The 226,335-nt window shown below is 42.8% G+C and overlaps 14 protein-coding genes and 1 long non-coding RNA gene across 17 annotated transcripts; 2 read left to right on the top strand and 13 right to left on the bottom strand.

Moving 5' to 3' along the window:
- The first annotated feature begins 4,473 nt into the window (after window positions 1-4,473).
- On the top strand, window positions 4,474-18,713 carry LOC106553149 (vomeronasal type-2 receptor 26-like). The gene is made up of 3 exons (XM_014071590.2): window positions 4,474-4,731; window positions 15,542-15,668; window positions 17,803-18,713. Exons 1-3 carry the CDS (start codon window positions 4,570-4,572, stop codon window positions 18,711-18,713), a joined length of 1,200 nt encoding a protein of 399 aa, XP_013927065.2. The 5' UTR covers window positions 4,474-4,569.
- A 3,908-nt stretch (window positions 18,714-22,621) lies between these two features.
- On the bottom strand, window positions 22,622-45,182 carry LOC106553148 (uncharacterized). Of its 3 annotated transcripts, none has more exons than XM_087708344.1 (4): window positions 45,065-45,182; window positions 43,526-43,608; window positions 42,164-42,290; window positions 22,622-25,114 (listed from the first exon to the last, which is right to left on the bottom strand). In XM_087708344.1, the coding sequence occupies exons 1-4, from the start codon at window positions 45,162-45,164 to the stop codon at window positions 23,079-23,081; spliced, it is 2,346 nt and encodes a 781-aa protein (XP_087564470.1). In that variant the 5' UTR covers window positions 45,165-45,182; the 3' UTR covers window positions 22,622-23,078. The 3 variants fall into 3 exon arrangements, with proteins under 3 accessions (XP_087564470.1, XP_087564472.1, XP_087564471.1); XM_087708346.1 differs by lacking the exons at window positions 42,164-42,290; window positions 43,526-43,608; window positions 45,065-45,182 and adding exons at window positions 27,316-27,442; window positions 30,808-30,890; window positions 35,339-35,493; XM_087708345.1 differs by lacking the exons at window positions 42,164-42,290; window positions 43,526-43,608; window positions 45,065-45,182 and adding exons at window positions 27,316-27,442; window positions 30,808-30,890; window positions 35,016-35,127.
- LOC106549520 (uncharacterized) lies at window positions 39,730-41,403 on the bottom strand. The gene has a single exon (XM_087708353.1). The coding sequence runs from the start codon at window positions 41,397-41,399 to the stop codon at window positions 39,855-39,857; it is 1,545 nt and encodes a 514-aa protein (XP_087564479.1). The 5' UTR covers window positions 41,400-41,403; the 3' UTR covers window positions 39,730-39,854.
- Window positions 45,183-48,356: 3,174 nt separating the features above from the next.
- On the bottom strand, window positions 48,357-52,180 carry LOC148047143 (uncharacterized). The gene has a single exon (XM_087708348.1). The coding sequence runs from the start codon at window positions 52,175-52,177 to the stop codon at window positions 50,066-50,068; it is 2,112 nt and encodes a 703-aa protein (XP_087564474.1). The 5' UTR covers window positions 52,178-52,180; the 3' UTR covers window positions 48,357-50,065.
- Window positions 52,181-60,605: 8,425 nt separating this feature from the next.
- On the bottom strand, window positions 60,606-63,428 carry LOC148047142 (uncharacterized). Its single transcript, XM_087708350.1, has 2 exons — window positions 63,307-63,428; window positions 60,606-62,578 (listed from the first exon to the last, which is right to left on the bottom strand). Exons 1-2 carry the CDS (start codon window positions 63,338-63,340, stop codon window positions 60,705-60,707), a joined length of 1,908 nt encoding a protein of 635 aa, XP_087564476.1. The 5' UTR covers window positions 63,341-63,428; the 3' UTR covers window positions 60,606-60,704.
- Window positions 63,429-72,762: 9,334 nt separating this feature from the next.
- Window positions 72,763-79,725, bottom strand: LOC106549522 (uncharacterized). Its single transcript, XM_087708355.1, has 4 exons — window positions 79,651-79,725; window positions 77,964-78,090; window positions 75,486-77,767; window positions 72,763-75,405 (listed from the first exon to the last, which is right to left on the bottom strand). The coding sequence occupies exons 1-4, from the start codon at window positions 79,723-79,725 to the stop codon at window positions 75,310-75,312; spliced, it is 2,580 nt and encodes an 859-aa protein (XP_087564481.1). The 3' UTR covers window positions 72,763-75,309.
- Window positions 79,726-85,388: 5,663 nt separating this feature from the next.
- On the bottom strand, window positions 85,389-90,327 carry LOC106549521 (uncharacterized). Its single transcript, XM_087708342.1, has 3 exons — window positions 90,250-90,327; window positions 88,804-88,930; window positions 85,389-88,114 (listed from the first exon to the last, which is right to left on the bottom strand). The coding sequence occupies exons 1-3, from the start codon at window positions 90,322-90,324 to the stop codon at window positions 85,488-85,490; spliced, it is 2,829 nt and encodes a 942-aa protein (XP_087564468.1). The 5' UTR covers window positions 90,325-90,327; the 3' UTR covers window positions 85,389-85,487.
- A 6,496-nt stretch (window positions 90,328-96,823) lies between these two features.
- Window positions 96,824-111,404, bottom strand: LOC106556405 (uncharacterized). Its single transcript, XM_087708352.1, has 3 exons — window positions 111,330-111,404; window positions 100,365-100,491; window positions 96,824-98,976 (listed from the first exon to the last, which is right to left on the bottom strand). Exons 1-3 carry the CDS (start codon window positions 111,402-111,404, stop codon window positions 97,310-97,312), a joined length of 1,869 nt encoding a protein of 622 aa, XP_087564478.1. The 3' UTR covers window positions 96,824-97,309.
- Window positions 106,756-109,958, bottom strand: LOC148047141 (uncharacterized). Its single transcript, XM_087708347.1, is given in 3 exon segments — window positions 106,756-107,493; window positions 107,495-109,662; window positions 109,845-109,958. Coding segments are annotated over 3 exon segments (2,286 nt in total). The 5' UTR covers window positions 109,879-109,958; the 3' UTR covers window positions 106,756-107,409.
- A 6,137-nt stretch (window positions 111,405-117,541) lies between the features above and the next one.
- LOC148047139 (uncharacterized) lies at window positions 117,542-147,991 on the bottom strand. Its single transcript, XM_087708341.1, has 7 exons — window positions 147,907-147,991; window positions 145,807-145,889; window positions 144,621-144,637; window positions 142,751-142,860; window positions 134,640-136,748; window positions 118,667-118,826; window positions 117,542-118,414 (listed from the first exon to the last, which is right to left on the bottom strand). The coding sequence occupies exons 1-7, from the start codon at window positions 147,989-147,991 to the stop codon at window positions 117,637-117,639; spliced, it is 3,342 nt and encodes a 1,113-aa protein (XP_087564467.1). The 3' UTR covers window positions 117,542-117,636.
- Window positions 120,919-123,872, bottom strand: LOC148047140 (zinc finger protein 557-like). The gene is made up of 3 exons (XM_087708354.1): window positions 123,328-123,872; window positions 121,874-121,930; window positions 120,919-121,540 (listed from the first exon to the last, which is right to left on the bottom strand). Exons 1-3 carry the CDS (start codon window positions 123,475-123,477, stop codon window positions 121,397-121,399), a joined length of 351 nt encoding a protein of 116 aa, XP_087564480.1. The 5' UTR covers window positions 123,478-123,872; the 3' UTR covers window positions 120,919-121,396.
- Window positions 147,992-152,039: 4,048 nt separating the features above from the next.
- Window positions 152,040-153,499, bottom strand: LOC106549523 (uncharacterized). The gene is made up of 3 exons (XR_015695842.1): window positions 153,236-153,499; window positions 152,842-152,962; window positions 152,040-152,113 (listed from the first exon to the last, which is right to left on the bottom strand). It is a non-coding gene; the product is annotated as an uncharacterized LOC106549523 (long non-coding RNA).
- Window positions 153,500-155,003: 1,504 nt separating this feature from the next.
- LOC106545643 (uncharacterized) lies at window positions 155,004-190,712 on the bottom strand. The gene is made up of 13 exons (XM_087707953.1): window positions 190,549-190,712; window positions 188,962-189,557; window positions 186,306-186,432; window positions 184,367-184,449; window positions 183,405-183,531; window positions 181,491-181,573; window positions 179,489-179,615; window positions 174,321-175,055; window positions 174,102-174,203; window positions 173,616-173,730; window positions 162,446-162,524; window positions 162,244-162,379; window positions 155,004-159,784 (listed from the first exon to the last, which is right to left on the bottom strand). The coding sequence occupies exons 2-13, from the start codon at window positions 189,478-189,480 to the stop codon at window positions 157,659-157,661; spliced, it is 4,359 nt and encodes a 1,452-aa protein (XP_087564079.1). The 5' UTR covers window positions 189,481-189,557; window positions 190,549-190,712; the 3' UTR covers window positions 155,004-157,658.
- Window positions 190,713-195,331: 4,619 nt separating this feature from the next.
- Window positions 195,332-203,650, bottom strand: LOC106545645 (uncharacterized). The gene is given in 5 exon segments (XM_087708349.1): window positions 195,332-196,728; window positions 196,730-198,413; window positions 199,903-200,029; window positions 202,844-202,926; window positions 203,527-203,650. Coding segments are annotated over 5 exon segments (2,043 nt in total). The 5' UTR covers window positions 203,600-203,650; the 3' UTR covers window positions 195,332-196,652.
- Window positions 203,651-210,588: 6,938 nt separating this feature from the next.
- On the top strand, window positions 210,589-224,942 carry LOC106549707 (uncharacterized). The gene is made up of 7 exons (XM_087708333.1): window positions 210,589-210,700; window positions 214,224-214,718; window positions 216,303-216,420; window positions 216,892-216,947; window positions 219,273-219,372; window positions 221,665-221,748; window positions 222,156-224,942. Exons 2-7 carry the CDS (start codon window positions 214,320-214,322, stop codon window positions 223,001-223,003), a joined length of 1,605 nt encoding a protein of 534 aa, XP_087564459.1. The 5' UTR covers window positions 210,589-210,700; window positions 214,224-214,319; the 3' UTR covers window positions 223,004-224,942.
- Window positions 224,943-226,335: the final 1,393 nt, after the last annotated feature.

Raw genomic sequence — 226,335 nt, 5'->3', positions numbered from 1 at the left:
AAGTGTTAGTAATACTTTATAATGCCCTGGTAAGAACACACTTGGAATATTGCATCCAGTTTGGTTGCCACAATATAAAAATATGTTGAGACTCTAGAAAGAGTGCAGAGAAGAGCAACAAAGGTTAGGCTAAAACATACAAAGAATGGCTGCAGGAATTGGGTATGTCTAGTTTAGTGAAAAAAGAGACCTGGGGTGACATGACAGCAGTGTTCCAATATCTCAGGGTCAACCTCTTCTCCAAAGCACCTGAAAGCAGGACAAAAAACAATGGAAAGAAATAATTCTGTTTTGGTTGCAATGATATAAATAAGTTGTTGAGAGTCTAGAAGGAATGAAAAGAAAAATGACAAAGATGATTAGGGGACTGAAGGATAAAATATATGAAGAAGACTTCCAGGAATTGGGTATGTCTAGTTTAATGAAAGGAAGCATAAGGGGATGATGTGATAGCAAAGTTCCAATATCTAATGGGCTGTCCAAAGCACCTGAAAGCAGAATAGCAAGCAATAGATGGAGATTAAACAAGGAAAGAACCAACCTAGAAGTAAGGAGAAATTTCCTGACAATTACAACAATTAATCAATGAAACAACTTGCTTCAGAAGTTGTGGGTGCTCCATCACTGGATGTTTTTAGGAAGGGATTGCATAACCTTTGGTCTGAAATGATACAGGGTTTCCTGCTTGAGCAGGGGGTTGGACTAGAAGACCTCCAAGGTGCCTTGCAACTCTGTTATTGTGTTATAAACACACATTTTGTCACTTGCTCCCACTTGTCCCTATGTAAGTTCAAGATGAAGGATCATGTCTATTTCACGAATGTCCAGAAAGGAAAGCCAAGGCTAGATTAATGACTAGCATTGAAGGAGGTCTAAGGACACTGGTGATGTTGTCTCGGTCTTGGCAATTCTGAAAGAGTTCCATCAGAAAAAGTTGGGCCAAACCCATCAGCCTCCTTCCTTGATTTGTAGTAAGAGTTGCATCAGTAATCCTCCAGCTGATTCCAGCACATGGATCTACACAGACCTGAAGATTTCACAAAGGCCGTGCTACTCCTTGTAATTATTAACATGACTGTGTTTTCTTCATTGCCTTCATTGCCAAGGGATTCTTTTCCCCTCTGGAAACGGGCCTTGAAATAAACAACAGGAGCAACAAATACTGTAGCAATATATTTACCAGTAGTAAAGTTAGTGCATAAATACATCTCATGCCACTGGGAAGCTGGACTAAGCTTCACAGCCAACAGTTGTTGTGTTAATGTATTGGCTCTAGTTCTATCACTGGAAAATCCTTGCTGGACTTCACGTGGCTTAGAAAACCCATTGAAATTCTATCCTGCTTCAAAAGACTTTGTTCATCTCCTAAGGTGATACAATCACCATCAGATCAGGCATGGTCTGTTTGCTTCTGCTTCTCATGCTGCTCTTCCTGTTGCCACAAGCTACCTGCAGGATACTCAGTGCCAAATGCCTCTTGACTATGGGGAGGGACGCAGTAGAGCCATTCAATCATTACAAGCCAGGACTCCATCTCATTAGTGGACTCTTCTCTGCAACCAATCTTGCTAAGATCCAGCCATTTAGTTTCAACGTGAGTCCCTCTACAAAATTTTACGGGTAAGTCATCCCATCGATGATGGAGCTAAACCACCGCCTGTGCTTTTTCTCTGAGATTGGCACATGACTATTTTATGCATAAATCAAGTTGGTATTGTGTGAAATTGGTTTTCTTTTTAAAACTCAATTATGAGCCACGGTGCTGCAGTGGTTAGAATGCAGTATTGCAGGCTACTTCTGCTGATTGCCGGCTGCCTGCAATTTGGCAGTTAAATCTTACCAGGCTCAAGGTTGACTCAGCTATCCTTCCGAAGTCAGTAAAATGAGGACCCAGATTGTTGGGCCAATATGCTGGCTTTGTAAACCACTTAGAGAGGGCTGTAAAAGCACTGTGAAGCAGTATATACCTAAGTCTAAGGGCTATGTTAGTGCTATTTACTAAATAGTTGCTGAGTCTCATTGCACACTGACTCTAGACTTTCCTATTTCTACATGTTTCCATTTTGTGAGTTTGCTCTTAAGTTACAGCACTGTTTCTTTGTGGTTCTTTGTTTTGTTGCTGTTCTCTGTCCACATCTTACACTGCTATGTTGCTTATACAACATTTTATTTAAGTACAATGACAATAAAGATTATACTTATACTTATCTTCTATCTTCTTTCCAGTTTTCGCTTTCCTCACTCAACTGATCTAGGAAAGACCATAAAACTTTGATAGCTCAGTGATTTCTGAGTTATATTTCTCCACCACTTTTACCTAATCAAAATGGACAGAATTGCACAATGCACACAAGTCCTGATTGCTCAATTAACCCATTTTATGGGATTATCCAATACATTCAGTTGCAAGTTAATGTAACAGGTCTGCTGCATACCAAACACTAACCAACACAAACAAGAGGTAGGGTTCACCGTACCAAAGCTTTGCACGTTGTCTGAATGCCACTTGAGATCTTTCAGTCATCAAATTAAGCCTCTTGTAGGAACTAGCCAAATAAATACCAAGATGGGCCAAAACTAATTGGCAAAACCCTGAGAGGGAACTCAAAAGCTAATATAATCCTTGGTTGTATAAACAGAGGCATAGAATCAAAATCACATAAAGTATTAGTACTGCTTTATAAAGCCTTGGTAAGACCACGCATGGAGTGCGTTGCAATTTTGGTCACCACATTACAAAAAAGATGTTGAGACTTTGGGGAAAGTGCAGAGACAAGCAACTAAGATGATTAAAGTCCTGGAGACCAAATATATGAAGAATCGTTGCAGGATTTGGGTTTGGTTAATCTAGAGAAAAGAAGGGCTAGGGGGTCACATGATAGCAGTATTCCAGTATTTGAGAGGTTGCCACAAAGAGGAGGAGGTCAATATATTTTCCAAAGCACCAGAAGGCAGGACAAGAAACAATGGATGGAAACCAATAAAGGAGAGAAGCAGCCTGGAACTAAGGAGAAACTTCCTAACAGTGAGGATAATTAACCAGTGGAACAGCTTCCCTTCGGAAGTTGTGGGTAGAGGTTTATAAAAAGAGATTGTATTGTCACTTGTCTGAAGTGGTACAGGGTCTCCTGCTTGAGCAGGGGGTTGGACTAGAGGTCCCTTCCAGCTCTATTTTGATTAATTGACTGATTTATTTTATTAGATTTGAGCACCACTCAACTCCAAAACAGCTCTCGGCAGCTCACAATATCAACACAGACAAAACTAATAAAAAACAGAATGCGAAATAGATAAACAGGATTGATGGAATAGATAAGCAAGATGGCATCCAGTCCCTTCATAAAATTCATAAGACAAATATGCAAAAATGCATCCCACAAGGGACACTGAGTACATGAGTATTCTCAGGAGATTCAAACCAAGGGAGCAAGATGGAAATGCAAAGAAACATAGAAAGAGATCATACCCTTTCATTTGAGGGTATACAGGAGCTAATAATTCAGTATAATTCTTCACATAGTTTCCTTCTTCACGTAGCTTTTCTTCTGATCTGTTACAGATACAGACAATTCCACACAATCTATTCATACATTCAGTGATAAATTCCCAAGGAGTGACTGGACTGTTAGAAAGCCATTTCATAAGACCTAGGAAGGTAGAGAGATGCCTTATCAGAACCAGGAACATTTTTGGGGCTAAGATACAGTCTTTGGTTTACAAATTGTCCTAGTTGTTTCAGTTCTAATAGAATAACAGAGTTGGGGGGAAAATCTTTGAAGTCTTCTAGTCCAACCCTCTGCTCAGGCAGGAAGCCCCACATTATTTCAGAGAAATGGTTGTCCAATCTATTCTTTAAAACTTTCAGAGTTTTTTTAACAGATTAACAGAGTTGGAAGGTCATCTAGTCCAACCCCCACCCAAGCAGGAGTTCCTATACCATTTCTGACAGATGGCAGTCCAGTCTCTTCTTGAAAGCTCCCAATGATGAAGCTTCCACAAGTTCCGAAGGCAACTTCTGTTCCATTGGTTGATTGTTCTCACTGTCAGAAAATTTCTCTTTATTTCCAGGTTGAATCTCCCCTTGATCAGTTTCTATCCACTATTCCTTGTCTGGCCTTCAGGTGCTTTGGATTTTAAGTTGACTCCCTCTTCTTGGTGGCAGCCCCTGAGATATTGGAACATTGCTATTATGTCATCCCTAATCCTTCTCTTCTTTAAACTAGACATACTCATTTCCAGCAATTGTTCTTTGTATGTTTTAGCCTCCAGTCCCTTAATCATCTTTGTTGCTCTTCTCTGCACTCTTTCTAGAGTCTTAGAGTCTACAATTCTATTTTAATTCAGTGATGCAGAAATGTGGAATTAATCAGAGATCCTTAATTCAGGAACATTACTTTTCCTCAATGCAGAATGATGACAAAATGTGCATATATTTTCAGGGAAGGAGATGTGATGTACTGGAAAATTCTGTCCTTCCTTTTTGCCATTCAGGAGATCAACAAAGATCCCCAGCTCTTACCCAACATCACTCTGGGATACAATCTCCAAGACAACTTTAGAAACAGACGAATGACTTTAGATGGTCTCTTGGACCTGCTGTCAACTGGAGAGGCCAATGTTCCCAACTACAGTTGTGGAAGGAAGAAAGACATGCTGGTTCTCCTGGAAGAGGCTGATTCTGACATATCCATCCACATTGCTGCTTTATTGGGCATATACAAAATAGCACAGGTATGTGAGTGGAAGGATAGTTTACTGTTTTCCTCATATGAGACTTTCACTCAGAAATGTCCACAAATGTTGGGTATTTATGGACTCAGATTTCTAAAGTCAAAACATATACATATAATATCAGAGTTGGAAGGGAACTTGGTGGTCCTCTCTACTCAAACCACCTGCTAGAGCAGAAAATCCTATACCATTTCAGATCAATGGTTGTCCAATCTCTTTTTGAAAGCCTCCAGTGATGGCGCACCCACAACTTCTGAAGTCAAATTGTTCTACTGGTGGAATGTTCTCACTGTTAGGTTGCTTGAACCTTAGTTCTCGGTTGCTTTTCTCCTTAATTAGTTTCCATCAGTTGTTTGATTTCAGTCCGTTGTTTGATGTTGATTGATTGATTGATTACATGCCTTTAATTGTTTTTTTTAATCCTGATGACTACACGTCTAGATTTTCTCAATGCCAATCTATTCCTAACCTAATCTTTTAGGTCCTCCAACAATGTACTCATTGATGCTGCATCTGAGACCATCCACCTTGCTGCTAGTCATTGTCTTCTTCTATTTCTTTTCATCCATCTTTCCCAGCATTAGAGCCCTAAAGAAACTGGAGGGAAGAGATGTAATGTCTAAGGGGAGTGAGCTGAGAATCAGGGTTCATCAAGAGCAATCAAGTTGCCTTCAGAAGTTGTGTGTGCTCCATCACTGGAGGCTTTCAAAAAGAGACTGGACAACATTTATTTGAAATGGTATAAGGTCTCCTGCTCACTTCTCATAAGAGGAGGTGTCCAGTGCAAGATATCAGGAAGCGAAGCTATGTTTATTCCATGCTAGTTCTCTATAAGAATCTGAACTACTAATAGTCAAGGCAAACTGGCGGTAGATAAGAATTCGATTGAATTCAAGGAGGGCTGAATTTATTATAGATCGTTTGTGGGCATGAAGTAACTTGAGACTGGTTACATGCTTGACTCCTTCCTTGGGCTCAGCCTGGTCATCTCCTACAAGAGAGTTGGATTTCCTCTCAATTTTAGCCCTCATAATGTCTATCGATGAGATGCTTTATAAAAAGCCTGTAGTGATGGAGCACCCACAACTTCTTTTTTCTTGTTTCAAGGTTTTTATTTTCTACTACAAATTTTCACATATTATATAAACAAAGCATTGTCTGGATCCTTTCTTTTACATGCTCTCATTTACATAATCCATTTTATATCATAATTCTGTTTCCATTTTCAGCCAAATTATTCTCTTCCATTATTTTTCCTAATGTTTTCATAATTTTTGTTATTTTTATACTTATTTTTCTTATTAGATAAACAATATCTTCAATTGCCCCTTCAAAGTTATACCAAATTATCATTTCATGTTTCCTCTGTTGATCTATTTTACTATAAACAACATATATCCTCTAATTAAATTTTAACATAGAGAGCATTTCTTTCATTTTTTTCCACAATTAACAATATACTATAATTTCTTTATTTCTTAATTAGTTACATAATATTAACAATCTTACTACTATTTCCTTTAGTCTACTAATGTAACTCTTTTTTCCTTTCTTCCTCTTTTAACCATTTTCTCTTGGTCTCTCAAGAATTCCACGTCTAATCATTTTTCTTCTTCTCCCCCTTTCTCCTAACTTCTTCTTTTTCTTTTTCCTGTTTTTATGGTTATTGTATCTTTTCTTCAGAGTATTTAATTTTATTATTCTGGTAATTTTCTCCAGTTTCCCTGTGCTCCTCCCTTCTTTGCTGTTTGGTGGTTTCTTTTGGGGGATCTTCCCCCTTGTCTGCTTTTCCTTTGTTACTGAAACGGTATAGGGTTTCCTGCCTAGGCAGGGGGTTGGACTAGAAGACCTCCAAGGTCCCTTCCAACTCTGCTATTGTATTGTATTGTATTATATTGTATTGTACTATAAATCCCAGTGAAATCATCTATCTGCATTTTATTTTCAATCCTTCTTTCTTCCATATTGTCTTCCTGTTCCTCATTTGTGCCCTCTGTCAGCATTCCAAGTATCATGTAGAATTAAATCAGAGTCCAAGGCAAAACGATCCTTAAAGTTCCAGTTTAATAAAGCAGACATCTTAGCACATCTGCGTTAATCCCAATTCTGGAAATTACATCAGAATTCCACCCAAGTTCATGTTCTTGTCCCCACACCCACAATCCATCACATGGTCCAATCTTCTTCTTCCACGCTGGCATCCACACCCAGCTGCTTCCGGTCAGGTGTAAAAGTGCGGAGACAAACGATGACCTTGGTCTTCTAGGAAAGAATGTTAATAATACATTCCACAATGTATTCTACTCCTGTCTGTTCCCCCCTTCCATCAACTATACTAATGAAACAGCATAATGAAATAAGAGAAAGTGTGGCAGGGCAAAATTCTAAAAGGAATATAATTGCAGGCCTGACACCCTCTTTTACCCCCTCTTCTCCTATTTCTTGCTCTGTATGCTCCCTCTGGTTTTCTTTTTTTTTTACCAATTAATATTTCACACACTTTTCAGCATCCCAAATAATTAATTCATCATACATCCAAATCTCCATAATACAAATTTAACTATTTTAACAGATTTTTAAATTTTGGGGTTATACCACATTTAATTACAAATTTAGGGTCTTCTAAGTTCTATTGCTCAATTTTAGCATTAGTCCAGTCCAAGGTGGTGGTTTTTTCACTTCCACAGCTATAAACAGTTGCAGCCAAATAATGTTACAAAAACAGATACTCCTTAAAGATTCTCACAGTTTCAAAGTATATTTTCCTGTAGCCAAGGTCACACTTCATAGCTGCACTCTTGCTTGCTTTCTTTCACTAGCTGATGTAGTACTTTCTTCTTGCCAATATATGGCTCTTTCCAATCCACAATACAATCCAACAGCTGATTGTCAATAGCTGTCAAAAGCGCTTTAAATCCACAAAAAATATAATAAAATAAGGAGAAAAGGAACATCTCCCTGGGCTCTTCCTTTTTATGAGTTAATTTCTTCACTTCCAAACTGCAGAAGACAAAAATCCTCTTAGTGTTTTAACCTCCGCTACCTCCTTTTTCTTCAATAAAATTCCCCAAAAGCCAGTTAGCCTCTGATTCAGCTCTGGGATCCTTTTTAAGATCGAAATCAGATTTTCTTTTTACCTGTGAGTTGACTAATCACTCACCTGGTTTCAACAGTCCGTTCCAACACCACTCCTGCACAGATAGCTTACTCTGGATGCTCCAGCTTTGCAGCAGTCATTTAGTTATGGGCGCTGCCCTCAGCTGCCAGTTTGAAGAGCTTTTCTCTGACCTACTGAGGAACTGCTGGTTCCTCTTGGTCATCCAAGATGTCTCTTCTTCTTCCCCATCCCTCCAGTCTGAAGACCTCCCGACAACAGTTTGTCCAGCTGGATTTTCATATGGCTCACCAGAGCCTGCTATTTTTCCAACTGGTCTTTCCGTAACGCTTCCGGTTTCTCATGAGCACCCACAACTTCTGAAGGCAAGTCGTTCCACTGGTTTATTATTCTCACTGTCAAGAAATTTTTCCTTAGTTTTGGGTTGCTTCTCTCCTTGATTAGATTCCACACATTGCTTCTTGTCTTGCCTTCTGGTGTTGTACTGTCCCATTGTGTCCATCAAGCTAGTCTGGAGTCATCCAGTCATTATCTGAGCTCTAATGCTACTTTTTCAGTACTATATCATTAGGCGTCATTCTTCTGTTTTCTATTTCAGATCAGCTACACTTTTACTTCACCATCCATGAATGATAAAACTCAGTTTCCTTTTTTCTCCCGGACCGTCCCCAAAGAAGGTGCCCAATACTTGGGTATTATTAAATTGCTTCAATACTTTCGGTGGACGTTCACGGGACTCTTGGCTGCAGACACTGATAATGGAGAACATTTCATTAGGACTTTCCCTGCTGTGCTGGCACAGAATGGCATTTGTGTTGTTTTTGCACAACCCACCTTACTGAATGGCAAGAATTTCGACTATCTGATTTCTGTTTTCCACAAATGGAGGCAAATCAACGTGTTTGTTTACTATGCAGAGTTTACATCTTTCCTAACTGGAATATTTATTACCGATTATATATTTAAGCTCTTGAGAAAACGTGTTCTAGGGAAAGTCTGGATCACAACAGCTTTATGGGACCTCACTATGGAGATAATATATAGTGATTTCCCTTTCCTATATACCCACAGTATTTTTTCTTTCCTTATCCAGACAAAGAAAAGGACCAGATATGATGGTTTTAAATATTTCTACCATCTTATGGAACAGCTCACACATAAACATTTTCACTGTTCATATGCAAAGTCTACCTTGTCTGTGAAAGGCCGGACAAGGTGTTCAGAGAAAGAGAACTTGGAGATTCTGCCTCAGGAGAAGATTGAGAGGATCTTCTCACTAGACAATTCCTTAACTTACAATGCCATCTGGACAGTGGCCCGTGCCTTACATGAGGCCTATTCCTCTCAATCCCTCAGGACAATAATGGCCAGAAAAGATAGGTTAGAAATTCAAAAGCTTCAGCCGTGGCAGGTATTCCCTTCCCCATCTCATTAAAAAGGGTGAAATAAATGGGTTGAACCCAGGGGTGAAATCCACTTACCTTTGCTACTGATTTGGTAGCAATGGGAGCATGCACGCGCGTGCATTCCCACATGCACAGGACCTTCCATGCATGCGCAAAATCTTCCGTACATGCGCAGAATCTTCCGTATATGCGCAGAGTGTCAAAATAACATCCGGGTGGGTGGGCAGAGCCTGCTACCAAGTGTACCTGCAAAGGTAAACCAACAGCAAGGGGGGAATCTGCTGTGCCATGTGATTTAGAATAGCTGGAAAGCAGGAACTCCTGCTTTCTAGCTAATATAAATTGCACAGCATAGCAGATCGTCAGTAGCATTTTTTTTTACTAGCAGTTCAACTGAACCGCTGGCATCTTTACTAGCAGTTCAGGCAAACCGGTCCGAACCGATAGCATTTCACCCCTGGTTGAACCTGACAGGTTTGGCTCCAAGATGGGTTTTCTAAAAGGCAGTTGAACTTTCATGGGGGGGGGGGGTTTCCTTGGAAAATATTTTGCTTCTCATCCAAGAGAGTTCTTCAGTTCTGAAGGAGTTTTTTGGATGAGAAGCTAAATATTTTCCAAGGAAAAAATTGAGTAAGTCCGATTTTTCAAACCACCTTTTCAAACAAAAATTTTCATACAACACAAAAATAGTATTGTAATATTTTTTTTAATTTCAACATAACTACAATTTACAAATATAAATTGTAACTGTTGCCAAACATCAAAATTTTGATCACGTGACCATGAGGATGCTGCAACGGTTGCTAAGTGTGAAAATGGTCGCTAAGCGTGAAAAATGGTCATCACTCACTTTTTTCAATGCCATTGTAACTTTAGTCACTAAGCCCATTATACCACCTTTCTTGCCACAGTTCTTAAGTGAATAACTGCAGCTGGTATTTTGTATTTTGGATAGAATCTTTTTTTAAATAGCCTAAGACTATTTAAAAAAAAGAATCCACACAGAATAAATTGAAGTAAAACATTTCAAATTATTCTTTCTATGCACAATATATTTCAAAGTATTGTGCATAGAATTTTTAAACATGGTTTCACTTCAATTTATTTTGGATAGAACCTTTTTTTAAATAGTCTAAGACAATTTAAAAAAAGAATCCACACAGAATTTTTTAAAAATCCTATGCACAATAAATAAAATATTATTTTAAAATACATTTAAAAAATAAAAGAAAAAAAAACCCAGCTCATTTACCAGCAGGCACAAGTGAGCATTCCAAGTCAACCCAAAATGATGTAGATCAGTGGTTCCCACACTTGGCAACTTTAAGACTTGTGGACTTCAACTCCCAGAATTCTCCAACTAGCTCTTCTGGCTGGAGAACTCTGGGAGTTGAAGTCCACAAGTCTTAAAGTTGCCAAGTTTGGGAACCACTGATGTAGATGTTAATACAAAGAACTGAGCAAATTGAAATGGTGAAATTAGTGAGGGAAATATTTTTCAAAGAAACTTTGCCACCATTTTTTCTACACGAACAGACCTCCAACCTCTGTGCCCTCCCCTCTGGAAAATCCAGGAAGTAACACTCGCAACCTCTCTAGCCAAATGTTTCCTGCAGCTCTATGGTACTTGGTCATTTTTTCTTATAAAATGAGGTAAAAGGGGTGCGGGGGGTCCGTTTTGTTGCTTTAACGTTTTAATATCTTCAATGAAAGTACTGAGACACAGAGAGAGAGATTAGACAGGGTATCTTTTGTCTTGCCCCGGTTAGGATTTCTTAAGCAAATCCACTGGGCTTTCAACATGAAGCCAGAAAATCGGGACTTTTTAAAAACGGCCCGGGACACGGGACAAATTGTTATAAAGCATGATTGTCCTGCTGAAATCAGGACGTCTGGTCACCTTAACCTTGTTCCATCTCCTCTCTGTAGCTCCACCCTTTCCTGAAGAACCCCCAGATCTACAATAACACCATGGATGGAATGTATGCGGATGGAAATGGAAATTTGATGGCTGACTTTGACATCGTGAGCTGGTTGTGGTTTCCTAATAGGTCAGCCACCAGAGTGAAATTTGGAAATCTAGCAAGAAATAAATCTGCAAGTGTCAAATTCAGCATTAACAAGGAAGCCATTGTGTGGTCCAAATGGAACAATCAGGTAAAAAAATAACAGAATAACAGAGTTGGAAGAGACCTCGGAGATCTTTAGTACAACAGCTTGCTCAAGCAGGAGAGCATAGGTTATATCAGTGGTGGGTTTCAAATTTTTTTAGAACCTCTTCTGTAGGTGTGGCCTGCTTTGTGAGAGTGGCTTGCCGCCCATGTGACTGGGTGGGCATGGCCAACTTGTAAAATGTAGTGAAACTCACTTAACAATCTCTTGCTTAGCAACCAAAATGTTGGCTCAGAAACTCTGGCATTGAAGTGTGCAAGTCTTAAAGCTGTCAAGTTACAAGACCCTTGCACCCCTAACCCTTTAGAAAAAAAAACCCGGGATGTTCAAGCTTGACAGCTTTAAGACTTGAGGACTTCAACTCCCAAAATTCCTCCTCCAGTCATTTTGGCTCAAGAACTCTGGCATTTAAAGCACACAAGTCCTAAAACTGTCAAGTTACAAGACCCTTGCACTCCTAACCCTTTAGAAAAAAAAACCCACGGGTGTTCAAACTTGACAGCTTTAAGACTTGTGGACTTCAACTCCCAGAATTCCTCCTCTTGCTCTTCATCTTGATGATGTGCGGACAGGCGATGGGAGGGAGCTGGAACCGGTTCTAAACGGCACTGTAGATTTGTGGAACCTCTTCTATGGAGCCCCTCAAAGATTAGAACACTGCTATCATGTCACCCCTTATGCTTCTTTTCACTGGACTAGGCAAACAGAATTCCTGAAACTGTTCTTCATATGTTTTAGTCTTCAGCCCCCTGATCATCTTTGATATTCTTCTCTGCATTCTTTACAGAGTCTCAACATCTTTTTTTAATATAATGTTAGAAGACTGCTATCATATCACCCCTACTCTTTCTGATCTGTGTATATGCTTCTCCTGAAGACAATTAGATATTCTGGGATTCCGTTTTTAAAAACAGATTCCACAGCTTGTTTTGATTGACGCAATCGAAAGGCTTTTTTTATAATCGATGAAGCACATACTGTTAGATCAGGTAATGGAAAGGCACACAAGGCTAAAAGGCAATAACAGCTCTTTATTAAGTACGACAAGTAAGAACAATCCAGCGAAGGTTGAGTCTGACAGCAGCCCTTTTATAGGGAGCTGTCAGACCCTTTGACCAATGAGATTAACCTCTGTTCCCGCCAGAGGTGGAAATCACTATAGTTGAAGCAAGTATCTAACACATACTGTCTTCCTCTTACTAGTCTTTGGCTTCCTCAATTACGTAGCATGTATCAGCAATAATTGAAGTACATTAATATTCCTTTCATTCAGCATCAACAATGGGCAAGATGTTTTCTAGACTCTAAGGAGAAAATTTTCTGTCCCAAAGACACAGGGAGACATGACATAAGAATAAAAGGAAATGGAGGGAAGATTTAAGAGAAGTAAAACTGCATTTGTTCATTTGGATGCATATAGATTCAATAATACAATAATACAATAGCTGAGTTGGAAGGGACCTTGGAGGTCTTCTAGTCCAACCTCCTGCCTAAGCAGGAAACCCTATACCATTTCAGACAAATGACAATAAGTTAAAGCTGTGGTCAGAGATTTGCTAGAACAGATGCTGGAGAATTCCACTATTTCCATTTCTTTTCCGAATAGTCATGATATAGTTGTTCCAGATTAGCTCTGGCAATATTCCAGAAGTCAGTCCTCCAAATGGGAAGCAGTTGGCAAGCATAGGCCAACCCCAAAATAGGTCTACTTTGTCCAGAATACCACGACTGGAGTATCACAAATGCTTTCCAAGTTCAAGAATTACTTTCAAGAAAATTATTGGGCCAACCCTGGAATGGTCAGCATGATATTTTAAGGAGAAATGAATCTTCCAGAGTTTTCTAGAATATTGCATTTCTGGAATGGTTGATTTTGCTCAACCTAGCAATAGCACTCAAATTTATATATCACACCATTGTGCTTTACAGCACTCTCTGGGCAATTTACAATATCAGCATATTGCTCCCCAAAATCTAGGTCCTCATTTTATCAATCTTCGAAGGATGGACGTCTGAGTCAACCTCAGCCCCCCCCCCCCCCCCAGGATCGAACTCCTGACTGTGTGGCAGAGTTAGACTATAATACTGCATTCTAACCTCTGCTCCACCATGGCTGGTTTGTATTTTCAGGGGTGGGCAGCTGGGGGTTCACAGAGGTTTGGAAGAACTTCTAGCTAAGATTATGTGCAGTTCGGAGAATTCCCAAATCCCACTTCTGGCTGGCCCTGCCCACCCTTCCCCTCCCCTCCAAGGAGTCCCCATGAGGCCCGTTTTGGATGCAGATAAGTGCCAGGTGCATACAGAGGCTCAGGGAGAATGAAAAACGGGCCTACTAGAAGTTCAGGAAGACTGGAAACAGGCTCATTTCCAGACTCCAGAGGGCCTCCAGAGCCAGGGGAGGCCACCCCAAAAATAGGTCTACTTTGTCCAGAATACCACAACTGGAGTATCACAAATGCTTTCCAAGTTCAAGAATTACTTTCAAGAAAATTATTGGGCCAACCCTGGAATGGTCAGCATGATATTTTAAGGAGAAATGAATCTTCCAGAGTTTTCTAGAATATTGCATTTCTGGAATGGTTGATTTTGCTCAACCTAGCAATAGCACTCAAATTTATATATCACACCATTGTGCTTTACAGCACTCTCTGGGCAATTTACAACATCAGCATTTTGCTCCCCAAAATCTAGGTCCTCATTTTATCAATCTTCGAAGGATGGACGTCTGAGTCAACCTCAGCCCCCCCCCCCCCCCCGGATCGAATTCCTGACTGTGTGGCAGAGTTAGACTATAATACTGCATTCTAACCTCTGCTCCACCATGGCTGGTTTGTATTTTCAGGGGTGGACAGCTGGGGGTTCACAGAGGTTTGGAAGAACTTCTAGCTAAGATTATGTGCAGTTCGGAGAATTCCCAAATCCCACTTCTGGCTGGCCCTGCCCACCCTTCCCCTCCCCTCCAAGGAGTCCCCATGAGGCCCGTTTTGGATGCAGATAAGTGCCAGGTGCATACAGAGGCTCAGGGAGAATGAAAAACGGGCCTACTAGAAGTTCAGGAAGACTGGAAACAGGCTCATTTCCAGACTCCAGAGGGCCTCCAGAGCCAGGGGAGGCCACCCCAAAAATAGGTCTACTTTGTCCAGAATACCACAACTGGAGTATCACAAATGCTTTCCAAGTTCAAGAATTACTTTCAAGAAAATTATTGGGCCAACCCTGGAATGGTCAGCATGATATTTTAAGGAGAAATGAATCTTCCAGAGTTTTCTAGAATATTGCATTTCTGGAATGGTTGATTTTGCTCAACCTAGCAATAGCACTCAAATTTATATATCACACCATTGTGCTTTACAGCACTCTCTGGGCAATTTACAACATCAGCATTTTGCTCCCCAAAATCTAGGTCCTCATTTTATCAATCTTCGAAGGATGGACGTCTGAGTCAACCTCAGCCCCCCCCCCCCCCCCCCCCGGATCGAATTCCTGACTGTGTGGCAGAGTTAGACTATAATACTGCATTCTAACCTCTGCTCCACCATGGCTGGTTTGTATTTTCAGGGGTGGGCAGCTGGGGGTTCACAGAGGTTTGGAAGAACTTCTAGCTAAGATTATGTGCAGTTCGGAGAATTCCCAAATCCCACTTCTGGCTGGCCCTGCCCACCCTTCCCCTCCCCTCCAAGGAGTCCCCATGAGGCCCGTTTTGGATGCAGATAAGTGCCAGGTGCATACAGAGGCTCAGGGAGAATGAAAAACGGGCCTACTAGAAGTTCAGGAAGACTGGAAACAGGCTCATTTCCAGACTCCAGAGGGCCTTCAGAGCCTGGGGAAGCCGTTTTCACCCTCCTGGAGGCTTGAGGTAAGGCTCTGGAGCCCGGGGAGGGCAAAAGCACCACACACACACACACACACACACACACACACACACACACGGTGCAGGAGACTGACTAAGCCATGCCCATCATGGCCACGTCCACCCAGCAACTGGGCAGAGAACCCTTGCTAAAAAAAATTGAAGCCCACCCCTGCCTATTTTGTCAATCCCCTTCCAACTCTACGTCTCATTTCATAAGTGATCAGTTGTGCAGATGTTCTAAATGACAATTCTCTTCATTTTCAGCCCTGGCCATACTCTCGGTGTGTGGAGGCTTGTCAACCCGGATACTTCAAGGTGGTCCAGGAGGGAAAACCAAGTTGCTGTTATGACTGCATCCCCTGTGCAGAAGGGAGCATCTCCACTCAAGAAGGTGGGTGACTTAAGAGTCAAGGTAGACTTTGGGAAAGGAGCAAAAGTTCCTAGAGATCTTTTCTATGTAGCTTTTTTTTCATTGAGATATTTTTCCTCTCTTTTCTCCCTCTTCCTATATTAAACTTAATAATAACCTTTATTGTCATTGTACATATATACAACGAAATTGATTTAGCCTCTACTGGTGCAATCCATAACAAAAATACAAGACAACAGGAATGATATAGAAAATGATCCTTAAACTAGTACCGTATTTTTCGGAGTATAAGATACACCTTTTCCCCCCTAAAAGAGCGTGGAAATGTTGGTGCGTCTTATGCACCGAATACAGCCATTTTTGGCCTCCCGAAGCCCCTCCCCACGTCCCATTTTATGAAAAATGAAGGCTTTTTTGCCTTCCCTCAGCCCCCAGCAGCACTCTGAAAGCTTTAGCAGGGCGTTTTGCCTTGCCCCAGCCCTGCTGAAGCCTGCAGAGCATTGCTGGGAGCTGAGGAAAGGCAAAACCTTTTTTTCTTGCTTACCTCTTTGAAATCTTGGTGCATCTTACACATCGGTGCGTCTTATAGTCTGAAAAATATGGTAATTAGGTGGAAAACAGTCATATGTTTCCATGTATGCATGGAGTGATTGTAGTTGTATTTAGGAGTCTGACAGCCCATGGATAAAAGCTGTTTTTAAACCTGTTTGTCCGGCTTGCTATACTTCTGTGTCTTCTGCCTGAGGGTAATAGTGAGAAAAGACACGGAACAGGATGTGAACCATCCCTAAGTATCTTCCTTACTCTGCTGAAACAATGAGACCTGGCAATGTCATCCAGTGGTGTTAGGGGAAAACCAATGGTTTCTTGTACCGAATTAATCACTCTCTGTAGTACCTTCCTGTCCACAGCTGTTGAACCAATGTACCTGTTGTGGTCTGCCAGGGCAGCACAGCTGGCAGCAAATTCGGACAGTGAGGAGGTTGGGGAGGAACATGGGTCAGTCCTGGAGTCTGGGGAAGGCTCTGATGAGGGCTCTGTGTCAGAGGCAGAGAGAGGGCTAGAGCCGTATGCCAGTTATCAGCTGCCTTCAGAGTCAGACATCAGTGAGGCATACGAACAGCTGAATCCTGGTCCCAGGGTGCACATGCACAGAGTTGCCAGATGAAGGGAACAACTAAAGAGGAGGGGTCAACTTGAGAGTAAAGCCAGACAATAAATGGCCCCTCCCAGAGGAAATAAAAGAGGAGCGAAAGGGGAGTGGAGTTTGCAGGAGACAATTTGTTCGCTAATTTCTTAGTGACTCTCCAAGACTCCTTTCCAAGTTCTGCAAATATTGACCTGTCAGCTCTCCAAGCCAGATAAGGTTTGTGACCATAAATCCTCCTTTGAAAGACTTTGCTGTTGTGAATGAGCAGAATTCACTGTAAATTAATAAAAGTGTTAAGGGATAAGAAGTTTGTTTAATGCTCTTGGGAAGCCTCGGTCAGAACAGTACCATACTGTTACACAGTATGTCAGGATACTTTCTATCATAAACTGATAGAAAGAGGTCATCAGCCATTGTTCCACCTGATTTTTTCCACAGAAAATGAACTCTCTGTAATCACCAGGGACGTGTTGTTTTTCCAGGTGAGGTCTTGTCTAATGAGAACTCCCAAGAATTTAAAAGAGGAAAACCTCTCCATATAGCCCCACTTGATATACAGTGAGGAAGGCTCCTTTCTGTGCTTCTGGAAATCCAGCACCATCTCCTTTGTCTTGCTAGTGTTTAAATGTAGGTTGTTTTTTGAACACCATGTGGATAGCATCTAACTTCTCACCTTGTGTTCTCAACATTCCTTCAGAGAAGGAACAAGGCAGGAAAAGCCTCCAGAAAACAAGATTTCTTGGAAACAAAGCATGTCTTGCTTCAAACTCTGCCCGTTCTTCACCCAGCTACCCTTTCTCTCTTTATCAGCTTTGGCGACTTACTTGTGCAGGCAAGCACATACACCAATATGCACTCATAACTCCTCCTCTCCTCCTCTCCCATACAAACCGACACACAAAGTGTTAGGTTTGAGTTTTCTGTGTTCAAAATATGACTCCTGTACTATAAATTATAATTCCCACTATGTTCATGTATGGAAGATGTTACATTTGTCCTTTGCAGATGCAGACCACTGCAGCAAATGTCCAGAAGATCAACATCAGAACAAGAACCGAGATCAATGTATCCCCAAAATCATCACCTTCTTGTCATATCAGGAGAATTTGGGGGTCATCCTTACCTCCTTTGCCCTCTTCCTAATCTTGACCTCAAGTTTTGTTTTGGGAATCTTCAGTAAATACCGAGAAACTCCCATTATCAAGGCCAACAACCAGGATCTCTCCTATGTTCTCCTGGTCTCCCTACTGCTTTCTTTCTGCACTTCCTTCCTTTTCATTGGTCGGCCAAGGAGAGCCACTTGCCTTCTTCGACAAACAGTCTTCAGCATCATTTTCTCAGTTGCTGTCTCTTCTGTCTTGGCCAAAACAATCATGGTGGTGCTGGCCTTCCTAGCCACAAAGCCAGGGAACAGAGTGAGGAGATGGTTAGGGAAAAGTTTGGCCAATTCCATCCTCCTTTCCTGTTCTAGCATCCAGGTCATCCTTTCTTCCATCTGGTTAGGAGTATTTCCCCCGTTCCCTGATTCCGACATGCATTCACAGTCTGGGGAGATCATTCTGCAGTGCAATGAAGGCTCCACTGTTATGTTTTACATTGCTCTCACCTACATGGGCTTCCTGGCCACCATTTGTTTCATGGTGGCTTTCCTAGCTAGGAACCTCCCAGGGGCCTTCAACGAAGCCAAGTTGATCACTTTCAGCATGCTGGTCTTCTGCAGCGTCTGGATATCCTTTGTACCCACCTACTTGAGCACCAAGGGAAAGTATATGGTGGCCGTGCAGGTCTTCTCCATCTTGGCTTCCAGTGCTGGACTGCTGGGATGTATCTTCCTCCCCAAGTGCTACATTATTTTACTAAGACCAGATCTAAATACAAAAGAGAAGCTAATATTGAAAAATGAAATGGGAAACTGATTTTCTTAACAGTATAATTCCCATGAAAGTTTTAGTTCATTAATTATTTTTCAGTCTGTCTCTCTGGCTGCTTTTCTAGGTGATTATATATATAAAGGAATCCTTTACCGGAAAGCTGAACAATTACTATAGTATAACTTTATAATGTCTTAGTAAGATCACACTTGGAATAATGCATCCAGTTTTAGTTACCATGATATAAATAAGATGTTAAGACTCTAGAAATGCAGAGAAGAACAACAAATATGATTAGGGGACTGGAGGCTAAAACATGCAAAGAACTTTTTCAAGGATTGGGTATGTTTAGTTAAATGAAAAGAAGAACTAGGGAATGACATGATAGCAGCATTCCAATATTTATGGGGTTACCACAAAGAAGAGGGACTCAAGCTATTCTCCAAAGCATCTGATGGCAGGACAAGAAATAATGAATGGAAACTAAACAAAGAGAGAAGCAACTTAGAACTATGAAGAAATGTCCTGATTGTGAGAACAATTAATCAGTGGAACAGCTTGCCTCCAGACGTTTTCAGCAAAAAAAAAAATCTTGTGAATTCAAGTCCCACATTAGCCATGAAAGCCAGCTGCATGACCTTGGGCCAATCACACTCTCTCAGCCCACCTCACCTCACTAGATAGTTGTTGTGATGAAAACAGGAGGAAAGTGTGTTGGATAGGTGTGCCACGTTGAGTTATTTGTAAAAATAACAAAGGTGGCCTATAAATAAGTGAATAAACACACAAACCTGATTAGCTGGTATTGCAAAATCATTCATCTATATTCATCTTACCAAGCATTAACAATTTTCCTTATGATAATGATATACCTGGCATTTCCTTAGTTGCCATTTTTTGATTGTGAGAAACGAGAAATAAAAGGGTTGTTTCTCCTTATTGCACTTCACACACACATGCAATACTCCAGCACAATTTTTTGGCATTTGTTAGCAAGAGCCACTAGGGGGCTCCCTCTTCCAACCTCAGAAGTCCTGGCAGCCTGGTAGCTTCAGACTCTTGAAATTTTCCCAGAGCTTGTTGCAAAGAGGGAATATGGTGGGTTGGCCCCTTGGAGAGGGACAGGGATGAGATTCAGCCGGTTTGGACTGGTTTGGGTGAACCGAATGCTAATTTTACATATGGATTGCCGAACTGGTAGTTGCAAGGACTGGCTGGCCATGCCCACCCCTCCCCTGCCAGGAGTTTCCACAGGTGCTCATTTTGGATGCATGGCCCATGCAGAGGCTCTGGGAGGGCATAAAACTGGCTTCCTGGAAGTTCCAGAAGTCTGGAAAGGGCCTCTGGAGCCCGGGGAGGCCATTTTCCCCCTACCAGAGGCTCAAGTAAAGCCTCTGGAGCCTGAGAAAGGTGAAAACACACACACACACACACACACACACTGTGGTGCAGGAGATTGAGTAGGCCACACCCACCCAGCAACCGGGCAGAGAATCGGTTGCTAAAATTTTTGAATGCACCACTGGAGAGGAGGCCAGGAGCAGGAAATATGAGTCCGCATCCAGAGTTTGGCCTATCTCATTCAGCTTCAGTTTTGGGTCCTGGAAATCAAAGTCCACCCACAGGAGAATCTTGAAAGAAAGGAGACTTGGTTAGGAGATGAACCTCAAGTTCTTCTTCCAACGTGAGCAACAAGTGACCAAGAAAAAAAATAGGGACTTTTGGCTCAGAAGGAAGAAAATAAGAAAAGAGTATGAAAATCAGAAAGCTGTTGCGCAGCTGTTGTCTCAATGTGTGTTTGATAGTGCAGGAACTTACTGAAGTAGTATTTCCGCACTTTGGCAACATGAAGCATTGCTGGAGGGGAAATCTGGGAGTTGAAATCCACCCATCTTCAAGATGACAAGGTTGAGAAACACTGGACTGCTAGCTTAGTTCTAAATCCCGACCAGTTCCAAATTGCGTGCCAGCACTTTTAACTCAAGTGTCCAAGATGCCTGTCATGAGTAGACCAGACCAGGAAATCAACTCTGTAGGACAGTTAAAACTACTTTTATTAAGAGAGTTGCAAATCTGATTCTCCTCCACTATTTCCTGACAGTCGAACGACTTGCCTCCAGAAGTTGTGGGTGCTCCATCACTGGAGGCTTTTAAAATTTAAGGGACTGGACAGCCATCTGTCTGAAATGGTATAAGCAGGGATTTGGACTAGAAGACCTCTAAGGTCCCTTTCAACTCTGTTATTCTATGTTTCAAATGCAGCAAAATAATATTTGAAGTGTTGGCAGGGCATATCTGAGAGCAATACAACTTAGAGATTTCTCCCGTGCTCCAAAAGAGGAGAATAAATCTTTAAATAAAAGGTGGGGGCACAGAAACAGCTTTTTTCTAATATTATCCCTAATAAATGCAGAATCAAAAGACTCTCTTATACTCCATAAGAGCACCCCATTAACCATTCCATTTTGAAGTTGAAGCTAGGAAATATTTAATATTTCAATATTTAAAAGGTCTGAGTTGAGAAATATTTAATACATTGTTTTGTATTGTGTATTGACATTACACTACACTACACAGTACAAAAGAATTTCTCCTATAGTAAAACAGCTCCAAGCCTAATGGAACATGCTCGAAGTTTGCAGAGAGAGAAGGTTCCTGGCGTATTTCCTATTTGTTCCTCAAGAATTTCTTTTGCCATCTGGTTGAAAGAAGGAAGGAGATCCTTCTGGACTCAAAGGGACTTTTAGTTTTCCTTACCTTTCCTGCTCCAGCTGCGTTGCCAGACGTACTCGTGCCTCAAACTTAACACACTGAGGTGGAGCTTGTAAGCAAAAGCTTTATTCTGCAGAAAAAGTGACGCACAAAGATCTCTCAAAGCCTGTTTATCCCACCAACGCCTACAGTGGGTTTTACAGAGCATTTCCCACAGTTTACAAGTCAGAGTCAGAAGGTATTTCCTCAACTCCCTTTACAGTAATTCCTGCCTGTTTTACACTAACATTTTAGCCATAGTATACATAATACAAACATGACACGGAGGCTCAGTGGCTAAAACGCTGAGCTTGTCAATCAGAAAGGTTGGCAGTTCAAATCCCTAGCGCAGCGTAATGCAGTGAGCTCCGGTTACTTGTCTCAACCTAGCAGTTCGAAAGCATGTAAAAATGCAAGTAGAAAATAGGAACCACCTTTGGTGGGAAGGTAACAATGTTCCGTGTGCCTTCGCTGTGTAATCATGCTAGCCATATAACCACGGAGACATCTTCGGACAGTGCTGGTTCTTCGGCTTTGAAACGGAGATGAACACCGCCCTCTAGAGTCGTTAACGACTAATACATCTGTGTGAGGGGAACCTTTACATTTATATTTACCGTACATAATACAAAGCCCAGCCAAGTTATTTAAAGCTATCCTAACATGTACAGAGTAACCTCAACACTTTCATAAATGTTGCTTCAGCAGTACTTTTCCGTGATACTTCCTATTTTTCTAATAGCATACTTCTTCTTTTTAGAGGTGTACAGGTGAAAATCTTTCCTATTTGTATCTTTTGTCTTGTTCCTTAGTATATTTGGGGTTCTGGTTTAGCAAGCTGAAGCATTTCCACCTTTATTCTAAGTTTAACCTGTTAATTGAATCTCCAAGGATCCTTCTATTTAGACCAGAAATGGTGAACCTTGGGCCTTTTATACTTATAGGCTTCAACTTCCAGAATTCCTGAGCCAGCATATCTGAGATGTGTAAGCTAAGCCTTTAGCTACAGTACAAGTTAGGGCATTAACAGAAAACAAACACAATCAATATCGTATCTCAGACTAGAAATCAGTTGAACCCAACCAATTTTAGACGGTGCAGACACAACACCAACCATCCAGTGTTTATTTTTGACAAAAAAAACCTTGAGTCTTGTATTGGTTCAATGGTTCATTCTTTTCTCCCAGTGAAGTGCTCTGAAGATCCTTTTTCTCTTTGTTCTGGCGCAGGGGTGGCTTGCTGCCGGTGTTACTGCTGGTTTGCAACCTGCGTGCAACCTGCGTGCCATGTTCAATGTAAATTGTTCTGCGCGCATACACCAAACAGTTTACAGTAAACTACGCACACACAGTCACTAAAATCCAAAATGGCAGCAGCCAAGCAGCAGTGAGGAAACTGGTTCAGGCAGGCCTCGGTCGCTGCCGGTTCTGTGACCCAGGCCTGAATTCCACTACCTGTTCGGCTGAACCGGGCCGAACCAGCAGTAACCTCTCTTCTGGCGTGACTTAAATATATAAGGCAACACTTATTTTTAATGGGTCGAAAAGCTTCTGTTGCTTTGGAAGCCCTTCCCATTTGCCAAGTATTTCTACAGATTCTCCTGTGGACACTTCTGTGGGGATGAAGCAAATTTTGAAAATCAATACGAACCAATTAGTGTCATCTTTTCCTGCTATGCATTTTCTTATGCCGATTAAAGTCACCCCCAGTTCTGAATTTTTTTCCACACTCCGCACACTCAAATGGCTTCTCCCCTGTGTGGATTCTATTATGGAGTCTAAAACTGCTGCCAGCTCGGAAACTCTTTCCACACTCAATGCATTTAAACGGCTTCTCTCCCGTGTGGAGCCTATTGTGGTAAGTAAGATGGCCACTCACACTAAAACATTTTCCACACTCCAGGCATTTATAGGGTTTCTGCCCTGAGTGAATCCTTTTATGGTTTCTGAGTGAATTATCGCTTGTAAAGCTTTTTCCGCACTCATTACATGTGTATGGTTTCTCCCCAGTGTGGATCCTCTTGTGGATATGAAGATAACTACTTTTTCTAAAACTCTTGCCACACTCCATGCACTTAAAGGGTTTCTCCCCTGTATGAATCCTTTTATGGATCGTCAGTATTCGAGAATCACTGAAGCATTTTCCACACTCTTGGCACTGATATGGCTTCTCCCCAGTGTGGGTTCTACTATGTACGATACAGTCAGTTTTTGTATTGTAGCACTTTCCACATGTGCGGCATTCATATGGTTTCTCCCCGGAGTGGAGCCTTTTGTGGGAAGTGAGGGACCACGAACGGGTGAAACATTTGTCACATTCAGTGCATTTATAAGGCTTTTCCCCCATGTGGATCCTTTTGTGCATGTTAAGGTTACTTGTTTGACTGAAGTGCTTCCCACACTCAAAGCACTGATATGGTTTCTCTCCACTGTGGATTCTCCTATGTAACGTTAAATGGTAGGAATTACCAAAGCTCTTTCCACACTCCAGGCATTTATAAGGTTTCTCCCCTGTGTGGGTCTGTTCGTGGGCATGAAAGCCACCAGAACTGGCAAAGCACTTTCCACATTGCAAGCACTGAAAGGGCTTCTCCCCTGTGTGGATTCTGTGATGTGCAGTAAGACGTGCCGAGCAATAGAAGGTCTTTCCACACTCCATGCATTGAAATGGTTTTTCTCCCGTGTGCATCCTCTCATGTAATTTAAAATGACCTTTTTGATAGAAGCTCTTTTCACAGTGCAGGCATTTATAAGGTTTTTCCCCTTTATGCATCCTATTATGTAAGTTTAGAGTATCACGTCTGTTGAAGCTTTTCCCACACTCCAAACATTTATAGGGTTTCTCTCCCGTGTGGATCCTGTTATGTAAATTAAAATTGCCTTTTTGTGCAAAGCTCTTTCCGCACACAGTGCAATGATACGGCTTTCCCCCTGTATGGATCCTTCTATGGTAAGTGAGGGCACTTGCAAAGCGGAAGCTCTTCCCACATTCCAGGCATTTACATGAATTATTCCCAGTGGGACTTTTTTTCTGGGAATTCAGTTCCTTGCTCTGAATAAACCTTGTTCTCCCCTCCCTGCATTGATGCAACTTCTCCTCTCTGTGGATGCTTTGGTGGGATGTTAGGGAGTTGCTGTTTCTGAAGGTCTTTCCACAGGTGATGCAATGATGCTGCTTCCTCTCTTTGTGGACTCTCTTACATGAACTCAGATGACGTTTCTGCCTGAAGGTCCTTCCACAATCCAGACATTTGTGTGGATCCTCTGCTTTGTGAATCTTTTTATGCAATGCAAGAGAGTGGCTTGTACTGAAGCTTTCTGCACACTCCATACATTTGTACATTTCTCTTCCTTCTTGTATTCTTTCATGTAAAGGAGGCGGAAGGGTACTTCCGGAGTGTTGCCTGCTTTCATCTTGTTTTTCTCCAGCAGGGCTTTGGCAACAGTCACATAATTCACATCCATCTCGGAGTGTTTTCCCACACCTTGAACACACTTCTTTTTCTTGGCAATCATCTGTTTCCAATAAGACATTGGTATCTGCACATGGGAAACCAGAGCAATTCTCCAGCTCAACCGTTAACTGTTTTTCTTCACAACTTTGCTTTCCATCCATCTTTTCTGCAACTTCCTTTTTCTCTTTTGGCCAAGGTGCTGCTGCCTCTTGGCCACAATCCTCCATCTCCCATCCGTCACCTGCTTGTAATAGAAAAAAAAAGTTAAGAAAAACCTAGGCACGAAAGGGATCAAACCCCATTGCTTTATTTGAACAGTATTAATATTCTTCCAAACTCCCATTTGTTCCAAACAGGGTATTAGCCAAGGTGGTGCAGTGGTTAAATGCAGCACTGCAGGCTACTGCTAGATCAGCAATTCAGCGGTTCAAATCTCACCGGCTCAGGGTTGACTCAGCCTTCCATCCTTCCGAGGTGGGTAAAATGAGGACCCAGATTGTTGGGGGCAATATGCTGACTCTCTGTAAACCGCTTAGAGAGGGCTGAAAGCCCTATGAAGCGGTATATAAGTCTACTGCTATTGCTATTGCTATTGCTATTAAAGTGATAAAAGATTTGGCTTTTGGGTCTCTCTTGTTCTCAATGGTACAGAATAAAAACCTGAAGATTTTGGATAAGATCATTGAACCTTTTTTGGGAGGAGGAACCATCTATTCAATTGCTTCATATTTAGTTTCATGACAGCAGATGGGACCCTTAAAAGTGGCCTATATTCATTCATTTGTTCCTACCTTCGTTAATTTATTGGTCTCTCATCTTGCCCTAGGGAAACCCTGGAGGGTTTGTGATATTAAAGGGATAAAAACTACATAAAATCTATACAAAATAAAATATTATAAAAATACAAATACTCAATCCTAACTAAAAGATAATAGACTTGATGATGGAAAGCGTAGTGGTTTAATTTTAATCTGGTGAAAATTTTGAGGGACCTGGACCTGGAACTGAGCTTCAGCTTCATATCCATAAAGAGGTTTTCCCTTGAAAAAAAATGGTTGTCACTCTGGTGTGTATCCCACAGTGTGTGTGTTTTTTTTCCTTGAAGACATTTTGACTCTCATCCAAGAAGCTTCTTCAGTTCTGACTGAATGGTGGAGGATGGAAGGATTGATATTCCTTGCAGTCAACTGGCCATTAGCACTGTGTTCTGAACTAGGCTTCCTGAGAAAGCATAAATCACAATCTTATCCCAAAAACCCTCTTTTATTATATGGCTGTGAATTATGGTCATTCACAGCTCGTAATGATTCACAAACAGCCTGTGAAGAGTCTGACAGATGTCTGCTCAAGTTGCCATAGTCTTTCAGGGTAATGTTGATAAGCACTCACCTTTATCTCCCTTGAAACACTGCCAGGGACCTAATTGCCAATTAGTTTTGCACGGCCAAATGTAGCACAGAGTCAAACAGAGCTTCTCAGAGCTTGAACCAACCAGATGAACTACCGTATTTTTGGGAGTATAAGACACACCTTTTTCCCTCAAAAAAGAGGGTGAAAATCTGGGTGCGTCTTATACACTGAATACAGCATTTTTGGCCTCCTGAAACCCCACCCCCTTTGCAAAAATGGCCATGCATAGCCTTTAGGAAGCTTCCAGAGTGCTCCTGGGGCCTGGGGAGGAAACAAATGAGTGAAAATGGGCCATGTTTTGCTCATTTTTGCCTCCCCCGCCCACAGGAGGACTCTATAAGCCTCCTAAAGGCTATGGATGCCTCTTTTTTTTACACAAAATGAGCCGATTTTCATGAAAGATGGGCCGTTTTTTGCTTGTTTTTTGCCCCCCCCCCACCAGCCCCCAGGAGCAGACTAAGTAGGAGTAGAAACTTAGATAAGGACACTCTTTTCTACTGCATATAATGAATATATGAGCATTTTATCTGAGAAACAGATCAGGTGCTCACAACCATCACCATTTCAGTCCAGAGAAAGGAGAATCTGTCAGGGAATTGTGCAGCAGGTATCCAAAGAGGTCAGAGATGCTGACACAAGCTTCTAGTTTTACATAAATTAATATATTTTACATCAATATTTATTGTAAACAAGAAAGTCAGGTTAACAGGAGCATCATGAGGTAAACCAACACCACAGGATCATCATGAGGTAAAATTAGTACACACAGAGGAATAAAGGTGGGACACTCCCCACTTTACACTCACATTAACCAATCACAGCAGAGATAGCCTCATGTAGCAGACAGCTCTCTCCAACCAATCAACTATAGTACAACTCCACTGTTCCAGCTACTAAATTTCAATATCTTTTGCTATTTTCAATAGTGGTGTGTTAATTGTATTATGTCAGATTAATGGAGTTGGAGGAGACCTTGTAGGTCATCTAGTCCAACCCTGTGCCCGAGCAGGAGAGCCTAACAGAATCCCTTACCTAAGGAAGCCATGTTCCTCTTGATTTCCAGCATGACCTCTTGGTATAAGGCTTTTTGCTCAGAATCCAGCAGGGCCCACTCCTCCATGGAGAAAAACACAGCTACATCCTCAAATGAAACTAAATTCTGACACAGAGAGAGGAAAAAAAACACAACATATTCCATCAATATTCCTGAGCCAAGGTGGCGCAGTGGTTAAATGCAGCACTGCAGGCTGACTGCTAGATCAGCAGTTCAGCGGTTCAAATCTCACCGGCTCAGGGTTGACTCAGCCTTCCATCCTTCCAAGGTGGGTAAAATGAGGACCCGGATTGTTGTTGGGGGCAATATGCTGACTCTGTAAACCGCTTAGAGAGGCCTGAAAGGCCTATGAAGCGGTATATAAGTCTACTGTTATTGCTATTATTATTATTGCTAACAATGAACACTTCAATGAACTACTTGAAAGTCCTCTTTTTGATGACCATATTCCACCTGCAGAGTTTCCAGGCAGGGCAAATTTGAATCGTTTCTGGAGAACCTTTCCAAAAACATAAAGTGCAAAGAGCCTTTGGCTCAGTGGTGGGTTCCGGCTCTCGTCACAACCAGTATGCTGTGCACAGGGCCAGGCGTCCTAATCAGGCACACGCATATGCACTCCATCGCCCTGTGACACCCAGCTGCTTGGCAGAGGTTACGCAGGGGCCGCACACTGTGTGTGCGCAATTGGTCCATTGTTACAAAAACAGGTAAGGAACATGGGTGGGCAGGTAGGACAAATGAGCCACAGTGCCAGTACAGTGTCTGTTGCTCCTGGCTACCACCAGTATGGTCATACTGGGCCGTACCACCCAGAACCCACCACTGCTCTGGCTAGATAATTCATCCAGATTCATCCAGGTAATGTGTTATTGGTTTGGCCGATTCCACAACCCCATATTCCTTTGCTTTTTGCTGATGAGCTAGAGCTTGAATGTGTTGGGCCAATCCAACTTTGAGTTAATTTTACCCAATGCAACGAGCCAATGAATCGTGCCAAGTCAAGGAAAGTGGGGTTCAACATTTCATTTCTGTGTAAAAGTAAACCTTGGGTTTTACTTTTGACTTTGGGGTTTCATGTGAAGTATTAATAGTGCTTTATAAAGCCTTATTAAGGCCACACCTGGAGTACTACATGCAGTTTTGGTCCCCATATTACAAAAAAATGTGGAGATTTTGGAAAAAGGGCAGAGATGAGAAACTAAGATAATTAAAAGCCTGGAGAGTAAAACATGAAGAACGGTTGCAGGAATTGGGTATGGCCAGTCTAGAGAAAAGAAGGACTAGGGGTGACATGATAGCCGTGTTTCAATATTTGAAGGTTGCAACAATAGGGGGAATAATCAACCTTTTCTCCAAAGCACCGGAAGGCAGCAAAAAGAAACAATGAATAGAAGCTGATCAAGGAGAGTGTTGTGGAAAATGACGAGACATAAGCCAGCACTTCAGAGAAGGAGAGGTTTATTTGCGCAGGTTCAAAGCAAAGGATAAACGGCCTGAACCCCGAGGAGGTTTCAGGGACTTCCTTATATATGGGTGATGACGTGCTCATCCCGTCTAACCATATTTGGTTACATTCAAGGGTCTCATATTTTGGGGAACTAACAATATATGTCTAATAAACAAGTTGGCGGATAAGCAGACGGATACCATATGTGCACTTTAGATAAGCCAAAATAGATATCCTACTTCAGCATATTTTGGGTGTAGACATCCTTTATGCTGACACAATATCCCATGTCTCATTACAACACTTCATAAAAGCAAAAGTCTTAGGTCTCACCCAGTCCTCCTAAGGATTTAGCGTACAGGTAGTCCTTGACTTCCAACAGTTCGTTTGAAATTACAACAGCACTTAAAAAACCTGACTTATGACTATTGTTCATACTTACAACCGTTGCAGCATCCCCACATATACGAGATTAAAATTTGGACGCTTGGCAATTGACTATGACGGTTGCAATGATCTGAGACCCTCCAAATCCTCTTTTATGATCCCTAAAAGTCATTTTCCATAACGACTGTGATGATTTAACAGATTAACAAAGTTGGAAGGGACCTTATAGGTCATCTAGTCCAACCCACTAGCAACTGTGGCAAGAAAGGACATAAAATGCCCCCTCCCCAATCCTACTGTGTTTAAAGGACGTGTGAAAGGTATACAACATCAACACCAGAGGTGGGTTGTGCTGGTTCGGCCGAACAGGGAGTGACACCCATGCCTGACATGCCCCTGAACCGGTTCCCTCACAGCCGCTGATGTCACCACCATGTTGGATTTTAGTGAGAGCGCATGCGCAGTACACTGCAAATTGTTCTGCGAATGCGTGCAGAACAGTTTACATTGAATAGCGCACACGTGCACGGGTTGCGAACTAGTAGTAAAACCGGCAGCAACCCACCCTGGATCAACACCAAGGAACTGCAGAGCCCCATTATATTCTTCTCACATGGTCATTGCCTTCTTTCCACAACAACCACCTAATGGTGACCTGAGGCTTTTGCACACAACTGTACATGGCAGAATTGGCTGATCTTTCGTTACTTTTTCCCATTTTATTGAAGGTCTGCGCAGTTTAAACTAACATCCCATAATCAGCCTGGGGAACTGTGCACTGAATCAGCTGAGCTCTCTGGGTGTGCTTTTTAACCCGATAATGTAACAAAATAACAGAATATAACAGAATGACAGAGTTGGAAGGGACCTTGGAGGTCTTCTAGCCCAGCCCCCTGCTCAAGCAGGAGACCTTATATACCATTCCAGACAAATGACCAGTCAGTCTCTTCTTAAAAGCCTCCAGTGATGGAGCAGCTAAAACCATGATGGTGAACCTATGGCCCACAGAGTCCTCTCTGCAGGCACGCAAGCCTTCACCTCAGCTGAGCTCCACCATGCATGGGTGCAGACTTCCTGCCGGCCAACTAATTTTCAAGTCTCTGTTGCGCATGTCCAGGGGGTGTGGCGCATGCACGGGAGGGCGGGAGGGTCACATGGGTGGGGGACAGGCATGCAAGGGGGTCACGTGTGCATGCACAGGGGGACGTGGAGCAGAAAGGGATTGTGCATGTATGCACAGGGGGCGAGGTGCACGTGAGGGGGTTGTGCACCCATTGAATTATGAGTGTGCACGCTTTTGGAACACAGCGACAAAAAGGTTAGCCATCACTGACCTAAAACATCTGAAGGCAAGCCATTCTACTGGTTAATTGTTCTCACAATTTACAAATTCACAAAAAAATTTCCTTAGCTCTAGGTAGATTCTCTCCTTGGTTAGTTTCTATCCATTCTTCTTTCTCTTGCCCTCTGTTATTGATGGCTTCTCCAATAGATCAGACTGGCACTTTAAGGGAGTCTGTAGAGATTCTCAGTCATCCAGGTCATGGTTGTCCCAAAGGTGCTTTTTCAAGAAAGTCCAGTTGCCTCCTGAAAAAGCACCTTTGGGACACTTTAAAGAAGGGGAGAATCCTCCTACCTTAGTTGGAAGTTTAACCGCTGTAAGTCCTCCATTAAAAAGAACTGAGGTTCCGGGAGATGAAGACAAAGCCATCAGAGTGTCTAGGAGTGAGGGGGGAAAAACAGCAAAGGAATAATTTACTATCATACATCCTAAGGATATATTGGTGAAGCTACAGTGCAGAAGGGCAATTCTACATATATTTAAACTAACTAGGGAATCAGTTTATTTAAGTACCAGTACTTTGCAGCCACAGCAACAATACATAGAAGCTGCTAACACTGGGTGAGAGGAAAACTGAAAGGTGTGGAAGGACCAGGGATTGGATTCAGAGGCAGATGATCTCAGCCATGAATTTACACATTAAAGTACCACAGAGCTTGACTCTGGATGCCTCAAGCAAATCCCATCCTACATCCCAGGAAGTTGTGCTGAGTAGTCAGGAGTACCAGGTCTGCCCTGGCACAAACAAAGAGCCAAAGTCCAATTTTCTCTGAGTCATACATATACAGGTAGTCTTCAGATTACAGCCATTCATTTAGTGACTGTTCAAAGTTACCAAGCACTGGGAAAAAATGACATGATTGTTTTTCACACTTACGACCATTGGCAGTATTCCCATGGTCACATGATCAAAATCTGGCAACAATTGGCTCATATTTATGACGGTTGCAGTGCCCTGGAGTCATAGGATCACATTTTGTAACCTTCTGCGAGAAGCTTGCAAAACGGGGACCTGAATCTACTTACTACTGATGATGTCCCTAATCCAGTTCCCTGGGTTGCTGTTATCTCAGGGAATTTGGAGAAGGTCCAGCATTAATATGAAATTACCTGCCAAACTTCAGGAATATTAAAACCTGCTTTAACACATTGTATCATAGCTCATAATCAAGAAATGGCTGTATTTATGAAGGTTTTGGGGATTGCAGACCCAGCACAAAAATCAGCATTGATTAACATATGAAAAGTCAGTGGTTGGATTGTGTGTGATGGACTTGTGTCCCCCCCACACAAACACACAGTATGTGGAAATTACACTGTGTATGTTGGAAATGTGCTTTGGAAGCAGGATAGCTGCTTAGCTGGCAAGATGGTGGTGGGCTAAAATCCTGGGAAAAACATAAGTTGGTCACATATACAAAAATAGTTAATGTTGTGACGTTTAGGCTGAAGGAATGAGCAACTGCCCTGTTGCTTATGGCAAGATGGCAGAATCCTGAAAACCTTTGTGACTTAGAATAGAATAGAATAGAATAGCAGAGTTGGAAGGGACCTTGGAGGTCTTCTAGTCCAACCCCCTGCCTAGACAGGAAACCCTATACCATTTCAGACAAATGTTTATCCAACATTTTGTTAAAAACTTCCAGTGTTGGAGCACTCACAACCTCTGGAGGCAAGTTGTTCCACTGATTAATTGTTCTAACTGTCAGGAAATTTCTCCTCAGTTCTAAGTTGTTTCTCTCCTTGATTAGTTTCTACGCATTGCTTCTTGTTCTACCTTCAAGTGCTTTGAAAATAGTTTGAGTCCCTCTTCTTTGTGGCAATTCCTGAGATATTGGAACACTGCTATCATGTCTCCCCTAGTTCTTCTTTTCATTAAACTAGACATACTCAGTTCCTGCAACCGTTCTTCATATGTTTTAGTCTCCAGTTCCCCTAATCCTCTTTGTTGCTCTTCTCTGTACTCTTTCTAGAGTCGCCACATCTTTTTTACATTGTGGCAACCAAAACTGTTGGTTGCCACAATGTAAAATACCAAAGCAGCATTCCAGGTGTGGCCTTACCAAGGCCTTGTAAAGTGGCATTAACACTTTACGTGATCTTGATTCCATACCTCTGCTTATGCAACCTAGAACTGTGTTGGCTTTTTTTGGCAGCTGCTGCACACTGCTGGCTCATATTTAAATGATTGTCCACTAGGATTCCAGGATCCCTCTCACAGTTATTATAATTGAGCAAGGTGGCACATATACTGTACCTGTGCATTTTGTTTCTCTTGCCTAAATGTAGAACCTTACTTTATATACTTACTTTATATACAGTACTTAAGGAATATAAGGCAAGAGTGAAGAATGGGAGTTGTTCAGTCTCAAGCATCCCCTTGACTGCTTGTCTGATTGACCCTCATTGCAATATGATTCGTGTAAGAGCTTTAGGTTTATTATGCTCTAAATTCTAATAAACCTCGGAATCCAAGAGTGAGGCTTTTTGTGGTGTGCTGTCTATCCAATTGTTATTAAGTGCAGCTCTGCTCATAATCAGGTTTTTCCCCTGACACTGAACCACCATGTTACTAACTGAACAACTGCCAAGGTTGTCTTAACAACTGGGGCAAGAAAGGTCATAAAAGCGGGCAAAATTCACTCAGCAACTGTCTCACTAAGCAACAGAAATGTTGGGCTCGACTGTGGTTGTAAATCAAGGAATACTTGTATTCAGATTTGGACAAAGCCTGGGAAAGAGCCTGTATATTTTTTTCAGCACGCTTCTATATTTTACCTAGTCACCCAAGCAGGAAACACAGCTGGTTGTTTGACAGTATATGACACAGTAAGGAAAATACCAAGGTAGCCATGCCTACATCATGTTGCAATGTATTTTTAGCAAGCCTGGTGTGGTTTCCATATCACCCTTTCCCACACGTGTCCTTTATTTCAGTTATTTCAGAATCCAGAATAACAGAGGTCTTCAAACCTCCATACCACAGGTGTCAAACTCCCCATGTCACATGACCTTTCACATTTTTCCCCTTCATAGAGCTACTTTGGGCGTGGCCTACGTGTGACACATCTGGCCCATTGGCTGCCAGTTTGACACACCTGCTATACCATTTCAGAAAAATGCTTGTCCAATCTCTTCTTAAAAACCTCCAGTGTTGGAGCAGACACAACTTCTGGAGGCAAGTCCTTCCTCTGTTTCATTGTTCTCACTGTCAGGAAATTACTCCTCAGTTCTAAGTTGCTTTTCTCCTTGATTAGTTTCCATCCATTGCTTTTTATCCTGCCTTCAGGGGCTTTGGAGAATAGGTTGACCTTCTCTTCCTTGTGGCAACCCCTCAACTAATGGAATATTGCTATCCTGTCATCCCTAGTCCTTCTTTTCATTCAACTAGTGTGAGGGGAAACTAATCATAATGTAGGCCTTTGCTTCTTGATAGATGCCTATGTACCTGATATTTCTTTGGCAAGGTTTATTATATTCAATTTTAATCTATATGATCTCTTTAAAATCATGGTATTCAATACTATTGTGTCTATTAAAAAGTTGTAACCTGCATGTTGAAATAGTATGTCTCAATGCTGTTGGTAGGTGAGTTTGCAGGGTGAGTCGAGCTGAGATCGAGGGAAAAGAGGAACTATCCGGTTGTAATGTATGTAAAAATAACAATGTTGTGACATTGTGGTTAAAGGAAGAGAAAACTGCCACAGTTGCTGTGACAAACATGGCAGAATTTTGAGTCTTGTGCTTTGTTGTATATAGTGGCACGTTGGACAGTGAGTCGGGGCCAACCAGCCTCAAACTGTCCCTTTTGACTGATTGACCTCTCCTCGTTACAATGTGATTTTTCTGTAAGTACTTGCTGTTTGATATAATTTGAAATTTAATAAAACACATAGGATCCTTAATAAATTATTATTCTTAATACAGGACCCTAAGTGAGATGCCTTATGGTATGTTGTCTGTTCAATTTCTTACTAGTGCAGCTATGTTCCTTATCAGGTGTTTTCTGACACTAGACACACCCAATTCCAACAACCATTCTTTCTATGTTTTAGCCTCTATTCCCTTAATCATCTTTTGTTGCTCTTCTCTGCAGTCTTGATCATCAGAATCCTGACCCACATAATGGTCACCCTCCTCATCAGATACTCAGAAGAGAAAGAAAGAGTAGTTTCGCAGGTGGGATTTGCCCTTTGGAATAGCAATGTTTCTCAACCATAAGCAGCTTTAAAATGCATGGACTTCAACTCCCAGAATTCCCCAGCCAGCTATCTTAAGCTTAAGATAGCTGGCTGGGGAATTCTGGGAGTTGAAGTCCACATAACTTAAAAGTTGCCAAGGTTGAGACACGCTGGCCTATAGGAAAAGGGTGATACCTGTTGAAATGCACACAAGACTTAAAAAAAACCAGTTAAATTAAACAATGAAAAGGAATTCAGGAATGAAATTAACTCCAGCAGAGTCAAACCTGAGGATTAAAGGACATCAGAAGGAGCCTTTACCTGATGCTCCCTCCGGAGGTGGCTCGTCCAGAGCAACTCCCCGAAACAACAGGTCCTGGGAGGGATCGCCCCCTTTCCCTCCAGCCGAGTTAGCATCCATTAAACCCCAAGCCTTCTGGGTCTGAAACAGCACCAGAGGGGAAAAAAGGAAGTTACGGGAAACGATCGGGAAGGGCCGGCAGAATAAGCTCCCCAAGGAAAAGGTGGGGACTGCAGGAGCGATCTTAGAAACGCCCCAAGGAGCTGCATTGAAGGCTCACCTGTCCAAGCATTTCCCCAGGTGGGAAGAAGGGAAGAAGGAAAGAAGGGAGGGAGCTTCTTACCTGGCGCTCAAAAGGAAAGAGGCGGCTCTGTTCCTCGCTTGGACTTCGCTTCCCAAGAGATGCGCGCAGGAAAAGATCCGCGATCTGCTTTCCACGCAGCCCCGCCGGCCACGCTGCCTTCCTTCCCGGCCACGCACGTGGATTCCCCTTCTCGACCCCAGTCGGGACGTTGCAGAGCCCAAGCAGGAAACGCTTACGGTTCCTCTTCTCCGCGTGCAGCTCCTCCCATTCTCCAAAAGGCCGAGGGCACTGCCCACTCGGGACTTCCCTTGCCTGCCCCCTGCCTTCTGCCACGGGGGGGGGGAGAGATCTGTCCCGCGTGGGACGGTCTGCCGGGCTCCCTGCCAGGGCTGCTTCTCCCGAGGCAGTCAGTGAAACGGGAGCGAGGGAGGGGACGAAGCCCAGGGACGGGAGAAGGGAAGGGGATGCGGAGCAACCGTTAGAAGGGAACTACAGAATAGCAGAGCTGGGAGGGACCTTGGAGGTCTTCTAGTCCAACCCCCTGCCCAGGTTGAAAACCCTGTACCATTTCAGACAAATGGTTGTCCAATTTCTTCTTCAAAACTTCCAGTGTTGGAGCATTTACAACTTTTGGAGGTAAATTCTTCCACTGATTAATTGTCCTGTCAGGAAATTTCTCTGTAATGTTTCTATAAGGAAAAGGAGTCTGTCAACTTACAACGTATTTTCATAAAATGATTAACAATCGTGATTGTTCCTTAATAACAAATAATCCATTGCTGCGTCAGAAGCAGTCCTCGACTTCCAACCGTTTGTTTAGTTCGAAGTTACAAACGGCAGTGAAAAAAAATGATTTAGAATTGTTGTTCACACTTAAGGACAGTTGCAGCATCCCCATGGTCACGTGATCAAAATTAACAACCCCTTGACAACTGACTCATATTTATGACGGTTGCAGTGTCTCCAGGTCATGTGATCATCTTTTGTGACCTTCGAACAGATTTGCTTAGCAATTGTTACCAACTTAACAACTGTGGCGATTCAAGCAACAGCCACGGCAAGAACTATGCTAAAATGGCACAACAGTCACTTACCAAAAGTCACACTTAGCAACAGAAATTTTGGACAGAATGATGGTCATATGTCGAGGACTACTTGTATTTGAAGTGTCAAGGGACATGTCTGAGAGCAATACAACTTTGAGATGTATTAGACAACCGCAATTCAATCCAAAAAAATCCACAAAAGTCACTTACCAAAAGTGACTTTTGCCTCCAGAAGCTGTGAATTCTCCAAGACTAGAAGTCTTTAAGATGTTGGATAGCCATTTGTCTGAAGTGGTACAGCGTTTCCTGCCTAAGCAGAGGGTTGGACTAGAGGACCTCCAAGGTCCCTTCCAATCTTATTCTAATATCACCAATAAATGCAGAACCATTTATTTCTCCATAAGAGCATCCAATTAATCATTCTATCTTGAAGCAGAAGAAAACTTCTGAGCTAGGAAATATTTATTTAACTATTTAAAAGGCCGGAGCTAAAAAAATATTTAACTATTTAAAAGGTCTGAGCGGCGAAATTTTTAATCCCTCCATTTAAAAGTACCTATATGAAATTCAGAAGAAAAACTACTTCTATACTGTACAGATAGTACTTCACTTACATTTCATTTAGCGCCCATTTGAAGTTACAACAGCCATTTTTTTAAAAGTGAGTTATGGCCCTTTTTCACACTTACGACTGTTCAAGCATCCCCATGGGCATGTGATCAAAATCTTGGGAACTGACTCGCATTTATGACCACTGCAGTGTCCCGGGGTCAATTGCGATCTTCTGACAAGTGATCAATGGAAAAAAACTAGATTCACTTAACAACTGTGGTAAGGTCCCAAAATGGAGCAAACTGCACTTAACATGTCTAACAACAAAAATGTTCGGCTCTATTGTTATAAGTCAAGGACTACCTGTACAAATTATTTCTCCTATAGTAAAACAGCTCCAAGACTAACAGAGCATGCTTGAAGTCTGCAGAGAGAAGGTTCCTGGCATATTCCCCATTTCCTCCTCAAGAATTTCTCTTGCCATCTGGTTGAAAGAAGGAAGGAGATACTTCTGGACTCAAAGGGACTTTTGGTTTTCCTTACCTTTCCTGCTCCTTACAAGATGTGCCTGTGCCTCCAATTGAACACAATGAGGTGGAGACTGTAAGCAACAACTTTATTGTGTAGAAAATGTAATACAAGGAAATCTCTCCCAAAGCCTTTGTATCGGAATTTTGGGAGTTGAAGTCCACAAGTTAAAAAAGGACCAAGGTTCCCCACCCCTGAAGAGACTCTGGCCTTCCAATTGTTGGACGCCAAACTGTGCATCTGGCCTTGTTCTCTGGGAAACCTGAGCCTTCTCCAAGGAATCTCAGGCCTCTTTGACATCTTTCCCCTTTTGAGATTTTAACTTATGGACTTCAACTCCCAAAATTCCCCAGTCAGTATGGTAACATCTGTGCCAGAGGAATTCTGGGAGTTGAAGTCCACAAGTCTTAAACTACATTTGGAGACCCTAGTGTAGGCCCTGACCGATGTGGATGTTAAGAAATTCCTTCCCTATGTTTTCCAAGATGGGTTTCAAAAAATTGCCAATTGTCAGATAGACTGAAACAACACATTTCCTTAAATTCTTAACATTCATGTTTCTGCTTTAATAACAAAGAATCAATTGCTGCTTTACAATTAGTCCTAAACTTAAAATCGTTTCTTCGGTTTAAAAAAATGATTTATGACATTTTTCTCACGACTGTTGCAATGTCATATGATCAAAATTGTAGTCATAAGTCAAGGGCCACCTGTATTTTCTAAAGCTTGATTCCCTGAAATGTCCAATGTATTGACCGAAAGCATCCAAAATATATAAGCTAAGCCTTTAACTACTGTATAGGTTAAGGCATTAATGGAAGAAAAAAACCACAATCAATATCATATCTCAGACAAGAAATCACTTAAACACAACCAAATTTAGATGGTGCAGACCAGAGGTGGTATTCAGCAGGTTCTGACCAGTTCTGGAGAAATATATTGATAATGAAATCGCGGAAATTTTCAGTAGTTTGGAAAACAGGTAATTGCGACCGCTGACTGGCCCCATCCCATCTATTCTCTGCCTCCCGAGACGCAGCTGATCGGGAGGGATAGGGATTTGGTAGTAACCTTCCCCTGGAGTGAGGAGGGAATGGGGATTTTGCAGTAACCTTCCCCTGCCACGCCCACAGAACTGGTAGTAAAAAAAATTGAATCCCACCACTGGTGCACACACAGCACCATCCCTCCAGTTATTACTTTTGACAACACCCTCAAGTCTCGTATTGGTTCAATATTTCATTCTCTTCCGTCACTTTCTCCCAGTGAAGTGTTCACTGAGGATCCTATTTCTCTTTGTTCTGGCGTGACTTTCTCCACATGGGTGTAGTAGATCCACTGCTTGATTCCTTCCAACATTAGAGAAATATGTTTTTGTTACTTTGTTTTTCCTTGAAGACATTTCGCTTCATATTCAAGAAGCTTCTTCAGTTCAGTACAGAAGAAACTTCTTGGATAAGAAGGGAAATCTCTGCAAGGAAAATAAAAGTCCAGTTGCCTTTTGATAAACACCTTTGGACAACCTCAACCTGGATACTGACAATCTCCATAGACATCTGGGTATGTTACCTTTGCTATTTGCATTGATAAAAGTTGATCACTTGTATGTTATTACACTGAGAGAATATCCACTGGAGACACATGCCTTGTATGCCCAGTCACACTTGGCCAATGAGAGAATTCCCTTCCATTCCTATTTCTATATTCTATGCTATTTCTATTCTATTCTTATTCTTTCTAATCATATTTACTCTAGGCTAGCACAAAGATCTAATATCCAAAAGTTAATTCCTATTTTTACAAGGCAACTCTTCTTTTTAATGGATCAAGACTTTTCTGCTGCTTTGGAATCTCTTCCCATATTCCATGCATTTCCACAGATTCTTCTAGGACACTTCTGTGGGCATGAAGCTAATTTTGAGAATCAACACAAACCAATTAGCGTTGTCTTTTCCTGCTGTGCATCTTATGGCATCTTATGGCAACTAAAGTCATTCCAGGTTCTGGATTTCTTTCTACACTCCACACACTGATATGGCTCCTCTGGTGCAAATTCTTTTATGAACCGTAAGATTCCTGCCATCTCTGAAACTGAAATGCAACTTTCGATGCATTTAAATGGCTTCTCTCTTGTGTGGATCCTCATGTGGAAGGTAAGCTTGCCACTGTCTCTGTAACATTTTCCACACTCCAGGCATTTATAGGGCTTCTCCCATGAGCAAAGTCTTCTATGGATCCTTAGTGAATGATTTCCACTAAAGTTTTTTCCGCACTCATGACATATATATGGTTCTCCCCCCCCCCCCCCCGGTGTGGATTCTCTTGTGGATACAACGGTAACTATTTTTTCTAAAACTCATCCCACATTCCGTGCACCTATAGGGTTTCTCCCCTGTGTGATCCTTTTATAGCTCGTTAGTTCTCCAGAATCACATAAGAGCTTTCCACTCTCCTGTCACTGGTTTGTCCACAGTGTGAGTTCTGCTATGTAATATATAGCTATATTTTCCATTGAAGCTCTTTCCACAAATGTGGCATTCATATGGTTTCTCCCCAGTGTGGAGCCTTTTGTGAAGAGAGAGAGTCCCCAGTCGAGTGAAGCATTTGCCACACTCAGTGCACTTATAAGGCTTTTCACCTGTGTGGATCCTTTTATGGACAGTAAGATTCTGTTGATTATTGAAGCACTTCCCACACTCGGTGCATTGATACGGTTTCTCTCCACTGTGGATTCTCCTATGGGAACTTAAGTTGCTGGAATCACCAAAGCTCTTTCCACACTCCAGACATTTGTATGGTTTCTCCCCTGTGTGGGTCCGTTCGTGGGCATGCAAGCTATCAGAACGGGCAAAATACTTTCCACATTGCAGGCATTGAAAGGGCTTCTCCCCAGTATGCGTCCTCCTATGTGATAAATAGCAATATTTTCCATTGAAGATCTTTCCACATGTGCGGCATTCATATGATTTCTCCCCAGTGTGGAGTCTTTTGTGACGAGAGAGATTCCCCAGTCGAGTGAAGGATTTGCCACACTCGGTGCACTTATAAGGCTTTTCACCTGTGTGGATCCTTTTATGGACAGTAAGATTCTGTTCATTAGTGAAGCGCTTCCAACACTCGGTGCATTGATACAGTTTCTCTCCACTGTGGATTCTTCTATGGAAACTTAAGTGGCTGGAATCACCGGAGCTCTTTCCATACTCCATGTATGCTTTCTCCCCTGTGTGGGTCCGTTCGTGGGCATGCAAGCTATCAGAACGGGAAAAACACATCCCACACTGCAGACATTGAAAGGGCTTCTCCCCTGTGTGGATTCTGTGATGAGCATTAAGGTTTGCTGAGAAACGGAAGCTCTTTCCACACTCGGTGCATTGAAATGGTTTTTCTCCTGTGTGGATCCTCTCATGTGACTTAAGATGACCTTTTTGACTGAAGCTCTTTCCACAGTGCAGGCATTTATAAGGTTTCTCCCCTTTATGCATCCTCTTATGTGAATTGAGATGACTTTTCTGCCTGAAGGTCCTTCCACAATCCAGACATTTGTGTGGATCCTCTGCTTTGTGAATCTTTTTATGTAATACAAGAGAGCAGTTTGTACTGAAACTTTCTGCACACTCTGTACATTTGAACATTTCCCCTCCTTCTTGTATTATTTCATGTAAAGGAGGAGGAAGGGTCCTTCTGGAGAACTCTTGCCTGCTTTCATCTTGTTTCTCTCCAGAAAGGCTTTCACAACAGTCACATAATCCAGATTCATCTTGGAGTGTTTTCCCACACCTTGGACAAACTTCTTTTTCTTGGCAATCATCTGCGTCCAATAAGACATTGGTATCTGCATATGGAAAACCAGAGCAATTCTCCAGCTCAACCGTTAACTGTTTTTTCTCAGAACTTTGCTTTCCATAAAACTTTTCTACAAATTCCCTTTTCTCTTTTGGCAAAGGTGCTGCTGCCTCTTGACCAGAATCCTCCATCTCCCATGCGTCGCCTGCTTGCAACAGAAAAAGAAAAGTTAATACAAACTTAGGTGCAAAAGGGATCAAGCATCACTGCTGTATTTGAACATTATCAATATTTTTCCAAACTCCCATTTGTTCAAAGAAGGATGCTATTCTTGTTATTAATGTGGGAAACAAAGTTGTATTGTTTTTACAGAATTGAAAGAAGACATGTTTGCCTGTGAACAAAATACATTGCATGTTTCTAATCTCATGAGCTAGGCTGAAGCTTGAGAATTGTATGTAGGAGCTAGGATCAGAGGCCTCTGCTATGCTAGAAACCAGCCTTAACCAGAACTTACCGATATGATAGTTACTCTAGAGACAATCCATAGGAACTAGAACCACAAAAGGAAATTTGTAAATAAGGGCAGGGGGAGATAGAATTAGAGTAGTGGGGGATGTAATCAGGGATAGAGATAATGTATTCACTTTAAACACTTTGGATAGGTTGTGACATCATTATTACAAAGCCAATGAAGAAGAGGTGGGAGGTAAATTTGTAATAGTACTAGAGAATATAAGGCAAAAGTATTGATGATTTAGGGTATGTCCATTGTACCTGAGTGTCTGTGTGGTCTACCCTCTTTGCAAAGTGAAGAATACAATTACCAGTGTTTTCTCTTGGAGGTTTTGGCTGCTCATTGCTTATTTCCAAATGAGACAACGAATCCCACATTAAGTTGATCTAAGATTTGACCTTTGGTATTAAATGTAAATACCTTAAGAGAATCCCTTACCTAAGGAGGCCATGTTCCTCTTGATTTCCAGCATGACCTCTTGGTATAAGGCTTTTTGCTTAGAATCCAGCAGGGCCCACTCCTCCACGGAGAAAAACACAGCTACATCCTCAAATGATACCAAATTCTGACACAGGGAGAGGACAAAAATACAACATATTCCATGATCATTCCTAACAATGAACACATCAATGAATTAATTACATGTGAGTCTTTTTAATGAGCAAACTGCAGAGTTTCCAAGTTGGGCAAAGGAGCCTGTTAGGATATTGAATTTATTAGCTGGAACAGTAAAGTCTACAATAGGCCCCAACACAATTGCAATTGATTAGTTAGAGAGTGCTGACTCATGCATGATGTAATCTAACCTACGATTGGTTGCTGTTAAGTATAAAGGGGGCGTTTTTCTTTTTTCCTTCAGTGTGTTCTGTAGGATGTGTTAATCTCATGATGTTCCTGACTATCTTATGTTCTTATTTCTCTGGATGATGACAAAGGCTGCTGTAAATTTGTTGGTTAAATATATTTATATTTATATAAAAGTCTACAAATCTGTCAGTATCGTCAACTTCATCTAGACAGCTACTGGCAATTTCTTAACAGAACACCTTCTCTGGAGAACTTTTCCTAAAATAAAATGCCTCTGGCTAGAGATTCATCTAGTTAATGTTTTATTGGTTTGGCTAATTCCACAGGATCAGCAATCCCATATTCCTTTGTTGTCCATTGATGGGCTTGACCTTGGATATGTTGGCCAAATCCAACACTGGGTTAATTTTACCCACTGCAGTGAGAGGATGAATCATGCCGAATGAAGGAAAGTGGGGTTCAATATTTAATTTCTGTGCAAAAGTATTCTTGGACTTTACTTTTCATCTTGGGCTTAGTATTAGTATCATTTTATAAAACCTTAGTAAGGCCACACCAGGAATACTGCATTCAGTTTTGGTCACCAATACAAAAAAAATATTAAGATTTTAGAAAAAGTGCAGAGAAGAACAACTAAGATAATTCAAGTCCTGAGGAAGACATGACAGCTGTGTTTCAATATTTTAGGGGCAGCCACAAAGCACCAAAAGGCAGGACAGGAAACAATCGATGGAAACTAATCATGGAGAAAAGCATCCTGGAATGAAGGAGAAATTTCCTGAAAGTGAGATCAATTAACTAATGGAACAGTTTGCCTTCAGAAGTTGTTGGCAGGAGGTTTTTAAGGAGAGACGGACCCCCACATGTCTGAAATGTTGTAGGGTCTCCTGCTGGAAACAGCGGGATGGATTAGATGATCTCCAAGATCCCCTCCAGTTTTGTTATTCTGTTATTGGGAGATTGGCACATCTGGGGATGGGAGAATCTTAGTACCTGCATTGGATGTTCAACCACTGTTAATCCTCCATTACAAAGACCTGAGGTTCCTGGAGATGAAGACAAGGCCATGGGAATGTCTAGGAGTGGAAAAAAACCCAGCAAAAGAATAATTTGTTAGCAAACATCCTAAATATCTTCTTGAACATACAGTGCAGAAGGCTAATTTTAGCCCATTTCTAGGCTAACTAGGGAACCCCTTTATGTGAGTCCCTTGCAGCCACAGCAACAAATACATAGAAGCTCACCCTGGGTGAGGGGAAAACGGAAAGGTGAGGAAGAACCAAGAATTGGATTCAGAGGCAGCTCTCTCAGCCATGAATGTATGCAATAAAGCGTGACCCATCAAAAGCGCGGACGGCAAAAGCGCGATCGACAAAATCGCGCCTTTGACGTCATCACAGCGCGACGAAAAAGATCGAAAAATTCAAATAAAAATTAATAAAAATTAAATTAAAGCAAGCCGATTCACATAAAGGTAAGGGTTAGGATTAGGGTTAGGATTAGGGTTAGGTTAAGGGTTAGCGTTAGGTTTTTCGTTACTTTAACGGTTAGGTTTAGGGTTAGGTTTAGGGTTAGGTTAAGAGTTAGGTTTAGGGTTAGGGTTAGGGTTAGGTTTGGGGGGCTTAGGGCAAGGTTTTCGCTTTATTTTTACATTTTTCAAACTTTTTCGTCGCGCTGTGATGATGTCACAGCGCGCTTTTGTCGAGCGCGATTTTGTCCTACGCGCTTTTGTGGTGGAACCGCAATAAAGAACCACAGAGGTGGACTCTGGATGCCTCAAGCAGACCCCCTCCCATATACAGGGAGTTATGCTGAGTTGTTAATCAGGAATAAAAGGCCTGGCCTGGCACCAACAAAGAGACTCAGTCCTATTCACTTTCAAATTCTCTATCACCTTTCCCAGATATGGGATATAGGTCTTTATTTCAGCCATTTCAAGGTAAGAATCCTGATCACCAGAATCCTGACTAAGATGCTCCTTCACTGGAGGCTGTTAAGAAGAGACTGGATAGCCAATTGTCTCAAAGGGTATAAAATACTCCTCCTCAAGCAGGGGGTTGGACTAGAAGACCTCCAAGCTCCCTTCCAACTCTTTTATTCTACGTTTCTATAATGTTCACCTTCCTTTATAAGATAATCAGGGAAGAGGACAGAAACACTTTTTCACAGCCTACTGTAAAAATGAAAGACTATAGCCCTTTAATGGCAGTTGGGTTTCAACTCCCAGAACACTTCATACACCTGGCTGATGGATTCTGGGAGTTGAAGTCCACCAGTCGTAAAAGTGCTCCACTTCCCCACCCCTGGCCTAGAACGAGGTTTCTCAATCTTGGGAGCTGTAAAATATGTGGACTTCAACACACATGGAAAATTATGGGAGTTGAAATCCACATATCCCACAGGAAAAGTGCGATACCTTTTTTAAATGCAGACAATACTTTAAAAACGCACTTAAATTGAACAATGAAAGCGAATTCAGGGATGAAAGAAACGAGGGCAAAGAGATTAAAGGGCATCAGAAGGAGCCTTTACCCGATGCTCTCTCCGGAGGAGGCTCGTCCAGAGCAACTCCCCGAAACAACAGCACCTGGGAGGGATCGCCCCCTTTTCTGCCCGCCGGTTTCCCAGCCATTGAACTCCAAGCCTCCCGGATCTGAAACAGAGCAGAGAAAGGAAGTGACGGGAAACGATCAGGAAGGGCCAGGAAAATTTTTATAATAATCTCCCCAAGGAGAATGTCAGTGTTTGCGGGAGCGAGTTTAGCAGCGCCCCCAAGAAGCTGCATTGAGCTTTTCCCAGGAAGAATGGAAGGAGCTTTTTACCTGAAGCTCGGTAGGAAAAAGGCGCCTCTCTTCCTCGCCCGCCCCCAAGAGTTGCGCGCAGGAAAAGATACGCGATCGCCGCCGGCCACGCACGGGGAATCCCCTCCCCGGAACGACCCCGGGAAGGAGTTTGCACAGCCCAAGCTGGAAACGCTCGTAGCTCTTCCCCTGTCCCGCCCAGCTCCTCCCACTCGCTAAAGCGCAGAGAACGCCTCCCACTCGGGAGTCCTCTGCTTGCCCCCTTCCTTCTGCCACGGGGGAATCGTTCCCGCGTGGGGTAGGCAGCAAGTCCAGGGTTGCTTCGCCCCAGGCAGTCAGAGAAGCAAGGGAGAGAGGGAGGGAACGACGCCCAGGGATGGGAGAAGGGAAAGGGATGCGGAGCAGCTAAGTTAGGTGGAAATCACCCTTTTGGGGGGGGGGAAACTGGAGTAGCCAGATAAAGGAGGCTGCCTTATTCACTGATCCTAACAGGGCAGTCCTCAACTGACAACGTATCTCCTACAATGACCAACATTCATGATTGTGCCATAACAAATCATCAATGGCTGCCTTACAAGTAGTCCTCGACTTAACGACCATTCAATTAATGACCCTTCAAAGCTGCAGTGGCCCTGGAAAAAGTGACTTATGTCCATTGCTCACACTAAAGGGGTGGGGAATTTTTGGTGGGTGGGGGTGTTATTTGGGGATTGTCGTGTGGTTTCTGGGTGTTAATGTGAATTTCGTTGTATGGGTATACTGTGTATATACGTACAATGACAATGTAAATAAATAAATAAACACCATTGCAGAATCCCCATGGTCGTGCAATCCGAATTCAGCCGCTTGACAACTGACTCATATTTATGACGGTTGCCGTGTCTCAGGGTCATGTGAAGCTTTGGACAAGCAAAATCAATGGGGAGGGCAGATATTTTTAACAACCATGTTGCTAATGTTAAATACTGTGGTGATTCACATAACAACTATGGGAAGAAATATTGGGAAAAAAAGATGAAATTGACATCAAATTTCTCACCGCCACAGAAATTTTGGGCTGAGTGGTGGTTGTAAGTTGACAACCTGTATTTGAAGTGTTGGTGGGACGTGTCTGAGAGCAATATGACTTTGAGATGTAGACAGCCATCGTTCCCCCAAAAGAGAATAAAGATACAAGAGGGGGGGGAAACAACAAAAACAGCTTTCTTTTGATATTATCCCCAATTGCTGTTAGTTGCGAAGTTGTGTCTGACACATCGCAACTCAATGGACGTTCCTCCAGGCCTTCGTGCCCTCTACCATCCTCTGGAGCCCATTTAATGCCTACTATTTCAGTGACCATCCAGCCACCTTATTCTCTGTCATCTCTTTATTTTGCCCTCCATCTTTCCTAGCATTAGGCTCTTCTCCAGCGAGTCCTTCCTTCTCATTAGTGGTATTTGTGCTTCATCTTCAGGATCTGGCCTTCTAAAGAGCAGTCAGAGTTGATCTCCTCTAGGACTGACCGGTTTGATCGTCTTGCAGTCCAAGGGACTCACAGGAGTCTTCTCCAGCACCATAGTTCAAAGGCCTCCATTCTTTGGCGCTCAACCTTTCTTACGGTCCAACTTTCACAGCCATACATAGCAACCTCGAAAACCATAGCCGTCACTATAGGCACTTTTGTTGGCTCTGCTTTTTAGTATGCTGTCTAGATTTGCCATAACTTTCCTCCCCAGAAGCAAGTGTCTTTTCATTTCTTGGCTGCAGTCCCCATCTGCGGTGATCTTGGAGCCCAAGAAAATAAAATCTGTCACTACCTCCATTTCTTCCCCATCTATTTGCCAGGGATTGAGAGGACCGGATGCCATCAACTTAGTTCTCTTAATGTTGAGTTTAAAGCCAACTTTTGCACTCTCCTTCTTCACCTGCGTCAAGAGGCTCTTTCGTTCCTCTTCACATTCTGCCATTGGAGTGGTATCATCTGCATATCTAAGGTTGTTGGTATTTCTCTCGACAATCTTAATTCCAATTTGTGATTCATCTAGCCCCACCTTTCTCATGATGTGCTCTACATAGAAGTTAAATAGGCAGGATGACAGTATACAGCCTTGCTGGAATCCTTTCCCAATTTTGAACCAATCAATGTTTCCATGTCCATTTCTCACTGCTGCTTCTTGAATAGAATCAATAAACAGTGAAAAGACTCCCTTGATGCTATATGAGTCTCATTAACTATTCTATTTTGAAGCAGAATAACTCAACCTAGGAAATATTTAACTGTGAAAAAGGTCTCCTCAGAAAGATGTAATCCCTCCATTTAAAACTTATGAGGTTCACAAGAAAAACTGCTAGTACACATTATAGGTAGTCCTCGTCTTACAACAGTTCATGTAGTGACTGTTTGAAGTTTCAACGGCACTGAAAAAAAGTAACGACCCTTTTTCACAGCTACAACCCTTGAGCACGTGATCAAAATTCAGACACTTGGTAACAATTCCATTTATGACCGTTGTAGTCCCGAGAAGTCACGAGATCACCTCTTGTGACCTTCTGAGGAGCAATGTTCATGGGAAAACCAGATTCATTTAACAACTGTGTTGCTAATTTAACAACAGTGGTGATTCACTTAACAACTTAGTAAGAAAGGGCAAAAAATGAAGCAAAATTCATTTAATCAAACATCTCACTTAACAACGAAAGTTGGGGCTTGTGGTCGTAAGTTGAGGACTACCTGTACAAGATATTTGCCTCCTAGTTATACAGCTCCAAGCCTATCAGAGCATGCTTGAAGTCTGCAGAGAGAAGGTTCCTGGCGTATTCCCCATTTCTTCCTCAAGAATTTCTCTTGCCATCTGGTTGAAAGAAGGAAAGAGATCCTTCTGGACTCAAAGGCACTTTTGGTTTTTCCTTACCTTTCCTGCTCCAGCCACCTTACCAGATGTGTCCACACCTCCAATTGAACACAATGAGGTGGAGATTGTAAGGAAAAACTTTATTATGTAGAAAAAGTAACACAAGGAAATCTCCCTCAAAGCCTTTGTACCCCACCAATCGTCACTGGAGGGCTTTACACAGCATTTGCCACACAGTTTATAAGTCAGTCAGAAGGACTTGTCCCATTTCCCTTTACAGAAATCCTGGTTTTACACTAACATTTGTTAGCCTTTCTGTATACTGGTACAAGTAACATATATGTAACAGAGCTCAGCCAAGCTGTTTATTTATTAATCTATTCTAATGTGTGCACAGAGAAACCTCAACACTTTTGTAAATGTAGCTTTAGCTTTCCGTGATACTTCCTATTTGCAGCATACTTCTTCTCCGAGTCTCTCCTCTTTGGCCCTTTTGCCTTCTCCCATTCTACATTTGGGGTTCTGGTTTAGCAAGCTGAAGCATTTATGCTGTTCTCCCCAAAACTGCCAATTAATCAACATGTTCTCAACATTCATGGTTTTGCCTTAAAAATAAATTGAAGGGACATAAGAATAAGAATAATAGAATAGGTAAAATTAGTGGAACATAATAATAGTAGAATCAGTAGAATTAGTTTAACTTGTGTTTTGCTTCGTAGGAATTACTTTGCTAAGGATTGGAATTGCCTTTGCCATTTGCTTCATCAGTGATCTAACTTCTGTTATCTTATTTTTTTGTACAACTCGGTGCCTGGTGCATATCTCAAGAAGTGGGATATATCAAGGCTTTGCAAGGTTACATTGGGATAATACCTGTGTTGCTAAGCACCAAGACTCTCTGTTCCTTGCTGCACAGCCAATGCAGGGCTACAAGGCAGGCATGGGCTAGGAGAATTGGGTAATAAGCTGATCTCTCTGAAAGTATAAAAGGACACCATACTTTTCCCAAAGTGTGGCCTTTCACCGCATGCTCTTTGTCTGTATGTAATGGAATGGTCTACCCAGCTCTCCTTTGTACAAATAAAAGCTGTTACTTTTTCCAAGCGTCTTCTTGGGTCTCACTCTTTGGCATTCAGGTGACTCAAGTATATTTGGGGACCTTACAAAATAATCAATTGCTGCTTTACAATTAGTCGTCAACTCACAATAATTTGTTCAGTGAGTGTTTGAATGTACAACAGCACTGGAAAAAAAAGATTTATGATTTTTTTCAAACAACCCTTGCAGCATCCCTGTGTCATGTGATCAAAATTCAGGCACTTTCCAAGTGGCCTGTATTTTTGATAGCTGGAGTGTCCCCAAGGCATGAGATCACCGTTTGAAACCTTTCCTTAGGCAAAGTCAATGGGGAAACCACATTTATTTAGCAACCATGTTACTCATTGTATTAATGTAGCAAGATAAGTTGTAAAATGGAACAAAACTCACTTAACAACTGTCTTGCTTAGCCATGGAAATTTTGGGCTTAATTGTGGTCATAACTCAAATGCCATGTTTTTTCTAAAGCTGGTTCCCTAAATTGTTCAATTTACTGACCAAAAAGTATCTATTTCTGAGCTGGGTATGCTAAGCCTTTAACTACTTTGTAAGCTAGGGCATTAATAAAAATCAAGCACAATCAATATCATATCTCAGACTACAAATCAGTTAAACACAAACAATGTTAGGTGGTGCAAACACAACATCATCCCTCCAGTTATTACTTTTGACAAAGCTCTGGAGTCTCGTGTTGGTTCTTTAGTTCATTCTCTTCCATCACTTTCTCCATTCATTTCTACAGATTCTACTGGCATAATTCTGTGGACATGAAACAAACTTTGAGAATCAATACGAACCAATTAGTGTTGACTTTTCATGTTGTGCGTTTTCTTATGGTGACTAAAGTCATTCCAGGTTCTGGATTTCTTTCCACACTCCACACACTCATACGGCTTCTCCCCTGTATGAATTCTTCTATGGACCGTAAGATTCCAGCAATCTCTGAAACTCTTTCCACAGTCGATGCATTTAAATGGCTTCTCTCCTTTGTGGATCCTCATGTGGGAGGTAAGTTTGCCACTGTCACTGTAACATTTTCCACACTCCAGGCATTTATAGGGTTTCTCCCCTGAGTGAAGTCTTCTATGGATCGTGAGTGAATGATTTCGAATAAAGCTTTTTCCGCACTCATGACATGTATATGGTTTCTCTCCAGTGTGGATCCTCTTATGGATACAAAGGTAACCACTTTTTCTAAAACTCATCCCACACTCCGTGCACTTATAGGGTTTCTCCCCTGTGTGAATCCTTTTATGGCTCGTCAGTTCTCCAGAATCACGGAAGCATTTTCCACACTCTTGGCACTGATATGGTTTCTCCCCAGTGTGGATCCTGCTATGTAGGATATGCTCATTTTTTGTAATGAAGCACTTTCCACATGTGCGGCATTCATATGGTTTCTCCCCAGTGTGGAGCCTTTTGTGAACAGAGAGAGTCCCCAGCCGAGTGAAGCATTTGCCACATTCAGTGCACTTATAAGGCTTTTCACCTGTGTGGATCCTTTTATGGTTATTAAGGTGACTTTTATAACTGAAGCAATTCCCACACTCGGTGCATTGATATGGTTTCTCTCCACTGTGGATTCTCCTATGGGACGTTAACTGACTGGAATCACCAAAACTCTTTCCACACTCCAGGCATTTGTATGGTTTCTCTCCTGTGTGGGTCCGTTGGTGGGCATAAAAGTTCCTAGAATTGGCAAAGCACTTTCCACACTGCAGGCATTGAAAGGGCTTCTCCCCCGTGTGGATTCTGTGATGAACAGTAAGGTTTGTAGAGCAATGGAAGCTCTTTCCACATTCAATGCATTGAAATGGTTTTTCTCCCGTGTGAATCATCTCGTGTGACTTAAGATGAACTTTTTGCCTGAAACTATTTCCACAGTGCAGGCATTTATAAGGTTTCTCCCCTTTATGCATCCTATTATGTTTAGTTAGCGTATCAAGTCTATTGAAGCTTTTTCCACACTCCAAGCATTCATAGGGTTTCTCCCCTGTGTGAATCCTCTTATGGTATGTAAGGACACTGGGGGTTTTGAAGCATTTTCCACACTCTGTACATTTATACAGCGTCTCTCTGTTGTTCATACTGTTATGTAAATTAAAATTGCCTTTTTGTGCAAAGCTATTTCTGCACATAGTGCAGTGATATGGCTTTTCCCCTGTATGGATCCTATTGTGGTAAGTGGGGTCATTTGCAGAGAGGAACCTCTTCCCACATTCCATGCATTTACATGATTTATTCCCAATGGGGCTTTTTTTCCGAGAATTTGGTTCATTGCTCCGAGTAAACCTCATTCTACCCTCCCTACATTGATACAACTTCTCATCTCTATGGATGCTTTGATGGGAAGTAAGGGTGGTGCTGTTTCCAAAGGTCTTTCCGCAGATGATGCAATGATGCTGCTTCCTCTCTTCATGGACCCTCTTATGTGAAGTGAGATGATTTTTCTGCCTGAATTTCCTTCCACAATCCAGACATTTGTGTGGATCCTCTGCTTTGTGAATCTTCTTATGCAATACAAGAGAGCGGTTTGTACTGAAGCTTTCTGCACACTCTGTACATTTGTACATTTCCCCTCCTTCTTGTATTCTTTCATGTAAAGGAGGAGGAAGGCTCCTTCTGGAGGGTTGCCTACTTTTATCCTGTTTCTCTCCAGCAGGGCTTTGGCAACAGTCACACAATCCAGATTCAACTCTGAATATTTTCCCACACCACGGACACACTTCTTTTTCTTGGCAATCATCTGCGTCCAATAAGACATTGGTATCTGCACATGGGAAACTAGACCGATTCTCCAGCTCAACCATTAACAGGTTTTCCTCAAAACTTTGCTTTCCATACATCTTTTCTGCAACATTCTTTTTGTCTTTTGGCAAAGGTGCTGCTGCCTCTTGGCCAGAAGCCGCCATCTCCCATCCGTCACCTGCTTGCAACAGAAAAAAGAAAAGTTAAGACAAACATAGGTGAAAAAGGGATCAAGCACCATTGTTGTATTTGAATAGTTATCAATATTCTTCCAAACTACCATTTGTCCAAAACATTGCGCTATGTTTGTTATTAAGTTGATATAAGATTTGACCTTTGGCTACTAAATGTAAATATCAGAATCCCTTACCTAAGGAGGCCATGTTCCTCTTGATTTCCAGCATGACCTCTTGGTATAAGGCTTTTTGTTTAGAATCCAGCAGGGCCCACTCTTCCACGGAGAAAAACACAGCTACATCCTCAAATGATACCAAATTCTGACACAGGGAGAGGACAAAAATACAATGTATTCCATGAACATTCCTAACAATGAACACTTCAATGAATTAATTATATGTGAGTCTTTTTAATGAACAAACTGCAGTTTCCAAGTTGGGCAAAGGAGCCTGTTAGAATATTGCATTTAGTAGCTGGAACAGTAAAGTGTACAATAGACCCCAACACAATTGCAATTGATTAGTTAGAGAGTGCTGACTCATGCATGATGTAATCTAACCTATGATTGGTTGCTGTTAAGTATAAAGGGGGCATTTCCCTTTTTTCCCTTCTTTTTCCCTTCTGTGTGTTCTGTAGGATGTGTTAGATTTACCTCATGATGTTCCTGACTATCTTATGTTCTTCCTTCTCTGGATGATGAAAAAGACTGCTGTAAATTTGAAGATCCATTATATTTATATTTTTATGAAAGACTACAAAACTGTGTCAGTATCTTCAACTTCATCTGGACAGCTGCTGTGCAGTTTCTTGACAGAACATCTTCTCTGGAGAACGTTTCCCAAAATAAAGTGTCTCTGGCTAGAGATACATCTAGTTAATGTTTTATCGGTTTGGCTGATTCCGCAGGAGCAGCAACCCCATATTCCTTTGTTGTCCATTGACGGGCTTGACCTTGGATGTGTTGGCTAAATCCAATATTGGGTTGATTTTACCCTCTGCAGTGAGAGGATGAATCATGCCGAATGAAGGAAAGTGGGGTTCAACTTTTCATTTCTATGCAAAAGCAAATCTTGGACTTTACTTTTCACCTTGGGCTTAGTATTAGTATCATTTTATAAAACCTTAGTAAGGCCACACCAGGAATACTGCATTCAGTTTTGTCACCACATTACACAAATATGTTAAGGTTTTGGAAAAAGTGAGGAAGAGCAACTAAGATAATTGTCAGTGTTTCGATATTTCAGAGGCTGCCACAAGAAAGAGAGGCTCAACTTATTTTCCAAAGCATCAGAAGGCAGGACAAGAAACGAGGGATGGAAACTAATCATGGAGAAAAGCAAACTGGAATTAAGGAGAAACTTCCTGACAGTGAGAACAATTAACTAATGGAACAGTTTCCCTTCAGAAGTTGTGGGCAGGAGGTTTTTAAGGAGAGACCGGACAGTCACATGTCTGAAATGGTATAGGCCTTGATGGCAAACCTATGGCACGCATGCCACAAGTGGCATGCGGAGCCATTTGTTAGGTACGCGAGGCATTGCCCTGTCAGCTCCAGCGTGTGCAGCTCACTTCAGCCTTCATTTTAGGCTGTTTTTCACCCTCCGGAGGCTTCAGGAAAGCCCCCAACGCCCTTTGTCACCAGGTGGCCTTGGGGAGGGGGGAAAGAGCCTCTGGAGCCTAGGAAGGGCGAAAAATGGGTCCATCATGCACCAAAAGCAGAGGGGAGGGCACACATAGAATTATGGGTGTGGGCATGCCCACGCACAACCCCCCTGCGCTCCTACCACTTTTAGCACATGGTGGGGAAAAGGTTAGCCATCAGTGGTACAGGGTCTCCTGCTTGAAACAGGGGAATGGACTAGAAGATCTCCAAGATCTCTTCCAATTGTGTTATTGGGAGACTAGCACATCTGGGGAGGGGAGGGGAGAATCCTCCTACCTGCATTGGATGTTCAACCATTGTTAATCCTCCACTACAAAGGACAGAGGTTCCTGGAGATGAAGACAAGGCCATGGGAATGTCTAGGAGTGAAAAGAAACAACAAGGGAATAATTTGATAGCAAACATCCTAAGGATATTCTTGAGCATAAAGTGCAGAACGCTGATTTTAGCCTATTTCTAGGCTAACTAGGGAACCCCTTTATGTGAGTCCTTTGCAGCCACAGCAACAAATACATAGAAGTCCACCCTGAGTGAGGGGAAAAGGGAAAGATAAGGAAGGATCAGGGATTGGATTCAGAGGCAGCTTTTTCTGCCATGAATTTATGTATTAAAGAACCACAGAGGGGGACTCTGGATGCCTCAAACATATTCCCTCCCATATCCAGGGAGTTGTGCTGAGTTATTAATCAGGAATACTAAGTCTGGCCCGGCACCAACAAAGAGACAGAGACCAATTCTCTCTCACATATACAAATAGTCCTCAAATTAAAGTCATTCATTTAGTGACCATTCAAAGTTACAACAGCACTGGAAAACGTAACTCCTGACAACTTTTCACACCGCCATTGTAGCATCCCCTTGGTCACCTGATCAAACACTTGGCAACTAGTTCCTATTAATGATGGTCACATCATCCTGGGGTCATGTGCTCCCTCACTGGAGGCTTTTAAAGAGAGACTGGAGAGCTAACTGTCTGAAATGGTATAAACAACCCCTCCTCAAGCAGGGGGTTGGAGTAGAAGACCTCCAAGGTCCCTTCCAACTCTGTTATTCACCTTCCCTTATCAGATAATCAGAGAAGATGATAAACACTTTTCAAAGTTGGGACTTGCTTCTTGGAATAGCCTACTGTAAAAGTGAAAAAGAAAAGCCCTTTTATGGCTTTTGGACTTCTCTTCTATGTTTCTATAATGTTCACCTTCCCTTATCAGATTATCAGGGAAGAGGACAGAAACACTTTTTCACAGCTGGGACATGCCGTTTGGAATAGCCTACTGTAAAAATGAAAGAGTATAGACCTTTAATGGCTGTTGGACTTCAACTCCCAGAATATCTGACACAGCTGGCTCAGGGATTCTGGGAGTTGAAGTCCACCAGTCGTAAAAGTGCTCCACTTCCCCACCCGTGGCCTAGAACGAGGTTTCTCAATCTTGGGAGCTGTAAGATATGTGAACTTTAACACACATGGGAAATACTGGGAACTGAAGTCCACACATAAAGTTGCCCGAAGGAAAGGCGATACCTTTTTTTAAATACACACAAGACTAAGGAGGCAACTAAATTGAACAATGAAAACGAATTCAGGGATGAAAGAAACGAGGACAAAGAGATTAAAAGGTATCAGAAGGAGCCTTTACCGGATGCTCTCTCCGGAGGAGGCTCGTCCAGAGTAACTCCCCGAAACAACAGCACCTGGGAGGGATCGCCCCCTTTTCTGCCCTCCGGTTTCCCAGCCATTGAACTCCAAGCCTCCCGGATCTGAAACGGAGTAGAGAAAAGGAAGTGACGGGAAACGATCAGGAAGGGCCAGCAAAAAAGAAATGATAATAATCTCCGCAAGGAGAATGTTGGTGTGTGCTGGAGCGATTTTAGGAGCGCCCCCAAGAAGCTGCATTGAGAGTCTCCTATCCGAGCATTTCCCAGTAAGGAAGGAAGGAATGGAAGGAAGGAAGGAAGGAAGGAAGGAGCTTTTTACCTGGAGCTTGATAGGAAAAAGGCGCTTCTCTTCCTCGCCCGTCCCCCAAATTTGCTCGCAGGAAAAGATCCGCGATCGCCAACGGACACGCCCGGAACGACCCCAGGAATGTTTGCAGAGCCCAAACTGGAAACGCTCATAGCTCCTCCTCCCCTTTCCCATCCAGCTCCTCCAATTCTCTAAAGGGCGGAGAACGCCTCCCACTCGGGAGACCCCTGCCTGCCCCCTTCCTTCTGCCACGGGGGGAATCGGTCCACGGTGGGGCTGGGCAACGAGTTTCGGGCTGCTTCGCTCTAGGCAGTGCGAGAAGCAAGGGAGAGAGGGAGGGGACGAAGACCAGGGATGGAGGAGGTAAGGGGACGGGGAGCAGCAAAGTTAGGGGGAATCGCCCTTTTGGAAGAAAACTGGAGTAGGCAGGAAAAGGAGGCTGCCTTATTCACTGATCCTAACAAGGCAGTCCTCAACTGACAACACATCTCCTACAATAACCAACATTCATTCACAACAAATAATGGCTGCTTTATAAGTAGTCCTCGACTTAACGACCATTCATTTAGTGGCTCTTCAAAGCTGCAGTGGCCCTGGAAAAAGTGACTTACATCCATTGCTCACACTAAAGGGGTGGGTAATTTTTGGTGGGTGGGGTTGTTATTTGGGGGTTGTCATGTGGTTTCTGGGTGTTAATGTGAATTTTGTTGTCTGGGTATATTGTGTATATAGGTACAATGACAATGTAAATAAATAAATAAATAAATAACGACGTAGAATCCCCATGGTCATGCGATCCAAATTCAGCCGCTTGACCACGGATTCATATTTACGACAGTTGCCGTGTCTCAGGGTCAGATGAGGCTTTGGACAAGCAAAGTCAATGGGGAAGGCAGATATTTTTAACCGTGACCCGTCAAAAGCGTGGACGACAAAAGCGCGATCGACAAAATCGCGCCTTTGACGTCATCACAGCGCGACGAAAAACATCGAAAAATTCAAATAAAAATTAATAAAAATTAAATTAAAGCAAGCCGATTCACATAAAGGTAAGGGTTAGGTTTAGGGTTAGGTTTAGGGTTAGGGTTAGGTTAAGGGTTAGGGTTAGCTTTAGAGCGTTAGCGTTAGCGTTAGGTTAAGGGTTAGCGTTAGGTTTTTCGTTACTTTAGCGGTTAGGTTTAGGGTTAGGTTTAGGGTTAGGTTAAGAGTTAGGTTTAGGGTTAGGTTTGGGGGGGTTAGGGGAAGGTTTTAGCTTTATTTTTACATTTTTTCGAACTTTTTCGTCGCGCTGTGATGACGTCACAGCGCGCTTTTGTCGAGCGCGATTTTGTCCTACGCGCTTTTGTGGTGGAACCATTTTTAACAACCATGTTGCTAATGTTAACAACTGGGGTGATTCATGTAACAACTACGGCAAGAAATATTGTAAAATGGGACAACATTGACTTATGTTTCTCATTTAACCACGGAAATTTTGAGCTGAACATGGGTTGTAAGTCGAGGACAACCTGTGTTTGAAGTGTTGATGGATTGTGTCTGAGAGCAATAGGACTTTGAGATGCAGACAGACATCATTCAGTCCAAAATGTCTTCCCCAAGAGGAGAATAAAGATACCGGGGGGGGGGGGGGGAGATAACAAAAACAGCTTTCTTTTGATATTATCCCCAATTAGTTGCCAAGTTGTGTCTGACCCATCGCAACCCCATGGACAACGTTCCTCCAGGCCTTCCTGTCCTCTACCATCCACTGGAGTCCATTTAAGATCACGCCTACTGCTTCGGTGACTCCATCCAACCACCTCCTCTGTCATCCCCTTCTTCTTTTGCCCTCAGTCTTTTCCCAGCATGAGGCTCTTCTCCAGTGAGTCTTTCCTTCTCATCAGGTGGCCAAGTATTTGAGTCTCATCTTCAGGATCTGGCCTTCTAAAGAGCAGTCAGGATTGATCCCCTCTAGGACTGACTGGTTTGATCGCCTTGCAGTCCAAGGGACTCGCAGGAGTCTTCTCCAGCACCATAGTTCAAAGGCCTCCATTCTTTGGCGCTCAACCTTTCCTATGGTCCAACTTTCACAGCCATACTTTGCAACTGGAAAAACCATAGCCTTGACTATGCACACTTTTGTTGGCAAGGTGATGTCTCTTCCATGGCACTGCCGCCACGCTCCGAGTATAACTTCCAAACTCCAAAACTCAGCTGCCGAGTCTTCCAGCATTGGCCGCTGTAGGAGTGCTCTCTATGGTGGGCCGGCTGCTGGAAGACTCTCTGTCCAGCAGCCCACCCACCATAGAGAGCACTCCTACAGCGGCTGATGCTGGAAGACTCAGCAGCCGAGTTTTGGAGTTTGGAAGTCATGCTCGGAGCGTGGCGGCCATGGTGCCCTGGGAGAGCTGCACAAGGGCTTGGTGAGACTGGGAGGCATGCTTGTTGGAGGCGGAACAGACACTTGCGCAACCCCCCTCTCCAGCCGGGCAGAGCTCCATACACTGACCTAGGAGGTATCCCGAATGTGCCAAGCTGTGGGGGCTGGGGGGTGGGTGGGCAGAGCGCCACGTGGGCTTGGCACCTTAGTGATACCCCCTAGGTCAGTAAATGGTGCTCTGCCCGGCTGGAGAGGGGATTTGCCAGGCGGCTACTCATGAGCATGGTTACCTCATGGCTGCTTCGCCCCTATGGCTGTGCCCGGCTCTTCGGGAGTCTGCTCACAAGGGAACAGCCGCCCACCAATCCCAAAACAATAAGCCCTCCCTGATAATAAGCCCAAGGCCATATTTCGTGGGGCAAAAGAAAATAAGACCCTGTCGTATTTTCGGGGAAACACGGTAAAAATAGTAGAATCAGTAGAATTAGTTTAACTTGCTATTTTGCTTCTGTAGGAATTGCTTTCCTAAGGATTGGAATTGCCTTTGCCATTTGCTTCTACCAGTGATCCAACTTCTGTTATCTTATTTTATTGTACAACTCAGTGCCTGGTGTATTTCAAGAAGCGGGATATGTCAAGGCTTTGCAAGGTTACGTTGGGATAAATACCTGTGTTGCTAAGCACCAAGCCCCTTTTTTCCTTGCTGCACTGCCAATGCAGGGCTCCAAGGAAGGCATGGGCTAGGAGAATTGGGTACTAAGCTGATGTCTCTGAAGGTATAAAAGGACACCATACTTTTCCCAAAGTGTGGCCTTTCACCGCATGCTCTTTGTCTGTATGCAACGGAATGGTCTACCCAGCTCTTCTTTATACAAATAAAAGACTCTTCTTGGGTCTCACTCTGGCATTCTAGTGACTCAAGTACATTTTGGGACCTTATAAAATAATCAATTGCTGCTTTACAATAAGTTGTCAATTTACAATCATTTGTTCAGTGAGCATTCGAACGTACAACAGCACTGAAAAAGATGAATTATGAATTTTTTTCAAACAACTGTTGCAGCATCCCTGTGTCATGTGATCCAAATTCAGACACTTAGCAACTGGCCTGTATTTTTGATAGTTGGAGTGTCCCTGAGTCATGAGATCAGTTTTAAACCTTTCCTTAGGCAAAGTCAATGGGGAAACCACATTTACTTAGCAACCATGTTACTCACTGTATTAATGTAGCAAGACAATTTGTAAAATGGAAAAAAAAACCTCACTTAACAACTGTCTTGCTTAGCCATGGAAATTTTGGGCTTCATTGTGGTCATAACTCAAATGCCATCTTTTTTTTAAAAAGCTGGTTCCCTAAATTGTTCAATTTCCCAACCAAAAAGAGTCTATATCTGAGATGGGTATGCTAAGCCTTTATCTACTGTATAAGCTATGCCATTAATATAAATCAAACACAATCAATATCGTACCTCAATCAGTTAAACACAACCAATGTTAAGTGGTGCAAACACAGCACAATCCCTCCAGTTATTACTTTTGACAAAACTCTTGAGTCTCGTGTTGGTTCTTTAGTTCATTCTCTTCCGTCACTTTCTCCCAGCGAAGTGCTTCCTGAAGATTATGTTTCTATTTGTTCTGGAGTGATTTTCTTCACATGGGTGTAGTAAATCCACTGGTTGATTCCTTCCAACATTAGGGAAATATGGGTGGCTGTCAACACCAGTTCTGCACTCACAACTTGCAATGTTTCCCCTTGAAATATTTCATCATCTTCCCTATATGATATCTAAGCCACCTTTCTGCACCCTAATGTTGTCTGAATGTCTAATGCAAAAGATGCTTTTTTTCAAGAGTCAACTAGATTTTGTTTTTCCTTGAAGACATTTCGCTTCTCATTCAAGAAACTTCTTCAGTTCAGAATGGAAGAAAATTCTTGGATGAGAAGGGAAATCTCTTCAAGGAAACAAAAAAGACCAGTTTCCTTTTGATAAAAACGCCGTTGGGACAACCATATCCTGGATGACTGAGAATCTCCATAGATATCTGGATGTGTTAGTTTCCAAATCCCTACCTACCTTTGCTGTTCGTATTGACAACAGTTGATCAATGTTATATGTTATGTATGCTGAGAGTGTACACACCAGACACATGCCTTGTATGCCGAGTCACACTTGGCCAATGAGAGAATTCCTTCCATTCCTATTTCTATATTCTATGCTATTTCTATTCTATTCTTATTCTTTCTAGTCATATTTACTCTAGACTAGCACAAAGATCTAATATCGAAAAGTTAATTCCTAGTTATACAAAGTAACTCTTCTTTTTAATGGATCAAGACTTTTCTGCTGCTTTGGAAGCCCTTCCCATAGTCCATGCATTTCTACAGATTCTCCTGGGAAACCTCTGTGGGCACGGAGCACATTTTGAGAATCAACACAAACCAATTAGCGTTGTCTTTTCCTGCTGTGCATCTTCTTATGGCGACTAAGGTCACTCCAGGTTCTGAATTTCTTTCCACACTCCACACACTCATACGGCTTCTCCCGTGTGGATTCTTTTATGGACCCTGAGATTCCTGCCATCTCCGAAACTCTTTCCACAGTCGATGCATTTAAATGGCTTCTCTCCTGTGTGGATTCTCATGTGCGAGGTAAGACTACCCCTGTCTCTATAACATTTTCCACACTCCAGGCATTTATAGGGTTTCTCCCCTGAGTGAAGTCTTCTATGGATCCTGAGTGAATTACTTTCATTAAAGCTTTTTCCGCATTCGTAACATGTATATGGTTTCTCTCCAGTGTGGATCCTCTTGTGGATACCAAGAAAACTACTTTTTCTGAAACTCATGCCACATTCCGTGCATTTATAGGGTTTCTCCCCTGTATGAATCCTTTTATGGATTGTCAGTGCTTGAGAATCATGGAAGCGTTTTTCACATTCCTGGCACTGATATGGTTTCTCCCCAGTGTGGGTCCTGCTATGTACAATATAGCAATATCTTCTATTGAAGCTCTTTCCACACCTGTGGCATTCATGTGGTTTCTCCCCAGTGTGGACGCTTCTGTGGCGAGAGAGAGAACTCAAATCAGTGAAGCATTTGCTGCATTCGGTGCACTTATAAGGCTTTTCACCTGTGTGGATCCTTTTATGGACAGTAAGATCCGGTTGAGTACTGAAGCACTTCCCACACTCGGTGCATTGATATGGTTTCTCTCCACTGTGGATTCTCCTTTTATGGAGAATAAGGAGACGTGTTTGACTGAAGCGCTTCCCACACTCAGCGCATTGATATGGTTTCTCTCCAGTGTGGATTCTTCTATGGGAAGTTAAGCGGCTGGAATCACCGAAGCTCTTTCCACACTCCAGACATTTGTATGGTTTCACCCCTGTGTGGGTCCGTTCGTGGGCATGCAAGCTATGAGAACGGGCAAAACACTTTCCACACTGCAAGCATTGAAAGGGTTTCTCCCCAGTGTGGGTCCTGCTATGTACGATATAGTTATATTTTCTACTGAAGTTCTTCCCACAAGTGCGACATTCATATGGTTTCTCCCCAGTGTGGATTCTTCTATGGGAAGTTAAGCGGCTGGAATCACCGAAACTCTTTCCACACTCCAGACATTTGTATGGTTTCTCCCCTGTGTGGGTCCGTTCGTGGACCTGCAAGCTATCAAAACGGGCAAAACACTTTCCACACTGCGGGCATTGAAAGGGCTTCTCCCCCGTGTGGATTCTGTTATGGGCAGTAAGGTGTGAAGAGTAATTGAAGCTCTTTCCACACTGCAGGCATTGAAATGGTTTTTTTCCTGTGTGGATCCTCTTGTGTGACTTAAGATGACCTTTTTGACTGAAGCTCTTTCCACAGTTCAGGAATGTATAAGGTTTCTTCCCCTTATGGACTCTCTTATGTGAACTGAGATGATTTTTCTGCCTGAAGGTCCTTCCACAATCCAGACATTTGTGTGGCTCCTCTGCTTTGTGAATCTTTTTATGCAGTGCAAGAGAGCGGCTTGTACTGAAGCTTTCTGCACACTCCATACATTTGTACATTTCCCCTCCTTCTTGTATTCTTTCATGTAAAGGAGAAGGAAGAGTCCTCCTGGAGGGTTGCCTGCTTTCATCCTGTTTCTCTCCAGCAGGGCTTTGGCAACAGTCACAAAATCCCGATCCATCTCGAAGTGTTTTCCCACACCTTGGACACACTTCTTTTTCTTGGCAATTATCTGTGTCCAATAAGACATTGGTATCTGCACAAGGTAAACCAGAGCAATTATCCAGCTCAACCGTTAACAGGTTTTCCTCAGAACTTTGCTTTCCATCCATCTTTTCTGTAACATCCTTTTTGTCTTTTGGCAAAGGTGCTGCTGCCTCTTGACCAGAATCCTCCATCTCCCATCCGTCACCTGCTTGCAACAGAAAAAGAAAAATTAATACAAAGAGGTGCCAAAGGGATCAAGCACCACTGCTGTATTTGAACAGTATCAATATTTTTCCAAACTCCCATTTGTTCAAAACAGGATGCTATGCTTGTTATTAATGCGGGAAACAAAGTTGTATTGTTTTTACAGAACTGTAAGAATGGCCTGTGAACAAAATACATTGCATATGTTTCTAATCTCATGAGCTACGCTGAAGCTTGAGAATTGTATGTAGGAGCTAGGATCAGAGGCCTCTGTTATGCTAGAAACCAGCCTTAACCAGAGTTTACCGATATGATAGTTACTCTAGAGTCAACCCATAGGAACTAGGACCACAAAAGGAAAGTGTAAATAACGGCAGGGGGAGGTAGAATTAGAGTCATGGGAGATGTAATCAGGGGTAGAGATAATGTGTTCACTTTATTATTACAAAGCCAATGAAGAAGAGGTGAGAGGTAAATTTGTAACAGTACTAGAGAATATAACACAAAAGTATTGATGATTTAGGGTGTGTCCACTGTACCTGTGTGTGTGTGTGTATCTGTGTGTGGTCTACCCTCTTTGCAAAGTGAAGAATACAATTACCAGTGTTTTCTTTTGGAGGTTTTGGCTGCTCATTGCTTATTTCCAAATGAGACAACGAATCCCACATTAAGTTGATATAAGATTTGACCTTTGGTACTAAATACAGACATCTTAAGGGAATCCCTTACCTAAGGAGGCCATGTTCCTCTTGATTTCCAGCATGACCTCTTGGTATAAGGCTTTTTGTTTAGAATCCAGCAGGGCCCACTCCTCCACGGAGAAAAACACAGCTACATCCTCAAATGATACCAAATTCTGACACAGGGAGAGGACAAAAATGCAACATATTCCATGAACATTCCTAACAATGAGCACTTCAATGAATTAATTACATGCAAATCTTCATCTTAATGAACAAACTGCAGAGTTTCCAAGTTGGGCAAAGGAGCCTGTTAGGATATTGAATTTAGTAGGTGGAACAGTAAACTCTACAATAGACCCCAACACAACTGTGATCACTTAGTAAGAGAGTGCTGACTCATGCATGATACAATCTAAGCTATGATTGGTTGCTGTAAGTATAAAGGGGTGTCTCTCTTTTTTCCCTCCTTTTTTTCTTTCTGTGTGTTCTGCATGATGTTTTAGATTTACTTCATGGTGTTCCTATCTTATTTTCTTCCTTCTCTGGATGATGACAAAGACTGCTGTAAACTTGATGAGAACTATCTTGAATGCATTTGGGTCAATATTAATGGTTGGGGTGGGTAATGATATTGCCATAGGTCTATACTACAGGCCACCCAACCAAGCAGAGGAAGTAGATGAACTTTTTGCTAGTCAGCTAACTAAGGTATGTAGGAAGCACACCACAATAGTAATAGGGGATTTTAACTACCCCGACATCAACTGGGAAATAAACTCTGTACCAAGCGGAAAATCAAACAGTTCCTAACAAACCACCAGACAACTTTGTTTCCAAAAAGTAGAGACGGGAACAAGGGGATAAGCCATATTGGACTTAATTCTCACTAACTGAGAGGAAATGATAGAAGGTGTTGAAGCTACAGGAACCTTGGGGGCAAGTGATCATGCAATATTGGAATTCAACATTATACAAACACAAATAGTAAGACAAAGTCAAACTAGAATCTTGGACTTTAAGAGAGCTAATTTCAATAAACTTAGAGAGAACTTGGGAAGGATTCCATGGATGAGAATCCTCAAGGGGAAAACAACTCAAGAAGCTTGAGAAATTTTGAAAAATAATATTACAAAAGCCCAGTCTAGCACAATACCAATGAAGAAGAAAAATAACAGCTCCCAAAAGAAGCCAGTATGGCTGCATAAAGAATGCTCTGACAAATTGAAAGACAAAAAAGAGATGTATAAAAAGTGGAAAGGGGGGACATAACTAAGGCGGAATATCAGCAAATAGCCCGAGCCTGTAAAGATGAAGTGAGAAAAGCTAAGTCTCACAATGAAGAAAGGCTTCCGATAAGAGTAAAAAATAACAAAAAAAGCTTCTTCCAACATGTTAAAAACAAGAAAAAAAGTTAAGGAAACAATTGGTCCATTGCTGGGAGAAGATGGCAATAAGATGACCAGCAACAGGGAGAAAGCAGAACTATTTAACTCATTTTTTGCATCTGTCTTTACACAAAGGGAAAAAAACAGTCCAACTTATCAAAAACAGCACCACAAAAATCAGCTTAGGAACACAAGTTGAAATAGGGAAGAAAATAGTAAGTGAGCACCTGTCTACCCTAGATGAGTTCAAATCACCAGCACTGGATGGATTACACCCCAGGGTTCTGAAGGAACTGGCAGACGAGATCGCAGAACCACTGAATTATATCTTTCCGAGATCCTGGAGCACTGGGGAACTACCAGAGGACTGGAAAAGAGCTGATGTGGTTCCCATCTTCAAAAAAGGGGGAAAAAACAGATCCAGGAAACCACTGACCTATCAGCCTGACCTCAATACCAGGAAAGATTCTGGAAAAGATAATCAAGCAACGAATTAGCAAACACCTAGAAGTAAACAAAATAATAGCCAAAAGCCAACATGGGTTTGTCAAAAACAGACCATGCCAGACTAATCTTATTGCATTCTTCAACAAAGTGACAAAATTAGTGGACCAGATAAATGCTGTTTTCAAGCCAGCCTCCTTCAGCAACCAAGAAAGAAACCATTTACCTCCATTTCACAGAATTAAGAGTACTTTTACTGGTTATGAAAAGATAGCAGCTAAGCAAAGCAAGATATGAGGCAAAAGCGTGTGTAATCATAGATATCAATATGTGACCTAACCCCCTCCCCCTGGTAGCCCCATCCCTAGTCCAATCTACAGATCCCCTCAGGTGTCATGTGAATTCCATCTTCAAAAAATATCATCAGGTTGGTATGCAGGACCGTTGGCCTTGGTGGGCCCATCCACTATCTCCAGCATGCGCAGTAGATGGTGAGAACAAAACTCCCTTTTCACACTCCTGTGCTTAAAACTTCCCTTCCCAAATACCATGCCTCCCCCTTCCTGTTTCAATGGCAGTCGAAAGCAAGTAGCGAAACAGAGGCTGACAGCTGTTGATATAATTTACTTGGACTTCAGTAAAGCATTTAGTAAAGTAGACCATAACCTACTACTAAATAAAGTAGAAAAATGTGGGTTAGACAGCATCACCATCAGATGGATTCGTAACTGGCTGACCAACCGCACTCAACATGTAGTCCTCAATGGAACTGCATCTTCATGGAGCGAAGTATGCAGTGGAGTACCTCAAGGCTCTGTTTTAGGCCCAGTACTCTTTAACATCTTCATCAATGATTTGGATGAGGGGATAAATGGGGAACTCATCAAATTTGCAGATGACACCAAGCTGGCAGGAATAGCAAACACTCCAGAAGATAGGCTTAAGATACAGATGGATCTTGACAAACTTAAACATTGGGCACTATCTAACAAAATGAAATTCAATGGTGAAAAAAGTAAGGTTCTACATTTAGGCAAGAAAAACAAAATGCACAGGTACAGTATAGGTGGTACCTCGCTCAATAGTAGTAACTGTGAGAGGGATCTTGGAATCCTAGTGGACAACCATTTAAATATGAGCCAGCATATGCAGCAGCTGCCAAAAAAGCCAACACAGTTCTAGGCTGCACAAACAGAGGGATAGAATCAAGATCACGTGAAGTGTTAATACCACTTTATAATGCCTTGGTAAGGCCACACTTGGAATACTGCATTCAGTTTTGGTCACCACGATGTAAAAAATATGGGGAGATTCTAGAAAATGTGCGGAGAAGAACAACAAAGATGATTAGGGGACTGAAGACTAAAACACAGTATGAAGAACGGTTGCAGGAACTGGGTATATCTAGTTTCATGAAAAGAAGGACTAGAGGAGAGATGATAGCAGTGTTCCAATATCTCAGGGGTTGCACAAAGAAGAGGGAGTCAAACTAGTCTCCAAAGCACCTGAGGGTAGAACAAGAAGCAATGGGTGGAAACTAATCAAGGAGAGAAGCAACTTAGAACTGAGGAGAAATTTCCTGACAGTTAGAACAATTAATCAGTGGAACAACTTGCCTCCAGAAGTTGTGAAAGCCCCAACACTGGAAGTCTTTAAGAAGATGTTAAATAGCCATCTGTCTGAAATGGTATAGGGTTTCCTGCCTAGGCAGGGACTTGGACTAAAAGACTTCCAAGGTCCCTTCCAGCTCTGCTATTGAATTGTATTGTATTAAACCTGTAGGTTAAATATATTTATATTTATATAAAAGTCTACAAATCTATGTCAATATCTTCCAACTTCATCTGCAGCTGCTGTGCAATTTCTTGACAGAACATCTTCTCCGGATAACTTTTCCCAAAATAAAATGCCTCTGGCTAGAGATTCATCTAGTTGGGCTTGACCTTGGATATGTTGGCCAAATCCAACACTGGGTTAATTTTACCCACTGTGGTGAGAAGATGAATCATGCCGAATGAAGGAAAGTGGGGTTCAGCATTTAATTTCTGTGCAAAAGTAAATCTTGGACTTTCAACTTGGGCTTAGTATTAGTAATGTAAAACCTTAGTAAGGCCACACCTGGAATACTGCATTCAGTTTTGATCACATTACCAAAAAAAAGGTGTTAAAATTTTGGAAAAAGTGAAGAGAAAAACAACTAAGATAATTGAAGTCCTTGAGGACTATAACATGAAAAATGATTGCAGGAACTGGATATGGCTAATCTAGAGAAAATAAGGACTAGGGGAGACATGACAGCTGTATTTCAATATTTGAGGGGCTGCCACAAACCACCAGAAGGCAGAATGGATGGAAACTACCGTATGTTTTAGAGTAAAGGACGCACCTTTTTCCCTCAAAAAAGAGGCTGAAAATCTGGGTGCGTCTTATACACCAAATACAGCATTTTTGGCCTCCTGAAACCCAACCCCCTTTGCAAAAATGGCTGTGTATAGCCTTTAGGAGGCTTCCAGAGTGCTCCTGGGAGATAGGGAGGGCAAAAATGAGCAAAAACCAGGCCGTTTTGAGGGGGGGCAGACTCCAGGAGCCTCCTAAAAGCTATGCATGACCTTTTTTTGACAAAAAACAAAGTGCAAAAACCTTTTTTTTATTTGCCTCTAAAAATTTTAGTGCATCTTATACTCTGAAAAATACGGTAATCATGGAGAAAGGCAACCTGTAAGTAAGGAGAAACTTCCTGACAGTAAGATCCATTAACTAATGAAACAGATTGCTTTCAAAAATTGTGGGCAGGAGGTTTTCAAGGAGAGACTGGACACCCACTTGTCTGAAATGGTATAGGGTCTCCTGCTTGAAACACAGGGTTGGACTAGAAGATCTCCAAGACCCCTTCCAATTGTGTTATTCTGTTATTGGAAGATTGGAACATCTGGGGAGGGGAGGAGAGAATCCTCCTACCTTCATTGGAAGTTCAACTGCTGTTAATCCTCCATTACAAAGACCTGAGGTTCCGGGAGATGAAGACGAGGCCATGAGAGTGTCTAGAAATGAAAAAAAAAACAGCAAAGGAATTATTTGTTAGCAAACATCCTAAATATCTTCTTGAGCATACAGTGCAGAAGGCTGATTTTAGCCTATTTCTAGGCTAACTAGGGAACCCCTTTATGTGAGTCTGTTACAACCACAACAACAATACATAGAAGCTCACCCTGGGTGAGGGGAAAACGGAAAGGTGTGGAAGGACCAAGGATTGGATTCAGAGGCAGCACTCTGGGCCATGACTTTATGCATTAAAGAACCACTGAGGTAAACTCTGAATGCCTCAAGCAGATCCCCTCCCATATCCAGGGAGTTGTGCTGAGTTGTTAATCAGGAATAAAAAGCCTGGCCTGGCACCAACAAACAGACTCAGTCCAATTCTCTTTCAGATTCTCTAGCCCTAGCGCTCAGTATATTTAGCAAAACTGTTGCAGAAAATAACAGGACTTGGACTTTCCAGGATCTGGGAGAAATAGTTTTTATTTGGCAGCCAAAGAAAGGTTCAGAAATAGGTTAGCAAAGGTAGCCATATGAATATCTGAACAGTGTTCTGAAGGAAAACACATATCTTTATACCTTGTAGAAAGCAGAAATATCTATTTCTGATTGGTTATACAATTATTACCTTAATGAAAACACCTTATGACTTTGCATAGAAGCAAATAACTCTCTTGCTTCCCTTCTCTGAGCGACAGGCTTCATGCAAGGAGCTCTAGTTTCATTATGACTACGTGGTTACGTGACAACTTTAGTTGAACTTTTCTTTTTTTTTCACGGATGGAACTTTTGGAGGGGCTCCCTATTTTTAAACTGAATGGATTAATTCTTTCTTCTTCTTTTTGCACTTTTGCTTATACCTATGGATTAAAATTCTCCTTTTTTATAATGCTTGATTTGATTGATTGGATTGTTTTTTGTCTCTGTTTAAGGTTTTTTTCTTAAGCTTGGAATATAAAGATAATAAGAATGATTATAAAGAGGGTTGTAACAACAGGAGGAAAAGCAGTTACACTGCCATTTAGAGGCTGGAAGCTGGATACATTATTTTTTCTTCTTTCTCTTTGATCACTTGAGATTCAAGGTTCTTTCAGTTTGTTTACTGACAGTGATAGTAGGAAGAGCACAAGTTGTTTATACAGGTGTCTTTTGGAAGTTCTATCACTAGCTATTGGAGGGAAGACAACATTTTGACTTGAAAGATAATAAATGAACCTGTTTGAAGTTTATTAAAATAGCCTTGAACCCTATATTGGCAGTGTCTGCAAACTTAAAAGAATGGCTCAGCAGAAAAAAGGAAACTGTAACATTGCAAATGATTGTGTTTGAAATTCAAAATCTATTAGTTGTGACAGAGAGAATTGAAAAGAGATTGGAGAATATGGAATACAAAACAGAAAAATCTGATGGAGAAACTGAAGATGTTTACCAAATGAAGAAAGTGGAGGACAGAGTTCCAAAGATGGAAGAAAAAAATGAGCAGAGATAAGAAAACTGTGGATACTGACAACAAAGTGAGTGTGGTTGGTAATGGCAAGAGCAGAATATGGAAAGGGGAGATAGATGGATTGGAACTCTACCCCAGACTTCAAAGCACAAAAGAAAAGAGAGAAAAATTGACGGAGATAAAGATAGAAATCTTGACAGAAGCACTAGGGATAACCAAAGATAAGCTGATGGAAAGAACAGATGTTGGGTTTCAAGCTTTTATGAGATACGAAAGGAATAACATGTTGCCAAGAGAAGTTTATATAAGATTTATTAAGAAAGTAACTAGAACATTAATGCTACAAATGGCAAGAGATATAAGACCGTACTATTACTGAAAAGATACAGGTTGATGCAATGAAAATGTATAATAAAAAATTAAACTAAATTTAGTTTACTAGTAGTATGTATAAAATGAAGCGACAGTAGCTAGTTAAATAATGATTAATAATGATAACAATACATATAGATATATTAGCTTGATAATATGAAATTTTATATAAACAACACATGGAGATTATGAGAGGAGGTTTAAAAGTTTTATATAGGATATGTTATAAAGATGTATTGTGATTGGATGATTTAGGATGATTTAATGGAATGTTATCATATAACCCTATTGTAGATTTTGAATATTATATATAAAAGGATGTAAAAACAATTATAGTCAAATTAAGGTTGAGATATAATAATTGCAATATACATGAATATAGGTGAATTTAAAATATGTGATTTGATATGAAAAGCAGGTGGTGACTATGGAAGAGATGCATGGAAATACTGTAACCAACTGACACACTTTCTACAATTTGTAATGGAAGATGGTTTTTTTTTACTTTGATGTTTGTTTGTCCTTGTTTAAAACCAAATAATTTTTTTTTTTAAAAGAAGGGACTGGATAGCCAATTGCCTCAAATAGTATAAAATACTCCTCCTTTCTATAATGTTCATCTTCCCTCATCAGATAATCAGGGAAGATGAAAGAAACACTTTTTTACAGCTGGGGCATGCCTTTTGGAATAGCCTACTGTAAAAGTGAAAAAGTATAGCCCTTTAATGGCTGTTGGAGTTCAACTCCCAGAATACCTGGCATAGCTGGCTCAGGAATTCTGGGAGTTGAAGTCCACCAGTCCTAAAAGGGCCGCAGTTCCACAGGCCTGGCCTACAACTGTTCTCCATTTTAGGAGTTGTAAGATATGTGGACTTCAACACACCTGGGAAATTCTGGGAGCTGAAATCCACACATCATAACATGGCCCGAAGCAAAGGCGATACTTTTTTAAATGCACACAAGACTTTAAAAACGCAATTAAATTGAACAATGAAAACAAATTCAGGGATTAAAAGAGGGAACAGAGATTAAAAGGCATCAAAAGGAGATGGACCTGATGTTCTGATTGCCACCTGCGAAAAGGGAAGGGAGGGACGGAGGGTGGGAGCTTCTTACCTGGCGCCCTCACGGAAAGGCGTCTCTGTTCCTCGTTCCAAGAGATGCGCGCAAGAAAACACCTGCTTTCTTCACAGCCCCGCGGGCTAAGCTCCCTTCGTTCCCGGCCACGCACGTGTAAACGCTTATAGCTCCTCCCCTCTCCGTCCAGCTCCTCCCATTCTCTAAAGGGCGGGGAACGCCGCTGACTGGGGGTTCCCATTGCTGCCGCTCCCCCGCCCCCGGGATGGGATGGGCAGCTGGGCAGCGAGTCCATTGCTTCTTTTCCCCAGACAATAGAAGAAACAGGGGAGAGAGGGAGGGAACGACGCCCAGGGATGGGAGAAGGAAAGGGTAGGGAACAGCTAAGATAGAAGGGAATCGCCCTTTTGGAAGAAAACTGGAGTAGGCAGGAAAAGGAGGCTGCCTTATTCACTGATCCTAACAAGGCAGTCCTCAACTGACATCATATCTCCTACAATGACCAACATTCATGATTGTGCCATAACAAATAATGGCTGCCTTAGAAGTAGTCCTTGACTTAATGACCATTCGTTTAGTGGCCTTTCAAAGCTGCAACGGCCCTGGAAAACATGGCTTATGTCTATCACTCGCACTAAAGACTGTTGCAGAATCCCCATGGTCATGTGAGATGAATTCAGCTGCTTGACCACTGACTCATATTTATGATGGTTGCCATGTCTCAGGGTCATATGGAGCTTCTGACAATGGGGAAGCCAGATTTGTTTAAGAACCGTGTTACTTGTTAACAACTGCAGTGATTCATGTGTTGGAAGAAATGTCCATTTGGGTTCTGTTCCAACTGGGGAAAAAGACACTGGATTCAAGGAAGTTGCTTGGAAACAACAAAAACTGCTTTCTTTTGATATTATCCCCACTAAATGCAGAGTCAAAAGACCCCTTAATGCTTCATAAGAGAATCCCATCAATCATTCCGTTCTGAATAGGAAGAAACCCTCTAAGCAAGGAAAATTTTCATATCTAACTAAAAAGTCCTGAGCTACAAAGATGTAATCCCTCCATTTAAACGTCTATGAACTACATAAGAGAAAGTGCTATTACACAGTTCAGATAGTCCTCGCCTTACAACGGTTCATATAGCGACCGTTTGAAGTTTCAACAGCACTGAAAAAAAGTAATTTACGACCCTTTTTCACACTTAACGAACATTGCAGCATCCCATGGTCACGTGATCAAAATTCAGAGACTTGGGAACTGAATCGCATGTATGACCATTGTAGGGTCCAGGGGTCACGTGATCAGCTCTTGCGACCCAGCAAAATCAATGGGAAAAACCAGATTCACTCAACAACCGTTACTAATTCAACAACTGCAGGGATTCGCTTAACAACAGAGGCAAGAAAAGTCACAAAATGGAGCAAAATCCACTTTTTCAAACATCTCTCTTAACAACAAGAGTTTCGGGCTCACTTGTGGTCATATGTGGAGGATTACCTGCCGAAGATATCTTAGTTAAACAGCTCCAAGCCTATCAGAGTATGTTTGAAGTCTGCAGAGAGAAAGTTCCTGGCTTATTCCCCATTTCCTCCTCAAGAATTTCTCTTGCCATCTGGTTGAAAGAAGGAAGGAGATCCTTCTGGACTCAAAAGGCACTTTTGGTTTTTCCTTACCTTTCCTGCTCCAGCTGCCTTATGCGATGTGCCCATGCCTCCAATTGAACACATTGAGGTGGAGATTGTAAGCAACAACTTTATTGTATAGAAAAAGTAACACAAGGAAATCTCTCTCACAGCCTTGGTACCCCAACGTCCACTGGAGGGTTTTACATAGAATTTGCCATACAGTTAACAAGTCAGAGTCAGAAGGAATTTTCTCATCTGCCTTTAGAGCACTTCCTGCCTCTTTTACACTAACATCTTAGCCTGCCTGCATCTATGTAATATAATGCTCAGCCAAGCTATTTAAATCTAGCCTAATGTATGCAGAGAGAAACATCAACACTTTTGTAAATGTCGCTTCGGCAATGATATAGCATAGGTTTCCATGATACTTCCTATTTCCAGCACACTTCTTTCTTGAGGTCTTCAAATCTCTCCTATTTGTGCCTTTTGCCCTTGTCCCATAGTACATTTGGGACTATTAGCAAACTGAGGCATTCATACATTTATTCTAAATTTACCTCTTAATTGAATCTCCATGGATCCTTCTATTTAGACAGGCATGGGGAACCTTGCACCTTTTACGATTTGAGTCTCAAAATGCTTGTAAGAGCAAGGAAATATGGACCATAATTTATCTCCATTTCCAGTGTGCTGGATGTCGAAAGACTTTACAGTAGGAAGGCAATAGAAACAACCACAGACCATAATTCCATCTCTAGGCCAAGGGTCTCCAAATCTGGCAACTTTAAAACCTTTGGATTTCAACTCCCAGAATTCCCCAGCAGGCATGGTAACACGTATGCCAGAGGAATTCTGGGAGTTGAAGTCCACAAGTCTTCAAATTGCCAGCTTTGGAGACCCCTAGAGTAGGTCCTGACCGATTTTGAGGTTAAGAAATTCTTTTCCTATGTTTTCCAAGGTGGGTTTCAATGAATTGGCAATTGTCAGTTAGACGGAAATACATTCTTAACATTTATGATTCTGCCTTAATAACAAATAATCAACTGCTGCTTTACAATTAGTCCTCAACTTACAATCATTTCTTCAATGACCGTTTGAAGTTACAATGGCTCTGGAAAAAAAATGATTTATGGATTTCTTCACCCGACCTTTGAAGCATCTCCGTGTCATGTGAGCAAAATTTGGACACTTGGCAACTGGCCTGTGTTTTTGATATTTGGAGTGTCCCAGGGTAATGTGATCACCATTTGAAACATTCCAATAATCAAAGTCAATGGGGAAATCAGATTCACTTAACAACCATGTTACTAACTGAACCACTGTGGCAAAATAAGTAGAAACTAGAACAAAACTCATTTAATCACTGTCTTGCTTAGCCATGGAAATGTTGGGCTTAATTGTGACCATATGTCAAGGACCATGTATTTTCTAAAGCTAGTTCCCTAATTTCTCCAATTTACAGACTCAAAAAAAAAGTATATCTGAGATGTATATGATAAGCCTTTAACTACTGTATAAGTTATGACATTAATAGAAATCAACTACAATCAATATCTTATCTCAGAAATCACACAACCAATGTTAGGTGGTGCAAACACAGAGCCATCCCTCCAGTTATTACTTTTGACAAAACTCTGGAGTCTCGTATTCGTTCAATATTTCATTCTCTTCCGTCACTTTCTCCCAGTGAAGTGCTCACTGAAGATCCTATTTCTATTTGATCTGGTGTGACTTTCTCCACATGGGTGTAGTAGATCCATTGCTTGATTCCTTCCGACACAAAAAAAATATGGGTGGTCAACACCACCAGGTCTGGAGCTCACCACTTAAGATTGCAATGTTTGCTCTTAAAATATTTCACAACCTTCCCTATATGATATCTAAACAAGTATTCTGCACCCTAATGATATCTGAAGGTGTTCTCCCAAAAGGTAGTTTTTTTTTTCAAAAGTCAACTGGACTTTGTTTTTCCTTGAAAACATTTCACTTCTCATTCAAGGAGAAACAGAACTGAAGAAACTTCTTGGATGAGAAGGGAAATTTCTTCAAGGAAAAAAAGTCCAGTTGCCTTTTGATAAAAGCACCTTTAGGACAACCGCAACCTGGATGACTGAGAATCTCCATAGGATGTGTTAGTTTCCAAATCCCTAGCTACCTTTGATGTTTGCATGGACAAAAGTTGATCAGTTGTATGTTATATACACTGAGAGCTTATTCACCAGAGACAAATTCCTGGTATATGCAATCACACTTGGCCAATGAGAGAATTCCATTCCCTTCCCATTTCCCTTCCCTTCCCTTCCCTTTGCATTCCCTTCCTATCCCATTCCCATTTTTTATTCTATTCTATTCCATTTTTATTCAATTCTATTCTTATTTTTATTCTTATTGTTTCTAATCTTATTCCCTTCCGTTCCCTTCCCTTCCTATTTCTATATTCTATGCTATTTCTATTCTATTCTTATTCTTTGTTATCTTATTTACTCTAACACAAAGATCTAATATCCAAAAGTTAATTCCTAGTTATAAAAGGCAACTCTTCTTTTTAATGGAACAAGACTTTTCTGCTGCTTTGGAAGCTCTTCCCATATTCCATGCATTTCTACAGATTCTCCTGGGACACTGCTGTGGACATGAAGCACATTTTGAGAATCAATATGAACCAATTAGTATCGGCTTTTCCTGCTGTGGGTCTTCTTATGGCGACTAAAGTCATTCCCGCTTCTGAATTTCTTTCCACACTCCAGACACTGATACGATTTCTCCCGTGTGGATTCTTTTATGGCGCTTAAGATTCCTTCCTTCTCTGAAACTCTTTCCACCGTCGTTGCATTTAAATGGCTTCTCTCCTGTGGATCCTCATGTGGGAGGTAAAACTGCCATTCTGATTATAACATTTTCCACATTCCAGGCATTTATAGGGTTTCTCTCCAGAGTGAAGCCTTCTATGGATCCTGAGTGAATAATTTTGATTAAAGCTTTTTCCGCACTCATAACATGTATATGGTTTCTCTCCAGTGTGGATCCTCTTGTGGATATAAAGACAATCACGTCGTCTGAAACTCATGCCACATTCCATGCACTTATAGGGTTTCTCCCCTGTGTGAATCCTTTTATGGTTCGTCAGTTCTCTAGAGTCAATGAAGTGTTTTCCACACTCTTGGCACTGATATGGTTTCTCCCCAGTGTGGGTCCTGCTATGTAGGATATAGCCATTTTTTGTATTGAAACTCTTTCCACACGTGTGGCATTCATATGGTTTTTCCCCAGTGTGGATCCTTTTGTGGTGAGAGAGAGAACCCAAATTAGAGAAGCATTTGTCACATTCGGTGCACTTATAAGGCTTTTCACCTGTGTGGAGCATTTTATGGACAGTAAGACTACGTGGATTATTGAAGTGCTTTCCACACTCAGTGCATTGATATGGTTTATCTCCACTGTGGATTCTTCTATGTATCATTAAGTAGCTGGAATGGCTGAAGCTCTTTCCACATTCCAGGCATTTATATGGTTTCACCCCGGTGTGGGTCTTTTTGTGGGCATGCAACATATCAGAACGGGCAAAACACTTTCCACACTGCAGGCATTGAAAGGGCTTCTCCCCAGTGTGGGTCCTGCTATGTTTGATATAGCCATCTTTTCTATTGAAGCTCTTTCCACAAGTGTGGCATTCATAGGGTTTCTCCCCAGTGTGGACGTTTTTATGACGAGAGAGCGCCCCAAAATCAGTGAAGCATTTGCCACATTCGGTACACTTACAAGGCTTTTCACCTGTGTGGATCCTTTTATGGACAGTAAAACTCTGTTGATGAGTGAAGCGCTTCCCACACTCCGTGCATTGATACGGTTTTTTTCCACTGTGGATTCTTCTATGAGAAGTTAAGTGGTTGGAATAACTGAAGCTCTTTCCACATTCCAGGCATTTGTATGGTTTCTCCCCCGTGTGGATTCTGTTATGGGCAGTAAGGTGTGAAGAGCGATTGAAGCTCTTTCCACACTCCGTGCATTGAAATGGTTTTTCTTCCAAGTGAATCCTCTCATGTGACTTAAGATGACCTTTTTGATTGAAGCTCTTTCCAGAGTGCAGGCATTTATAAGGTTTCTCCCCTTTATGCATCCTATTATGTTTAGTTAACGTATCACGTCTGTTGAAGCTTTTTCCACACTCCAAGCATTCATAGGGTTTCTCCCCTGTGTGAATCCTCTTATGAGAAGTAAGGGCACCGGGGGCTTTGAAGCATTTTCCACACACTGTGCATTTATACGGCTTCTCTCCGGTGTGGACCCTCTTATGTAAACTGAAATTGCCTTCTTGTGCAAAGCTCTTTCCACACAGAGTGCAATGATACGGCTTTCCCGCTGTGTGGATCCTTCTATGGTAAGTGAGGTCACTTGCAGAGCGGAAGTTCTTCCCACATTCCAGGCATTTACATGAATTAGTCCCAGTGGGACTTTTTTTTCGGGAATTTGCTTCATTGCTCCGAGTAAACCGTGTCCTATTCTCCCTGAGTTGATGCAACTTCTCCTCTTTGTGGACACTTTGGTGGGATGTAAGGGAGTTGCTGTTTCTGAAGGTCTTTCCACAGGTGATGCATTGATGCTGCTTCCTCTCTTCGTGGACCCTCTTATGTAAACTAAGATGATTTTTCTGCCTGAAGGTCCTTCCACAATTCAGACATTTGTGTGGATCCTCTGTTTTGTGAATCTTTTTATGCAATGTAAGAGAATGGCTTGTACTGAAGCTTTCTGCACATTCAGTACATTTGTACATTTCCCCTCCTCCTTGTATTCCTACGTGTAAAGGAGGAGGAAGAGTCCTTTTGGAGTGTTGCCTGCCTTTGTCTTGTTTCTCTCCAGCAGGGCTTTTACAACAGTCATATAATCCCAATTCATCTCTGAATATTTTCCCACACCTTGGACACACTTCTTTTTCTTGCCAATCATCTGCGTCCAATAAGACATTGGTATCTGCACATGGGAAACTAGACAAATTCTCCTGCTCAACCATTAACAGATTTTCCTCAAAACTTTGCTTTCCATACATCTTTTCTGCAACATTCTTTTTGTCTTTTGGCAAAGGTGCTGCTGCCTCTTGGCCAGAATCCTCCATCTCCCATCCGTCACCTGCTTGCAACAGAAAAAAGAAAAGTTAAAACAAACTTAGGTGTAAATGGGATCAAGCACCATTGCTGTATTTGAATAGTTATCAATATTCTTCCAAACACCCATTTGTCCAAAACATTGTGGTATGCTTGTTATTAAGTTGATATAAGATTTGATCTTTGGTACTAAATGTAAATATCTTAGGAGAATCCCTTACCTACGGAGTCCATGTTCCTCTTGTTTTCCAGCATGACCTCTTGGTATAAAGCTTTTTGCTTAGAATTCAGCAGGGCCCACTCTTCCACGGAGAAAACCACAGCTACATCCTCAAATGATACCAAATCCTGACACAGGGAGAGGACAAAAATACAACGTATTCCATGAACATTCCTAACTGTGAACACTACCATGGGTTACATGTACCATATTTTTCGGACTATAAGAGGCAAATTTTTTAAAAAGTAGGTAGATAGATAGAGGGATAGAGAGGGAGAGAAAGAAAGAGAAATACACTAGGTGGTAGGTAGAGAGGGTAGGCAGATAGGTAAAGGGATAGGGAGAGAAATATATAGAGAAATAGAGTAGGTAGGTAGGTATAGAGAGAGAGAGAGAGAGAGAGAGAGAGAGAGAGAGAGAGAGAGAGAGAGAGAGAGAGAGAGAGAGAGAGAGAGAGAGAGAGAGAGAGAGAGAGAGAGAGAGAGAGAGAGAGAGAGAGAGAGAGAGAGAGAGAGAGAGAGAGAGAGAGAGAGAGAGAGAGAGAGAGAGAGAGAGAGAGAGAGAGAGAGAGAGAGAGAGAGAGAGAGAGAGAGAGAGAGAGAGGGCTTGACCTTGGATATGTTGGCCAAATCCAATACTGGGTTAATTTACCCTCTGCAGTGAGAGGATGAATCATGCCGAATGAAGGAAAGTGGGGTTCAACATTTAATTTCTATGGAAAAGTAAATCTTGGACTTTACTTTTCACCTTGGGCTTAGTATTAGTATCATTTCATAAAACCTTAGTAAGGCCACATCAGGAATACTGCATTCAGTTTTGGTCACCACGTTACAAACCTATGTTCAGGTTTTGGGGAAAAATGCAGAGAAGAGTAACTAAGATAATTGTCAATGTTTCGATATTTCAGAGGCTGCCACAAGGAAGAGAGGCTCAACTTATTTTTCAAACATGAGGACCCAGATTGTTGGGGGCAATATGCTGACTCTCTGTAAACCGCTTAGAGAGGCCTGGAAGGCCTATGAAGCGGTATATAAGTCTACTGCTATTGCTATTGCTAAAGCACCAGAAGGCAGGACACGAAACGATGAATGGAAACTAATCATGGAGAAAAGCAACCCGGAATTAAGGAGAAACTTCCTGACAGTGAGAACAAGTAACTAATGGAACGGTTTCCCTTCAGAGGTTGTGGGCAGGAGGTTTTTTAAGGAGAGACTGGACACTCACACGTCTGAAATGGTATCGGCTGTGATGGCGAACCTATGGGACGCATGCCACAGGTGGCATGCAGAGCCATTTGTTAGGGTATGCGAGGCGTTGCCCTATCAGCTCAAGCGTGTGCTCACTTCGGCCTTCATTTTAGGCCGTTTTCAGCCCTCCGGAAGCTTCAGGAAAGCGACAGGAGGGCCTCCAGGGGGGAGCACTGGACCCTAGGAAGGCGATAAATGGGTCCATCATGTGCCAAAAGTGGGGGGGAGGACAGACATAGAATTATGGATGTGGGCATACCCACGCACAACCCCCCTGTGCTCCCGCAACTTTTGGCACATGATGGGGAAAAGGTTAGCCATCACTGGTCTCCTGCTGGAAACAAGGGGATGGACTAGAAGACCTGCAAGATCCCATCCAATTGTGTTATTCTGTTATTGGGAGAGTGGCACATCTGGGGAGGCAGGAGACAATCCTCCTACCTGCATTGGAAGCTCAACCGCTGTTAATCCTCCATTACAAAGAACTGAGGTTCCTGGAGATGAAGACGAGGCCATGAGAGTGTCTAAAAGTGAAAAAAAAACGGTAAAGGAATAATTTGTTAGCAAACATCCTAAGGATCTTCTTGAGCTTACTGTGCAGAAGGCTGATTTTAGCCCATTTCTAGGCTAACTAGGGAACCCCTTTATGTGAGTCCCTTGCAGCCACTGCAACAATACACAGAAGCTCACCCTGGGTGAGGGGAAAACGGAAAGGTGAGGAAGAACCAAGGATTGGATTCAGAGGCAGCTCATTTGGCCATGAATATATGTATTAAAGAACCACAGAGGTGGACTCTGGATGCCTCAAGCAGATCCCCTCCCATATCCAGGGAGTTGTGCTGAGTTGTTAATCAAGAATAAAAGGCCTGGCCTGGCACCAACAAAGACTCAGTCCTATTCATTTTCAAATTCTCTATCACCTTTCCGAGATACAGGATATAGGACTTTATTTCAGCCATTTCAAGGTAAGAATCTTGATCATCAGAATCCTGACTAAGATGCTCCCTCACTGGAGGCTGTTAAGAAAAGACTGGATAGCCAATTGTCTCAAATGGTATAAATCTCCTCAAGCTGGAGGTTGGACTAGAAGACCTTCAAAGTCCCTTCCAACTCTGTTATTCTATGTTTCTATAATGTCCACCTTCCCTTATAAGTAATCAGGGAAGAGGACAGAAACACTTTTTCACAGCTGGGACATGCCGTTTGGAATAGCCTACTGTAAAAATGAAAGAGTATAGACCTTTAATGGCTGTTGGACTTCAACTCCCAGAGTACCTGACACAGCTGGCTCAGGGATTCTGGGAGTTGAAGTCCACACATCATAAAGTTGCCCGAAGTAAAGACGATACCTTTTTTAAATACACACAAGACTAAGAACGCACTTAAATTGAACAATGACAACGAATTCAGGGATGAAAGAAACGAGGGCAAAGAAATTAAAGGGCATCACAAGGAGCCTTTACCCGATGCTCTCTCCGGAGGAGGCTCGTCCAGAGCAACTCCCCGAAACAACAGCTCCTGGGAGGGACCACCCGCTTTTCTCCCCGCCGGCTTCGCAGCCATTGAACTCCAAGCCTCCCGGATATGAAACAGAGCAGAGAAAGGAAGTGAAACGATCAGGAAGGGCCAGGAAAATAATAATAATAATCTCCCCAAGGATGAAGTGGGATCTCAGCAGCGCCCCAGATGCTTCATTTAAGGGTCACCTGTCCAAGCAATTCCCCAGGAGGGAAAAGGAAGGAAGGGGAAAGCGAGCTTCTTACCTGGCGCTTGATAGGAAAAAGGCGGCTCTCTTCCTCGCCCGCCCCCAAGAGATGCTCGCAGTAAAAGATCCGCGATCGCCGTCGGCCACGCACGTGGATCCCCCTCCCCGGAGCGACCCCAGCCAAGTGTTTTCCTCCACGATTGCCACGTGCGAAAAGGGAAGGGAGGGAGCAAGGAGGGAGGGAGCTTTTTACCTAGCGCCCTCACGGAAAGGCGGCTCTGTTCCTCGTTCCAAGAGATGCACGCAGGAAAAGATCCGCTTTCCTCGCAGCCCCGCCGGCTAAGCCCCCTTCCTTCCCGGCCACGCTCGTGGAAGCGCTTATAGCTCCTCCCCTCTCCGTCCAGCTCCTCCCATTCTCTAAAGGGCGGGGAATTATTATTGCCACTCCCCCCCCCCCGGGATGGGATGGGCAGCGAGTCCATTGCTTCTTTGCCCCAGACAATAGAAGAAACAGAGGAGAGAGGGAAGGAACCACCCCCAGGGATGGGAGAAGGAAAGGGAAGGGAGCAGCTAAGATAGAAGGGAATCGCCCTTTTGGAAGAAAACTGGAGTAGGCAGGAAAAGGAGGCTGCCTTATTCACTGATCCTAACAGGGCAGTCCTCAACTGAAAACACATCTCCTACAATGACCAACATTCATGATTATGCCATGACAAATAATGACTGCATGACAAGTAGTCCTCGACTTAACGACCGTTTGTTTACTGGCCCTTCCAAGCTGCAACAGCCCTGGAAAAGGTGACTTATGTCTGTCACTCTCGTGAAAGACTGGTGCAGAATCCCCATGGTCATGTGAGACAAATTCAGCTGCTTGACCACTGACTCATATTTATGACGGTTGCCATGTCTCAGGGTCATATGGAGCTTCTGACAACGGGTAGCCAGATTTGTTTAAGAACCGGGTTACTGTTAACAACTGCAGTGATTCATGTGTTGGAAGAAATGTCCATCTGGGTTCAGTTCCAAGTGGGGGAAAAGACATTGGATTCAAGGAAGTTGCTTGGAAAGGTGGTTTCATGGTGGACAGGATCACAGGCCCTGGAGATCTTGATGAAAAATGGGTAGAGATGCTGAGAGTGCCCAACTTTTATGCCCTTTCTGGGCCCTTGAATTTGAGCTTGTATTCTGATTGGTTGTTAGACTCCCATGGGGCCATGCAGGGGCAACTCCTGTAGATTGCCTTAGTCCTAAGCTTGTTTGAGACTTGCTGGATGATGTAATCTTCCCAGGTGCCATGTGGTGAGATGAGTAGAACATAATCCCATCATGTTCCCAGGGCCCTGTCTTAATCCCATCGCCCTGGAACTGAAGGGGAGGCAGGGAGCTACTTTGTCTTTAAAACATGTTTCTCCTTTTCTCATCCAGGAAAATATAATATTCTGCCTTTTTAATGTTTCTAAAATATTTCACTCTTCTAGGAGAGGGGTAGGTTCTAATTTTATACAACCTGTGTTGGAAGTGTTGAAGGGATGTGTCTGAGAGCAATACAACTTTGAGACGCAATAGACAATCATTGTTCAATCCACAATGTCTTTCCCCAAAAGAGAATAAAGATACAAGGGGGGGGGGACAACAAAAACTGCTTTCTTTTGATATTATCCCCACTAAATGCAGTCAAAAGACCCCTTAATGCTCCATAAGAGAATCCCATCAACCATTCCACTCTGAGAAGAAAATCTCTCAGCTAGGAAATATTTAATATCTAACTAAAAAGGCCTGAGCTAGAAAGATGTAATCCCTCCATTTAAACATCTATGAACTACGTAAGAAAAAGTGCTATTACACAGTTCAGATAGTCCTCGCCTTACAGCGGTTCATATAGTGACCGTTTGAAGTTTCAACAGCACTGAAAAAAATTAACTTATGACCCTTTTTCACACTTAACGACCGTTGCAGCATCCTCATGGTCACGTGATCAAAATTCAGGGACTTGGGAACTGAATCGCATGTATGACCGTTGTAAGGTCCAGGGTCAACTGATCAGCTCTTGCGACCCAGCAAAATCAATGGGAAAAACCAGATTCACTCAACAACCGTATTACTAATTCAACAACTGCAGGGATTCGCTTAACAATGAAGGCAAGAAAAGTCACAAAATTCACTTTTTCAAACATCTCACTTAACAATGAAAGTTGGGGGCTCATTTGCGGTCGTAAGTGGAGGAATACCTAGAGAAGATATTTGCGTCCTACTTGTACAGCTCCAAGCCTAACAGAGCATGCTTGAAGTTTGCAGAGAGAAGGTTCCTGGCGTATTCCCCATTTCCTCCTCAAGAATTGCTCTTGCCATCTGCTTGAAAGAAGTAAGGAGATCCTTATGGACTCAAAAGGCACTTTTGGTTTTTCTTATCTTTCCTGCTCCAGCTGCCTTACCAGATGTGCCCATGCCTCTAATTGAACACATTGAGTTGGGAGATTGTAAACAAAAAGTTTATTGTGCAGAAAAAGTAACACAAGGAAATCTCCCTCAAAGCCTTTGTACCCCACCAACGTCCACTGGAGGGTTTTACACATTTGTCACAGTTTACAAGTCAGAATCAGGAGGAATTTTTCCATCTCCCTTTACAGTAATTCCTGCCTCTTTTAACTAACATCTTAACCTGCCTACATACTGGAATATGTAACAGACTCAGCCAAGCTATTTATTTATTAATCTATTCTAATGTGTGCACAGAGAAACCTCAACACTTTTGTAAATGTAGCTTCATCTTTCCGTGATATCTTTCCTATTTGCAGCATACTTCTTCTCCGAGCCTCTCCTCTTTAGCCCTTTTGCCTTCTCCCATTGTACATTTGGGGTTCTGGTTTAGCAAGCTGAAGCATTTATGCTGTTCTCCCCAAAACTGCCAGTTAATCAACACATTCTTAACATGCATGATTCTGCCTTAATAATAAATTGAAGGGAATAATAATAACGACAACAGCAGCAGCAACAACAACAAAAGGTAAAATTAGTGGAACATAATAGTAGAATCAGTTTTGCTTTTCTAAGAATTCTTTGCTAAGGACTGGAATTGCCTTTGCTATTTGCTTTTTACCAGTGATCCAACTTCTGTTATCTTGTTTTTTTGTACAACTCGATGCCTGGTGCATATCTCAAGAAGTGGGATATGTCATGGCTTTGCAAGGTTACGTTGGAATAATACCTGTGTTGCTAAGCACCAAGGCCCTCTCTTCCTTGCTCCATGGACAATGCAGGGCTCCAAGGAAGGGATGGGCTAGGAGGCCAGAATTGGGTACTAACTAAGCTGATATCTGAAGAGCCGAGGTGGCGCAGTGGGTAGAGTGCAGTACTGCAGGCCACTTCAGCTGACTGCTAGTTCAGCAGTTCAGCAGTTCAAATCTCACTGGCTCAGGGTTGACTCAGCCTTCCATCCTTCCGAGGTGGGTAAAATGAGGACCCAGATTGTAGGGGGCGATATGCTGACTCTGTAAACCGCTTAGAGAGGGCTGAAAGCCCTATGAAGCGGTATATAAGTCTAACTGCTATTGCTATTGCTATCTATGAAGGTATAAAAGGACACCATACTTTTCCCAAAGTGTGGCCTTTCACTGCATGCTCTTTGTCTGTATGCAACGGAATGGTCTACCCAGCTCTTCTTTATACAAATAAAAGCTGTTACTTTTTCCAAGCTCTTTTTGGGTCTCACTCTTTGGCATTCAGGTGACTCAAGTACATTTTGGGACCTTACAAAATAATCAATTGCTGCTTTACAATTAGTCGTCAACTTACAATCATTTGTTCAGTGAGCGTTCGAACTTACCACAGCACTGAAAAAAAAGATTTATAAATTTTTTCAAACAACCATTGCAGCATCCCTGTGTCATGTGATCAAAAGTTAGGCACTTTGGAACTGGCCTGTAATTTTGATAGGTGAAGTCATGTAATCACCGTTTGAAACTTTTCCTTAAGCAAAGTCAATGGGGAAACTACATCTACTTAGCAAACATGTTACTTATTTAACTACTGTGGCAAGACAAGTTGTAAATTGGCACAAAACTCACTTAACAACTGTCTTGCTTAGCCATGGAAAACCTGGGCTTAATTGTGGTTGCAACTCAAATGCCATCTGTTTTTTCTAAAGCTTCCCTAAATTGTCCAATTCCCTAAATTGTCCAATTTACCGACCAAAGAGTCTATATCTGAGATGGGCATGCTAAGCCTTTAACTACTGTATAAACTACACCATTAATAAAAATCAAGCACAATCAATATCGTATCTCAGACTAGAAATCAGTTAAACACACTCAATGTTAGGTGGTGCAAACACAGCGCAATCCCTCAGATTATTACTTTTGACAAAACTCTGGAGTCTCATGTTGGTTCTTTAGTTCATTCTCCTCCATCACTTTCTCCATGCATCTCTACAGATTCTCCTGGGACACTTCTATGGACATGAAGGAAATTTTGAGAATCAATACTAACCAATTAGCGTTGTCTTTTCATACTGTGTGTTTTCTTATGGTGACTAAAGTCATTCCAGGTTCTGGATTTCTTACCACACTCCAAACACTCATACGGCTTCTCCCGTGTGGATTCTTTTATGGAGCTTAAGATTCCAGCAATTTCTGAAACTCTTTCCACAGTCGATACATTTAAACGGCTTCTCTCCTGTGTGGATCCTCATGTGGGAGGTAAGGTGACCACTCTGTCTATAACATTTTCCACACTCCAGGCATTTATAGGGTTTCTCCCCTGAGTGAATCCTCATGTGGGAGGTAAGGTTGCCACTCTCTCTATAACACTTTCCACACTCCAGGCATTTATAGGGTTTCTCCCCTGTGTGGATCCTCATGTGGGAGGTAAGCTTGCCACTCTCTCTATAACACTTTCCGCACTCATGACATGTATATGGTTTCTCCCCCGTGTGGATTCTCTTGTGGCTACAAAGGTAACCAATTCTTCTGAAACTCATGCCACACTCCATGCACTTATAGGGTTTCTCCCCTGTGTGAATCCTTTTATGAATCGTCAGTTGTCCAGAATCACTGAAGAGTTTTCCACACTCTTGGCACTGATATGGTTTCTCCCCAGTGTGGGTCCTGCTATGTAGGATATAGCCATTTTTTGTATTGAAACTCTTTGCACATGTGTGACATTCATATGGTTTCTCCCCAGTGTGGAGTCTTTTGTGAACAGAGAGATTCCACTGTCGACTAAAGCATTTGCCACATTCGGTACACTTATAAGGCTTTTCACCTGTGTGGGTCATTTTATGGAGAATAAGGGAACCTGTTTGACTGAAGCGCTTCCCACACTCAGTGCATTGATATGGTTTCTCTCCAGTGTGGATTCTTCTATGGGAAGTTAAGTGGCTGGAATTACAGAAGCTTTTTCCACACTCCATGCATTTGTATGGTTTCTCCCCTGTGTGGGTCTTGCTATGTACAATATAGGTATTTTTTGTATTGAAGCTCTTTCCACACGTATGGCATTCATATGGTTTCTCCCCAGTGTGGAGCCGTTTGTGGCGAAAGAGAGTCCCCAAATCAGTGAAGCATTTGCCACATTCGATGCACTTATAAGTCTTTTCACCTGTGTGGATCCTTTTATGGACAGTAAGATTCTGTTGATTTTTGAAGCGCTTCCCACACTCAGCGCATTGATATGGTTTCTCTCCACTATGGATTCTCCTATGGGAAATTAAGTTGCTGGAATCACTGAAGCTCTTTCCACACTCCATGCATTTGTATGGTTTCTCCCCTATGTGGGTCCATTCATGGGCAAGCAAGCTATCAGACCGTGCAAAACACTTTCCACACTCCATGCATTTGTATGGTTTCTCTCCAGTGTGGGTCCTGGTATGTATGATATAGCTATATTTTCTACTAAAGTTCTTTCCACAAGTGTGGCATTCATATGGTTTCTCCCCAGTGTGGAGCCTTTTGTGATAAGAGAGAGCCCCCAAACCAGTGAAGCATTTGTTGCACTCGGCGCACTTGTAAGGCTTTTCACCTGTGTGGATTCTTTTATGGACAGTAAGAATCTTTTGATTATTGAAGCGTTTCCCACACTCAGTGCATTGATACGGTTTCTCTCCACTGTGGATTCTTCTATGAGAAGTTAAGTGGCTGGAATAATCAAAGCTTTTTCCACATTCCAGGCATTTGTATGTTTTCTCCCCCGTGTGGGTCTGTTCGTGGACATGCAAGCTATCAGAACGGACAAAACACATTCCACACTGCAGGCATTGAAAGGGCTTCTTTCCTGTGTGAATCCTATTATGACAAGTAAGAGCACCGGGGGCTTTGAAGCCTTTCCCACATTCTGTGCATTTATACGGCTTCTCTCCGATGTGGATCCTCTTATGCAAATTGAGGTTGCCTTTTTGTGCAAAGCTCTTTCCGCACACAGTGCAATGATACGGCTTTTCCCGTGCATGGATCCTATTGTGGTAAGTGAGGTTACTTGCAGAGCGGAAGCTCTTCCCACATTCCAGGCATTTACATGATTTCTTCTCAGTGGGATTTTTTCCCCGGCAATTCAGTTCATTGCTCTGAGTAAACCTTATTCTACCCTCCCTGAGTTGATGTAATTTCTCTCCTCTGTGGACGTTTTGGTGGGAAGTAAAGGAGGTGCTGTTTCCGAAGGTCTTTCCCCCGGTAATGCATTGATGCTGCTTCCTCTCTTCGTGGACCCTCTTATGCGAATTGAGATGATGTTTCTGCCTGAAGGTCCTTCCACAATCCAGACATTTGTGTGGCTCCTCTGCTTTGTGAATCTTTTTATGCAGTGCAAGAGAGCGGCTTGTACTGAAGCTTTCTGCACACTCCGTACATTTGTACATTTCCCCTCCTCCTTGTGTTCTTTCATGTAAAGGAGGCGGAAGGGTCCTTCCAGAGTGTTGCCTGCTTTCATCTTGTTTCTCTCCAGCAGAGCTTTCACAACAGTCACATAATTCCGATCTATCTTGAAGTAGTTTCCCACACCTTGGACACATTTCTTTTTCATGGCAATTATCTGTGTCCAATAAGACATTGGTATCTGGACAAGATAAACTAGAGCAATTCTCCAGCTTAACCGTTAACAGGTTTTCCTCACAACTTTGCTTTCCATACATCTTTTCTGTAACATCCTTTTTGTCTTTTGGCAAAGGTGCTGCTGCCTCTTGACCAGAATCCTCCATCTCCCATCCGTCACCTGCTTGCAACAGAAAAGGACAAGTTAATAGAAACTTAGGTGCAAAAGAGATAAAGCACCACTGCTGTATTTGAACATTATCAGTATTCTTCCAAACTCCCATTTGTTCAAAACAGGATGCTATGCTTGCTATTAATGTTGGAAACAAGAGTTGTATTATTTTTACAGAATTGTTAGGACACATTTTGGCCTGTGATGAAGCTACATTGAATATGTTTTTAATCTAATGAGCTAGGCTGAAGCTTGAGAATTGTATGTAGAAACTTCTATGCTAGAAATCAGCCATAACCAGAATTTACTGATATGATAGATACTCTAGAGACAACTTATAGGAACTAGGACCACAAAAGGAAATGTGTAAATAAGGGCAGGGGGAGATAGAATTAGAGTCGTGGGAGATGTAATCAGGTTGTGACACCATTATTACAAAGCAAGTGAAGAAGAGGTGTAAGATAAATTTGCAATAGTACTAGAAAATATAAGGCAAAAGTATTGATGATTTAGGGTGTGTCAACGGTACCTGAGTGTGTGGGGTCTTTGCAAAGTAAGGAAGAAAATTACCAGTGTTTTCTCTTGGAGGTTTTGGCTGCTGATTGCTTATTTCCAAATGAGACAACGAATCCCACATTAAGTTGATATAAGATTTGATCTTTGGTACTAAATGTAAATATCTTAAGAGAATCCCTTACCTAAGGAGGCCATGTTCCTCTTGATTTCCAGCATGACCTCTTGGTATAAGGCTTTTTGCTTAGAATCCAGCAGGGCCCACTCCTCCATGGAGAAAAACACAGCGACATCCTCATATGATACCAAATCCTGACACAGGGCGAGGGAAAAAATACAACATATTCCATGAACATTCCTAACAATGAACACATCAATGAATTAATTACATGCGAATCTTCATCTTAATGAGCAAACTGCAGAGTTTCCAAGTTGGGCAAAGGAGCCTGTTAGGATATTGAATTTAGTAGCTGGAACAGTAAACTCTACAATAGGCCCCAACACAATTGCGATTGATTAGTTAGAGAGTGCTGACTCATGCATGATGCAATCTATCTAACCTATGATTGGTTGCTGTAAGTATAAAGGGGGCGTTTCCCTTTTTCCCTTCCTTTTTCCCTTCTGTGTCTTCTTCATAATGTTCTAGATTTATCTCATGATGTTCCTGACTATCTTCTGTTCTTCCTTCTCTGGATGATTACAAAAATTGCTGTAAATTGGTAGGTTAAATATATTTATATTTATATAAAAGTCTACAAATCTGTGTCAGTATCTTCAACTTCATCTGGACAGCTACTGTGCAGTTTCTTGAGAGAACATCGCCTCTGGAGAACTTTTCTCAAAATAAAGTGTCTCTGGCTAGAGATTCATCTAGTTAATGTTTTATTGGTTTAGCTGATTCCACAGGAGCAGCAACCCCATATTCCTTTTTTTGTCCATTGATGGGCTTGACCTTGGATATGTTGGCTAAATCCAATACTCTGTTGATTTTACCCACTGTGGTGAGAGGATGAATCATGCCAAATCAAGGAAAATGGGGTTCAGCGTTTAATTTCTGTGCAAAAGTAAATCTTGGACTTTACTTTTCACCTTGGGCTTAGTATTAGTATCATTTCATAAAATCTCAGTAAGGCCACACCTGGGATACTCATTGGGTTTTGGTGGCATTACAAAAAAGATATTAAGATTTTAGAAAAAGTGCAGAGAAGAACAACTAATAATTCAAGTCCTGAGGACTACAACATATAAAACGATTGCAGGAACTGGATATGGCTAGTCTAGAGAAAATAAGGATTAGTGGAGTCATGACAGCTGTGTTTCAATATTTAAGGTGCTGCCACAAAGCACAAGAAGGCAGGAGAAAAAACAGTGGATGGAAACTAATCATGGAGAAAAGCAACCTGGAATTAAGGAGAAACTTCCTGACAGTGAGAACAATTAACTAATGGAACAGTTTGCCTTCAGAAGTTGTGGACAGGAGGTTTTTAAGGGGAGACTGGACATGTCTGAAATGTTGTAGGATCGCCTGCTTGAAACAAGGGGATGGACTAGAGGATCTCTAAGATCCCTTCCAATTTTGTTATTCTGTTATTGGGAGATTGGCACATCTGGGGAGGGGAGGCTCCTCCTACCTGCATTGGAAGTTCAACCGCTGTTAATCCTGCATTATAAAGAACTGAGGTTCCTGGAGATGAAGATGAGGCCATGAGAGTGTCTAAAAGTGGGGAAAAAACAGCAAAGGAATAATTTGCTAACAAGCATCCTAAGGATTTTCTTGAGCATACAGTGCAGAGGCTGATTTTAGTCCATTTCTAGGCTAACTAGGGAACCCCTTTATGTGAGTCCCTTGCAGCCACAGCAATACATAGAAGCTCACCCTGGGTGAGGGGAAAACGGAAAGGTGAGGAAGAACCAAGGATTGGATTCAGAGGCAGCTCTCTCGACCATGAATGTATGCATTAAAGAACCACAGAGGTGGACTCTGGATGCCTCAAGCAGATCTCCTCCCATATACAGGGAGTTGTGCTGAGTTGTTAATCAGGAATAAAAGGCCTCCCCAGGCACCAACAAAGAGACTCAGTCCTATTCACTTTCAAATTCTCTATCACCTTTCCCAGATATGGGATATAGGTCTTTATTTCAGCCATTTCAATGTAAGAATCCTGATCACCAGAATCCTGACTAAGATGCTCCTTCACTGGAGGCTATTAAGAAAAGACTGGATAGCCAATTGTCTCAAATGGTATAAAATACTCCTCCTCAAACAGGGGGTTGGACTAGAAGACCTCCAAAGTCCCTTCCAACTCTGTTATTCTGTTTCTATAATGTCCACCTTCCCTTATAAGATAATCAGGGAAGAGGACAGAAACACTTTTTCACAGCTGGGATATGCCGTTTGGAATAGCCTACTGTAAAAATGAAAGAATATAGTCCTTTTATGGCTCTTGGACTTCAACTCCCAGAACACCTGACACACCTGGCTCAGGAATTCTGGGAGTTGAAGTCCACCAGTCCTAAAAGGCCCCAGTTCCCCACAGCTAGCCTACAGCAAGGTTGCTCAGTTTTGGGCGCTGTAAGATATGTGGACTTCAACACACATGGGAAATTCTGGGAGACCACACCTCATAATGTGGCCCGAAGGAAAGGCGATACCTTTTTAAAAGCACACAAGACTAAAAACGCAGTTAAATTGAACAATGAACACGAACTCAGGGATGAAAGAAACGAGGGCAAAGAGATTAAAGGGCATCACAAGGAGCCTTTACCCGATGCTCTCTCCGGAGGCGGCTCGTCCAGAGCAACTCCCCGAAACAACAGCTCCTGGGAGGGACCACCCCCTTTTCTGCCCGCCTGTTTCCCAACCATTGAATTCCAGGCCTACAGGATCTAAAACAAAGCATAGAAAAGCAAGTGACGGGAAACGATCAGGAAGGGCCAGGAAAATAATAATCTCCCCAAGGAAAAAGTGGGATCTTAATAGCGCCTCAGAAACTTCTATTAAGGGTCACTTGTCCAAGCAGTTCCCCAAGTGAGATGGAAGGAAGGAAGGAGCGTCTTATCTGGAACTCGATAGGAAAAAGGTGGCTCCCTTCCTCGCCCGCCCCCAAGAGATGCTCGCAGTAAAAGATCCGCGATCGCCGCCGGCCACGCACGTGGATCCCCCTCCCCGGAGCGACCCCAGCCAAGTGTTTTCCTCCACGATTACCACGTGCGAAAAGGGAAGGAGGGAGCTTCTTACCTGGCGCCCTCGCGGAAAGGCGGCTCTGATCCTCCTTCCAAGAGATGCGCGCAGGAAACGATCCACTTTCCTCGTAGCCCCGCCGGCTAAGCCCCCTTCCTTCCCGGACACGCTCGTGGATCCAGTTCCCTGAACCAACCCAGCCAAAACTTTCCAGAGCCTAAGCTGGAAACGCGTATAGCTCCTCCCCTCTCCGTCCAGCTCCTCCCATTCTCTAAAGGGCGGGGAGCACCGCCCACTCGGGGGTCCCCATGGTTGCCGCTTCCTCCCCACTCCCGGGATGGGATGGTCAACTGGGCAGCGAGTCCATTGTTTCTTTGCCCCAGGCAATCAGAGAAACAGAGGAGGGACGGAGGGAACGACGCCCAGAGATGGGAGAAGGGAAGGGGGAGCCGCAAACTTAGGGGGAATGGGCAGGGAGTAGGCAGGAAAAGGCGGCTGTGTTATTCACTGATCTTAACAGGGCAGTCCTCAACTGACAACACATCTCCTACAATGACCAACATTCATGATTGTGCCATAATAACAAATCATCAATGGCTGCCTTGCAAGTAGTCCTCGACTTAACGACCATTCATATAGTGGCCCTTCAAAGCTACAAAATGCTAGTACAGTACAGGTAGTCCTCGCCTTACCACAATTCATATAGTGACCGTTTGAAGTTTCAACAGCACTGAAAAAAAAGTAAGTTATGACACTTTTTCACACTTAACGACTGTTGCAGCATCCCCATGGTCACGTGATCAAAATTGAGGGACTTGGGAACTGAATCGCATTTATGACCGTTGTAGGGTCCAGGGGTCACGTGATCAGCTCTTGCGACCAAGCAAAATCAATGGGAAAAACCAGATTCACTCAACAACCCTGTTACTAATTCAACAACGGCAGGGATTCGGTTAACAACAGGGGCAAGAAAGGTCACAAAATGGAGCAAAATTCACTTTTTCAAACATTTCACTTAACAACGAAAGTTGGGGGCTCACTTGCGATCATAAGTGAAGGACTACCTGGAGAAGATATTTGCCTCCTATTTATACAGCTCCAAGCCTAACAGAGCATGCTTGAAGTCTGCAGAGAGAAGGTTCCTGGCGTATTCCCCATTTCCTCCTCAAGAATTGCTCTTGCCATCTGCTTGAAAGAAGGAAAGAGATCCTTCTGGACTCAAATGGACTTTTGGTTTTTCTTTACCTTTCCTGCTCCAGCTGCCTTACCAGATGTGCCCATTCCTCCAATTGAACACAATGAGTTGGGAGTTTGTATTGTGCAGAAAAAGTAACACAAGGAAATCTCTTTCAAAGCCTTTGTACCCCACCAACGTCCACTGGAGGGTTTTTACACAGCATTTGCCACAGTTTACAAGTCAGAATCAGGAGGAATTTTCTCATCTGCCTTTACTGTCCTTCCTGCCTGTTTTACACTAAAATCTTAACCTGCCTGCATCTATGTAATACAATGCTCAGCCAAGCTATTTAAATCTAACCTAATGTATGCAGAGAGAAACGTCAACACTTTTGTAAATGTCGCTTCGGCAGTGATATAGCATAGGTTTCCATGATACTTCCTATTTCCAGCACACTTCTTTCTTGAGCTCTTCAAATCTCTCCTATTTGTGCCTTTTGCCTTGTCCCATAGTACATTTGGGCCTCTGGATTAGCAAGTTGAGGCATTTATGTTTTTATTCTAAGTTGAACCTCTTAATTAAATCTCCATGGATCCTTCTATTTAGGCCAGGGATGGAGAACCTTGGCCCGTTTATGATTTGAGTCTCAAAATGCTTGTAATCCTTTTTTTTGAAGAGCAAGGAAATATGGACCATAGTTATTCTCCATTTCCAGTGTGCTGGACCTCGAAATACTTTACAGTAGGAAGGCAATAGAAACAAGCACAGACCATAATTCCATCATTAGTCCAAGGGTCTCCAAACCTGGCAACTACTTTTAGATATTAACTCCCAGAATTCCCCAGCAGACATGGTAACACGTATGTCAGAGGAATTCTGGGAGTTGAACTCCACAAATCTTGAAATTGCCAGCTTTGGAGATCCCTAGTGTAGGTCCTGACCGAGTTTGCTGTTAAGAAATTCCTTCCTTGGGTTTTCCAAGGTGGGTTTCAATGAATTGGCAATTGTCAATTAGATGGAAACAACACATTCTTAACATTTATGATTCTGCCTTAATAATAAATAACCATGTTACTAACTGAATAACTGTGGCAAGTTGTAAAATGGCACAAAACTCACTTAACAACTGTCTTGTTTAGCCATGGAAATTTTGGGCTTAATTGTGGTCATAAGTCAAGGATTGCCTGTATTTTCTAAAGCTAGTTCCCTAATTTGACCAATATACCGACCCCAAAAAGAATATATCTGAGATGTATAAACTAAGCCTTTAACTACTGTATAAGTTAGGGCATTAATAGAAATCAACTACAATTAATATCATATCTCAGAAATCAGTTAAACACAAAGAATGTTAGATGGTACAGACATAGCAACATCCCTCCAGTTATTACTTTTGACAAAACATTTCGGTCTCATATTGGTTCAATATTTTATTCTCCTCCGTCACTTTCTCCCAGCGAAGTGCTCACTGAAAATCCTATTTCTCTTTGATCTGGCGTGATTTTCTCCACAGGGGTGTAGTAGATCCACTGCTTGATACCTTCCAATGAGGGAAATTAGGTGCTCAACACCACCAGGTCTGGAGCTCATCACTTAGATTACAATGTTTGCTCTTAAAATATTTCACCACCTTCCCTATACAATATCTAAGCGACAATTCTGAACCCTAATGATGTCTGAAGATGTTCTCGCAAAGGTGGTTTATTAAAAAGTCAACTGGGCTTTGTTTTTCCTTGAAAAACGTTTCATTTTTCATTCAAGAAGAAACAACTGAGGAAATTTATTGGATGAGCAGGGAAATCTCTTCAAGGAAAAAAAAAGTCCAGCCGCCTTTTGATAAAAGCACCTTTTGGACAACTGCAACCTGGATGACTGAGAATCTCCATAGATATCTGGATGTGTTTTACCCTACTTACCTTTGCTATTTGCAGTCACAAAAGTTGATCAGTTGTTGCATGTTATGTACATACATAACAGAGACAAATTCCTGGTATGTGCAATCACACTTGGCCAATGAGAAAATTCCATTCCCATTCCCTTCCCTTTGCATTCCCTTCCCCTCCTATCCCATTCCCATTTTTTATTCTATTCTATTCCATTTCTATTCAATTCAAATCTTATTCTTTCTAATCTTATTTACTCTAGTCTAGCACAAAGATCTAATATCCAAAAGTTAATTCCAAGTTATACAAGGCAACTCTTCTTTATAATGGATGAAGAAGGTTATGGTACTTCGGAAGCCCTTCCTATACCCATGCATGTCTACAGATTCTACTGGAAAACCTCTGTGGGCATGAGTTTGTAGTTTGTAGTTTTATTAGAATTTGTAGGCCGCCCTTTTCCCTGAGGGGACTCAGGGCGGCTCACATAAAACTGGGAAAGGGGGGAATACAAACAACAAGATAGAGACATATAATAAAATGGTAAGCAACATACATTCATCATTCGGGAGGGGTAACTATCCTTATCCCCAGGCCTGACGGGCGAGCCAGTTCTTCAAGGCTATGCGGAAGGCTTGGACGGTGGAGAGGGTACGAATCTCTACAGGGAGCTCGTTCCAAAGGGCCGGGGCTACTGCTGAGAAGGCCCTCCTCCTTGTGGTTGCCAGCCGATGGGATACGGAGGAGGCCTAATCTATGGGATCTTATCGGTCGCAGGGATGTAATTGGCAGAAGGCAGTCTCTCAAGTATCCAGATCCACTGCCATGCAGGGCTTTATGGGTGATTAATAGCACCTTGAAGCGCATCCGGAGATCGACAGGCAGCCAGCGCAGCTCGCGGAGGATAGGTGTTATGCGGGTGAATCGAGGTGCACCCGCGATCACTCGCGCGGCTGCGCTCTGCACTAGCTGAAGTCGCCGGATGCTCCTCAACGGCAGCCCCATGTAGAGCACATTGCAGTATTCCAGCCTAGAGATCACAAGGGCCCGAGTGACTGTTGTGAGAGCCTCCCGATTCAGGTACGGGCGCAACTGGCGCACCAGGCGAACCTGGGCGAATGCCCCCCTGGTCACAGCCGTTAGGTGGTGGTCAAATGACAGCTGCGGATCCAGGAGGACTCCCAAGTTGCGAACCCTCTCTGAGGGGTATAAAATTTGACCCCCCAGCCTGAGTGATGGAATATTAGTCAGATCTTTGGGAGGAAACCACAACAGCCACTCGGTCTTTTCTGGGTTGAGCACAAGCTTGTTAACCCTCATCCAGTCCATAACGGCCTCAAGACCCCGGCCCATCACATCTACCGCTTCATTGAGTTGGCACGGGGCGGACAGATACAATTGAGTATCGTCCGCATATTGATGGTATCTAATCCCGTGCCTGCGGATGATCTCTCCCAGCGGTTTCATGTAGATGTTGAATAGTAGGGGGGATAAGACCGAACCCTGAGGCACCCCATAATTTAGGGGCCTAGGGGACGATCTCTGCCCCCCCACTAACACCGACTGCGACCTGTCCGAGAGGTAGGAGGAGAACCACCGTAGCACGGTGCCTCCCACTCCCACCTCCCGCAGTCGTCGCAGAAGGATACCATGGTCGATGGTATCGAAAGCCGCTGAGAGGTCAAGGAGGACCAGGATGGAGGGATATCCTTCATCTCTGGCTCTCCAGAGATCATCAATCAATGCGACCAAAGCGGTTTCTGTGCTGTAACCGGGTCTGAAGCCTGACTGGAAGGGGTCTAGGTAGTTTGCTTCCTCCAAGGACCGTTGGAGCTGGAAGGCCACCACCTTCTCAACAACCTTCCCCAAGAAGGGAAGGTTGGAGACAGGGCGATAACTATTAAGGACAGCTGGATCCAAGGATGGTTTCTTCAGGAGGGGTCTCACCACCGCCGCTTTCAATGAAACACATTTTAAGAACCAACACAAACCAATTAGTGTTGTCTTTTCCTGCTGTGTGACTTCTTATGGTGACTAAAGTCACTCCCGCTTCTGAATTTCTTTCTACACTCCAGACACTGATACGGCTTCTCCCCTGTGTGGATTCTTTTATGGCACTTAAGATTCCTACCGTCTCTGAAACTCTTTCCACAGCTGATGCATTTAAAAGGCTTCTCTCCTGTGTGGATCCTCATGTGGGAGGTAAGACTGCCAATCTCATTATAACATTTTTCACACTACAGGCATTTATAGGGTTTCTACCCTGATTGAAGCCTTCTATGGCTCTGAAGTGAATGACTTTGATTAAAGCTTTTTCCGCACTCATAATATGTATATGATTTCTCCCGTGTGGATTCTCTTGTGGATACCAAGGCAACCACTTCTTCTGAAACTCATGCCACATTCCATGCATATATAGGGTTTCTCCCCAGTGTGAACCATTTTATGGATCGTCAGTTCTCTAGAATCAATGAAGAGTTTTCCACGCTCTTGGCACTGATATAGTTTCTCCCCAGTATGGGTTCTGCTATGTAGGATATATCTTTTTTTTCATTGAAGCTTTTTCCACATGTATGGCATTCATATGATTTTTCCCCAGTATGGAGCCTTTTGTGGCGAGAGAGAGAACACAAAACAGTGAAACATTTGCCACATTCGGTACACTTGTAAGGCTTTTCACCTGTGTGGGTCCTTTTATGGACAGAAAGAGTACGTGGATTATTGAAGCACTTCCCACACTCGGTGCATTGATAGGGTTTCTCTCCACTGTGGATTTTTCTATGGGAACTTAAGTGGTTGGATTTACGGAAGCTCTTTCCACACTCCAGGCATTTGTATGGTTTCTCTCCTGTGTGGGTCCGTTCGTGGGCATGAAAGACGTCAGAACGGGCAAAGCGCTTTCCACACTGCAGGCATTGAAATGGCTTCTCCCCTGTGTGGATTCTCTGATGAGCATTAAGGTTCCCAGAACAATGGAAGCTCTTTCCACATTCCGTGCATTGAAATGGTTTTTCCCCTGTGTGAATCCTCTCGTGTGACTTAAGATGACCTTTTTGACTGAAGCTCTTTCCACAGTGCAGGCATTTATAAGGTTTGTCCCCTTTATGCACCCTATTATGTAAGGTTAGAGTAGCATGTCTGTTGAAGCTTTTTCCACACTTCAAGCATTCATAAGGTTTCTCCCCTGTGTGAATCCTCTTATGGGAAGTAAGGTCACTGGAGGTCCTGAAGCATTTTCTACACTCTGTGCATTTATACGGCTTCTCTCCAGTGTGGATCCTCTTATGTAAATTGAAGTTTCCTTTTTGGGTGAAGCTCTTTCCGCACACAGCGCAATGATATGGCTTTTCCCCTGTATGGATCCTATTATGGTAAGTGAGGTTACTTGCACAGCGGAAGCTCTTCCCACATTCCAGGCACTTACATGAATTATTCCCAGTGGGGGTTTTTTTCTGGGAATTTGGTTCCTTGCTCTGAGTAAACTTTGTTTTGCCCTCTCTGAGTTGATGTAACGTCTCCCCTCTGTAGACACTTTGGTGGGAAGTAAGGGAGGTGCTGTTTCCGAAGGTCTTTCCCCCAGTAATGCATTGTTGCTGCTTCCTCTCTTTGTGGACCCTCTTATGTGAATTGAGATTATTTTTCTGCCTGAAGATCCTTCCACAATCGAGACATTTGTGTAGATCGTCTGCTTTGTGAATCTTTTTATGCAATGCAAGAGAAAGGTTTGTACTGAATCTTTCTCCACATTCCATATATTTGTCCATTTCCCTTCCTTCTTGTATTCTTTCATGTAAAGGAGGCAGAAGGGTCCTTCCAGAATGTTGCCTGCTTTCATCTTGTTTCTCTCCAGCAGGGCTTTCACAACAGTCACAAAATCCCAATCCATCTCGAAGTGTTTTCCTACACCTTGAACACACTTCTTTTTCTTGGCAATCATCTGTGTCCAATAAGACATTGGTATCTGCCCAAGGGAAACCAGAGCAATTCTCCAGTTCAACCATTAACAGGTTTTCTTCAGAACTTTGCCTTCCGTACATGTTTTCTGCAACTTCCTCTTTGTGTTTTGGCAATGGTGCTGCTGCCTCTTGGCCACAATCCTCCATCTCCCATCCGTCACATGCTTGCAATAGAAAAATAAATATTAATACAAAGTTAGGTGCAAAAGGGATCAACACCATTGCTGTATATCAAACTTGCTCCAAACTCCCATTTGTTCAAAACAAGATGCTTTGCTTGTTATTAATGTGGGAAACAGAATTGTATTATTTTTACAGAATTGAAAAAATCATGTTTGCCTGTCAACGAAATACGTTGCATATGTTTCTAATCTCATGAGCTAGGCTGAAGCTTGAGAATTGTATGTAGGAGCTAGGATCAGAGGCCTTTGCTATGCTAGAAACCAGCCATAACCAGAATTTACAGATATGATAGGAACTAGGATCACAAAAGGAAATTTGTAAATATGGGGAGGGGGAAAATTAGAGTAGTGGGAGATGTAATCAGGGATAGAGATAATGTATTCACTTTGGACATTTTGGATAGGTTGTGACATCATTATTTCAAAGGCAGTGAAGAAGAGGTGCAAGGTAAATTTGTAATAGTACTAGAGAATATAAGGCAAAAGAATTGGTGATTTAGAGTGATTTTTTTGGAGAATAAGATGCACCTTTTTTCCTCTAAAAAGAGGCTGAAAATCTGGGTGCGTCTTATACACTGAATGCATTTTTTCCTCCCGAAACCCCTCCCCTTCACCAAAATGGCATTGCGTAGCCTTATGGAGGCTTTCAGAGATCTCCTGGGGGCTGGGGAGGACAGAAATCAGCAAAAAATGGGCCGTTACCCTCACCATCGAGCCCCCAGCAGCACTCTATAAGCCTCCATAAGGTTATGCATGCATTTTTTTGACCAAAAAAATGGGCTGTTTTTGCCCCCCCCAACACCCCTGAAGCACTCTGCAAGCGCCCCCCCCCCAAGGCTATTCATGGTTTTTATTAAAAAATGGGTCCATTTTCGCGAAAAACAGGCTGTTTCGGGGAGGTTTGCAGAGTGCAAAACCTTTTTTTCCCCCTTTCGGAAAGCTCTTTAGTTAGAGTGGTTGATGAGTTTTAGGTGCTACAGGTTGTCAGCGATTTCCTTCTCCAGCACATGGCTAAGTAAACCTGGAAACATCTACCTAACTACCTACTCTCTCTCTCTCCCTACCTACCTACTGTATTTCTCTCTCTTTCTCTCCCTCTCTATCTACCTACCTACTTTTTTTAAAAACTTGCCTCTTCAAAACCTGGGTGCGTCTTATACTTTGATGCGTCTTATACTTCGGTGCATCTTGTACTCTGAAAAATACGGTATGCCCATTGAACAAAGATAGGAAGAAAATTACCATTGTTTTCTCTTGGAGGTTTCGGCTGCTCATTGCTTATTTCCCAATGAGACAACGAATCCCACATTAAGTTGATGTAAGATCTGACATTTGGTACTAAATGTAGATATCTTAAGAGAATCCCTTACCTAAGGAGGCCATGTTCCTCTTGATTTCCAGCATGACCTCTTGGTATAAGGCTTTCTGCTCAGAATCCAGCAGGGCCCACTCCTCCATGGAGAAAAACACAGCTACATCCTCAAATGATACCAAATTCTGACACAGGGAGAGGGAAAAAACACAATGTATTCCATGAACATTTCCAACAATGAACACTTCAATGAATTAATTATATGTGAGTCTTCCTAATGAACAAACTGCAGTTTCCAAGTTGGGCAAAGGAGCCTGTTAGGATATTGAATTTAGTAGCTGGAGCAGTAAACTCTACAATAGCCCCAACACAATTCTGATTAAGAGAGTGCTGACTCTTGCATGATGGAATCTAAGCTATGATTGGTTGCTTTAAGAATATATGGGGTGTTCCCCTTTTTCCCTCCTTTTTTTCTTTCTGTGTGTTCTGTAGAATGTGTTAGATTTACCTCATGATGTTCTTGACTATCTTATGTTCTCCCTTCTCTAGTTGATTACAAAGATTGCTGTAAATTAGTCGGTTAAATATATTTATATAAAAGTCTCCAGATAACTTTTCCCAGATGAGATAATTCAAGTCCTAAGGACTACAACATATGAAAAACAATTGCAGGAACTGGATATGGCCGGTCTAGAGAAAATAAGGACTACATGACAGCTGTATTTCAATATTTGAGGGGCTGCCACAAAGCACCTGAAGGTAGGACAAGAAAGAATAGATGGAAACTAATTGTGGAGAAAGGCAACCTGGAAGTAAGGAGAAACTTCCTGAAAATGAGAACAATAAACAAATGGAATAGTTTGCCTTCAGAAGTTGTGGGCAGAAGGTTTTTAAGGAGAGACTGGACCCCTGCATGTCTGAAATGGTATAGGGTCTCCTGCTTGAAACAAGGGGATGGACTAGAATAGTGATTGTGAACCTCTCTCTTATGGCGTGCCAAAATTGCATGTGCTATCGTGCGTGCATATCAATTCAATTATCTCTGCTCATCTGCCCATGAGCACACTACATCCACGCATGAACCCTCCCCAAGCTCCAGAGACTTTTCCAGAGAAAAACTGCCAAACGCCCAACTGGAAGTTCAGGAACAAACTTCCAGTTTGCCCGTTGTGGCAATTTTTCGCCCTCCCCAGGCTCCAGAGGCTTTCCTGAAGCCTGAGGAGGAGGAAAACGGCCTCCCCCATCACTCTGGAAGGGCAAAAATCAGCTGGCATACCGGAGCTTATGGTTGGCATGCCAACAAATCTGGCTCCTTGTGCCACCTGTGGCATGTGTGCCATAGCTTTGCCGTCACATGACTAGAAGATCTCCAACATCCCTTCCAATTGTGCAATTCCGTTATTGGAAGACTGGCACATCTGGGGAGGGAGGGAAGACTTCTCCTACCTGCATTGGAAATTCAACCGCTGTTAATCCTCCATTATAAAGAACTGAGGATCCAGGAGATGAAGACGAGGCCATGAGTGTATCTAAGAGTGAAAAAAAACAGCAAAGGATTAATTTGTTAGCAAACATCCTGAGGATCGTCTTGAGCATACAGTGCAGACTGATTTTAGCCTATTTCTAGGCTAACGAGGGATCCCCTTTATGTGAGTCTCTTGCAGCCACAGCAACAATACATACAAGCTCAGCCTGGGTGAGGAGAAAACAGAAAGATGAGGAAGAACCAAGGATTGGATTCAGAGGCAGCTCTCTCGGCCATGAATGTATGCATTAAAGAACCACAGAGGTGGACTCTGGATGCCTAAAGCAGATCTCCTCCCATATTCAGGGAGTTGTGCTGAGTTGTTAATCAGGAATAAAAGGCCTCCCCAGGCACCAACAAAGAGACTCAGTCCTATTCACTTTCAAATTCTCTATCACCTTTCACAGATATGGGATATATTTCAGCCATTTCAATGTAAGAATCCTGATCACCAGAATCCTGACTAAGATGCTCCTTCACTGGAGGCTATTAAGAAAAGACTGGATAGCCAATTGTCTCAAATGGTATAAAATACTCCTCCTCAAACAGGGGGTTGGACTAGAAGACCTCCAAAGTCCCTTCCAACTCTGTTATTCTATGTTTCTATAATGTCCACCTTCCCTTATAAGTAATCAGGGAAGAGGACAGAAACACTTTTTCACAGCTGGGACATGCCTTTTGAAATATGAAAGAGTAAAAATGTAAAAATGAAAGAGTATAGACCTTTAATGGCTATTGGGACTTCAACTCCCAGAATACATGACAGAGATGACTCAGGAATTCTGGGAGTTGAAGTCCACACATAAAGTTGCCCGAAGGAAAGGCGATACTTTTTAAAATACATATAAGACTAAGAACGCAGCTAAACTGAACAATGAACTGGAATTCAGGGATGAAAGAAACGAGGGCAAAGAAATTAAAAGGCATCAGAAGGAGCCTTTACCCGATGCTCTCTCCGGAGGAGGCTCGTCCAGAAAAACTCCCTGAAACAACACTTCCTGGAAGGGATCGCCCCCTTTTCTCCCCGCCGGCTTCGCAGCCATTGAACTCCAAGCCTCCCGGATATGAAACAGAGCAGAGAAAGGAAGTGAAACGATCAGGAAGGGCCAGGAAAATAATAATAATAATTTCCCCAAGGATGAAGTGGGATCTCAGCAGCGCCGCAGATGCTTCATTTAAGGGTCACCTGTCCAAGCAGTTCCCCAGGAGGGAAGAAGGAAAGAAGGGGAAAGCGAGCTTCTTACCTGGCACTTGATAGCAAAAATGCGGCTCTCCTCCTCGCCGCCCCCAAGAGATGCTCGCAGTAAAAGATCCGCGATCGCCGCCGGCCACGCACGTGGATCCCCCTCTCCAGAGCGACCCCAGCCAAGTGTTTTCCTCCACGATTACCACGTGCGAAAAGAGAAGGGAGGGAGCAAGGAAGGAGGGAACTTTCTTACCTGGCGCCCTCACGGAAGGGCGGCTCTGTTCCTCGTTCCAAGAGATGCACGCAGGAAAAGATCCGTTTTCCTCGCAGCCCCGCCGGCTAAGCCCCCTTCCTTCCCGGCCACGCTCGTGGAAGCGCTTATAGCTCCTCCCCTCTCCGTCGAGCTCCTCCCATTCTCTAAAGGTCGGGATTGCCATTCACTCGGGGGTTCCCATTGCTGCCGCCCACCCATTTACCCTGGTCCTGGGTGGGATGGTTAGCTGGGCAGCGAGTCCATTGCTTCTTGCCCCAGGCAATTAGAGAAACGGGAGAGAGGGAGGGGACGAAGCCCAGGGACAGGATGAGGGAAGGGAAGGGGATGCAGAGCAGCTAAGTTAGCTGGAAATCATCCTTTTGGGGGAAAACTGGAGTAGCCAGATAAAGGCGGCTGCCTTATTCACTGATCCTAACAGGGCAGTCCTCAACTGACAACGTATCTCCTACAATGACCAACATTCATGATTGTGCCATAATAACAAATTGTCAATGGCTGCCTTACAAGTAGTCCTCCACTTAACGACCATTCCTTTAATGGCCCTTCAAAGCTGCAACGGCCCTGGAAAATGTGACTTACGTCCATTGCTCACACTAAAGGGGTGGGGAATTTTTGGTGGGTGGGGGTGTTTGGGGATTGTCATGTCTATTGGGCCTGGTTTCCGGGTGTTATGTGAATTTCGTTGTATGGGTTACTGTGTATATACGTACAATGGCAATGTAAATAAATAAATAAAGACCATTACAGAATCCCCATGGTCATGTGATCCAAATTCAGCTGCTTGGCCACTGACTCATATTTACGACAGTTGCCGTGTCTCAGGGTCAGGTGAAGCTTTGGACAAGCAGAGTCAATGGGGAAGCCAGTGTTGGAAGAAATGTCCCGGTCCATTCCACCTGGGAGTCATCACCAACGCTAAAAGAAAGTTTTGTGAAGACAGCTGCCTCGAAGTTATGAGTTTTATTGAGGAAAGAAAAATGGGAAGGACGAGAGGCAGCTCAGACGTTCCCGAGTCTGCAGCACACAGTACATGCATTGGTTTTCCCTTTTGTACAGTTTTTTTTTTCCTTTTGAGGCTTTTGTGTAAGTTTCTGATTTACAAAGATTTATTTATTCTGGATGATTGCTCTGATTCTGTTTCTGATTCTGATTGTCTCTGATTCTTGTCTTCTGATTCTGTTTCCTAGGTGTCTTGTCCTTGGGGTTCATCCTGCCACAAAGGGGAGGAAGGTTGTTTCCTGTGTGGGTGCTTGAGAGTAGATGTCAACTTTATGTAAATGGTTATGATGTTTGTCTTGCCTTCGATTAGATTCTATGTCTTTGTTATTCCTAGTGGTTTTCGTACATGTATGGTTTTCTCCTGACTATGGCTCTTGTCCGTATGTTTATTAACTTCTAGGATATGCTTTTTGGTTATGTCTTTCTGGTATCTTACTACACCAGATTTCTTTAACAACCATGTTACTGTTAAGAACTGCAGTGATTCAGATGTTGGAAGAAATATATGTCTAGGTTCATTTCCAAATGGGGGAAAAGACTCTGGATTCATGGAAGTTGCTTGGAAAGGTGGTTTCATGGTCGACAGGATGACAGGCCTTGGGGATCTCGAAGAAAAAAGGGCAGAGATGCTGAGTACCCAGGTTTTATGCCCTCTCTGGGCTTTTGAATTTGAGCTTGTATTCTGATTAGTTGTCAGACTCCCATGGGCTCATATAGGGGCAACTCCTGTAGGCTGTCCTGAGTCCCAGGCTTGGTTGAGCCTTGCTGGGTGATGTAATCTTCCCAGGTGCCATGTGGTGAGATGGGTAGAACATAATTCTATCATGTTCCCAGGGCCCTGTCTTAATCCCATCGCCCTGGGGAGGCCGGGAGCTGCTTTGTCTTTAAAACATGTTTCTCCTTTTCTCATCCAGGGAAATATAATATTCTGCCTTTTTAATGTTTCCTAAAATATTTCACTCTTCGAGGAGAGGTGGGTGCTAACGTTCGACACACGTAACAACTACGGCAAGAAAATTTGTAAAATGGGGCAAAATTGACTTCTCAAATTTCTCCTAGCTACAGAAATTTGGGGCTGAACGATGGTTGAAAGTAGAGGACAACCTGTGTTTGAAGTGTTGATAGGGCATGTCTGAGAACAATACGACCTTGAGATGTATTAGACAACCATTGTTCAGTTCAAAATATCTTCCCCAAAAAGAGAATAAAGATAGAAGAGTGGGGGGGGGGACATCAAAAACTGCTTTCTTTTGATATTATCCCCACTAAATGCAGAGTCAAAAGACCCCTTAATGCTCCATAAGAAAATCCCATCAACCATTCCATTCTGAAGTGGAAGAAACCCTCTAAGGAAGGAAATATTTAATATCTAACTAAAAAGGCCTGAGCTAGAAAGATGTAATCCCTCCATTTAAAAGTCTATGAAGTTCACAAGAAAAAATGCTGGTACACAGAACAGGTAGTCCTCGCCTTACAACGGTTCATATAGTGACCGTTTGACATTTCAGCAGCACTGAAAAAAAGTTAATTCACGACCCTTTTTCACACTTAATGACCGTTACAGCATCCCCATGGTCACATGATCAAAATTCAGGGACTTGGGAACTGAATCACATGTATGACCGTTGTAGGGTTCAGGGGTCACGTGATTACCTCTTGCGACCCAGCGAAATCAATGGGAAAAACCAGATTCACTCAACAACCATGTTACTAATTCAACAACTGCATGGATTTGCTTAAAAACTGAGGCAAGAAAGGTCACAAAATGGAACAAAATGCACTTTATCAAACATCTCACTTAACAACAAAAGTTTGGGGCTCACTTGCAGTCGTAAGTGGAGGACTACCTGGAGAAGATATTTGCCTCCTAGTTATATAGCTCTAAGCCTAACAGAGCATGCTTTAAGTCTGCAGAGTGAAGGTTCCTGGCGTATTCCCCATTTCCTCCTCAAGAATTGCTCTTGCTATCTGGTTGAAAGAAGGAAATCCTTCTGGACTCCAAGGGACTTTCGGTTTTTTCTTACTTTTCCTGCTCCAGCTGCCTTACCAGATGTGCCCTTGCCCCCAATTGAACACATTGAGGTGGAGATTGTAAGCAAAAAGTTTATTGTGTAGAAAACGTAACACAAGAAAATCTCTCCCAAAGCCTTTGTACCGGAATTTTGGGAGTTGAAGTCAAAAAAGGACCAAGGTTCCTCATCCCAGATGACACTCTGGGCTTCCAAATTGTCGGAGGGCAAACTGTGCATCTGGCCTTGTTCTCTGGGAAACCTGAACCTTCTTTAAGGAATCTATGGCCTCTTCGCCATCTTTCCCCTTTTGAGATTTTAACTTATGGACTTCAACTCCCAGAATTCCCCAGTCAGTATGGTAACATCTGTGCCAGAGGAATTCTGGGAGTTGAAGTTCACAAGTAAAAAAAATGATTTATGAGTTTTTTCACACAAATGTTGCAACACCCCTGTTCATGTGATCAAAATTTAGACACTTGGCAACTGGTCTATATTTTTGATGGCTGGAGTATCCCAGGGTCATATGATCACTGTTTGAAACCTTCCAACAAGCAAAGTCAATGGGGTAACCAGATTCACCTAACAACTATGTTACTAACTGAACAACTGGCAAAAGTTGTAAAATGGCACAAAACTCACTTAACAACTGTCTTGCTTTGCCATGGAAACTTGGACTTTAATTGTGATCATAAGTCAAGGTCTGTATTTTCTAAAGCTGGTTGTCTAAATTGTGCAATTTACCGACCAACAATGTTATGTATGTTATGTACATTGACAGCGTTTCCACCAGAGACACATGCCTTGTATGCCCAATCACACTTGGCCAATACAGAATTATATGCTGTGTCATGCTATGCTGTTTCTAGTCTATTCTTATTTTTATTCTTATTATTTCCAATTTTATTCTACTCTAGCACAAAGATCTAATATCCAATAATTAATTGCTACTTATACAAGGCAACTCTTCTTTTTAATGGATGAAGAAGGTTCTGCTGCTTTGGAAACCCTTCCCAAGCTCCATGCATTTCTATAGATTCTCCTAGGACAGTTCTGTGGCCATGAAACAAATTTTGAGAATCAGCATGAACCAATTAGCTTCGTCTTTTCCTACTGTTTCTTCTTATGGCGACTAAAGTCACTCCAGGTTCTGAATTTCTTTCCACACTCTATACACTCATACGGCTTTTCCCTTTGTGTGGACTCTTTTGTGGAGCTTAAGATTCCTGCCGACTCTGAAACTCTTTCCACAGTCAGTGCATTTAAATGGCTTCTCTCCTGTGTGGATCCTCATGTGGGAGGTAAGCTTGCCACTGTCTCTGTAACATTTTCCACACTCCAGGCATTTATAGGGTTTCTTCCCTGAGTGAAGCCTTCTATGGCTCTTGAGTGAATTATTGTGTCTAAAGCTTTTTCCACACTCATGACATATATATGGTTTCTCCCCCGTGTGGATCCTCTTGTGGATACCAAGGCAGCTACTTCTTCTGAAACTCATGCCACACTCCGAGCACTTATAGGGTTTCTCCCCAGTGTGAATCCTTTTATGAATTATCAGTTCTTTAGAAAGACTGAAGCATTTTCCACACTCTTGACACTGATATCTTTTTTCCCCAGTGTGGGTCCTGCTATGTAGGATATACTCATTTTTTGTAATGAAGCACTTCCCACATGTGCGGCATTCATATGGTTTCTCCCCGGTGTGAAGCCTTTTGTGACGAGAGAGATTCTCCAGTCGAGTGAAGCATTTGGCACATTCGTTGCACTTACAAGGCTTTTCACCTGTGTGGATCCTTTTATGGTTATTAAGGTGACTTGTTTGACTGAAGTGCTTCCCACAGTCAGCACACTGATATGGTTTCTCTCCACTGTGGATTCTTCTATGGGAAGCTAAGTGGCTGGAATCACGGAAGCTCGTTCCACACTCCAGGCATTTGTATGGTTTCTCCCCTGTGTGGGTCCGTTCGTGGACATGCAAGCTATAAGAACGGGCAAAACACTTTCCACACTGCAGGCATTGAAATGGTTTCCTCCCCATATGGATCCTCTCATGTGCCTTAAGAGGACCTTTTCGCCTGAAACTATTTTCACAGTGCAGGCATTTATAAGGTTTCTCCCCTTCATGCATCCTATTATGTTTACTTAGCGTATCAAGTCTATTGAAGCTTTTTCCACACTCCAAGCATTTATAGGGTTTCTCCCCTGTGTGAATCCTCTTATGGGAAGTAAGGGTACCACGGGCACTGAAGCATTTTCCACACTCCAGGCATTTGTACGGTTTCTCCCCTGTATGGGTCCGTTCATGGGCATGAAAGCCATCAGAACGGGCAAAACACTTTCCACACTGCAGGCAGTGAAATGGTTTTTCTCCCGTGTGAATCCTCTCATGTAACTTAAGATGACCTTTTTGACTGAAGCTCTTTCCACACTCCAAGCATTCATATGGTTTCTCCACTGTGTGAATCTTCCTATGGGAAATAAGGGCTTTGGAGGTCTTGAAGCATTTTCCACACTCTGCGCATTTATGCAGCTTCTCTCCAGTGTGGATCCTCTTATGTAAATTTAAATTGCCTTTTTGTGCAAAGCTCTTTCCGCACACAATGCAATGATACGGCTTTCTCCCTGTATGGATCCTGTTGTGGTAAGTGAGGTCACTTGCATAGTGGAAGTTCTTCCCACATTGCAGGCATTTATATGATTTATTCCCATTGGGACTTTTTTTGCAGGAATTTGTTTCATTGCTCCGAGTAAACCTTGTTTTACACTCTCTGTGGATGCTTTGGTGGGAAGTAAGGGAGGTTCTGTTTCCAAAGGTCTTTCCGCAGGTGATGCATTGATGCTGCTTCCTCTCTTCATGGACCCTCTTATGTGAATTGAGATGACTTTTCTGCCTGAAGGTCCTTCCACAATCCAGACATTTGTATGGATCCTTGGCTTTGTGAATCTTTTTATGCAATGCAAGAGAAAGGCTTGTACTGAAGCTCTCTGAACACTCCGTACATTTGTACATTTCCCCTCCTTCTTGTATTCTTTCATGCAAAGGAGGCAGAAGGGTCCTTCTGGAGGTTTCCCTGCTTTCATCCTGTTTCTCTCCAGCAGGGCTTTGGCAACAGTCACACAATCCAGATTCAACTCTGAATATTTTCCCACACCACAGACACACTTCTTTTTCTTGGCAATCATCTGCATCCAATAAGACATTGGTATCTGCACATGGGAAACGAGACCAATTCTCCAGCTCAACTGTTAACAGATTTTCCTCAGAACTTTGCTTTCCATACATCTTTTCTGCAACATCCTTTTTGTCTTTTGGCAAAGGTGCTGCTGCCTCTTGACCAGAATCCTCCATCTCCCATCCGTCACCTGCTTGCAACAGAAAAAAAAAAGTTAACACAAACTTAAATGCAAAAGTGATCAAGCACCATTGCTATTTTTGAATAGTTAAACTCCTGTTTGTCCAAAACATTGTGCAATGCTTGTTATTAAATTTATATAAAATTTGACCTTTGGCTACTAAATGTAGATATCTTAAGAGAATCCCTTACCTAAGGAGGCCATGTTCCTCTTGTTTTCCAGCATGACCTCTTGGTATAAGGCTTTTTGCTTAGAATCCAGCAGGGCCCACTCCTCCACGGAGAAAAACACAGCCACATCCTCATATGATACCAAATCCTGACACAGGGAGAGTGAAAAAACACAACGTATCCCATGAACATCCCTAACTATGAACACTACCAAGGATTACATGGGAATCCTCTTTTTAATAAACAAACTGCAGAGTTTCCAAGTTGGGCAAAGGAGCCTATTAGGATATTGAATTTAGTAGCTGGAACAGTAAAATCTACAATAGGCCGCAACGTAATTGTGATTACTTAGAGAGTTTTGACTCATGCATGATGCAATGTAAGCTATGATTGGTTGCTGTAAGTATAAAGGGGGTGTTTCCCTTGTTCCCTCCTTTTCTCCTTCTGTGTGTTTTGTAGGATGTGTTAGATTTACCTCATGATGTTCCTGACTATCTTCTGTTCTTCCTTCTCTGGACGATGACAAAGACTGCTCTAAATTGGTGGGTTAAATACATTTATACTTGTATAAACGTTTACAAGTCCATGTCAGTGTCTCCACTTTATCTGGACAGCTGCTGTGCTCTCTACAAAAGCCAAGCTTGGACTTTACTTTTTACTCTGGGCTTTCAATCTGCACCACTTTAAAAAAAATACCTGAGCAAAGACCAAACCTGGAATATGGTCGCCACATTACAAAACAAGATGTGGAGACTTTGGAAAAAGTACAAAGAGCAACTAAGGATTAAAGGCTTTTGAGACTAAATCTTAGGTAAAATGGTTGCAGGAACTGGATATGGCTAGTCCAGAGAAAAGAAGGACGAGGGGAGACATGATAGCCATGATCCAGTGTTTCTGGGGCTGCCACAAACAAGAGGGGCTCAACTTATTTTCCAAAGCTTCATAAGGCAGGACAAGAAACAATGGATGGAAACTAATTATGGAGAAAAGCAACCTGGAATTAAGGAGAAGCTTCTTGAAAGTGAGGACAATAAACTAAAGGAACAGTTTGCCTTCAGAAGTTGTGGGCAGGAGGTTTTAAGAAAAGACTGGACACCCACTTGTCTGAAATGGTGGAGAACAACTCTGCGGGCACCCCAGCCGTCACTCCAGCCCAGCTCCACTGCGCATGCGCACACCTCCCACCAGTCAGCTTGTCTTTGGGTCTCTGCCGTGCATGTGTGGGAAGCACAATGCATGTGGGGGACATATGCGCATGTGGGAGTCTGGTGCATGCAGGGGGGCAGGGCACATGCACAGGGGATGTGTGCACATATGAGGGGGTGGGGCGCATACACAGCAGACATGCACACACATTGGCACGGTGCCATAAACGTTAGCCATCACTGGTATAGGGTCTCATGTTTGAAACAAGGAGATGGACTAGAAGATCTCCCAGATCCCTTCCAATTGTGCTATTCTTTTATTGGGAGACTGGCACATCTGGGGAGGGGAGAATCCTCCTACCTTCATTGGAAGTTCAACCGCTGTTAATCCTCCATTACAAAGACCTGAGGTTCCGGGAGAGGAAGACGAGGCCATGACAGTGTCTAAGAGTGGGGGGAAAAACCCAGCAAGGGAATAATTTGCTATCAAATATCGTAATGATATTTTTGAGCATACAGTGCAGAAGGCTGATTTTAGCCTATTTCTAGGCTAACTAGGGAACCCCTTTTTGTGAGTCCCTTGCAGTCACAGCAAGCTCACCCTGGGTAAGGGGAAAACAGAAAGGTGAGGAAGAATCAAGGATTGGATTCAGAGGCAGCTTTCTCCGCCATGAATGTATGCATTAAAGGACCAACTATGTTATTCTATATTTCTATGATGTACACCTTCCCTTATCAAATAATCAAGGAAGACTACAAAAACTCTTTTTTAACAGCTGGGACCTGGGTTTTTGGAATAGCCTAGGGCAGAACTGGGGAATCAGGGCCCTTTTATGACTGGCTGAGTTATTTTGGGAGTTGAAGCCCACACATCATAAGATTGCCAAGGTTGAGAAAAAAATGGCCCACAGGAAAAGAGCAATACCTTTTTAAATACACACTAGTGCAGCTAAATTGAACAACGAAAACGAATTCAGGGATGAAAGAAACAAGGACAAAGAGATTAAAAGGCATCAGAAGGAGCCTTTACCCGATGCTTTCTCCGGAGGCGGCTCGTCCAGAGTAACTCCCCGAAACAACAGCTCCTGGGAGGGATCGCCCCCTTTTCTTCCCGCCGGTTTCGCAGCCATTGAACTCCAAGCCTCCCGGATCTGAAACAGTCCAAGAGAAAAGAAAGTGACGGGAAACGATCAGGAAGGGCCAGGGGGAAAAAATCATCTCCAAAAGGAGAAAATGGGGAATGCAGGAGCGATCCTAGCAGCGCCCCAATGAGCTGCATTGATGATGGGGCCCCTATCTGAGCATTTCCCAAGAAGGAAGGAAGGCGGAGCTTTTTACCTGGCCCTCAATGGGAAACATACGGCTCTCTTCCTCGCCCGAACTCCGCTTCCCAAGAGATGCGCGCAGGAAATGATCCGCGATCGCCGGCGGCCACGCTTCCTTCCTTCCCGGCCACGCACGTGGAATGGATGCCCCTCTCCGCAACGATACCAGCCAAAGCTGGAAGCGCTTATAGCTTCTCCTGTCCCCGTCCAGCTCCTCCCATTCGCTAAAGGCACCGCCCACTCGAGGCCCCACCTCCCTGCGCCCTAATTTCTGCCACGGGGGAATCGGTCCAGCCTGGAAGGTGAACTGGGCAGGGAGTCCAGCGCTGCTTCGGCCCAGGCAGTCAGAGAAACAGGGGAGAGGAGGAGGAGCGACGCCCAGAGATGGGAGAAGGGAACAGAAGGGCAGAGTTGGCAGGAAAAGGAGCCTCTCTTATCCACATACAACCTATTCCTTTAAATGACTAACATTCATGATTGTGCCATAATAACAAATAATCAATGGCTGCATTGCAAGTAGTCCTCGACTTATGACCATTTGATTAGTGGCCGAAGCTGTAGCAACACTGAAAAAAGTTACTTATGTCCATTTTTTCACTAAAGACCAGTGCAGCATCCCCATGGTCATGTGATCAAAATTCAGCCACTTGACAACTGACTCATATTTATGACGGTTGCCATGTCCTGGGGTCATGTGACACCTCAGACAAGCAAATCAGTGGGGAAGCCAGATCCGCTTAACAACTGTGTTGCTAATTTAAGGTGATTCACTTCAGAACTGAGGCAAGAAATGGAGACAGATTTACTTAATAAACATCTCACTTAACAAAAATCTCGTAAGTCGAGGACTACCTTATTTCGTAAGTAAGTCGAAAGTCAAGGACTACCTTATTTATCCTATAGTAAAACAGCTCCAAGCCTAACAGAGCATGCTTGAAGTCTGCAGAGAGAAGTTTCCTGGCGTATTCCCCATTTCCTCCTCAAGAATTGCACTTCCAAAGTGGTTGAAAGAAGGAAGGAGATCCTTCTGGACTCAAAGGCACTTTTGGTTTTTCCTTACCTTTCCTGCTCCAGCCGCCTTACCAGATGCGCTCGCGCCTCCAATTGAACAGATTGGGATTGTAAGCAACAACTTTATTGTGCAGAAAAAGTAACACAAGGAAATCTCCCTCAAAGCCTTTGCACCCCACCAACGTCCACTGGAGGGTTTTTACACAGCATTTGCCAGACACTTTACAAGTCAGAGCCTGAAGGAATTTTTTCATCTCTCATTAAAGTAATTCCTGCCTGTTTTACACTGACATCTTAACCTGCCTACATAGGTACCGGGTATATGTAATAGAGAGCTCAGCCAAGCTATTTAAATCTATTCGAATATGTGCACAGGGAAACGTCAACACCTTTATAAATGTCGTTTCAGCAGTAATATAGCATAGCTTTCCATGATACTTCCTATTTTCAGCATACTTCTTTCTTGAGGTATTCAAATCTCCATTTCTGCCTTTTGCCTTGTCCCTTAATACATTTGGGCCTCTGGTTTAGTAAGCTGAAGCACTTATGCCTTTATTCTAAGTTTACCCTGTTAATTGAATCTCCATGGATCCTTCTATCTAGACAGGGCTGGAGTACCTTGGCCCTTTCATAGTTTATGCACTTCCAATTTACAGAATCCCAGAGCCAGTGTGGACTAAGTTAAAAAAAGGACCAAGATTCACCACCCCTGATGACTCTGGCCTTCCAATTGTCGGAGGCCTGTGCATCTGGCCGTTTTCCCTGGGAAACCTGAGCTTTCTCCAAGGAATCGTAGGCCTCTTCTCCATCTTCCCCCTTTTGAGATTTTATTGTGAAGATTCAGGTTATCTCATAATGCTTGTAAATCCTTTTTTTTTTTTTTTGAAAATCAAGGAACTATTCACCATAATTCTGCTCAGAGTCCTTTGGGATTGGGCGGCATATAAATGTGTCTAATAAATAAAATAAAAATAAATAATTCTTTCTCCATTTCCAGTATGTTGGACACTGAAAGACTTTATAGTAGGAAGGCCCTAGAAACAACCACAGACCATAATTCCATACAACTAGGCCAGGGATCTCTAAAATTGGCAACTTTAAGACTTGTAGACTTCAACTCCCAGAATTCCCCAGCCAGCATGGTAACATGTGTGCCAGAGGAATTCTGGGATTTGAAGTCCACATGTCTTAAAGTTGCCAAGTTTGGAGAACCCTAATCTAGGCAGTGACAGATATTGATTGTTAGATCGGGTGAATGGAAGAGGCAAGACTCAGGGTTCAGCAACAACAGCTCTTTATTTAGTGACAATTATGTACAATCCAGCAAAGACTCTGTTTTGCAGCAGCCCTTTTATAGGGAGCCGCAGACCTCTCAACCAATCAATTTGAGTATGTTTCCTGCCGGATGAGAGGACCTTGGTGGAAACTACCATACTGGCTGTCAGTATGTAACATTGATGTTAAGAAATTCCTTCCCTGTTTTCCCAGATGGGTTTCAATGAATTGGCAATTGTCAGTTAGACTGAAACAACACAATTCGTTACATTGTTAACATTCATGATGGTGCCTTAAAAACAATTGCGGTTTTACGATTAGTCCTCAACTTTCAATCATTTTCTGAGTGACCATTCGAAGTTACAACAGCACTTAAAAAAGTGGTTTATGAATTTTTTTAAAGAACCATTGTCAAATCCCTGTGTTATGTGATTCGTGCAATTGGTATTTTTGATAGTTGGAGCATCCCAGGGTCATTTGAGACCTTCTGACAGGCAAAGTCAATGGGGAAGTCAGATTCACTTAAAAAACATGTTACTTACTGAAAAAAACTGGGAAGAAAAGTTGTAAAATGGCACAAAACTCATAACCACTGTCTTGCTTAGCCATGGAACTTTTGGGCTTTAATTGTGGTCATCACTCAAGGGCCACCTGTATTTTCTAAAGCTGGTTCCCTAAATTGTCCAATTTACCAACCAAAAATAGGGCATTAATGAAACACACACACACAATCAATATTGTATCTCAGACCACAAATCAGTGAGACACAACCAATTGTAGCTGGTGCAGACACAGCACTACCCCTCCAGTTATTACTTTTGACAAAGCTTGAGTCTCGTATTGGTCCATTACTTCATTCTCCTCCATCACTTTCTCCTAGTAAAGTTCTCACTAAAGATCCTATTTCTCTTTGTTCTGGCGTAAATTTCTTTGCATGGGTATAGTAGATCCACTGGTTGATTCCTTCCAACATTAGGGAAATATGGGTGGTCCATGTTTCCCACCAGTTCTGGAGCTCACCACTTAAACTGCAATGTTTCCTCTTGAAATATTTCAGTATCTTCTCTATACTCTAAGCCAGCTTTCTGCACCCTAATTTTGTCCAAAAGTATTTCCCAAATGTGCTTTTTTTCAACAGGCAACTGGACTTTCTTGTTTTTCCTCAAAGACCTTTCACTTCTCATTCAAAGAATGTTCTCCAGTTCCCAAAAAACAAAGAAGATCCAGTTGCTCCTTGAAAAAAATACCTTTGGGACAACCACAACCTGGATGACTGAGAATCTCCATAAACATCTAGTTGTGTTAGTTTCCAAATCCCAATCTACCTTTGCTGTTCGCTTTGGCAAAAGTTAATCACTTGATGTATGTAGACTGAGGGCTTAAGCACACAATTCCAAACAAATTCCTTTCTGTCCAATCACACTTGGCCAATAATTCTATTCTGCTCTCCTCTCTCTATTCTATTCAAGCACAAACATCTAATACCATGGTAGCCCAAAAATAAGCCCTACCTTGAAAATAAACCCATCTAGTTTTTAAGCCCTATCCCAAAGTAAGCCCTAGTGAAGAGGCTGGGTGTGGCCAACAAAGGAGGCAGCAAGCGCACACAATGAAACTCGGCAGCAGCCAAAGTCCTCACAGCGCAGATGAGTTGATTACCTTTCCAAGTAGCAGATGGAGGCAGAGGCGCCGGGGGGAGGGGCGACGCAAGCGATCCAGATGCTACGCACAAGCCATAAGAAAGCTGATTTGGTGGGCTGGAGCAGGCGGCCGGCCGTAGGTCCATCATCGTATCTTACTTTGCCTGCAGTCCGCACAGCGCATAAGGATCACCTGCCATCCGCCCCATGCCTCTGCCTCTGTCTGCTGCCACCATGCGAAGCCAAGCCCGAGTGAGCTGACCAAGGAAACAGAAGGCTGCAGCTCCTGGCAGTCCCAGTGCACTTGTTGCCTCTTGTGCATGCGCCGGGAGTGGGGGGCGCTCAGCTGGGCGGATCATTCTGAAATCACGTTTCCCCCCCAAATAAGTCATAGTGCTTCTTCTGGAGCCCCCAAAAATATAACACAGGGTCTTATTTGGGGGGTGGGGAATGATATACAAGGAAACTCTTATTTTTAATGGATCAAAAACTTTCTACTGCTTTGGAACCCCTTTCCTAGACACCGTGCATTTTTATATTCCCCTGGGCATGGAGCAAATATTGAGAATCAACATAAAACAATTACTGTCTTCTCCTGCCGTGCGTCTTTTGTCAATTAAAGTAACTACAGGTTCTGAATTTTTTTCTACACCCCACACACTGATACGGCTTCTCCCCCATGTGGATTTTTTAATGGAGTTTAATATTATCACTGAGTCAGAAACTCTTTCCACAGTCAATGCATTTAAATAGTTTTTCTCCTATGTGGGAGATAAGCCTGCCACTCTCACTATAACATTTTCCATACTTCAGGCATTTATAGGGTTTTTTCCATGAGTGAAGCATTCTATGGCTTCTGAGTAAATTATTTTGATCAAAGCAATTTCTACACATTATATACATATGGTTTCTCCCCGTGTGGATCCTCTTGTGGATGCAAAGGTAACCACTTCTTTTGAAACTCATACCACACTCCATACATTTATATGGTTTCTCCCTGTGTGTATCCTTTTATGAATCTTCAATTCTTGAGAATCACTGAAGGATTTTCCACAATCCTGACACTGATATGGATTCTCCCCAGTGTGGGTTCTGCTAAGTGCATAAATATAAATAGTTTATATATATATAGTTAATTTTTGCATTGAAGCCCTTTCCACATGTGTGGCATTTGTGTGGTTATTCCCTAGTTTGGAGCCTTTAGTGGCAAGTGAGGGCCCCGGAATCAGTGAAGTGTTTGTTGGACTTGATGTACTTATAGGGCTTTTCACCCATGTGAGTCCTTTTATGGAGAGTAAGACTACTTGGCTAACTGAAGCACTTCCCACACTCAGTGCACTGTTACACTCCGCTGTGGATACTTTTATGGGAAGTTAAGTGGCTGGAATTATGGAAGCTCTTTCCACACTCCAGGCATTTATATCGTTTCTCTGTGTGTTCGTTCATGAACATGAAGGCTATCAGAACGGGCAAAGCGCTTTCCACACTGCAGGCATAGAAAGGGTTTCTCCCCCGTGTGAATTCTGTGATGGGCAGTAAGGTTTCCTGAGAAATGGAAGGTCTTTCCACATTCTGTACATTGAAATGGTTTTTCTCCTGTGTGGATCCTCTCATGTGATTTAAGATTAACTTTTTGACTGAAGCTTTTTCCACAATGCAGGCACTGAAAGGGCTTCTCCCCCGTGTGGATTTTGTTATGGGCAGCATGGTGTCTGGAGGAATTGAAACTCTTTCCACACTCCAGGCATTGAAATAGTTTTTCTCCCGTGTGGATCCTCTCATGTAATTTAAAATGACCTTTTTGATAGAAGCTCTTTCCACAGTGCAGGCATTTATAAGGTTTCTCCCCTTTATGTATCCTATTATGCAAAGTTAGAGTGCAGCTTCTGCTAAAGCTTTTTCCACACTCCAAGCATTCATAGGGTTTCTCCCCTGTGTGAATCCTCTTATGAAAAGTAAGGTCACTGGAGGTCCTGAAGCTTTTTCCACATTCCAAGCATTCATAGGGTTTCTCCCCTGTGTGAATCCTCTTATGGGTAGTAAGAGTACCTGGGGCACTGAAGCATTTTCCACACTCTGTGCAGTTATACGGCTTCACTCCAGTGTGGACCCTCTTATGTAAATTGAAATTGCCTTTTTGTATGAAGCTCTTTCCGCACACTGTGCAATGATATGGCTTTTCCCCTGTGTGGATCCTGTTGTGGCAATCGAGGTCACTTGCAGAGCGGAAGCTCTTCCCACATTCCAGGCATTTACATGAATTATTCCCAGTGGAGCTTTTTTTCCGGGAATTTGGTTCCTTGCTCCCAGTAAACTTTATTCTCCCCTCCCTGCACTGATGCAAATTCTCCTCCTTGTAGAGGCTTTGATGGGAAGTAAGGGAGGCGCTGCTTTCGAAAAACTTTTCCCTATTAATGCATTGATGCTGCTTCCTCTCTTCGTGGAACCTCTTATGTGAATTCAGATGACTTTTCTGCCTGAAGGTCCTTCCGCAATCCAGACATTTGTGTGGATCCTCTGCTTTGTGAATCTTTTTATGCAACGCAAGAGAAAGGCTTGTACTGAAGCTTTCTGCACACTCCGTACATTTGTATGTTTCCTTTCCTTCTTGTATTATTTCATGTAAAAGAGGAGGAAGGCTCCTTCTGGAGTGTTGCCTGCTTTCATCTTGTTTCTCTGCAAAAAGGCTTTCACAACAGTCACATAATCCAGATTCATCTCGGGATGTTTTCCTACACCTTGAACACACCTCTTTTTCTTGGCAATCATTTGCGTCCAATAAGAGATTGGTACCTGGACAAGATAAACCAGAGCAATTCTCCAGCTCAACCGTTAACTGGTTTTCCTCAGAACTTTGCTTTCCATGTATCTTTTCTGAAACTTTCTTTTTTTCTTTTGGCAACAGTCCTGTTGCCTCTTGGCCAGAACCCTCCATCTCCCATCCATCACCTGTTTGTAACAGGAAAAAAAAAGTTAAAACAAACTTAGGTGCAAAAGGGATCAACACCATTGCTGTATTTGAACAGTATCAAATTTCTTCCAAAATCCCATTAGTTCAAACTTGGCTTCAACCCGGTAGCCATTTTGGATCATGTTTAGGGTTGCCACAGCGGGGCTGGGTAGAGCTGTGGGAATGGGAGGGCGGAGCAGAGATAGCTGAGTATGTGTAGCCAAAACAGAATTCTTTCCCCTGGGAACCAAGGACGTTCTCATCAGCACCTGGTGAGGCATGGGAGGAGAACAACTGGTCTTGGACTATGACCTGATTGGACCATGTGATGGATGAGTAGACTGTGAGGGGAAGAACTTTGATTTGGGTGGGGAAACTTCAGGACCTTCACAGTCGGTTTTTCACCAGATGTGCCAATATGACTTGATTAATAAATTTATACTTTGAAAAAGCATCAAGCTCAGAGTTTTTATCATTTTTTGTCTGATATTGGAAGCCTAACACATGGTGCTATGCTTGGTATTAAGTTGATATAAGATTTGTCCTTTGGCTTTCCCTTGTTCTCAATGGCAGAAAAAGAAAACGTGAAAATTTTGAATAAGATCATTTAAAATTTATGGGGCAAGAACCATCAGATCATCTGCTTCACATGTAGTTCCCAGGAAGCAGGAGAGGAGGGACACTTAAAAACAGCCTTTGTTTCTTTCTTCACTCGTTCATTCAATCATTCCTTAAATTTATTGATTTTTCAGTTGCCATAAGGAAACCCAGGATGACTTACAATATTAAAACTATATAAAGATGTTTCCCTTCTCATCCAAGAAGCTTCTTCAGTTCTGACTGAGCGGTGGAGGATGGAAGGATTGATATTCCTTGAAGTCATCTGGTCATAAACACTCTTTCCCACCAGATGACTGCAAGAAGTAAAAATCCTTATGATCAAACCATGGACCCAAAGGGCTCTTAAGTGTCGTCATCATCATTGTCATCATTGAGGCCCTACACCCCCAATGGCTTCCAAGCCTGACACACGGAATTGCTCAGTAGGTATCCAAATGAAGTCAGAGATGCTGACACAAACTTTGTATAAATTAATGCATTTTACATCTGTCTGTGTGGTGTGTGTGAAGAGAGAGAGAGAGAGAGGGAGATGGAGGAAGGGAATATATTTACAGTAAAATTAATCCAGTTGGTCTGGAAAGTGTTGGGCAGCTTCATCAGCACACACAGCTTTAACATGTTGTTCGTAGGTTATAGTAATTAAATAGTTTTCGGAATTGCACAAACCAGTCATGGTTGGCTCCAAAGTTACTCCTTATCCGCTCCTCACTTTAACATTTTAAAAAAGCTGTGTGCCTTTGCCTGAATCATATGAAGACTAATGGGACTTTGTCAATCCAAAGCACAAGGAGTTGTTCTGTTTTTGAAATGTGGCCTGTCCTATTTCTCATGATTATGGCATCTGTTCCTGGAGCTGATTTAATTGCTTTTATCTTTTCTTTATCCTTAAGGATTGTGGATACAGTGGAACAGACCAGACCTTCTTCTTATCCTATGGTCTTTACCTTCTTCCCCTCCTCATGGGCTTTAATTATTTTCATTTTCAAGTCCAAATTGATACATTCTCTTTGTTTCTTACCTCCATGTTGAGCTGGAGTGAAGTTTGGTTGGGAAGACACTTCTAGCCTAAGAAAGAGTTGATGGAAAAGTACAGTATCTTGTCCTGTAGAGAGATACAGAGAGAGACTGGCTCAGAGCTGTTTGGTGATATCAATGTTATGATGTGGGAAGGAAGTACTCCAGTGCAAGAATGTGTTTTCCTTCTCTGTCAACCATTTATTTCCCTTGACAAAAGCATAGCAATGGCAGCACAGTATTTGAAAGTCTTTTATTTACAGTACTGTATTAAACTTTTGTTTATATACTCCATCTTTGTTCTTAACCCGTTCCATATGGTTTTTTTCCAGCCTTCATGTACAGCATGTGCAAGATTGAATCTGATTCTCAACAAATGGGAGAGAGTGAATTGTGAAGGCCACGCTCTCCATACTGTCCATTTGTGAAGAAAAGCCAGGCTTCCTAGAAAAGGATGAAAACCTCAGATAAAGAGCTTGCAAATTAGAAAATCAGCAGTTTAGAGAAGGATACAGCAGCAAAAAACAAATAATAATGCTGGAGAACTTCACTTGCATTAATTTAAATAATAAAAAAATTGCACTAGAGTATCTTAACAGAATCGCTTACCTAAAGAGGCCATGTTCCTCTTGTTTTCCAGCATGACATCTTGGTACAGGGCTTTTTGCTCAGAATCCAGCAGGGCCCACTCCTCCACGGAGAAAAACACAGCTACATCCTCAAATGATACTAAATTCTGACACAGGGAGAGTGAAAAAACACAACGTATTCCCTGAACATCCCTAACAATGAACACTTCAGTGAATGAATCACATGTGAGTCTTCTTAATGAACAAACTGCAGAGTTTCCAAGTTGGGCAAAGGAGCCTGTTAGGATATTGAATTTAGTAGCTGGAACAATAAAGTTTACAATAGGCCCCAATACAATTGCAATTGATTAGTTAGAGAGAACTGACTCACACAGGAGGCAATCTACGCTATGATTGGTTGCTGTAAATATAAAGGGGGCGTTTCCCTTTTTTCCCTCCTTTTCCCCTTCTGTGTGTTCTGTAGGATGTGTTAGATTTACCTCATGATGTTCCTGACTATCTTCTGTTCTTCCTTCTCTGGATGATGACAAAGACTGCTGTAAATTGGTAGGTGAAATATATTTATATTTATATAAAAGTTTACCAGTCTATCTCAGTGTTTGCAACTTTATCTGGACAGCTGCTGTGCTTTCTACAAAAGTCAAGCTTGGACTTTGCAGTTCTTCAATCCACATAATTCTACTATTAACACACATGTTTAGGTTAATATATATATTTATATATATTTCCCTAATCACCCATTGTTAAATTTTAACCTTCCACTCTTGTTCATATTTTTATACATATTTAATAGTGGTCATTCAAAATCTATTTTTCCAATTCTTCATATCTATTTATATAAAAATATTATCCTGATATCTATCACACTGCTAAAATAATAATCCAACCAATGTGAATAGAAATACCCTAAATGTATAAATGATTGTGATTGATAGCAAAACTATAGAAGGAGATATTGAATAATGGAAGAATGAAGGATGGAACTTTGACTTAACTAAGGAAATATGAACAATAAAATAGGTGGAAAACAGATTTTTGAATATTATAATGATATGAAAGGGGGGGAGTTAAAACAGGGATAGAAAATAGTGGTGAATAATTATATATTAATATGTTAAAATATACAAAAGGACAGAAAAATGGTTCAGAAATGAAAGGTAATAAAAGCCATGTATAAATATGAAATAATGGAATAAATGTACTGTTTAGGAATAATAATACTATGTTTATGTGTACTGAAATGTATGTTATCCAATTACCACACCATTCACGCATTGATATGTAAAAGAATATAAAAAAATAAAAATTTGATTTAAAAAAAGTCAAGCTTGGACTTTACTTTTTACTTTGGGCTGGCTTTCATCTACACTGCTTTAAAAAAAAACTGAGTAAAGACTAAACCTGGAATACAGAGTTTAGTTTTGCTCACCACATTACAAAAAAGGATGTGGAAAAAATGCAAAGAGCAACTGTGGATTAAAGGCTTTGAGACTAAATCATAGGAAAAATGGTTGCAGGAACTGAATATAGCTAGCCTAGAGAAAAGAAGGACTAGGGGAGACATGACAGCCATGATCCCGTATTTCTGGGGCTAACACAGCCACAAACAAGAGGGGATCAACTTATTTTCCAAAGCTCCATAAGGCAGGACAAGAAACAATGGATGGAAATTAATCAAGGAGAAAGGCAACCTGGTATTAAGGAGAAACTTCCTGACAATGAGAACAATTTAACTAAGGGAACAGTTGGCTTTCAGACGTTATGGACATGAGGTTTTAAGAAGAGCCTGGACACCCACTTGTTTGAAAAGGTATAGGGTCTCCTGCTTGAAACAAAGGGATGGACTGGAAGATCTCCAAGATACCCTCTAATTGTGTTATTCTGTTATTGGGAGATTGGCATATCTGGGGAGGGGAGGGGAGAATCCTCCTACCTGCATTGGATGTTCAACCACTGTTAATCCTCCATTATAAAGAACTGAGGCTCCAGGAGATGAAGACGAGGCCATGGGAATGTCTAGGAGTGAAAAAAAACAGCAAGGGAATAATTTGCTATCAAACATCCTAAGGATCTTCTTGAGCATGAAGTGCAGAAAGCTGATTTTAGCCTATTTCTAGGCTAACTAGGGAACCCCTTTATGTGAGTCCTTTGCAGCCACAGCAACAAATACACAGAAACTCACCCTGGGTGAGGGGAAAAGGGAAAGGTGAGGAAGGACCAAGGATTGGATTCAGAGGCAGCTTTCTCTGCCATGAATTTATGCATCAAAGGACCAACTCTGTTATTCTATGTTTCTATGATGTTCACCTTTCCTTATCAGATAATCAAGGAAGAAAGACTACAAAACCGTTTTTCACAGCTGGGATTTGCCTTTTGGAATAGCCAACAGCAGAAGTCGGGAACTATGGGCCTTTTATGGGGGTGGACTTCAACTCCCAGAAACCCTCAGCCAAGTGGAATTATGGGAGTTGAAGTCCACCTGTCATAAAAGGGCCTTAGTTCCCCACCCTGGACGACGTCAATGTTTATCAACCTTGGCAGCTGTAAGATATGTAGATTTAAACACATATGGGGAATTTTGGGAGTTGAAGCCCACACATCATAAAGTTGTCCAAAGGAAAAGTGATACCTTTTTAAATGCACACAAGACTTTAAAAACGCAGTTAAATTGAACAATGAAAACGAATCCAGGTTTGAAAGAAACGAGGCAAAGAGATTAAAGGGCATCAGAAGGAGCCTTTACCCGATGCTATCTCCGGAGGAGGCTTGTCCAGAGCAACTCCCCGAAACAACAGCACCTGGGAAGGATCGCCCACTTTTCTGCCCGCCGGTTTCGCAGCCATTGAAGACCAAGCCTCCTGGATCTGAAAAGGAAGTGACGGGAAAAAATCATCATCTCCCGAAGGATAAAATGGGGACTGCAGGAGCGATCGTAGCAGCACCCCAATGGGCTGCATTGAAGGGTCTCCTATCGGAGCATTTCCCAGGAAGGAAGGAAGGAAGGAAGGAAGGAAGGAAGGAAGGAAGGAAAAGGAAGGAAGGAGGAGCTTTTTACCTTGCTCTCAATGGGAAACGTGGAGCTGTCTTCCTCGCCCGGACTCCGCTTCCCAAGAGATTCGCGCAGGAAAAGATCCGTGATCGCCGGCGGCCACGCTTGTGGACCCGGCCTCCCTCCCCGGAACGACCCCAGCCAGGCCTTTGCTGGAAGCGCTTATAGCTTCTACCGTCCCCGTGCAGCTCCTCCCGTTCTCTAAAGGCGCCGCCCACTCAGGGGTCCACCTGCCTGCGCCCTACCTTCTGCCACGGGGGAATCGGTCCAGCGTGGGATGGTGAACTGGGCAGCGAGTCTGGAACTGCTTCGCTCCAGGCACTCAGAGAAACGGGAGAGAGGGAGGGAACAAGCTCAGGGGTGGGAGAAGGGAAAGGGATGTGCAGAGTTGGCAGGAAAAGGAGCCTCTCTTATCCACTTAGCATAGTCCTCAACTATGCTATTCCCTTAAATGATTAACATTCATGATTGTACCTTAATAACAAATAATCAATGGCTGCATTAAAAGTAGTCCTCAACTTACGACCATTTGATTAGTGGCCGAAGCTACAAAGAAACTGAAAAAAGTGACATGTCCATTTTTCATAATAAAGACCAATACAGCATCCCCATGGTCATGTGATCAAAATTCAGTCACTTGTCAACTGATTCATATTTATGACAGTTGCCATGTCCCAGGTTCATGTGACACTTTGGACAAGCAAAGTCAATGGGGAAGCCAATTTTGGGCTGAACTGTGGTTGAAAGTCGAGGACAACCTGTGTTTGAAGTGTTGAAAGGATGTGTCTGAGAGCAATATGACTTTGAGATGTATTAGGCAACCATCATTCAGTCCAAAATGTCTTCCTTCAAAAGAGAAGAATAAAGATAAGTGGGGAAAACAACAAAAACTGCTTTCTTTTGATATTATCCCCACTAAATGCAGAGTCAAAAGACCCCTTAATGCTCCATAAGAGAATCCCATCAACCATTCCATTCTGAAGAGGAAGAAAATCTCTCAGGAAATATTTCATATTTAACCATTGAAAAGGCCTGAGCTCAGAAAGATGTAATCCCTCCATTTAAAAGTAGATGAAGTTGCACAGTACATGTAGTCCTCATCTTACTACCATTCATTTAGTGACCGTTTGAAGTTTCAATGGCACTAAAAAAAGGTAACTTACAACCTCTTTTCACACTTACGACTGTTGCAACATCCCCATGGTCACATGATCCAAATTCAGACACCTGGGAATTGAATCACATTTATGACCATTGTAGTGTCCAGGGGTCACATGATCACTTCTTGCCATCTTCCCACAAGCCAAGTCAATGGGAAAAACAGATTCACTTAACAACTGTGTTGCTAATTTAACAACTGTGGTGATTCAATGAACAACTTAGCAAGAGAGGTCATAAAATGGAGCAAAATTCACTTCCCAAATGTCTCCCTTAACAACACAAATTTGAGGCTCACGTGTAGTCGTAAGTTGAGGACTACCTTATTTCTCCTATAGTAAAACAGCTCCTAGCCTATCAGAGCATGCTTGAAGTCTGCAGAGAGAAGGTTCCTGGCGTATTCCCCATTTCCTCCTCAAGAATTGCACTTCCAAAGTGGTTGAAAAAGGGAAGGAGATTCTTCTGGACTCAAAAGCACTTTTGGTTTTCCTTACCTTTCCTGCTCCAGCCCCCTTACCAAATGTGCCCATGCCTCCAATTGAACACATTGGGGTCGCTCTTGCCATCTGGTTGAAAGAAGGAAAGAGATCCTCAAACTGAACACATCGAAGAGAAAATTGTAAGCAAAAACTTTATTGTGCCGAAAAAATAACACAAGGAAATCTCCCTCAAAGCCTTTGTATCCCACCGACATTCACTGGAGGGTTTTACACAGCATTTGCCACACAGTTTACAAGGAATTTTCTCATCTCCCTTTGCTGTAATTCCTGACTATTTTACACTAACATCTTAGCCTTCCCGCATACATGTAATCAGCCAAGCTATTTAAAGCTATCTTAACCTGTATACACAGAAACCTCAACACTTCCATAAAGATTGCTTAGTTTTCCATGATACTTCCTGTTTTTCAAACAGCATACTGAGTTGGATAGGTGCAAATCGTTCCTATTTGTGTATTTTGCCTTGTCTCATAGTACATTTGGGGTTCTGAAGTGCGATTTCTCCGCGGGTGGTTCATGAAGCCAATGAGGAAAGAAGACTCGGACACGAATTTCCTTCGGGACGAAACCGACCCAGAACGAAGTCTGGGGGTCCTTTTTTATTGAGCATACACAAGGGAGGGGTGGATTCACATAGCCAATGGGGACCAATCATGATTGTGCAAGCTTACAGCATATGGTAACTCATTTACTCATGTAGACTCGAAGAACACTCATAGTCAATAAACCTTTTATCATCATGCAAACATCCAATGCTTAATTAATGTTTGAGAGTTAAACAGTTGTAACCCCTGATTTAATCAACGCTTAGTTACAAGTCTGTGGTTGCTGATCTGCTTAGTGTTAAGGGTACTGATTTAATCAACGCTTGGAGTTGGACAGTTTGTCTTACTGATCTAATCATATGGCCAATTATTGCTTTTAGTTTACTGATTTAATCATATGGTTAATTATTGCTTCTGTTCTATACGTGTTACAGTATGGCAGATGCATACCTGCACGTATATCGCAACATCTCCTCCTTTTGTTTTAAATTTTGAGGAGTCAGAAGGGAGTATCGTTTTTCTCTGGGTCTTCATCAGAGAATGCTGTTAGCAGGGCTTTGTGTTGTGAATCAAAGATTGCTGTGTTAATGTTTTTGTCCTGTGTCATACTTTCTACTGTGGACTGAATGATGATTCGGAGCACTGGGATTAAACAGGGTAAAAGGAGAAACCCTAGGAGCGCCATGCCTGCCATGAAGGCGGCTTGTTTCCAATTGCGAAAAATTCCTCCCAGGAAGCCTGCATCATCCATTAATCCTGTCCATTTTTGCACGGGTACGTGTACCAATTTCTGCAACTGAGATTGGCCACTACCTTGCCAGTTTCATCAATTTGAAAACAGCAATTTGTAAAATTAAATTTCCCACATACTCCCCCTTCCTTTTGTTTTCTCTTCAAAACATGTGAGTGGAATGCACATGTGTTTAGCTTTCAACCATGAAGGTCTAGCAACGAGGGTACAAATTTCTGGAAAGAAATTTACAGTATCCAATTTTCCATGCCACTTAGTATCAGATATCACTTTTTATGAGCTTCCAGACAGGTTTTAAACCCCAAAAATTATTCACAGCCATGCTTTCCCTTTAAGTTACAGGCTGCCCATTTTAAAAGGGATGGTTCTTCAACCTGCCCTGGCTCTTATTTTAATGAGGCCAAATTGAGTTTAGCTAATGTGCAAAAACTGTGTGTGGAGGAGATAGTTTCAATCTAATTCTGAATAGGCTCTTCTCTCTCTCTCTCTCTTTTTCCTTTTCTCTCTCTCTCTCTCTCTCTCTCTCTCTCTCTCTGTGTAGCTGCTTCTACAATACAGAAAATACATGAATACATTTTGGACAAACTTTCCCTCCCACCAGACATAAATCCAAGGTGTTCAGAATTGCTGTGCTATCATTCTCAAAATACAATTCTTACATGAATACATTAAACTGATTACAATATAAATGAGACAAGAAAGAAACCTAACAATGAATTTCTGTGAAGAAAGCAAAGAAAGAGAACTTTAGGATCAATTTTCACCCTCCCCTATAGTCTTTACAGGGATAGAAGAAAGTCCTTTGGTCTTTACTTCTCCATCTCAGGGTCCATTCTTTCATATCTGCTGGATGGCATTAAGCTTAGCTTGCTGATAAGAGTGGTCAGTCAGGTAGAGTCTGTCCCAGGCTTGGGTAAGTTTTTTCTCCTCATGTCAGATTTTATCAGAATGCAATCGCCAGCAGCCAATTCAAGAGTTAGCAGTCCTTTGTGTCTTAGGTGAAGAAAAAGAGAGGCCAAATATACAGTTCTATACAGACATAGTCCCATGTTGTGGAATCTCACCCATTCTGTCCAAATGTGGAAATCCAAACATTATTCCAGAAGGCAGACGATGTAAATGATGTAAATTTCATGGAACAGGACATTCCCACTGCTTCTATGATTAAAACACTTTTGCAGTAAGATGAGTAAATTTTCAAAAGAGACAACAACTTGTGTTGCAAACAAACAAACAAAATAACATAGGGTAGAGTACCTTGACTCACAAGCTTTTAAAAATGCACTCAGGTGTAAAAGAGAAAGGGAAGAAAAACAACTTTTTTTAAAAAATGCAATTAAAAAAAGAGGTACTTTGAGGCAACACTCCAAAATATTAGATTCCATTCAGATGGAAGCAAATTCTCATTAAGTATGTTAGAACATTTACAAATGTAAGCAAAATATCTCAAAATCATTTCTGTTTATAGGTTTAATTAAGCATTTTAAACCTCAAAAATTTCCAGAAGGAAAAGAGAAAAACCAAAATGCATTCAGAGCAGAAAAGGAAATGTAATTGCATAACTTTTAAAGGTGAAGGAGCAAGTCACCCATTTACTCCAAATTTCTCAGAAGAGAGAGGAAATAAAAATTGGTTAAAATGAGCAAAAAACTTCAGCCACCCTTCAATGACCCAAAAGGAATGAGGGAAAGAAGGGGGGGTAATGCACAGAGGCATTCACAAGTATCTCTAGGGGCATTTCATACACACGTTCATTGTAAAAATGAGCAGACACACTCTCTCCCCATTTCTCCTGCTTCCCTCCAAAGAATGACTGGGGGGGGGAAGAGGGGGGGGTTTCACGCAGGCAATCACAGGTCTTTGGATCTCTTCAGTTATCACTTTCGGGGACATATACATTCATACTGCAATCAGAGCTCATGCTTGCTCATGCCAACCAATCATTATAATTATTTCAGGAAGCTTTTTCACAAGCCACCAAGCTTCATTTTATTTATTAGAGGATCTCACATTCCCTTCAGATTTGGAAATGATAACACACAAGCATACACACACACACCATTAAACAACTTTGCAACTTACTGTACATTTGCACTGCAATCAGACTGCTTGTGTAAATTAATTTCACACACAAAAATATCCCATTTCATTCATTCTTCATGCAAAGCAATCATTACAATTATTTCAGGGAGCTGTACATAAGCCAATGAGCTCCATTTTCTATTATTAAGAAATTTCAACTTCCCTCCAGGTCTGAAAATGATTACACACACACATGCACACATACCATGAAACAACACTTTCAGGCCTGGGGGAGGTTCTGTCACTTTAAATCTTCAAATGTCTTTATTTAGCTAGCTGATCAAACATCAATTCAATTCAATTCTACATGTTATTAGATGCACACCTAAGAATTTTTTTTAACAGACATTACATCAAAGTAATCAAGTCCAATTACCTAGGTCTTCCCATTCAGTCAGGCTTTACCTCGTTACCTGCTAAATTTAAAAGACAACTATTACAGCTGCAACAATTTTCTAACATATCCCTGTGGACTCCTTAGTCACTTCGGGGAAGAAACTCAGGTGGAATTTCTCTTCAGTTCATCTGATGGTGGCCAGAAAATCAGCAAACTTGTTACAAAATCTAAATGAAAACTGTCTTCTAGGGGCCAGGTTTCGAGTAGGTTGGCCAGATAAATGTGCAGAGGGTTTTTACTCAGGGTGAAGGCAAACCTTTAGTAGGAATTTCCTTCATCTTTTACACGCACACACAAGGCAACACTCTCCTCCTTCCCCCAAAAGGAAAAAACTTTACTCACCTGAAGAGTAAATCTTCCAGGCCTGAAAAACATGAAAACAAGGTTCCCTCCCCCACAGAAAAGGCATTGTTGGGGGATTAAGGGTAAGGGAGGGGCTTGGGGCTGGGTGGGTAGAAAGCTTGCAGGCAGAGTAAAAAAAAAGGTAAAATCATCAGTTACTAAACAGATAAACTGGTAACATTATGGGGATATCACAGATGCAAAGTGGGGTTTGGATTCACATGCTTCAGGAAGGAAATAAACAGGTAAAATCATTTAAACACACGATAGAAGCAAGGATGAAACTTTTCCTGTAAATGAACTTAAAACATTTCCTGGGTTGTTACTTTAAGGCAAAGGGATGGAAGGAAGGAAAAAAAAACCTTATCTGTACTTTTTTTGGGGGGGGCAACAAACTGAGCGAAGGCAATTTCTGCCAGTTTACTCTTTTCTTTCTTTGAACACTTTAAAATCCTTGTCTTTTGGATTGAAGACAATTACTTAGTTACAATTACCTTGAGGGTGCACAAAGACTTAGGCACACATTTACATAAGAACAAGGAGAAAATAAGAAGGGAAAAAACAGAACTCTCAGGTTTTCACATCCTACATTCCCAGCACAAATCTGTTAAATTAGGGAAGGCACAAATCTTAACAAACAAACATCGTTACATAGAAGACAAAGAGACAAAGAGACAGGAGAAAAAAAGAAACCTCAACATTTTCCCCTTTTCTTTTAAGTACCTTTTTATGTAGCCAAATTAGTTTTCCTGTATTATCACAGAGCAACAGAAACAACAACAAAAATTTAAACTTTAGAGAATTAAAATTTAAAGGTACTCACCTTCTTTCCAGGCAGCCTTTGAGCTCAAACTCAAAACCCCTTTAAAACCTAGATCCAATGGTTAAGGCCAAGATAAAGTCCACCCACAGACTCAATGGGGTCTTTGCCGGCATGGGAGGCTTACCTGGGCCATATCCATTTGTTAGGCTAGCTTGGAGTCCCATCTGTGGGTCGCCAATTGTTGAGAGAAATGTCCTTCTGGGTTCAGCTCCAAGTGGGGAAGAAGACACTGGAGACATGGAGGCTGCTTGGAAAGATGGTTTACTGTTGGACAGGGCCACATGGCTTGAGCCCTGACCAGAAAAGGTGATCACATGTTTCAATGTTGATGGAGAAGAAGAGAGAAGGGAAGAGGAAGGGGCTTGCTAGGCCTTTTTGATAAGTAAACGTCATGTTGTTAAAACGCCCAGAGGGGCTCGGGGTTCCTCATGGAAGTAGGTGCCCAATTTTATCCATAAGGAGAGCTTTAAAGACCCCTTTTTCCGGGTAGATTGGACAATGATTTTAGACATCAGTCAATAAGTCAATTAAATACTTTTGAGGGGAAAACGGGAAGCGACTTGCCCATCGCTTGAATAATTACACTAGAAAATTTAGATATCCCGAAGCTCATGAAGGTGCGCTTCCTGTTCTTTCGAGAAACCCGATCCCATACTCACGAATTGAGAGGGTGCTCCGTTCGCAGACGGCCGGCCCTGGGTGCGAGGCTTTTCCCGGCCGAGGGTGAGATGAGACGGGCAGCATGGATCATCACGTCGGGGGTCACCAGATGCGATTTCTCCGCGGGTGGTTCATGAAGCCAATGAGGAAAGAAGACTCGGACACGAATTTCCTTCGGGACGAAACCGACCCAGAACGAAGTCTGGGGGTCCTTTTTTATTGAGCATACACAAGGGAGGGGTGGATTCACATAGCCAATGGGGACCAATCATGATTGTGCAAGCTTACAGCATATGGTAACTCATTTACTCATGTAGACTCGAAGAACACTCATAGTCAATAAACCTTTTATCATCATGCAAACATCCAATGCTTAATTAATGTTTGAGAGTTAAACAGTTGTAACCCCTGATTTAATCAACGCTTAGTTACAAGTCTGTGGTTGCTGATCTGCTTAGTGTTAAGGGTACTGATTTAATCAACGCTTGGAGTTGGACAGTTTGTCTTACTGATCTAATCATATGGCCAATTATTGCTTTTAGTTTACTGATTTAATCATATGGTTAATTATTGCTTCTGTTCTATACGTGTTACAGTATGGCAGATGCATACCTGCACGTATATCGCAACACTGAAGCACTTATGCCTTTATTTTATGTTTACCCTGTTAACTGAATCTCCATGGATCCTTCTGTTTAGACCAGGGATGGAGAACCTTGGCCCTTTTATGATTTGTGGACTTTAACTTCTAGAATTTGTGGTGCTTGAGAAAAAATGCTGTAGTCCAGTGGTTGGGAACTAAGGCCCATTTATGACTTGTGGACTTGAACTTCCAAAATTCCTGAGCCAGGAGTCTACAAGTCAAAAAAGGAGCAAAAATCACCATCCGGATTAGACTCTGACCTTCCAATTGCTGGAGGCCATACTGTGCATTTGGCCTTTTTCCCTGGGAAAACTGAGCCTTTCGAAGGAATCCTAGGACTCTTCGCCATATTTCCCCTTTTGAGATTATAACTTTTATTGTGAATATTCAGATGTCTCATTACAAGCAATCCTTTTCTTGAAGAGCAATGAAATATTGACTGTAATCCTTTCTCCATTTTCAATGTATTGGACACCTAAAGACTTTTCAGTAGGAAGGAACTAGAAACAACAACATAATTCAATAAGTCTAGGCCAGGGGGTTCCAAACTTGGCAACTTTAAGCCTTGTAGACGTCAACTCCCAAAATCCCCCAGCCAGCATGGTAATACATGTGCTAGAGGAAATCTGGGAGTTGACATCCACAAGTCTTGAAGTTGCCAAGTTTGGAGATCTCTAGTCAAGGCCCTGATGGATTTTGATGTTAAGAAATTCCATCTCTATGTTTTCCAAGGTGGGTTTCAATGAATTGGCAATTGTCAGTTATACTGAAACAACACATTCTTAACATTCATGATTGTGCCTTAAAAACAAATAATCAATTGCTGCTTTACAATTAGTCCTCAACTTACAATCATTTCTTCAGTGACCATTTAAAGTTATGACGACATTGAAAAAAATGATTTATGATTTTTTTCATACAAATGTTGCAGCATCCCTATACCATGTGATCAAAATTCAGACACTTTGCAACTGGCCTGCATTTTTGTTCTGGTTGGAGCATCCCAGGGTCATTTGATCGCCATATGAAACTTTCCGACAAGCAAGGTCAATGGGGGAAACTGATTCACTTAACAACCATGTTACTAACTGAACAACTGTGGCAAAACAAGTTGTATAATGGAACAAAACTGTCCTGCTTAGCCATGGAAATTTTGGGCTTGTGGCCATAAGTCAAGGGCCACCTGTATTTTCTAAAGTGGTTCCTATAATTGTCCAATTTACCAACCCAAAAGAGTCTATATCTGAAATGTATGCGTTAAACCTTTAACTACTGTATAAGTTAGGGCATTATTAAAAATCAAGGACAATATATATTGTATCTCAGACTAGAAATCGGTTAAACACAACTAATGTTAGTTGGTGCAGACACAGCGCTATCCTTTCAGTTATCACTTTTGACAAAACTCTCAAGTCTCATAATGGTTCAATAGTTCATTCTCTCCCATCACTTTGTCCCATTGATGTGCTCACTATTTTTCTTTGTTCTGGCATGATTTCTTCACATGGCTGTAGTAGATCCGCTAGTTGATCCTTCCAACGTTAGGGAAATATGAGTAGTTAACACCACCAGGTCTGGACTCACCACTTAGATTACAATGTTTCTTCTTGAAATATTTCAGCATCTTCTCTATACTCTAAGCCAGCTTTCTGCACCCTTATGTTGTCTGAATATCTTATCCCAAAGGTGTTTTTATCAAAAGGCAACGGGACTTTGTTTTTCCTTGAAGACATTTCGCTTCTCATTCAAGAAGAAGCAGAACTGAAGAAACATCTTGGATGAGAAGGGAAATTTCTTCAGGGGAAATGATAAAAGCACCTTTGGGACAAACACAACCTGGATGACTGAGAAACTCCATAGACATTTGGATGTGTTACTTTCCAAATCCTTACTTAACTTTGCTGTTCGCACTGACAAAAGTTGATTACTTGTTCTATGTTATGAACACTGAGAGCGTATCCACTGGAGACACATTCTGTGTATCTCCAATCACACTTGGCCAATGAGATCATTCCATTCCCTTCCCATTCCCATTTCTATTTCTATATTCTATTCCATTTCTATTCTTATTATTTCCAATCTTATTCTACTCTACTCTACTACAAAGATCTAATATCCAAAACTTAATACCTAGTTCTACAAGATAATTCTTTTTAATGGATCAAGATGTTTCTGCTGCTTCAGAAGACCTTGCCATACTCCACTCATTTCTACAGATTCTCCTGGGATACTTCTATGGGCATGAATCAAATTTTGAGAATCAACATGAACCAATTCATATCATTTTTTTCCTGCTGTGAGTCCTCTTATGGCAATTAAGGTCACTCCAACTTCTGAATTTCTTTCCACACTGCACACACTGATACGGCTTCTCCCCCGTGTGGATTGTTTTATGGAGCTTAAGATTCCTGCCATCTCTGAAACTCTTTCCACAGTCGATGCATTTAAACGGTTTCTCTCCTGTGTGGATCCTATTGTGGGAGGTAAGCTGACCACTCTCTCTATAACATTTTCCACACTCCAGGCATTTATAGGGTTTCTCCCCTGAGTGAAGCTTTCTATGGCCCCTGAGTGAACTATTATGTCTAAAGCTTCTCCCACACTCATGACATGTGTATGGTTTCTCCCCAGTGTGGATTCTCTTGTGGATACTAAGGTAACCACTTCTTCTGAAACTCATGTCACACTCCGTGCACTTATAGGGTTTCTCCCCTGTGTGAATCCTTTTATGGATTGTCAGTTCTCTAGAATCAATGAAGCGTTTTCCACACTCCTGGCACTGATATGGTTTCTCCCCAGTGTGGGTCCTGCTGTGTAGAATATAGTCATTTTTTGTATTGAAGCTCTTTCCACATGTACGGCATTCATATGGTTTATCCCCGGTGTGAAGCCTTTTGTGGCGAGAGAGAGAACCCAAACCAGTGAAACATTTGCCACATTCGTTGCACTTATAAGGCTTTTCACCCATGTGTGTCCTTTTATGGTCAGTAAGATTCTTTTGATTAGCAAAGCACTTCCCACACTCGGTACATTGATATGGCTTCTCTCCACTGTGGATTCTTCTATGGAAACTTAAGTGGCTGGATTTACGGAAGCTCTTACCACACTCCAGGCATTTGTATGGTTTCTCCCCTGTGTGGATCCGTTTGTGGGCATAAAGGCTGCTAGGATTGGTAAAGCACTTTCCACACTGCAGGCATTGAAATGGCTTCTCCCCTGTGTGGATTCTGTAATGAGAATTAAGGTTTGATGAGAAACGGAAGCTCTTTCCACACTCTGTGCATTGAAATGGTTTTTCTCCTGTGTGGAGCCTCTCATGTGATTTAAGATGAGCTTTTTGACTGAAACTTTTTCTACAGTGCAGGCATTTATAAGGTTTCTCCCCTTTATGCATCTTGTTATGTTTATTTAGCGTATCAAGTCTATTGAAACTTTTCCCACACTCCAAGCATTCATATGGTTTCTCCCCTGTGTGAATCCTCTTATGGTGAGTAAAGGCATTGGGGGTCCTGAAGCATTTTCCACACTCTGTGCATTTATAAGGCTTCTCTCCAGTGTGGATCCTCTTATGTAAATTGAAGTTTCCTTTTTGGGTGAAGCTCTTTCCGCACACAGTGCAACGATATGGCTTTTCCCCTGTATGGATCCTATTATGGCAAGTGAGGTCACTTGCAGAGCGGAAGCTCTTCCCACATTCCAGGCATTTACATGACTTATTCCCAGTGGGGCTTTTTTTCTGGGAATTCGGTTCCTTGCTCTGAGTAAACCTCATTCTCCCCTCCCTGAATTGATGCAACTTCTCCTCTCTTTGGAGGCTTTGATGGGAAGTAAGGGAGGTGCTGCTTTCGAAGGACTTTCCCCTATTAATCCATTGATGCTGCTTCCTCTCTTTATGGACCCTCTTATGTGAACTGAGATGATTTTTCTGCCTGAAAGTCCTTCCACAATCCAGACATTTGTGTGGATCCTCTGCTTTGTGAATCTTTTTATGCAATGCAAGAGAGCGGCTTGTACTAAAGCTTTCTTCACACTCCGTACATTTGTAAACTTCTCTTCCTTCTTGTATTCTTTCATGTAAAGGAGGAGGAAGGGTCCTTCCCGAGTGTTGCCTGCTTTCATCTTGTTTCTCTCCAGAAAGGCTTTCACAACAGTCACATAATCCAGATTCATCTTGAAGTGTTTTCCCACACCTTGAACACACTTCTTTTTCTTGGCAATCATCTGTGTCCAATAAGACATTGGTATCTGCACAAGGTAAACCAGAGCAATTATCCAGCTCAATCGTTAACAGGTTTTCCTCAGAACTTTGCTTTCCATACATTTTTTCTGCAACTTCCCTTTTCTCTTTTGGCAAAGGTGCTGCTGCCTCTTTGTCAGAATCCTCCATCTTCCATCCATCACCTGCTTGCAACAGGAAAAAAAAAAAGGTTAACACAAACTTAGATGCAAAAGAGATCAAACATCATTGCTGTATATCAAACTTGCTCCAAACTCCCATTTGTTCAAAATATTGTGCTATGCTTGGTATTAACTTGATATAAGATTTGACCTTTGCAGCTTTCTTGTCCTCAATGTTACAGAATGAAAACCTGAACATTTTGGTTGAGATCATTTAAAATTGGAGGAGAGGGGGAGGTCCTCAGCTCTACTGTTGAGGATGGAGAACCAATTGGTTTAATTTCAATTTGAGAAAGTAGAAATGTTGAGGGATTTGGACCTGGAACTGAATTTCAATCCCTTCTCCATTAAGAGATTAGATTAGATTAGATCAGTGTTTTTCAACCACTGTGCCGCGGCACACTAGTGTGCCGTGACATAGTGTAAGGTGTGCCGTGGGAGAATTACTTTATATATAGTCAATATAGGCACAGAGTTAAATTTTTTTAACATTTTCTAATGGTGGTGTGCCGCGTGATTTTTTTCATGAAAAAAGTGTGCCTTTGCACAAAAAAGGTTGAAAAACACTGGATTAGATACTTTATTTGTATGCTGCCCTTTTCCCTGAGGGGACTCAGGGCGGCTCACAATTCAGGGGGAGGGAGGACAAACAAGTTACAAACATGAAAACAATACATCATTAAAAAAGCACAAGTCATACTATTCGAGTGGGGTTGAAATCTTTAGCCCCAGGCCTGTCGGGACAGCCAGGACTTAAGGGCTACGCGGAAGGTCTGGAGGGTGGTGAGGGTACGAATCTCCACGGGGAGATCGTTCCAGAGGGTCGGAGCAGCCACCGAGAAGGCTCTCCTCCGGGTAGTTGCCAGCCGACATTGGCCGGCTGATGGAATTCGGAGGCCTAATCTATGGGATCTTATTGGCCTAGTGGAGGTAATTGGCAGTAGGCAGTCTCTCAAGTACCCAGATCCAATACCATGAAGGGCTTTGTAGGTGACAACTAGCACCTTGAAGCGCACCAGGAGATCAACAGGCAGCCAGTACAGCTCGCGGAGGATAGGTGTTACGTGGGTGAAACGAGGTGCACCCACGATCGCTTGCGCGGCTGCATTCTGGACCAGCTGAAGTCGCCGAATACTCTTCAAGGGCAGCCCCATGTAGAGCACATTGCAGTATTCCAGGCTAGAGGTCACAAGGGCACGAGTGACTGTTGTGAGAGCCTCCCGGTTCAGGTAGGGACGCAACTGGTGCACCAGGCGAACCTGGGCAAATGCCCCCCTGGTCACAGCTGACAAATGGTGTTCAAAGGTCAGCTGTGGATCCAGGAGGACTCCCAAGTTGCGGACCCTATCTGAGGGGCGTAGTATTTGACCCCCCAGCCTGAGAGATGGAACACTTGGCCAATTAGTGGGAGGGAAGCACAACAGCCACTTGGTTTTATCTGGATTGAGTACAAGCTTGTTAACCCCCATCCAGTCTCTAACAGCTTCAAGACCCTGGCTCATCACGTCCATCCCTTCATTGAGTTGGCATGGGGCGGACAGATACAACTGTGTATCATCCGCATACTGGTGGTATTTTATCCCGTGCCGTCGAATGATCTCGCCCAGCGGTTTCATGTAGATATTAAAAAGAAGGGGGGACAGGACTGAACCCTGTGGCACCCCATATGTTAGGGGCCTGGGGGTCAATCTCTGCCCTCCGACTAATACCGACTGCGACCTGTCCGAGAGGTAAGAGGAGAACCACCGTAAAACAGTGCCTCCCACCCCCACCTCCCGCAGTCGTTGCAGAAGGATACCATGGTCGATGGTATCGAAAGCCGCAGAGAGGTCAAGGAGTACCAGGATGGAGGTGTGGCCTCCATCCCTGGCTCTCCAGAGATCATCGGTCAATGCGACCAAAGCGGTTTCTGTGCTGCAGCCAGGCCTGAAGCCTGACTGGAATGGATCAAGATAACTAGCTTCCTCCAAGGACCGCTGGAGCTGAAAGGCCACCACCTTCTCAACAACCTTCCCCACAAAGGGAGGTTGGAGACTGGACGATAGTTGTTTAGAACGGCTGGATCCAAAGATGGTTTCTTCAGGAGGGGTCTCACAACCGCCGCCTTTAAAGCGGGGGGAAAGACCCCCTCCCGTAAGGAGGCGGCAACAACCGCCTGGATCCAGCCCCGTGTCACCTCCCTGCTGTTAACAACCAGCCAGGAGGGGCACGGGTCCAGCACGCATGTGGGGGCACCTACAGTTCTCATGGCCTTGTCCACGTCCTCAGGGGTAACAGCCTGAAAATCAACCCAGCGATGACCTACCAGATTATCCCTTAGTGCCTCGGCTGGTTCTGCAGAATTGGAGTCCAGGTCCGCCCGAAACCGAGCAACTTTATCCGCGAGGAATTGGACGTAATCCTCAGCCCTGCCTATTTAGGAGGGAACGGGTTATCCTGAACAGGGCGGCTGGGTGCGACTCAGCGGAAGCAATCAGAGAGGCAATGTGAGTTCTTTTTGACGTCCTGATTGCCCGGATGTACTCTCTGATGCAAGATGTTAAAAGTGCTCGGTTCGATTCGGATTTACTGGATCTCCATTGGTGCTCTAGGCGTCTCTTTCGGCGCTTCATCTCCCGGAGTTCCTCAGTAAACCAAGGGGCTCTCCTGGATCCACTGCCTCGGAGCGGCCGTAGAGGCGCAATCTGGTTAAGAGACTCCGTCGCTGCCGAATTCCAAGCAGCAACCAGAGTCTCCACCGGACTGCGGGCGAGAGTATCAGGAATAACCCCAAGCTCCGTCTGGAACCCCAAGGGGTCCATAAGTCGCCTGGGGCGGAACCACCTGCTCGGTTCCTCCTCCCTACAGTGGGGGTTTGGTCTCCGAAAGTCAAGCCTCAGTAGGTAGTGGTCCGACCATGACAGGGGTAAGATCTCACTACCCCTCAGACCAAGATCACAGCTCCACTGCTCCGAGAGAAATACGAGGTTTTTCCTTGAACAAAACTGGTTCTCACTCTGAGCTGTTCATTCATCTTTATACCAAAGGCGCTTTTTCTTAAGACAACTGGAATGTTGTTTCCCTTCTCATCCAAGATGAGTTCAGTTCTGATTGAACAATGGAGGATGGAAGAATTGATATTCCTTGTAGTCATCTTGTCATAAGCACTCATTCCGACCAGATGATTGCAATGAGTATAAATCCTTCTGATAAAACTTTGGACCCTTTGGGGCTCTTCAGTGTCATCATAATAGACCAAAAACTAACCAAATGAAAGCAACTATCTGGATCCCTTTCAGTCGGGGTTCAGGCCTGGTTACGCCACTCAAACTGCTTTGGTCGCGCTGATCGATGATCTCTGGCAGGCCAGGGATAGAGGACATTCCTCTATCCTAGTGCTTCTTGACCTCTCAGCGGCCTTCGATATCATCGACTATGGTATCCTTCTGCGGCGGTTACGGGAGGTGGGAGTGGGAGGCACCGTTTTACGGTGGTTCTCCTCCTACCTCTTGGATAGGTCGCAGTCGGTGTTGGTTGGAGGACAGAGATCGACCCCTAAGCCCCTCAAATATGGGGTGCCGCAGGGTTCGGTCCTGTCCCCCCTCCTATTTAATATCTACATGAAGCAGCTGGGTGAGATCATACGCTGGCACGGGATAAATATCATCAATATGTGGACGATACTCAATTGTATCTGTCCGCCCCGTGCCAACTCAGCGAAGCAGTGGAAGTGATGTGCCAGTGCCTGGAGGCTGTCAGGGTCTGGATGGGAGCGAACAAGCTTGCACTCAACCCAGACAAGACCGAGTGGCTATTGATGCTGCCTCCCAAGGACAGTCCAGACATTCCACGTCTTAGCCTGGGGGGTGAAATTATACAACCCTCAGAGAGGGCCCGCAATTTGGGTGTCCTCCTGGACCTGCAGCTGACGTTAGAACACCATCTGTCAGCTGTGACCAGGGGGGCTTTTGCCCAGGTTCGCCTGGTGCACCAGTTGCGGCCCTATCTGGACCGGGAGGCACTTCGAATGGTCACTCACGCCCTCGTCACCTCAAGCCTGGATTACTGTAACGCGCTCTACATGAGGCTACCCCTGAAGAGTGTTTGAAGACTGCAGTTGGTCCAGAATGCAGCCGCGCGAGCGATATTGGGTGTACCTAGATACACCCATGTTACACCCATCCTCCGCGAGCTGCACTGGCTCCGCATTGGTCTCTGAACGTGCTTCAAGGTGCTAGTCGTTACTTTTAAAGCCCTACATGGTTTAGGACCTGGCTACCTGAGAGACCGCCTCCTGCCACATACCTCCCAACGACCAACTAGATCTCACAGGTTGGGCCTCCTCCGGGTGCCATCGACCGGACAATGCTGGCTGGCGACTCCCCAGGGGAGAGCCTTCTCTGTAGTTGCACCGGCCCTGTAGAACGATCTACCCGTAGAGATCCGGACCCTTACCACTCTCCCGGCCTTCCGTAAAGCCACCAAGACCTGGCTGTTCCGGCAGGCCTGGGGCTGTTGATCAATGTCCAGCCCCACCTACAATGAATGGATGATGTGCAATTTTAATAATGTACCTTATTTTTTAATTTTGTAATGTTTTTTATCTGTCTGTAAGCCGCCCAGAGTCCCTAGGGAGTGGGCGGCATACAAATTTTATTAAATTGGAAAATTGGAAACTTCTAAAAAGCTCTCTAGAAAGTGGGACAGGCAGGATCAGAAACTAGCTAAGATGGGAAACTTCATGGAGACAGTGTGGAGGTTTAAGGCCACTTTATCAGAGTAAGTATGAGTAGAAATGTAGAGCAGGATACTCTCATCTACTGCATACATCGAACAAACTAGCATTTTATTTGAGAAACAAATTGGCTGTTCACGTCCACTACCCTTTCAGTCCAGGGAAAGAGATTCTTTCAGAGAATTGTGCAGTAGGTATCCAAATGCAGTCAGAGATGCTGACACAAAATATATAAATGTGTGTGTGTGTGTGTGTGTGTGTGTGTGTGTGTGTGTGTGTGTGTGTGTGTGCAATCATACTTGGCCAATAAATAATTCTATTCTATTTTATTCTATTCTATTCATTTACACACACACACACACACACAAACACACAACATACAGACACACAAACATATATATACATATACTGTAAATATATATTTACAGTAAAATTAAAATATTTTACATCAATATTTATAGTAAAGAAGATAATCAGGCTAATAGGAACACCATGAGGTAAGTTTACACAGTGCAAAGGGAAAGAAAAGTGGTAAAGACAGAAACTCCCCTTTTACACTCACAGTAACCAATCACAGCATAGATTGCCTCATGCAGGAAACAGCTCTCTCTCTCTCTCATATATATGTGTGTGTGTGTGTGTGTGTGCGCGTGTGTATGTGTGTATATATATATATATATATATGTGTGTGTGTGTGTTTGTGTGTGTGTGTGTGTGTGTATTTTACATCAATATTTACAATAAACAAGATAATCAGGCTCGAAGAACATGTTGGAAGATCTCACCTGCAGAGGATCTGGCAGATCAGACAGACCATTCTGCTAGTAGTTACAACCTAGATGTAACTATCTTATCTATTGAAAAAATAGCATTTATCTGAAAAACAGATCAGTTGCTCATGTCTCCCACACTTTCAGTCCAGAGGAAAGAGAATCTGTCTGGGAATTGCGCATCAGGTGTCCAAAACGGCCAGAGATGCTGAGACGAGCTTGTCTTTTTATGTAAATTAATATCTTTGGCAGTAAACATTTACAGTAAACAAGAAATTCAGGCTAACAAGAGCATGATGAGATAAACAAACACCACAAGATCATCATGAGGTAAAATTTCAGAGCCCACAGTGGAAAAAGGGCGGGAAACCAGGACACTCCCTCTTTATATTCATATTAACCAATCCCAGCATCGATTGTCTCATGCAGGAAACAGCTCTCTCCAACCAATCAACTGAATGATCTGACTCTTGTACAACACTGTTCCAACTATTAAATTTCAATATCTTAGCAGAAACCCTTACCTAAGGAGGCCATATTCCTTGCGTTTTCCAGCATGACCTCTTGGTACAGGGCTTTTTGCTCAGAATCCAGCAGGGCCCACTCCTCCACGGAGAAAAACACAGCTACGTTCCTCAAGCAATACCAAATCCTGACACAGGTAGAGGGGGAAAAATTAAACATATTCCATGAGCGTTCTTAACAATGAACACTTCAATAAATTACTTGCAAGTCATCTTCTTGATGAACATATTCCACCTGCAGAATTTCCAAGTTGGACAAATTTGCATCTTCCCTGGAGAACCTTTCCAAAAACATAAACAGGAAAGAGCCTCTGGCTAGAGATACATCTAGGTCTGTGATGGCGAACCAATGGCATGCGTGCCACAGGTGGTACGCAGAGCCATTTGTTAGGGCACATGAGGCGTTGTCCTGTCAGCTCCAGTGCCCAAGCTGGCCAGCTGACTTTGGTCTTCTTTTTCGGCCATTTTTCGCCCTCCAGAGGCTTCAGGGAAGCCTTCTGAAATCTCCAGAGAGGGAGGCTGTTTTCGCCCTCCCCAGGCTGCTAGAAAGCCTTTGGAGCCTGGGGAGGGCGAAAAAAGCGGTGCATTGTGCGCCCAAAGAAAGGGAAAGAACAGGGGTCATGCATACATCCATGCAGGGTGATCATGCACATAGCATATGGGCATGGCCACGCCTGCGTACAACCCCCCTGCACTCCCCCTGCTTTTGGCACTTGATGGGGAAAAGGTTAGCCATCACTGATCCAGGTAGTGTGTTATTGGCTTGGCCAATTCCACAACCCCATATTCCTTTGCTTTCCACTGATGGGCTGATGCTTGGATGTGTTGGCCCAATCCAACACTGAGTTGCAATGAGCCAATGAATTGTATTAAATCAAGGAAGGTGGGGTTCAACATTTCATTTCTGGGCAAGAGTAAAGCTTGGGCTTTACATCTTACTTTCGCGTTCTTGTGTTAGTAGCGCTTCATAAAACCTTAGTAAGGCCACACTTGGAATACTGGATCCAGTTTTTGACCACATTACAAAAGAGATGTGGAGATTTTGGAAAAAGTGCAGAGAAGGACAACTGAGATGATTAAAGGTCTGGAGAGTGAAACGTACGAAGAATGGTTGCAGGAACTGGATGGAACTGGAATTGGGTAGGGCCAGTCTAGAGAAAAGAAGGACTAGGGTTGACACGATAGTAGTATTCCACCTCATTTTTTGTTGTCCCCTTCTTTTGCATTCAATGGATAGAACTAAAAAAGGAGAAATGGAATTAAGGAGAAACTTCCTAGCAGTGAGGTCAGACAATTGTCTGAAATGCTACAGGATCTCCTGCTTGAACAGGGGGTTGGACTAGAAGACCTCTAAGGTCCCTTCCAGCTTTATTCAGATTGATTCATTGATTGACTCATTTTATTGTTTTAGCAAAGCTTTCATGACTTTCCATAATTTTCAATCTTGAATACCACATCTTGAATATTCAATATTTGTTTGTTGCTTTCCCTTTGAGAGTGCCACTGATACAAAAGTAAGATTTTATGTCTGTCAAGTTCTGTGTCCTTTGGCATTTTGACTGGAATGATATGGAACGTTGGTCTTATTGGGAAGCTGCCAATGAATTACATTCATACAACATGTCTCTGTACAAGATGTCAAGCTCAAGCATAGGAGACAAGGAAGAAGCCCCCCCCCCAAAAAAAAGAATACAGGAATCCTACACTCAGGAGTCCCTGAGCCACCACACAGAGTTGATAATTATTTCACAATGGCAGCTAAATAATCCTTGCGATCCCCTGTCTTAAAACACATCACCATGAGACCACCTCAGGGAAGCAGTCCTCCGAAGGATTTTGCAGTAGTTTCGTAACTGTTTGATGCCACAACGGCACTGAAAAAAGTTCCTTGTGGCTGTTTTTCACACTTATGACCGTTGCAGCATCTCCCACGAGACCAAAATTCAACCGCTTGGCCACTGAATCTTATTTATGACGGTTGCAGTGTCCCGGGGCTATGGGAATCCCTTTTTGATACCTTCTGACAAGCAAAGGCAATGGGGGAAGCCAGTTTTGCATAATAACCGCATTACTAACTTAACAACTATGATGATTTATTTAATAACTGCGGCAAGAGAACTCTTAAAATGAAGCAAAACCCGTTTAACAAATCTCGCTTTTAGCGACAGGCATTTTGCACTCAGTTGTGGTTATTTGACTATCTAGGAGTCCCAGACCAATCATTCAAATGATGCAAATCACACTGAAGGAATAAGCAGAGTGAAGTACCAATCACTGTCGAGTGCTCAAGTGTGCCTTGCACAAACCTGGTATAAAAGATAAACAACAGCCATTTTTGCATGAAATAGTAGGGCACATACAGGTGGTACCAATGACAGCATGCAGGGTTCCAGTCTATTTAGTTTTAGAGGAGCAAAGTGGAGGGAGGTCACACTAAATATTTGCCACGTTACCCTCAGAAAGCTGTTTCTGAATTTTTGAATTCTGCATGCAACTGTATTTTCTGGTTGTATTCCAATGAGGGAGAGTCAGATTTAACTGTACGTGGTCATCCCACTCTTGCTACAACCACCACCTATTGAGGATCAGAAGGTTTTGCACACAATTGTACATTTTAAATTTGCTCATCTTTTGCTACTTTTTCCCATTTTACTGAAGGTCTGCGCAATTAATATCCCATAAGAAGTATGGAGAACTGTGCATTGAATTAACTGAGCTCTCTGTGTGTGCTTTTTAACCCGATACTATAACAATGACAGAGTTGGAAGGGACCTTGGAGGTCTTCTAGCCCAAGCAGGAAACCTTATATACCATTCCAGACAAGTGGTTGTCCAGTCTCTTCTTAAAAGCTTCCAGTGATGGAGCACCCAAAGCTTCTGAAGACAAGCCATTCTACTGCTTAACTGTTCTCACTATTACAAAAAAAAATCCCTAAATTCTAGGTTGCTTCTCTCCTTGGTTAATGTCCATCCATTGTTTCTTGTCTTGCCTTCTGTTATTGGGGGCTTCTTCAATAGATCAGACTTGCACTTTAAGGGAGGGGAGATTCTTCCTACCTGAGTTGGAAGATGAACCGCTGTTAATCCTCTGCTACAAAGAACTGGGGTTCCACGACATGAAGACAAAGCCATCATAGTGTCTATGAGTGAAAATAAAAGCAAAGGAATAAGGAATAGCAAACACCATAACCATATTGGTGAAGCTACAGTGCAGAAGGGCAATTCTACATACGGTATATTTAAGCTAAGCAGGGAATCAGTTTATTTAAGTACCAGTACTTTGCAGCCACAGCAACAATACATAGAAGCTGCTAACATTGGGTGAGAGGAAAACTGAAAGGTGTGGAAGGACCAGGGATTGGATTCAGAGGCAGATGATCTCAGCCATGAATGTATGCATTAAAGCACCACAGAGGTGGATTCTGGATGCCTCAAGTCGATCCCATCCCATATCCCAGGGAGCTGTGCTGAGTTGTTCATCAGGAATACTAGATCTGGCCTGGCACCAACAAAGAGGAAGTGAACCCCACTTCCCTTAATTCGACATGATTCATTGGCTCATTGCATTGGGTAAAATTAACTCAATGTTGGATTGGGCCAAAACATTCAATGACACTAAAAAAAGGACGTTTTTCACACTTATGACCATTGCAGCATCCCTGTGGTCACATGATCAGCGTTCAGACACTTGGCAACAACTGGCTCATATTTATGACACCTGCAGTGTTAATCCAACTTGGCAAGGGACTTGGAGGCCTGCCTTTGCAAACGCAATTCAATAATCCTTTGTTTGACAGACAGAGTTGTCTGTCAAATTAGTGAGCATAAATTTTGGATCTTTTAAAATCTCTCACTGGGATTCGTTGTTCTCACAGTCAGGAAATTTCTCCTCAGTTCTAGGTAGCTTTTCTCCTTGATTAGTTTCCATCCATTGCTTTTTATCCTGCCTTCAGGGGCTTTGGAGAATAGGTTGACTTTCTCTTCCTTGTGGCAACCCCTCAACTAATGGAATATTACTATCCTGTCATCCCTAGTCCTTCTTTTCATTCAAATAGTGTGTGGGGAAACTAATCATAATGTAGGCCTTTGCTTCTTGATAGATGCCTATGGACCTGATATTTCTTTGGCAAGGTTTATTGTATTCAATGTTAATCTGTATGATCTCTTTAAAATCATGGTATTCAATACTATTGTGTCTATTAAAAAGTTGTAACTTGCAAGTATGTTGAAATAGTATGTCTCAATGCTGTTGGTAGGTGAGTTTGCAGGGTGAGTCCAGCTGAGATCGAGGAAAAAGAGGAACTATCCGTTGTAATGTATGTAAAAACAACAATGTTGTGACATTGTGGTTAAAGAAAGAGAAAACTGCCACAGTTGCTGTGACAAACATGGCAGAATTTTGAGTCTTGTGCTTTGTTGTATATAGTGGAATGTTGGACAGTGAGTCGGGGCCAACCAGCCTCAAACTGTCCCTTTTGACTGATTGACTGATTGACCCTCATTACAATGTGATTTTTCTGTAAGTACTTGCTGTTTGATATAATTTGAAATTTAATAAAGCACATAGGATCCTTAATAAATTATTATCCTTAATACAGGACCCTAAGTGAGATGCCTTATGGTATGTTGTCTGTTCAATTTCTTACTAGTGCAGCTATGCTCCTTATCAGATATTTTCTGACACTAGACACACCCAATTCCAACAACCATTCTTTATATGTTTTAGCCTCTTCTCCCTTAATCATCTTTTGTGGCTCTTCTCTGCACTCTTGATCATCAGAATCCTGACCCACATAATGTTCACCCTCCTCATCAGATACTCAGAAGAGAAACAAAAACAAGTTTTGCAGGTGGGATTTGCCCTTTGGAATAGCCTACTACAGCAATGTTTCTCAACCATAAGCAGCTTTAAAATACGTGGACTTCCAGAATTCCCCAGCCAGCTATCTTAGACTGGCTGGAGAATTCTGGGAGTTGAAGTCCACATAACTTAAGGTTGAGACATGCTGGTCTATAGGAAAAGGGTGATACCTGTTGAAATGCACACAAGACTTTAAAAAACCCAGTTAAGTTAAACAATGAAAAGGAATTCAGGAATGAAATTAACTCCGGCAGAGTCAATCCTGAGGATTAAAGGGCATCAGGAGGAGCCTTTACCTGATGCTCCCTCCGGAGGTGGCTCCTCCAGAGCAACTCCCCGAAACAACTCGCCCCCTTTCCCTCCAGCCAGGGTAGCATCCATTAAACCCCAAGCCTTCTGGGTCTGAAGCAGCACCAGAGAGAAAAAAAGGAAGTTACGGGTGGGGGACTGCAGGAGCGATCTTAGAAACGCCCCAAGAAGCTGCATTGAAGGCTCACCAGTCCAAGCATTTCCCCAGGTGGGAAGAAGGGAAGAAGGGAGGGAGGGAGCTTCTTACCTGGCGCTCAAAAGGAAAGAGGCGGCTCTGTTCCTCGCTTGGACTTCGCTTCCCAAGAGATGCGCGCAGAAAAAGATCCGCGATCTGCTTTCCTCGCAGCCCCGCCGGCCACGCTGCCTTCCTTCCCGGCCACGCACGTGGATTCCCCTTCTCGACCCCAGCCAGGACGTTGCAGAGCCCAAGCAGGAAACGCTTACGGTTCCTCTTCTCCGCGTGCAGCTCCTCCCATTCTCCAAAAGGCCGAGGGCAGTGCCCACTCGGGACTTCCCTTGCCTGCCCCCTGCCTTCTGCCACGGGGGGGGGAGGAGAGAGATCTGTCCCGCGTGGGACGGTCTGCTGGGCTCCCTGCCAGGGCTGCTTCTCCCGAGGCAGTCAGTGAAACGGGAGCGAGGGAGGGGACGAAGCCCAGGGACGGGAGAAGGGAAGGGGATGCGGAGCAACCGTTAGAAGGGAACTACAGAATAGCAGAGCTGGGAGGGACCTTGGAGGTCTTCTAGTCCAACCCCCTGCTCAGGTTGAAAACCCTGTACCATTTCAGACAAATTCTGCCTTTTCAATATTTCCTAGGATATTTCATTTTTTCTGGGAGAGGGCTGGATGATAACTTCCCACAGACCGTTGCAGAATCCCCATGGTCATGTGATCCAAATTCAGCTGCTTGGCCACTGATTCATAATTACGACGGTTGCCGTGTCTCAGGGTCAAGTGAAGCTTTGGACAAGCAAAGTCAATGGGGAAGCCAGTGTTGGAAGAAATGTCCCGGTCCATTCCAGCTGGGAGTCACCACCGACGCTAAAAGAAAGTTTTGTGAAGACAGCTGCCTGGAAGTTATGAGTTTTATTGAGGAAAGAAAAACGGGAAGGACCAGACGCAGCTCAGAGTCTGCAGCACACAGTACATGCATTGGTTTTCCCTTTTTTTCTTTTGAGGCTTTTGTGTAAGTTTCTGATTTACAAAGATTTATTTATTCTGGATGATTGCTCTGATTCTGTTTCTGATTCTGATTGTCTCTGATTCTTGTCTTCTGATTCTGTTTCCTAGGTGTCTTGTCCTTGGGGTTCATCCTGCCACAAAGGGGAGGAAGGTTGTTTCCTGTGCGGGTGCTTGAGAGTAGGTGTCAACTTTATGTAAATGGTTATGATGTTTGTCTTGCCTTCGATTAGATTCTATGTCTTTGTTATTCCTAGTGGTTTTCCTACATGTATGGTTTTCTCCTGACTATGGCTCTTGCCCGTATGTTTATTAACTTCTAGGATATGCTTTTTGGTTATGTCTTTCTGGTATCTTACTACACCAGATTTCTTTAACAACCATGTTACTGTTAAGAACTGCAGTGATTCACATGTTGGAAGAAATATATGTGATTTAATTGCTTTTATCTTTTCTTTATCCTTAAGGATTGTGGAAACAGTGGAACAGGCCAGGCCTTCTTCTTCTCCTATGGTCTTTACCTTCTTCCCCTCCTCATGGGCTTTCATTATTTTCATTTTCAAGTCCAAATTGATACATTCTCTTTGTTTCTTACCTCCATGTTGAGCTGGAATGAAGTTTTGTTGGGAAGACACTTCTAGCCTAAGAAAGAGTTGATGGAAAAGTACAGTATCTTGTCCTGTAGAGAGATACAGAGAGAGACTGGCTCACAGCTGTTTGGTAATATCAATGTTATGATGTGGGGAGGAAGTACTCCAGTGCAAGATTGAATCTGATTCTCAACAAATGGGAGAGAGTGAATTGTGAAGGCCACGCTCCCCATACTGTCCATTTGTGAAGAAAAGCCAGGCTTCATAGAAAAGGATGAAAACCTCAGATAAAGAGCTTGCAAATTAGAAAATCAGCAGTTTAGAGAAGAATACAGCAGCAAAAAACAAATAATAATGCTGGAGAACTTCACATTCATTAATTTAAATAATAAAAAAATTGCACTAGAGTATCTTAACAGAATCCCTCACCTAAGGAGGCCATGTTCCTCTTGTTTTCCAGCATGACATCTTGGTATAAGGCTTTTTGCTCAGAATCCAGCAGGGCCCACTCCTACACGGAGAAAAACACAGCTACATCCTCAAATGATACTAAATTCTGACACAGGGAGAGGGAAAAAACACAACGTATTCCCTGAACATCCCTAACAATGAACACTTCAGTGAATGAATCACATGTGAGTCTTCTTAATGAACAAACTGCAGAGTTTCCAAGTTGGGCAAAGGAGCCTGTTAGGATATTGCATTTAGTAGCTGGAACAATAAAGTTTACAATAGGCCCCAATACAATTGCAATTGATTAGTTAGAGAGAACTGACTCACACAGGAGGCAATCTACGCTATGATTGGTTGCTGTAAATATAAAGGGGGCGTTTCCCTTTTTTCCCTCCTTTTCCCCTTCTGTGTGTTCTGTAGGATGTGTTAGATTTACCTCATGATGTTCCTGACTATCTTCTGTTCTTCCTTCTCTGGATGATGACAAAGACTGCTCTAAATTGGTAGGTGAAATATATTTATATTTATATAAAAGTTTACCAGTCTATCTCAGTGTCTGCAACTTTATCTGGACAGCTGCTGTGCTCTCTACAAAAGCCAAGCTTGGACTTTGCAGTTCTTCAATCCACATAATTCTACTATTAACACACATGTTTAGGTTAATATATATATTTATATATATTTCCCTAATCGCCCATTGTTAAATTTTAACCTTCCACTCTTGTTCATATTTTTATACATATTTAATAGTGGTCATTCAAAATCTATTTTTCCAATTCTTCATATCCATTTATATAAAAATATTATCCTGATATCTATCACACTGCTAAAATAATAATCCAACCAATGTGAATAGAAATACCCTAAATGTATAAATGATTGTGATTGATACCAAAACTATAGAAGGAGATATTGAATAATGGAAGAATGAAGGATGGAACTTTGACTTAACTAAGGAAATATGAACAATAAAATAGGTGGAAAACAGATTTTTGAATATTATAATGATATGAAAGGGGGGGAGTTAAAACAGGGATAGAAAATAGTGGTGAATAATTATATATTAATATGTTAAAATATACAAAAGGACAGAAAAATGGTTCAGAAATGAAAGGTAATAAAAGCCATGTATAAATATGAAATAATGGAATAAATGTACTGTTTAGGAATAATAATACTATGTTTATGTGTACTGAAATGTATGTTATCCAATTACCACACCATTCACGCATTGATATGTAAAAGAATATAAAAAAATAAAAATTTGATTTAAAAAAAGTCAAGCTTGGACTTTACATTTTACTTTGGGCTGGCTTTCATCTGCACTGCTTTAAAAAAAACCCTGAGTAAAGACTAAACCTAGAATACAGAGTTTAGTTTTGCTCACCACATTACAAAAAAGGATGTGGAAAAAATGCAAAGAGCAACTGTGGATTAAAGGCTTTGAGACTAAATCATAGGAAAAATGGTTGCAGGAACTGAATATAGCTAGCCTAGAGAAAAGAAGGACTAGGGGAGACATGACAGCCATGATCCAGTATTTCTGGGGCTGCCACAGCCACAAACAAGAGGGGATCAACTTATTTTCCAAAGCTCCAAAAGGCAGGACAAGAAACAATGGATGGAAATTAATCAAGGAGAAAGGCAACCTGGTATTAAGAAGAAACTTCCTGACATTGAGAACAATTTAACTAAGGGAACAGTTGGCTTTTAGACGTTATGGACAGGAGGTTTTAAGAAGAGCCTGGACACCCACTTGTTTGAAAAGGTATAGGGTCTCCTGCTTGAAACAAAGGGATGGACTGGAAGATCTCCAAGATACCCTCTAATTGTGTTATTGTGTTATTGGGAGATTGGCATATCTGGGGAGGGGAGGGGAGAATCCTCCTACCTGTATTGGATGTTCAACCACTGTTAATCCTCCACTACAAAGAACTGAGGTTCCTGGAGATGAAGACAAGGCCATGGGAATGTCTAGGAGTGGGGGAAAAAACCAGCAAGGGAATAATTTGCTATCAAACATCCTGAGGATCTTCTTGAGCATACAGTGCAGGAAGCTGATTTTAGCCTATTTCTAGGCTAACTAGAGAACCCCTTTACGTGAGGCTTTTGCAGTCACAGTAACAAATACATAGAAGCTCACCCTGGGTGGGGGGAAAAGGGAAAGGTGAGGAAGGACCAAGGATTGGATTCAGAGGCAGCTTTCTCTGCCATGAATTTATGCATCAAAGGACCAACTCTGTTATTCTATGTTTCTATGATATTCACCTTTTCTTATCAGATAATCAAGGAAGAAAGACTACAAAACCTTTTTTCACAGCTGGGATTTGCCTTTTGGAATAGCCAACAGCAGAAGTCGGGAACTATGGGCCTTTTATGGGGGTGGACTTCAATTCCCAGAATCCCTCAGCCAAGTGGAATTATGGGAGTTGAAGTCCACCTGTCATAAAAGGGCCTTAGTTCCCCACCCTGGACGACGTCAATGTTTATCAACCTTGGCAGCTGTAAGATATGTAGACTTAAACACATATGGGGAATTTGGGGAGTTGAAGCCCACATCATAAAGTTGTCCAAAGGAAAAGTGATACCTTTTTAAATGCACACAAGACTTTAAAAACGCAGTTAAATTGAACAATGAAAACGAATCCAGGTTCGAAAGAAACGAGGCAAAAAGATTAAAGGGCATCAGAAGGATCCTTTACCCGATGCTCTCTCCGGAGGAGGCTCGTCCAGAGCAACTCCCCGAAACAACAGCACCTGGGAGGGATCGCCCACTTTTCTGCCCGCCGGTTTCGCAGCCATTGAACTCCAAGCCTCCTGGATCTGAAAAGGAAGTGACGGGAAAAATCATCATCTCCCGAAGGATAAAATGGGGACTGCAGGAGCGATCGTAGCAGCACCCCAATGGGCTGCATTGAAGGGTCTCCTATCCGAGCATTTCCCAGGAAGGAAGGAAGGAAGGAAGGAAGGGAGGGAGGGAGGGAGGGAGGGAGGGAGGGAGGGAGGGAAGGAAGGAAGGAAGGAAGGAAGGAAGGAAGGAAGGAAGGAAGGAAGGAAGGAAGGAAGGAAGGAAGGAAGGAAGGAGGAGCTTTTTACCTTGCTCTCAATGGGAAACGTGGGGCTCTCTTCCTCGCCCGGACTCCGCTTCCCAAGAGATGCGCGCAGGAAAAGATCCGTGATCGCCGGCGGCCACGCTTGTGGACCCGGCCTCCCTCCCCGGAACGACCCCAGCCAGGCCTTTGCTGGAAGCGCTTATAGCTTCTACCGTCCCCGTGCAGCTCCTCCCGTTCTCTAAAGGCGCCGCCCACTCAGGGGTCCACCTGCCTGCGCCCTACCTTCTGCCACGGGGGAATCGGTCCAGCGTGGGATGGTGAACTGGGCAGCGAGTCTGGAACTGCTTCGCTCCAGGCACTCAGAGAAACGAGAGAGAGGGAGGGAACAAGCTCAGGGATGGGAGAAGGGAAAGAGATGTGCAGAGTTGGCAGGAAAAGGAGCCTCTCTCATCCACTTAGCATAGTCGTCAACTATGCTATTCCCTTAAATTATTAACATTCATGATTGTACCATAATAACAAATAATCAATGGCTGCATTACAAGTAGTCCTCGACTTACAACCATTTGATTAGTGGCCGAAGCTACAAAGACACTGAAAAAAGTGACCTGTCCATTTTTCATAATAAACACCAATGCAGCATCCCCATGGTCATGTGATCAAAATTCAGTCACTTGTCAACTGATTCATATTTATGACAGTTGCTATGTCCCAGGTTCATGTGACACTTTGGACAAGCAAAGTCAATGGGGAAGCCAATTTTGGGCTGAACTGTGGTTGAAAGTCGAGGACAACCTGTGTTTGAAGTGTTGAAAGGATGTGTCTGAGAGCAATAGGACTTTGAGATGTATTAGGCAACCATCATTCAGTCCAAAATGTCTTCCCTCAAAAGAGAAGAATAAAGATAAGTGGGGAAAACAACAAAAACTGCTTTCTTTTGATATTATCCCCACTAAATGCAGAGTCAAAAGACCCCTTAATGCTCCATAAGAGAATCCCATCAACCATTCCATTCTGAAGAGGAAGAAAATCTCTCAGGAAATATTTCATATTTAACCATTGAAAAGGCCTGAGCTCAGAAAGATGTAATCCCTCCATTTAAAAGTAGATGAAGTTGCACAGTACATATAGTCCTCATCCTACTACCATTCATTTAGTGACCGTTTGAAGTTTCAACGGCACTAAAAAAGGTAACTTACAACCTCTTTTCACACTTACGACTGTTGCAACATCCCCATGGTCACATGATCCAAATTCAGACACCTGGGAATTGAATCACATTTATGACCATTGTAGTGTCCAGGGGTCACATGATCACTTCTTGCCATCTTCCCACAAGCCAAGTCAATGGGAAAAACAGATTTACTTAACAACTGTGTTATTAATTTAACAACCGTGGTGATTCAATGAACAACTTAGCAAGAGAGGTCATAAAATGGAGCAAAATTCATTTCCCAAATGTCTCCCTTAACAACACAAATTTGAGGCTCACGTGCAGTCGTAAGTTGAGGACTACCTTATTTCTCCTATAGTAAAACAGTTCCTAGCCTATCAGAGCATGCTTGAAGTCTGCAGAGAGAAGATTCCTGGCATATTCCCCATTTCCTCCTCAAGAATTGCACTTCCAAAGTGGTTGAAAAAGGGAAGGAGATCCTTCTGGATTCCAAGGGACTTTTGGTTTTCCTTACCTTTCCTGCTCCAGCCCCCTTACCAAATGTGCCCATGCCTCCAATTGAACATATTGGGGTTGCTCTTGCCATCTGGTTGAAAGATGGAAAGAGATCCTCAAACTGAACACATCGAAGAGAAAATTGTAAGCAAAAACTTTATTGTGCCGAAAAAATAACACAAGGAAATCTCCCTCAAAGCCTTTGTATCCCACCGACATTCACTGGAGGGTTTTACACAGCATTTGCCACACAGTTTACAAGGAATTTTCTCATCTCCCTTTGCAGTAATTCCTGACTATTTTACACTAACATCTTAGCCCTCCCACATACATGTAATCAGCCAAGCTATTTAAAGCTATCTTAACCTGTATACACAGAAACCTCAACACTTCCATAAAGATTGCTTAGTTTTCCATGATACTTCCTGTTTTTCAAACAGCATACTAAGTTGTATAGGTGCAAATTGTTCCTATTTGTGTATTTTGCCTTGTCTCATAGTACATTTGGGATTCTGAAGCACTTATGCCTTTATTTTATGTTTACCCTGTTAACTGAATCTCCATGGATCCTTCTGTTTAGACCAGGGATGGAGAACCTTGGCCCTTTTATGATTTGTGGACTTTAACTTCTAGAATTTGAGGTGGTTGAGAAAAAATGCTGTAGTTCAGTGGTTGGGAACTAAGGCCCATTTATGACTTGTGGACTTCAACTTCCAAAATTCCTGAGCCAGGAGTCTACAAGTCAAAAAAGGAGCAAAAATCACCATCCGGATTAGACTCTGACCTTCCAATTGCTGGAGGCCATACTGTGCATTTGGCCTTTTTCCCTGGGAAAACTGAGCCTTTCGAAGGAATCCTAGGACTCTTCGCCATATTTCCCCTTTTGAGATTATAACTTTTATTGTGAATATTCAGATGTCTCATTACGCTTGCAATCCTTTTCTTGAAGAGCAATGAAATATTGACTGTAATCCTTTCTCCATTTTCAATGCATTGGACACCTAAAGACTTTTCAGTAGGAAGGCACTAGAAACAACAACATAATTCCATAAGTCTAGGCCAGGGGGTTCCAAACTTGGCAACTTTAAGCCTTGTAGACGTCAACTCCCAAAATCCCCCAGCCAGCATGGTAATACATGTGCTAGAGGAAATCTGGGAGTTGACATCAACAAGTCTTAAAGTTGCCAAGTTTGGAGATCTCTAGTCAAGGCCCTGATGGATTTTGATGTTAAGAAATTCCTTCCCTATATTTTCCAAGGTGGGTTTCAATGAATTGGCAATTGTCAGTTATACTGAAACAACACATTCTTAACATTCATGATTGTGCCTTAAAAACAAATAATCAATTGCTGCTTTACAATTAGTCCTCAACTTACAATCATTTCTTCAGTGACCATTTAAAGTTATGACGACACTGAAAAAAATGATTTATGATTTTTTTCATACAAATGTTGCAGCATCCCTATACCATGTGATCAAAATTCAGACACTTTGCAACTGGCCTGTATTTTTGATGGTTGGAGCATCCCAGGGTCATTTGATTGCCATATGAAACTTTCCGACAAGCAAAGTCAATGGGGGAAACTGATTCACTTAACAACCATGTTACTAACTGAACAACTGTGGCAAAACAAGTTGTATAATGGAACAAAACTGTCCTGCTTAGCCATGGAAATTTTGGGCTTGTGGCCATAAGTCAAGGGCCACCTGTATTTTCTAAAGTGGTTCCTATAATTGTCCAATTTACCAACCCAAAAGAATCTATATCTGAAATGTATGTGCTAAACCTTTAACTACTGTATAAGTTAGGGCATTAATAAAAATCAAGCACAATAAATATTGTATCTCAGACTAGAAATCGGTTAAACACAACTAATGTTAGTTGGTGCAGACACAGCGCTATCCTTTCAATTATCACTTTTGACAAAATTCTCGAGCCTCATAATGGTTCAATAGTTCATTCTCTCCCATCACTTTGTCCCATTGATGTGCTCACTATTTTTCTTTGTTCTGGCATGATTTCTTCACATGGCTGTAGTAGATCCGCTAGTTGATCCTTCCAACGTTAGGGAAATATGAATAGTTAACACCACCAGGTCTGGACTCACCACCTAGATTACAATGTTTCTTCTTGAAATATTTCAGCATCTTCTTTATACTCTAGGCCAGCTTTCTGCACCCTTATGTTGTCTGAATGTCTTAGCCCAAAGATGTTTTTATCAAAAGGCAACTGGACTTTGTTTTTCCTTGAAGACATTTCGCTTCTCCTTCAAGAAGAAGCAGAACTGAAGAAACATCTTGATGAGAAGGGAAATTTCTTCAGGGGAAATGATAAAAGCACCTTTGGGACAAACACAACCTGGATGACTGAGAAACACCATAGACATTTGGATGTGTTACTTTCCAAATCCCTACTTAACTTTGCTGTTCACACTGACAAAAGTTGATTGCTTGTTCTATGTTATGTACACTGAGAGCATATCCAATGGAGACACATTCCATGTATCTCCAATCACACTTGGCCAATGAGATCATTCCATTCCATTCCATTCCCATTCCCATTTCTATATTCTATTCCATTTCTATTCTTATTATTTCCAATCTTATTCTACTCTACTCTACCACAAAGATCTAATATCCAAAACTTAATACCTAGTTCTACAAGAGAATTCTTTTTAATGAATCAAGATGTTTCTGCTGCTTCGGAAGACCGTGCCATACTCCACGCATTTCTACATATTCTCCTGGGATACCTCTATGGGCATGAATCAAATTTTGAGAATCAACATGAACCAATTCATATCATTTTTTTCCTGCTGTGAGTCCTCTTATGGCAATTAAGGTCACTCCAACTTCTGAATTTCTTTCCACACTCCACACACTGATATGGCTTCTCCCCCGTGTGGATTGTTTTATGGAGCTTAAGATTCCTGCCATTTCTGAAACTCTTTCCACAGTCGATGCATTTAAACGGTTTCTCTCCTGTGTGGATCCTATTGTGGGAGGTAAGCTGACCACTCTCTCTATAACATTTTCCACACTCCAGGCATTTATAGGGTTTCTCCCCTGAGTGAAGCTTTCTATGGCCCCTGAGTGAACTATTATGTCTAAAGCTTCTCCCACACTCATGACATGTGTATGGTTTCTCCCCAGTGTGGATTCTCTTGTGGATACTAAGGTAACCACTTCTTCTGAAACTCATGTCACACTCCGTGCACTTATAGGGTTTCTCCCCTGTGTGAATCCTTTTATGGATTGTCAGTTCTCTAGAATCAGTGAAGCGTTTTCCACACTCCTGGCACTGATATGGTTTCTCCCCAGTGTGGGTCCTGCTGTGTACAATATAGCCATTTTTTGTATTGAAGCTCTTTCCACACGTACGGCATTCATATGGTTTATCCCCGGTGTGGAGTATTTTGTGGCGAGAGAGAGAACCCAAACCAGTGAAGCATTTGCCACATTCGATGCACTTATAAGGCTTTTCACCCATATGTGTCCTTTTATGGACAATAAGATTCTTTTGATTAGCAAAGCACTTCCCACACTCGGTACACTCATACGGTCTCTCTCCACTGTGGATTCTTCTATGGAAACTTAAGTGGCTGGATTTACAGAAGCTCTTACCACACTCCAGGCATTTGTATGGTTTCTCCCCTGTGTGGATCCGTTTGTGGGCATAAAGGCTGCTAGAATTGGTAAAGCACTTTCCACACTGTAGGCATTGAAACGGCTTCTCCCCTGTGTGGATTCTCTGATGGACAGTAAGATGACCAGATAAACGGAAGCTCTTTTCACACTCCATGCATTGAAATGGCTTTTCCCCCGTGTGAATCCTCTCGTGTGACTTAAGATGACCTTTTTGACTGAAATTCTTTCCACAGTGCAGGCATTTATAAGGTTTCTCCCCTTTATGCATCTTGTTATGTTTATTTAGCGTATCAAGTCTATTGAAGCTTTTTCCACACTCCAAGCATTCATATGGTTTCTCCCCTGTGTGAATCCTCTTATGGGAATTAAGGACACTGGAGGTCCTGAAGCATTTTCCACACTCTGTGCATTTATAAGGCTTCTCTCCAGTGTGGATCCTCTTATGTAAATTGAAGCTTCCTTTTTGGGTGAAGCTCTTTCCGCACACAGTGCAACAATATGGCTTTTCCCCTGTATGGATCCTATTATGGCAAGTGAGGTCACTTGCTGAGCGGAAGCTCTTCCCACATTCCAGGCATTTACATGACTTATTCCCAGTGGGGCTTTTTTTCTGGGAATTCGGTTCCTTGCTCTGAGTAAACCTCATTCTCCCCTCCCTGAGTTGATGCAACTTCTCCTCTCTGTGGAGGCTTTGATGGGAAGTAAGGGAGGCACTGCTTTCGAAGGACTTTCCCCTATTAATCCATTGATGTTGCTTCCTCTCTTTATGGACCCTCTTATGTGAACTGAGATGATTTTTCTGCCTGAAAGTCCTTCCACAATCCAGACATTTGTGTGGATTCTCTGCTTTGTGAATCTTTTTATGCAATGCAAGAGAGCGGCTTGTACTAAAGCTTTCTTCACACTCCGTACATTTGTAAACTTCTCTTCCTTCTTGTATTCTTTCATGTAAAGGAGGAGGAAGGGTCCTTCCCGAGTGTTGCCTGCTTTCATCTTGTTTCTCTCCAGAAAGGCTTTCACAACAGTCACATAATCCAGATTCATCTCGAAGTGTTTTCCCACACCTTGAACACACTTGTTTTTCTTGGCAATCATCTGTGTTCAATAAGACATTGGTATCTGCACAAGGTAAACCAGAGCAATTCTCCAGCTCAATTGTTAACAGGTTTTCCTCAGAACTTTGCTTTCCATACATTTTTTCTGCAACTTCCCTTTTCTCTTTTGGCAAAGGTGCTGCTGCCTCTTTGCCAGAATCCTCCATCTCCCATCCGTCACCTGCTTGCAACAGGGGAAAAAAAGGTTAACACAAACTTAGATGCAAAAGAGATCAAACATCATTGCTGTATATCAAACTTGCTCCAAACACACATTTGTTCAAAATATTGTGCTATGCTTGGTATTAACTTGATATAAGATTTGACCTTTGCAGCTTTCTTGTCCTCAATGTTATAGAATGAAAACCTGAACATTTTGGTTGAGATCATTTAAAATTGGAGGGGAGGGAGAGGTCCTCAGCTCTACTGTTTTTTTTTTAATATTTTTTTTTATTTTTTTGTTACATAAACAACACATACCCACAACATTGGGGGGAAAAAATCAAAACAAAAAAGAACAAAAAACAAAACAGGAAAAAAACCCACAACAAGTATATGTTATAAAAAAGTATATCAGCTGGTTACAACAAGTTTTTGTGCATCTCTTCTATTAATTCATATTAATTCAAATATCGTAACTCAAATGTTTACCATATTAACATCATCATACCTCCACTTTTAGTTGACTACAGTTGTTTAAACATCCTTCATCCTTAACTATACCAAAGATTTAATCCATAACCACATGCTGGCATTTCATTTACTTGTTTATAAAATCCTCCATTAGCTCTACTGTTGAGGATGGAGAACTAATTGGTTTAATTTCAATTTGAGAAAGTAGAAATGTTGAGGGATTTGGACCTGGAACTGAATTTCAATCCCTTCTCCATTAAGAGGTTTTTCCTTGAACAAAACTGGTTCTCACTCTGAGCTGTTCATTCATCCTTATCCCAAAGGCGTTTTTTTTAAAGACAACTGGAATTTGTTTCCCTTCTCATCCAAGATGAGTTCAGTTCTGATTGAACAATGGAGGATGGAAGAATTGATATTCCTTGTAGTCATCTTGTCATAAGCACTCATTCTGACCAGATGACTGCAATGAGTATAAATCCTTCTGATAAAACTTTGGACCCTTTGGGGCTCTTCAGTGTCATCATAATAGACCAAAAACCAACCAAATGAAAGCAACTTCTAAAAAGCTCTCTAGAAAATGGGACAGGCAGGAGCAGAAACTGGCTAAGATGGGAAACTTCATGGAGACAGTGTGGAGATTTAAAGCCACTTTATCAGAGTAAGTATGAGTAGAAATGTAGAGCAGGATACTCTCATCTGCATACATCGAACAAACTAGCATTTTATTTGAGAAACAAATCGGCTGTTCACGTCCACTACCCTTTCAGTCCAGGGAAAGAGACTCTTTCAGGGAATTGTGCAGTAGATATCCAAATGCAGTCAGAGATGCTGACACAAAATATATAAGTTTGTGTGTGTGTGTCCAATCATACTTGGCCAATAAAGAATTCTATTCTATTTTATTCTATTCTATTCATTTACACACACAGACACACACAGACACAAACACACACTACATACACACACACAGACACACACACACATATATATATACATACATACATAATAAATATATATTTACAGTAAAATTACATTTTACATCAATATTTATAGTAAACAAGATAATAAGGTTAATAGGAACACCATGAGGTAAATTTACACAGTGCAAAGGGAAAGAAAAGCGGGAAAGACAGAAACTCCCCTTTTACACTCACAGTAACCAATCACAGCATAGATTGCCTCATGCAGGAGACAGTTCTCTCTCTTTCTCTCTCTCATATATGAATATGTGTGTGTGTGTATATGTATGTATGTGTGTGTGTGTGTATGTATATATGTATGTGTGTGTATGTATATATACATATATATATATATATATATATATATATATATATATATATATATATATATATATATATACACACATACATATACATATACATATATATGAATGTGTGTGTGTGTGTGTGTGTGTGTGTGTGTGTGTATTTTACATCAATATTTACAATAAACAAGATAATCAGACTCGAAGAACATGTTGGAAGATCCCACCTGCAGAGGATCTGGCAGATCAGACAGACCATTCTGCTAGTAGTTACAACTTAGATGTAACTATCTTATCTATTGGAAAAATAGCATTTATCTGAAAAACAGATCAGGTGCTCATGTCTCCCACACTTTCAGTCCAGAGGAAAGAGAATCTGTCTGGGAATTGCGCATCAGGTGTCCAAAAAGGTCAGAGATGCTGAGACGAGCTTGTCTTTTTATGTAAATTAATATCTTTGGCAGTAAACATTTACAGTAAACAAGAAATTCAGGCTAACAAGAGCATGATGAGATAAACAAACACCACAAGATCATCATGAGGTAAAATTTCAGAGCCCACAGTGGAAAAAGGGCGGGAAACCAGGACACTCCCTCTTTATATTCATATTAACCAATCCCAGCATCGATTGTCTCATGCAGGAAACAGCTCTCTCCAACCAATCAGCTGCAACTGAATGATCTGACTCCTTGTACAACACTGTTCCAACTATTAAATTTCAATATCTTAGCAGAATCGCTTACCTAAGGAGGCCATATTCCTTGCGTTTTCCAGCATGACCTCTTGGTACAGGGCTTTTTCCTCAGAATCCAACAGGGCCCACTCCTCCACGGAGAAAAACACAGCTACGTTCCTCAAGCAATACCAAATCCTGACACAGGAAGAGGGGGAAAAATTAAACATATTCCATTAGCGTTCTTAACAATGAACACTTCAATAAATTACTTGCAAGTCATCTTCTTGATGAACATATTCCACCTGCAGAATTTCCAAGTTGGACAAATTTGCATCTTCCCTGGAGAACCTTTCCAAAAACATAAAGAGGAAAGAGCCTCTGGCTAGAGATACATCTAGGTCTGTGATGGCGAACCTATGGCATGTGTGCCACAGGTGGCATGCAGGGCACATGAGGTGTTGTCCTGTCAGCTCCAGTGCCCAAGCTGGCCAGTTGACTTCGGTCTTCTTTTTCGGCCATTTTTTGCCCTCCGGAGGCTTCAGGGAAGTCTTCTGAAACCTCCGGAGGGCTTCCCGCGGGGTGGGGGAGGCTGTTTTCGCCCTCCCCAGGCTGCTAGAAAGCCTCTGGAGCCTGGGGAGGGCGAAAAAAGAGGTCCATTGTGCGCCAAAAGCAGGGGAGAGGGCAGGGGTCACGCATACATGCGTGCGGGGTGGTCATGCACATAGCATTATGGGCATGGGCGCACCTGTGAACAACCTCCCTGCACTCCCCCCGCTTTTGGCAAGTGATGGGAAAAAGTTTAGCCATCACTGATCTAGGTAGTGTGTTATTGGCTTGGCCAATTCCGCAACCGCATATTCCTTTGCTTTCCACTGATGGGCTGGTGCTTGGATGTGTTGGCCCAATCCAACATTGAGTTGCAATGAGCCAATGAATTGTACCAAATCAAGGAAGGTGGGGTTCAACATTTCATTTCTGGGCAAGAGTAAAGCTTGGGCTTTACATTTTACTTTGGGCGTTCTTGTGTTAGTAGCGCTTCATAAAACCTTAGTAAGGCCACACTTGGAATACTGGATCCAGTTTTTGACCACATTACAAAAAAGATGTGGAGATTTTGGAAAAAGTGCAGAGAAGGACAACTAAGATGATAGCAATAGCAATAGCAATAGCAGTAGACTTATATACCGCTTCATAGGCCTTTCAGGCCTCTCTAAGCGGTTTACAGAGAGTCAGCATATTGCCCCCAACAATCTGGGTCCTCATTTTACCCACCTCGGAAGGATGGAAGGCTGAGTCAACCCTGAGCCGGTGAGATTTGAACCGCTGAACTGCTGATCTAGCAGTAGCCTGCAGTGCTGCATTTAACCACTGCGCCACCTTGGCTCATGATTAAAGGCCTAGAGAGTGAAACGTATGAAGAATGGTTGCAGGAACTGGATGGAACTGGAATTGGGTAGGGCCAGTCTAGAGAAAAGAAGGACTAGGGTTGACATGATAGTAGTATTCCACCTCCTTTTTTGTTGTCCCCTTGCCTTCAATGGATAGAACTAAAAAAGGAGAAAAGCAACCTGGAATTAAGGAGAAACTTCCTAGCAGTAAGGTCAGACAATTGTCTGAAATGCTACAGGATCTCCTGCTTGAACTAGAAGACCTCTAAGGTCCCTTCCAGCTTTATTCAGATTGATTCATTGATTGACCCATTTTGTTGTTTTAGCAAACCTTTCATGACTTTCCATAATTTTCAATCTTGAATATCCAATATTTGTTTGTTGTTTTCCGTTTGAGAGTGCCATTGATACAAAAGTAAGATTTTATGTCTGTCAAGTTCTGTGTCCTTTGGCATTTTGACTGGAATGATATGAAACGTTGGTCTTATTGGCAAGCTGCCAATGAATTACATTCATACAACATGTCTCTGTACAAGATGTCAAGCTCAAGCATAGGAGACAAGGAAGAAGCCCCCCCCCCTAAAAAAAAGAGTACAGGAATCCTACACTCAGGAGTCCCTGAGCCACAACACAGAGTTGATAATTATTTCACAATGGCAGCTAAATAATCCTTGTGATCCCCTGTCTTAAAACACATTACCATGAGACCACCTCAGGGAAGCAGTCCTCCGAAGGATTTTGCAGTAGTTTCGTAACTGTTTGAAGCCACAACTGCACTGAAAAAAGTTCCTTGTGGTTCTTTTTCACACTTATGACCGTTGCAGCATCCCCCACGAGACCAAACTTCAACCGCTTGGCCAATGAATCATATTTATGATGGCTGCAGTGTCCCGAGGCTATGGGAATCCCTTTTTGATACCTTCTGACAAGCAAAATCAATGGGGAAAGCAAGTTTTGCATAATAACCGCATTACTAACTTAACAACTATGGTGATTCATTTAATAACTGCAGTGAGAGAAGTCTTAAAATGAAGCAAAACCCGTTTAACGAATCTCGCTTTTAGCAACAGGCATTTTGCACTCAGTTGTGGTTATTTGACTATCTAGGAGTCCCAGTCCAATCATTCAAATGATGCAAATCACACTGAAGGAATAAGCAGAGTGAAATACCAATCACTGTCGAGTGCTCAAGTGTGCCTTGCACAAACCTGGTATAAAAGATAGACAACAGTCATTTTTGCATGAAATAGTAGGGCACATACAGGTGGTAGCAATGACAGCATGCAGGGTTCCAGTCTATTTAGTTTTAGAGGAGCAAAGTGGAGGGAGGTCACACTAAATATTTGCCACGTTACCCTCAGAAAGCTGTTTCTGAATTTTTGAATACTGCATGCAACTGTATTTTCTGGTTGTATTCCAATGAGGGAGAGTCAGATTTAACTGTACATGGTCATTCCACTCTTGCTACAACCACCACTTAATGGGGACCAGAAGGTTTTGCACACAATTGTACATTTTAAATTTGCTCACCTTTTGCTACTTTTTCCCGTTTTACTGAAAGCCTGCGCAGGTTAAACTAATATCCCGTAAGAAGTATGGGGAACTGTGCATTGAATTAACTGAGCTCTCTGTGTGTGCTTTTTAACCCGATAATGTAACAATGACAGAGTTGGAAGGGACCTTGGAGGTCTTCCAGCCCAAGCAGGAGACCTTATATACCATTCCAGACAAATGGTTGTCCAGTCTCCATCTCCAGTGATGGAGCACCCAAAACTTCTGAAGGCAAGCCATTCTACTGCTTAACTGTTCTCACTATTACAAAAAAAAATCCCTTAATTCTAGGTTGCTTCTCTCCTTGGTTAATGTCCATCCATGTCTTATCTTGCCTTCGGTTATTGGGGGCTTCTTCAATAGATCAGACTGGCACTTTAAGGGAGGGGAGATTCTTCCTACCTGAATTGGAAGATGAACCGCTGTTAATCCTCTGCTATAAAGAACTGGGGTTCCAGGAGATGAAGACAAAGCCATCATAGTGTCTATGAGTGAAAATAAAAGCAAAGGAATAATTTGCTATCAAACACCATAACCATATTGGTGAAGCTACAGTGCAGAAGGGCAGTTCTACATATATTTAAGCTAACTAGGGAATCAGTTTATTTAAGTACCAGTACTTTGCAGCCACAGCAACAATACATAGAAGCTGCTAACATTGGGTGAGAGGAAAACTGAAAGGTCTGGAAGGACCAGGGATTGGATTCAGAGGCAGATGATCTCAGCCATGAAATTATGCATTAAAGCACCACAGAGGTGGATTCTGGATGCCTCAAGTCGATCCCATCCCATATCCCAGGGAGCTGTGCTGAGTGGTTAGTCAGGAATACTAGGTCTGGCCTGGCACCAACAAAGAGGAAGTGAACCCCACTTCCCTTAATTTGACATGATTCATTGGCTCATTGCATTGGGTAAAATTAACTCAATGTTGGATTGGGCCAACACATCCAATGACACTAAAAAAAAAGGACATTTTTCACACTTATGACCATTGCAGCATCCCCGTGGTCACATGATCAGCGTTCAGACACTTGGCAACAACTGGCTCATATTTATGACACTTACAGTGTCAATCCAACTTGGCAAGGGACTTGGAGGCCTGCCTTTGCAAATGCAATTCAATAATCCTTTGTTTGTACATCAGAGTTGTCTGTCAAATTAGTGAGCATAAATTTTGGATCTTTTAAAATTTCACAACTTATTCATCGTTTTCATGGTCAGGAAATTTCTCCTCAGTTCTAGGCTGCTTTTCTCCTTGATTAGTTTCCATCCATTGCTTTTTATCCTGCCTTCAGGGGCTTTGGAGAATAGGTTGACTTTCTCTTCCTTGTGGCAACCCCTCAATAAATGGAATATTGCTATCCTGTCATCCCTAGTCCTTCTTTTCATTCAAATAGTGTGAGGTGAAACTCATCATAATGTAGGCCTTTGCTTCTTGATAGATGCCTATGGACCTGATATTTCTTTGGCAAGGTTTATTGTATTCAATGTTAATCTGTATGATCTCTTTAAAATCATGGTATTCAATACTATTGTGTCTATTAAAAAGTTGTAACCTGCAAGTATGTTGAAATAGTATGTCTCAATGCTGTTGGTAGGTGAGTTTGCAGGGTGAGTCGAGCTGAGATCGAGGGAAAAGAGGAACTGTCAAGTTGTAATGTATATAAAAATAACAGTGTTGTGACATTGTGGTTAGTGGAAGAGAAAACGGCCTCGGTTGCTGTGACTACACAGCAGAATTTATATAGCGGCATGTTGGACAGTGAGTCGGGGCCAACCAGCCTCAAACTGTCCCTTTTGGCTGCTTGTCTGATTGACCCTCATTACAATGTGATTTTTCTGTAAGTACTTGCTGTTTGATATAATTTGAAATTTAATAAAGCACATAGGATCCTTAATAAATTATTATCCTTAATACAGGACCCTAAGTGAGATGCCTTATGGTATGTTGTCTGTTCAATTTCTTACTAGTGCAGCTATGCTCCTTATCAGATGTTTTCTGACACTAGACACACCCAATTCCAACAACCATTCTTTATATGTTTTAGCCTCTATTCCCTTAATCATCTTTTGTTGCTCTTCTCTGCAGTCTTGATCATCAGAATCCTGACCCACATAATGGTCACCCTCCTCATCAGATACTCAGAAGAGAAACAAAAACTAGTTTTGCAGGTGGGATTTGCCCTTTGGAATAGCCTACTACAGCAATGTTTCTCAACCATAAGCAGCTTTAAAATACGTGGACTTCAACTCCCAGAATTCCCCAGCCAGCTATCTTAAGATGGCTGGAGAATTCGGGGAGTTGAAGTCCACATAACTTAAAAGTTGCCAAGGTTGAGACATGCTGGTCTATAGGAAAAGGGTGATACCTGTTGAACTGCACACAAGACTTTAAAAAAACAGTTAAATTAAGTAATGAAAAGGAATTCAGGAATTAAATTAACTCTGGCAAAGTCAATCCTGAGGGTTAAAGGGCATCAGAAGGAGCCTTTACCTGATGCTCCCTCCAACAACAGCTCCTGGGAGGGAGCGCCCCCTTTCCCTCCAGCCGAGTTAGCATCCATTAAACCCCAAGCCTTCTGGGTCTGAAGCAGCACCAGAGAGAAAAAAAGGAAGTTACGGGTGGGGACTGCAGGAGCGATCTTAGAAACGCCCCAAGAAGCTGCATTGAAGGCTCACCAGTCCAAGCATTTCCCCAGGTGAGAAGAAGGAAGGGAGGGAGGGAGCTTCTTACCTGGCGCTCGATAGGAAAGAGGCATCTCTGTTCCTCGCTTGGACTTCGCTTCTCAAGAGATGCGATTTGCTTTCCTCGCAGCGCCGCGCTGCCTTCCTTCCCGGCCACGCACGTGGATTCCCCCTTCTCGGAACGACCCCAGCCAGGACGTTGCAGAGCCCAAGCAGGAAACGCTTACAGTTCCTTCCCTTCCCATGTCCAGCTCCTCCCATTCTCTAAAGGGGGGAGAGCGCCGCCCACTTGGTGGTCCCCCTACCTTTTGCCATGGGGAGAACGGGTCCCGGGTGGGATGATCACCTGGGCAGGGAGTCCAGGGCTGCTTCTCCCGAGGCAGTCAGAGAGACGGAAGGAGAGGGACGGGACGAAGCCTGGGGAACGGGAAGAGGGGAGGGAAAGGGATGCGGAGCAGCACAGTTGGAAGGAACCGTCCTTTAACAGCATAACAGAGTTGGGGGGGATCTTGGAGGTCTTCTAGTCCAACCCCGAGGCAGTCAGAGAAACGGGAGAGACGGAGGGGAGGAAACCCAGGGATGGAATTTTGGTCCCGTAATCATGTGGTTTATCCGGCAATGGTCATGAGAAAAACGTTCAAAAGTCGCTTTATTCAGTGTTATTGTCATTTCAAACGGTCACTAAATGAATTCTTATAAGTCGAGGACTATCTGTTGGAAATGCATGCAGAGGTTCTCAACATCTGCAGCTCATAGATCCCTATAACGTAAGCATATCAATTAAGAGAAGGAGGTGTTGGATGGAAAGAAAGTTTCCTCCATGGGTTCGGATTTCCCAGCTGGAGCAAACGAATTTAGGAAGTTTTTTTTTTAATTTTCTTTGAGGAAGGCAAGACCAACAGTGAGGTGGACCAGAGTTCCTGGGTGAGCTGACACCGATATACAATAAGTATACATTTTTATTCCATTTTCCTCTTTCAAGTCCTTTTGCTTTCTTTCTACTGTTGGAAGAAATGTCCTTCTGGGTTCAACTCCAAGTGGGGAAAAAGACACTGGAAACATGGAGGCTGCTTGGAAAGATGATTTAATGGTGAACAGGGTCACATGGTTTGAGATCCTGAACAGAAAAGGGGGATCACCTGCTTCAAGATGATGGGTGAAGAAGAAAAGAGAAAGAAGGGCTGAAAGTTCTTGGCTTTATACTCTGTTTGGCCCCACCTCTGTTTCCTGTTCCTGTGTAAGAAATGTATTCTGATTGGTTGTCAGACTCTCATGGGGCCATGCGGGCTGTGTTTTGAGTCCCAAGTTTGATTGAGTTTCCAGATGCCATGTGTTGAGTTTATGTGGAAGGCTAATCCTACCTTTATTATGTAAAGTAGACTAGCTCAGGCTGTCATGGCTCATTGACAAAAGGAGGGCAGGAAGCTCCAAGAAGCTATTCTGTCTCCATTTTTACATCCAGGGAAATATAATATTCTGCCTTCTTAATATTTCCCAGGATATTTCAGTTTTCTAGTAGAGGGCCAGTTTTATCTTCCTACAGTACTATTGTGCTATTGCCTTTTGTGCCCTTGCTCATGGTTCTAATCCTGTGTTGCTCTTATTCCTCTGCCCTAAAGTAATCTCTGTGGGGCAGGGATGAGCCCTAGTGTCTTCGGGTGTTAATCATGTGTCTAATGTATTTCCCTCCTGTTTTATGATTAAATCTTGAGCTAATCAGTTGTTACTACGCTGACCTTTCTTTATTTCAAAGGTAACTTCTTCCTGAATCTCCCGTATATTTTGTATTATTTGTACTCTGCAGCTGTTTCTAATTGTCTAGATACCTTTGTAATTATCCTCAGGAGGTTCTTTTAAAATGCATTCAGAGTTTCTATTTCTCTGACTTGGGTATTTGTAAGGTAGTCTGATAGGCCTAATTATGGCCAAAGTTATATAGTCAATATTCAATATCAACTATTCTGATCAAAGCCGAGGTTTTGCATTATTAGCAGAAAACAGTTGCTGAAGTGTCAGTAAGTATATTCATGCATCCGGGAACAAGCAGACCCAGACAGGGAGTTTCCTGTTATTCTGCAAGATGTTTCTTGTTTTGCTGTCCTAAGCCTCCCTATATGTCACACATGATCTATAATGTGCTGACCATGTATATTTTTGGAATAGTAACTGTTGGCCATCTGGCATAGACATTTTTGGTTCCTCTTATTACCTTATATGCTTAGATACTGCCTCTACAGATGTTTACGTAATTTGCACTATAAATGTATGTCTTTAAGAACCTTTCGGGGTTCAAACTTTTGTGCTTGTTTGGCATGTTTGAACCTGCGCATTTAATAAACGTTTCCTATATTGCATCGCTTGGCTTGATTGTCTCTTAATTCTACTACATTTGTGAGTCAACGTTTGTATTCTTATTCTAGTGATTTCTAGTCTGAGTCTTGTGACAATACTGTTTTTGAGATTTCTGGCCTGGTCTTCCTATTACAACACTGTCTTGGTGAAGTTCCCTTCCAACAGAGGAAGGTTAAAAATAAGACTAGAAGTTTTGGAAAGAGAACCAATAAGGAAGAAAAAAGGGGTTTTGCAACCCTCAACTAAGTTTGAGTTTTCTGTGTTTAATTTTTACTTCCTCTTTTACCACTTCAGGTGTTGAGGGAGAGACACATTCTGGTTTTTGCACTTCTCAACAGCCTCAACAGTTGTTATTTGATGCTGTTATAGTATCTCTTTGAAGTTCTTTCTCCACCTTCATCTGGATCTGCTTCACATTTAACAGAGTTAGAAGGGACCTTGTAGTCATCTAGTCCAACCCCTGCCCAAGCAGGAGACCCTACACCATTTCTGACAGATGGAAGTCCAGTCTCTTCTTGAAAGCCTCACTTGGAGCCGAACCCAGAAGGACATTTCTTTCATCAGAAGACAGACAGAAAGACAGAAAGAAAAAGAAAGAAAGAAAGAATAAATAGAAATAGATTGAGGAAGAGAATGAAAGAAAAAAGAAAAAAGGAAAAGGCTGAAAGTAAAAGAGAATGGAAGAAAGAAAAAAAAGAGTGAAAAAGGAGGAAAAGAGTGAAAGAAAAAGAAAGGAAGGTAGAAAGAAAGAAAAGGGGAGGGAGCAAAAGCAAGCAAGAATGAGAGAGAGAGAGAGAGAGAGAGAGAGAGAGAGAGAGAGAGAGAGAGAGAGAGAGAGAAAAGGTCTAGAAATAAAAAAAATCATTATTAGCATGTTAAAAAAGACATCCCAAGGTGGAGAGTTTAGCTAATTAAGTGCACTCTCCCATGCTTATTATGGGATGTTAACCTATGCTCTGGATTGCTCCAAGTTTGGCCTGGATTGGGCAAACTGATAGTAGCAGCAGTTGGGGACTACCTGTACAGGGGTTACCAGGGCAGTCTATAAAACCCCCTGTTCTTTCTCTAACTTCCCTGCTAGTCCCCCCCCCACACACACACAAGTGACAGGGTAACAAAGCCATCAATCATACAGTTGCCAATAAAACAGCAACATGAGCCATGGTGGCACAGTGATTAGAATGCAGTATTGGAAGCTAATTCTGCCAACTGTCAGCTGTTTGATCCTGACTAGCTCGAGGTCGATTCAGCTTCCACCACTTAGATAGGGCTACATCGCCTTGCAGTCCAAGGGACTCACAGGAATCTTTTCCGGTACCAGAGTTCAAAGCCCTCCATTCTTTGGCGCTCAGCCTTCCTTATGGTCCATCTTTCACAGCCATACATTGCAACTGGGAAAACCATAGCCTTGACTATAGGCACTTTTGTTGCCAGAATGATCTCTCTGCTTTTTAGTATGCTTTCTAGCTTTCCTCCCCAGGAGCAAGCGTCTTTTACTTTCTTTAAAATTAAAATGTGAAGTGGTATGTAAGTCTTAAGTACTAGTGCTAACATAGAGTAGGCAGGGGAACAGGAAAGGATACCAGACAGGGACCCAGGTGCTCTGAGACATAAACCTCATGGCAAGAAAGGGAATAAACAAATGATCCTTATCTGAGAGGTTAGATTATGAAAGAAAATGTGAAGTTGTCCGATTGATCTGTGTCTCATAACCACAATGGAGTTTTCTCCATTACTGAAGAATGGCAGAGAAGAAAACTAAATGCAAGAGAACTGGTAGTGCTGTCGAACATCAATATTTCTTTAATAAACAGGAGGTAGTATATACATTTTTGCAACCATAGGTTTTAAGCAAGTTATAAACAGGAGATCCAATATGTAGATAAATGCAAATTAAGTACCGGTAGTTTTACTGGAGAGAGATCAATTGACCTAGAATGAAACAGTGAAAAAGAAATAATTTAGAACTGGAAGTCTGTTTGAACAAGGAGGTTGGACTAGAAGACGGTCAAGGTCCCTTCCAACTCGTTACTCTGTAAATGACATCAGAATTAAGAAAATCAGACCTGGTATGTAGATATGCAAATTCAGCATTCCTACACAAGGAAAGAGTGAAGTGCCAGGTCCTACTAACAGTCCTTACATCTACTGCCTCTAGTGATCAGATTTATAGGTACTTGCCTCTACTAACCTATAGCTCTTCCAAGAGCTTACAGTAATTTTGATCCTGCCTGCCATTTTATTCCCTAAATCTACTTCCTTTGGTGATCAACAGGTTTATAGATATGTCAATGACAGGATAGGATAAGATGGGACTATGATGGCAAACTTTTTTGTAAAGGTGTGCCAAAATTATGCACACATGCCCACCCCCATAATGCAATGCACCCCACCCACCCACGCATGCATGGGAGGGGAGAGTTTTCGCCCACTCCAGGCTCCGGAGGCTTTTCTGAAGACTGGGGAAGGTGAAAACTGCCTCCCCCAGCCCCCCCGGAGGCTGGCAACAGATCATTTCCGAACTTCCAGTTGGCCCTTTGATCCTGATTTTCGCCCTCCCTAGGCTCCAGAGGTTTTCCTGAAGCCTGGGGAGGGCTAAATGGCCTCCCCTGGCCTTCTGGAAGGCAAAAAATCAGCTCACTGGCACGCACATGTGTGCTGGAACTGATTACTCAAGTGCTGGCAAATATGGCTAAGCGTGCCACCTATGCCATAGGTTCACCATCAGAGAGGATATGATAGGACAACATGCAGCTCTGGAGCCACATGTGGCTCTTTCATCCGTCTGTTGCTGGTTGGCGCCACAATTTTGAGGCACTTCCGATTAGGGAAGGAAAAGCGTGTCAGGAGGAGACTCTATGGCAAGGGGGAGGTTTTCTGGTTGGCTCCATAATTGATAGGGCTTTCGGTTAGGACAGAGGAAAAAGAATGCCACGCTCGGAAGAGGGTGGGGGAACTGGACTTCCAGTTGGCTCCAGAATTGAACGGGAGGCTTTTGGTTAAGACCTTTGTGACTTTTTATGTGTTTAAGGTTGCCAACCCCTGGGATAGGAGAATGGGAAGTAGAGTAGGAGTAAAACAGAACACAATACAACACAACACAACAGAATTGTCTCAGGAGCATAAGCTCAGTGTACATATTAAAAGCAATTAAGAGATCATAGATCACAAATCATAGTTAATCATTAATAATGTTACAAACAATTGATAAATCACAAGAAACCAATACGATAGATGAGAAAAATGAAATGCTGTGGGAATGAAGTGTGATGGCATAGGGCATTGTTTTGGTATGCAATGCCCTATAGCAGCGTTCTGAGGGAGAACAATGACATCGATTATGTCCAGGATGTGAGGGGTCTATATACATTTTCTTAGTCCTCTTTCTAGTTCATACACAACTCAATGAAAGGAAAGTTGGTTGTGATTGTTTTTTCCGCAACTATCCATTGGAAGTCTTTACCTGTCCTGTTCGATTGCTGTGACACACCAGACAATTATTGAGGTACAAATGACAGACTCAATTAGTTGTAACTCTTCCAAGATCTTTCGCTTGATCTCATCCACCATCTTATCATCTTAAATCTTATATAATGAAAAGATAATATCTCTATCATCCATCCATCCAATTTCTTAATCACCCATCTCCGTGGTAGAGGGATATGGGGTGATAATTCCTCATTTTCCTTTTTTCAGCCGCACCAGTTCATTTTAGTCCATGATCAACTTCCATGACATTTCCTTGAGTGAAAAAAGACAAAATCCTTTTGTATCCAATCACATTGGCCAATAAAAAATTCTAACATTTCTGCACAAGGATCATAACCTCAGAACTCGGGTCTCTGAAGTTCTGCCCACAGTCTGTGCACTCATATGGTTTCTCCCATGTGGATCTTTCTGTGGGAAGTCACAGAACAACTCTTTCTAAAACTCTTTCCACATTCCTGACATTGGTACGGTTTCTCCCCCGTATGGATTCTTTTATGAGAACTAAGGGAACTGCTTACAGCAAAGCTCTTTCCACATTCCGTACATTTGTATGGCTTCTCCCCTGTGTGGGTCCTTTTATGGTATGTGAGGGAACTGCTTATGCTAAAACTTTTCCCACACTCCAGACATTGATATGGCTTTTCTCCAGTGTGGATCTTTTTATGGGAAGTGAGGTAACTTGCATCACTGAAGCTCTTTCCGCACTCCAGGCACTGATACGGCTTTTCCCCTGTGTGGCTCCTCTTATGGGAAGTAAGTCGGCTTTTGCGGCAGAAGGACTTCCCACACTCCAAACATTGATAGCGTTTCTCTCCACTATGGATTCTCGTCTGGGAAATCAGGTAACTGCTCTGACTGAAGCTCTTTCCACACTCCAACCATGGATGTGGTTTCTCTTCTTGGTGGATTCTTTCATGGGTCATAAGGTGACTTTTCTGATAGAAGCTCTTCCCACAATCCATGGACTGATATGGATTCTCCTGGAGATGATTTTTTTGATGGTCACTGAGTTGGCTACTCTGGCTAAAGCTCTCTCCGCATTCCACAGATGTATATAATTTCTCCTCAAGTGATATATTTTGATTTAAAGTAAGAGGAAAGACCCATTCCCAAGTTACGTGTTGTGCCTCAACAGGGTGGCTTCTGCAATACCCACACAATCCTGATTCCTCCTCCAATATTTTTCCACAACCTGGACACATTCTGGTTTCTTGGTGATTTTTTTCGGTCAGAAGCGCATTGTTATCTACATGATGAAAAGCAAGGGCTATCTCTGGCTCTACTTTTAACTGCTTTTCCTCAGGACTTTGGACTCCCCCTTGACATTGGAACATCCTTTCTCCAATTTCATTTTTGACTGATGGCAAGTGCTCTATCATCTCCTTCTTGGAGTCCTCGTCCTCCCACCTTTCGCCTGATTGCGACAAAAAGAAGAAACAAAAAGGTGAGTTTCATGAGATGTTCAAGGCCCAAGCTAAGACACCCTCAGGGATCAAGGTCTATTGCCACATCCTGTATTGAACATTACCGGTAGTTCTCAAGTTATGAGCCTTGGTGGCAACAGTGATTAAAATGCAGTATTGCAGGCTAATTCTGCTGATTGCCAATAGTTTAATTCTGACAGATTCTAAATCAAGGTCGACTCAGCCTTACATCCTTCTGAGGTCGGTGAAATGAGGACCCAGATTATTGGGGGCAAGATGCTAACTCTAAATCGCTTACAGAGGGTTGTAAAAGCACTGTAAAGCAGTGTATAAATCTAAGTGCTATTGTTATTTTATGCCTTTCCTTGTCATGGTTCTTAAGTGGATTACTGCAGTTGTTAAGTGAGAGGTGAAGTGAATCTTGCTTCTCCATTGACTTTGCTTGTTGGAAAGTCACAAGTGATCACATGACCCCAGGACACTGCAACCATCATAAATACATGCCAGTTACCAAAGCATCTGCATTTTGATCACACAACCATAAGGATTCTGCAATGGTCGTAAGCGCAAAAAATGGTCATCAGTCATTTTTTAACCTGCCGTTGTAACTTCAAAAAGTCACCAAACAAATGGTTGTAAGTCAACAACTACGTGTACATGTTTCCCTTGTTCTCATTCCTCCTGGACTCTATGGTGGTACAGATTACACATAGGGCAATATTTTTACTATTCCTGTCAGCCCAGGGCCCAGTACGGAACTTGGAACTAATATTTTGACCTTGGGACATTTATACCATGTACAGATCTACCTTGCTTGCCATGATCCTAAGTATTAACATAAAACTGTTGGGGAAGATTATTTGGTTTTCAGATTGTTTTTGAGGTGGTTGATGAAAACAAGTGTTCAGTTTGGGAGTCTACAGCAAAGAGGCCTTGGGGCAAATGGGAAGGAGACATGCCTGGGTGAGCGCTCATATCTCCTCAGAACCTGGAGTATTTATAAGTACAGCCCAATTACTAGGGGCTCAGAATAACAGAATTGGAAGAGACCTTGGAGGTCTTCTAGTCCAAACGTTTGCTCAAGTAGGAGACCCTATACCATTTAAAACAAATGGTTGTCCAATCACTTCTTAAAAACTTCCAGTGATGGAGCACCCATAACTTCTAGAGGCAAGTTGTTACACTGATTAATTGTTCTGTCAGATAACGTCTCCTAAGTTCTAGGTTGCTTCTCTCTTTGGTTAGTTTTCACCAGGGGTGGGTTTCAGCTGGTACGCACCGGTACGTGTACTGCTTTGTGAAATTTAGCGTGCCTTCCCGTACCTGAGCTTCTGGAGGCCCCGTACCAGAACTCTCCCTCCCCTGGCCTGCCCCTGCCTGCCCAGTTGCCACTCGCTCGCTTCCCCTGCCCAGTCACCACTCGCTTGCTCCCCCTGCCTGTCCGCACCAGACTTGCCCTGCCCACCCACTTCCTTTGCCGGAGAGAAGGATTGGGAGAAGCTCATGTGGCACGGGCTCCCTTCTCTTTGACAGCCACTTGGTTTCCAATGGGGGTGGGGAAGAAATCCATGTGTTTTTCCTCCCTGTGTGTGGATCCCCCCCATTGGAAACAGGGCGGTTGTCAAAGAGAAGGGAGCAGCGCACGCCACCTTGGCTTGTCCAACAGCCAAATCCTCACCTCCTGTTCCTTTTTTGGCTGTTGGACAAGCCCACATGGCGCACGCTACTCCCTTCTTTGGCAGTCACCTCATTTCCAATGGGGGGGTGGAATCCATGCAGAGGGAGGAAAAATGCATGGATTTCTTCCCCACCCCCATTGGAAACGAGGCGGCTGTCAAAGAGAAGGGAGTGCGCGCCATGTGGGCTTGTCTGAATCCTCACCTCCTGTTTCTTCTTCAGATGTTGGACAAACCCACGTGGCGCGCACTGCTTCCTTCTCTTTGACAGTTGCCTCATTTCCAATGGGTAGAGGGGGGAATCCATGCAGTTTTCCTCCCTCCGCATGGATTCCGTTCCCCCATTGGAAACGAGACACACACACATAAGGGGGACTGGATCAGCTGGGATGCTGGCGAAAAAGAAGCCTGTTTCTCCGCTGCCACAGTTCGCAGAAGAAGGTGGCGGGGATGATGTCCGGCGCTCGGCCCCTCGCCACTTTCCCAGCCAGGCAGGGCTGCAGACAGCGAGCCGCAGGGGTGAGCGGTAAGTTAAGAGAGTGCCGGCCAGCATCCCTGCCTTTTTGTTTTGCGAGCCACGGCAGCGGAAAAACAGAGGCTTCTTTTTTACCAGCCTCCCAGTTGATCCAGTCTCCCTTACGCATGCACCTCGCACTGCGGCAAGCGCGGTGTGTGTGGGTGTGTGCGCGTGTGTGATGTGCGTGCCTTCCATGGTGTGCCCAACACCCTCATATACCCACCAGGTCACCCGCCGAGCGGCAGAGAAATCTAGCTTCGGCAAAAGAAAAAAAAGCCGTCTGCAATTAGCCCCCTCTGCTGCTCTGCTAAAAAGGCGGGCACCAAAGCCAAGAGATAACAGGGCGACTAACCATATTTGGTTAACCCCCAGAGCAGTAAGAGGCTGAATTGGAAGCTCTATGAATTGGCTTGTAGGACACAGAATGCCGTGATCATAGGATTTATTGGGAACCAGTTTTAGTTCACAGAATATATCTACGAATATAATTGGAAGGGATGTATGTGAGAGAGGGGGGGCGGAGAGAGAAAGAGAATAAGAGAGAAAGTAAAGGAAGGAAGGAAGGAATGGAGGGAGAGAGAGAGAAAAGAGATAGAGAAAGAAAGAGAAAGAAGGAAAGAGAAAGGAAAGAAGTGGGAGTGAGACGAAAGAAAGAGGGGGAGAGAGAAGGAAGGAAGGAAGGAAAGAAAGAAAGAAAAAGAAAGAAGGAAAAAGGAATGAATGAAAGAAAGAGAACTTATGACCACAATTGAACCCAATTTTTCTTGCTAAGCAAGAGCATTGTTAAGTAAGTTTCATCAAATTTTCCAAGTTGGCCATGCCCTCCCGGTCACACAACCAACAAGCCACGCCAAGCTGAGCACATGACTGCTGAGCCACTCCCACAAAACAGGCCACATCTACAGAATAGGTTCTAAAAATTTTTTGAAACCCACCACTGGTTTTCCACCCACTGCTTCTTGTCCTGCCTTCAGGTGCTTTGGAGAATAGCTTGTTCTTTGTGGCAACCCTGAGATATTGCAACATTGCTATCATGTCACCCCTAGTCCTTCTTTTCATTAAATTTGACATACCTAATTCCAGCATGCTTTAGCCTCCAGTTCCCTAACCATCTTTGTTGTTCTTCTCTGCACTCTTTCTAGAGCACGGATGTCAAACTCACCCCATCATGTTGATGTCACATGATGTATCATGTCCTTTTCTTGCCTTTGCAGAGCTGGGGTGGACGTGGCCTGCGTGTGACACATCCAGCCTATGGGCCACCAGTTTGACACCCCTGTTCTGGAATCTCAACATCTTTTTATATTGTGGTGACCAAAACTGGATGTAGTATTCTAAGTGTGGTCTTATCAAGGCGTTATAAAGTGGTACTAACACTTCACATGATCCATGAAATTCGGGCCTATTATGATTTCCAAATTCCCAAAAAATGAAAAGCACTTCCTTAAGGCTACCACCCAAAAGCGAAACTCAATAAGGAGGGTGTTTGCTCCTTTTTACAGAGAAGAGACAGCATGAAGATTTTTTTTGCCCTGCCTGCCTGATCCGGTGGAAGAATCAATGCAGTTAAGGACATTCTCCTTCACTGTAGGAAAGGAACAGACCAGCATGTTCTGAGAAACAATAAGGAAAATAGGATTCTTGTAAAAGAACCAAACCAGAGTGATTCTATATTTACACTTTTCATAACTATAGCAGCTCGTCTGTGTAAAGCATTAAAATAAGTAATTATGTAAAAAGCTTGTTCTGGGAAAAACAAGGCTATAAAATTGATTAGAACATACCAGGTTAGGTTAGTTTGACATTACTTTGGAAAATGGCAGGAAGGAAACTGCCATGATGGGATTAATTGTCTTGTTATGAGGAAATGAGGCAAGGGAGTTCAAAGGGGATTTCTGGTTCAGGAACTTATGTAACTTCAGAAGACATTGGTATGTGAGGGCGGTGATCTGCTACACTAAATGTATTTAAGCCATGCATTTGGACTTATCCAACATTTTCTTTCTTTCTTTCTTTCTTTCTTTCTTTCTTTCTTTCTTTCTTTCTTTCTTTCTTTCTTTCTTTCTTTCTTTCATGATTGAGAATCCTTTTGCAAAAGAAAATATATATTTTAAATAAATATACTTTTTATTGTTCATGGTCTCCTTGTTTTTATATGAGAGGGTTTTTTTTCCTGACAAACAGGTGAGCTGGTTACATCTGACCAGAAAAGTACAAAGAGATCCCTTACCTATGGAGGTCACGTTCCTTGCATTTTCCAATGTGATCTCCCTGTACAGCAATTTCTGGTCAGGATTCAGCAGAGCCCACTCCTCTTCAGAAAAAAATATGGCTATATCTTCAAATAACATATGATTCTGAAATTCAAAAGAAAGTCCCTCCTAATGTACAGTTCCAACTTACCTGAGGTTGTAAGTTCAGGATTACTTGTACGAACTGAAAATTGCCCAAGGTCACTCTGAGAGTAAGATGAGTGGCATCTAAGCTTGATAAATTTATCAAGCTTAGATACCACTCATCCCAAATTTCATAGTGACTATGGGCAATTTTCACATAGTTCAGGTAATCCTCAACTTATGACCACAATTAAGCTCAAAATTTCTGTTGTTAAATAAGACAGTTAAGTTGGTTTTGCCCCTATTTTACAAGCTTGTTTGCCACAGTTGTTAAGTTATTAATAATTGTTAAATGAACCTAACTACCTCCTTGGCTTTGCTGGTCCGAAGGTGGCAAAAGGATATTGCAACCATCATCAACATGAACCAGTTGCCAAGTGTCTGAATTTTCATCATGTGACCATGGAGATGCTGTAACGGTCATAAGTGTGAAAAGTGGTCCTAAGTCACTTATTTCTCTACTATTGTAGCTCTGAGCGGTTACTGTCATTTCCTGACAGTTAGAACAATTAATCAGTGGAACAACCTACCTCCAGAAGTTGTGAATGCTCCAATACCGTAAGTTTTTAAGACGATATTAGATAACCATTTGTTAGAAATGGCATAGGGTTTCCTGCCGAAGCAGGGGGCTGGACTAGAAGAACTTCAAGGTCCCTTCCAACTTTGTTATTCTATTCTGTTCTAATTTCTATTCCTATTCTATTAAACAGATGGCTCTAAATCAAAGATCACCTGCAAAGTTTTCTATCTTATCTCTTAATGAAGTGATCTTGGATTCACTATTGATCAAGGTCTTCAGTGCTGCCTGGAAGGTGACTTCCTCAACACAGTGTTTGAACAATCCTAGTTGATACCTTAACTGGTGCCTTATGTTGTCCCTGAGAGATACACACAGTTCAATAGTTATTTGAAGCTGCTGGAAAAAGCCTTCTAGAAGCAATGAGTTGCCAGCAATGTTCAAATGATACCAGGAAGCTGCTCCCACTCGCTAGAAGGGAGCAAATGAAGTGAATTAGCTTTGGAAGAGAAATTCAGCTTGCTTTGGAATGTCCCTTATCAAAACCACATTTAGACACTGAAGGAGAAAAGAATCGTCCTCAAAATAGCAGAGTTGGAAAGGACCTTGGAGATCTTCTAGTCCAACTCCCCCTCCCCCCACTCAAGCAGGAGACCCTTTACTTTTCAGAGAAATGGTTGTCCTGTTTCTTCTTTAAAAACTCCAGCAATGGAACATCCAGAACTTCTAAAGAAAAGCTGTTCCATTGGTTAATTGTTTTCATTGTCAGGAAATTTCTTTGTTCTAGGTTGCTTCTCTCCTTGATTAGTTCCTATCCATTGCTTCTTGTCTTGCCTTCAGGTGCTCTGGAGAATAGCCTGACTCCCTCTTCTTTGTGGCAGCCTATTAGATATTGGAAGACTGCTGTCATGTCTTTTCATTAAACTAGACATACCCAATTCCTGCAACCATTTTCATGTATTTTAGCCTCCAGTCCTCTAATCATTTTCATTGATCTTCAATACATTCTTTCCAAAATCTCAACATATAGCTTGGCTCCCTCTTCTTTGTGGCAGCCCCTTAGATATTGTAATGTAATTCATTAAACTAGACATACCCAGTTCCTGTAATTGTTCTTTATATGTTTTAGCCTCCAGTCCCCTAATCATCTTCATTGCTCTTCTTTGAATTTTTCAAGGGTCTCAATATCTTTTTTAAATTGCAGTGATCAAAACTTTTTAATTGCAGTGATCAAAACTGTATGCAATATTCCAAGTGGAGGCCTTACCAAGAAATTATAAAGTGGTACTAACACTTTACGCAAGCTTGATCCCTCCTACCTGAGTTGGAATGACAGCAGCAGTTTCAGAATCACCACAAAACAAAGATGCTTCTGCAGGAAACCTCAGGATTGCTCCTTTTCCTGATAAGACAGAAATGGAGGAAGACATTTTGAAAATATTCCTACTGCATTCTTGAGAAAGTTATGCAAAAAAAAAAAGGCATTCTTTCAGAGAAGTGGGACTGCAAGTAAGCAATATCAATGGCAATACCGCTTCACAGTATTTTACAGCCTTCATTAAGCAGTTTACAGAATCAGCATACTGCCCCCAACACTCCAGGTTCTAATTTTCCAACCTGGGAAGGATGGAAGGGCTGAGTCAACCCTGAGTCTGTCAGGACCGAACTGCTGGCAGCCGGCAGCATTAGCATGAATACTGCATTCTAACCACTGTGCCATCATCACAATAAGGCTGCCTACACTGATCTAGGGATGAGAAACTGTGGCCAGAAGTCCAACCTCTCTGATTAACTGAGTAGGTGGCGAGGAGTGAAATAAAGAGGCTAAAGAGTTAAGCTTGAAGGTAACTATACTGGTCATGATAGGCAACGACTCCTGTCAATCCTTGAAAGGCCCAATGAAGGTATGAAGAATTGAAGTTCCTTATGTCTGGGCTCTGAATGAGCAGAAACTACTGAAATAGAGATTTTAAGATTGTATCTTGGATTCATTTTTCCCTGGGATTTCAAGGAAGTGGGCAGGTACTGAACAGTATGATTTCCATTAGAGGGGACTTATACTCTTGCCTTATCTGATTCATATATTGGTGTGGTGGTTAAAATTTATTGCAGGCTAACTCTGCCCACAGCCAGGAGTTCAATTCTCACCGGCTCCAAGTTGACTAAGCCTTCCATCCTTCCGAAGTCGGTAAAATGAGGAGCCAGATTGTTGGGGGCAACAGGCTGACTCTGTAAATCGCTGTTGTGGCCTACCAGCTGCCAGTAGAGATGGTGGCAGACTTGGATGATGAGGAGATTGGGGAAGAACTTGGGCCAGTTCTGGAGCCTAGGGAAGACTCTGATGAGCTCAGCATCAGACACAGAGATAGAGCCAGGGCCATCTGGCATTTCCCAACCACCGGAGTGGCTGCTGCCTTTGGAGGCAGAGATGAATGAGGAGGAAGAACAGCTGGGCCCTGTTCCAGATGCACGTATGCACAGAGCAGATATGAGAGGACAGAGGTCAAGGACAAGGTGTCTACTTGGGAAGCAAATCAAACTTGGATGTTGAATGGCCCCTCCCTGGCTGGGGAATAAATAGAAGGAAAGGGGAGTGGTGGTCGTAGAAGACTACATTTCTAGAGATTTTCCTAATTTTGTTTCATGCAACAAAGACTGTCTTGCCAGAACTTAATTTGCAGCCTCACCGCTTGGAATGATCATAATGAACTGATAACGTCTGTTGCTGCAGTTAACTCCTTGCAGGCCTGTTGCCTGGACTTTCGGTTGGTGAATGCAATTAATTCACAAGAGATAAATAAAGAGCGGTTATTCTTTGCTAGGGGTCTGTTTCTTCTGCAAAGGCTGGGTCAGAACAACCGCTTAGAGAGGGCTGTAAAGCACTATGAAGTGGTATATAAGTCTAAGTGGTATTGCTAGTGCTATTTGGGAGTTTGGTAGGAGTGGATTGGCTGGATCAGGGTGCTCAATGCCTCATTGGGAGAGATGATGTTACATGCCTTGAAAGCAGCATCTCTGTCTGGGAATGCTAGTAGTTCAAAGGAGCCTTTGTTGATTAAATATTTGCTTATCGGGTCCCCGGAAAAACACTGAACTAAGCTTCCAAGCTGAACCAACGTGTTCGATGAATGAATAACATTCTGTAATATGTTTCTTTTCAACTGCATCTTGCTACGATTCCTTATGGAGCCCACCAATGTAAAAATATAGTAAATGAAGAACCATTTATTTACCTTCTGACGTGATCTGAGCTGGATCTTCTTGGGAGATCCCCCCAAAGGCCAGTTCTTGAGTGAGAGATGACATGTCTTTGTGTTCTCGGGGGTCTTGAGCATCCACTTCCATGAAGGGATCCTGAACCTGTCAAAAGAAAAAAAGGGAAGAAGATTTTATGATCCACTGCAACCAAGTTCACTCTGAAAAGAGATTCTCACATACAGGTAGAATAGAACAGAACAGAACAACAGAAATGGTAAGGATCTTGGTGGTCTTCTAAGCAGGAAACCCTACACCAGTGGTTCCCAACGTGGGGTCCATGCCACACAGGTGGGCAATTTGATTTTTAATGGAGAAGGGGAGCAATTTGAACTTTGTTTAAACCAGGTTAATGGGCTTTTAGGCTTCCTTTATATGAGCAGAGTTCACTTTCTGAGTAAAGCAAGAATTATATGTTACAGAAGGGGCATCGGGATTTTAAAAATGCTTAGGTGGGGCATGGCCAAAAAAAGGTTGGGAACCACTGACCTACAGCATTTCAGACAAATGATTGTACAATCTCTCCTTAACAACTTCCAGTGTTGGAACATTAATAACTTCTGGAGGCAAGTTGTTTCATCAATTGTTGTAACTGTCAGAAAATTTCTTAGTTCTAAGTTGCTTCTCTCCTTGATTAGTTTCCATCCAGCTTCTTGTTCTGCCTTCAGGTGCTTTGGAGAATAGCTTGAGATATTGGAACCCCGCTATCATGTCTCCCCTAGTCCTTCTTTTCATTAAACTAGTCATGCCCAGTTCCTGCAACCGTTTTTCATGTTTTAGCCTCCAGTCCCCTAATAATCCTGGTTGCTCTTCTCTGCACTTTTTCTAGAGTCTCAACAGCTTTTTTATAGTGCGGTGACCAAAACTCGATGCAATATTCCAAGTGTAGGTCTTACCAAGGCATAATAAAGTGGTACTAACACTTTACACAAGCTCCTACCTGAACTGGAATGACAACAGCAGTTTCAGTTCCACCACAAAGCAAAGACATTTCTGCAGGAAACCTCAGGGTTGCTCCATTCACTGAAATGACAGAAATGAAGGAAGACATTTTGAAAAAATTCCTACTACATTCTCGAGCAAAATCATACAAAAAATAAAATAAAAGGAGCATTCTTTCACACACGAGACTGCAAGTAAGCAATAGCACGTAGACTTATATATCGCTTCATAGTGCTTTACAGCCCTCTCTAAGCTGGTTATAGTCAGCATATTGCCCCAATAATCTTCCCCAACAGTTTTTATGACACTGAGCATTATGGGAAGCAAAGTAGATCTGTACATGGTATATTAATTCCAAGTTCCATATTGAGAAGTGGACTGATAGAGAACACCAGATTGATAGTAAAAAGTAATGATGTGGGTGTAATCTGCACCCCCATAGGATCCAGAAGGAATGAGAGCAAGGCAAACCTATACCGTTTAACCCGTACTATTTGAAGTTACATTGGCAGGTAAACAAAGTGACTGATGACCATTTTTCACACTTATGACCATTGCAGTATCCCTGTGATCATGTGACCAAAATTTGGATTCGTGGCAATTGGCATATATTTATAGCATTCGCAGTGTCCTGGGGTCATGTGATCACCTGTGAATTTCCGACAAGCAAAGTCAATGGGGAAGCCAGATTCACTTCACAACCATGTTGCTAATTTAAGAACTGCAGTAATTTACTTCACAACTGTCCCAAAGTTGCTTTTTCAAGAGGCCGTTGCAACTTTGGGATAACCATGACCTGGATGACCGAGAATCTCCATAGACACTTAACAACTGGGGCAAGGAAAGTCATAAAATGGGGCAAAACTCGCTTAACAACTGTCTTGCTTAGAAATTTTGGCCTCAATTGTTGTGTTAGCAATAGCACTACCAATAACACTTGGATTTATATACTGCTTCATAGTGCTTTTATAGCCCTCTCTAAGTGGTTTAGAGAGTCAGCACTTTGCCTCCATTGGTTCCTCATTTGACCAACCTTGGAAGGGTGGACGGCTGAGTCAACCTTGAGCTGGTCAGGATTGAACTGCTGGCAGTCAGCAGACTTAGCCTGTATGCATTCTAACCACTGCACCAACATCACAATAAGGCCTCTCCAATTAATTGGGTACGTAGCAAGGAGTGAAATAAAGAGGCCTAAAGGGTTAGGCTTTGAGATGGCTCTCTTGTCATGAGAGACAAGGGCTTCTGTCAATCACTGAAAGGCCCAGTGAACTATGAAGTTCCTTAAGTCTGGACTTAAGAATCTACTGAAATAAAGAGAGATTTTAAGATTGTATTTGGTTTAATTTCTTTTCAGGATTTCAAGGAAGTGGGCAGGCGCTGAACAGTACCATTTCCATTAGACGGGAAGTATACTCTTGCCTTATCTCATTCATTTGGTGGCAGGGGGTTAAAATTTATTGCAGGCTAACTCTGCCCATAGCCATTGGCTCAAGGTTAAATCAGCCTTCCATCTTTCAAGGGGCGGTAAAAGGAGGACCCAGATTGTTGGGAGCACTAGGCCAATTCTGTAAACCGCTTAGAGAGGACTGTAAAGTACTATGAAGTGGTATATAAGTCTAAGTGCTATTACTATTTGGGAGTTTGGTAGGAGTTGATTGGCTGGATCAGATCTCAATACCTCATTGGGAGAGATGATGTTACATGTCTTAAAAGCGACATATCTGTCTGGGAATGCTAGTAGTGCAAAGGGGCCTTTGTTGATTAAATATGTGCTTATTGGGACCTTGGAGAAACACTGGAGTAAGCTTCCGAGCTGAATCAATGTGTTCAATGAATGTATAACGTTCTGTAATGTTTCTTTTCAACTGCACCCTGTTATGTTTCCTTATGGAGTACACCAATATAAAAATATAACAAAGACAGAACTGCTTTTTTACTTTCGGATGTGATCTGAGCTGGATCCTCTTGGGAGATCCCTCCGAAGGCCAGTTCTTGTGAGAGAGATGACATGTCTCTATGTGCTTCGAGGTTTTGAACACCCACTTCTATGAAGGGATCCTGAACCTGTCAAAAGAAAAAGAGGGAAGAAGATTTTATAGTCCACTGCAACCGAGTTTCCTCTGAAAAGAGAGGGCTTCTCACATACAGGTAGAATAGAATAGAATTGGAAGGGACCTTGGTGGTCTTTTAGTCCGTGACCCGTCAAAAGCGCGGAGGACAAAATCGCGCTCGACGAAAGCGCGCATGTGACATCATCACAGCGTGACGAAAAAAATTAAAAATTAAAATAAAATTAAAATTAAAGCAAGCCGATTCACATAAAGGTAAGGGTTAGGTTTAGGTTTAGGTTTAGGGTTAGGTTAAGGGTTAGGGTTAGGTTTAGAGCGTTAGCGTTAGGTTTAGCGTTAGGTTAAGGGTTAGCGTTAGGTTTAGCGTTACGTTAACGGTTAGGTTTAGGGTTAGATTTAGGGTTAGGTTAAGGGTTAGGTTTAGAGTTAGGTTTAGGATTAGGTTTGGGGGGGTTAGGGTAAGGTTTTAGCTTTATTTTTACATTTTTCGATCACAGCGCGATGTTTTCGTCGCGCTGTGATGACGTCAAATGCGCGCTTTCGTCGAGCGCGATTTTGTCCTCCGCGATTTTGTGGTGGAACCTTTTAGTCCAACTAAACTCTACACCATTTCAGACGAATGGTTGCATAATCTCTCCTTAAAAACTTCCAGTGTTGGAGCACTCACAACTTCTGGAGGCAAGTTGTTCCACTGGTTAATTGCCCTCACTCTTAGGGAGTTGCTCCTCAATTCCAAGTTGCTTCTCTCCTTTATTAGTTTCTATCCATTGCTTCTTATCCTTGCTTCTTCAGGTGCTTTGGAGAATAACTTGATTCTCTCTTCTTTGTGGCAAATCCTGAGGTATTAAAGACTGCTATCATATCACCCCTGGTCCTTCTCTTCACTAGACTAGCCATGCCAGTTCCTGTAACAATTCTTCATATTTTAGCCTCCAGTCCCTAATCATCTGTTTCTCTTCTCTGCACTCTTTCTAGAGTCTCAACATCTTTTTTACATTGTGGCAACCAAAACTGAATGCAGTATTCCAAGTGTGGTCTTACCACGGTGTTATAAAATGGTATTAAGTGATAGTCCTCAACTTATGACAATTGATGCCAAAATTTCCATTGCTAATTGAGATGGCCACTAAGTGAGTTTTGCTCCATTTTACCATTTTTCTTGCCAGAGTTGTTAAGTGAATCTGGTTTCCCCATTGACTTTGTCAGAAAGTTGCAAAATTGATAGCAATAGCAAGTAGACATATCACATACCCCCTCCCACCGCAAAAGGCATGAATAGCCTTTAGGGAGCTTGCAGAATGCTCCTGGGGAGGGTGGGGGGCCAAAAACGAGGAAAAAACGGTCTGTTTTTCGTTTTTAAAAAAAGGGCATGGATAGCCTTTAGGAAGCTTATAAAGTGCTCCTGGGAGCTTATAAAGTGCTCCTGGGGGCTGGGGTGGGTGTAAAATTGAGCAAAGGCTCTGCACGGCCATTTTGGTGAAGGGGCGGGTTTCAGGAGGCAAAAAAAATGCTGTATTCAGTGACTCACCCAGATTTTCAGCCTCTTTTGGGGGGGGGGGGAAAGGTGTGTCTTATTCTCCCAAAAATACGGTATATAGCACTTCAAAGTGCTTTACAGCCCTCTCTAAGCGATCTTACGGAATCAGCATATTGCCCCCAACAATCTGGGTCCTCATTTTACAGACCTGGGAAGGGTGGAAGGCTGAGTCAACCTTCAGCCTCGTGAGATTCGAACTGCCAAATTGTAGTCAGCCGGCAGTCAGCAGAAGTAGCCTGCAGTATTGCATTCTAACCACTGCGCCACTATGGCTCTTCACGTGATCCCAGGACACTGCAACCGTCATAAATGTGAGTCAGTTCTCCAGCATATGAATTTTTATCATGTGACCTGGGGATGCTGCAATAAATCACTTTTTTCCATGCTGTTAGAGAGCTATGAATGTTCACTAAACAAAAGGTTGTAAGTCTAGGACTCTACCCTGGAAAGGGTCACTTACAATAATCTCAGTGATGAAGAATTTTTAGTAATTATAAGGAAAGGTTTATTGGGGCCCAGAGGTTATTGTATTTAAAAATTCAGCAGCTTCTCACATTTTCACCTTTTTGACAAGTACAGGTAGTCCTTGACTTACAACTATAACAGAGCCCAAATTTTATGTTGCTAAGTGAGATTTGTCAAGTGAGTTTGCCCCATTTTATGATCTTCCTTGCCACGGTTGCTAAGTGAATCACTGCAGAGGTTAACTTAGTTATACATTTGTTAAGTGAATTTGACTCTGCGGTGCACTTTTTTTATTCAGGTGTTCACAAAAGGGGATTGCGTGTCCCAGGGGCTCTGCAACTGTCATAAATACAAACCAGTTGCCGCAGTGTCAGAATTTCGATCAGGTGACCATGGGGATGCTGCAACCAAGAATGAAAAATGGTCATACGTCACTTTATTCAATGCTGTTGTAACTATGGATGGTCACTAAGTGAACTGTTGTTAAGTCCAGAATTCGCTGCACAATAATTTTTGTCTCACCTGCATCTCTCCCTGCTTTTTCTCCTCCGCCTGGCTCAGGAGGAAACCTTCTGCCAGGGCCACCGCCTGGGAGCTCGTCTCTGCTCCACACTCTCGCACCCAGTTCTCCATCTTTGGGGGCAGGACAGCCAGGAACTGCTCCAGGACCACCAAGTCCAACATCTGAGCTTTCGTGTGTTTCTCTGGCTTCAGCCATTGACGAGAAAGACGGTGTAAACGAGTGCAAAGTTCTCGAGGTTCCTCGGTTTCTTCATAGAAGAACGCCCGGCAAAGTTGATGTTCTCCAGCCCATCTGGTAGTATCTCCTTCCAGGACATTGTCCTCCTTCGTTCTTCTCCAGAACTTCTCAGTAGACCTAAGCAAGGCAACACGGGATCCATTTCCTTCTGGGTCTCGTGAGCCGGATTTTGGGGTGTACAAAGAAGCTGGGTCACACCCATCCAAAGTCTGTCCTGGATTTGCAAAAGGACTTTTGGTCAGAGGAGCAGAATGGTAAGAAGAGCCACCAAAATGAGCCATTTCAGGAGATGTGGAACTTTGATGCTCAAACAATAAGAATCCTCCCAGAGAGGGGGAAAATGCTTTCAGTTTTCAAGCTAAGAGAAAGGAACAGAAGGAAAGAAAAATGAGAAAAAAGAGAGCTGCTTTTGTAGATGTTGATAGGATATTCTTGCCCAAAAAACATTTAAGGGAAGACAGAGAAGACAGTGCTCTTAAATACATAACACACCCAACACACACAATTTCTTTTCAAAAAGGAAGTACATATAGGACTCGATATAGGACCAATATTTGAGGCCAACATTTATGTTGCCAATTAAGGCAGTTGTTAAGTGACTTTTGGCCTGTTTTATGACCTTTCTTGCCAGTAACTTTGCAAACAACACAAAATATTCCTATATTTTTCAAGCTGGAGATACCTCCAATGCTCAACACTCAGCTCGGGTCCAGTATGGGAACCCCAAAATGCTGTGGCTTTTTCTCCAGCACCTCCACCCAAAACGGATAGTTCATATAGGAAAAAACATTGCAAGACACTTGGGGCGGGTTGTCTTCCTTCCTGCACGACAGAGTCTCCATCAACCAGCCATGATCCCTACCAAGGGTGGGAAAGGGAGCCATGGGGTGGGGTGGGGGTCGGGGATAGAGGTGAAGCAGTCGCAGGCTGTCTCGGGGGTTGAATGCTTCCTTACAGGGAGGCCAGCGAGAAAAGGCTTTGGAAACGCCGCGAGGTGTCTGCAAATAGAGACCCGCCTGGGAATTGCAAGGCAAAAGCAACGCTGAGCTGAACCAGACGGAATTCTGCCTGACTTTTCTCGCTCCCTCCCCCCACCCATCTTTCACAGCTTTTTTTGGGGGGGGGGGGGAAGAGAAGCATCCACAACGGAGCTCTACCTGACTTTCCTCACTCCCTTCCCTCCAACCTTTCACAGCTATGTTGGCGGAGGGATGAAAAGCATCCATATCTAAGACTACAGGGGACGCCCCAACCTTCAGAAGGGAAAGATCCGAAAGGGGAAAGAGTTTAATCAGCTCAATCCATCGATGAGCAGCAAGCGATCGAGGGCCCAGCTAGTCTCCACCCACCTCGCAGCTCCGTCCTCGCCTTACAGTTGGAGAGCAGGGTCGCCCATGCGCATTTCATAGGCAATCTAAGGGTTAGAGAAAAAAAGGCAGGGTTCCTAGAGAAGGCCTCTCGAGTGAAGACTCCTGCGAAGACTCGCTGCTCCTCCTTCCCCGCTCGGCTGGGAAGGGAAGCATTGCGCTTGCTCGCCGGGCACTTGCTTGCCACCTCGTGGATCCCGCCTGCCAGTTGCGCGAAGCGAGCGATTCTCTACCCCGTTTGCACCCCGTCCGCGATGCATTACGTTTCACATCCCGAAATCGGTCTTCATAGCTCTAGTTTTGCGTTTGCGGTCGGGGGCAAAAGGGATCCCTCGGGGCTGCCAGCGTGGCAGACCAATCTATTCTTAAAACTTAAGGCGTTCTCCCGCAGATTATGGTGGTTTTCTATATGGTTTTTCTTTCCTTTGACTGTTTTTCATAGGGTTTTCTTGTAAGTTTGGGGTGCAGGTGCAGCTCCGTTTTTGCAAGGCCAACAAAACTCCAGACCTATTTAGACAGGTTGTCCTCGATTTACGACTATCATTGAGCCCAAAATTTCTGCGGCTAAGCCAGACAGTTCTTAAATTGAATTTTCCCTCTCCCCATCTTACGACCTTTCTTCTATAGTTGTTAAGTGAAGCACTTGAGTTACATTTGTTAAATGAATCTGGCTTCCCCATTGGTTTTGCTTGGCAGGTCACAAAAGGTGAATCACGTGACCCCAGGACACTGCACCGGTCATAAATATGAGTCAGTCGCCAAGCCGCTCAGTTTTTATCAGTTTTGATCACGTGTCCATGGGGATATCTACTACTGCTTCACTGACTATGCTAAAGCTTTTGATTGTGTGGATCACAACAAATTGTGGCAAGTTAAGCACTATAGAGGGTATGTAAGTCTAGTGCTATTACTACATTTACTGAGAAAATGTTGTGTTAAATTTATGGACCAATTTCTTTTTGAATATAATAACCCACAATTGGATATGTAAGAGAAACTCTTTTGATCAACCATATTCAGAGGCCACTGGAAGAAAATGCAATGCGAAGGCTGCTCGTTTTCTTAATTAGCTATTAAATAGGCAAAGTTCAAAAGCAGCCATTCAAATGATTGGGGGCTTGGATAGGTTTGTGTCTGGAACCCTTGAGCATGAAAAAATAAATTACCTTTGTAGAAAATATCATCCAATTCAGCTGTTTAGGAAAAGATTTGGAATAGGCAAGAGTGGTTTTTCCACTTTTTTTTTTGTTAGCATCTAATCAAGCATATGAAGAACAAATCATTAGTAAAGGAAACAATTGAGTTGATATGGAAGAATTGAATTCAATAGATCCCTGAGATAATGTATCCACCTAAAAGAGAATATACATTCTATATAACTCTGCCCCAGAATTTTTAGGCTGGATTATTTTTTAATATCAATATCACAAAATTTAAGAATGTATATTGATATTTGTTTATCCAATTGTTTATGTTTATCCTATCAGAATAGTGTGTTTCAGAAACTAATTAAGTTATCAAGAAAATGATATTTCAGTGTTTCCCTGTTGAATAATAAAGAATTTGTACAGTCTTCATTTCAGAAATAGTCTTGTGGCTACTTATCTCTGAAGTATTACCGGTACTTGTAACCATATCATTGGCTTTGCTGGCAACCTAAACGATTTGCCTTGGCATTTTTAAATATTATTTGTTTAATATGACTGCCAAGTCTTTAGTTACAGTCCCACCACAGCATGTTTATACCAAAATACGTATCATCTTTTAATGACCCCATAGCAACAAATTTTTGGGCTCATGTCATGGGCTCAGTTGTGATAGTAAGTTGAGGACTACCTGTATTATTCCCCACACTTCTACAATTCCTGAGGTAGCTTTAAAAAAAAAATGAGTTGGATGCCTTTGAGAAACATTCCCACTGGGGAAATTCGATTCCTTCTGGATTTTTCTTTCCTTCAGGACTCCCACAGCTTTTCCTCAGAGATGTCCCAGCAATCATCTTCTGTCCCTTTTAGACCGCTATTCCTCAGGAACAATGTTTGCTAGTACCGTATTATCTTCAATACAGTAGCAGGCAAGTCCTATCCTTGAAAAGGACTTTAGGGCAGAATCCCTCAGCACTACTATTATTTAATTATATTACTATTATAATATTGTTATTGTTATTTTACCAGAAGAGGTGATTTAAAGCTCGATTTCTCCTCACAGACAGGCGGGAAATCGTAGCCCCGCCTCTTCCAACGGTTCTTCCGAAGGTTCGCAGGATGCCTCATAGGTGGTTTTTCTCCCCTGAGGGGAGTCCGCCAGGACAGCGAAGGAGAAGGCCGGAAGGGCCACCTACTCAATATACTTTCTAGGGAGACGAACTCGATCTCCTTAACCCTTGCAAAGCCTGGAGAGAACGAAGATGCCCGGAGCTTTGATGTTCCTGTGCGCGGCTGCATCTGCGCGGCTCTCCGGCCTTTTTTGAGATCAGAGCCCCAGGCGAAGAAAAGCCTTCGGCGGATCCGTCTCTTTTCCGCCGGCACCGGGCAAGAAAGCCGTTTCTTTGTTCCAAGTCTGGAGCTTTCCAAAGGGTTGGAAGCGCTGGCTGGATTCCCAAGAGCACAAATGGAGCGGTTTGAGAGATGCTTTCATCCTGGAAGCCCCAGTTGCAGATGGTGGGAGGGGGAAGAGGAGGCCCAGGTTTCTGGTCATACAGGTAGTCTTCGACTTACAGCAATTCGTTTAATGTTCAAACAGCACTGAAAAAAATGACTCAATTACCCTTTTTTCACTTGCGACTATTGCAGCATCCCCGTGGTCACCTGATCAGAATTAGGATGCTTGGAATTAGGGGATTAAAAATGAGATTGCAATTAAAAGAACAAGGGAATTGGAATGGTGGGCATATTTACAAATTCAATCACACTATATGAAATACAGGAAAATGTGGGGTATCAATAGAGACTTAACGGCACTAGACAAACTTATTGGGGACAGAAGAAAAATAATTAAAAGAATGTACAAATATCTATTAGAATATGCAATGGAGGAAGAATGAGTGAAAGAGATAATGGAGGCATGGGCAAAAAAAATTGGGTACAATATTGAATTGGAAAAGTGGGAAAAATTATGGATAAGAAGCAGGAAATTAACTTTGACCATTCCATATAAGAAGTTATATAAAATGTTTTATAGGTGGCATCTCCTTCCAGCTAGACTAGCCAAAATGTATAAAAATTTATCACCTAAATGCTGGAAATGTGATCGTATATTAGGCATGTACTACCATGTGGTGGTTGTATGGAAAGGCAAAAGATTACTGGCAAAGGATTTTGACGTGGCTGAAGAGATGACAGGACACAGATTGGAATTTAAATCAGAACTATTTCTTCTAGGAATTGTAACAATGACAAAGCAAAGGGTTAATTTATCTAATACTGCATATTATTACTGTTGCGAGAAAGGTTTATGCCCAACATTGGAAATGTGAGAATATACCCCCAGAATGGGAAATAACAAAGAAAATACTAAATTGTGCAGAATAGGTTGACAATGGAATTAAAAAATAAAGAAGAAACAGAATCCTATGAGATTTGGAGCAGATTTTATCAATGGTTGGATTTGAGGAAAAGAAGTCGTAGAGTAGAACTATGAGGTACAGATTGAAAGATGATGTAATATTTGTAAATGTAAGTGTATATAAGAGGTCTTATACGTATAATAATGAGTAATGTATGTTAAGCACCAATATAGCCATGTTATGTTTTAGTTTTGTATGGCGGAGATAATGCCAGGACGGTTACACCATATACACATTTTTTTTGTTTTCTTTCTTTTTAACCAATAAACAAATTGGGGTCCTGTGATACTTTTTTCTGATCTTCCGCCAAGCAATGTCAATGGGGAATCCAGATTCACTTAACAACCAGTGTTACTAACTTAACAACTGCAGTGCTTCACTTAACAACTCTGGCAAGAAAGATCGTAAAATGGGGGCAAAGCTCACTTAACAAAATGTTTCACTTAGCAACAGAAATGTTGGGCTCAGTTGTGGTGGTAAGCTGAGGATGACCTCTATAAATTTACTACAACAGTACAGGTAGTCCTCAACTTACAATAGTTCATATAGCGACCATTCAAAGTTACAATGGCACTGAAAAAAGTGACGACTATTTTTCACACTTATGAACATTGCAGCAGCACCCCCCCCCCATGGTCACGTGATTTATATTTGGATGCTTGACAACCGACTCACATTTATGATGGTTGTAGTGTCCCAGGGTCACGGGAAGAACCATGGTGGTGCAGTGGTTAGAATGCAATACTCCAGGCTACTTCTGCTGACTGCCGTCTGACTGCAATAATCGCCTTCTGCCGATTACCTCCCTTCGACCGATTAGATCGCACAGACTGGGCCTCCTCCGAATCCCATCCGCCAGTCAATGTCGACTGGCGACTACACGGAGGAGAGCCTTTTCTGTTGCAGCTCCGACCCTGTGGAACGATCTCCCCGTCGAGATCCGTACCCTCACCACCATCCAGACCTTCTGCGCAGCCCTCAAGACCTGGCTCTCCCAACAGGCCTGGGGATAGGTTCCCAATTTACCCGCCCGAGTGTTGACTGTTGAATGAAAGTTGTGTTTTATTATTTTTCTTTTGTTCACATTTTGTTTTGTCTTTTGATACTGCACCCCCTTCCCTGTGATTGTAAGCCGCCCTGAGTCCCCTCAGGGAAAAGGGCGGCCTATAAATCTTAATAAAATAAATTTTTTTTTTTCACCAAGCTTAAGGTTGACTCAGCCTTCCACCCTTCCAAGGTCAGTAAAATGAGGACCCAGATTGTTGGGGGCAAGAGGCTGACCGTAAAACCGCTTAGAGAGGGCTGTAAAGCACCGTGAAGTGGTATATAACTCTAAGGGCTATTGCTATCATTTTTTGCAACCTTCCGACAAGCAAAGTCAATGGGGAAGCCAGATTCACTTAACAAACATATTACTAAGTTAACAACCGCAGTGCTTCGCTTAACAAATGCAGCAAGAACAGTTGTAAAATGGGACAAAACTCACTTAAGAGCTGTCTCGCTTAGCAATGGAAAATTTGAGCTCAACTGTGGTTGTATGCTGATGACTACCTATAGTACTGATGTTCATGGCATTGGCTTTCTAGCCTGAGGATTACCCTTGGTATGGTAAGACGAAATAGGGGGGAAAGATGGTCTAGTTTGGCAAGGAAAAAAGCAAGGGAATGGAATGCCTAGAGCAGGAGTCCCCAAACTTGGCTAAGACTTGTGGACTTCAACTCCCAGAATTCTAGACCTCTAGCCTAGAGAGAAATGAGATGATGGCCTGAACTTTATTATTGGAATTGGGGTCACAACACAGGGTTGGTGGAAGTTAAAAAGCTTCTGATCTGCACAGACACTGATACACACTTTATCAGGGTTCTTTAGACTCAGGGAAATTCTCCCAACACACCCTTACCTAATTTTAAGTCGCCTGTGAGTCAAATACATTCACATGCATTCATATAAAATTACATTTTTGTTACGCATTCACCCTAACGGAAGGTGAGGATTTCCCCCACCCCATAGTTCATTTGCAACACTGACTTGAACATTCACAAATCTTTGCTGGAATTAGACTTCGATTATTATGAGTTACTATTTTCTCAGCCCTCTTTCTGGTCCATGCAGTGTACAGCTCAATGGAAAGCAGGTTGGTTATGATTGTTTTTTTCCGGAACTATTCATTGAAGTCTGTACCTGTCCTGTTTGGTTGCCATGCCAAACCAGACAATTACTGAGGTACAAATGACAGACTCAATTAGTTGTAACTCTTCCAAGAGCATTCAGTTGATCTCATCCACCAACCTATCATCTTAAATCTTATGAAATGAAATGAAAAGTTATATCTATCATCCATCCATCCAATTTCTTAACCGTCCATCTCCCTGATAGGGGGATATAGGGCGATAATTTCTCATTTTCTTTCCTTCAGCCACACCAGTTCATTTTAACCCAAGATCCACTTCTATTAAATTTCCTCATGTGGAAAAAATCCAAATTCCTTTTGTGTCCAATCACACTTGGCCAATAAAGAATTCTAAATGAGGATCATAACCTCAGAACTAGGGTCTCTGAAGTTCTGTTCACAGTCTGTGCACTCATATGGTTTCTCGTATGTGGATCCTTCTGTGGGAAGTCACAGAACTACTCTTTCTAAAGGTCTTTCCACATTCCTCACAGTGGTACGGTTTCTCCCCCGTGTGGATCTTTTTATGAGAACTAAGGGAACTGCTTACAGTGAAGCTCTTTCCACATTCCATACATTTGTATGGCTTCTCCCCCGTGTGGATCCTTTTATGGGATGTAAGGGAACAGCTTACGCTAAAACTCTTCCCACACTCCAGACATTGATATGGCTTTTCTCCAGTGTGGATCCTTTTATGAGAATTGAGGTAACTTGCATCACTGAAGCTTTTTCCGCATTCCAGGCACTGATACGGTTTCTCCCCTGTGTGGAGCCTTTTATGGAAAGTAAGGCGACTTTTGCGATAGAAACACTTCCCACATTCCGCACATTGATAGGGTTTCTCCCCGCTATGGAGTCTCATGTGGGAACTCAGGTAACTGCTCTGACTGAAGCTCTTTCCACACTCCATGCATTCATGGGGTTTCTCTCCTCGGTGCATCCTCATATGGGATGTCAGGGAACAGCTCACACTAAAACTCTTCCCACACTCCAGACATTTATATGGCTTCTCTCCGGTGTGGATCCTTTTATGTGAAGTGAGATGACTTAAATCGTTGAAGCGCTTCCCGCACTCCAGGCACTGATAGGGTTTCTCCCCTGTGTGGATTCTCTTATGGGAGGTAAGGTTGCTTCTCTGAGAGAAGCACTTCCCACACTCCACACATTGGTAGGGTTTCTCCCCACTGTGGATTCTTGTGTGGGAAGTCAGAGAACTTTTCTTAATAAAGCTCTTTCCACACTCCATGCATTGATACGGTTTCTCTCCTCGGTGCATCCTCATATGGGCTGTCAGGGAACAGCTCACACTAAAACTCTTCCCACACTCCAGACATTTATACGGCTTCTCTCCAGTATGGATTCTTTTATGGGTAGTGAGGTGACTTGCGTCGATGAAGCACTTCTCACACTCCAGGCACTGATACGGTTTCTCCCCTGTGTGGATCCTCTTATGTGAAGTAAGGTTGCTTCTCTGAGAGAAGCACTTTCCACACTCAGCACATTGGTAGGGTTTCTCCCCGCTGTGGATTCTCATGTGGGAAGTCAGAGAACTTCTCTTAATGAAGCTCTTTCCACACTCCAAGCATGGATGTGATTTCTCTCCTCGATGGATCCTTTCATGGGTCATAAGGTAACTTTTCTGATGGAAGCTCTTCCCATCATATGGATATGGATTCTCCTGGAGATGACTCTTTTGATGGTCACTGAGATGGCTACTCTCGCTGAAGCTCTCTCCACATTCCACAGGTTTATATAATTTCTCCTCGAGCGATATATTTTGATTTAAAGTAAGAGGAAAGAGCCATTCCCAAGTTACGTGTTGTGTCTCGACAGGGTGGCTTCTGCAATATCCACATAATCCTGATTCCTCTTTCAATATTTTTCCACACCCTGGACACATTCCAGTTTCTTGGTGATTTTTTTCAGCCAGAAGCGCATTGTTATCTGCACGATGAAAAGCGAGGGCTATCTCTGGCTCTCCATTTAGCTGCTTTTCCTCAGGACTTTGGACTCCCCATTGACATTGGAACATCCTTTCTCCAATTTCATTTTTTACTGATGGCAAGTGCTCTATCATCTCCTCCTTGGAGTCGTCATCCTCCCACCTTTCACCTGATTGCGACAAAAAGAAGAAACAAAGGTGAGTTTCACAAGATATTCAAGGCCTAAACTAAGACATTATCAGGGATCACTCTATTGCCACATCCTGTGTTGAACATTACAGGTAGTTCTCAAGTTATGAACCTTGGTGACACAGTGGTTAGAATGCAGTATTGCAAGCTAATTCTGCTGACTGCCAGTAGTTTGATTGTGACCAATTTTGAATCAAGGTTAACTGAGCCTTCCATCCTTCAGAGGTCGTTAAATGAGGAGCCAGATTGTTGGGTGTAAGATGCTGACTCTGTAAACTGCTTAGAGAAGGCTGTAAAGCAGTGTTAAATGGTATATAAGTCTAGTGCTATCGCTAACACTACAATTGAGCCCAAAATTTCTAACTGAGACAATTGTTAAGCAGGTTTTGTCCCATTTTTTGACTTTCCTAGTTACGGTTGTTAAGTGAATTACTGGAGTTGTTAAGTTAGTAACATGGTTGTGCAGTGAATCTGGCTTCTCCACTGACTTTGCTTGTCAGAAAGTCGCAGGGGATCACATGACCCTAGGACACTGGAACCACCATAAATACATGCCAGTGCCAAAGTATTCAATTTTGATCACACAATCATAAGTATACTGCAATGGATGTAAATGTTTGTGACATTAACACTTAGGAATTAACCCTTTAGGTGAAAAATTACCAGGACATAGACGAACAATAATACAGCTTTATTGAACTTTTGCAAAAGAGACCTCCATGCTCATATGGCGGAGCCAAAGAGGACAACTTCCATAGCAATACATGAAAGTTATATACATTTTCAGAAGCTCGACCTTGTTACTGCCCACTCGTCCTATTGGCTAAATTCTCCAGGAATGTTTAACCCGTCATTAAATTTAACCCTTCATTACATTAGACATACCTAATTCTAGCATGGTTTAGCCTCGTCCCCTAACCATCTTTGTTGCTCTCCTCTGCACTCTTTCTAGAGCACAGATGTCAAACTCGCTGCATCATGTTGATGTCACATGACATATCACGTCCTTTTCTTGCCTTTGCAGAGCTGGGGTGGACGTGGCCTGCACTTGACGCATCCACCCTGTAGACCACCAGTTTCACACCCCTGTTCTAGGTCTCAACATCTTTTTTATATTGTGGTGACCAAAATTGGATGCAGTATTCTAAGTGTGGTCTTATCAAGGCGTTATAAAGTAGTACTAACTCTTCACATGATCCATGAAATTCGGTCTTATCAGGGTTTTCAAATTCCATAAAAATGAAAGGCACTCCCTTAAGGCTACCACCCAAAAGAGAAACTCAATAAGAAGGCTGTTTGCTCCTTTTTACAGAGAAGAGACATGAAGATTTTTTTTTTGCCCTGCCTGCCTGATCCGGTGGGGGAATCAATACATTCTCCTTCACTGTAGGAAAGGAACAGGCCACCATGTTCTGAGAAGCAGGTGAGCTGGTTACATCTGACCAGAAAAGTACAAAGAGATCCCTTACCTATGGAGGTCATGTTCCTTGCATTTTCCAATGTGATCTCCCTGTACAGCAATTTCTGGTCAGGATTCAGCAGATCCCACTCCTCTTCAGAAAAAAATATGGCTATATCTTCAAATGACATATGATTCTGAAATTCAAAAAAAAAGTCCCTCTTAATGTACAGTTCCAAGTTGTACTTGAGGTCGTAAGTTGAGGATTACTTGTACCACCTGAATATCACCCAAGGTCACGCTGAGAGTGAGATGGGTGGTATCTAAGCTTGATAAATAAATACAAATAAATAATTATTTATCAAGCTTAGATACCACCCGTCCCAAATCTCAGAGTGTCTCTGGGCAATTTTTACATAGTTGAGGTAGTGACCACAATTGATCCCAAAAAATTTTGTTGTTTCCCATCACATGCCAAAAGCAGGGGAAGTGCAGGGGAGTTGTGCGTGGGCATGCCCATACCCATAATGCAATGCGTGCGACCCCCCACACGTGCATGCATGCATGACCCCTACCCTCCCCCCTGCTTCTGGCTCGCGATGGACCCGTTTTTCGCCCTTCCCAGGCTTCAGAGGCTTTCTAGCAGCCTGGGGAGGGCAAAAACAGCTTCCCCCATCCCTCCCAGAGGCTCTCCAGAGGGCAAAAAATGTCCCTACGTGCAAACTGGAGGTTCCAGGAACAGAGTCCAGGTTGCCCGGAGGGCTGTTTTTTGCACTTCAGAAGCTTCATGGAAGCCTCCTGAAGGCTCCAGAGACAGAAATGGGCAAACCGGAAGTTACTTCCAGGTTGCCCGTAGAGCTGTTTTTCGCTCTCCGGAGCCTTCAAGGGGCTTCCCTGAAGCCTCCAGAGCACGAAGAAATGGCCCAATGCGCAAACTGGAAGGCTGTTCCCGAACTTTTGGTTTGCACATTGGGTTGTTTTTCGCCCTCCGGAGTGCGAAAAACGGCTGAAAAACAAGGCCGAAGTCAACTGCCCAGCACGCGCATCACGTTGGAGCTGACAGGGCAACACCTCGCGTGCCCTAACAAATGGCTCCATGTGCCACCTGTGCCATAGGTTCGCTATCACAGCTCTATTCTGGTCTGTTCTAGTGTAGTCTAGGTCTACTCTACTCTAGTCTACTAAACCTGGAGTGTCAAATTCGATTTCATTGAGAGCCTCATCAGAGTTATGTTTGACCTTGAGGGGGCTAGGATGGACATGTCCAGGATGGACATGGCCAACTCGATGTCACTCATGTCGGGGGCATGTGTGGAGCCTGAGCACTCTGCCAGCGAAAACAGGCTCCCGAGCTCTGTTTCCGTCTGCGACAGCCTCATACAACCCTCTACCAGTGAAAATGGAGCTCTGGAGGGCCATCCCTGGCCCTCGCAAACTCCATTTTTGCTGGCAGAGGCACTGTGGGCCTGTCCTTCGCTGTTTCCAGGGCAGCCCTGCTGGCCAGATTTAAGCATCCCTTAGGCCAGATATGGCCCCCTGGCCTTGTCTGACACCCCTGTACTAAACGGATGGCTCCAGGTCGAGGATCACCTACAAGGTTTTCTATCTTATCTCTTAATGAAGTGATTTTGTAGGATCTCAAAGCCCATTCAGTGGTAACAACCCTCACATCTTTCTGGATCAGTTGGTGGGACTGGCATTGGATCCCCCTTCCTTTCTGGAAAATGGTTTCCTCAACCAAGTCTTGTTCCATGTTTTAACCAGTGGAAATAGGCGCCAGTTCTCTTTTCTACTGAGCAAAGTGCACTAAGTGTCTGGTATAAGTAAGTGTTTTTACTTACAATCGACAGAATTCAAAAGTTTCTGACTGAAAATACGTCTGAATAAATGTTTTATTCATATTGCTGATTCTGCAAGATTTTAAAACTTGTTTTGGTTGGTGGGAACAGTAGGTTCTGGAACAACTGATGGGATGAATCTTGGATTCACCATTGATCAAGGTCTTCAGTGCTGCCTGGAAGGTGACTTCCTCAACACAGTGTTTGGACAATCCTAGTTGATACGTTAACTGGTGTCTTATGTTGTCCCTGAGAGATACACACAGTTCAATAGCTATTTGAAGCTGCTGGAAAAGGCCTTCTAGAAGCAATGAGTTGCCAGCAATGTTCAAATGATACCAGGAAGCTGCTTCCACTCGCTAGAAGGGAGCAAATTAAGTGAATTAGTTTTGGAAAAGAAATTCAGCTTGCTTTGGAATGTCCCTTATCAAAACCACATTTAGACACTGAAGGAGAAAAGAATCGTCCTCAAAATAGCAGAGTTGGAAAGGACCTTGGAGGTCTTCTAGCCCAACCCCCCACTCAAGCAGGAGACCCTTTACTTTTCAGAGAAATGGTTGTCCTGTTTCTTCTTTAAAAACTCCAGCAATGGAACATCCACAACTTCTAAAGAAAAGCTGTTCCATTGGTTGTTCTCATTGTCAGGAAATTTCTCAGTTCTAGGTTGCTTCTCTCCTTGATTAGTTCCTATCCATTGCTTCTTGTCTTGCCTTCAGGTGCTCTGGAGAATAGCTTGACTCCCTCTTCTTTGTGGCAGCCCATTAGATATTGGAAGACTGCTATCATGTCTTTTCATTAAACGAGACATAATCAATTCCTGCAACCATTTTCATGTATTTTAGCCTCCAGTCCTCTAATCATCTTCATTGATCTTCAATACATTCTTTCCAAAATCTCAACATATAGCTTGGCTCCCTCTTCTTTGTGGCAGCCCCTTAGATGTTGTAATGTAATTCATTAAACTAGACATACCCAGCTCCTGTAAATTGTTCTTTATATGTTTTAGCCTCCAGTCCCCTAATCATCTTCATTGCTCTTCTTTGAATTTTTCAAGGGTCTCAATATATTTTTTAAATTGCAGTGATCAAAACTGGATGCAATATTCCAAGTGGAGGCCTTACCAAGAAATTATAAAGTGGTACTAACACTTTACGCAAGCTTGATCCCTCCTACCTGAGTTGGAATGACAACAGCAGTTTCAGAATCACCACAAAACAAAGGTGCTTCTGCAGGAAACCTCAGGATTGCTCCTTTCCCTGATAAGACAGAAATGGAGGAAGACATTTTGAAAACATTCCTACTGCATTCTCAAGAAAGTAAATGGTATATACCGTATTTTTCGGAGTATAAGACGCACCAAGCTTTTGAAGAGGCAAATTCAAATAAAAGTTTTTACACTCTGCAAACCTCCCAAAAATGGCCTGTTTTTCACAAACACTGGTTTGTTTCCTCCCCCTCACAAAAAAGGCATGAATAGCCTTTAGGGGGCTTGCAGAGTGCTCCTGGGGGGACAGGGACAAAAATGAGCAAAAAACGGCCCGATTTTCATCAAAAAAATTGCATGCATAGCCTTTAGGAGGCTTATCGAGTACTCCTGGATTTGGGTGCTCAATGCCTCATTGGGAGAGATGCCTTGAAAGAGGCATCTCTGTCTGGGAATGCTAGCAGTTCAAAGTGGTCTTTGTTGGTTAAATTAGGACCTTGGAGAAACACTGGAGTAAGCTTCCAAGTTGAACCAATGTGTTCAATTAATGTATAACGTTCTATAATATGTTTCTTTTCAACTGCACCCTCTTATGTTTCCTTATGGAGTACACCAATATAAAAATATAACAAAGACAGAACTGCTTTTTTACTTTCGGATGTGATCTGAGCTGGATCCTCTTGGGAGATCCCTCCGAAGGGCAGTTCTTGAGAGAGAGATGACATGTCTCTATATGCTTGGAGGTTTTGAATACCCACTTCTATGAAGGGATCCTGAACCTGTCAAAAGAAAAAGAGGGGAAATGATTTTATGGTACACTGCAACCAAGTTTCCTCTGAAAAGAGAGGGCTTCTCACATACAGGTAGAATAGAACAGAATTGGAAGGGACCCTGGAGGTCTTCTAGACCAACCCCCTGCTCAGGCAGGAAACCCTACATCATTTCAGACAAATGGTTGCATAATCTCTCCTTAAAAACTCCCAATGTTGGAGCATTCACAACTTCTGGAGGCAAGTTGTTCCACTGGTTAATTGTTCTTACTGTCAGGAAATTTCTCCTTAGTTCTAGGTTGCTTCTCCCCTTGATTCATTTCTATCTATTCTTGTCCTGCCCTCAAGTGCTTTGGAGAATAGCTTGATTCCCTTTTCTTTTTGGCAACTCGTGAGATATTGGAAGACTGCTATCATGTCACCCCTAGTTTTTCTTTTCATTAAACTAAACATACCCAATTCCTGCAACCGTTCTTCATATGTTTTAGTCTCCAGTCCCCTAATCATCTTTGATGCTCTTCTCTACACTGTTTCTAGAGTCTCAACATCATTTTTACATCATGCTAACCAAAACTAGACGCAGTATTTCAAGTGTGACCCTACCAGGGCATTATCAAGTGGTATTAAGTGGCAGTCCTCAACTTACAACAATTGATGCCAAAATTTCCATTTCTAATTAGGACGGCCACTAAGTGAGTTGTTCTCCATTTAATGATTTTTCTTGTCACAGTTGTTAAGTGAATCACTGCAGTCGTTACGTTAGTAATACAGTTGTAAAATGAGTCTGGCTGAACCACTACTTTCCTTGTCAGAAGGTTCAAAAAGGAGATTACATGATCCTGGGACACCGCAACTGTCATAAATAGGAGCCAGTTGCCAAGCACCTGAATTTTGATCACGTGACCCTGGGAACACTATAATGGTTGTAAGTGTGAAAAATGATAAAGTCACTTTCCCCACCGTGCTGTTATAGCTATGAACAGTCACTAAACGAAAGGTTGTAAGTCAAAGACTCAACCCTGGGAAATCTGTAGGAAGGGACACTTCAAATAATCTCAATGATGAAGAATTTTTAGTAATTATAAGAAAAAGCTTATTGCTGCCCAGAAATTATTAAAAATTTAAAAATTCAGCAGCATTGCTTCTCATGCTGTCACCTTTTTGAATAAATACAGGTAGTCCTCGACTTACAACTACAACTACTACGACTTACAAAAGTTACGTTGCTATGTGAGACATTTGTCAAGTGTGTTTTGCCCCCTTTCTTGCCACGGCCATTAAGTGAATCACCGCAGGGGTTATCTTTGTCATATGTTTCTTAGGAGAATCTGGACTTTGCTTAGTCAGAAGGTCACAAAAGGGGATTGTGTGATCCCAGGGCACTGCAACCGTCATAAAAATGAGCCAAGCGGCCAAATATTGATCATGTAACCAATGGGGATGCTGCAATGAAGAATGAATAGCAATAGCACTTAGACTTATATACCGCTTCACGCCCTCTCCTCTCTGAACAGTTTACAGAGTCAGCCTATTGTCTCCAACAATCTGGGCCCTCATTTTACCCACCTCGGAAAGATGGAAGGCTGAGTCAACCTTCATAACGATCATAAGTCATTGTTTCCAATGCTGTTGTAACTTTGGATGGTCACTAAATGAACTGTTATTAAGTCCAGGATTAGCTGCAAAATAATTTTTGTCTCACCTGCATTTCTGCCAGCTTCTTTTCTTCCGCCTGGCTCAAGAGGAAACCTTCCGCCAGGGCCACAGCTTGGGAGCTGGTCTCTGCTCCACACTCTCGCACCCAGCTCTCCATCTTTGGGGGCAGGACGGCCAGGAACTGCTCCAGGACCACCAAATCCAACATCTGAGCTTTCGTGTGTTTCTCTGGCTTCAGCCATTGACGATAAAGACTGTGTAAGCGAGTGCAAAGTTCTCGGGGTGCCTCGCCTTCTTCGTAGAAGAACTCCCGGCAAAGTTGATGATCTCCAGCCCATCTTCTGGTTCCTCCTTCCAGGACACTTTCCTCCTTCCTCGTTCTTCTCCAGCACTTCTCAGTAGATCCAAGCAAGGCAAGACGGGATCCATTTCCTTCTGGGAATTGTGAGCCAGTTTTTGGGGTGAACCAAGACACTGGGTCACACCCATCCAAAGTCTGTCCTGGATTTGCAAAAGGACTTTCGGTCAGAGGAGCAGAATAGTAAGAAGAGCCACCAAAATGAGCCATTTCAGGAGATGTGGAATTTTAATCCTCAAACAATAAGAATCCTCCCACAGAGGGGGGGGGGATGCTTTCAGTTTTCAAGCTAAGAGAAAGGAACAGAAGGAAAGAAAAATGAGAAAAAAGAGAGCTGCTTTTGTAGATGTTGATAGGATGTTCTTATCCAAGAAACATTTAAGGGAAGACAGAGAAGACAGTGCTCTTAAGCACACACAGACACACACACACACACAATTTCTTTTCAAAAAGGAAGTACATGTAGGACTTGATATAGCACCACAATTGAAACCAATATTTATGTTGCTAATTAAGGCAGTTGTTGAGTGACTTTTGGCCTGTTTTATGACCTTTCTTGTAAAATTCCTAGATTTTCAAAGCTGGCAGTCAGCTCAGGTCCAGTATGGGGCCCCCAAAATGCTCTGGCCTGTTCTCCAGCACCTCCAACCACAAAACCCTCTAGTCTTTCCTACAGCAGCCCCATCCCCCAAATGCTGTGGCTTTTTCTCCAGCACCTTCTCCCAAAACGGATAGTTCATATAGGAAAAACCATTGCAAGACACTTCGGTGGACAGGCTCCCCAGCAACCAGCCAGGATCCCTACCAAGGGTGGGAAAGGGGGCCGTGGGGTGGGGTGGGGGTGGAGGATAGAGGTGAAGCAGTCCCAGGCTGTCTCGGGGGTTGAATGCTTCCTTCCAGGGAGGCCAGCGAGAAAAGGCTTTGGAAAAGCCGCGAGGTGTCTGCAAATAGAGACCCGCCTGGGAATTGCAAGGCAAAAGCAACGCTGAGCTGAACCAGACGGAGCTCTGCCTGACTTTCCTCGCTCTCTTCCCTTCCCCCAACCTTTCACAGCTTTTTGGGGGAGGATGAAAAGCATCCAAATGTAAGACCGCAGAGGACGCCCCAACCTTGAGAAGGGAAAGATCCGAAGAAGGGGTGACAGTTGCCTCGCCTGGATCCGTCGATCGATTCCAAGGGATCGAGTGCCCAGCTCCAGACTCCTCCCACCCACCCGGGATTCCAAGCTCCACCCACCACCAGCGACCGGGAGAAGGACGCCTTCCTGGCGGCTCGCGCCTGCGCAGTCTTCTGCGGGCAATCTTAAGGGTTAAAGTGAATAAGGCAATGTTCCTAGAGAAGGCCTCTCGAGTGATGGGCCCCGCCCTCTCCTGCGAAGACTCGCTGCTCCTCTTTCCCCTGCTGGGCTTGGGAAGGGAAGCGTAGCCCTTGCTCGCCGGGCAGCGCCACCTCGTGGATCCCGCCCGTCTGTTGCGCGAAGCGAGCGATTCTCTGCCCCGTTTGCACCCCATACGTTGACTTTCAGATCCCGAAATCGGTCTTCATAGCTCTGGTTTTGCGTTTGCGGCCGGGGTCAAAAGGGATCCCTCGGGGCTGCCAGCGTGGCAGGCGGGTCTGTTCTTAAAACTCAGGGCGTTCTCCCGCAGATTATGGTGAGTTTTGGTATGTTTTTTTCTTTCCTTTGTTTTTCATAGGGTTTTCTTGTGGGTTTGGGGTGCAGGTCCAGCTCCGTTTTTGCAAGGCCAACAAAATTCCAGACCTATTAGAGTTTAGAAAGGTAGTCCTCGATTTACGACTACCATTGAGGCCAAAATTTCTGCAGCTAAGCCACAGAGTTCTTAAAGTGAATTTCCCCCATCTTACGACCTTTCTTCCATAGTTGTTAAGTGAAGCACTGCAGCTGTTCAGTTAGTGACATGGTTGTTAAATGGATCTGCCTTCCTCATTGTTTTTTTTTGCCAGGTCACAAAAGGGGAATCACATGGCCGCCCGACATAAATATGAGTCAGTCGCCAAAGGTGTCAGTTTTGATCAGGTGTCCATGGGGATGCTGCAACCATCATGAGTATGAAAAAAGGGTCAAAAAGTCACTTTTTGTAGTGCCGTTGTAACTGTGAACGGTCACTAAATGAACTCTTGTACGTCGAGCACTACCTGCACACATCCTCACCACAGAAAGACATTGATATGCCTGCCACAATAAACACAACCTCATCACATGTTTACCCCACGAAAGGGCATAAAGATATTTTTTTACACATGTAAAAAGTTGTTTTTCATCCTTTGTGCATTCCTCTAAATGCTAGAGGTAAGGTATGATTTCAACACGAAGGAGAATTCCTGCTCTCTAAGAAGGAATATATTCCAGAAAAAAAAGGGGTGTAAGTCTATTGGTAAAATCATACGACAAAAATATATAAAGAACAGTTGCAGGAACTGGGTATGGCTAGTCTGGAGAAAAGAAGGACTAGGACATGATAGCAGTATTCCAGCAGTATTTGTGGGACTGCCACAAAGAAAAGGGGGTCAACCTATTTGCCAAAGCACCAGAAGGCAGAACAAGAAACAATGGATGGAAATTAATCAAGGAGAGAAGCAACCTGGAATTAAGGAGAAACTTCCTAACAGTGAGAACAATTAACCAGTGGAACAGAAGTTGCCTTCAGAAGTTCTGGGTGCTCCATCATTGGAGGCTTTTAAGAAGAGACTGGACAATCACTTGTCTGAAATGTTATAGGATCTCCTTCAGCAGGGGGCTGGACTAGAAGACCTCCAAGGTCCCTTCCAGCTCTATTCTGATTCACTGTGAGGTGGTGACATCATCACAAAGGGGAATTCTTGCTAAGAAAGAATTCATACCTGAAAAAAAGGGTGTGTCTATTGGTAAAATCATCGTCAGGATCCCATTGTATTACTAAACTAGTTGGAGGCTATTTTAGGGCTTAATTTAAAGCAAGAAGCGAAAACTCACGCTATAAACCAGCAGTTATGGGGGGAAAGTATCAGATGCATTGCCTGTTCTAGGTAAAACTGTATAGATATGAGTGACAACTAAGTCCTTTTGATATACAACAACACAAAGAGTGAAAGGTTGAGATACTTTAGAAGAAATGCATAAATTCTATGCTACTTTTCTCCTGTTTTTTCATGTCTTTAGTGACTATTAGAGCTACCTTAGGCAACTTAGGTGAATCTTGGGCAAAAACCTTTAAGATTCAAGTACTCTTCCTCATGTCCTGAAAATAGAGGTGTTTTGCCTAAAGAGGTGCAAAAAGGAACCCCAAGACTTCTTGGAAGAGAGTAAATCAGTTGGAAGTTGGGTGCCAGGCTAAATCATGATCAAAATCAGTACTGCAAATCTTTGGGTTAAGAACCCACCAATTTAAAGATGGCCGGTATTTAAGAACTGTAGCAAAATTTGAATTAAATATACAATGGATCAACTTAAATTTGTTACACAATACTACTGATACAGATCTGAACTTCATCCATCCAGACACCTGTGCATTCATTCACAGAATTTATACAACTGTCCCTCTTTATCAAGTAACTGGGACAGGAAACAAAGTATGTGCATAAAACAAGCCAGCATCAAGGTCCTACAGCAACACAGAATTTAAAAATAACCCAGGGTCCTTGCAAAACACAGAGCAATCACACCCATCCCAGGACTTTCTGTTTTTCAGTCACTAAGTTGTGTCTGACTGTTTGCAACCCCATAGGCCACAGCACACCAGGCTCCCATCCTCCACTGTCTCACAACCCACAAGTTCTGAAAGCAGGCTGTTCCACTGGTGGTTAATTGTCCTCACTGTCAGGATTTGCCCTTAATTCCAGGTTGCTTGATTAGTTTCTATCCATTGTTCCTTGCCCTGCCCTCTGGTGCATTGGAAAATAAATTGACCCCCTCTTTATGGCAGCCCCTCAAATTTTGGAACGCTGCTATCATCTCTTCACTAGTCCTTCTTTTCTTTAGGCTCGCCATATTCAATTCCTGCAGCCGTTCTTCATAGTCTGTAGAAATTCTCAGCCATGCAGGTCATGGGTGCCCTAAAAGTGCTTTTTCAGGAGGCCCCTGGACGTTCTTTTTTCTTTGAAGACCTTTTGCTTCTCATCCAGAAAGCTTCTTCAGCTCTGACAGGATAGTGGGGATAATTTACATCCATTTACAGGGCGGTTGAAGTACTTAGGGTCACCTGAGTCGTGCTCCTGGTTCTTATGGTCTGCAAATCAATCAGCTGTCTTGCAAGGAATATCAATCCTTCCCCACCCCGTTATCCTGACGTCCCTGTCCTACTGTCCCCCTTCATTTGTATGCATTTCCTGTGTTCTTATCCATGTTTCTTTCCCCGTTATCTTGTACATGAATGACAAAATCAATCAATCAATCAATCAATCAATCAATCTCTATGAAGATTGAACTAGGAAGACCGGTTGCAGGAATTGCATTTTTGGGACCTTCCTCATAGACCTTCAATCATCCTAGTTGCTCTTCTGCGTCCTTCTCGAGGACCCCTTTAGGGTTGACCGATCTGACCTCCCTGAAGTCCAAGGGACTCGGAGAAGCCTTCTCCAACGCCACAATCGGAAAGCATGGCCTGCTGTTTGACGGATACATAAACTGGGATGCAGAAGGGGGTGAACGAAGCCTTTGCATACCCGACGGCCACCATGGGACAGCCAAACGGCTCATTTCACTCTTGCCCGGGTTTCGGGGCTGAGAGCCGCTGGGAAGATGCAATTGCAAGCCAGCTCATCCTGCCTTCCGAAGCTTGGCTTGGGCTGCCCTCTGGCGGCCGTCCGGAGTTTGCACCTAGACTCTCCCTTCTTGCGCAACCCCGGCCGCTCAGCCGTCCAAGGTAGCTTTGCCTTTTCTCATTGGCTGAGCCCTCGCTTCCCTCTTCTCGCCCCGCCTCCCGGATGGGCTCCTCCCCATTTTCTAGGCGGGGAAGCTGGGAGCAAAGCACAAAGGGAAGCGTCCGTCGCTGCCCCCGCCTTCCCTCGGCCCGCTCCCCAACGCCGCGAGGAGATCCGTGGCTCCGGTGAGTCCTTTTTGCAACGCTCAGCTCTTTTTCGCCTTGCAGGATTAAAAACGGGGTGCAGTGATCGCGTCCCCCTTGTGTCCAGCTCCCCTCCCTTCCGATGCTTGTACTACAACTCCCATTGTCCCTAGAGCTGCTTGCCGCAGCTTCCCACGTGGCCTAGCTCCCTTGCTTCCCCACCCCCCACGCCTTTCCTTCTCTTCCCCTTCCCATCTTTTGCACCCCTCGTCTCGGCGGCCCCGCCACGCTTTCCACTGGAGTCGTGTCCTTGCTTTCGATTTCCCCCCTCCCCCTTTCCTCAAGCCCCCCCGCAGGCCAATCCTAGCCAGCAGAGAGTAAGTAGATTCTTGATTTCTGACACCCCCCTTGGAAAGGAAGAGGCGAGAGAAAGACAGGATCCCCCCCCCCTTTTTAAATGGGAACATCCACCTCTAGGATCCGTGGGCCTTTCCAAGGAAGATCCCGCCGCCCTTCCAAAAGCGATCCCCCCTCCCCTTACAAGGATATAACCAGTGGGATGATTGCACCGGATTTAGGAGAGCTGGGATCCACCGGGAGATTTTTGCAGTGCAAAAATCAGCGTGGGTTTCTTTCTTTCTTTCTTTTGCTTGTAGGGTGGAAGTTTTTTTTTAAATCCCTTTCTTGAGGGGCACTCAAAAAAAAAAAAACCCCACCAAGCACAGGCAGAGAATTGTGATTCGTCAATGGCAAAACTGGGCCAGAGGTGGGTGGCTGGGAGAGGATCCTTCCTTCTTGTCTCGTCTCCCCCCCCCCCCCCCGCGCCCCCCTTGCACAATGTTTTAATTTTCTTGTTCTCCTTGGAGGAAGACGGCTAAGGTGAAAACCGTATTGGGGAAAAAGCAAATGCAAAAATTGCAGGCAGAGGTGGGTGGGAAAGGGAGAGATGTTGTGGTTAATTTGGCTGGAACTCTGGATAGAAGATGAAGGTGGAAAAGGGCCATGGGGGGGGTGTGGAGGCCCTGAGAGAATGCTTTTAATACCATCCCCATGGACGAAAGACTGAAACACACTCAACATGGATGTTTTCCACTTATTCTTCAATACCTGGTGGCATCTAGCAGTTTCCAGAGTAGATAGCATGAATAGAATAGAAGAATAGGGATGGGATGGAATAGAATGAAATAGAATAGAAATAGAAAAATAGGAATAGAATAGAATATTCTTTATTGGACAAGTGGGATTGGACACAAAAGGAATTTGTCTCCACTGCATAAGCTCTCAGTATACATACAAGCAAGTGATAAAGCATGGTCACAGTACCGTATTTTCACGACCAAAAGCCGCACCGGATTAAAAGCCGCAGTATCAATTAACATTAATTTTTCAAACTTTTTCCACATATAAAGCGCACCGGGTTATAAGCCGCACGTTTCCCGACGTTTCTGGACATCTGTTGCAGTCGCGAGGAGGAGCGGAGAACAGCGCGAAGGTTCTTGGCGCTCCAGGAAACTACGAAAGCAGTTGGGAGAGGCGCACGGCTTGGTTTCTCCTCCCTGGACGTCACAGCAGCAGCCCCAAATTCACCGATCTCAGTGTTTTTCGCATCGGGGTGTGCTGCAAGAGCATGCCCCGATGCGAAAAACACAGAGTTCGGTGCGCTTGGGGCTGCTGCTGCGACGCGACGTCCAGGGAGGAGAAACCAAGCCGTGCGCCTCCCCCAGCTGCTTTCGTAGCTTCCTGGAGCGCCAAGAACCTTCGCGCTGTTCTCCGCTCCTCACGACTGCAATAGATGTCCAGAAGCGGCAGGGGCTATCGAGCTGGAAATCCAATCCCCATTAGCCCCAAAAGCCGCTTCTGGACATCTATTGCAGTCGTGAGGAGTGGAGAACAGCGCGAAGGTTCTTGGCGCTCCAGGAAGCCCTGAAAGCAGCTGGGAGATCTTTTTCCACATATAAAGCGCACCGGGTTATAAGCCGCACTGCCGGTTTTGGATCAAATTTTAGGATTTTCAGTGCGGCTTATAGTCGTGAAAATACGGTACTTAGTAGAACAAGTGATAGATCATTAGCAGTAGCATTTAGATTTATATACCACTTCCCAGTGCTTTACAGCCCTCTCTTAGCAGTTGACAGAATCAGCATATTGACCCCAACAATCTGGCTCCTCATTCTACCGACCTCAGAAGGATGGAATGGGTTAAAAAGAAAAGGAGTGGAAGGGAAATCTGACTTGGCTAGCTATAGGTAGTCCTTGGCTTACAATCGTTCATTTAGTGACTAAAGTTACAACAGCACTGAAGAAAGTGACTCATGGCCATTTTTTCTGTTGCTGTATCTACAAATCCCCAGGGAGAAACTAATCCGGCTGTCTAGTTTTAGAAATGCCATTTAATCTCAGCAATGTAATTTGACTTGAGACCGGAAGGCAGTGAAGAGAGTGGTGAGGACAGCAGAAAAGATTATGGGTAGTTCACTTCCTTCTATCCAGGATATAGCATAAAAGTGGTGCTTGGATAGAGTGTGCAGGATTCTCTGGGATGCTACACATCCTCTTCACAACCTGATTTCCTTGTTACCTTCAGTTTTGTGGTATCGTGGACATCTAGATTCAGTTACAGTTTTTTCCATATGACTTGTGAACTCTTCTCAAGTTTCCTCTTTCTGCTATGTATTCAAAATGGACAGTGATTTGTGTGCGCACGTGCACCGTCTTTCCCTAAAAAGAAGACAGGATCTTAATAAGGCCAATAAGCACTGGACCTTATTTTTGGGGAGGTCTTATTATTTTTGAGGTGTAGGAGGCAGCGTGGCTGCTGCTGTGCTGCAATATTTTTGGGAAGGGCTTATTTTAGTGCATGCACTCAAAAGCCAGATTGGGCTTATTATCTAAGGAATCTTACTTTCGGGGGAAAAGGGTAGGTAGGTAGGTATATAGCATATGTGTATATGTGTTACAGATGTGTATGGATAGATATATCCTGTATTTTTCGGAATATAAGACACCTTTCCCCCCCAAAAAAGAGTGTGGAAATGTTGATGAATCTTATACACTGAATACTAGCCATTTTTCACAAAAATTAAGATGTATTTGCCTTCCCTGAGCCCCCAGCAGCACTCCGCAGGCTTTAGCAGGGCTGGGGGAAGGCAAAAATGCCCCTGTTTGTGCAAAAAACGGGCAGTTTTTCACAACAACGGAGGTGCTTTTGCCTTCCCTCAGCCCCCAGCACACTTTGCAAGCTTTAGTGGGGCCGGGAGAAGACAAAACCGCCTCCATTTTTGTGAAAAATTGTCCATTTTCCACCCATTTTTTGAAAAATTGACATTTTTGCCTCCCCACCAGCCCTGCTGAAGCCTGCAAAGTGCTGCTGGGGGCTGAGAGAAGGCAAAAAAAATTATTTTTTCTTACTTACCTCTTCGAAATCTTGGTGCGTCTTATACTCCGAAAAATCCGGTGCTTTTTCTTTCGAGTGCAGGCAACAAAACTTCATTTTTCATGGGGACCAGTGTGCTCACAGTAAAAAATGACAATAAGTATTATCTTCTCTCTTATTTTTTCTTGCTAGTCCTAAGGCTGAAGAGTTTCAACCATTTGAGTTTACGGAAGAAATTGGCTGTCCAGCAGCGTGAACATCTTAACCTGTTTGGGGCAGACTTCGGAGATGGAAGACCAAGATTTGACTAGCCTTGAAGCTGGAAGAAGCCTCGATGTCCTGGATGTTGGAAATGGGGCAGAATTCTGGGGGAAGAAAGTGCAGAATATCCTGCGTGGGGTGCACACTTGCTGGTCAGAACAGCACAAGCGGTTCAGGGAGTTTTGTTACCAAGAAGCGGAAGGTCCTCGGGAAGTCTGGAGCCGAATTCATGACCTTTGTCACAAATGGCTGAAGCCCAAAAGGCATACGAAAGCTCAGATCTTGGATCTGGTGATCCTGGAGCAGTTCCTGAAAATCTTGCCGCCAGAGATGGGGAACTGGGTTCGAGAGTGCGGGCCGGAGACCAGCTCGGAGGCCGTTGCTTTGGCAGAAGGATTCCTTCTGAGCGAGATAGAGGGAGCGCAGGTAAGTGTATTTTCAGGTGCCTCAATTGTTGGCTCTGTTTTTGGAAAGCAGTCCAAAAAGCCATCCTTTTCTGGATTTTACCCAAGAAAGAAATAGCCAATTCTAGTGTAGCAGAGCACTGGAAAAGTGGACATTCTCTGTTTGCGCAATATTAAACTGGGTTTGCTTAACCAGAGTTTATCGAACGAAGTGTGTTTGCTTGGATCACCTCACACGCTAAGCTACCAAATGTACAATTCATAGAAATCGCTATTAGGAGTTCTCCCCAAGCTCTAAGAGTCCAGGCAGGTGTCAGCAAGAGCAGAAATACGGGTATTTCTCAACTTACAACAGTTTGTTTAATGATTATTCGAAGTTACATCATCACTAGAAAAAGTGACATTGTTTTTCACATTTACAAACATTGCAGCAAGCATCCCCACCGTCACCTGATCAAAATTTGGACGCTTGGCAACTGACTCATATATATGATGGTTGCAGGGTCCCGGGGTCATGTGATTCCCCTTTGGCAACCTTCCAACAAGTCAATAGTAAAACCAGATTCACTTAACAACTGTGCAAGAAAGATTGTAAAATGGGGCAAAAACTCACTTAATGATCTCGCTTAGCAACAGATCATTTGGCTCAGTTGTGGTTGTAAGTTGGGGACTACCTGTACCGTAAACATTTATGTGCTTGAGGAACATTGTTTACAGCGTTTTAAGAAAACTGGCAATTGGATCGATGTCTTGGCAGGAATCATGTAAAGAAATTGGTGAAGAGAGGGGTCAAAGTGGACTGCTGAAAGATTGAAATAGTAAATAAAACATTGAAATATTAAATTGGACCTTATATTGAGAAGAACATTTGAGTGGTGATGTGGCCTAGAGGTGGAGCATTCACCTCACAATCAGGAGGCTGTGAGTTCAATCCTAGGTAGAGGCTGACTGATAATTTCTCTCTTTGGGCACACTGAGAAATATATCTGCTGAACAAAACTCTGCACTTTTCTTTTTTTGCAAGGCATAACCAAATTAGAATGTGAACATTAAGTATGTGGTTAAATAGGGTCAAAACAGAGGTGTCAAACTCAATTTAATTGAGGGCCACATCAAGATTTTGTTTGACTTCAGTGGGGGCAGCGCAACAACACTTGTGTTGGGGAAACCTCTGGTAACTCTGCCAGCAAAAATGGGCTCCTGAGCTCCCTTTTAGTTTGTGACGGCCTCCTGCAATTCTCTGCCAGCAAAAATGGAGCTTGGGAGGGCCCCGCATGCCCCTCCCAAGCTCTGTTTTCGCTGGCAGAGGCACTGCGGGGCATTCCTTCGCTGTTTCCAGGCCGGCTTCACAGACCAGATCTAAGCAACCCCGCAGGCCAGATCTGGACCCCAGGCCTTGAGTTTGACACCCCTGGTTTAAAAGGTGCCAGAACAAAATCATAGCGATTTTGAAACCAAGACTCCTTGTCTTGAAGGTTTTTTTTTCATCCCTGTTCTTTGAGCAGGCTTCCATAATGTCTAGGATTTCCTTCAATTCCACGTGAACCCACATTTGCAAAAAATAATGAGTCATTTTCTTTGCATGGATTCTTCCTCTTGGTTTCAGGCGCAAGGAATGCTGGCCAGACCTGCCTCTGAGTTTCCTGACCCGGACAGTTTATCAGCTGCCAATAATCCAAGGCCACCGTTTGAGAAAATCGTGAATGATAAGGCGACCTCTCTAGGTAAAGATTAGCGGATGGTATTTCATTACAATACAATACAATAGCAGAGTTGGAAGGGACCTTGGAGATCTTCTAGTCCAACCCCCTGCCTAGGCAGGAAACCCTATACCTTTTCAGACAAATGGCTATCCAACATCTTCTTAAAGACTTCCAGTGTTGGGGCATTCACAACTTCTGGAGGCAAACTGTTCCACTGATTAATTGTTCTAACTGTCAGGGAATTTCTCCTCAGTTCTAAGTTGCTTCTCTCCTTGATTAGTTTCCATCCATTGCTTCTTGTTCTACCCACAGGGGCCTTGGAGAATAGTTTGACTCCCTCTTCTTTGGGGCAACCCCTGAGATATTGGAACACTGCTATCATGTCTCTCCTAGTCCTTCTTTCTCTTAAACTAGACATACCCAGTTCACCTTTCCTCATGATCCTGTGTGAAAGATACAAAGTGTAAAATCTTGTCTTTGTTTTACCTACAGAAAATCAAGTGGCCGTTGACGGTGGGAGAGGAACCGCTTCTCTGCAGGCAGGTCAGGTAAGACAAGGACTGCACAGGGAAGCTCAGGGGTAAAGGTGTCTGCAGGATTGGAGGGGTGGTGGCTTTCATCAGAATGACAGAAACAGGGCTATCCCTTTCCAGCACAAGTTTTGTCCCCTTCATACATGATGCATAGAGAATAAAAAACAGAGCTTGCCGAAGAAACCACCTTGTCCTTTTACAAATTTGTTGTTCCCCATCCAGACCACCATAGCCTCCAAGCATTGTAAGAGGTCAACAACAGCATCATAACTTGAGTTATGGGGAATGTAGATATAAAATTCTGAAAAATGGAATAGAACAAGAGTTGGAAGGGACTTTGTAGGACTTCTAGTCTGGCCCCCTGCTCGAGCAGGAGACCCTCCACCATTTCTGACACATGGCTGTCCAGTCTCTTCTTGAAAGCTTCCAGTGATGAAGCTACCACAATTTCTGAAGGCAACTTCTGCTCCATGGGTTGATTGTTTTCACTGTCAGAAAATTTCTACTTATTTTTAGGTTGAATCTCTCCTTGTTCAGTTTCCATCCATTGTTCCTTGTCTGGCCTTCAGATGCTTTGGAAAATAGGTTGAACCCCTCCTCTCTACAGCCCCTCAAATATTGGAATACTGTTATATCATGTCTCACCTAATCCTTCTGTTCACTAGACTAGCCATGCCCAGTCCCTGCAACCGTTTTGCATGTTTTAACCTCCACTTCCCTAATCATATTGGTTGCTCTTCTGTGCACTCTTTCTAGAGTCTCAACACCTTTGATTATCATCAACAGATTGTTGAGTATGATCAGCACACTGATAGTACTTCATCCTGCGTTGGTGGATGATTTCACCCCAGTGGCTTCATGTAGATATTAAAAGGAGTGGGGAGAGTACCAAGCCCTGCAACAATCCACAGATGAGCGGCTCTTGACTAGACCTCTTACTCTATCAACAATGATTTGGACCTGCCTTGTAGAAAGGCGCCAAATCAGTGCAAGATGGCACTGCTCAGCCCCAAATTCAAAAGCATACCATGGTCAATAGTATTAAAACACTCAGATGGAGAGCAAGGATGAATACACTACATTGATCTTGCTCTCATCAGAGATCATCAACAAGTGCTACCAGTCTATGGAGATTCTGTCATCTAGGCCATTGTTGTCTCAAAGGTGCTTTTTCAACTGGACTTTCTGGTTTCTACTTTAAAGACATTTTGCTTCTCATCCAAGAAGCTTCTTCAGCTCTGAGCCCAAGCCTGCTGTTCTCCATCCAGAACCCCATAGCCTCCAAGCACTGCAAGAGGGCAGCAACAGCATTACTTGAGTCATGGGATTGGAGATATAAAGTTGAATATCATCAGCACGCTGGTGGTACCTCTTCCCATGTTGGTGGATGATTTCAAAGAAAAACCAGAAAGAAAAAAACGTCTTCAAAGAAAAACCAGAAAGTCCAGTTGCCTCTTGAAAAAGCACCTTTGGGACAAGACTGAGAATCTCAATAGACATTTAAAGAAGATCCAGTTGCCTCTTGAAAAAGCACCTTCTGGATATTTCTATCTCATAATCGGGCTTGAATCCTGACTGGAAGGGGGTCAAGATATTCCATTTCATTCAGAACCTTCTGAATTCTATCATCTTCCCAGGAAAGGGAAGGTGGGAGACTTGACGAAAACTGTCCAGACTGGTGGAATCAAGAGATGTTTTTTTGAGGAGAGGGTGAACTGGGCTCTCATCAAAAGTCTGGGAAACGCCTTTTCCCGCAGTGAAGAATTTATCACTACTTGGTGGTCACCATCTTGGAAGCTTTCACCAGGCAAGATGGATGGGACCTAAGGTGGTTGTATCAACAACATTTTTGACCGTATCCACTTCATCAGGTTCAACAGGCTCGAACCATTCACAAATAACTGAGTAAGACTATTCCCCTGGTATATCTAATGCAGCAGCCTCTAACCTTTTGGGCACCAGAGACAGGTTCCATGAAGAAAGGTTTTTCCATGGACTGGACAAAGCGTGGTTTTGCATGCTGCCTGCATACTGCGGATTGGGCTTCACTAGTTTGCATAGAGCTCAGTTGCTGGCATGTCCAGGACCAGAGTCGGTCCACAAACTAAGGGTTGGGGACCCCTGCTCTGATGGACCTGTAACACCCACGGGTTCCAACTGGGAAGGAATCTGAGCAGTTTTGTCAGGTGTTCAACAAATTCCTCTTGCCTTGCCTTGCATTAAACAAAAGAACCAATATTTTGGCTTTGCATGATGTATTAGCTTTCTCTCTGTTAAGAAGTTTGAAGGCAACTGAGAAAATGTTGGCTTGTAGAATAACATGTTTTCTTTTTCTTTCAGGGCTCAGGGCCTGTTAACAAAGTGACTATGGAGGAAAGGACTCCATTAGATCCAAACCAGATGGACACTACAGAGGATTATGGGGCGGTGCCCTCTTTGGGTAAGTTTTCATCTTGGCTACAATGAGAAATCAGAAATGACTGCCATCCATTGTGCTAATCGCTGCTCTGTGGGTGAGTCTTAGAGAACAGCAGTAGCTCATCCATGTGCATTGTGCCAGAGTATGGGAGGCAGTGGAAACAGTGCCAATTACCTCCCAAAGACCCATTAGATCACACAGATTAGGCCTCCTCCGGGTTCCGTCTACTAGCCAATGGCATCTGGCACCCGGGGGAGGGCCTTCTCTGTGGTGGCTCCGGCCCTTTGGAACGAGCTCCCCGCAGAGATTCGGACCCTCACCTCTTTCCAGGCCTTCCGAAAAGCCGTTAAAACCTGGCTGTGTCGGCAGGCCTGGGGTCGATGAGTTCCCTTCCCCTTTCGAATCGTGGGCTGTTGGTTGTTTTAAATTCCCTGTACTTTTTGTTGTAGTTCTTGTGTTTCCCTTCTTTGGGTTTGTGGGCCGCCCTGAGTCCCGCTGGGCGGCATATAAATAAAATGAACCTTGAACCTCGAAAGTCAGTTTGGTCTAGTGGCTAAATTCTACCAAATTAGAAACTGGGAAACTGAGTTCAGTCCTGCCATAGGCATGAAAGCAGGCTGGATGACTTTGAGCCAGTGATTCTCTCTCTCCCCCCCCCCCCAACTGACCTTACAGGGTTGTTGTTATGGGGAAAATAGGAGGAGGACAGAGTATTACATATATTTTATTATTTATGAAAATAATGAAGGCATAAAATAAATAAAATTTTAAAAATAAAAATTAGGTTGAGGTGATTGGTTATGGCATCTCAATTCTTCTAGTATCTTCTTTTACAAATGTTAAAATCTTCTGTTATGAAGACATAGATATTGGAGAGAGAGACGGGAGTTTTGATGGGAATTAACTGATTCCATCAGGATATTTTCCTCAGTGTGAAACTGAAGTGTGAAGTGGGGATCTAAGTGTTCTGGCAGATGTTTCAATGCCCAACTGTTATGGCTCGGCAGGAGCCTTTGGAGCTGCTATCAGACTCTGACAGCGAGGGGCCCTATGAGTCAGGCTTGGAGGAGGCAGAGGGCCCTGGACAGGGTTCTGACTCCGAGCAGAGCTCAGAGAGACTAGTTGGTCTCCAGGTAATGACTGAGCCTTGGATTAGTGAGAGAGGCTGACACAGAAACCTCCTGTGAGTTGTTTCGGGATGCACGCAGGAGAAGGGCTGACCGTAAGAAACAATTGAGGACTCACAGGAGATGATAACAAGCAGCTGTTGCTCGTTAGGATCTCCTCCTGCAGATAAAAGACTGATGGTGCCACACCCTGGTTGCAGAAGCCAACGTTCTGTTCCGTTTCTGTTCTAGTCAAGTTCTCCATTTATGTGCAACCATCGAGAAAAATCACTTGGATAAGTGACTTGATTTATATAATCCTGTTTTGTAGCAGTTTATGAATTAGGACTTTTGCCAGAGCATTTCTCTGTGTTTATTTTGGGCTCGCAGCCAGCAAGAACCGGGACTGATAAAAACATTCCTTTCAACGTTCTGTTTGGCTTTAGTTTCTGAAGGGACAAGGTACGGGTCAGAACACCCAACTTAGTAACATCATCAGAGCTAATGTATGTAAAACTTGCTCCCTGTTTATTTACCCCATTAACTCTGGCAAAGTAAGCTACTGTATATAAACAGAGACCAAACCCCACACCAAATAGGAGAAGGGAGATATATTGGATATGCTTGCCACCCTAAATTATTTGCAAAAATAATAAAGGTGGAATAGAAATAAATAAGCACCAACACTAACTTAATTCATGCTAACTGCCAGGCTCCTTGTCCAAGATTGGCTGTGTGTCTTCCATACCCTATTTCCCTGAAAATAAGACTTCCCGGGATAATAAGCCCAATTGAGCTTTTAAACTCATGCACTAAAATAAGACCTCCCCAAAAATGTTGCAACATAGCAGCAGCCATGAGGTGACCACACTCGCCGCCTCTTGTACCTCAAAAATAATAAGATCTCCCCAAAAATAAGGCCAAGTGCTTATTTTGGCGGTCAGAGGAAAATAAGACCCTGTCTTATTTTCAGGGAAACACGGTAGGAATCTTCAAACTGTCTAGCTAACCTTCCAACTCTGGAAGGTCCCTTATTCTATTCTATTCTATTGTTGCTCTTCTGTGTGTAAGAACTACAAATACTTGCCATTCGTGTTTTAACTTTAATTAAGCAATGGTCCAAATTTACAGCTATAATAGCTTAATACCATAAAATGCTCCTGCATTAATTTTTTATTATTATTATTTTCTTGGTACTTTGTTTCAGTGCCCCAAACTAAATTCACATCATGGCAGGAAGTTACTGAGGATTCACCTGTCAAGGATTTGCAAGAAGAAGAAAGACCAGCAGGTAAGCATTCAGAGTCATGGGTTCACACATTGCACTAAGCCATGGTTTGCTTAGCCACGTTTGCTGAATAAATTATAATAAGCTGGATTTACAAAGCCCAGTATGCCCAAACTAAACAAACTAACTTTTGGTTTGTATGTTGCATCGTTTCAGTGTTTATGCCAAGTCACTTTGCATTTATTTTGGGATGGTTTAAAGAATAACCCAGAGTTATAAACTGTGAAGGCATAAATCATAGTTTACAAACCATATTGTCTGCACAAACATAAGATTTAGTTGTAATGTGTTTAAGTATCATTTTGGTTGAAGATATTGTCCAGGCACCATCTCTTCTTTGAATCTAAGAGCTCTTCCAGGATTGAGGGTAAAGTTTTCTCTGATTACATTCTTCTTATTGAATCATTCAGATGGAAAGAGCAGTAAACAGGACAAATCAAAGTCTGAAGAAAAACAGAAATGGGGAGAGAAAGCTGTCCCTTTTGAAGAGGCTGACTTCTCTCAAATTCCAAAATTAGAAGATTGTAACGAAGAAATGAAAAATACGAGCCATAGTAGAGAAAAACCACCGAAATCCCTTGAGTTTGGAGGTGGCTTAAGTGAGCGGGTAAGCCTTCCTAAACCGCAGAGAGCACATTCAGGAGATAAAACCTATAAATGCTTAGAGTGCGGAAAGAACTTCACAAACCTGAAGTCACATCAAAAGATGCACACGGGTGAGAAGCCATACAAATGTTCTGAGTGTGGGAAGAATTTCCGGTACAACATGAACCTGAAATCACATCAGCGAATCCACACGGGAGAGAAACCGTATAATTGTTTGGAATGCGGAATGAATTTCAGCTACAGCATGAATCTCAAATCACATCAAAAAATCCACTCTGGGGAGGAACCGTACAAATGTTCCAAATGTGGGAAGTGTTTCACTCACAGCATGTACCTGAAGTCGCACCAGAAAATCCACACGGGAGAGAAACCCTTTAAGTGTTCAGAGTGTGGAAAGAATTTTACTCACAGCGTGAATCTGAAGACCCATCAAAGAATTCACACGGGGGAGAAACCGTATAAATGTTCTGACTGCGGAATGACGTTCAGGTACAGCATGAATCTCAAATCGCATCAAAAAATCCACACAGGAGATAAACCATATAAATGTTCCGAGTGTGGAAAACAATTCAGTAACAGCTCAGACCTTAAACTGCATCAGAGAGTTCATGCAGGGGAAGAAAACTCTAGTGCTCCCAAGGAACGAGTTTAAAGTCAACGCGCAACCTGTAAGAAGATCGTGCAGAAAAGATATTGTTGGATGTGGGATCCTGCTTTTCACATCTTCTATCCAGGGGTGTTTACAAGATGGGATTTTAAAAAGTCAAGATGAGGGCCATGGCCATGTGATTGAATCCCTGTTTTTTTTTAACCTGTGCTGAACAGGAATCACATTAAAAAAAACCCGGCTTACATCACACAGCCATGATTACCATCTAGATCCAGGGTGTCAAACTCAAGATCCGTGGGCTGGATCTGACCTGCGGGTTGCTTAAATCTGGCCCATGGGGCCGGCCTGGAAATAGCAAAGGAGCAGTGCCTCTGGCAGCCAAAACGGGTTGGGTACGTGCAGCTTCCCTGTGCCCCGTTTTGGCTGTCAAAGTGCTACAGGAGGTTGTCCAGGCCAAAAATGGGGCGCTGGGGGCTGTGCGTTCCCGCCCACCTACCCCTGGTGCCCCGTTTTGGTTGGCAGGGTGGTGCAGGAGGCATCTGTCCCATCTCCCTCCCCCCCCCCCAAGCCCACAGAGAACTACAGTGCTGATCTGGCCCTTGAAACCCAGTTCGACACAGTTCTTTCTGCTTGCCTCAAAATACAAAATTAACTATATCTTGTAAAAGTGCTTAGTGTTTGAGATGAATTTCACTGATAGTCTTAAAAGGTTGAATTCCAACAGAGGACGACTGCATGTTTTATGCACGGAAATATCCCAGCTTAAAATTGCATCCGACAATTCACCGAAGTGAGAAACAATGCAAATAGTCCCATATCTCAAAACAACCTTCAGCCCAAGCAAAAGTCTTGCATCACATCAGGGAATGTAGATAGGGGAGAATCATATTAAATTGTAGAGTGTAGATAGGAAGAATCGTATTAAATTGTAATATGGCCTGAAAGGGGTGGGGGTGGGGATTTCCAGTGATCACATAGTGCTTCATTTTAAGAGATTCCATGAATTCAGTGGAAAGAGATGTAAATAATTAAGGATCAATTTTTCTCTGGCCAACCTGGATTCAGCATGGTAGGCCAAGATTCCTTTGCTCCAAATGTGGCAGAAAATTCCTTCCAATATATGTATTTGTGTTTTTAATTGGGTACCTAACTAGTGACCAAATTAACTTTGGGGAAAAAAACCCCATCATTATAGTTAATACTACAGCTGATTTGTTGGTTAGTGGTAGGTTTTGTTTTTTTAAATATCTCCATACTGTCACTTTACATCAGTGATCCCCAAACTTTCCGTCTCAACCCAGCATGGGGGGGGGGAGGGAATGGTTCCGTGCGAGTAACAGGCACACACACAGCTCCATTTGTGCAAGTGGAGCTTTGCATTCAAGCACAAGTGCCCACCACTCATGCAAGTAGAATTATACGTGTGAGTGCAAGCCACTTGCATGCAAGAAGCTCTGCGCACATCTCACCTGCCGCTTGTGCAATCTGATTCTAAGCCAGCCCCTGGGGTGGGGGACCCCTGTTTTAAACAGTCATTTTTAATAAATCAGTGTTGTGCTGCCTGCTTATCTTTGTCCATAATTTGCTTTTAATTCAAAGTTCCCAAAGCTCTGGAAGAGAAATGTGGAAGTATCTTAAAAAAAAAAAAAAGAAATTTTCTTGTGGGGCAAGTTTTTCAAATGCATTTGTAAATTTTACTACTATTATTGGTAAAGAACTCTTGATAGTGTACATAATTTAAATGTTGTGGAGGATGGGAGAGTTGATCAAGGAAAAATTAAAATTCTTGAAGTGCAATGCCTGTTCTTTCTGTTGTAATGACTGAGGCAAATGGAACACCGTGGGTGCTTTCAAGTGGAATTTGAAGGAGGAATTCCTTTGCAATCTCAACTTTTGGTTTATAGGCTTTAAAAAGTCAATGAATCAAGAAAAACCTTACTGACAAAGTGATCACGTACTCCATCTTAAAATTTAATATGCATTTTTCTTTCTCTGTTTGTTTTTTGCTTGCATCATATCACTTTCAATTTTCTTCAGTCCTCATGCTCCACCCCATTCCACAATCTACCAATGTTCCCTCTAAGCTGAGCGGCTGCGCACTTGGCAACAAAACACCGCGCAGCAGTTTCCAACTGCCGCGCAGTGGTTCTTGTGAGACGCCTTCCACAATAATAGGAAAGGAAAGCCAGCCTGGAGACAGCAATCAGTTTTAGGTCCACAAGGCAGAAAGTAGCTGAGAGAAGAGGTGTGGGGGTTGGGAGAAGGCATGGGACGGGCTCCCAGCAGCGGCTGCTCGGATTTGCCAGAGAGAGAGCGTATCCCTCCTTCCTTCAGCCCAACACTCTCGCTGGCATCCCGGCCAGACGAGAGGGACTGCAGAAGGTCTCCTTGAGTCTAGGGCAGCGAGTCATTCAATGGGAAAGTTGCCTCTTGGAAGGAATGACCCGGCTTGGCTCCCGCTTCGTCTCTCCTGCCTCTTCGCTTCTCTGTTTGGTCATTGGGCAGCAGATCAAAAGCGGGAACCAAGCCGGGTCATTCCTTCCAAGAGTCAACTTTCCCATTGAATGACTCGCTGCCCTCGACTCGAGACCCTCTGCAGTCCCTCTCGTCTGGCTGGGATGCCAGTGAGAGTGTTGGGCTGAAGGAAGGAGGGATACACACCAGAGAGAGAGTTAGTTGATGGGCAGACTTAGCACTTTGTTAAGTTTGTTTCTCTCTGTGTTGTGTATATATACATGTCTCAATGGGTGCAATTGTGCAAGCATTTTTTTTCCTCTTTAAAAGAATTTTTGGATTTCTCCTCACCAAACCTTTAAGACTGAAAGAGAGTTGAAATATAAAGAGATTGTCAATCGCCATACTGTTAGATTGATAGGCAATTATGGACTATCTTGATTATATCCTCCTTAGAAAGAATATGCTATGTATGGTTGAGAAAAAGATCAAACTTCATTCCATGGAAACCCAACAAAGTTTATAGGGAGCGTTTCTTTCTATGATGGGCTTCTTGAGTCAACAGTGAATATCAGTTATCAAAAATGTAGGTAGAAAATTAAGCAGGCAATAGGCAATTACAAAAAGGGAAGCCAACTTTCTGAATTCTGTTTCTTTGCACTTAGTGACTTATTAATAGTAGACTAATGTTCTGAAAACCTGACCTAAATTACTATATATTTTAAATAGCTGTAAAGCTATGCTGAAAAAGTTGTTCTCAAGATATTGTGATAAATTCAATAAAAAGAAGGGAATTCTTGATGAACTTGAGAAATGAGAGTATGGACAAATAAAATTACCCATCAAAGATAATATTTGCACCTCAGGGTTGAAATGAGATGTTCTCTCTTACTCTGTCCTTTTCCTCTTTTCTCTCTCTC

The sequence above is a fragment of the Thamnophis sirtalis genome, unplaced genomic scaffold (genome assembly GCF_051295495.1).
Source record: "Thamnophis sirtalis isolate CommonGarterSnake01/CBP01778 unplaced genomic scaffold, rThaSir2_p1.2 scaffold_3, whole genome shotgun sequence".
NCBI lineage: Eukaryota > Metazoa > Chordata > Lepidosauria > Squamata > Natricidae > Thamnophis > Thamnophis sirtalis.
The sequence above is the reverse complement of the archived record's forward strand: the minus strand, read 5'-3'. Positions and strand labels throughout refer to the sequence as shown.

Coding starts and splice junctions, on each gene's coding strand:
- LOC106553149 (XM_014071590.2), top strand. CDS start 4,570: ATGACTTTAGATGGTCTCTTGGACCTGCTGTCAACTGGAGAGGCCAAT. Junction 4,732..15,541: donor GCATATACAAAATAGCACAG/GTATGTGAGTGG, acceptor CTTCATTTTCAG/CCCTGGCCATACTCTCGGTG. Junction 15,669..17,802: donor GAGCATCTCCACTCAAGAAG/GTGGGTGACTTA, acceptor TGTCCTTTGCAG/ATGCAGACCACTGCAGCAAA.
- LOC106549520 (XM_087708353.1), bottom strand. CDS start 41,399: ATGGAGGATTCTGGTCAAGAGGCAGCAGCACCTTTGCCAAAAGAGAAA.
- LOC106553148 (XM_087708344.1), bottom strand. CDS start 45,164: ATGGCTGGGAAACCGGCGGGCAGAAAAGGGGGCGATCCCTCCCAGGTG. Junction 43,609..45,064: donor TCCTCCGGAGAGAGCATCGG/GTAAAGGCTCCT, acceptor TTCCACTCCTAG/ACATTCCCATGGCCTTGTCT. Junction 25,115..42,163: donor GAGGAACATGGCCTCCTTAG/GTAAGGGATTCT, acceptor TATTACAAGCAG/GTGACGGATGGGAGATGGAG.
- LOC148047143 (XM_087708348.1), bottom strand. CDS start 52,177: ATGGCGGCTTCTGGCCAAGAGGCAGCAGCACCTTTGCCAAAAGACAAA.
- LOC148047142 (XM_087708350.1), bottom strand. CDS start 63,340: ATGCTGGAAATCAAGAGGAACATGGCCTCCTTAG. Junction 62,579..63,306: donor GAGGAACATGGCCTCCTTAG/GTAAGGGATTCC, acceptor TGTTGCAAGCAG/GTGACGGATGGGAGATGGAG.
- LOC106549522 (XM_087708355.1), bottom strand. CDS start 79,725: ATGGCCTCGTCTTCATCTCCAGGAACCTCAGTTCTTTGTAATGGAGGA. Junction 78,091..79,650: donor CGGTTGAGCTTCCAATGCAG/GTAGGAGGATTG, acceptor TCCCTGTGTCAG/GATTTGGTATCATTTGAGGA. Junction 77,768..77,963: donor GAGGAACATGGACTCCGTAG/GTAAGGGATTCT, acceptor TGTTGCAAGCAG/GTGACGGATGGGAGATGGAG.
- LOC106549521 (XM_087708342.1), bottom strand. CDS start 90,324: ATGGCCTCATCTTCATCTCCAGGAACCTCAGTTCTTTATAATGCAGGA. Junction 88,931..90,249: donor CGGTTGAACTTCCAATGCAG/GTAGGAGGAGCC, acceptor GCCCTGTGTCAG/GATTTGGTATCATATGAGGA. Junction 88,115..88,803: donor GAGGAACATGGCCTCCTTAG/GTAAGGGATTCT, acceptor TGTTGCAAGCAG/GTGACGGATGGGAGATGGAG.
- LOC106556405 (XM_087708352.1), bottom strand. CDS start 111,404: ATGGCCTCGTCTTCCTCTCCCGGAACCTCAGGTCTTTGTAATGGAGGA. Junction 100,492..111,329: donor CGGTTGAACTTCCAATGAAG/GTAGGAGGATTC, acceptor TCCCTGTGTCAG/AATTTGGTATCATTTGAGGA. Junction 98,977..100,364: donor GAGGAACATGGCCTCCTTAG/GTAAGGGATTCT, acceptor TTCTATTGCAAG/CATGTGACGGATGGGAGATG.
- LOC148047140 (XM_087708354.1), bottom strand. CDS start 123,477: ATGCTCAAGAAGATCCTTAGGATGTTTGATAGCAAATTATTCCCTTGC. Junction 121,931..123,327: donor TGGTTGAACATCCAATGCAG/GTAGGAGGATTC, acceptor ACCAATTTACAG/CAGTCTTTGTCATCATCCAG. Junction 121,541..121,873: donor ATAGTCAGGAACATCATGAG/GTAAATCTAACA, acceptor TCCCTGTGTCAG/AATTTAGTATCATTTGAGGA.
- LOC148047139 (XM_087708341.1), bottom strand. CDS start 147,991: ATGGATGCTACCCTGGCTGGAGGGAAAGGGGGCGAGTTGTTTCGGGGA. Junction 145,890..147,906: donor ACCTCCGGAGGGAGCATCAG/GTAAAGGCTCCT, acceptor TTTCACTCATAG/ACACTATGATGGCTTTGTCT. Junction 118,827..134,639: donor TTGCCATAAGAGGACTCACA/GCAGGAAAAAAA, acceptor AAATAATACAAG/AAGGAAAGGAAACATACAAA.
- LOC106545643 (XM_087707953.1), bottom strand. CDS start 189,480: ATGGCTCATTTTGGTGGCTCTTCTTACCATTCTGCTCCTCTGACCAAA. Junction 184,450..186,305: donor AGCTCAGATCACATCCGAAA/GTAAAAAAGCAG, acceptor CTGTCATTTCAG/TGAATGGAGCAACCCTGAGG. Junction 162,525..173,615: donor ACAGCAATCGAACAGGACAG/GTAAAGACTTCC, acceptor GTTTTTGGAAAG/GTTCTCCAGGGAAGATGCAA.
- LOC106549707 (XM_087708333.1), top strand. CDS start 214,320: ATGGAAGACCAAGATTTGACTAGCCTTGAAGCTGGAAGAAGCCTCGAT. Junction 214,719..216,302: donor GCGAGATAGAGGGAGCGCAG/GTAAGTGTATTT, acceptor TCTTGGTTTCAG/GCGCAAGGAATGCTGGCCAG. Junction 216,948..219,272: donor CTTCTCTGCAGGCAGGTCAG/GTAAGACAAGGA, acceptor TTTTTCTTTCAG/GGCTCAGGGCCTGTTAACAA.